Source organism: Nuphar pumila, chromosome 5, assembly GCF_984573655.1.
Source record: "Nuphar pumila chromosome 5, dmNupPumi1.hap1.1, whole genome shotgun sequence".
NCBI lineage: Eukaryota > Viridiplantae > Streptophyta > Magnoliopsida > Nymphaeales > Nymphaeaceae > Nuphar > Nuphar pumila.
The window spans coordinates 1,754,919-2,043,276 of NC_143253.1; the positions used below are offsets into that span (position 1 = coordinate 1,754,919).

General features: G+C 37.8%; 8 protein-coding genes, 3 long non-coding RNA genes and 2 pseudogenes across 13 annotated transcripts; 5 read left to right on the top strand and 8 right to left on the bottom strand.

The window, feature by feature from the left end:
* Window positions 1-1,075: 1,075 nt before the first annotated feature.
* LOC149836430 (guanylate kinase 2, chloroplastic/mitochondrial-like) lies at window positions 1,076-4,861 on the bottom strand. Its single transcript, XM_090006987.1, has 4 exons — window positions 4,547-4,861; window positions 3,633-3,764; window positions 2,792-2,983; window positions 1,076-1,615 (listed from the first exon to the last, which is right to left on the bottom strand). Exons 1-4 carry the CDS (start codon window positions 4,799-4,801, stop codon window positions 1,277-1,279), a joined length of 918 nt encoding a protein of 305 aa, XP_089863113.1. The 5' UTR covers window positions 4,802-4,861; the 3' UTR covers window positions 1,076-1,276.
* A 2,094-nt stretch (window positions 4,862-6,955) lies between these two features.
* LOC149836431 (SUN domain-containing protein 2-like) lies at window positions 6,956-30,379 on the bottom strand. The gene is made up of 3 exons (XM_090005338.1): window positions 30,110-30,379; window positions 28,225-29,333; window positions 6,956-7,369 (listed from the first exon to the last, which is right to left on the bottom strand). Exons 2-3 carry the CDS (start codon window positions 29,311-29,313, stop codon window positions 7,079-7,081), a joined length of 1,380 nt encoding a protein of 459 aa, XP_089861464.1. The 5' UTR covers window positions 29,314-29,333; window positions 30,110-30,379; the 3' UTR covers window positions 6,956-7,078.
* Window positions 30,380-45,121: 14,742 nt separating this feature from the next.
* LOC149836432 ((3S,6E)-nerolidol synthase 1-like) lies at window positions 45,122-49,891 on the top strand. Its single transcript, XM_090006932.1, has 6 exons — window positions 45,122-45,653; window positions 46,054-46,426; window positions 46,538-46,759; window positions 47,209-47,347; window positions 48,763-49,011; window positions 49,258-49,891. Exons 1-6 carry the CDS (start codon window positions 45,122-45,124, stop codon window positions 49,543-49,545), a joined length of 1,803 nt encoding a protein of 600 aa, XP_089863058.1. The 3' UTR covers window positions 49,546-49,891.
* A 12,828-nt stretch (window positions 49,892-62,719) lies between these two features.
* LOC149836433 (uncharacterized) lies at window positions 62,720-63,995 on the bottom strand. The gene is made up of 2 exons (XR_016432018.1): window positions 63,790-63,995; window positions 62,720-62,965 (listed from the first exon to the last, which is right to left on the bottom strand). It is a non-coding gene; the product is annotated as an uncharacterized LOC149836433 (long non-coding RNA).
* A 29,319-nt stretch (window positions 63,996-93,314) lies between these two features.
* LOC149836434 (trans-ocimene synthase, chloroplastic-like) lies at window positions 93,315-95,563 on the top strand. The gene is made up of 4 exons (XM_090006933.1): window positions 93,315-93,849; window positions 94,176-94,548; window positions 94,663-94,881; window positions 95,374-95,563. Exons 1-4 carry the CDS (start codon window positions 93,315-93,317, stop codon window positions 95,561-95,563), a joined length of 1,317 nt encoding a protein of 438 aa, XP_089863059.1.
* Window positions 95,564-96,362: 799 nt separating this feature from the next.
* Window positions 96,363-98,153, top strand: LOC149836435 (uncharacterized). Its single transcript, XR_016431793.1, has 2 exons — window positions 96,363-96,611; window positions 97,625-98,153. It is a non-coding gene; the product is annotated as an uncharacterized LOC149836435 (long non-coding RNA).
* A 3,824-nt stretch (window positions 98,154-101,977) lies between these two features.
* Window positions 101,978-102,427, bottom strand: LOC149836436 (26S proteasome regulatory subunit 4 homolog B pseudogene; annotated as a pseudogene).
* A 4,346-nt stretch (window positions 102,428-106,773) lies between these two features.
* On the bottom strand, window positions 106,774-131,663 carry LOC149836437 (uncharacterized). Of its 2 annotated transcripts, XR_016431795.1 has the most exons (5): window positions 131,384-131,663; window positions 131,204-131,253; window positions 110,765-110,916; window positions 110,617-110,689; window positions 106,774-110,515 (listed from the first exon to the last, which is right to left on the bottom strand). It is a non-coding gene; the product is annotated as an uncharacterized LOC149836437 (long non-coding RNA). The 2 variants fall into 2 exon arrangements; XR_016431794.1 differs by lacking the exon at window positions 131,204-131,253.
* A 15,283-nt stretch (window positions 131,664-146,946) lies between these two features.
* On the top strand, window positions 146,947-153,254 carry LOC149836438 (phosphatidate cytidylyltransferase 1-like). 2 transcript variants are annotated; one of them, XM_090006989.1, is made up of 13 exons: window positions 146,947-147,099; window positions 148,377-148,506; window positions 149,059-149,117; window positions 149,244-149,312; window positions 149,446-149,597; window positions 149,995-150,136; window positions 150,947-151,103; window positions 151,465-151,512; window positions 151,613-151,696; window positions 152,274-152,402; window positions 152,495-152,551; window positions 152,875-152,958; window positions 153,053-153,254. In XM_090006989.1, the coding sequence occupies exons 1-13, from the start codon at window positions 147,095-147,097 to the stop codon at window positions 153,155-153,157; spliced, it is 1,221 nt and encodes a 406-aa protein (XP_089863115.1). In that variant the 5' UTR covers window positions 146,947-147,094; the 3' UTR covers window positions 153,158-153,254. The 2 variants fall into 2 exon arrangements, with proteins under 2 accessions (XP_089863115.1, XP_089863114.1); XM_090006988.1 differs by having other exon boundaries at window positions 149,059-149,312.
* An 11,123-nt stretch (window positions 153,255-164,377) lies between these two features.
* LOC149836439 (ubiquitin-conjugating enzyme E2-23 kDa-like) lies at window positions 164,378-200,364 on the bottom strand. The gene is made up of 7 exons (XM_090006990.1): window positions 199,994-200,364; window positions 199,801-199,878; window positions 199,436-199,515; window positions 173,231-173,345; window positions 172,922-172,974; window positions 172,322-172,450; window positions 164,378-164,704 (listed from the first exon to the last, which is right to left on the bottom strand). Exons 2-7 carry the CDS (start codon window positions 199,842-199,844, stop codon window positions 164,571-164,573), a joined length of 555 nt encoding a protein of 184 aa, XP_089863116.1. The 5' UTR covers window positions 199,845-199,878; window positions 199,994-200,364; the 3' UTR covers window positions 164,378-164,570.
* A 65,944-nt stretch (window positions 200,365-266,308) lies between these two features.
* Window positions 266,309-267,592, bottom strand: LOC149836440 (uncharacterized). Its single transcript, XM_090006991.1, has 2 exons — window positions 267,362-267,592; window positions 266,309-266,539 (listed from the first exon to the last, which is right to left on the bottom strand). Exons 1-2 carry the CDS (start codon window positions 267,581-267,583, stop codon window positions 266,453-266,455), a joined length of 309 nt encoding a protein of 102 aa, XP_089863117.1. The 5' UTR covers window positions 267,584-267,592; the 3' UTR covers window positions 266,309-266,452.
* A 10,293-nt stretch (window positions 267,593-277,885) lies between these two features.
* On the bottom strand, window positions 277,886-279,528 carry LOC149836441 (ras-related protein RABA5a pseudogene; annotated as a pseudogene).
* On the top strand, window positions 279,227-283,720 carry LOC149836442 (transcription factor GAMYB-like). Its single transcript, XM_090006992.1, has 4 exons — window positions 279,227-280,290; window positions 281,485-281,857; window positions 282,035-283,049; window positions 283,164-283,720. The coding sequence occupies exons 2-4, from the start codon at window positions 281,498-281,500 to the stop codon at window positions 283,472-283,474; spliced, it is 1,686 nt and encodes a 561-aa protein (XP_089863118.1). The 5' UTR covers window positions 279,227-280,290; window positions 281,485-281,497; the 3' UTR covers window positions 283,475-283,720.
* The last annotated feature ends 4,638 nt before the right edge of the window (window positions 283,721-288,358 follow it).

Genomic DNA, 288,358 nt, shown 5'->3' on the forward strand with positions numbered 1-288,358 from the left:
TGAGTATGAATTGGTTCTGGTCTAGAACGTTCTAGTTTGGTACAAACTGGTCGCTTACCAATCCTCAAACCTGGTTAAGGGGGTTGAACTTGACTAGGAAACGTCATAAATCTAAGGATAGCAAACATTCATGAAAACTTCATAAATGTTTTTTTTAGATAACAAATGTTAAATAACGATATTAGGAAGGTGGTGATTAGGCAACTTCGCAAAACAAAGAACGTGAGCATGTTTAAACTGGTTGAATACGCTGCATTTTTATCCCTTTAGATGCTGCTAAGGGTGCAAACATATTGGATACCATGATCCTTTCAATAGATCCAACATAGTTTTCTTGGATATCAAGCTTCAAGTAAGACTTAAATGACTATCATTTTATATGTAACATGATGGATTCAATATCACTATGTTAATTTCAGTATCTGTATGCAACTCAACCACATGGGATCTTATTTGGATCTAAATTTAATTTAGCTAATTACATTCAGATTTAGATCAGCTACTATCCTGATTTCTGCCTATAGGATATATCCAATCTACTTGCACTCGTATCGGATATAAATCAATTTGCCCCCTTGTCATTTCAGGTTGGTATAAGTTCAAGTACAAAGCAGTTCGGATACAACTGAGTTTGAATAATAATCTAAATACAGGCCTAGGTTGGATGAAATACACACTGAAAATAATCAATTGCACTGGTACATAAGCAGGTTGGTTAGAAACCAGTTCAGGTCTTATATCCGCATACCAAAAAACTGCCTTGTTCACTAGCTTCCACAATATTATAATAGCATATATTATACGTATAATCACTCAAGAGATGAATGATCGCTGTAGCACATGCTCCATATGATTCTAATATTGTAATTGTCAACCTTGATGCACCCAACCTTCCCCCACAAACACCCCACACCATTATAGGATGGAGTGGCATTGGAGAACATTATCAAAGATACAAGCTATTAAAGAAAATAATAATAAAATACTTAACAAACCATCTTAAAGAATATAGAAAGTGTAGAACTTATAACAACGCCTATGCATGCAAAACCTCTCACAATGTACAATGCTACCATTGAATTTGGCAAAGCTAACGAACGCAAGGGATGCACTAGAAAAACCAATAACTTTTGCAGATATACAGCAGATACAAATACATTGAAAACAGAGAAAAAGGTAAAATGCCACATTGATCAGGGTAAGATACTAAAAGAATATTGTCATGGTGTTGACAGAAATTTGGAAACATAACAGGTAGGAATGCACATCTTCACTGCTAAATATCTGCACTCCGCTGCCGAACTCTAGCTTTTTCGGCATCAATGATAGATTCTACCAACTTAACTGCATTCTCAAGCTTCCCTTCAGCATTGACAACCACATAGTCAAATTCCTTCAAATGCTTTACCTCCTCTCGGGCGGTTGCAATCCTCACAAGAAGCATCTCTGAGGTCTCAGTCTTCCTGTCTACAAGCCGTTTCACTAAAGCAGACTCACTCTCAGGGAATAGAAATATGAATATGGCAGAATCCCCGAGTATGGCCCTCAGGGTGGCAGCCCCTTGTATATCCACTCTTAAAACAATGTCAAATCCTTTTGACATGAAGTCCCTGATCTGCATACCAAAACACCACTAACAATATGCTTGACCAATGAAAATTGACAAACTAAATGGACTGACATATTACTGTGTACAGGGGGTAAAAGAAGGAGAATATAGGAGCCCCAATGGAGATTGTAGGTACCATTATTGTGACATATATAATACACAGCCAGTTGCACAAACAAGCGAATATGACCAATTTCAAACCACATCCAAACTGGAAAAGTATACCCAGCAGAACTCTTTTAGTATAGTGCAAACAAATTGGGTTCCATTTTCTTTTCCCCCAATTTCCATGCTAGTTGCCTGTGGATGTTATCTTCCACACGTGTCAATGAATGTGCCTTCTATCTGTGAAAGCATGTTGATTCATCTGAGCCATCTGACAAGCATTTTTAGCATTACTTGTTAAATGAAAGTAAAAGTTGTTCTTTTCTATAAGTGTACAATGGCACACATATAGGGCCAAACTTGAGTAACCATGCCTTTTCCCTATCTCTACAATGTACAATGGCATGCATCTAGGACCAAAACATGAATCCAAATGGATATGCATTTCTGCATCTTTAGAATTGGTACACCAGAAAGAATCCGTGCCTAATTCTGGCAGTAGGAAGTGTTCCTGAGAGGCACGTATCTTTCTATTCCAATATTTTCATAGCAACCTATGAGTGGAGAGGCATCCACTTTTTCCAATGATGGAAGTGATCAGAGTGATAGAAAGAAATATGTATAGTCGTTCTCTCAGATGGGGAAGGTTGAAGATGTACTGACGAGAGACGATTGACTAATGGATATAGGTGCGGCTTTTAAGGCTTCTGAGAATTGGCATAGGGTTCATCCTTAATAGCTGCATCTGATGGGACAGAACAATTTACTGATAGAAAGCTCCTATGGTTACGTAGCTCCGTCTGTGCTTTCAATTGTAGATAATGGTTGTTCCAATCCAGTGGATCCTAATGCTCGGCCAATGATGGAAAAGAAATGAGATGGAGTAATAGTTACTAAGCAACATAGGCTTGACCGAGAAAGCCGAAACCATGATTCAATGGCTCTTTTCTCCCAACAGTACGATTCTTTTTCATTGACCGGTAAGACCATACTCACCAAGTTAAATACTAGTTTGATAAAAAAGATATCACTGCATATTGATGTCATAAAAGTTTCAAATCACTGGACAATGAATACCTGCTGCTTAGGAATCCCCTTATAATCTCCATAGACAAGAGCATACTCCAGTAGCTCGTTGTTGTTGACCATTGAAAGAAACTTCTCTTTAGTAACAAAGAAGTAATCCTTTCCATCCACTTCACCAGGTCGTTTTGGGCGACTTGTAGCTGTAATGACAAAGTGAATTCCCTTCCGCACTTCCTGCAGCCTCTGCAAAATTACGATGCTTTAAGCACTGGCTGCAAAAGTCACCCCATTCAATTGATCTAACCAGCTTGAACAACCAAAAGAGATTTCATCAGTCAACTCTTATTGGACAGACATTGAGAAAATTGCTAGGCCAAGAAATCAGAAACACATAATCTTAAACAATCATTCCAGAGTTCTTGGCAAACGTCCCAAGGTTTACAACCATGTCAATTGCTATTTGTCAAATGTAGTTATCTTCAACAAGGGAAACTTCTATAGAAGTTTCAAATCCATCTTAGCAAAACTTCAATATCTTAAGCAAAAGTGGATGCCTCGATGGTACTAATCTGTTCGGAATAAGGGTAGCAAAGCACAAGCTAGAACATGAAAGTATGATGAATTATCCTGTTTGAACTAGTACATTATTTGATTTTGGCAAAACCAAAATGAAATGTATGACAGGGTGGCGAAGCACAAGCTAGAACATGAAAGTATGTTGAATTATCCTGTTTGAACTAGTACATTACTTGAATTTGGCAAAACCAAAATGAAATGTATGCCAGAACAATCCATCTGCAGTAAGAAAATCTAAGTCATGCCGAAATTGAGAAGCAGAGCGTCCAAATTGAGAGATATAATATCAATTCACTTCAATCAATCCATCCGATACCTTGATAAGAGCATCTTTTCCGACACCACTCGGCCCACTGATGACAATGATCAGAGGGTTCGGTTGTGGAGCTAGAGATTCTGAACTGAAAGATGAACCAAGTGCCGATTCAAGCCCCCTCATCAATTCGACCTACAGTGATAACAGCCCAAACAAAAGAGCCACTCAGTTTCTGAAATATGATAAAATGCACAAAGGAATTACAATCTCCAATAATCAAGTAATCAGTAAACCATTAACCATCACAAAGGAACAGCTCAACTCAAACCAAATTCAGCAATAAGAAAAAGAATCAGTCCAAATAAACCCTAAACCCTATTTTGCCCCCCACTTAAAACACACCAAAAAAGCAAAAGAAAAGAAAACGCACCGAAAATAAAGAAATTTTCAAGCGGAATACAATATTAGAACAGCATTGTCGAGAAGAAAGCTCATTCCCAAGCCAAACCCTAACCCTAATTCGTCTTTCCACATCCAAACCAATAAAAATCCAGAAAAAGCAAAACCCCCGACTGCGAACAAATTACGTCCAGAAAAAAAAGAAAAGAAAAACGGGAATCACAACCGACGCATAAATCCCGTTTGACTAAACGGAGTTCCCTCAACCAATTCAAAACCCTAAACCCCAATACCAACTTCCATTCCCAAATCCAAACTCCACATTTCCAATGGCGAGAAACCCTAAAATTGAAAAAAAACGAAAGGAGTCCAAAAAAAAATGGAAAAGAAAAACCAAAGAAATCGGCAGAACTTGGAGGAACTCCCAACTCCGAAAACCCTAACCCTAATTCACCATCCCTTCATCAAAAACTCAAAATCTGAAACACAAAAATTACCAAAAAAACGCGAAATTCAAACGAACACGAGAAAACAAGTAAAAAAAAGGGAAGGAAGAATATGGAGTAGTGGACAACTCTGTCGGCGCCAGCAGGAGGGAAGGGGACAGTAGGAGACCTCCGGGCGCCGCCCGTCCCGAACGGACACGCCATGGACGGGAAGGCAGAGCTCCGAGCTCCGAGGCGGAACCGATTCCGGTGGGAGATCGCCGGAAGAGAGATGGAGGAGGAGAAGCTCCGGCCGGAGAAGGACAAGCGAAGAGGGTCGGGTCGCACCAACGAGTGAAGGAGGCACCGGAGGGACGAGCCCTGGAGCAGCGAGTTCCTTCCCATGCCTCCCTCCCTCCCCAACTGGCCAACCAACACCAAGGGAACGAATCTTCCACGTGGACTCGATCCGAGTCGGAAAACCTTCCGCCTCATGATAAGGTTGAGATTTAAACCTTAAACCCTAAACCCTCGCTTTCCGAGAGGAAAAGAAAATTTTTCTTATGAAAAATTTTTATGTGACTTTTCTTAAGAAAAACTTTTTCTTGTTCATGTGACGTGAGAAAATCAGATCAAAAAAATGTTGAGATGTATTGATTAGGTTGAAGGCTGCCCTCAAAACTAAATAGTTTCGACAAGAAAATTTTATCCTTCTCTTGACACGGAGAAAATTTTTCCATCAAAATCATCACAACATAGAAAATTTTTCCTTTTAAAAATTTCTATTGTTTGCCGTGAATGAAAAAGTTTACTTTTCCTTTTTTTATTTGCAATTTTCTAGCATTTTCTTGTTTTCAAACGTGCCCTTGAACCTTAGCTTTTGGAATGAGTTATAGTTTGCTACAGTAAATTCCATGTACAAACAATTCAACAAACTTCATTTTTTTCTTCTCTTTTAGTCCAAACAACTCCATGAATGTGATTTACATGTTTTTAGTGGGAACCGTTGAATTGCCGGAATCCAACCTGTATACAGGTTTTTAGACAATAAAAAATCAATGGTTGTAAATGCATCCAGTTTTTGACTTAAAAAACGCGTTCTTTTTTATATTCCTAAGGATGGATTCCTACTAAGTCAACTATGCTCAAGACATTTATGAGGTTAGATTGAGTGAAAGCAGCATTCCAACTAGGTGCGCCTACAATTGGCTTCAATTAGGGGTGGCAATGGGGTCGGGTTGGTGGGTCGGGTCGGAGGGTTGGTGGGTCAGCATACCTCAACACGAACCCGACCCATTTATTAAACGGGTAACCCGACATGACATGGTTAACCCGTTTAATAAACGGGTCAGGTCGGGTAAACGGGTTGGCGGGTTAGCGAGCGGGTTGGCAGGTTGGGTTCGGGTAAACGGGTTGGCGGGCGGGTTCGGGTTCGGGTAAATGGGTTGACCCATCCGCCTAACCCATTTATTAAACGGGTCAGCCGGGTTGGCATACCCCTAACATGAACCCGACCCGTTTAATAAACGGGTTAGGCGGGTCGACCTGTTTACGACACGAACCCGTTTAAGCCAAACCCGAACCCGGCGAAGAAGCGGTCACCCCTAGCTTCAATGAATATATATATATATATATATATATATATATATATATATATATATATATATATATATATATATATATATCATTTGAAATATAAGGGAGGGTCCATGGGCTTTATTCAGGCTCTCCGTTGACTTCCTGGCATGATGGGTCAAGCTGTTACCTAGTTGGACCTCCCAGTCTAGGACCAACTTGACCCACTGATTTTTTTGTCAAACGCTTGCTCGCAGGTATGATCAATTGAATTGCATTGACCCTTGGTGGATCTCTCTCTTTCTCTCTCTCTCTCTCTCTCTCTCTCTCCCTTTTTTTGTTTTTGGTTTGGCAAAAGGAACCCCTCAACCCCACAAAAATTATTCACCACACGAGTCTCACCAACAGGGAGCTCAGCTTGTCTGGCAAGAGCAGTTAGTGCACATCACCTTGTGTTGGGACATTGCAAGTTTGAACCCCAATGGTATATATGGTTGTATAACTGGTAGGAGTCAGCCTAACCCTAGCTTTCTCTGTCAAAAAAAAAAATTCTTGAGTCTCCTTTGCCAACCGAAGAGTAGACCCGGCTTCAACCTTGTGACAAAGGATGCCACCCATGGAGTAAAGTAATAAACTACAGTCGCCCCCGGCTAGGAAGGCGGAGCTCTCGTGGGCCATACACGACTTTTAGATCAGAAACTTGCAAAATTTATCAAAGCTATCAAGGAATAGTATGTACGAACGAGGGCCTCTTTGAGATGTGATCAAGATGGCTAAATAACATTAAGGACTCTAGTCATGCAAACGAGTCACCTTGAATGGTATTGCAGTTTAAATATTGAAGTGTCCTCGAAACCGGTGTTCATGGCAAAATGGCTAAGGAAAATGATTGAACAACAATGCAGTCATGTTGGCAGCTCAAGCTGCACCAAGATGTTTTTTTAACAAGTTAATTTCATAATTGCTGTATCAATATGCGATGTGTTTGATAACAATATGAGCAATAAGAACATGTCAACAGTGTTGCAGAAATACAAATCCCAGATGACTAAATGCAAATAGATTTACATTGTCTGCTGTTGCGGAGAAAAAGGAAGATGCCAAAATTCAATATGCCAATATTACAGAGTCTGATTCTGATCCATGAACTCTTAAGCGGTAGATGCACGTAAGCACCGAGTTTCCATGGTTAGATATGAAGTCGAACCTAATCACGTCAACCATGTCCATGACCGAATTTAGATCAAACGTCTGCGCAAAGCTTTTCTCAAGGTTATAGACAAATTTACTCAGGAATACCCTCTTATCTGGTTCAGGTGATGCTTCATCATCGGGCCTATAAATCCAGCCAGAAATCTGGAACTCCTTTGGGGCACTCGTCCTGTCATAAGCAACACTCTGCATAAACAGGAAAAAGTTGGTCAACTTGGATAAAAATGGATGTATACAAATAACACATTTCAGCCATTTTATTAAAGTCGGTCAACTAAACCACTCAACACTTTATTTTGATATTAGTATGTATCAACACTCATTCTGAGGAAAATTTATTTTTACTGAAGAAAATGAACCTCTAGTATATCAAATGAAAACCATCTGTTATGCAACACCACTAGGTGAATAAAAACAAACCACCAAGAAAATACCCAAAAAACAAAGAAGATGAAAATTACAGGGCACAAAATAAAAAGAACAAAATACAAGATATACGTGGTTCGGCGACATGCCTACATCCACGGGCAAAGGAAGAGCATGATTTCACTATCAATCAAGGCAATATAGAAAACCCTTAAACCCAAAGAGGGCAAAGCCCTAAAGGGAACAATAAAGAGAACCCAAAGAGAAATAGACAATACCTTTTACGTGGTTTTCTCTTAAAGAGAAAAACACAAAAGAATACCTCAAGAAAATGCCTCAATACCAAAGATGGAGTCTTCACCAAGTGGAAAGCCAAAACCCCTCTTTCTCTTTTTCTTTCTATCTTTTTTTTTCTTGATCAGGAAGAGGACCCAAAAGCCTTCATACATAGAAATAAGAAAGGCTTCTTTCCTTTCTTTATTTTCATTTTCCATAACTACAAATATTTTAGGCTTATTTCACAAAGCCTCATTAATATGGATATTACAAATAAGTCCATCAAGAACTTACCTTTTACCATATGATTCAAGGCACACGTAACAAATCTTTACCTTGACTTGAACACCATCATAGCTTCGACAAAATAGCAAACATACTCCACCTTCACCAAAAAATAGCCCTAAAGGGCTCAACTCAAGAAACTAGAAATGCCAATAAAGTTCAAGCAATGCTTGAACTTGGCAACTGGAACCGGCTTAGTTAAGGCATCAACAGGATTTTCTGTAGTACCAATCTTCTTCACAAGAATTTCACCCTATGCAACAATGTCTTTAATAAAATGGTACTTGACATCAATATGTTTTGTCCTCTCATGGTACATCTGATCTTTGGTCAAGTGAATGGCACTCTGACTATCACAATAAATAATAGATTTTCTTGACCTAAATTGAATTCAGATAACATACCTTTTAACCAAATAACTTCTTTAACTACCTCAGTCATTGCCATATATTTAGCTTCTGTAGTTGATAATGCAATTGTAGACTATAGGGTAGCTTTCCAACTTATAGCACAATTTCCAAGAGAAAACACATAACCAGTGAGTGACCTTCTCCTATCAAGATCACCTGCATAATCTGAGTCAACATATCCAACCAAGCCATCGTTGTTCCTCCCAAACTCTAAACAAGTGTCAAAAGATCCCTTCAAATACCTAAAAATCCACTTCACTGCCTGCCAATGTACTTTGTCAGGGCATGACATATATCGGCTGACAACACTAACTGCATGTGAAATATCATACATAATACTATCAACTGCACTAGAATAGGGCACATGTGTCATATTTTGAGGAGATAAAAGAGCTGAGAGTTTAAAATGAGAAGCAATAGGAGTACTTACTAGTTTGGCATCTTTCATGCCAAAACGCTCTAGAACTTCTCAATATATTTCTTTCGAGACAAATATAACTTCTTTGTCATTCGATCCTTATGAATTTTCATGCCAAGAATCTTCTTAGCAGAACCCAAATCTTTCATCTCAAATTCATTTGCCAACTGCATCTCCAACTTTTTGATTTCAGACATATCTTTTGCTGCAATCAATATGTCATCAACATAAAGCAACAAATAAATAAAAGAACCATCATGAAGCCTTTGATAGTAGACACAACTATCATACTTACTTCTGCAGTAGCCAAAATTTAACATAAAAGAATCAAACCTTTTATACTATTGTCTAAGAGACTGCTTCAAGCCATATAATGACTTCTTTAAGAAGCAAACATGATCTTCTTTTCCTTCAATAATAAAACCTCGGGTTGATGCATATAAATATGTTCTTCGAGTTCACCATATAAAAAAGTTGGTTTTGTTAAATTATGTAATCAACCATGTAATCTAATATATATATATATATATATAAGGTAATACATATACATATATTAATATATATGTATATGTATCTACTTATTATATATATCAAATATATATTTTTTCGTATTGTTTAGCCATAGGGGTAGTTTAGTCTTTTTACACATTCTTTTTGGAATATGTTTTGTAATTATTTTTTCTTTTTCTTTTTCTTTTTCTTTTTCTTATTTATTTATTTATTATTTCTTTTTGTAAAAGGTAGTCGTTGGGCCCCTTCCAACGGTCACATTTGTAACTGTTGGAGGGGCTCCAACGACTAGAAGTGGATCCCCTCCAAGGCCTCCACCTCCTCTATTTAAAGGGGCTCTCCCCTTGTGTATTCTTAAGGCTTTGGGAATATTGCCCAAGTTTATTTTCTTAATGCTTATGATTCTTGTGTATGCATTTGCGCATTTGTGAGTTTGTATTGTGCTTGTGTGCACGAGTGTCGCAAGTGTTCTTGTTGTGCTTATATGCACATATTTATTTCCAAGAAAATTGTAATCTTGATCCTCGTATCTTGTTGAAGATACTTTTACATGGTATCAGAGCCTCGTTGAAGAAAGAGGATCGTGCATATCCTCATTTTTTAGTGCCTCAAAAATCATGCCTTCAAGATTTTGAAGATTGAAGTACGTGTTTTTTCTTTTAGAACCTTCTCTTGTCAAGAAAGACGTGAAAAACTTTTAAAGTATGTGTTTTTCCTCATCTTTTATCCTCTCTAATGGGCGAAAAAGACTCTCACTTCTCCCTTGGTTTTAAACTTAGTTGTTCGAACTATCATGTTTGGGCTGGCAATTGTTAAAATATGTATCAATATTTGTAATCTCATATATATATATAGAGAGAGAGAGAGAGATACATATACATATGTACTACGTATATGTATCTCTATCTATATATATATAAATATTCGTGTTCACCTGAAAAGGGTATTTCTGTAAATTCCTATTTTACGCATATTCCTTTTTGGAATATGCTTGTAACTTTTTTCCTTTTCCTTTTTATTTTTATTTTTATTTTTATTTTTCCTTTTTTTATTTTTTGTTTTTGTAATTTGTACCACATAGGGAGGCTCCCCAAAGAGTCGTTGGGGAGCCTCCAACGGTCACATATGTGACTATTGGGGGCTCCCAACGACTCTCTTGGGAGCCCCCTATGTGCCTCATTTGTTTGCTTATAAATAGGGGCTTCCCTCCTTGTATTTCTTATGGCTTTGAGTCAAAGCCCAGGTGCTCAATAAAGTGATTCCAATATTTTTTATGTCGTTGTGCATTTATGAGATTCTGTGAGTTGTGCTTTTGTGCACAAGTGTTCTTATCGTGCATGTGTGCCGAGTTTGTTATCAAGAATATTAAGGTCTTGATCTTAGTATCTTGTTTGAGATACTTTTACATGGTATCAGAGCCTTGTTGAAGAAGGAAGATCCTGCATCTCTTTATTTTTAAGTACCTCGAAAAACGTGCCTTCAAGCTATTGGAGTTTGAAGTGGATCATCTTCTTTGGGCAATATTTTAGAAGCCTCTTTTGTCAAGAAAGACTTGAAAATCTTTTGAGGTACGTATTATTTTTTATCTTCTTCCCTCTCTAATGGGTGAAAAAGACTCTCACTTCTCCCTTGATTTTAAACTTAGTGGTTCAAACTATCATGTTTGGGCCGGCAATTTGGAAGCCCATATCAAAGAAAAGGGCCTTTGGGGGTACGTTCAAGGTTCAATACCGGAACCCGAACCCAAACTTACCATCATTCAAAAAGGGGATATTAAGATTCTTAAAGGAAAAGATAGACAAAAAGCCCCAGAAGATTATTCAAAAAAGCATGATGAGTGGGAGATGAAGAACTTCAAGATCTTGTCTTGGATCTTTTCATCCGTAGAAACCAAGATCAACGCCAACATTATTAAGTTCAAAAAGGCCACCGAAGCTTGATTGTACCTTGAAAAGATACAGACTTCAAGGGACTTATCACACAAGTATTACCTCCAAAAGAAGGCATTGACTCTTCAACAAAACGATTTGTCTATTCGGGAATATTTTGCTGAATTATCGTCTATTTGGGACGAGCTAGCTATGCTAGAACCAAAATGGAATGGAGAAGCAATTGAGTTAAGACACAAACAACTAGAGGAAGATCGATTCTTCAATTTTCTAAATGGGCTTAGACCCGAATTTAAACAAATTCGGTCCTCTCTTCTATCCGCCTTCACATCGCCCTCTATTGAAGATGTAATCACTAAGCTAAGTGGTGAAGAAACCCGTATGGGGATTAGTAAAAATAATCCTAGCATCGTTGCTACATCTTCTTCTCAAGATAATTGTGAAGGAGTTAATGTCGTATCAAGACCCAGGAATAATATGAAGACCTACAAACCTCTTCATTTCAAAAAAACAAGGTCAAGGAGAAAATGATCGATATGGCAAAAGAGACTATAGCAAATTAACTTGCCATTTTTTGTAAAGAACCCGGGCATATCAAACCCATTTGCCCCAAATGGAAGAAAATACTTGTTGCGGCTATGGCATCCCAACCAAAGGAACGACCATAGTCACAAATGGGCCTCTTTCCCTTCAACAAATTGTTGATGCTCTACAACCTCTTCTCAAGGGAGGCATTTCCGAAGCCGCTATGTCATCCTCTTCACCTCCCGGTAAGACAACTTAGCTCCTAAATTCCGGTGCATCTTTTCACATGACTCCAAGTGCTTGTTCTCTTTCCGATTTTTTTAAAAATTCTCTTCCATCCTTTGTCTCAACGATGGATGGAACACCTCTTGAAATTAAAGGAATAGGCAATTTTGAAAAACAAGACTTCTTTATTCCAAAAATTTGTCTTATACCAAAACTAAACTTAAATTTACTTTCGATCTCTCAACTCTCAGACTATGATTGCGATGTAAAATTCTGTTCTAATAAATGTTGGATACAGGATCGTCAGTCCGGGAAGTTGATTGGGGAAGGCTCTAGGAGAGAAAACCTCTACTATGTTGATTTTCTCCAAATTCCCAAGAACCAATTTTGTAATATTGCTCAAAATAAAGATATTCATGTATGGCATAAAAGACTGGGGCATCCCAACATTGTTAAAATCTCTTATTTGCCTTTTATTAAGCATCTTTGTAATGAGAATTTTGTATGTAATGAATGTATTCTTGGAAAAATGAGAAGTCTACCATTTACTCAAACATCCATGTTTACAACAAAATCTTTTGAAATTGTTCACTCCGATGTATGGGGTCCGGCTACTGTGATATCTAAAGGAGGTTTCTCATACTATGTTATTTTTGTGAACGATTACACTAGATTTTGTTGGATATATTTTCTTAAACATAAACATGAAGTTTTTTCAATTTTTAAAACATTTCATATGATGATTTTAAATCAATTCAATGAAAGTTTAAAAATACTTAGAACCGACTCCGGTAGCGAATATCTTTCAAATGAATTCAAAAGTTATCTTGAAAGTCATGGTATTCTCCATCAAAAATCTTGTCCAAAACCCCCACAACAAAATTGGTTGGTTGAACGAAAACATAGGCATATATTTGAAACAACTAGAACCTTACTCATTTCACAGAATATTCCGAAAAGACTCTAGGTTGAGGTAGTCCTTACATCGGTCTATCTCATAAATAGACTCCCATCAAAAAAGTTGAACAAAGTTTCCACATTTGAACGATTATATGAAAAAGAACCTGATTATAGCAGGTTAAGGGTTTTTGGATGTAAATGTTTTGTTCTTACTAATAAAAATGACAAACCTCCCCCAAGGCCATTCCTTGTGCCTTTCTTGGTTATTCCGAAACTCAAAAGGGTTTTCAGTGTTATGATATTAAAAATGATAAACTATATGTTTCCATAAATGTAAGTTTTTGAAAAATCTCAGTGGTTTCGAAAAACTTGAACCTAATGACGAGAATGTAGACTATTCTTTTCTATTTGATCTTTTAACTGAAGATGATGACACTAGTGATAAGATGACACTTGAAATGAGTGAAATAAGCCAACCATGGGCATACATCTCAACGACTAGAACAAGGACACAAATGCCAACATAGGCTAAAATCACACACCATGGTGTGAATCAACGTGCCTTGTCTACATATAATAACACTCAAGACAAGTGTGTTCAGCTACTAGACCAAGAGAGCAAAAGCCAACAAAGGGCTACCAACACACGAAGGTGTAATAAAATTCTTGTCTACATATGATGACACTTAGATAAGGGGCTATAAAAGGAGAAGACTTTTGAGGCAATAAAACTTGTAATGACAAACATATAAATAAAACCTTGAAACAATATTCTTCAAAAAGAATACCCATAACAATATCATTTTGGAATAAATGTGTGAATATACACACACCAACAACACTTGTGCACAAAAGCACAAAACATAAATGTGCAAATGCACTCATATGATTCATAAACAATAAAAGGTTGAGCAATAATCCCCAAAACCTTGATTTTAATATACCTTAAAACATTTAAGGTTTTAAACACCATATATCCATCACATTTACATATAAATGAGAGCATCCATTAGATCAATGGCCAAAAGAGAAAAAAAATGAGTGACACACTCATAATTAGAGATCATATAACAAATCATTTTAGAATCCCAAGGTACCCATAACTCACCTCAACAACCATCTATAATATGGCAAGTGGACAATCTAGAATGATATAACACGAGGTGCCCATAACTCACCTCAACAAACATCTCTAATAAAACAGTAATAAGGCCAAATAAATGATGCATTAAATAACATGTGATGGACAAATATAAATGCCACAAAAAGGCAATAAACACTTTAGGAATCATTTTTCAAAAAAAAGAGGACCGATTAAAAATTGAATCAAAGGTCCAACATAATTAATCACAACAATATGTCATATGACAATAATGTTGTATATATACGAAATTATGTTTAATCATGATCATTATAAAAAGACTTAATCAACACAACATGAAATATTTAAGCTATGTCATGTGGAAAAAAGGATTTGGAATAATCCAAGAAATAAATCAAGCCTTTATAATTAGCAATTTATATGTATACCAAGATGCAAAATGGCAATAATCTTAAATGTGCAAATTTAGGACAACATGTACTAAGATATTACGGAAGCATTTATAATGATAAAAGAAACAATCTTACAAGTCCATTTAGGGATAAAAACAAACACAAGCCCTAAAGAAGGCAATAAAAAACATCTCTTTATTGAAAAGAGAATACTATATGAAAATTTCTATGGATAGACAATACGCATACAAGCATAAATATTTTATAAAAGAAGTGTACAAAGACACTTTCACAATCACTTGAACAAAATACGCAAAAAGCGTAATAAAGGAAAACATGTTATAAAGCATGTATTTCATAAAAAGAAACAAATGCTTGAGACTCTCAAGCTTTAATTATGCAATCATATGCAATTTAAGACAAGGAAGACCATATTATGGCCAATGTAGGCATACTTAGAAGAAAAAATCAAAATAATGAAAATCTTTTATACCAAAGGATGCAATAGATACACTATGCACTCTAAAGAGTGTGAGAAGGTTTTTAAAATAAACAACAAATATCTAGATGCGAGAAATTCTCATTATATCAATATATATATATATAATTTTTTTGTTTTTCACAAAAAAACACTAAAAACCATACACAAGAGTTTTAAGCAAAGATCATTAATTTAGCAAGAAAATATATATAAAAAGTTAATTTATAGGTTAATCACGAAAGTCTTACGGAAGAATCATAAATCTCACATAATTGAAAACAATTTTAAAAACATAAATTACTATTATATGTAATTTCAATTTTGAAAAACATAAATTACTATAATATGTAATAAGGAATCGATAACTTATATAAACAAGAATTATATATTTGAACAATAAACACGTTTACCAAAATTAAAAAGAGATATTTTTAAAAATATACTAAAAGGAAAGGATTCAACTATCAAAAAACACTAAATGTGCAAAAAATAGTTTCATAATGCATAATATGTTAAGAAAAGAGATACATACCGAAAAACTTCCAAAAAAATAGAAGGAACAAAGAATACTTCACCATTTCTTGAGCACCACGCTTTCCGTTGCGCCAAGAGACAACCCCATCATAACCTGGCTTTGATACCATGTTAGAAAGTGACTTTGAATATTTTAGGTTCGATAATGAACCCATACACATGCACATTAAGTGCGAATATACCCACTTAAGGGAACAACACAAGCACATCAAGTGCTAATACATAAACTCATAAAAGGGATAAATATGACTTAAAGTCATAAGTTGAATATTATTGAAGAAATAGGAAGAAGAGGGTAAAAACCCTATACAATGGAGCATAAGCTCCTCCAAAGAGTGAAGAATACAAAGGGGGAGACCCCTATTTATAACACAAGAGAGGAGCCACATAAGGGGCTCCCAAAGGAGTCGTTGGGAGCCCCCAACGACTCTTTGGGGAGCCTCCCTAGGTGGCGCAAACCACAAAAAATAAATAAAAAAGAAACTAAAAAATAAAAGAAAAATTACATGCATATTCCAATTGGAATATGCGTAAAATGACAAATTACAAGAATACCCTTGAGGGTATTTTAGGAAGAGAAAATATATATATTTATATATATATAGAGATACGTATACATATATATATATATATGTATACTATATATATGTATACGTATCTTTATATATATATATATATATATATAAATATATACTCGTACATTTAAGGATTATATTTCAACATACATATATGTGTACGAGTACACATATTTTAACAGAACCGCATAGAGATCCCATAACCTATACTCATAGAGATAGAAATACTTTCAGAAGTGCCCTTGAAAGATATGATGATGCTAGTGGGACTACTCCTCAAAGTGAGGAGAACCTTCGTAGGACCGAAAGACATAGGAAAACTCCTTCTAGGTTCATCTCATATGAGTCATTTTTACCTAAACATAGAACTTGTCTAAGCGTCATTCATTCTTACATAGAACCTAGAAACTTCGAGGAAGCATGAAAATGTCTTGAATGGATAGCCGCAATGGATAATGAACTCGGAGCTCTGAGAAAAGCCAAGACATGGAAATTTCAAGACCTTCCTAAAGGTAAGAAAGCAATAGGGTGTAGATGGGTACTTAAGGTTAAGACTAAGAGTGATGGGTCCCTTGAGAGATATAAGGTCCGTCTAGTTACAAAGGGGTATAGTCAAGAATATGGGATTGATTATGAAGAGACCTTTGCCCCGGTGGCTCGAATGGTCACTATCCGATGTCTTATAACTGTTGTCTCAATCAACAAGTGGGACATCTATCAAATGGATGTTAAGAATGCATTTTTAAACGGAGATCTAAACGAAGAAGTGTATATGAATGCTCCTCCTGGAATGGAGACTCCTAAAGGAAAGGTGCTTCGCCTTCGAAAAGCGTTTTATGGTTTGAAACAAGCCCCCAAGGCTTAGTATGATAGGTTTAATTCCGTAATAATAGAAAATGGTTTTTCATCATGTTTTACTGATACTGCTTTGTTTGTTAGAAAATCCAATGCAGGAATTATCATCTTACTGTTGTATGTGGATGATATGCTTATAACTGGTAGTGACTCTAAAGGGGTTAACAACATAAAATCAATTTTAAAAGATAAGTTTAAAATGTCTGATCTGGGTTTTCTGACTTATTTTTTGAGTATTGAAGTTGCATACTCTCATAGAGAGTATCTCTTATCTCAAACTAAGCTTGCTTCTGAGATCATTGACAGGCCAGATGTTACAGATGAAAAGGTTCGTGAAACTCCTGCTATAGTAGGAGCTAAAATGAAGATTGATGATGGTGTTCCCCTTTTGGACCCAACTCCCTACAGACATCTTGTCGGATCATTGATGTATCTGAGTATCACCAGACCAAATATCTGTCATGCAATCCATACTGCAAGCCAGATTCAGCATGCACCAACATCAGTCCACATGAGTGTCATCTTGTGAGTCGTAAGATACATAAAGGGTACTCTAAATAAGGGAGTTTTTCTGTCATCTTCTTCTGATTTAAAATTAATTGTTTATACTAACTCTGATTGAGGAGGTGACCTAAATAACCGTCACTCCACCACTGGTCTTTGTGTGTTCTTAGGAGACTCACTGATTTCGTAGAAATGTAAGAAGCAACAAAAAGTTTCTTTATCCTCGACTGAAACTGAATATCGTGTCATGACGACTACTACCATGAAAATTGTATAGATTCATCAGTTGCTAGAAGACATGGGGATCACAATAGAAGGGCCCACCAAGCTCTGCTGTGACAACAAAAGTGTAATTTATATTGCGAAAAATCACACTTTTCATGAGCGAACTAAACACATCGAGATGGACTGTCACTATGTTCGTGAGGCGTATCTCAAAGGAGTCATTGACCTTCCATATGTCACGTCAGAATATCAGTTGGCAGATTTCTTTACTAAAGCTTTGTGTGCTCCGCGCTTCAACTTCCTTCTTAGCAAACTCTCGATCATCCTGCCCTAAGTTTGAAGGGGGGTGTTAAATTATGTAATCAACCATGTAATCTAATATATATATTTGATATATATAAGGTAATATATATATATATATATATTAATATATATATATATGTATATGTATCTACTTATTATATATATCAAATCTATATTTTTTTGTATTGTTTAGTTGTATGGGTAGTTTAGTTTTTTTACACATTCTTTTTGGAATATGTTTTGTAATTATTTTTTCTTTTTCTTTTTCTTTTTAATTTATTTATTATTTCTTTTTGTAAAAGGTAGGATATACCTTGGAGGGGCCCACCATCTAGTCGTTGGGCCCCTTCCAACTGTCACATTTGTGACCGTTGGAGGGGCTCCAACGACTAGAAGTGGAGCCCCTCCAAGGCCTCCACCTCCTCTATTTAAAGGGGCTCTCCCCTTGTGTATTCTTAAGGCTTTGGGAATATTGCCCAAGCTTATTTTCTTAATGCTTATGATTCTTGTGTATGCATTTGAGCATTTGTGAGTTTGTATTGTGCTTGTGTGCACAAGTGTCTCAAGTGTTCTTGTTGTGCTTATGTGCACGTATTTATTTCCAAGAATATTGTAATCTTGATCCTCGTATCTTGTTGGAGATACTTTTACAATTTTAACATCAAGTTGTTCCAACTACATATCATACATGGCAACCAAAGCAAGCAAGATACGTATGCTTCACTACAGGAGAAAAAACATCAATAAAATCAATTCCATCTAACACTGTAGCCCTTCGCCACTAACCGTGCCTTATATCTAGCATCTTCCAACCCTGAAGTACTTTCCTTTTTCTTGAAGACCCACTTACAACAAACAATCTTCTTGTCTTTTGGTGGTTTTACAAGTTCCTAAGTTTGATTCTTATGGAGAGATTCAATTTCTTCATGAATAGCAACCAACCATTTAGCAGAATGAACAGAATTCATTGCTTGTGAATATGATGAGTGTTCTTCATTATCAATTGATTGTGCAACTGACAAAGCATAAGCAACTATATCAGCATATGCATACCTGTGTGGAGGTCTAATATTTTTCCTTTGTCTGCCTTTAGCAATACTATATTCCTCTACCTGCTCATCATTTTGAGGAGTTTCTTCTACTTCAACATGACTAAGAAGTTGAGTTTAAGGTGTCTTTACCATAGTTGCCAATAGAGGAAGCGAGAGCGGGAAGCGGGAGCGGGAAACAAGGCACTTTCAAAAATTTAGGAAGCGGGAAGCGTGGGACAACTTAGAAGTGAATCACGAACCGTCTCGGAAGCGAACCAAAAGCAACCTAGGAAGCAAACCGGAAGCGAGGGGAAAGCGAAAAAAGAAGAAAAAAAATAATAAATAAAAAATAAAATGAAAAAAAGAGAGAAGCGAGGGGGAAGCACGCTTCCCATAAAAAGGGGACGCTTCCCCACGCATTTCGAAAGCACAACGTTTCGCACTTCCAAAACTCGTATCGGGGAAGCGCACTTCCCCTACTGTAGGGGCGCTTCCGGTAACTTTGGTTTGTACAGAACTTGCAGTCTGATTATGATCATAAACACCAACTTCTAAGTCCACTTTTTCAACTGAACTCTGCACATCTTGGGCTTTAACTGCATTAGACTGAGTAGAAGATTCCATCTTTGGATGTAATAAAGAAGACTCATCAAAAGTAACATCTCTACTAATAATAAACTTTGGAGATTTAGGATCATCACACCAAAGTCTATATCCTTTTACTCCAGAAGCATAACCAAGAAAAATGCACTTTTTAGCTCTAGGCTCAAGTTTACCTTCATCTACATGAACATATGCAGGACAACCAAATATTCTTAAATTAAAATAATGAGGAGTACCAGACCATACCTCTTCAGGTGTCTTACATTCAATAGAAGCATTAGGAGACCGATTTACCAAATAACAAGCCATATTGATCGCTTCTGCCCAAAACTCCTTTTCAAGCCCTGCATTAGATAGCATACAACGTGCCCTTTCCAACAAAGTTGTGTTCATGCGCTCTGCAACCCGATTATGTTAATGTGTCTTCACAATTGTGCGTTGTCTATCAATACCCTCATCTTTGCAATATTCAGTGAACTCATTGTTGTAAAACTCAAGACCATTGTCAATCCTAAGTCTTTTAATATACTTCCCTTTTTGTTTCTCAATTAAGGTTTTTCATCTTTTAAAAACCATAAATACTTCACTTTTATGCTTCAAAAAATAAACCCAAGCTTTTCTAGAATAATCAACAATAAAAGTGAGCATATAACGAGCACCAACTTTAGAAATTACATGTGCAGGACCCCATAAATCTGAGTGAATATAATCAAGAGTACCTTTTATTCAATGCACTATAGTACTAAAACTGACTCTTTTATGTTTACCAAAAATACAATGTTCACAAAAGTCCATCTTTCCTGTGCTCTAACCATAAAGAAGACCTCTCTTACTCAAAATAGTTAGCCATTTTTCACTCATATGACCAAGTCTCATATGCCATACTTTGGTGGTATCTGACTCTGACATAGATGATATGGCAACAGAACCTGTAACTGTGGAACCCTACAAGACATATAAGCTACCAAGCTTTTAACCTTCATCACAATAAGAGCACATTTGCAGACCTTCATAGCTCCACCTTCAGTTGAGTACCTACAACCATTTTCATCAAGAGTACCCAAAGAAATAAGGTTCTTTTTTTAAGTTAGGAACATGTTTAACATATGTGAGTGCACCATCATGCATCTTAATTTTAATTGTACCTTTACCAATAATTTTACAAGATGCATTATTTCCCATCAACACAGAACCACCTTCAACAGGCTCATAAGTAGAAAACCATTCCCTGCTAGGGCACATATGAAAAGAACAACCAGAGTCAAGAATCCATTCATCTTGAGACCGATTTCCATCACCAGTCGCGACAAAGACATCAACATCACTATCAACCTGTGCAATACTAGCCTCTGCAGGCATGGTTTTAAAACTCGCCGAGTCAACTCGGTGACTCGGCTCGGCTCGGCCCTTCAACGAGTCAACCCGGCAAGGCAAACTCGGATTGCCAAGACTCGGGCTTGACTCGGCCTGACTCGGCCGAGTCACGAGTCATGGTGTACTCGGGCGAGTTCTGCCACCTTTGCCTTGACAAAACTCGCTGGAAGGATCGCTCTGACTCGAACGACTCGGACTGAGTCACGAGTCACTGAAGACCCGCTGGTTTCGTAATAATGGCAATTTTGAAATTATTATGCTTTACCTTTTAACGAAAACCCTTAAAGGGTCTTTAGGGTCTTCGACTCTTCAGTTTTCAAGGATGCAAGTCTCGAGACTCTCAACTGAAGAGAGGAGAAGCCGAGAAGGTTTGTTGTGGCTGCAGCTCCAGCCATCCGACAATAGCTCTGGCATGAACAGCGACGCCGACAAGGATTTTTTGGCGTGAACAGTAACTCCGACGAAGACACAACCTGTTTTTTTTCGTTTTGTATTTCCGGTGCAAACAATAGCTCCGATGAAGTCACGATAACTCCGACATGAATAGTAACTCCGACGAAGACACATCGACGGTGAACAATAAGGCATCGTTGCAAATCCAATGCATCTTCTCCAGCAAAAACAGTGTGTCGCCGTGCATTTTTCCAGCACGATTTTCCAACGAGATTTGTGAAGGTATGTATCGTTATTTTTTTGGGAACGAAGCAAGCACATCGACAGTGAACAGTAAGGCGTTGCAAATCCGATGCATCTTCTCCAGCAAAAACAGTGTGTCGTCGCGCGATATTTCGTCGAGATTTTTCGAAGAGATTTGTGAAGGTATGTATGTTGTATGCACACTCAAATCAGGTTAGTGTTGTGTACTGTGCACACACGCATATCTGATTTCTTTTGGTGTGTATCATACGCACACAAATCACAATCTGGTTTCAGCTTATTATGTGCATTATGTACCATGTGCAGTTTTATGTGTGCATCGATTTTTGGGTTCAAGTGCAGTTTTGAGTCTTTTGACCCACTTGTAAATCTATTTGCAAGGTTAGGTGGACTGAACCTCAATCGATTAGAGGATTCATGTGGACCGATCCTCAATCGATTTCAGGGTACATTTCACTGATATGGTTTTTATAAGATCTGCAGATATGCCTTGCTAATGTTATATCTATCATGTTTATCGACTTTTTCAATCGATCTCCAAAAGTCTTCTTCCTTATGGAAATGGGGAAACCACCGAACCTGAGGCCATCCAAGCAACCCATTTGGGTCTTTCGATTGCTCAAAATTATTATAAAAAAAATGAAAGCCCAGATATGTTTCCTTGAAGTTGTTAATTACCTTGCTTTTTATGTTTTGATTGTCTAAGAAAAAAATAGATATGATGCATCTAAATGTCACATGTAACCCTTTGTTCTTCAAGCAATTCTTGTCTATCTTAAAAGTACATGATTTCTGCAACGTGTCAAGGAAAACATGGCATGACAAGGAGTCAAGGACCCTGTGTGGAATCATAACTTTGTGCATAATCTACTAACCGTATCATTGTTTTTAACTTTTCAAATTTAACAGTTTTAGATTTATCAAATCATCAAAGAAATGTCAGAAGAAGGATCTTCAAGGACTCCAACAACATTCACCAAAGGAAAGGACCCTGTGTGGGATTTTGGTTTACCACTTGATAAGAAAAAGAAGAGGGGTACAATGTACTTGGTGTACAAAACAAATGAGTGGTGACATTAATAGACTTAAGTATCATCTTGCTGGCATTAAATGAGAGGTGGAACCATGCGACAAGGTCAAAGAATCTGTAAGAAAAAAATTCGTAAGAATTTGGAGTCATTTAAAGAACGCAAATTATATAAGAGAAATATTGTAAATGAGATTGGTTCCTTTGTTGAAGTAAATGATAATGATATGGACTTGTCAAATGAAAGTGATGAGTCTACTGAGAAAAGATATATAAAAGGGAAAAAATTGATGAATGATGCCCAAAAGCATAATCTTGATGCTTTTGTTCAAGTGAAGGCAAGGTCTCCATCAATGAAACAACTTGGAATAAAAGCAGCTTTGGATAGAAAAGCTAGAGATAGGTTATGTTCAGCTATTGCGAGATTTTTTTATCATTCAGTCATTCCTTTCAACGCAGCCAATTCTCCTTATTTTACGAAGATGATTGAAGTTTGTTCCTCAGTAGGAATGGGATTGAAGTCGCCTTCTTCATCTGAGATTTCTGGAATATTATTACAAGAAGAAATTGAAAAAATTGATGATTATTTCAAAGAATACAAGGAGTCTTGGGCTGAAATGGGTTGTTCTATTATGGCTGATGGTTGGAAAGATGCAACACAAAGGACATTGATAAATTTTTTGGTTCATTGTCCAAGGGGTATTTACTTCTTGAAATCAGTTGATGCAACAAGTATCGTGAAGAATCGAGAAAATTTATTAAAATTATTTGATGTAGTGGAAACAGTAGGTGCAGAGAATGTTGTTCAGGTATATCATTTTGTTCTTTTGTAATTTTCTATTGAACATTGCTATTTATAATTTGTCTAGTATGTTAATAATGTTTTGAAATTAAAAAATGGCAGATAATCACAGATAATGCAGCCAACTATCAAGCAGCTGGAAAGATGTTGGAGGATAAAAGGAAAACCATATTTTGGACTCCTTGTGCAGCTCATTGCATAGATCTCATGCTTGAAGATTTGTCTAAGATAAAAAGCATAGCTGGATGTGTGGAAAAAGGAAAAAGGATCACGAAGTTCATTTACAATCATACTTTTGTTTTGAACCTAATGAGGACTCAATTTTCCAATAAGAAAGAAATTTTAAGACAGGTTACTACAAGATTTGCCACTAATTTTATCATGCTTCAATCTTTGCTAGAACATCGAAGTGGTCTTAGAAAAATGATGGTATCAGATGAATGGAACAATTCAAAATATTAATCATTTGCTGAGGGGAAAGAGATGGAGGATATTATATTGAATAGTAATTTTTGGAGAGTCGTAGAATCAACTGTTAAAACTATAGAACCTCTAGTCAAAGTTTTGAGAATGGTCGATGGAGAAGAAAATCCTACAATGGGTTATCTTTACGAAGCTATGGATAGAGCCAAAGAGGCTATAAAAGAAATTCATGACAATGAGGAGAAAAAGTATAAACCTTATTGGAAAATAATTGACAATCGTTGGGAAAATCAACTTTATCACCCTTATATGTTTAAATGATAATTTATATATTGTTTTTCTTTTAAAATCAAAAGTTAACAAAACCCGGTCCGAGTCACCGAGTCACGAGTCAATAAAGAACAAGTCGAGTCCCGAATCACGGGTTTTAAAACCTTGTCTGTAGGAGTTTCTTTCTTTTTTTCATCTTTCTTTTCTTCTTTTGGTTGCTTATTCTTGAGCTTATAGCAATTGAAAATTTCATGCCCCTTCTTGCGACAATAATTGCATAACAGATTCTTAGTTCTTGACTTGGATCTTGAGTTGCCTCTTTTGTCTTTCACATAGCGATTTTTTGGCCTCCCTCTAGCAAACAAACCAATTGAACGATCATTGCTGACACTGCCAGTCAATTCTTTATCAATCTTCTCTTTACTCATAAGCTTGGTTTTGACCTCATCTATGGTAATTGATTCTCGACCATAGATCATAGTGTCCCTAAAATTTTTATATGATGGTGGTAGGAAACACAAAAGCAAGAAGGCTTGATCCTCATCATCAATCTTCACATCTATATTTTTCAACTCCATAATAATAGAAATAAATTCATTGATGTGGGATTTGATAGGAGTACCTTCTGACATGCAAAAAGTATATAACCGCTGTTTTAGGGCCAGTCGATTTGTGAGAGACTTTGTCAAATACAACTCTTTAATTTTTCTCCAAGTTCTGTCGGTGTCTTTTCTGTTAAGACTTCTTGAAGAACATCATTAGTTAGACAAAGTTGAATAGCAGTAAGGGCCTTATCATCTAATTCATTCAAATCATCATCGCTCATGGTGACGGGTTTTTTTGCTTTCCCAAACAAAGCTTTTGTCAACCCATTTTGTGTCAAAACGGCAAGCATCCGCACTTGCCACAGGCTAAAACTCATAACACCATCAAACTTTTCAATATCAAACTTCATTGTAGATAGCATGGTGGCCAAATAAATTCAAGAGGCTCTGATACCAGTTTGTTATGCTACACCACAGGTGAATCGAAAACAAACCACCAAGAAAATACCTAAAAATAAAGAAGATGAAAATTGCAGGGCACAAAACGAAAAGAGCAAAAGACAAGATATATGTAGTTCGGTGATATGCCTACATCCACGGGCAAAGGAAGAGCATGATTTCACTATCAATCAACAGAAAAAAGAGGCTATAAAGGCAATATAGAAAACTCTCAAACCCAAAGAGGGCAAAGCCCTAAAGGGAACAACAATAAAGAGGGAACCCAAAGAGAAATAAACAATACCTTTTACGTGGTTTTCTCTTAAAGGAAAAAACACAAGAATACCTCAAGAAAATGCCTCAATACCAAAGATGGAGTCTTCACCAAGTGGAAAGACAACCCCTCTTTCTCTTTCTCTTTCTCTTTCTCTTTCTTTCTTTTTTTTTTCTTGATCAGGAAGAGGAGGCTTCTTTCCTTTCTTTATTTTCATTCTCCATAACTCCAAATATTTTAGGCTTATTTCACAAAGCCTCATTAATATGGATATTACAAATAAGTCCATCAAGAACTTACCTTTTACCATATGGTTCAAGGCACACGTAACACCATCAAATTTTCCCTCATTCTAACTGATTTTATATCTCAGCAGCATGAAAACCATACAATTTTCACTTCATTCTGGCTGATTTTAAATATCAGCAGCCTGCTCACATTATTATATCCATATAAGCATTCAGCACTTAAGATGGTCTTTGGAGCTAATGCAAGATGTAACAAACCCAACTTCCACATTTCACAATATTGGGTAAAACTCCAACATTCATCTACTCAAGGCATCAAGCCAATTAGCCTTAAGTAGACAAGATCCCACCTAGAAATAAATCGCTTAAGCTAGAACATCCCCCTAAAGATCATCCAATCATGCCCTTGATACAACAAGAATAACTAGACTACAAATACTGGTCAAGATGATAATCTGCACTTTACAGTTGATTATGGGACAGCACTGAAGTCATCAGGCTCAAGAAAAATACACCTTACCAAAGTCTCAGCTACAACCCACAGAAGCAAGATAAAACTGCATTGCAAGACCACACACATAATCAAGGACATGACAACAATCATGATACCTGGATTCTCAAGCATGGAAGTCTATGAAACAAAACAGTGGCTAAAAAACAACATTTTTATAAAGTAATAGAGCCCTTGGAAAATCATAACATTTGCTTTCCATCTACCAGCATATATTATGGCAACCAAGACTCTCAACATCTCCAATTCACCAAGGGGCATTTAAATGCCTTGGTTCTCAGATCAGCTCCCTTTTCTTTCTTTAAACCAAAGATCCTCAGATCCTCAAAAACATGGATCTGAGATCCAGCAATTGGGAGAGATCTTGAATCTTGGTGGGTCCCTGCCACATCAGTGCCACCTCACGTGACCTCAGATCAGAGGAGATCCAAGCTCTAAAACAAGCCCTAGATGTCAATGTCCCAACGCCAGTGCTTGCTCTGGCATGATTGGGCTTAACCTGGTGACAAGTGTTAAGACCAGCCAAAAGCTGGAGAAAACTATACAGCTTATTTGTATGTTGCTAAGAGGCCAACAGCGAAAACAATTTCTGCCTTTCAGAAGTCTTGTAGGTTATGCTGAAGAAGGATATAAAACAAGAAATTACATGGGTTCGCAACAAAGGTTTCTTTGAAACCTAAGCCTATCCCTTTAAGGGGCAAGAATGGTCTCTTACAGATTTGATAGGTTCCTGCATGGAGAAAACTGGCCTCTGCCACATCATTAAATCACCACTTGTTCTTTCACCTACTCTGACATTTTTCTTATCTTTTATTTGATTTGCGTTTTCTAGAAGGATTCCTTGTCATCGGCTTTCATTGTTGCTTTTAATGAATATTCTTCTAAGATTCAGAAAAAGAAAAGGAAATATAGAAAGCCACAGAGCATGAAATTGAACAAACAATGAAACGAGGAACATGTTAAAAAAGATTTTCCATTTTATTGGAGAACAAAAACTTTTATTACATGAAACATATTCTGAACCGATGAAAAAGGTAAAAGGACTTATAAGAGAATTGTAGCTCATTGTACTCATAAAAAACCAACAAAGGCAATATAATTTAATAATATAAAAAAATTACTATTTTCCAGAAAGAAATTTAAATTCCCATTCATTGAAATGAAAGCCGAAGCAAAATTCAGAACACATGCATTCAAAGAAGAATTAATATTAAATCAAACCCAATTGTATAAGCACTCCAACCTTTTTAGGCTGTTTATTCCAGTGTTGGGTACAAAATTTCCTGACTCAAGTTTCATGATATGTGTTATGATAAACAATGATGGAACATGATTATATTTATTAAGCTTTCTTTGCCACAGAACATAATACTTAAACACGATCGTATTAGTCCAAAATGAGGGTCGGCTGGCCATGCTTGAAAGGTATGTGCATTCTCATGTTTTAAATGTCCTGCTAGTCCTTCAAACTGATTTCAGTTGGATGATTTCTTACCATGTTCCAACAACAATGTTCAAAACCAACAGCAATGTAGAAAGCCCATAAGATCGTATCTAGATAGGCTGAAACAGGTTACAATATTCAAATTATGTAAGCGATAATATCATTTGGACCTTTCTACCTTTCACAACCTTTGTCTACCATGTACTTACAAGTTGGCAAAGAGCTATGTCACATGGGTGTGGGTGTGGGTGTGGTGCAGGGGTGCGGCACTTTCAAAAAACTTGGGTGCGGGGATGTGGGGGTGCAGCAAAAATATAAAAAATTATATATATATATATATATATATATATATATATATATATATATAAAGTCCAAAAGTTGGACATAAATGACCCTGGGTGAGTTGACTGCACCCAGGGTCAGGTTGACCGCATCGGGTGCGGGTGCGACGCGGGTGCAGCACCTAGTTGGAGAGTCCCTGTGACATAGGCAAATAGTATCTTATCTGGCAATATTATGCATACACAAAATGATGCAACAAAGAAGCCAAATAGACACTCTAATAGCAATACAAGATGAAAATACATATGTATAACAAAGCTTGGAACGGTAAGAGTACCTTTGCAACATGTTCCAAAGTGATGGCTTCTGGTATGATAGCAGCCCTCAACTTGATCTCAACAAACCCATTGCTTCCTTTCAGTGGAAAACACTGACCAGGCTCTCCAAAACTTGGTTCCAGCATCTTTTTTGCCCTTGGATCGACTCCATTGTTACCTTTAGATGGAAACCAATTGCTGATCTTGGTTTCAGAGTATGGTTCTGAGTGTTTGATTACCCTTGCACCTCCAGAAGCCAACGCGTAATCTACCTTTCCAAGCCCATCAGCCGCATGTTTGTAGATTTCTTTAATCACAATATCCCTAGCAACAGCCCTGATTTGGTCCCAGTTCAATCCCTTGTCACCAATAGCAAGGCTCGTGCTGTTAATCAATTCATTAAAAAACAATGAAACATCTTCTTTCGAAAGAAAATCAATCTCCTTCAGTTTCCCTTCAAGAAATTCATCCTTGTCCTCCAACTGTTTGATTTTGTACCCAAGCACTGCACCGTGCTCTGCGACTTTGCTATCGACTTCCTTCTTTAAGCTCTCAATTTGGCTCTGGATCTTCCGGTCAACAGCCTCAACCTGGACCTGCATCATTTTCAAAGCAACCTTCAGCGATCCCTCGATTTCTGCAAGCTTACGCTCATAATCCAATGACCCAAATGGAACAACGTTGGCACCATAATTTCCATGCCACCTCCAAATCAACCTTCCAAAACCAACAATCCCCAGAATCAGGAGACTAAACTTCAGAGTGACGCTAATGCATTTCAGCCATCCGGGTTTCTCAGGCTTCAGAGCAACTTTCCTATGCCTAGGCGCACGAGCAGAATTTGGCAGTCCTTTCTTCAGTGGCGTCTCTTTACTACTATCAAGAGCTGGCTCTGCTCTTGTCACATGGTTCAAATCCTTACCAACCGTGAGTTTTGCAACATCAGAGGCACAGATCTCTCCTTTCGTCGAATTTTCAATGTTGGAACTCTGCTCTGCCCGAACCACTGTCCTCCTTCTTGGCGCTGGCCCTGTGCTAGAATTATGACCTGCCGATGGGTCACCAGCAACCATAGGAGTTGCAGTGACTTCAACCACTGGTGTAGACATGAATCTGCCCTAATTTTTCCCTAATTTCAGATCCCAAAACGTAAGAATCAACATCTCTATTTTTTATGGAAATTTTCTGATTCAAACAAAATGAACCCCTAAGAAACAAGAATAGCATATCGACAAAACTATCAACTTCAAGAACTACAAAATATAAAGTGGTGGCCCAAGAGCGAAGTCACGAAACCAAACAAGAAAGCAATTTTAGAGATTATAAATTTTCAAGAAGAACAAGATAACAATATCACAGAAAAACAGTTCCTTCGTCTTCATTCGTGCGATGACGATAGTCCATCGCAATCAACTAAAAGGTTGAACTAGAAAACAAATAGAAAGGGCACCAACTTCAAAAACTACATAAAAAAGAAACCAATCCCTAAAATCGCAACAGCTTCGAGAATCACAAAGTACCAAAACCAGTTGCCCTATTTCATAACTGATAATAGAACTAGAAAAGAAAACTAGAGCAACATCCACTTCAAGAACTAAGCTGAATCAGAGAAAATTATCAGATGGCTTAAACACAAGAACAATTCAATGTTTGAGAATTTCAAAATTCCAAAAAAAAAAAAATAGATATCCTAATGATCAGATCTGGATTATCAGAAGTCAAAAGATCAAGAGCTACCAAATAGAATAGATAGATTGAATGATAGAGATTAGAGAAAATAACCAAACCCAAGACGTTTTAGTATTCGAGAGTTAAGACAAACAAGAAAAGGAAAAACTCTACTCTAGGAACAAATCACCCAAATCTGAACCCACCATCAAACGAAAGAAGAAAAAGAGAACATACCAACTTCAATAATCAACTTGGAGAAGAGAAAACATCGATGACCACAAAAGCACAACAAAGATTCAATCTTCAAAAACCACAAACCCCTCAAAATGATGCGCTAAAAGAGGTTCGGGGTGGGGGGTTGGAGAGAGAGAGAGCAGTCTCAATTCTCAGCCAAAGAAAAGTGAACAAAGGAAGAGCTCTCAAGTACGAAAAAAAGCTGAAACAAGGCTCTTGAAAAAAGGCAAAATAACCAATTGCATTTCAAAATTCAAAAGCCCATGCGAAGAATAGAGGGACCAATCTCTTCAAAAGAAGGGAAGTTGGAGAGAGAGAGAGAGAGAGAGAGAGAGAGAGAGAGGATAATGTGTGGGGCCCACTTAAGTGACTCCCGTGGTGCTCCGTACCAGCATAATGAAGGTGGATAATGAAAAAATCACCATTCGTGGTGATTTTCAATATCACCTTCATCTCAACCCCTTATAAATGGCACCAATCAGCTCAATCACATACACCGATTGGAGTTAATGACCACTAATGAATAAATAGACGAAGATTAATCAATCCGACATGTTTTTTTATATGGATCCTTTAATTAAAATCCGAATGTAGATAGTCAGATCACCTTCTGATTGGTCCAATTCGGATCAGCATTTCAAGTCAGATCTGAAGTTTATCCCAATCAAAATCTGACAATAATACATTTTTTACATATAAATATCTTGTTTAGTTCTATTTTTTTCTGGATCCAGTATTATCATATGTATTTTGGATTTAAATAAATCTAACCTGCTTAGATCTTATTCGGATCATGTTCTAGATTTAGATCTATTATTTGTATTTTGGATTCGGATATGGTAGGATCCTGCTCGAATGTGACCTGTTTGCGCCCCTACACGATGAACAAAAGAACAATGCGAGAGATCCAGCGGCCACCCCCTTTACTCCCTTGGAATAAAGTCATGATTGGATCTAACTTGATCCAAACTTTAGTGGTTTTCAAAATTGGTCCAACCTCGTTTGACGAGACCAACACAGTCTCGACAACCCAGTTGCTCATGAATTGGCCTGGCCTTGTTGACCCAAATGGTCTCCGCAACCTAGTTTACCTCTAAAATATTGGCCCAACCTTATTCGATGAGATCCAAATGGTCTCCACAAGCCAATGGTTTTCAAGGTTGGACGATAGAATCTCTCAGTTGTGTTTGGACTAACAACAAAAACTGTCTATTGTTCCACGATGGGAAACCAGACAATGTCATCCTAGGTTAGACGCTACTGTCTCAGGGCCGAATGGCAGTTCTTGGGTTTGTCATCCAATAGCCGAACAACATTCTCTTGTGTTGTTTGCCCCATCGAAAATGCAAATAAGCCTTCGAAGAGGCATATCCTAGTCGGGCTCAAACTCCTCATGTGCGTTTCGTGTAAGACTCTTCATAGATGAGCCTTATCCCCCCATGGGGATAAGCACAAATTCCTTTGGGTTGAATTCAAACTTAGAAACCCATGATCTATATCTCATCTAGAATTCTTATAAATATGATTTGACCCTTAGAGTTAGGAGAATCTGAAAATTACTTATATGAGTGTTGGCCCTACAGAGAACGCCTACTCTAACCTTGCCCTCACTTTAACATTTTCTTGACTTGGGCCTTAAACTGTCATACCTATACAGAGGTGTTGTCAAAGCCTTTGCTACAATTACCATACTTACACGGAGGTGTTGTGGTATCGAAGGGGAGCCTATAAAGAACAAACAGACACTGAAGTCTAAAATGGTGATTTTTATATCAATCTTCGCATTTATTCATTTGCTTTAGTTTTTTATATTCAGTTTGTTGTGTAAGTGCTCATATATGCCTTATTTCTATTGTTTATTTATGTTTACAATAATATGTTTTGAGTTGCAAAGATCAAAAAACCTGCCACAACTTTACCTTCTTGGGGAGAAGGATGGTTGAGGCTTGAAATGAGCACCCCACATCTTTTTGAACATATTTAAAAAAAGGTTTTGCAAAATTCGGGTAAGTCATATTCCTTGTGAAACCTAATATTTTTCTTTTGCAATTAAAATAAATAAATGATGAACGCTATTTACATCTATGACATGAGTATAATTTCTTACTTTTTTTGAAATTCTTGATTTTTTTTATTTTAAATTATTATGAAATTAAGTCTCAAGTTATGAAGAACATTGCAAGAATAATTATGAAATTTAAAATATATAGACTAAATAAGAAAGTAAATTATTTTTATATATTTAGATTATGGATATTGGACTCGGATCTAAATCTTAGCATTCAGGTCTAATATTGATTTGGACCTTAAATTATGTAGTGAATTTAACTCATGATATTTGAATCTAACCCAATTAGGCTGGATATAATCCATAACATTTGGATCTATATATGGATGAATTGGATTGGATATAACTCAAGATTTTTTTTGTCTAATCTCATTGGATTGGACCCATAGGGTAGGACGCTCTGAAAAATGTCATTATTGTTTTGATAAAAAATTTGTCTGATTAGTGGCTCACCTATTAAATCGGAGTCAACCATGACGTTTCTCACTTTAATGGCATCAAAATTGACTATCTATATGTTTAAATTGGTGTTGATTTGAGTGTTTTATTATCAATCAAAGTTTGTGCATAATTGTAGGTCAAAAATCAACATTTTTTTATATTGACTAAATTTTCTTGTTGATCCATGTGTGTAGGATTTAATTTAAGACTACCATGATGATATACGTTTCGAGGGTTATCAAATCGACTATTTAAATATTGAATTTTATTGAGTTTTTTTGTTCTATAGACCTCTTGAAATGTTACCATGTCACTGGAGCTCAAGCCAGGGTAAGAAGACCCCACCTTTTTTCTCTAGCTTAATCAATTTCAAAATTTAATAAGTTGGGTCTCATAATTTATTTAATTATTTTTTTAATAAAAAAATTAATAAATATTAGCATCTTATATTAGAGATGGGTCTCTTGTCTAAGCCCATCTATAAATAAAGGCCCTTATGATAGGGATGTAAATTTTTTCCTTCTTCCTCCAAGCCATTAGGGAAGTCCAGACCTCCATTAGAAACATGCAACTACCTTGGTGAAGGTCTAATACAGCCCGAAATAAGGTATGAGTGGAGAAAAAAATGATAGTTTTGTCGTGGGAAGTGCATTTTCAATAGAGAATCTCTACTTTTTTATGTTCGATTTCAAAATACAATGGCATACCTTCTTTTTTATTCATGACTTAGATCTACATGTAATCTAGGCCTAAAACAAATATAATTATTAAATCTACATGAAAAAGACTTTCGAAAACCCAAAACGAATCTTTGGAAGATCAGTTTTGAGAAAATGATTTGGAAAATACTAGTTGTAAAACCATAAAAAGCAAAAAATATTTGAATAGTTAGATCTGTATTTTAGTGGATTATTTAGCATGTATAATGAATATAGAAGAATGTTTTTGAGTATTTTTTCATAGATTTTAATGCTTAAATTTGTCTCTTGTATAGATCTTAGTTAAAAATATAAAAAAATCATTTTGAAGAAGGTTTTGCCAAAATACTTTAGGGTTTTGATGTTTTATGATAAAAAAAGTTAATTTGATCATATATGGTAGATTAGAACATGTATAACATGATTAAACAACATGTTATTACATAAATAATCTATAATTCTATGTTATTTTTATGTCTCATGTGATTCTTGTATAAATGAAATTATATTTGAGATATTCTATAAAGGTTTTATAATTTTTGGATTATTTTTATTAATGTTTTAGCAATATTAGCATCAATATGATCAAAGATGTATTGTATGATGTTGTAAATATGTTTAGAGCATCCAAAAATTGTGATTGTATGAGTTTCACCATGATTTTTATTCTTCTTTAATAGATCTTATATGAGTTTGGATCTTGTTTATTCTGTCTTCATTTTTTATTCCAATTAGTCTCAGAAAAAAATCAATATCTCTATGAAAATGATGTCAATAAATAAAAATATTGAAATGTTCTATATATTTAGAGCTTGAATTTAAAATCTTGTTTCATCCTTTTTTGTTTCGTTTTGAGGCTAAAACATCTATTGCAAACGAGCATAAATTTTCTTCCATGTCAACAAGACTGTTCCGACCAAAGATTTTGAAAGCTCTAAAATCTTAATCAAAATTGTTCAAAATAAATTATGAAAAATTTGGGTGAAAGGTAACATGAATAAAGAAATTCTGTGAAAAGGAGTTTCTCAAAAGATGTTTCTGTAAATCTTAAGAAATCCTTCAAACTGGAATAAATTTTTGCAGTTGATAGGAACTGTTTAATACTTTTTCTGAACAGGGTTTAGTCTCAATTTTTTTTTAATTTTATAATTTTGTTTTTTAGATCGTGTTCCTAAGAGGATGGGGCAATCTTAGTAAAATGTTGAGTATTAAATTCATTTTTATGATTTTTAGTATGTTTTTTAAAATCGAATTAACAAAGATCTAAATTGCACCGTATGACATGTGTTGATGTCAGATTGAATTTTATTTTATGCAGCATGTTTATTGATGTTTAAATGGGATATTGAGCTAATGTGCATGTTAACTGAATGCATTTATTATTGATTATATTAGGCATGCATATTGATTGCATCATTGTATTGATTTTATGTTAGAGACTAATCGAATGCATGCATTGAGTGCCATGAATATTGTTGCATATGAACTCTGAATGTGGTTGCATACATGTATTGACACTATTAAGAAGCGAGTTAATTAAAAAATCAAAGATAAAATTAATTTTCTTGTAGCTTATTAAGAGAGTAAGCTTGGTACTGATGGTTATGTAAGCACGTAAGGTTTTTTTTGTCCCCCATCCACAGGACTCGTAACTAGAGAAACTACCACGATTTGTTCACAATGTAGTAAGTAAGACTCATAGAAAAAACTGATATATTGGGTTGCAGGAGTTAAAAATTCTCTCTATAAAATTGTATTCTCTATCAAGTGTATGCATAGTTGGGGCATCATGCAGGTTAATATGACACAATTGTTTAAAAATATAAACCTGGGTCGTACCTTTATTTGAGAGAGTTTATGTTGTACCCACAGACAGATATTGACAAGTAAAAACAAAATTATGAATTGCATATAGATAGAACATGACATGCATCATTTAAGCAAAAAAACAATAAGTGAAGATAAGAGGCTATTCATGCATGAAGGACTCACAACACTAGAATGGTAAGTTCATGCATATTGTATATGTTCATGTTTTATATAAATATTCATGCATGTGCATAATTTATTATATTGATGCAAATATTAGCTTAAATGAATGTGCATTAAATTGACTTGCTAACATGATTTTATGTTTATTGCCTGTTAAGATATGTGTTACATGTATATGAGGATGGGTTTAAATGTATTCTGATAACGTGCATTTATTGCAAGTATGTTATTTTCTACCTGGCTTTCATGAGTCTGACCCGTTTTATGGGGTTTCAGGTAGATTATGATGAGCAACTGCAGAGCAGATGCAAAATGCTTAGGCGGCATCGAGAGCCAATCTTTTCTTTTTTCGGTAATAATTTTGAAAAAATAATTACTATTATCAAAATACTCTGATATGTATTTTAAATTATTGAAACTGAATTAAATCTTAATGTTTATATTTTAAATTAGTTATGATAATTAATTATACTGTAACCCGCCCATAATATTTAACCCAATGAAAAAGGTTGTTTCTGCTGTTTAAAAAAAAGTTCTCTGAAAAATAAGGGTTAAAATTTTGGTGCATTACATTCCTTAACCACAAAATTTTTATCAACACTAATCAAATTAAATTATAGACCTGACAAGGGTTTGATAAGGATGTTTGAAAGCAATTTCTTTGTCTTGATGAATCAAACTTCTAGCTCTCCTCTTTTCACCTTTTTTCTGACAAATTGAAAATCAATCTCTATGTGTTTCGTTCGAGCATGAAACACCGTATCTGAAGAAAGATAAGTGGCTCTTATGTTATGACATTAAATAATAAGAATCCTTGGCATCGTGATGTGAAGTTCTTTCAATAAATAAGTTAACTAGGTTATTTCTGAAACCACACCAGCAAGGACCTTATATTCAGCTTTAGTACTCAATTTAGAAACAATGTGTTTCTTAGAAGAATTTCAAGATGTCAAATTGGGTCCAAGAGAAGTGAGATATCCATTTGTGGACCTCCTGGGCATCCAACCTAGTCTGCATCAACATAACTTGGCATCCATCATTCCTTCTCGATTGAGAACATCAAGGATGTACTTCTGAGACAAAATAATTCCATCATCTATAAGGACAGCTTCAACACAAAAAATATTGAAGTGGTCTAGATCCTTGATAGAATACAACTTCCCAAAATTGTCTATTAGGCCTTGAACTTCAACATATAAGTTCATAGTAATAATAATATCATCAACACATATGAGCACAAATACTAAACTCTTTTCAAAAAATTTAACAAACAATTCATTAAAACTCAATTTAACCAGATAGACATTCAACCATTCAAACCAAGCCCATGGGGTTTGTTTCAAGCCATACAAAGCATGATTTAACTTGTAAACATAGTTCAAGAACTGTTTATCTTGAAAACCAGATGGTTGAGCGACATAAACTTATTCTCTTAGAAACCCATGAAAGTAAGCATTATTTACATCTAGTTGATGCAAAGGCCAACCTTGATTAATTGCAATCGAAAGCACAATCCTAATTGTAGTGGGCTTGATGACAAGACTATATGTTTCAAATTGTAATCAATCCTTTCTTGTTGACTATATCCCTTAGACACAAGTCATGCCTTGTAACGAGCAATGGAGCCATCTAAATGCTTCTTTATTTTATAAATTTATTTACAACCCACAATATTCTAATCTGAATTAGGAGGAATCATGGTCATTGTGTGATTGAGAATAAGAGCACTATATATATTCTTCTTTCATGGCTTGCTGTCACTTTCTATTTTGACATGCAGGCTCAAATTCTTGGGCAAGGTCAATATGCAAGGCAAGACTCAAACTATATGATAAGGTATAGAACGTTTTGGGCTTCAAAGTAACATCATGGGATCTGATAGTGCATCCTAACATGTTGTTGGCTATCCACGGAAGGTGTAATGTCAACTATGATAAGGTATAGAACTTGTGACTTGATCATGGTTTGTGAGCCGTTTTGGGAGACAGGACTATGTGGAAGAGATTAAATAGATTAGAAGGAGCTTTCTTTAGGTACTTCTCCATGAGGTGTCACAATCAAATTATCCGCTGGTCCGGGCTGAGATAATACTGGAAGGAATGGGTATGAATCTACGGTTACTACTAGGTTTAGATAACACAGGTTCACTTTTCTTAAGCCACAGGTTCATCAAACAAAACATATCTTGAAATTAATATATACTTTGTTTGTAACACGTTCAAGAGACAAATATCCCTTGTAATTGGTGCCATAACCTACATGCACGTGCCCTCGATTTAGGTAACTTGGAAGGGTTGTAAGGAACTAAATGTGGATAACAAATGCAACCAAAGACCCTCATGTGCAACCTATTGATAAGATAGATTATTGTCCTAACAACATCAACGGAGAACCTCAAACTCATAGATGCATAAGAAAGCATACTGAGACCAATCTCTACAATGTGTCGGTGTTTTCGCGCCACCATCTCATTTTGTTGAGGTGTGTAGGGAAATGACACCCAATGCCTACTGCTATGTTATTGAGAAAGTTAAAAAACTGGCCACTCATGAACTCACCTCCCCCGTCGCTATGAAAAATTTTAATGACATAGCCAAGTGGTTTTTCAACAATATTTTTAAAATTTTCAAAGCACTTCAATGTATCAGATTTCTTGACCAAAGGAAACCACCACCTAAATCATGAAAAATCATCTACCAACAACAAATAATAATAGTAGCCCTCTATGAAAAGCACAAGTGCAGACTCTAACAAATCAACATGAACAACTTCTAAAGAAAATTTAGCAAGAGCATCAGATTTATCAAAAGGTAGTCCATGTGCTTTACCAATAACACAACTAGAGCAAATATTAGCAGAAGCCCTTGAACTAAAAATCAAAGAAAAACTTTCACGCAAATAATTCAAAATAGTTTGATTGAGATGCCCCAATCTGCAATCTCCTTGTCACGACGCTTCACCAAATTAGCCTGAAATTTAAGATTCACGCTTTGATCACCACTTGGCCAACAATATAGACCTCTTTCACCCAGCCCCTTAAAGAGTAAAGATCCCTTTCTTGATATCCTTAACAGAAAAGCCAAAGGGGTGAAACTCAAAGAGAATTATTATTTTGGAAGGTTAATTACATTAACAGTATTGACCACATGAAAATTAGCACCATTACCAACCATGACACCTTCAGAGTCTTGTGCTTACGTCTTATTGATCATGCCATCATCACTATGAGTCATGTGATGTGTAACACCAGTGGGATACCGGTTCATTTCACCCACGTCACTCATGTTTAGGGCTGCCATGAATGCTTTAGGAATATAAACTGATGAGCTGTGTGATTCTTATGCCCACAGAATTGACAAATCACACCTTGATTGCTTTGTCAAGTTGGAGACCTATTCGATTGAGCACTGGCTTCTTGGCCCAGATTCCGCAGGCTTCCGCAACCTCCACCACGACCACCTCTACTAAAGTTTCCACAACCTCTTCCTTATTGGGCAAAGAATGCTATTGTGGTGGACTCGTGACAAATTTTTAGTAAACTGTATGTGTTTCTCTTGATTTAGGGAACATTCTTTAGAGTTGCCATAGTTGTAACAAAACTCTGAGAAAATAGTGCAAGCACTCATCAACAGGTTCATTAGCATCACATAATGAGTCTGCCAAACATTTGATGTGATTCAAGTAGTCAGCCATATATTTGTCGATCTTGCTAACATCTTGGAGCTCTTTTTTCATTTGTATGATTCTCAAATTTAATTGAGAAGTGTGCATGTCACAGAGCAACCCATGCTTCTCTAGTTGATGGGATGAAAATAATTTGGCTAAGAACATCCTCAGTCATAGTGGCCTTCAACCAACTCAAGGCATGATGGTTCGAGCACTTCCAAACAAGAAATTCAGGACTGGTTATAAATGACCCATCCACAAACTTGACGAGGACTTGGTTATAAATGACCAACTCAATTTGAGAACGACATAGCAAGTAGTTATTATGATCAAGCTTGAGAAGGCATTCTACTGAATGTCTGTAGCAAGCATGAGACATGAACAGTAACCAGCACAACCAAATAACTCTTCTTGAAGAGCAAGAAAAAACAGGATCAAAACAGCTTCACACCAATTGCTCTATACCAAAATAAGGCAGCTACCAGGGGGTAAATTCCAAATTGACGACTGCATTCCAACTTTTCCTTAAAAACAAGTGGGTAGGATGAAAAGGTAGGGGAGAAAACAAATAGAAAGGAAAGAACAAAAATGTGGTCAATCAATTCTAAAGCTTCCACCCGAGCATATTGTCAATGTTGGTGTTCTAAATCTGGACGAAGTATGGAACAGTCTAAGATATGTTCATTTGGACTGTAGCCTTGTGCGATCCAGAATCCCAATTAACTTGAAATGATCCAACCAAAACTTACAATTAAGTTCATTAGCTCTTCTTTTTTTTTTAATCTTGTCACACTATCATGTTCACCATTAATGATCAGATATTGTCATCATCATTTTCTCTTCTCTCTCAAACACATAATGTTCATTATCCTATTTATGTGAACATTATTTCATTGTCATCTAAGTGAGTAGTTTTTCCTAGCCACAAATATTATCAATATTTTGAAAATATCATGATTTTATCATGATATTTTCAAAGCCATATATATAGGGTAATACATATGTGCTAAATGAAATATGCTAAATGGGGTTTTTTGGATTTTTTGTTGTTTTTTTCATTGTTTCGACCCCATAAATGTGTTGGGCATGGTTGATTTACTAGAAATTCACACCTGGATCATGCGTTTTCAATGAAAAAATGATATTTGGAGCCTAAAAATTTTATAAAGATTTTAGACAGTTGATTTTTTGAACCTTGTAAAAACCCACCATTGTATCAGAATTGAACGATTCAAGAGTTGATCCCTATAAAATCAAGTACATAGATCACATCTGTACAGTTAGAATTAAAAAATAAAGCAAAAAAAAACTCAATTAGTATGTTTCATTTAGCATGTTTCATCTAGCATAGATGTATTACTCTCTATATATATAGAAAACCCCAATTATTGACCACCGTTAAAAACCAATTTTCCACCCAGGCTTTAGCGGCAGTCAAGACAGCTGCTAAAAGCAATAAAAAAGTGTGTGCAATCAACGCCTCACAAGTATCTGAAAATGTGCAGACAGTTCACCCATTTGAAGATACATGTTACTCTCTCTCTCTCTCTCTCTCTCTCTCTATATATATATATATATATATATATATATAGAGAGAGAGAGAGAGAGAGAGAGAGGATGGTCCACCTACCTGTCCACTTCAAAATTCACATATAGATGTGTTTTTTTGTCAAATCTGACCATATGGATGCGATTTTCATGGTAGAAATCTTACAAATAGACTCTTGGAAAAAACCATTTTGATGTGCAGGTATGATTTTGAAAGGTAAAAAATTCAAAAAATTTAGAACCATTGATTTTTAGATCCTTAGAATATCCTACTTACACATTAAAAAAGTTTGGTACAAGAGACTATCTATAGGTTTTCAAATCTCATGAGTGTCACACCTTGCGCAAGCCAAAGCGTGGTAACTCTCTTGGGGCAAGGGGTAAGCTCATGGAGTTTTACATTGCCAGGACAGTGACCATAAGTACGACAGGCAGAGCCAACTTGGCTAGGTCTTTATTCTTGGGAGAGGTTTCTCTATGTAAATATAAAAAAACTATGGAGATCATATTCATACATAAAGATTTGCCAAAAAATACATATACATACGAATTTTGAAGTGGAAGACAGGTGGGTGGACCATTCCCTTTCTTATATTTAACACCCCAGATTTTGAAAACAAAAATTTCAAGATTTTTTTTTAAATGCACAACAAAAATATAGTTTGCATAGAACTTTGGGTGGGTTACAAGTCCAATACATAACACTTCTCACATTTGTATTGTTGTTATAAAAACTATTTAATCCAAGTAAAAATAACCAAATCATATTGAAAAATTAGCCAAACCATTTATTCAATCACAACTTGAGAAATTTAAATAAAAATGTTCAAAACATAATAAATAAAGTTTTTAATTCTAATTTCAGAACCCCAAAATATGTAGTCGATAGCACCCTGTAACTCTTCTGCGAGTGCACCCACTCATTTTGCATCACCTACGAGTGGTGAGGGTCAGAAACAAGAGTTTCTGGTAGGAATACCATAAACATCACATTTAAACTTAGAATTAACACACATGCTCATACACGGGCATTCTCAAACAGTTATAGATGCATACCACCAACAATATTACTCAAATGAATTACATAAAATTTCAAGTAAACACATACAAAAGCAACTCATAAAACACTAGGCACATGCTTGCAAGTTCACTCAGTGAGTCATGATCTCATTCATGATACAGAACAATAACTTTCATGCATATGTGGATAATAATTTCAAAAACATTAACTTGATGCATGAGTGACTTCGTTCAGTTCAATTAACTTTTCTTAATGATAAGATGCATGTCATGCTTATTTCCAAAACAACTTTAGTTCTTCTTTTACAATTCTTGTGGGTACGAGCACATGTATGTATCTTGGATTCGAGGCAAAGACCCAAGGGTATATTCACAACATTGTCTTATTAACCTAGCCTTGCTCGACGAAATTGGTGTTGGGGTGTTTTGTGATCTTTTAACGAAAGAGATTCCCAACCCACAACCTGATATATCATACTTTGTCAGCTGACTACGAAGACTGCATTTAGCGTTTTTCAAGAGGTGTTTAGTCTATGGCCCCTTTTGAATTTTTTTGGGTGTGTTGGACCAGAGCCTCTGAGGACTGATTGTTAACATGTATAAGAGTCTTAGAAAAGAAAAATGGGTTGCAAAACTTGTCGGTATGATTTTTGACAAATGTTACAAAGTATTTCATAATTCTGCCCCTATCACTTTTTAAAATGGATGCTATATGTAATGTTTCTTTTTACATACATTAAGTGTTAAATACTTTGAGTTTCTCAATATTAATGTATGTTGCATTATGAATATTTTGATGAGTTATGCATGTTGAATGGATGTACAACAATTGGGCACATGCATACCATGGTAAGATGGCACTTTGTTTATTTTATTGAACTTATGATATGGATGAATGATGTAGCCAATGATGACTTTGATATTATGAAACTATGATGTGAGTTTAGAAAAAAAATGTTATGGTTCTACTGCGCTCACTTTTTACTCTTCCCTCTAGGAAGTAATACCTACAAACCTGGACTCGAGAGGCCCCAGATCAGGGTGTTACAAATGCTCTAAGTGATCGACCATAGTTGCCACCATTTCAACAGATGTCTTTAGGCAGCTAGATGAACATAAGACTTTATTTCATATTTTTATTTTATTGAACTTATGATATGGATGAATGTAGTGAGTGAGGGCTTTGAGTTTATGAAACTATGATGTGAGTTTAGAAATAAAAAAATTGTCATGGTTCATATGTGCTTACTTTTGTACTCTTTCTTCTAAGAAGTAATACCTACGAACCCGGAACGAGGTGTTACAATTCTTCTCTCTCTTCTTTTATAGTTTTACCTTAGGAGGTTAGTCAAATTAGTTGGGCAACTGGTGAGCAAAAGCTGGTGCACTACTGCTCATTAGCAAATGAAATGTTGGCATTGGCCAGAAAGTAGATTTTTGGTATGATTCATTGCTTGGCCATTATTCTCTTGTTGCCCTATTGAAACATTCCATCCTATCAACATTACAAAGAGCTTCATTTTTCTAGGGTGTCTGATATGCTTCATAATGCTATGCACTATACATGTGTACTTTCAGATACTCTCCCACAGTTGCCTAGTTTCATTATGCTTAGTATTAGGGGTGGCAATCGGGTCGGGTTGGCGGGTCAACATACCGCAACACGAACCCGACCCATTTATTAAACGGGTAACCCGACACAACACGGTTAACCCATTTAATAAATGGGTCGGGTCGGGTAAACGGGTTGGCGGTTTAGCAGGCGGGTTGGCGGGTCAGGTTCGGATTCGGATTCACTATTGTTGCCTGAATGGAACGTACTGAAGAAAAAAAAATGCACATTATTTTATACGAAATCAAATTACCAACACCAGGTCAAATATTGTGGGGGCATAGTGCAATCGTGACCGTTGGTTGTCCAAGAATCCAGATAGATAATCAGTATCAGTCGATAATCGAAGAACAACGCTACGTCACGTCAGTAATGTGGAATGAGATTGACATCGTCTGGATAGCAAACCAATGATCTAGATGCGATCCAGACCGTCAATCCCCCTTCTTTTAAGAATGAAGGTTGATTTGGCATGCCAATCAGAGTGCTTATGTCTCCTTTTTTAGACCCGCAGTTATTATTCAATCGTACCACTCGGCTTTTAAACCTACAACATCCCACCACAGGGAGATGTACACTGACAACTCTTTTTTTATTGCAATCGACGCTACTGCTACTGCTACTCACTACTTGAGCAAGACAAAGGTAGTAGTAGGTACAGACCATCAGATTTGGAAATTGAATCGTCTAGATGCAAAGTTGTCCCAATTTTTAATGGATTGGTTTACAGAAATGAAATACTTAAACTGGTAAATGGGTTGGCGGGTCGGGTTCAGGTAAACAGGTTGACCCACCCGCTTAACCCGTTTATTAAATGGGTCAGCCGGGTTGGCATACCCCTAACACAAACCCAACCCGTTTAATAAACGGGTTAGGTGGGTCGACCCGTTTACGCCACGAACCTGTTTAAGCCAAACCTGAACCCGGCTAAGAAGCGGGTTGGCGGGTCGTATCAGATTTTGCCACCCCTACTTAGTATCAATGGCCAGGGAAGAGATATTAATGTCCAAGATTCACTTGTTTGGGAATTTGCTTGGAATGCAGTTCGAGAACCTGGTGACCCTTTACCTGTTAACAGCTTAATCTTGACTAAAAAGCATTCTCCCATAGCTGCACAATCTCTTAGATATTGGGCTGTTGCTAATAAGATCTTTGGCATTTCACTAGCTAGCATTTGTGTTCTAAGTTGGAATCACGAGGAAATTTCTTCTCATGTTTTTATAGCTTGTAAGGTAGCTAAGACCATAATGGGCATAATTGAACAGTTATCTGGTCTACATTTTGGCCCTGTTTTGAAACTAGTAGTTGGCATGGGAAGTGGCATTTCAGCTACCACCTCCTAGAGATGGTAGCTGTCAAACCCATGCTTTAGCGCAAATACAATGCCACCTCCCATCCCAGCTACCAGTTTCGAAACAGCCACTAGGTGGTAGTTTGACCAACTTTTTGCCAAATGCATTAAACTTTTATCCCAGTTTCTAGATTCCAAACATGCCCTTAACTCTTTCACTAGACGTCTATTCTGCCTTACAACATATTGGGGCCAAGGTAAGAGCAGTGAGTGCACGTCTCCTTGTGTTTGGGACGTTGCAGGTTCAAAATCCCAATGATATGGTTGTATAACTGGTAGGGGTCTGCTTGCCTATCTAAAAAAAATAAAAGAAACATGAACAATTAAACCATTAAAAGAAGAAAGAAACAAAAGGTGAAGATTTGAAAGTGATTGCCTTCTCAAGAAGACTTGAAAGTCAATATCGCTCCACACATTGTACTGTTCAGAGAAAACTTTAGAGGCTAAAAGAAACCCACTAAGACCCACCTACCCGCATGCTTTCAGAGACTGGTTCAAATCTTCCAACTCTATAAATAGACTCTCCTTGGATTACTCATAAGACATTAGTTGGCTTTTCTTCCTTGAAATTTTTACAAGGCTCTTACGTACACCATATTTGGCCAAGTAATCCATAATGGCTCCCTTTGCTTTCTCCCACTCTTCACCATTTGCAGTTGCTCCTGTACCGTTGGCAATTAAATCAAGCTTCTCCAGCATGGTTGGCTCCAAACTGCAGATGCCCATTCGGTACCTAACCTGTCATGGCTCCAACAAGAGATCCGAGGCATTGGTCTCTTGCTCACTTTATGATAGCCAATGTAGCAACCTAAGCGGTGATGAGATTGATTATTCTCCTCTCAATTCTCTAAGATCACAAAGTTTTAATGTGCCCGGTAGAATCGAGGAATTAAAGGAGAAAGTAAGGCGAAAGGTCGATGATATGCACGATCATTTGGTGGTTATGAATGCGATGGATGCTCTCCAACGGTTGGGGATAGATTACCACTTTGCTGAAAAGATTGAATCCAAGTTGAGTTCCATATATAACAACTTTGGCAATGGCTTTGATGTTGAAAAGAACGGTGCAAGCAATGCCTCACATGACTTGTATACTGTAGCACTCCAATTTAGACTCTTAAGACAGCAGGGTTACTATGTTTCTCCAGGTGAGTTCTAGGATCTCGCACAACTAATCAGGTGATTTGACAAAACACAAATTTCTGTGTTTTGAAATCATCTCCGTCCATCACTTCAATCACCACCATCCATTGTAAAATGATGACATAAGCATTTTCTTGAACAATAAATGGTGGTGATTGAAGTGATGGACAGTGGTGATTTCAAACACAGAAAATTTGTGTTTTGTCAAATCACCCGGCATCTGGTCCTTGTTTTCTATTATCAAACTAGAAAAAAGAAAAAAGTGATAGATTCTTGTTTTTTTAGGCATCCATATTGTACAGTACAAATTTAACTCGAGATTGGACCCCGATTCCGATCCCGACCCGAGATGTGTGGTGCTGTCATTTAACAACCTAATCATTTCCATCTTCATGATACGTACAGATGTATTCAATAAGTTCAAGGACAGGGAAGGGAGATTTGATCCTAGATTGATTAAAGATACAAGGGGTTTGTGGAGCTTGTATGAAGCTTCAACCTTTGCATTACCAGGAGAGGATATACTTGATGAAGCCAAAGCTTTTGCGGCAACACATCTTGAGGCATCAATTCCACTTCTCAACCCCTTTGATGCAAGGCAAGTAGAGCAGGCAATGAAGCATCCCCTGCATAAGACCACGCCTAGAATTGTGGCAAGGGACTACATTGAGAATTTCAATGATGGTCGTGAAAAGGATCAAGATCTTATAGAACTGGCAAAGTTAGACTTCAACTACGTGCAATCAGTACACCAAAGAGAGCTTCAAGAATTCTCAAAGTAAGAGGAAGGATTTATTAGTTTTTCATTTTTCTCTCTTCTGCATTCTTTCTCTTATTTATTTGGAGAGATCTTTGACCTGTCGGCATCCTAATTTCTTGCATCTCTTAGGTGGTGGGAAGAGCTAGGGATAACTGAAGAACTGGGAGGAGTGGTAAGAAATCAACCTTTGGTATGGTTTATGTGGTCTGCTTTGGTGGTGCCAGAACCGCAGTTCTCCAAGTGCAGGATGGGCCTCACAAAAATCACAGCGCTGATCTATTCTCTCGATGATATATTTGATGTTTATGGAACACTAGATGATTTAATTCTTTTTACTGAAGCTATCAATAGGTAAGACATTAGTTTCCTTTCTTTTATTTTATATATATATATAAGGTAATATATTTATGCTAAATGAAATATGCTAAATGAGTTTTATTATATTTTATTAGCATTTTATAAATCAAAATTACAATGTTGTACTCGGGTCAAAATGAGAAACAGAATCATATGTAGTGGCTGATTCATATGATTCCAAATCATATTTGATTTGAAATCACGTGGCTCAGCAACTTGGTTGTATCTCATGTGATTTGAAGTCAAATGATTGATTTAGAATCACACGAGATTTATTTAGTTTCTTCTTTGCATGATATTTCAAATCACATGTTTGATTATTTGTGCAAATTCTAGATCACATTTGAATGCAACCAAACGTAATAATAATTAATGAGGTTTTGCATAGAAGCTTTCTTTTCTTAGAGTCTGTGTGTAACTATGAAATTTTAACGGATACTCAGGTGGGACCCATCACTCGTGGAACAGCTCCCGAGGTGCATGAAGTTAATCTTTGAGGCCGTGCACGATTTGACAAATGAAATTGCTTTGCTCACTCTCAAAGAGAGTGGATGTGACGTTCTGGAGCATTCAAAAGAAATGGTACGGTCAATGATGACTTCTTCTTATCTAAGTATATGGATTAATATAATAAGATTTTGAAAACCGTCTCATCGTCCTATTCTCACTGTCTATGCCTTCCACACTGTTTTTTTGAAGGCAAGCTGGTCTAGACAGACTCCACAAGTTACACAAGGTACCATTGGGTTTTGAACTTGCAACTTGCCGATGTGAACCAACAGCTCCTACCAAACTATGGTGATGTGCACCAACAGCTCCTATCAAACTAGTGGAGCCATAGCTTTGTTTTTCTTAAAAGCTATGTGCCATACTTATGTTGCTTTCCGGACGATGTAAACCTACGGGGCACCCCTTGCCCCCAAAGAGTTGCCCTATGCAAGAGGCTGACACATATGAGAATGGAATCTTAACCACACGTTAGCAGCTAAGCCCCCCTCTCACTATGCCAAACCCCTTGGAGCAGAGATTTAACAAATGGTTCCCCCACCTAGAAAACCAAGTCTACAAATCCCAATCTTTCCAACCTGATACACTCACAGGCCTTTTTCATGCACAAACTATTTATTCATCTCTGCACTTTCTTTTGTTCACATCATATTCATGCATTTTATTATCCATGTGGCTGTTGGTACCATAAAGAATTAAAATTCCATTTTCCTACAGTTCTCTTGTATATCTTTTTATGAATGTGGATAAGATTAGAGTTGCCTCACTGATGCCATTCATCCATGTGATGATCGACATTCAAAATATATACCTTGGTTGGACTCGGATTCAGATCTGTTACGCACTCTCCATTTATGCAAATCTTGGTAATAAAAAAGAAAAGAAAAGAAAAGAGGCCAATAAGGAATTCAAGTCGGACACGTAAGATCAGACTTGTTTTTTAGGGAATGGTACAAATATTATTTGGGATATATCAATAAATACAGTTAGAGTGCTGAAATATCACAAACCCCTGAACCCCCATGTAAGGTCAGACTATTATACAGAGATGTATATGCTTTATGAAATTTCATTGCTGCTGTGCTGACTTGAGTTGCAATTAAGATCCCCAAATTTTCAATGTAAAAAAAAAATAAAAAATACTGTCTTATGTGATATGGCTCGGATCTGGCTTGTGTAATTCTTGTAGGACACAAGTATGATTTTTCTTATGGAAGGTCTGGTTGGGCCTGGATTTGGACTCAGTACCAATCCAAGTGTGGAACGATATGTGTCAAATGAAGGTCCAATCAGTTGACACTCTTCTATACAATAATTCAAGTGATAGTAAAAGATCTTGTTGGAACTTATCAAGAGTTTGAAGGCAAAGAGTATGCCTTGCCATTTTATTTGTTCTATACTAAAATCTGTTTTTCAATACAATTGTTCAAACTTGCACAACTCCCCGAGAAGAAAGTTGTCTAATGAAATATTCAAACTTTGAATTCCAGTGGGCGTCTCTTTTCAAAGCAGTGTTGGAAGAGGCAAGGTGGGGCCATTTTAAACATGTGCCCAAGACAAAGGAGTACCTTAGAATAGCAACACTCAGTGCTGGGTTTCATGTGTCTTTAATGAATGGATACTGTTTAATGGGACACAAAATCACAGTGGAGATGTTAAACATCATCAGAAATTATCCAAGCCACATTATGCTTCCAGCAGCCCTCTTTCGACTCTGGGACGATCTTGGAACCTCCAAGGTGAGACAAGACTTACTCCATCTTTTTCAAATAAAAATCTAGTGATAGGATCGTGTGCTTTCAAGGCGGCCTGTCCAATCACTAACAGCCATCCCACCCCCTCTGTCGGCGTTCTATGTTTGGGACAGCTGTCAGTGATTGGGCTGAGGTACTCAACCTAATATTTGCTTTCACCTTTCTCTTTTATACTTAGAGAAGGTATATCATATCTCTCTCTCTCTAACTTTAGGCTTCTTATATTTCAAGGGTGAAAGAGAACGGGGATATGATGCTTCATACATAGAATGCTACATGAAGGAGCATGGTGCTTCAGAAGAGTGTGCACGGAAGGAGGCTTTGGAATTGATTGACAACACATGGAGGAAGCTCAATCAGGAAAGCCTGCGACGTGATGTGTTCCCCAGTGCCTTCATCAAGCTGGCTCTTAATGCTGGGCGAATTTGTGAAATCATGTATCAGAATGATAAGGACCATCGTCTAATGATCATTGAAGAGCACTTAAGAAAGCAGCTCATGGAAAGCATTCCCTTTTGACAACATATATGCAGCAGTTTATACTTGGTTCACAAATAAGCTTTTTTTTTGGATAAACAAGCTGGGGTTAATCTGATCTCTACTAGAACAAGAGTAATGCTTACATTTAATGCAGAAAGAAACCATTAAGGAGGTTCATCTTTCCACGTACGAGACCCATCGAGAAGTCCTTTCCTGCAAGATTACAAGATACATCGCTCCTGCTCATGGACATATATAAGCATGATAAATGTATAATAAAAACCTTTCTTTTTCTATTTTTCTTTGTTGCTTTTGTTGGAAGCTATTTTTGTAATGTTTATCTCTTTTTCACTGTTTAATGGATTTAAGTTTACATATATAGCAACCAATCCACTTCAAAATTAGAGTGAGTTTGATCCTAACTCAGAACGGATGCTAGCTATGTGCTTAACATATGCAAGTTGAAGGTTGTTTTCTGAGAGTTGGACCGAAGGAAAAAGAGACTGAGCTTGATTGATGAAGCGAGTTTTGCTGTCAAGAATCATGTGCCAAACCCGGGACGCTTGAAGAACAAGTTTTGAATGTGTTTCAAATTTTATATATTTATGTATTTTTCTTTTTAGGTTTAGTTTCAATGGCTCGTTAAAACCCTTTTTAAAGCCATTGGCTGGTGTATGCGGGTTTCGAGGTTAATTTTTAAAATTTATTTTTTATTCTGTATTCAGCCTCAATTGTATCCTCCTAGGCAGATTTAGATCCATGCCAAGCTGGATCCCCACCGGGCGGCTTTGGGTCCAGCTGCCCATTTTTTGGAACCCTCTAGTCGTTGGGGTCTTGAGATGTGGCTTTAAGTTTCAGTTTCAGTTTCTTTTCCCTCCCTTGTCTTAAATGCATGCAGATAGGTAAGATATTTTAATAAATAGCTAGTTTTTTAAATAACTAGAGTTTGCCCTGAAAGGCATAGTAGACGTTAGAATAGGCTTCACAACTTTACTCTTTTTTTCTATTTTAATGCTTGCATTAGTCAAAGAATAGTGTGTGTTTTGAATGAAAAAAAAAAAAATTTTTGAAAGTCTGGGTGTTCTTACGAGAGACGTCTTGAAAAAGAGAGTAGGTGAGATAATGAATGGCGGGATGAACCTGGCCGGATCGACGTCGCCACAGAATGATATTTGTTAGCGTGCAATTTTTCCGGCCTAAGCTGGAGCAAACGTGTTGCTGAATGCCAAGCTGGTGAGCCAATCCATTAGTAGGGTGTTGCTGCACCTATTGGCTGAAAATCGTTGACGAATGACTTCTCTGGAATGCATTTATTGGGTGCTCTAACGTTGTACGCCATGGGCTCCCATCGTTCTCATTATTGATCTAGTGCAGTGTAATTGCACAAAAAGGTGACGTCCCATCTCCATTCATGACATATGTCTAGTTCAGATGCCAACCCCACAAGATCTAAACTTGTATGTTTTTTTGGCCAAACATAAACCCCACAAGATCTGAACTTCTGCTACTTGAATCTCGGATATGTGTCAAACAAAGGCATACAAATGCCATTGCACGAATATGATATGGAAGCTGAACCTGCTACTACTATTGTTATTACTCTACCACTTGCATACTCATGGATCTGGTTCTCGCGGGAAAAATCAATACTGAAAATTTTCATGATATTTGAAAAACCTAGTTTTTCTCAAAAAAAAACTTTGGAAATATCAATATATGAAAAGTATAAAATAATAAATACAAACAATATGAAAATGCTTCAAAAGGCATCTTTATTGCATAAAAAACAGGTTAATAGAAAATAATTTTAAATATAAGTGATAGTTTAATAAATATCGCATATGTTAAAAATATCAAGTCTTTTATATACATAGGACTTTAAAAATATCATGATAAAATCATGAAATGTCAGAAGGTGGAGAAGGAGGAAGAATTTAGGAAGCTGAAACAAGGAGACATGATTGTAACCCAGTATACGACCAGATTTAACTCTCTTTCTTGTTTCACCAAGTTTATAGTGGCGAACGAGAAAGAAAAGTGCAAATGCTTTGAGAAGAGCTTCAGACCAGAAATCCTGAGGTTAGTAGGGTCACTGCAAATAAAGAAATTGGCTTGTGAACTATGCTTCAAAGTATGAATTTTGAGAATTGAAGACGAAGGAGAAGCCCCCAAAAAAGGAAAAGCCCAGAACTGAAAAGAAGACCAAACACAACGGCAGCGATGCGATTGTGTCTTCTTGAAGAAAGTTTCAGTATAAATAAAAGTTTCAGTGAGAGTACAAGAGACACTACGGAGGTCAGACCAGTGGTCATCCCCAGATTAAGTAAGTCAAAAATTCGGGAGGCCAATAAGCTAAGAGGCAGAAAACTCAGAAGTTGACCCACTCAGACAGTTCGTGTAGGACTTGTGGTCTTCAGAGGCACAAAGACAAGTGTAACTTAAGGAATGTCAAGTGCTTCAACTGCTAGCAGATGAGCTACTATGCCAACGACTGCCCACAGCCTGACCGAAGAAACAATGCAACCCCGAAGCAGAAACCAGTAGTACCAGGTCGCACATACGCAACATCTCTTCAAGAAGCCCTTGCCAGCCCTGAGGTGGTTAAAGGTGCACTCTCTATTTCTAGTATTCTAGCATATGTTTTATTTGATTTTTGAGTTATACATAGTTTTATCAGCTCAACCTTTGAGAAACGGTTACCAGTTGCACCTTCATGGTTGACTGTTCTTACTTGATAGAAACACCCATAAGCTAAGCAAGGTAATTATGGTCAATAGGCATGAGTCCTACCAAGAAGCAACCAATAGATTCTCGCCACATCATCCATAGGCAAATTTAGATCTTTGGGGTCTGAACTCAATAGGACCAAGATTCATACCTGGCAAAAAATCTATAAATAGGGACTACATATGCCTAGTTTAGCATCTAGCAACTAAGCACCTAAACTTTGTCACACTTACCGCCCAACCTAGCATTTAAATCCCCAGCACCCAAACTGCCTATGAGAGCCTAGCTTGTTGTGCCAATCAAGCCTAGTATAAATCTAGATCATTTATCTTATTGAGTCTCTCAGAGCCTACACCTAGTTGGAGTGCTAACAGAGTCTCTACATGCTCATCAACATCATTAAGAAAGGGCTACCTAAGTTCGAGGTGAGATTTGGTTCTCTTGCACTTTTTAATGCATATATTTAATTTATTTATCATTAAAAGTATAAATTTTTCTAACGTATAACATAATTGTTCTTATTTCATGTTTTCGAGCCTTGATGGTGGTTTACACCATCAATTTAGCTCATTTTTTTTAGGATCCGCATACGGAGTTTTAGTCGCTTGAAGCTAAAACCCAACCATTGAAGACTCTGAAGTTCTTGAAGTGGTTGATCCCTACTCATAGGTGGAGGAAAGGTGCTCTACTTAAAGAGCGGACCACACATTTTTTTTGTCTTCTCAATTTTGGATATGGATTTTGAATCCAAATCCTTTTCAGACTCGCTTTGTTTTTAAAATTTGAGGATCCATAAAATGACAGTCATGGTATGATCGCTTGTCTAAACATCAAAATCAGAGATCTCTTGTATTTTAGTATTACAAGATCAATTTTTACACTTTTTTTAGTATTTTTGGATATTGGATTCACCCCGGATTGAAAATGCATTTCTGCTTTACTTTTTTGGTATGACCCTACCTTGTTGGCAGAGTCATATTTCTCTCTACCCATGAGTCATATCAACGTGTTCTAGGAGTCATTAGAAAATAGACTTTCGTGGTGGCTACGTTCCTCATTTTTTGTGTGAGTTTTCTGCCTCTAAGGCCTAGGAAAATATATAAAAATTGATAAAATAATGATTTTTTTACTATTTTCTGTTGACCCACTCCGGGTTTTCAAATCATATCTTAGTATTCTAATCTTGAAAATCAATGTTTTCATTGAAAGTTGAGATCCTGATATAAAACTTCTATGTTTTGAGTTTGAACCGAAAATCCCTCTAAGGTCATAATTTCTGGCTTGCAAAACAAAGACTAATTTTTGGTCTGCAGTAGGTTGTCTCCAGACAGTTTATCTTCCACAAGCTACATCTCTCTAACCATACATCATATCAGGGTGATTTTAGTGTTGACGAAAATCTGACTTCCTGTTATTTTTTGGTTCTTTTTACTATTCTTTTTGGTTTCTAGTGTTGGTGACTAAAAACTAGACTAGATCAGTCAGAATAAGAACTTGGGTATCTTTTTTTTCTCCTATCATAAGTGCATTGTCAGGGCAATATCTCAACAAACACCCGCTTATTGTTTTATTGCGAGTTAGGTGTCGTTGGAAATCTCTTTAGTTTGCGAAAATATTATTTTTTAGTGTATTTTCTGCTTTCTTAAGTAAAAACCCAACTTATATTTTTTGCTTGCTTTTTAGTTAGAAAAGGCTGCATTTGACCTTGCAAATACGAAGTTCATCTTCCATGAGGAAATAAGGGCAAAGTAGTTTTTGCCACACTCAATAAGCTTGCTTCTAACAAATGTGATTTCTTTACTATACAAATGGCTGCCCATCTCCCTGTCTGTTGCACGCTCCACCACTCTTTCATTTTGTCTATAGCTCCTTCGACCCAAAACCACCAGAATTTCATCCTAATCCCCTTGAATCTGTTAGGCCAGCCCTCATCCCATTGAATACAACTATAAGCATGGTCTGAGACCGTGCGAGGCTCCCTGTAAGCTAAAAGGTCATGCGTGTTTGGAACAAAATGAGTTGAAGTGAGAAACCTAACAAGCTTTCTCAAAGATGTGAATTGACCACCACTCACTAGCTGCACTTCCAAGAGGCTCCATTTATCCACTAATGCATGAAATTTATGCATGCTACGCGAGATGTAGGAAACTTGATTAGCATATTCAAGGGATTGTAAGGCCTTGAAGTGGCCTCCAATGCACCAATGCAAATTCCTACAACGAATGAAGTTCACGCCAAAAATGTTTCTTTAAATCGGTGGTCACCAGGTCATATACTGCAGTTATTGCACGTCACCTTGTGTTGGGATGTTGCAAGTTTGAATCCCAATGGTGTGGTTGTATAACTAGTTAGGGATCTGCCTAACCCCACCTTTCTCTATTGAAAAAAAAATAAAAATAAATATCTTTAAGCTTATTTTCATAAACGCAAAAAATATCAAACCGATGCTCCCAAATGTAATTGGAAAGAAAGTATTGCTTATCAAGGGAACCCAAAACTTTAATATTCCAAATACCAATTTTCATGACTGCAAAAGTTAATGAAACACCTCACCACCAGATATGTTCAAATCGGGTTGATTGGAAGAATTGGCATATACAATTAGGAGATAAAAAAACAACAGTTGGTAGAGAGTCTCCTAAGTTTTGCCTATCTTTTAACTCTTCAATACTTCTAGATTATCTGTTTCATTCATTAGAACCTAGATTATTTTCAATTCAGCCTCCTAGTTATTTAATTGATCGACTGGAAAAAGAAAGAAGGAGAAAAAAAGGATAGCATACCTATGGTGTCATCGGTGGCGGTTCTAGTAAGCCTCCCCCTTGCCACTCTTTGTCGGTGTTTTTTTTCCTCCCCTTGCCACTCTTTCTCATTGTTTTTTTTTCCTCCCCCTTGCCACTCTTTCTCACCATTTTTTTTTACTCCTCTCGCTTTGTGTATTGATGAGGTGGAGGGCTCTTTATTGGGCCCTCATGGTGGGTGAGAATAAACCTCACCCCATCCGTCGATCGTGGGGGGAGAGGTTTATCCTCACCCCCCCGTCCTTTTAGAAAAGTGATTCCCGCAAATGGGGGAACTATCTTCCCTTGATTTTTTTTTTATCTTCCCTACCCGACGCTTTTGTCGGGTGGTTTTATAATTTTAGCTTCCTTAAAAGAAGATTTGTCATGAATCTTACATGAAAATAATTATAAAAATTACACACAGATGTCTGTTTTGTGTTCCCATGTGATCTCATTTTTATTGTGATGACCTCATCTAACCAATACCAGCGATATATCTTTGTTTCACAGCTTCTGCACCTTTGCATCTAAGATTTCTATGGGTTTCTCACTGATGCTTAGGTTATTCTGGATTTTTAATACTGACTCAAATGCATCCAATATGTGGGAGGGATCAGGCACATACTTCCGCAAAATAAAGACGTGAAATATGTTTTGAATTTTGGACAATAAAGGTGGCAAAGCCAATCAATACGATGTCTGAACAACTCTCACGAATATCTCAAAAGGTCCAAAATATCTTGAACTCAGTTTTTTCTCTGACCAAAGCACATTACTCCCTTAAAGGAAGATATCTTTAAAAATACATAATCACCTTACATAAATTTTAACTCGCAATGTTTTTGTCTCGCATAACTTTTCTGTCGACTTTACGCTGCCAGAAGACACTCTTCAATGAATCTGACTTGGTCTATCATACACTGCACAAATTCAAACCCTAACAACCTTCTTTCTCTAACTTTATCCTAACACAAGGTTGTTCGGCACCGTCAATCATAAAGTGCCTCAAATAAAGTCATACCTATGATGGACTGAAAGTTATTATTATAGGCAAACTCCATCAGAGGTAGTATGTCATTCCATGAGTCACTATACTCTAAAGTACATGCTCGCAACATGTCTTTCAGAATCTAAATGGTTTGTTCTGACTGTCTGTATGTCTGACGGTGAAATATTGTACTCATTTTTAACTGTGTTCCCATTGTCTCTTGAAAACTCTACTAGAATCATGATGTAAACATAGAGTCTCTATCTAAAACAATCAAATCAGGTATTTCATGAAGTCTGACTATCACTCTGATAAAGAGTTGGGTTAACTGGTTACAAGTGTGAGTCATCTTACAAGCTAAGAAGTGAGCTGACTTAGTTAGCCTATCTACAATCATTCATATTGAATCAATCTCATTCCTAGTTTTTGAAAGTCTTGAGACAAAGTCTATAGTAACATCCACCCATTTCCACTAAGGAATAAGAAGTGGTTGTAGTAGTCCTTCGGGTCGTTAGTATTGAATTTTTACTTGCTAGTACACCAAACACTTGCTTACAAACTCATCAATGTTTCTCTTCATTCCGCTCTACCAAAATATAGCATTGAGGTCTCGATACATTTTGATACTATCCGGGTGGATGACATATCTTGAGTGGTTTGCATCATCCAACAATTGATTTTTGAGCTAGTCATTCTTAGGAATGCATACTCTGTGATAAAATCTGAAAAGACCTTGATCGTCAACCTTAAAATTTGATTCCTCGACTTTAGAAATTCTCTTTCTAACTTTGCCCAACTCTGGGTCTAATGGTTGTCATTTCTAATCTGCTTTTACAATTCTAACTTCAATGTGGTTTGCACAAATAATAATCGACCTAGTAAGCATCGAGCTTCTGCTTTCTAATGTGCGACTAAAGAAAACAAATTGCAGAGTCTATTTTTTTCTATTTTAATGCTTGTATTAGTCAAAAAATATTGAATGAAAAAAAAAATTAGAAGTCTTTTTTGTGTGTTCTTATGAGAGATGTCAAGAAAAAGAGAGTAGGTGAGATAATGAATCACGTGCTGAACCCGACCAGATCGACCTCACCTCCGAATGCTATTAGTTCATGTGCAATTTTTTTGGCCTAAGCCGGAGCTAACGTGTTGTTAAATGCCTAGCTGGTGACCCCATCCATCCATATATTAGTAGGGTGTTGTTGCACCTATTGACTGAAAATCATTGATGAATGATTTCTCTAGACGTGAATCGTGTTATGACCAGCATGCATTTGTTGTGTGCTCTAACGCTGTACGCCATAGGTTCCCATCATCCGCATCATTGATCTAGTGTAGTGTAATTGCACAAAAAAGTGACGTCCCATATCCATTCATGACATATGTCTAGTTCATGTGTCAACCCCACAAGATCTAAACTTGTGTGTTTTTAGGCCAAAGATAAACCCCACAAGATCTGAACTTCTGTTACCTGAATCTCGGATATGTGTCAAACAAAGACGTACAAATGCCATTGCACGAATATGATATCGAAGCTGAACCTGCTACTACTGTTGTTATTACTCTACCACTACCACTTGCATACTCATGGATCTCGTTCTTGGGGAAAAATCAATACAGAAAATTTTCTTGATATTTGAAAAACTTAGTTTTTCTCAGAAAAATCTTTGGAAATATCAATATATGAAAAGTACAAAATAATAAATACAAACAATATGAAAATGCTACAAAAGGCATCTTTATTGCATAAAAATTAGGTCAATATAAAATACTTTTAAATATAGGTGATAATTTAACAAATATCGTATATGTTAAAGATATCATCTTTTATATATATAGGACTTTAAAATATCATGATAAAATCATGATATTTTCAAAATATAAACAATATTTGTGGCTAGGATTCTGTATTCACGCAAATTATAATGATTATGACAATGAAATAATGTTCAAATAAATATAATAATGAGGATTATTTGTTTGAGAATGAGGAGAAGATCATGATACTGATGATGAGACAATGGCGATGATCAAATCACAATCATGAAGAGGATAGTGTGATGAGATATAAAAGAAGAGGGTAATGAACTTAATTAGTGCTTTTGGTTGGAACGTTCAGTTTCTGATTTGGATCGCACAAGGCCAGAGTCCAAAGGAACCTAAGTTAGATTGTTTCGTGCTTCAGTCCAGATTTAGAACACCAACATCGACGTTTTATTGTCATAAAAGTGCACACCTGGATAGGTCTGGAATAAAATCCATGTCTAAGGAGGTCCATAATAAATATTGATGGATCCAATAAGAAAGTAAAGTCCAGTTACAAATTAGTTGAGTCCAAACCCACTAAGATTCTCAACGAATTTAGATGAGGATAAAAAGCACTGTTACTGATATTGCCAATATTTTGAAAATATCATGATATTATTGGCAATTTCAAGGTTGCTGATAATATCGAAAATATATTGCGATATTTTCAAAATATCGTGATATTTTTTAGATTTTTTTTATTTTAAGTTTGCATTTCCTAGCTTTTGGTTTCTTTTATTTTTTAAAACCTTTAAAACATGTTTATTTATATTTTTGAAAGAAAAATAATACAAAACTTCTTATTTTTTTAGTTTTTTTGTTGTTATTTATAATTTTTTCAATTTTTTAAACTCCTAAAATTTATCAAGTTTTGAAAATCTTTTCTAAAAATACCCTTGCCGGGAAATTACCTTTAACTATACAGGTGACCATGATAAAAAGGTTCCTAATATGTTTAGGTTTATTAAAGAGTTGATGACATGCAGACCAGCCATCTAATCTGACCTGCTAGAGGACAAGCACCCCTCACATTTTTGTCGGGGGCTGACCAGCTTTTCACCCACCCGCTGTGCTGTGGTGGTTAAGAGAAGAAATTCTGATCGTTCTACTAAAATTATGGTGGAGTGAGTAAAAAAAAGGTAGCTGGGCTGCACAAAGAGTTCTTGGTAAACTAGATTCTGTAAGGAAATGATCATTGGACAATGGCAAGGCAAAATTTGATCAGTTAAATAACTAGGAGGCTGATTTGAAGACAGTTCAGGTTCTAATGAATGAAACAGATAATCTAGAAGTAATGAAGAGTTAAAAGAAAGGCATGACTTAGGAGACTCTCTTCCAACTAGTGTTTTTTTATCTCCTAATTGTATATCAGAGGAGTGACATCTCATCACTCCTTTGTATGTGCCAATTCTTCCAATCAACCTAATTTGAACATATCTGGTGGTGAGGTGTTTCATTAACTTTTGCAGTCATGAAAATTGGTATGTGGAATATTAGGTTTTTGGGTTCCCTTGATAAGCAATGCTTTCTTTCCAATTACATTCGGGTGCATCAGTTTGATATTTTTTGCGTTTCTGAAACCAAGCTTGAAGATTTTTTTCTTCTTTTTTTTCGACAGAGAAAGCTGGGGTTAGGCAGATCCCTACCAGTTATACAACCACACCATTGGGATTCGAACTTGCAACATCCCAACACAAGGTGACGTGCATTCAGTATATGGCCCGGTGACCACCGATTTGAAGAAATATTTCTAGCGTGAATTTCATTCGTTGTAGGAATTTGCAGTGGTGCATTGGAGGCGACTTCAAGGCCTTACAATCGCTTGAATATGCTAATAATTTTCCTACATCTCGCGTACCATGCTTAAATTTCATGCATTAGTGGATAAATGGAGCCTCATGGAAGTGCCAGTGAGTGGTGGTCAATTCACATCTTTGAAAAAGCTTGATAGGTTTCTCACTTCAACTCATTTTGTTCTAAACAAGCATGACCTTTTAGCTTACAGGGAGCCTCGCACGATCTCGGACCATGCTTATATTTGTATTCAATGGGATGAGGGCTGGCCTAACAGGTCCAAGGGGATTAGTCTGGAATTCTGGTGGTTTGGGGTAGAAGGAGCTGTAGACAAAATGAAAGAGTGGTGGAGCAGATGGGCAGCTATTTGTATAGTAAAGAAAATCGCATTTGGTAGAAGCAAGCTTATTGAGTGTGGCAAAGACAACTTTGCTCTTATTTCCTCATGGAAGATGAACTTCGTACTTTGCAAGGTCAAATGCAGCCTTGTCTAACTAAAAAGCAAGCTAGCAAACAATATAAGTAGGGTTTTTACTTAAGAAAGCAGAAAATACATTAAAAAATAATATTTTTTTCAAACTAAAGTGTTTTGAAATACTAAAATCTATTTTCACATGAAATAGTTTTTCACGGGATCCAATTCGTAAGAATGTGGATCGCGGGATCTGGAACTAGATCCGAAAGAAACCTTTACTTAAGGTTTTTTTCTATCCAAACACAGCACAAGAGCACCCAAATAATATTAACAGAGTAATAAAAGACTCAAAGGTGGTGCAATCATTGTATTCCGGTACCCAAAAAAACAAGACCTAATCTAAAAGTCGGGGAGCTACCAGAAAATTTCTTCAATCTATGATCAGTTACAAATTTTGAAATTGATTTTGGACTAGGAAAAAAGCAGAATATGAGAAAACTGCTAAAATGACAAAAAAAATCTAAGAGATTTTCAATGACACCTAACTCGCTAGAAAACGATAAGTGGGTCTTTATTGAGATATTGCCCTGACAATGCGCTTATGACAGGAGAAAAAAAGGTATCCAAGTACCTATTCTGACCAATCTAGTCTATTTTCCAGTCACCAACACTAGAAATAAAAAAGAATAGTAAGAAGAACCAAAAGATAATAGGAAGTTAGATTTTCATCGACATTGCAATCACCCTGATATGATGTACGACTAGAGAGATATGGCTTGTGGAAGATAAACTGTCTAGAGACCACCTTCTGTAGACCAGAATTTTGTCTTGGTTTTGCAAACCTGAAATGATCACCCTAGAGGGATTTTTGGTTCAATCTCAAAACTTAGAACTTTTATATCAGGATCTCAGCATTCAAACGACTATGAAAACATTGATTTTCAATATTAGAGCACTAAGATATGATTTGAAAACCAGGAGTGGGTCAACAAAAAATAGTAAAAAAATGAGTTTTTTTTTTATCAATTTTTGCATATTTTCCTAGGCCTTAGAGGCAGAAAACTCACACCAAAAATGAGGAACGTAGCAATGAAAGTCTATTTTCTAACAGACTCCTAGAACATGATGATATGACTCATAGGTAGAGAGAGATATGGCCCTGCCAGCAAGGTAGGGTCATACTAAAAAAGTAAAGCAGAAATGCATTTTGGATCCAGGGTGAATCCAATATCCAAAAATACTAAAAAATAAAGGAAAAATTGACCTTGCAATACTAAAATCCTAGAGATCTCTGATTTTGATGTTTAGATGAGTGATCATACCATGATTGTCATTTTGTAGATCCTCAAATTTTAAAAACAAAACTAGTCTGAACAAGTTTTGGATTCAAAATCAAGATCCAAATTTGAGAAGACAAAAAAGATTGTGTGGTCCACTCTTTAAGGAGAGCACATTTCCTCCTCCTATGAGTAGGGATCAACCGCTCTGAGAACTTCAAAATCTTCAATGTTTGGGCTTTAGAGCACATTTACTTTGTATGTGGATCCTAAAAGAAAATGAGTTTGATGGTGTAAACCACCATCAAGGCTTAAAAACATGAAACAAGAACAATTATGTTCTACTTTAGAAAAACCTAGACTTTTAATGATAAATAAATTAAATATATGCATTAAAAAGTGCAAGCGAACTGAATCTCGCCTCGGACTTAAGTAGCCCTTTCTTAATGACGTTGACGAGCACACAGAGACTCTGTTAGCACTCCAATTAGGTGTGGGCTCTAAGAGACTCAGTAAGATAAAGGATCTAGACTTATACTAGAAACGGTTGGCACAACAGGCTAGGCTCTCATAGGCAGTTTGGGTGTCCGGCATTCAGATGCTAGGTTGGGCAGTAAGTGTGACAAATTTAGGTGCTCAGGTGCTAGATGCTAAGCAAGGGAGATGTGGTCCCTATTTATAGATTTAATGTTGGGTATGGATCTTAGTTCTATTGAGTTCAGGGCCCAAAGATTTGAATATGCCTATGGATGATGTGGCGAGATCCTATTAGTTGTTTCTTGGTAGGACTCCTTGCTATTGACCATAGTTACCTTGCTTAGGGGCTAAGGTTCTTGAAATAAGAAGATAGATAAAGTAGCTTTCTTGGATTCCAGAATATAGGCTAGGTTCATTGTATGGAGTTTTTGACATTTTAAGATAGGAATGAGAGGTTTCTAAAGGTTTATAATCAATATGAGTGTGAATCTAGACAAAATGGGATGCTAACAACATACGATGCTAATGACACATGGTGCTAACACTACAACAGAGCAGTAGATTAGCGACGACCACCTTTCGTCGCTAATCCGTCGCTAATCCGTCGCTAACCATGTTAGCGACGGATTAGCGACAACGCGGCGACAGTATGCTTACGTCGCGAATATTTCGACGCTAACTGGCGACGGAATTATTCCGTCGCCAAGTCCGTCGCTAATTGCGACGGAATAACGAGCGCTATATTCCGTCGCCAATCCGCCGGTACTAAACGGCGACCACGGCGTGGCGACGGATTTAACTCCGTCGCTAAGCCGTCGCTAGATTAATATGAATAGCGACGGAATCATCCGTCGCTAATCCGTCGCAAAAACGAAAAAAAATCAAAAAAAATTTATTTAAAAATTAATTACGGAGAACTGTACAATTTATATTTCCTGTACAATTTATATTTCCTGTAAATAAAAAACAAACCACACAAAAAAATTCATATAACAAGTATCTATAATAATTAATCGTTCCACCTTAAAACTAAGAAGTTTAATTATTTACAATTCAACAATTACAATTAGGAAAAATAAAAAAAATAGAACTTCTTCAACACAGTCCTCTAATCATCGCCAAGATTTTGTGCGTCTTCTTGTTCATTGTCTTTATCTGTCCCTTCAGCTCCACTACCCTGATTATCGCTAGCAGCCTACACAAGAAAAGAACAGTCAGTATTGATAAACAAAATATAATGAAATAAATTACACACTATATGTGATTCTATCATGTGCTCATGTGTGATCTAAGGCAATAAAAAAACTCTATATGTGATTCTATCATGCTCATATGTGTGCTAAGGCAGTCAAAAAATTGAATATGTGATTATAGCATGTTCATATGTGTTCTAAGGCATATAAAAAAACTCTATATGTGATTCTACCATGCTCAGATGTGCTTTAAGGCAAGCAAAAAACTATATATGTGATTCGATCATGCTCGTATGTGTGCTAAGGCAGTAAAAAAATTGAATATGTGAATATAGCATGCTCATATGTGCTCTAAGGCAGGCAAAGCCAAAAATTTTATATGTGATTCTATCATAAATGATATATAACATGTTCATATGTGTTCTAAGGCAGTTAAAAAACTCTATATGTTATTATAGCATGTTCATATGTGTGCTAAGGCAGTCAAAAAACAGAATATGTGATTATAATATGCTCATATGTGTTCTTAGGCAGTAAAAAAACTGAATATGTGATTATAGCATGCTTATGTGTTCTAATGCAATCAAAAAAACTTTATATGTGATTCTATCATGCTCATATGTGCTCTAAGACAGACAAAAAGTTAAATATATATATATATGTGATTCTATCATGCTCATATGTGTGCTAAGGCAGTAAAAAAATTGAATATGTGATTATAGCATGTTCATATGTGTTCTAAGGCATCTAGAAAAACTCTATATGTGATTCTACCATGCTCAGATGTGCTTTAAGATAGTCAAAAAAACTATATATGTGATTATACCTGAGAGGGACCTGGAATCGAAGATCCCCTATCCTGAACAGCGGCCTTGATCTCATTTCGGAGAAAGGGGGCGACGGTGTATTGGAAGTAGTTATTCAGTGATTCATTAATGATCTCGCGTACATCATCACCGGAAAGAATAGTCGGCTGCTTGGAGCTTATGTCGGCGCAAGAAGTTGGTGAGCCGTAACTGGAAGAACCAATAACTGGTGAAGTGTTCATATTACTCCCAAACCCGAACACGCGACCTTTTTTGGGTTCACCTGCTGCAGTCACCCATGCTGTAGGATCAAATGATGGATGCTGAGTAGCGTCTTCACCATATCGCTCTACCATTTGTTGCTCATATGCCTCCTACAAAATAATGTTTAAAGTATTCATTAATAATTAATGATAACATTATGATGACTTGCATATATATTGCAATGATTATTAATAGAATTAATACATACCGTTGTCGTTCTCGCCTTCTCTGATACGAAGACTCCCGTGGTCTTCCGTTTATGTGTTTCTACAAACACATCCTTATATGGTACACTGCCTCCTTTTTCTGCTTCCTGCGAAGTTAAATGACAAAAGATTTAGTACACAAATTTGCAACTATACTTATAAAATTAATATTATATATTGATGAGTTACCATTTTCTTTAGGTGGCTCCCAAATGTCTTAGATCCACCTGTGTGTAGATGGGCTTCGAGCATCTTCGATCGATTTTGTGAAGCCTTCGCAGAGCGATTTTTAAATGCATCTCCCGCCCACATATCGCACATTTCATCCCAGTAATCTCTCCTGATAGTAATAGGACCATGGCCCTTCCACAGTAATGGATCATCTACTACGCCAGATGCTTTTTTTGCTGCAGTCTTCATAGTGTGCAGCATGTCTGCAAATCGATTGGCAGCCACCTTCTGCCACACCTTCCTTGCATCATTTTCTTCCACCGTAGTTGCAAAGCGATTCGAAGCCTACAAATATTTTCAGAAAGTTAGTAGACATTGCTTAAATAAATTAAATATGAAACACATTAACTATGAGGAACAACTGTATACCATGAATGAGGACCACAATCTGTCTAATACCTCCTTTGGGTACTCTTTCCATTGAGCAACTGGTCCTGGTAGATGTTGAAGAAGTGAATTCCTAATCTCCCGTACTACTTCTTGTGGCTCAAACCTCGTGCTGCACATGAATTGTTACACAGTAAATATCAATATAAAATATTTAAAAGATATGCAATAATTGAAAACAAAATACTTACGGTCGATTATCGATATACACTATTCGAATGAGTCTTCTTGTGCCAGCCTGTGAAGACCCTGTTTCCTGTGTTGGCTGTGGTGGGTCGTATACAGGCGCAACATCATCTATAAAAAAATACACACCAAGTTCTCAGAATGTGCATTTGAACTAATCAAGCATCTAATTAGTTATATGATATACCTATCACAGGAGCCCGTGAAGATGAAGGTTGAGCCTGGCTACTACTGGATGAGCGACCACTATAACCTCCACGAACCATATTCTAACAAATAACATATGTCATACAATACATTCAAATAATTCACATCAAGTATTACAATGCATTCAAGTCATTCACATCAAGCATTGCAATGCATTCAAATAATTCAAATCATTGACATCAAGTATTGCACTAATTCAAATCATTCGTTAATTGCATAAATTATAATACATTCAGATAAATTACAATGCATTCGAATCATTCGTATCAAGTATTACAATACATTGAAATAAAATTTTTAATCATTCACACCAAGTATTGCAATACAACTCACATCAAGTATTACAATGCATTTAAATAGAGGTTTGTAGTATAAGATTTTTTTCACTAGCTTGAGAATTCTTCCTCGTCACTAGTTTGACTTTCTTCTTCTTCTTCTTCTTCTTCTTCTTCTTCTTCTTCTTCTTCTTCTTCATTGTTTGCCCATCCACTTGGTACATCATTTGGATCACATTCCTCTATGAATGTTTCATCAGCCAATGGAGATATGACATGCATATCATGCGCAACATCGTGACCATAAGCGAAGTCACAGACATCATCTGATTGATAGTAATCACTGTCTTCAGCTAACTCATCTTCTTGTAACTGATCATACTCGGGGTATAGTTTGGATTTCACCTTGCAAACTGCCCACCATTCATTTCTATCTGACTTTTTTATACTCGGATATGAAGTATAATAAACTTGTTGAGCTTGCGAGGCTAATATGAATGGTTCATATGTTCCAAACCTGGATTTATGATTCACCTCCACAATGCCTGAAGCTTTGTCGAGTCTTGTTGCAGTTGGATCAAACCAATGACACTTGAATACCGTAACCCTGTTATTCATGCCTAAGTAAGTCAACTCCATTATTTCCTCTATAACACCGTAGTAATCATGTTCATTTTCACCGTAGCTGCTACCCTTGACACACACGCCACTATTTATCGTTGATTTGTTTATACCGTAGTCTTTTGTATGGAATCGATAACCATTTACGATATACCCGTTGTAGCATTGCACAACTTTGGTCGGACCATTTTCTAAATCACATATTCCTTGATCTTTAACATCACCATGGCGAACCTACGCACAGACATAAACAATTATTGTGATCACGATCAATTAAGTAACTTAGTGTTGTTTATAAGTACAAAATTTATGTTAGCTTCTTTACCAACTGTTTCAACCACTCCACAAACTTAGTTTCACGTTCTTTTTGTACTTCTGCATTAGTGAGATGTGAAACTTTGCTTTGCAACTCCAGATCAAATCGTCTGCAAACCACAAATACTTATATTACCGAGCCATGTATCCACATATAGAACATAAAAGGATTTATAATTGAGTTGCATATACATATACTTACTCGATGTATGGGTCGATCGCTGAACAATTAAAAAGAATATAGATGTGTGCTGCATCTTGCTCTCGATCTGTCAATAGCCTTGATCGGCAACTACCAAATGCATGCCCAAGTCGTTGAAATATCGACAGCTTGTCAGCTACAGTTACTTGTTCTCCATCATCGTTACGGGGCGGGCATGTGTAACGTGTTGAAATATGAGGTTCGAAGTACATAGATGAGAAATTTGAAATCTCTTCTAAAGTGTACGCCTCACAAATAGAGCCTTCTACTCTTGCTTTATTACGAACCTTTTTTTTTAGGTCGAACATGCATCTGACAAGAATATACATTTCAAATTTTAAATATCTGTCATTAAAGAGACAAATATAAAAAAACATATACCTTTCAAATGGGTACATCCATCGATATTGCACAGGGCCACCAACCCTTAGTTCATATGGCAGATGTATGATCAAATGTTCCATAACATCGAAAAATGCTGGCGTAAATATCTTTTCTAACAGACAAACAGTGGTGATGACAGAGTCCTCGAGATTCTTTACATCTGATACAATGACCTCCGATGCGCACAATGTTCTGAAAAATCCGCTCAACTCAGACAATACCCCCCATATAGGTTTGTCTAACATATCATGGAATGCTAGGGGTATCAATCGTTGCATAAAGATATGACAATCATGGCTCTTCAACCCATATAACTGTTCATCGTCAATCTTCACAGCCCGAGCAATGTTAGAGACATATCCATCTGGAAATCTCAGTTGTCTCAACCATTGACATACATGTTTTATTTGATCAGGTCCGAGCACGTACTTCGCCTTTGGTTTCAGTACTTTGCCATTATACTCTTTGAGTTCCAATTCTGGTCTTTTACATATTAATTTTAAATCCATACGGGCCTTCGGATTATCCTTCATTTTTCCTTTAATATTCATTACTGTATTGAACACATTATCAAACACATTTTTCTCTACATGCATCACATCCAAATTATGTCGTATCAATAGGGTCGGCCAATACGGTAGTTCCCAAAAAATAGATTTTTTCGTCCAATTGTGTTCCTTCCCAAATCCACGGAAGGGTGTAGGACTGCGGGCATCTGTTAATACATTTGGAAAGTATCGCAATCTTCTTAAAATCTCTATGCCAGACAATCTTGAGGATGGACCTTCCATTTCAGTTGTGCCTGCTGTAAATGCATTCTTTTGACGTCGGAACGGATGATCGCTGGGTAGAAATCGACGATGGCAATCAAACCAGCAAGGCTTCCTTCCATGCCTCAATCTAAAAGCTTTGGAATCCTCCATGCAGTACGGACAAGCCAACCTCCCATGTGTGCTCCAACCAGATAACATACCATATGCAGGGAAGTCACTGATTGTCCATAGAACAGCGGCCTTCATGTTGAAATTTTGTTTTTTGTGGGCATCATACGTGGTAACACCGTCATCCCACAGTACTTTTAATTCATCAATCAATGGCCTTAGATATACATCAAGATTTTGGCCAGGTGAGGTCGGACCAGGGATCAACAGAGACAAGAAAAGATTTGGACGTTTCATACACAAGCTTGGTGGAAGGTTGTATGGAGTTACAAATACTGGCCAGCATGAGTATGGAGTTGATCTACCCCCAAATGGATTAAATCCATCTGTACATAGACCGAGTCTAACATTTCGCACTTCCATTGCGAAGTTCTGATGAGTACGATCAAAGTGCTTCCAAGCTTCAGCGTCAACAGGATGCGTGATCTTGTTTTCATCGTGTCGAACTTTATTTGCATGCCATCTCATGTGTTTAGCTGTCTTTGAAGACATATACAATCGCTGCAATCTAGGAGTGATAGGAAAGTAGCGGAGCGACTTGTATGAAACTTCCTTTGATCTCGTGCTACCATTGCCTCTTGTCTTTGGCTTGAACCGAGGATGCCCACATGACGGGCATGATATGTCGTTTTCCTGCTCCTTGAAATACAACATGCAGTGATTTGGACAAGCATCAATCTTTTTGTAACCCATACCTAGAGCGTTGACCATAACTTTCGCACGATAGAAATTTTGTGGCAATTTCTCATCTTTAGGCAACATACTCTTCACAATCATGCACAAACGGTCAAAACATGATTGACTCAAATTATACTCGGACTTCAAATTCATTAGTTGAAGAACTGCAGACAAGATAGTGTGACTCTCACAACCGTTCCAAAGTGGCTCATCAGCATCTTTAAGTAAATCATAAAATCTACTAGCTGCATCGTTTGGTGATTCTTCATCTACGACAGTTCTTACATCACTAGAACTCATAGCAGAACCCAGTTCTGTTCCTGCAGCATCAAATATCAAATTCGTATATGGATTATCGTGCACCACATTCACCCGTGCATCAAAATCGTTTCTAAATTCTTTTCCATGAAACGCCCAGTTCTGATAATCACTCACAAAACCCTTCCTGTATAGGTGATGTCTAACGCCATGAGGTTCTACAAATCGATTATTCTTACAAATCTTGCAGGGACACCTAATCCGACCTGTGGGATCTACCGTACTGACACTCGCCGTTGCAAATTCAATAAAACTATCGACACCATCCATATATTCATGCGATAACTCATTGTCCACTATCCTACGGTACATCCATTCACGGTTTGCAGTCATTCTGTCGTATGATGTTACGAATAGTATCCTAACGAATTAAGAAAAAAACAATCAGAATGCGACGATGAAGAAAATATCAAATTTATCATGCAATATACTATGTCAAACAATAACAAGAATTTTGATGCATGCATTGATAACTTAATATTTTCATGTGCAAACTATTAATGACATGATACAATCATTTGAAGCATGCTTTTATTATAAAATTTAACATGGAAGTCAAAATCAAATTGAAAGTAACTACATGCAAGCATGGATACAATTACATCAAATATTGCAATACATCATAATCATTCATATCAAATAAATGGCAAACATGTACCTGCAGCAAACACACTTCAATATCTCACTAACTACTACCATGCTTAGCATGGACTCCATACTCCAAAAATAAGAACACTTCCATATTTCTACATTAAAATCATGCTCAGCATAATCTCCGAACTCCAATAAAGCAGTCCTAGATATCAACAACTAAGTGAGTGTGTGAACAATAAAGTGCTGCATTCAATAAATTAAATAACATGTGATACGTTTGCATCACTTACTCACCACGGGTATTTACCCGATTTGCATTGTTTTTGTCATTTACTTACCACAGGTGGCCGAGCACGAGTTGGTTCCGTTGAGAAATCTGCACAAAAAAACAATTTTTTAAAATGAAGTCACCACGGAAAAAAAACTGTTCTGACAAGGGGTCGACTCCCCTGCTGTTCCGACAGGGGGTCGACCCCCTGCCCGGGTCGACCCCCTACCGGAAAGGCAAGGGGCAAGGGTCCTCTGCCGAAAAATGCAGGGGGTTAACCCCCTTCCGGAAAACGCGGGGGTTAACCCCCTGCCGGAAACGGGAGGGGGTTAACCCCCTGTGAACCGGGAGGGGGTTAACCCCCTGCCGGAAACGGGAGGGGGTTAACCCCCTGTGAACCGGGAGGGGGTTAACCCCCTGCCGGAAATGGCAGGGGGTTAACCCCCTGCGTGAAAATGGGGGTTAACCCCCTGCGTGAACCAGAAGGGGGTTAACCCCCTGCCGAAAACGGCAGGGGGTTAACCCCTTACGTCAAAACGGGGGTTAACCCCCTGCCGGAAACGACAGGGGGTTAACCCCCTGTGTGAACCGGGAGGAGGTTAACCCCCTGCCAGAAACGGCAGGGGGTTAACCCTCTGCATGAAAATGGGGGTTAACCCCCTGCCGGAAACGGCAGGGGGTTAACCCCCTATGTGAACCGGGAGGGGGTTAACCCCCTGCCAGAAACGGTAGGGGGTTAACCCCCTGTGTGAAAACGGGGGTTAACCCCCTGCCGGAAACGGCAGGGGGTTAACCCCCTGTGTGAACCGGGAGGGGGTTAACCCCCTGTGTGAACCGGGAGGGGGTTAACCCCCTGCCGGAAACGGCACGCAGGGGGTTAACCCCCTGCCGTTTCCGGCAGGGGGTTAACCCCCTGCGTTTTCCGGCAGGGGGTTAACCCCTTGCCGGAAACGGGAGGGGGAGGGCGTTACCTTTCTCCGGGCGGCGAACGGTGGGACCAGCGGACGGTGGGACCGGCGAACGGCGGGACCGGCGAACGGCGGGAGCGGGACCGGCGCAGGAGCAGCGAAAGAAGAAAAGGAAAACCTGGTTGGGATTAGGGTTATTCGAAAGTTAGCGACGGCTTAGCGACGGATTAATTCCGTCGCTAAGCCAACGTAAAATCAAATTCACGAAAATAGCGACGGATTATATTCTGTCGCCACATCCGTCGCTAGTTAGCGACGGACTAGTTTCCGTCGCTAACGTCGTCGGTAAATGGTGCGATCGTACCGACAAAACAATCTGTCGCAACATCCGTCGCTAATTAGCGACGGACTAGGCGACGGACTATCTTCCGTCGCTACTTTCTTAAGATTCAGTGATAATAGCGACGAATATTTGTCGCTCGCCAATCCGTCGCTAACTAGCGACGGAATCTTTCCGTCGCTAACGTCCGTCGCTAACAACCTATTTTCTTGTAGTGTAACGACACATACTACTAACGATACTCCAAAATACTAATGATACATTAGGGTTTCATAATGATAAGTCGATGATTTTTTGACCCTACTAACGATACATTAGAGAACTATTAATGACAATTCGACACCTACTAATAACAACTCAATCAACGTTAATAGCTTTAATGACAATTTAGGATTATTATTAATGATCGGTTAAAACATGTCTGACTAGTTAACTTGTTTTGACCATAACTTCCTATTTGGATATCATATCGAGATAATTTTTTATGTATTGAAATGCTAACATCCGCTAATTTAATTCGTCTTTTAAGTACAAACCAAAATCAAATCATTTTGGTTGTCCAAAACATACACCACAACAAAGTAGTGGATTAGCGACAACCACATTCTGTCGCTATTTCGTCGCTAACCGGCTTAGCGACGACGAGGCGACAAAAAGCTTACGTCGCGAATTTTTTGACGCTAACTGGCGACGAAATACATTTGTCGCCAGTTCTGTCGCTAATTGCAATGGAATAACGAACGATGTATTCCGTCGCCAATCCACCGGTACTAAATGACGACCTCGGTTGGCGACGGATTTATATCCGTCTTTAAGCCGTCGCTAGATTTATATGCATAGCGACGGAAAAATCCGCCTCTAATCCATCGCAAACACGAAAAAAAATAAAAAATTTTATTTTAAAATTAAATATCGAGAACGGTACAATTTATATTTCCTGTACAATTTATATTTCTTGTAAATAAAAAATAAAGTACACATAAAATTTCATATAAAAGGAATCTACAACAATTAATCATTCCACCTTAAAATTAACAAGTTTAATTATTTACAATTCAACAATTACAATTTCGAAAAAAAAATAGAACTTCTTCAACACAGTTCTCTAATCATCACCAAGATTTTGTGCGTCTTCTTGTTCATTGCCTTGATCTGTCCCTTCAGCTCCGCTACGCTGATTATCGCTAGCAGCCTACACAAGAAAAGAACAGTCAGTATTGATAAACAAAATATTATGAAATAAATTATACATTATATGTGATTCTATCATGTGCTCATATGTGTTCTAAGGCAGTAAAAAAACTTTATATGTGATTCTATCATGCTCATATATGCTCTAAGGCAGGCAAAAAACTCTATATGTGATTCTATCATGAATGATATGTGTTTTAAAGCAGTAAAAAAACTTTATATGCGATTATATCATGCTGATATATGTTCTAAGGCAGCTAGAAAAACTCTATATGTGATTCTATCATGCTCAAATGTGTGCTAAGGCAGGCAAAAAGCTATATATGTGATTCAATCATGCTCATATGTGTGCTAAGGCAGTCAAAAAATTGAATATGTGATTATAGCATGCTCATATGTGTTCTAAGGCAGTCAGAAAAACTCTATATGTGATTCTATCATGCTCATATGTGCTTTAAGGCAAGCAAAGCAAAAAACTTTATATGTGATTCTATCATGAATGATATATGTTCTAAGGCAGTAAAAAAACTCTATATGTGATTTTGGCATGCTCATATGTGTTTTAAGGTAGTCAAAAAACTGAATATGTGATTATAACATGCTCATATGTGTTCTAAGGCAGTCAAAAAACTGAATATGTGATTATAGCATGCTCATATATGTTCTAAGGCAGTCAAAAAAACTTTATATGTTATTCTATCATACTCATATATGCTCTAAGGCAGGCAAAAACTTTATATGTGATTATAGCATGCTCATATGTGCTCTAAGGCAGGCAAAAAACTCTATATGTGATTCTATCATGCTCATATGTGCTCTAAGGCAAGCAAAAAGTTATATATGTGATTCGATTATGCTCATATGTGTTCTAAGGCAGTAAAAAACTGAATATGTGATTATACCTGAGAGGGATCTGCAATCGAAGATCCCCTGTTCAGCAAAAAACTGTTGAACTCATCTCAGAGAATGTCAGCGACAGTTTCATGGAAGTAGTCACACAGTGTGTCCTTAACGATCTGGCGTACATCTTCACCGAAAAGAATAGGCTGCTGCTTGAAGCTTATGTCGGCGGAAGAAGTCTGTGAGCCTTAACTGGAAGAAGCAATAACAGGTGAAGTGTTCATATTACTCCCAAACCCGAACACGCCACCTTTTTTGGGTTCACCTACTGCAGTCACCCATGCTGCAGGATCAAATGATGGATGCTGAGTAGCGTCATTGCCATATCGCTCTACCATCTGTTGCTCATATGCCTCCTATAAAATAATGTTTAAAGTATGTATTAATAATTAATGATAACATTATGATAACTTGCATATTGCAATGATTATTAATAGAATAAATACATATCGTTGTCATTCTCGCCTTGCCTGATACGAAGTCTCCCGTGGTCTTTCGTTTATGTGTTTCAACAAATACATCCTTATATGGTACAATGCCTCCTTTTTCTGCTTCTTGCGAAGTTAAATGATAAAAGATTTAGTTAACAAGTTTGCAACAATACTTATAAAATTAATATTATATATTAATGAGTTACCATTTTCTTCAGGTGGCTCCCAAATGTCTTAGATTCACCTGTGTGTAGATGGGCTTCAGGCATTTTCGCTCGATTTTGTGCAACCTTCACAGAACGATTTCAAAATGCATCTCTCACCCACTTATCGCACATTCCATCCCAATAATCTCTCCTGCTAGTAATCGGGCCATGGCCCTTCCATTGTAGTGGATCATCTATTCCGCCAGATGTTTTTTTTGTTGCAGTCTTTATATTGTGCAGCATGTCTGCAAATCGATTGGTAGCCACCTTCTGTCACACCTTTCTTGCATCATTTTCTTCCACCGTAGTTGCAAAGCGATTCGAAGCCTACAAATATTTTCAGAAAGTTAGTAGACATGACTAAAAAAAATTAAATATGAAATACATTAACTATGAGAAACAACTGTTTACCGTGAATAAGGACCACAATCTGTCTAACACCTCCTTTGGATACTCTTTTCATTGAGCAACCGGCCTTGGTAGATGTTGAAGAAGTGAATTTCTAATCTCGCGTACTACTTCTTGTCGCTCAAACCTCATGTTGCACATGAATTGGTACACAGTAAATATCAATATAAAATATTTATAAGATATGCAATAATTGAAAATGAAATACTTACGATCGATTATCAATATACACTATCCGAATGAGTCTTCTTGTGCCAGACTTAGAAGACCCTGCTTCCTGTGTTGGCTCCTGACTTGTGTGATCAACTGGTGTAGGTGGGTCGTGTACAGGCGAAACATCATATGTAAAAAAATACGTTAGAAATTCTAAGAATGCGCATTTGAACTAATCAAGTATCCAATTAGTTAAATGATATACCTATCACAAGAGCCCGTGAAGATGAAGGTTGGGCCTGACTACTACTGGATGAGCGACCATTGTAACCTCCATGAACCATATTCTAACAAATAACATATGTCATACAATACATTCAAATAATTCACATCAAGTATTACAATACATTCAAGTCATTTGCATCAAGTATTACAATAATTCAAATCATTCGCATTAAGTATTGCAATACATTCAAATGATTTGCAACAAGTATTACAATACATTCAAATCATTCATATCAGGTACTGCAATGCATTCAAATCATTCACATCAAGTATTGCAATGCATTCAAATCATTCGCATCAAGTATTACAATGCATTCAAATAATTTAAATCATTCACATCAAGTATTGCAATGCATTAAAATAATTCAAATCATTCACATTAAGTATTGCAATGCATTCAAATCATTCGTATCAAGTATTACAATACATTCAAATAATTCAAATAATTCACATCAAGTATTGCAATACAACTCATTCATTCACATCAAGTATTACAATGCATTCAAATAATTCAAATCATTCACATCAAGTATTGCAATGCATTCAAATCATTCGTATCAAGTATTACAATACATTCAAATAATTCAAATCATTCACATCAAGTATTGCAATACAACTCATTCATTCGCATCAAGTATTACAATGCATTCAAATTATTCACATCAAGTATTGCAATGCATTCAAATCATTCGTATCAAGTATTACAATACATTTAAATAATTCACATCATTCACATCATTCATTGCAATGCATTCAAATCATTTGTATCAAGTATTACAATACATTCAAATAATTCAAATCATTCACATCAAGTATTGCAATACCAACTCATTCATTCGCATCAAGTATTACAATACATTCATTCGCATCAAGTGTTTAGCTGTCCTTGAAGACATATACAATCGCTGCAATCTAGGAATGATAGGAAAGTAGCAGAGCGACTTGTATGAAACTTTCTTTGATCTCGTGTTACCATTGCCTCTTGTCTTTGTCTTGAACCGAAGATGCCCACATGACGGTTATGATATGTTGTTTTCTTGCTCCTTGAAATACAACATACAGTGATTTGGACAATCATCAATCTTTTTGTAACCCATACCTAGAGCATTGACCATAACTTTCGCACGATAAAATTTTTTTGGCAATTTCTCATCTTTGAGCAACATACTCTTCACAATCATGCACAAACAGTCAAAACATGATTGACTCAAATTATACTCGGACTTCAAATTCATTAGTTGAAGAACTGCAGACAAGATAGTGTGACTCTCGCAACCGTTCCAAAGTGGCTCATCAGCATCTCTAAGTAAATCATAAAATCTACTAGCTACATCGTTTGATGATTCTTCATCTACGACAGTTCTTACATCACTAGAACTCATAGCAGACCCCAGTTCTGTTCCTGCGGCATCAAATATCAAATTCATATATGAATTATCGTGCACCACATTCACCCGTGCATCAAAATTGTTTCTAAATTCTTCTCCATGAAATGTCCAATTCTGATAATCACTCATAAAACCCTTCCTGTATATATGATGTCTAACGCCATGAGGTTCTACAAATCGATTATTCTTACAAATCTTGCAGGGACACCTAATCCGACCTGTGGGATCCATTATACTGACACTTGCCGTTGCAAATTCAATAAAACTTTCAACACCATCCATATATGCACGCGACAACTCATTGTCCACTATCCTACGATACATTCATTCACGGTTTGCAATCATTTTCTTATAATGTTACGAATAATAACCTAACGAATTAAAAAAAACACTCAGAATGCTACGATAAAGAAAATATCAAATTTATCATGCAATATATGATGTCATACAATAACAAGAATTTTGATGCATGCATTGATAACTTAATATTTTCATGTGCAAACTATTAATGACACGATACAATCATTTGAAACATGTTTCATTATACAATTTCACGTGGAAGCCATAATCAAATTGAAAGTAACTACATGCAAGCATGAATACAATTATATCAAACATTGCAATATATCGTAATCATTCATATCAAACAAATGGCAAACATGTACCTACAACAAACACACTTTAATATTTCACTAAATACTATCATGCCTAGCATGGACTCCGTACTCCAAAAATAAGAACACTTCCATATTCATACATTAAAATCATGCTCAGCATGATCTCCGAACTCCAACAAAGCAACCTTAAATATCAACAACTAAGTGAGTGTGTGAACAATAAAGTGTTACATCTAATAAATTAAATAACATGTGATACGCTTGCATCACTTACTTACCACAGGTATTTACCTGATTTGCATTATTTTTGTCACTTACTTACCACAGGTGGCTGAGCACAAGCTGGTTCCGTTGAAAAATCTGTACAAAAAAATATTGTTTTAAAATGAAGTCACCAAAAAAAATGAGGATGTTCTGGCAGGGGTCGACTCCCCTGCTGTTCCGGCAGGGGGTCGACCTTCTTACGAAACATAGGGGGTTAACCGACCCTCTGTTCCGGCAGGGGGTCGACCCCCAGCTTTTCCGACAGTGAGTCGACCCCCTGCCGGAAAGGCAGAGGCTTAACCCTCTGTCGGAACAGCAGGGGGTCGACCCCCTGCCAGAAACGCTGGGGGTCAAACCCCTGCCAGAAACGCTGGGGGTTGACCTCTTTCTGGAATAGCAGGGGGTCGACCCCCTGCCGAAACAGCAGGGGGTCGACCCCCTGTCGAAAAACATGGGGGGGCCGACCCCCTCGTTTACTTGTCTCCGAGCAACGGCGAACGGCGGGGCCTGCGAACGGCGGGAGCGGGCGAACGACGGGAGTAGGAGCAATGAAAGAAGAAAAGGAAAAGCTATCTGGGATTAGGGTTATGCGAAAATTCGTGATGGCTTAGCGACAGATTAATTCCGTCACTAAGTCAACGTAAATCAAATTTACGAAACTAGCGACGGAATATATTCCGTTGCTAATTAGCAATGGAAAATCTTTCGTCACAAACGACGTTGCCAAATGTTGCGTTCGTTACGACAAAACACTATGTCACAAAATCCATCACTAATTAGCGACAGATTTTGCGACGGGATATCTTTCGTCGCTATTTTCGTAAATTTCATTCATTATAGCGATGGATGGTTTTCGCTCGTTAATCTGTCACTAACTAGCAACAGAATACTTTCGTCGCTAAAGTCTGTCGCTAACAACGTATTTTCTTGTAGTGATACTCAAAATGAGCTCTACCTGAAAACCAAGATTTTTGTTGAAGTCACTTTGTTTTGGACGTAAGTCTCTACTTGGATATCGTATCGACCTAATTTTTGTTTTGTTTGAAAGCTAAGATCTTTTAGTTTAACTTATCTTTTAGACCAAAATCTTAAAGATGGTGGGAACCGACTTTTGGATCATCGAAATCTGACTTGTATACAGGTTTTTTCGATGATCCAAAATCAATGGCTATGAAAGTAACATTTTTTGGCTCATAAAATCATGTTTTTTTATGAAAAAATGTAATCCAAGAGTCAATTTCCACTAAATCGAGCATGCTAGACACATATAACGGTTCAGATCTGTCATAAAATACTTCAAAACTATGGGGCAAAATGAAAAATGAGGCCTAATATGTTCAGTTCTCATATATTTTACTTACATCTTTTTCTTTATATTTTTATTCTATGCATTATTTTCTTTATACATTACTCTAAAAGAGTATATTGCACAAAAAATATGTACATATTTTATCTATACCAGCTCAACTGAGGGAAGCCAAGCCGAAAACCCTATGTTCACTCATTTAAGCTGCAAGAGCTGCTTGTGGGTTGGCTCATCAGTTATACGAACCAATCACAAACAAGTTTGCAATGAGCCAAATCGAGCCCAGTCACAAGCTGCTCAGTTCATTTACCAGCCCTAGCTGTAGGTGATTAGGTAATGGCTGACATCATATAAAACAAGTTGCCTTTGGAGATAAAATGTGACGCATCACCTCAAAGAACCGATCACAAACAAGTTTTCAGTGAACTGAATCGAGCCGAGTCACAAGCTGCTCAGTTCGTTTACCAACCATAGCTTTTGGTGATTAGGTAATGGCTGACATATAAAACAAGTTGACTTTGAAGATAAAATGTAACTCATCACGTCAAAGAACCTATCACAAACAAGTTTGCGATGAATGAATCGAGCCGAGTCACAAGCTGCTTAGTTTGTTTACCAACCTTAGCTTTTGGTGATTAGGTAATGGCTGACATCATATAAAACAGGTTGCCTTTGGAGATAAAATGTGACTCATCACGTCAAAGAACTGATCACAAACAAGTTTGTAATGAACTGAATCGAGCCGAGTCACAAGCTGCTCAGTTTGTTTACCAACCCTAGTTGTAGGTGATTATGTAATGGCTGACATCATATAAAACTGATTGCCTTTGAAGATAAAATGTGACTCTTCGTGTCAAAGAACTGATCACAAACAAGTTTGCAATGAATTGAATCGAGATGAGTCACAAGCTGCTCAGTTAGTTTACCAGCCCTAGCTGTAGGTGATTAGGTAATGGCTGGCATCATATAAAATTGGTTGCCTTTGGAGATAAAATGTGATATCCATCGTGGTGACTTATGAGTTATAACAAATACACGAGATGGAAATTGACCATCTAGTTGCCCCAAGGAGTTTGGCATGGTAGGTTGGGACTTCGGCTTCTAGACGAGCAGTCAAGGTTCGATTTTCATGGTCGTCGTAAGCTAATGCATAGCATAGGCCCCAGGGGCAGGGGTCCTAGCCTCAGACTTTTACGCTGCTGGCAAGACGGCCGTAGGTATGGCAGGCTGAGCCAGCATGACCAAGTCTTGATGCTGGGTGCAGATTCATTGGGTTATTAATTCAAACAAAAATTGACCATCTAGCTTATGTGTGATAAGTGATTACATTTAGTGTTAGGGCTGAACACTTGATAAAGTATTTGGCCCAACCGCTATATTTGTGAATGTCCACATGCCTTTGCAGAAAACATTCACAAGTATGTTAGGACATTTGGCTTTTAGCGGTGCTTCAAACATCACTGAAACCAATTGAAAAAATGATGGGCATGTCCCCGAAGGAGATTTTAGCAGCGTTTTGAAGTGCTAATCGTCCATTGGTTAGCGCACGTGCATTTCATTTAGTAGCTAACACTTTTTTGCAAATATGAGACTATTTAGTTAATGGAGGTTTGCACATTTTGGGGACGTTTACAAGTAAGATTTATAAAAATGTCTTAAAAAATCAAGAATCAAAATTTTGGATATGCAGAAGATTTTATCAAATTGCTAGGTATTTTGAAAAATATGTTGTTTCGCAAGAACAGGATGGCCACCTTAACTGACATGGCCCACCTCTTTACAAAAACCAAAAAAAAATATATGGGTTTAATACAGGGTCTCCAACTCAACATATGCATGATGGAAAGTAATGTAATTCATCAAGTGTAGATTACAAGACACATTGGGAACATATAGATTACAATTGTGAGTCATGATCTTATTGAGGTGCTAAGGATGACATTTGGTGTGAGCTAAATGAATATGGACCTAACGATTCTGGTTCAAGGGATCTACTTAATTCAGAGATCTCAGGATCTGAGGTTCGACCCCCTAACTAAAGTCAGATCTCAGACTAGTAAAAGAAGAGAACTTGGATCCAAAATCCAATGGTTGATTGCCCTCAGATCTTGATGTAGGTGCTGCCCTACTTCAGCGCTCCATGCCACCTCAGATTTGGAGATCTAAGGCCGGCGGGGGGGTCAAACGCATCATAGAGTGCCCTTTGATTCATGGGATGAAACTGTCTGCAGGGACTGTGATGCAGAGCATCCTGAAGATCCGAGCTTTGAAGATGAATCAAATCCAAATCCGATTCCCAAGATCCGATCTAAGATACGATCCATGGCAGATCCAATCGAGCAAGACCATTTGGGTCCAATTGGATCTTCGCGTACCCAGATCCATTTTTAATATCGTGCTGCAATATTTTAGATATTTTGTATTTTTCTCAAAGATTATAATTTTATGTTTCGATTCTATTTTATCATGTTACGAAATCGCATTAAATTTGTTTTTGTTTTTGTTTTTGTTTTTGTTTTTGTTTTTGTTTTTGTTTTTGTTTTTGTTTTTGTTTTTGTTTTTGTTTTTGTTTTTGTTTTTGTTTTTGTTTTTGTTTTTGTTTTTGTTTTTATTTTTATTTTTTAAGTGCTAGATTCTATGGATCTGGATAGTTCTAGTGGCCTGTAGGATTGATTTGCGGCACTAGAGGGTGTATGGGGAAGTTGAGTAGATTTTCTTTTTTCCTGTTAATGCATTTTTGAAGTTGGATCCAGAATATCGGACGTTTGGATCTTACACAAGATCCAAACCATTTGAGGTTCAATACTAGTTAGTGCCACTTCATGTGGACAACCAAAGACTCCAGTCAAATTTCAAGTTTGACTGGGAAAAGGAGCATGTGGCTGTCGAAGGCAATGATGCCTTTTTTCAAAAAGAGCTCATGCATTGGGCAAGTGGACGGCAACTTGGAGAAGCCTACCCCCCTTTTTGTGTGATTGGAGCTGGGGTGGCATCATCATTCCACCCTCCAACAGGGCTTAAGAGCCTCATGGTGGTCGATCATGGGCTGGTGGTTGTTGTTTTGAGAAAAAAAGAAAAGAATTTCGAAATGGTGATGAGAGAGGGGAAGAGGTTGTTTGAAGGGTTAACACAGTTTCAGTATTTTGACCGGATCTTCCTAGATACTAGTCCAAATTATATGATCTTTAGCTTGCTGGAAATCTAAGTTCATGCTCTACAAGTTTGTTGTTTACCATTTGGCTTGATTCAGCTTGGTTAAGCCACTAAAGTCCTAGACAAGTTGTCTGTTGACGACATCAAGGAAAAAGGTAAAAGAAAAATGCGGATTGGAGCTTGGTGTGTGCTTGAAGGTTCGATTGGAGAAGGTCATGTTGGATGAGTTGTTGTAGGAGTCACGTCCACGGATGGAGGGATCAACATCTCCCACCTTCCACGAACTGGTGATGGTGTTGGCTACTGCCTAGCCACACCATCTTCTTTATAAAACTGTGTTTGCATCCCTTGATCTCTTGTTATTTTTGTGCTTTGATCTTGATGTTTGTTAAATATAACTGCAAACTAATTGATTGTTGTTAATGTACTGAGTGTTTAGAAGCATTTTATAATATTGAATATGATTTTCAGTCATATCTTGATTCTGAGCATTATGGTTTATCCATTTCATTTTTCTGTCAAAAATCGGAATCCCGATTCCAGAGTTGTCAGAGACAACTCCAAAGAATTGACTGTATCTGCTAAGATACTGGTTTGATTATGGTATTCTTGGGCTTTCTGGAAATCCAAGACACAAACCTTCAACATTGTTGTTGAGATCGCGGCCTGAATCGGTCGGCAGGGTCTCAAAAATTCCCTATCAAACCATCGATTGGACGGAGTCTGTTAGCCCCTATCCCGTCCAGAATATTGTGAATAGTGTTTCGTATTTTGGGAATTTCTCACAATTCTTTTCATGAAAATTTGATTTGTTTGATTCTGTGGAAAGCTAAGACATAACTCTAAAACTTTCGTGTTCATTGTTGTGGCTGAATCTTTGCCTAAAGGTCTCAAAATTATTCATCTTTCTGTTGTTGTCAAAAAGTTAGGAATTTAAAGCATTTGTTAATATCCTGATTTAGATTTTTGAGTTTCTCAATTTTTTGATATTTTCTGCATGACTTGCAAATCTGGGACTTGAATTAATTAGCTGAAATCATGTAGAATCGAGTTACTATTCTGAGTTTCATCTGATTTGTACGTTTGCAAGTCTGAAATTCATGTTGATGTGAATGCATGTTACGAACCCTAGATTACAATTTATAACAAGTATCAATACTATTTCAAAAGTTCAAAAATTTGTAAAAAAATATAAAAAACTCAGAAAATTATATATCATAGCTCGTTGAAAAGGTTTGGATCTAACCTACATTTCTTGTGTTGAGAGTTTTTACAAACTCTACCGTTTGAGGGGTCAAAAACTCCTTCAAACAGACTAATTGCTGATCCCGAGAGTCTATCACCGACTTGTCTATTAGTCTTAGTTCCGATTTTGTGGAGCGGACACTTCTGATCTGAATCCGATGATTTCAGATTTGTTGAAAAGGCATAAGAGACATGCACAAGTTTTCTTTGGACCGTCTTTATCAAAACAGAGTGCATGAGTCTCAAAAACTCTAATTTTCAGAGTTCTGTTCGGACTCATCTTAGTGAAAAAGTTTCTACACGTATTGAGATCTGTTTGGATCTTGGATTATGGATCGGTGCATACCGAATCTACATCAGACTGTTGTGTCACAAACCATGTGGGTCGTCCATCCATCGAACACCCAATTGCAAGCATTTTGGTAGGACAAAATCTTATCGAACATTTTTTATGCTGCGCACACTCACATCCAGAGCAAGTTTTCCTGAACGATGTGTCCCGCCAATCAAACGTGTCCTAGTGGATTTGCAGAAAGTCTGGAACTAATATGTGTGTCTCATCTTCCCAAGTCTAGAACCAAAAGGTATGTAGGATGGCTACAAAAAAAAGCAAGAAATTTCATGCAATTGAACTTGAAGAAATGATACGAACGGTAAAATGTGCCATTTGCAAAGTCGGTCACGTGAACTTGTTCATGTTTAAAATTTAAAATACTCCCAAGCACATGCTTTAATGTCACAAACAGGGAGGACAGCGTGTTGCTGCATATTATCACCTTTCATCATTGGGATACAGCCTATCAAGATGTCAGCTATGACCTGTATCACACCACAATGGGATTTTGGTCAGCCCAAGTGCAGATATAAAAGCTCTATGTGCACCTCAGAGATGAACTCCACTGCACGAATTGGAGGAGTTTCTTTTGAGGGAGAAATCTTGATGTAAATGGTTGAAAGAAGAAGACAAACATACTACATATTTCCCACTCAATAGTTAAGGCAAACATAATGAAGAGGAAGATCTCTTGCTTAAAATGTGACGATGGCTCCTTTACGTAGTCTGATGAGGAAATAAAAATGGAAGCAAGTTTCCTTTACTGGTATGAGAAGGCATTACTATCAAAAGGTCACAGACTAGGAGAATGAAATGTTATGTGCGGCGATCTCAGATGAATAGATTAAATCAACTGTATTTGAATTCGATGCAGAGGATGCCCTTGGACCGGATGGCTTCTCTGGTGTTTTCTTCCAATCATTCTGAGAAATAGTTAAATTGGACGTATGTAAATCCATTAAAGACATTTTTGAGAAAGGGAGAATGTTAATGCAGGTGAATTGTATGTACCTTGTTGATCCCAAAAGTAGAGGGTGCAAAAAAGCTAAGTCAGTTTTGTTCAGTTAGCTTTTGCAATTATACCTACAAAATCATCACCAAAATCATAGTCACCGAATGAGCAAAATTCTAGAGAGGATCATTAATTGTAATCAATGAGCTTTCCTCAAAGGTCGAACCATTTATTACAGTCTGTTGGCTCATGAGATAGTGGATTCAATGCAAAAGGGGAGCGTATTTAAAACCGACCTCACAAAGGCATATGATAGAGTTGACTGGTGCTTCCTTGAGAATTCTTTATCCTTCTTTGGCTTTGCACTAAAATGAACTAACTGAATTATGGAATGTATTCAAACCCCTTTTTTTGCAGTATTGATTAATGTAGAAGCAAGTAAAAAATTTTGAAGCATCAGGAAAGGAGACCCAATGTCTCCATACTTATTTTTATTAGTGATGGAGAGTCACATGACTACTAAACCTGGAAGTGGAAGAGAGGCACTTCTCCCCAGTCGATGTTTGGAGATTTAAATGACACCATTCTTTATATGATGATGATGACTTATTTCTTGTAGTAAACCAGAGTGAGTCCATTCAGAATTTCGTGTGCATAATCAAGCGGTTTAAAGAGGCTTCTAGATTGAGCATCAATAGGGAAAAATCGATTTTCGTTCACTTTCATCTCTCTTTGTATACAGTTCATAAGATCAGGAATATAACCAGGTGGCATGAAGCTAAGCTCCCCATGAAATACCTAGGGGCCCCACTCTTTAGTGGAGTGTTAAGGAAGTTGATGTGTGCTTATGTAATGTCTAAATTCAGAAAGAGGTTGGAGTCATGGTATGGTAAGATTATCAAGGGCTGGTCAGGTGACACTTATAAAGTCAGTGTTGGCTTCCATCCCTATTTATTTGATGCAACCCTTCAAATTGCTCGGAGTTGTGATTCAAGAAATTAATGGAGCGAATTATGCGAGATTTTTTCTAGTTTGAGTCAGAGCAAATTAAGGAAACACTGTCACCTTCTAAACTAGGGTAAATGTTATAAACCCCTTGCAGAGGGAGGCTTGGGTCTAAGATCAATAAAGGAAATAAACCTCGCATGCCTTATCAAACTGGCTTGGGTTGTTGCAACCCGACAAAATAATTCGTGGGTCAAGAAAGTTAAAGCCAATCTATGTGGTGCCTCAAGCCCAGTATGGGTACATCTGGGAAGGTGCAACACATCTTTTGAATGAAATTCAGTGGCAAGTGGGTGACCGAAATGACACAGAATTATGGTTCGACCCTTGGAGCTCATGTGGGCTAGTGATTTTATCGCTGCTCCGAAATACTCAACTAGTTATGTATGAAACACTCCGTAATACAAGGTTGAGTGACGATCAATTTTCTGGGAGTGCTCCCCACTGCCAGCTTCAGAACATGATCCTGAAAATCCCAACAAAAGTAGCTGAAATGCTTAAGATGCAGTCTTGGGACCCGTCCAAGAAAGACTCCATTAGATGAAGCTCATCCCAGGAGTTTTCTACCAGAACAGCTTGGAAAATGATTAGGGACAAAGGCCTGGGTGATAAACTTTTTTTCTACTGAAAATGGATAATATGTGTCATTCTTTGCAAAAAAGAGGAGGAACCGGTAAGACATTTGTGTATGGGGTGTGCATGGACCGGACAATTATGGTATAAAGTTACCCACCTCTTTGATCGAAAATGGAAACCGAGAGGTGACATTGGAGAGACACTAGCAAGTTGGTATTCAATCAAATTCCAGTACTAAAAAATCCAAGTTGTTTGGAAACGTATCCTTTCAAATCATTTATTGGCAGGTGTGGTGGCTTAGAAACAAATTTACTTTTGAAAGTGGAAGGAAGGACTTGGCCCAAGCACATTAGGAGGCTAGCCATAAGAGCAGTAAGTGAACATGTATTGAAAGGCTTGATGAATGACCAAAGTTTGATAGTTGTGGAGATGAAGAAGCCTAAATTCATGCTACCCCAACGGAGGGATGAGTTAAAATTAGTATCCATGGCATTTATTTCAATAGGCGATATGTGGGATATACATCGAGGGATCTGATGCAGTGAACAAGCGGATCACTCTTAAACCCTGCACGATTATGCTAATCAGTTATGAAAATAATGATTGGAATGGGAAATGAATTAAATAAAAAAAACAACAAAAATAAAGTATCAAGGGTTCTGTCTTGAGGGCTTGTCAGTTTCCCTAAGGGGAAGCAAAGTAATTTTTTTTTCTGAAACTTGAAGAAGTATATGTTTTTGTCTCCCAAATGAACTGTGCGCTTATCATACTGTTAAGGATGACTTAGCAAGATATCACACACATCCATTTGGGCAACATCACACCAAACTTTTCCTCTAATAGTTTTCTCTAAACTTTGGATCGCACCAACTATTCTTTTATTGCTTATGTGAAACTGGTCATCAAGGCACCCCAATGTGTAGTCCAAATGATCCATGTGAGCCGTTATTTCTTTTTTAGAATCTGCCTTTGAATCTCGGGGCATGATGATGATTGAGGCTAGAACCAAAATATGATGCAGTGAATAGGCGGATCGCTCCTGAATCTTGTAGAATTCGATATCAAACTACGCTAATCAGTTATGAAAATAAAAACTGAATTAAATGCAAAAAAGAAAAATAAAATATCAAAGGTTCTTTCTCAATAACTCTACGTATCAAGGTTGTTAAATGCGATGAGGCGAAGCGAGGCGTTGAGCCTGCGCTTCGCCTCTGAGGCGTATGCCTTAGGTACTGAGGCGTACGCCTCTCACAACATAAGTATATGTGGTATTATCTAAAATATCGTAAAAATATGTGGCATCACACTCAACGCCTCGCACTAGTGATCTTACTTCTCTTGGAGGGCTTCGTATCACACTCTCAAGTGATCTTACTTCTCAAGTATTCATGGTATAAGTGAGATCTTGGAGGGCTTCGCATCACAGCAATGCCTCAGTACCTTGAGCGTGCGCCTCGCCTCTCACAACACTGCTATGTATTCTCTTCTTCCCTAAACTATTTATAGAAGGGATGTGCCCTCATGATGGATCACGAATCAGCGTTTAAGAACAAGCTTAATAGAAGGATTTGGATGATCCGTTTGTTTGGATAAATGTCGAATTGGCAAAGGGTTGTATGCATGCCTTTGTCGCCCTTTGATCATACGCGTAGACCTACAAACAACATTGCCTCCTTGGCTATGCCCTTTGCCCGTATGAGCGGCTACTTCGGGATTCAAGCTCACTCAATCAATCAGGGTTAAATTTGGATCCCAACTTCAGTCACAGTTGTCACGAATCCGTACCGCATCAGGATCACACATGAAAGTTCATTGAAATGAGCTTCATTAGCTATGAAGGTAACATTCAGAATGGGGAAAGCGAAGGGCGGTCTCCTATTATTTCAAGGATCAATAGAGAACGACAAAGTCATTTTGGAAAGCTGACGAACAGATATGGTGGTAGGAATTAATCAAGCAATGGAAGGAAGGGGCAAGAGCCGAGGGATCCTGAATGTTTTGGTACAAATGTTACATATAATGTGCATAGAGTCCACACAAACACTCTAATTTTTTGGCCTGGCGAGTAGCAAATTTCCCAAAACCATGGGGAACGAGATGCTGGAAAGACTGTTGTCCCCAGACTGACAGCATCTTAAAGAGGATCATTTTTTATGTATTTCAGTTAAGTTTGATTCAATAAACTGGTAGTGGTCCAACCAACCCCGCTTGTCTATAAAAAAAAATGTGAATTTGTTAAAACCACAACTTTGTTGGTAATGCTCAGGGTCGTGGGCAAGAGGATCCAAAGCCCACGTCCGTTTTTTGTGCTCAAGGAAGAAGTGGGTAGGGCATCCAATGCCCACAATTTTCTTGAAGGGCACTCAAAGCCCACGATATGTTAGTTTTCCTAGTTAATAGGAATTACTTTTTGTTAGTAGGGAGAAGTGGTTGTGTATGTGTGTTAGCTTTCCTACTTTTTAGCCTAGGTTTCTATTTTTGTGTAAAGGGCTTTTGCCCTCTATAAATGTGGTACCTCTTCATGTTAAAAAAGTAGAGAAAGGTAGAGAGAGTGTGTAGAGAGAGGAAAGGAAATTCGTGAATAGCAATATTTGAGGTTTTTACTTTTCAAGTCTTGTATTTTGTGCTATTTCATGTGTTGCACCTTTTGCCTTTTACCTTTATTTCTCTCAATTCTTGATATCAGAGCATAGGTTCGAATCAGAGCTGGGCGTTTGAGAAAAACGCAATATGAGCATTGCCGAAGCAAGGAGTTCCTATATATTCAAAATTTCTTTTGAAGGATAATTGTTGAGTAAGTTCGGTATGACAAATAATTTTAACTCTCTCAATTTGTCACAATCATTAGTGCCAATTTTTAATGGTGAAAATTATGAATTCTGAAATATTAAGATGAAGACTTTCTTTATCTCACAAGACCTCTGGGAGTTGGTCGAAAATGGTTATGCAGATGTTGAAGGATCAAAGGCAGCAGAAAAAATCGATGTCAAAGAAGCTCAAAAGAGAGATGTAAAGGCATTGTTAGTACTACAACAGGCTGTGTCTGAAACCATTTTTCCAACTATTGCCGGTGCTACTAAGTCAAAAGAAGCCTGACAACTTCTGAAGCAAAAAATTCATGGTGATAAGAAGATCACAATGATTAAACTTCAAACTTTAAGAAGAGAGTTTGAAACCTTTTCTATGAAAACCAGTGAGTCAATTCAAACTTTCTTTTCTAGACTCTCTACTATTGTAAATCAAATGAAGACCTTTGGTGAAATTTTAGATGATCAAAAAATAGTAGAAAAAGTTTTAAGGTGTCTACCTTCTAAATTTGATCATGTTGTTATTGCAATTGAAGAGTCTAAGGATTTATCTGTGTATTCTATTGATGAACTAATGGGGTCTCTTTTAGCCCAAGAGCATCGCATAAAAAGGTCTTCAGAAAAGACATTGGAACACGCCTTTCAATCAAAAATTGAAATTCCAAAAGAAAAGAATACTCAGTTTGATCAAAAGGGTGAAGGTAGAGGTCGAGGACGAGGAAGTTTTAGAGGATCCTTTCGTGGACGTGGAAGAGGTCGAGGAAGGTTTTATGATTCCTCTCAAAGGAATGATGGAACAGAAAAAGGTAATCAAAATCTGTTCTTTAGAGGAAAACAATGTCATTTTTGTAAGAAATTTGGTCATATTGAAGCCCGATGTTTTGAAAAGGCAAAGCAATAAGCAAATTTTGCAGATGAAAATGAAAATTTGTTTCTTGCAAGCATGAATACTAACAGTTGCAAAAGTGAAATGTGGTTTGTAGACAGTGGTTGCAGTAATCATATGACCGGTGATAGAAGTCTTTTTAAGAATATTGATGAGACTGTGAAGTTGAATGTGTGGCTTAGGGACAACAATAAAGTAGACGTCAATGGCAAAGAAACAGTTGCAATCAAGACAAAATCAGATCATGGTATTCGCAGGCAACTGACAGTAAGAAAGACACTACAACAGAACGAAGTGGCAGAAAGGAAAAATCGTACAGTGGTAGAAATGGCACGCAGCATGCTAAGTGAAAAGAAGGTGCCAAATGAGTTTTGGGCAGAAGTCGTTAACACTGCAGTTCATATCTTGAATATTTCTCCAACAAAGGCAGTTCGAAACAAAACACCTTATGAGGCCTGGTGGAATCGAAAGCCAAATGTAAGTATGTTGAAGGTATTTGGCAGTATAGCATATGCTTTGATTGACTCTTCAGAAAGAACCAAGTTAGATAAGAAAAGTGAAAAGTGTATCTTTGTTGGTTATAGTAATGAAACTAAGGGATATCGTCTTTATAATCCTTCTAAAAAATTGATTATAAGAAGGGATGTTATTTTTGATGAAAAAGCATGTTGGGAATGGACCAACAATGAAAGCGTGAAGTTGCAAATTGATGAAGTGACATCACAATCAAATCATACTATTGAAGCATTATCTCCAGAAACGTCAAGTATGGGAGATGAATTCATAGAAAATATTGAGTCCACACTTGATGTGGACACTCCTCCAAAAAGGTACGGTCTCTAGAAGATATTTATAAATGTGATTTTGCTTTTGTTGTTCTAGAACCATCATCATATGATGAAGCATGCGTAGATAAAAAATGGTTAGATGCAATGAAAGAAGAAATGAAGGTCATTAAGAAGAATGACACATGGGAGCTTTCCAACTTGTCACCTGGAAAGGAATCAATTGGAGTAAATTGGGTTTATAAGGTCAAGTATGATGCTGGTAGAAATGTGAAAAAATATAAGGCAAGGTTAGTTGCTAAAGGGTTCGTGCAAAAATATGGAATTGGTTTTACTGAAATGTTTTCACCTGTTGCAAGATTTGAAACTGTGAGAATGATTCTTGTGATTGCAACTCAATTCAAATGGAAAGTTTATTAATTTGACGTTAAGGCTGCATTTTTAAATGGTTTTCTAAATGAAGTTGTGTATGTTGATCAACCACCTGGATTTGTTGTTAAAGGAAAGGAAGAAAAAGTTTATAAGTTAAAAAAGGTTTTATACGGGCTAAAACAAGCTCCACGTGCATGGTATAGTTGCCTTGATAAATTCTTCCACCAAAATGGTTTTCAAAGAAGTGATAGTGAACCTACACTCTATGTCAAAGTAAATGGGAATGAATTGCTCATAGTAAGTGTCTATGTAGATGATATTATCTACACTGGTTCTTCATTTAAGCTTATTGCAGAATTTAAACATAGTATGATGACGGAATTTGAAATGTCAGATTTGGGGATGCTATGTTTTTTTCTTGGTCTTCATGTCGTGCAATCTGAAGAAGGGATTTTCGTGTCTCAAGAAAAGTATGCTTTGGAACTGCTCAAAAAATCAAAGATGTTGAATTGCAAAGTTTGTGAAACTCCGATGAATGCGAATGAAAAATTGAGTTTGGAAGATGGATTGGCAAGAGCAAATGAAAGATGTTTTAGAAGCTTGGTCGGTGGATTAATGTATTTAACTCACACTCGGCCAGACATTGTATTCTCAGTCAGTATGATCTCAAGGTTTATGGACAATCCATCTATGCAACATCTAGGCGCAGCAAAAAGAATTCTCCGCTATATACGGGCAACAATCAATTATGGATTTTTTTATAATCATGTTGCTGACTTTAATTTGATTGGATTTACTGACAGTGATTGAGCAGGTTCAATGGATGATCGAAAAAGCACAAGCGGGTTTGCTTTCAGTTTTGGTTTAGGCATTGTGTCGTGGTGTTTAAAGAAACAAAATTCAATAGCGCTATCATCTTCAGAAGCGGAATATATTGCGGCTACATCTGCTACCTGTCAAGCAATCTGGATGAGGCGTGTTATGAAAGATCTGCATGTAGAGCAAAATCTCCCAACTAAGTTCTATTGTGATAATCAGTCTATAATTTCTATTGCTAAAAATCCTACTTTTCATGGTAGGACAAAGCACATTGAGCTTAGATATCATTTTATAAGGGATGTAGTGGAAAAAGGTGAAGTAGTGTTGAAGCATTGCTCTACAAATGATCAAGTTGCTGATGACTTCACAAAAGCCTAGTCATCTAAATTTTTTTTGATGTTCAGAGAATCCATAGGCGTGCAAGGCCTTTCACATTAAGGGGAAAAATGTTGGTAATGCTCAAGGTCGTGGGCAAGAGGATCCAAAGCCCACGTCCGTTTTTTGTGCTCAAGGAAGAAGAAGTGGGTAGGGCATCCAATGCCCACGATTTTCTTGAAGGGCACTCAAAGCCCATGATATGTTAGTTTTCCTAGTTAATAGGAATTGATTTTTGTTAGTAGGGAAAAGTGGTTGTGTACGTGTGTTAGCTTTTCTACTTTTTAGCCTAGGTTTCTATTTTCGTGTAAAGGGCTTTTGCCCTCTATAAATGTGGTACCTCTTCATGTTAAAAAAATAGAGAAGTGTAGAGAAAGGTAGAGAGAGTGTGTAGAGAGAGGAAAGGAAATTCGTGAATAGCAATATTTGAGGTTTTTACTTTTCAAGTCTTGTATTTTGTGCTATTTCATGTGTTGCACCTTTAGCCTTTTACCTTTATTTCCCTCAAACTTTTGGGGAATTATTAATAATGAGCCTTTGAGTCCTGGGTCACCTTAAGACATTGGGAATCCTCCATTAATTTCTATTAAACGTCCTTATTGAATACCTCAAGTTCCTATGCCTTTGTTTGCCTTTTCCTCTGTCTCCACCTTCACCCCTTTCCACTTTCAGTCTCAAATTCACATGATTGTTTGGGATAAATGAAATGGTTCAGCTAAGGATTTATCACTTCCACTTATGCAGCTGTTTGGAATGCAGTTAAAAAGCTGAAATTAAACTAGGGAAGGTCGTGGGAGGAATCAGAGTGTTCACAAGTGTGGAAACTACCATCTCATCTAGGTGGAAAGTGATCAAATACCACAGGGTTAATGAGGACAAGAGATAAGCTCTTGCCAAAGCTTGGCAACTCCTTGGGGGCAAAGGGCCGTGAGGACAGTAACCTGAAGCACGGCAAACTTGGCCTGTGTAACTGAGTCTCTTATCCTGAAAGTAGTTTCTCCGTCTTTCATGGGAAAAAAAAATTATTCTTATTAAGAGCAGATCAGGTCCAAGGGAGCCTGGACAGCAAACTGTGCAAGGTACCTTGGATGCTGTCCATCATTAAGGTGAATGGCACCCAAAAGTTGTCAAAAAGGATTGTCCCCAACTAGATAGGTCCCACAAAAATTTAGGAAGTCATTTACTTTTGAATTGAATGGCATCAATGGTTGAAAAATAACGGCTGATATTCTTTCAGAAACTTTTGATAGCTCTTGGCTGCCGTTCATTTTGATGATTGACTGCATTAATGGACAATTTCTGTCGATCTGCTCTCATTATCATTGGCTCCAAGTTGCCATCTCTCTCTCTCTCTCTCTCTCTCTCTCTCTCTACTCTCTACTCTCTACTCTCTCTCTACTTACACCACAAAACGGGCGCAGATAAGGTCATGCTGAACATGAGCGTTTTTGCTCTAAATGCAAATCGGACGGCCATGATGTCAGCATGAGCAAAAACGCTCATGTTCAGCATGACCTGATCCGCTTCCCCACAAAACACGTGAAAAACAAACCATAGAAAAAAGAAGCAAAACGTGAAAACTTGAGACTCAAGATACCTACTAGACCCACTAACTCACATGCTTTCAGAGACTGGACCAAATCTTCCAACTCTATAAATATACTCATTTCTAGCACTACTCAGAAGACATTAGTTGGATTTGCTTCCTTGAAGTTTTTACAAGGTTCTTACACCATATTTGGTGATCACAAAGCAATCCACAATGGCTCTCTTTGCTTTCTCCCACTCTTCCTGTTATGCCGTTGCTGCCGATGGGTTGGCAATTAAATCAAGCTTCTCCAGCATGGTTGGCTCCAAACTGCAGATGCCCATTCAGTACCTGCCCTGGCATGGCTCCAACAAGAAAGCAGAGGCATTGGTCTCTTGCTCACTTAACTATGATAGCCAACTTACCAACCTAAGCAGTGCTGAGGTTGATTATTCTCCCCTTAATTCTCTAAGATCACAAAGTTTTAATGTGCTTGGTAGAATCGAGGAATTAAAGGAGAAAGTTAGACGAGAGCTCAACGATGCGCGCCATCATTTGGAGGTTATGAATGCGATCGATGCTCTCCAACGCTTAGGGATAGATTACCACTTTGCTGAAGAGATTGAATCCAAGTTGAGTTCCATATATAGCAACTTTAGCAATGGCTGTGATGGTGACCATAACGGTGAAGGCAGTGGCACTTGTGACTTGTACACTGTAGCACTCCAATTTAGACTTTTGAGACAGCAGGGTTACCATATTTCTTCAGGTGAGTTCTAGGCCTCCTTTATCAAACTAGAAAAGAGATTTCTTTCCCCCCAAAAAAGTAAAAACTTGATAGATTCTTGGTTTTTTCTAGAGCATCCATATTGTACAGTACATTTTGAATTAAACTCAAGATGCCAATGGGTGGCCAACAAAGTGTCTTATTTTGGAAAATATATATAAAAAAGCTTTAAGTTTTAATACTTAAAAAAAAAAATCTTCTAACACTTTATACATGGCAGCCAAACCATTGGAGTGTTGATTTTAGGAAGCAAAAAATGTGCGGGTTCGTTATTTAGTAACCTAATCATTTCCAACTTTGTTGTACAGATGTATTCAACAAGTTCAAGGACAGGGAAGGGAGATTCGATCGTGGATTGATTAAAGATACAAGGGGTTTGTGCAGCTTGTATGAAGCTTCAAACTTTGTACTACCAGGAGAGGATATACTTGACGAAGCCAAAGTTTTTGCAGCAACACACCTTCAGGAATTTATTCCACTTCTCAACCCCTTTGATGCAAGACAAGTGGAGTGGGCAATGAAGCATCCCCTACAAAGGACCACGCCTAGAATCGTGGCAAGGGACTACATTGAGAATTTCAATAATTTTCATGAAAAGGATAAAGTTCTTAGAGAACTGGCAAAGTTAGACTTCAACTATGTGCAATCAGTGCATCAAGGAGAGCTTCAAGAATTTTTAAAGTAAGAGAAGGATTTTTTAGTTTTTCATTTCTCCTTTTCACTTGGATCTGCATTTTTTAAATTGAGAGAGATCTTTGACCTACAACTTGTATCCTATCTTCTTGCATCTCATAGGTGGTGGGAAAAGCTAGGGATAACTCAAGAACTGGGAGTGCTAAGAAATCATCCGTTGGTGTGGTTTATGTGGTCGGCTTTGGTGGTGCCAGAACCACAGTTCTCAAATTGCAGGATGGGCCTCACAAAAATCACAGCTCTGGTCTATTCTCTCGATGATATATATGATGTTTATGGATCACTAGATGATTTAATTCGTCTTACTGAAGCTATCAATAGGTATGACATTATATATACTGGCCGAGTTCTTGAGGTCTGCCTTTTTTTGGTGTGCTTGAAAAGCACCGCAAGGCCCACACTGGCCGAGGGCTTGAGGTCTGCCTTTTTTTTGTGTGCATTGGCTCCGTTTGAAAACTGGTGGGTGCCAAACCTTGATAGGTGGTAGCTCTACCAAATCCACTCTTTAAGCTTTCAAACACTCACCACCAAAATAGTTTGACCATATATCTACCAAATGCATAAACTCCCGCTTATCTGAATTTTGCAAGTTGAGAGATCCGGTTTTTGTGATTGAAAAATATCAGATCCATATGAACTTGTGATCGCGCTTGATATACACCAAGCAAAACAGCTCGGATGCTTAACTTGACCATAAGACCCAAAAGCTATTGCCATTTACATCCATAATTACTGAGAGGTTTTGCATGTGAAGCTTTCTTGTCTTGAAGTCAGTGCATGTCATGACATTTATGAAATCTCATGGATCCTCAGGTGGGACCCAACGCTGGCCGAGCAGCTCCCTAGGTGCATGAAGTTGATCTTTGAGGCCGTGTACGATTTCACAAATGAGATTGCTTCGCTCACCCTCAAAGAGCATGGACGAGACGTCCTGGAACATTCAAAAGAAATGGTATCATTAATGACGACTTCCTCTTATCTAGTATATGGATTAATACAATAAGATATGGAAAATGGTTGTCCACCTAGAAAACCAAGTCCAGAAATGCCAATCTGGTATTTGGGATCCCAATCATCACATGGATGAAGGATATTAGGGTAACCTCTGATTAGGGTTGCAAACGGGTCGAAATTAGGAAGAGGCATTAGCAAATTTTGGCTGTCCCAGATCCCAACCAATCCGAATCCTCAATGTATTAATGACAGAGGTAGCTCAGACGTTTGCATCACTACTTTGGTGAGTTACTGTCAGAGGTAGCTCAGATCTTTTTAAACAAAAGAGAGAGAGAGAGAGAGAGGCCAACAAAGAATTCATGTCTGACATATAGGATCAGACTATTATAGAGAGATGGATATGCTTTAAGAAATTTCATTGCTGACTTGAGTTTCAATTAAGATCCACAATTTTTCAATGTAAAAAAAAAAAAAATGCTATCAATCTTATTGGGTACGTATATATGGCTCGGATGTAGCTTAAGTAATTCTTGTAAGACCCAGCATGAACTTTCTTATGGCAGATCTGGTTGGACCCGGATCTGGACTCAGCACCAGCACCTCAAGTCGAATCCAAGTGTGGATCGATATGGTCAAATAAAGGTCCAATCAGTTGACACTCTTAAATACAAGTGATAGGAAAAGATCATGTTGGAACTTATCAAGAGTTTGAAGGCAACGAGTATGCCTTGCCATTTTATTAGTTCTTATGTCTTTACTAAAATCTGCTTTTCAATACAATTGTTCAAACTTGCACAACTCCTCGAGAAGAAAGTTGTCTAATGAAATATTGCAACTTTGAATTCCAGTGGGCGTCTCTTTTCAAAGCAGTGTTGGATGAGGCAAGGTGGGGCTATTCCAAACATGTGCCCAAGACAAAGGAGTACCTTAGAATTGCAACAGTCAGTGCCGGATTTCATGTGTCTTTATTGAATGGATACTTTTTAATGGGACAGAAAATGAAAGTGGAGATGTTAAACATCATCAGAAATTATCCAAGCCTCATTATGCTTCCAGCAGCCCTCTTCCGACTCTGGGACGATCTTGGAACCTCCACGGTGAGACAAAACTTGCTCCATCTTTTTCAAGGAAAAATCCTGTGATAGGATTGAGTGCTTTGCAAGGTATCCGGTGCAATCACTGATAAGTCATGCCCCCTCTACCATTCTCATAAACTCGTAGTCACAAATATTGACAATTTTCTAGCAAGGGAAAATCTCGGAAGATTTTGAAAAAAAAAAAAAAACTCCTCAGAAATTTTTTGAGAAAGTCTCGATAAATAAAAAATAAACACATGATATATAAAAAAAAAAGTTCTTTTGCACTTCCTCACATAGCAAAAAATTCATAGATTACCAAATATATTACTAATAGATATAAAGAAAAATAATTATTTGGTGAAGTCTTGGTAAGTTGATGCATAACGGGTAATAAATTACCCTATAAAAAATATTTTTTTATGATGAGGAACCCTTGCCAAAGCGAGGAAAACCACAGGTGGGGCCCCACGACCACCCTGCCTTACGTGACCCACTTCTGAAAACTAGGACGCATCCGTGCATCAGTGGGGCTTGATCCGGTGCCTTTATCTCAGCACCTTCACAACCACACAACTGGCCACGCTGTTATCCTATAGAAGTTAAGGGAACATAAATAGTGCCTTGTCGCTCACCTAGAGATGGAAGGCCTTCCCTGCCTCTGCTTAATAGGTTGCACTGCATGTATCATTTTTTAAATGCTTTGTTAAAAGGGGAATTAATCTACTAGCTAGGTGTGCTTTTTGAAATAGCGCCACTGCGCGGTTTTTAAATATAATAGCAATAGTTTCCGATTATATTGCGATATTTTCAAATTAAGCAAAATTTTGAAATTCTCATGATATTATCGAGAATAATACGTTTTCTTAATATCACAAGATTTGAGATTTGAAAAATCTCAGCAATATTTGTGACCATGGTCATTCTAAAAGGAGGGAGGTTTTGGGACATGGTTGTCAGTGCTTGGATCTGCTTTCATCGTTGTCTTTTACACTTGATCTCTCTCTCACTTTAAAAACTTGTTATATCTCAAGGGTGAAAAGGAACGAGGATATGATGCTTCATACATAGAATGCTACATGAAGGAGCATGGTGCTTCAGAAGAATGTGCACGGAAGCAAACTTTGGAATTGATTGACAACACATGGAGGAAGCTCAATCAGGAAAGCTTGCGACGAGATGTGTTCCCCAGTGCCTTCATAAAGCTGGCCCTTAATGCTGGCCGAATTTGTGAAATCATGTATCAGAATGATAAGGACGATCGTCTAATGATCATTGAAGAACACTTAAGAAAGCAGCTCATGGAAAGTATTCCATTTTGACAACATATGTGCAGCAGCTTTATACTTGCTCACATATAAGCATGCTTTCTTTTTTCTAATAAACAAGTTGGTGTTAATTAAGCAGACCCCTACCAGAAGAAGATTAATAGTTCTTGCTTATGGACATAAGCATGAAAAATGTATAATAAAAGCTTTTCTTTTTCTTTGCTCTATTGTTCTGCTCTGCTGGTGAAATCTCTTATGATTCTTAATAAATGTCCCTCTCACAAAAAGAAAAAAAGCTTTTTTTTTTCTATTTTTCTTTGTTGGAAGGTATGTTGTTTTAATTAATGCTCCTCTTTTTCATTGTTCAATGGGTTTAAGTTTACACGTAAAGTATGTGTTAATTCCAAGCAAGGGACCAGTGTAATGTCATTGGCTCATTGCACGAAAAAGTGTGCCATTCCTTCTCTATTCATGACATGTGCCTCACAAGATCTATACTTTTTTTTAGGCTAAAGAAAACCCCCAGGTTTTCTTATGTTTTGTTACCTGATTTTTTATTTTTATTTTTATTTTTTTGAAAGGCAAGCTGGAGTTAGGCAGACCCCTACCAGTTGTACAACGATACCATTTTGAACTTGCAACATCACAACACAAGGTCACTTGCACCAGCTGCTCCTACCAGACAACCGGAGACCCCGTTTTGTTACCTGAATTGGACGTGTCAAATAAAGAGATTATTTGTTTGAGAGTGAGGAGAAGACGATGATGATGACGATAATGACAATGGTGATTGATCAAATCAAAATCATGAACATGATAGTGTGACAAGATTTATTTAAAAAAAAAAAAAGAGGGCAATGAACTTAATTATAGCTCTTGGTTGGAACGTTCAAGTTCGGTTTTGGATCGCACCAGGCCAGAGTCCAAATGAACCAAACTTAAACTGTTTCATGCTTTCGTCCATACTTCAGGCCTATATTTTGTCATAAAAGTTCATACCTGGACCAGGTAAAGAATAAAATCCATATGTAATGGGCTCCATAATCAGTATCGATGGATCCAATAAAAAAGTTGGCTCGGGTAAGAAATTAATTAGTTGTGCCCAAGTCCATTAAGTTTCTCAATGGGTTCAGATGGGGATAAAAAGGTTCCTAACTGGTTTAGGTTTAGAATTTTTTTTAATGAGAGTTTGATAATTAGGATTCTGTAGATTACTTTGCAAGGATGCATTAGATATATTAGTGAAAACTTTGATTTAAAATGAAAATTATACAGAACGTAGGAGAAAGACCCCCTGGAAGCAGCCACCACCATTGTTTCTCTCTCCTTCTCTTTCTCAAACACTCTTCATCTTTGCCACACTTCTCACAAATCCATGCACCTCTCTCTCTCTCTCAAAACCTGGTGCATAGAATCTTTGTAGATGTTTATGCGATCTTGCGTATGCATCTTAGTGATCTTCCGCTCCCTCCTGCTGACGTTACCTCTATTTTGCCGCAATCTGGGCAAGCGGCTCCAGCGTGAGCCCGTTTTATTGTCTGATGTTCTTTTCTCTTCTGCTTTCTTTATTTGTTTTGGCTTTTGCTCTTGTTCAGTTCATGGGTTCAACATTTTGTTGATCTTCATGAGTGGTAATGTTGAATTACTTTCGGCTCTCTCTCTCTCTCACACACAGCTTGTTGAAGATGAAAGAGAATGAGATTCTGATTCTTCGCAGTGCATGAAAGAGGGTGGTGTTTCAGAACAATTGACAACACATTTTTTTATTCTTTCTTTCTCTTGTTTCTTTTTCTCCCGTGCACTCTTTGTTGGAAAGCAGTCGTAAAAAATGGACTTTACCCCTCTTTGCTGCCTTATTGTTTACCTTTGCATGAGTAGTAGGAAGATTCTTCTCTCTTCTTTTTACAGTTTTACCTTGGGAGGCTTAGACCGAATGGTAGGCCAGTACAGGCTGAGAGTTCATCCTACTCGCGCTATCTAATCTTTAGTCCCTTACAAGCTGCTCAATGTGCGTCCTTTCGCAGTAGGCAGCTTCCCTTGTGTTACTAAGAGACAGATTTCAATCTGAGTAGGTAGTTTTGGTTTTATATTTTTAGAAAGTTTGCACAACAGAATAAACACGAGAGAGATTTGAGAAGAAAATAAGCACACACAATGACACATGATTTATGTTGTTCCGTCAATAGCCTAATCGACGGGCGGCAGAGGAGCAAAAATTTTCACTATGTCAAAAAAAGATTACAAAGGTAGGTGACGGATCCCTGTCACAGAGCGCACAGAACACTCAAACTCACAAAAGTTACCTAAGAAAACCCTCTGTGCCACTACTACATATTTTCAAAAAATTCCTCAATATAATTTTCTTCAAGTGATATGTGTCCGGGTTGCAGCATGAAATTCAAGGCACATCTCAACGCATACAATGAAAAATCAATGGCTCACCGTTCATGAAGATGTTTAAAAATGCAATAAAACTTCATATTAGAGAATTTTAAAAGTATGAATAAGAATCCAAATTAAGAACTACATTTTTCTTTTAGAGATTATATCTATGAAAATCAAGTGTATATATATAGTCACTAGATTATGTTAACTAGAAATATAGGGACCAAAGTATGAGCTGAAATATGTGTGTGAACGTGCGCCCATGCATGCACCAGAGAGAGTGGTAGGTAGGAGTAGAGCTGCCAATGCATGGCAATATAATCTACCTTGATAGTGCCAGTGATTAACTGGCGTTACTGGCACCTAAAAGTCAGACTTAGGGCGAGGTTTGACTTGGCCCAGCCCAAACCCAATTTGATACGAGCCCTATGTTCAAGCCTTCTATAGGTATTTGGAATTAAACGTTAAGGCAGGCATAAGTGGTAATTGACATCACTTGAACATAAGGGGCTCTTGGAAAAAGAAGAAATTGATGTCTCTCTCTCTCTCTCTGCTACAGTCAATGATGAAAAAGAACAATGATATCATGCTTCATGCATAATAAGAATGTGCACGGAAGGAAGCTATGGAATTGGTTTAACACGTGGAAGAAGCTAGTGTGCACATGTATCCCACGTGAGATGCAATGGCGCAACGTTTTTCAGTTTTTCACGTTTTTTTGGAAGATGGTGTTTTTCTACTGTTGTAAGTTTAGGGTGATAAGGGGTCGGATCTCAGATCCATCCACGGGTCTGATGTGGATCTAACGTAGGGTGGCGGTTCTGATGTGGCACGGGGCCCATGCTATGATCCGAGCCTAGTCAAATCCCCGTTGTTTTTTAGGTCTGATGTGGATCCAACGTAGGCTGTCAGAAAAAATGGGTGGTGGTCAAGTGCAGCGGTACATGCACTACGTGCAATGTGATTGCACCTGATCCAGCCTCACTTTCAAAGGGAATAAAGGACAAGAACTGATCTGACCGGGTTTGTTCTCAGCTCACAGTATTTGAGAACCGAGTCATTCAAAAGTAGCCAGAATATGAAAAAATTCTTGTAGTAAAATAGTAAAAACAGGTATGGACATGGCAGGGACTAGGGGTGGCAATCGGGTGGGGTTGAGCATACCTCAACACCAACCCGACCCATTTATTAAACGGGTAACCGGACGTCACGACGCTGTTAACCTGTTTAATAAACGGGTCGGGTCGGGTAAACGGGTTGGCGGGTCAGGTTTCTCCAAATTCAACAAAAAAACTTAGATTCCAGTAGAAACCCTAATTCCAAGTCTCTTTTCACCATTCCCAGAGTCAAGAACAAATCCTAGACTAGTTTCCAATCAAATCACCTGCTTCTCAATCTCATTTCGACATTCTCCAACATCAACAAAAGATCCCAACTTCAATGGGAAAACCCTCATTTCCCGAAACAATCGAGAATGTTCCCCAATTTTCCATTCACCAAATGAACCCTCATCCCAATTCACGCTCCATTAATTCCCGATCCCAGTAAAAATCCTAACTTCTATTTCAATCCCAATTTCCCAATCTATTTTAGTTCATCCCTAGAATTAAACAAAAAAAGGAACCCCATTTACTAAATGCAACCCTAATCCCTGATCTCTCTTCAAAAATCCCCAAATCCAACCAAAGAAAACCCCTAACTATGACAAAACTCAGACGAGGGCTAATTTAGATATCAAAGAAGAAGAAGCAACAAAAAAAGGAAGAAATAAAGATATCTGATCACCTTGTTGTGCATGAGGATGGCGCAGCCGGGCTCGAGCTGGTCCTTGTCGACGAAGGAGAGGATGACGACGTAGTACTCGGGGCCGACGGAGGAAGAGATGATAGTGTGGTTCTCGTCGATGAGCTCCTTGAGGTTGCCGACACTCATGGGGGAGCCGCGGAGGTCATCGACCTTCGACCGATCCTCCTGGGGCTTGAGCCGCTCCTGGCCGGTGACGAACTCCTCCTCCATGAGGAGGTAGTCCTTGATCAGCTCCAGCTTCAGCAGCCACAGCTTGCACTTCGTCAGCGGCGTCACTGTCAGAAGCTGGGCTGCCGACTCCGGCCCCTTTTGCTTCCGCTGCTTCTGCCCCACGCGCGGGCGGGGCCGCCGGCTCAAACTTTTTCTCCTTCTTGTCATCGTGCTTCCGGTCGGGTTTGGGTAAAACGGGTTTATTAAACGGGTCAGCCGGGTTGGCGGGTTGGCATACCCCTAACACAAACCCGACCCGTTTAATAAACGGGTTAGGCGGGTCGACCCATTTAGAACCTGTTTAAGCCAAACCCGGCTAAGAAGCAGGTTGGCGAGTCGTGTCAGATTTTGCCACCCCTAGCAGGGACCACGGTCTAATGATTACTGGACAGCATTTGGTGTGTGGTAACGTGCACATACAGGCACATTAGTTAGATGTATCGCCAAACAACTTTTTGGCTTTTCGTTGCCACGTTTTATTGGAAGCTAACGTTTTCAGCATTCTTCACTATGATTTTTTAGAACATAACAACTTGCACTAAATCAATAATATGTACAAAATAAATCATCCAATAATCGTTGAAATATCACTTGCGAATAGGATTGGCAAACGCTCGTGGCTCAGCTTGTGTTTGGCTGGTAAGAACTCGTTTGCACTCATGATATTATATAATATTGAAAATATTGACTACACTCATGGGTTTCATACCCCTAAGTTGAAACTCCAGGCGCCAGGACATGTCGATCAGATCTAAAACCCACATATATATAGTTGATCAAAATAGTAGGAATCAACCCTTGGATCATGTTTTTTTTTTTACCTTCAAATACTATTTTTTTGAGAGGTGAAACTTTGTTATATTGTAAGGCATTGATTTTTTAACCTTCAAAAAATCCAACATGCACCTTAGAAAAACACGATACATGTGCTGAAAAAAAAAAGGAATTTCACTGTTGGATTCAGAAACCACGACTGTAGCCAACCTTTTACCTTTTATATATATATATATATATATATATATATATATATATATATATATATATATATATATATATTCTGATCGAACAGATGTGATCTATATGCTTGTTTGTACAAGGATCCCTTTTTGGAGCATGTGATTCTGAAGCATGGATTGGTTTTCATAGGGCTTCAAAAATCAACGGCCTACCATTTTCATAAACTTTTTAGGCTCCAAATACCATTTTTTCATCCAAAATGCATGATCCAAGTGTCTATTTCTAGTAAATCAATCATGTTGAACACATTTATGGGGTCTGAATTTTAAAAAAAAACACCAAAAATCCAACATCATATTTCATTTAGCACAGTGCTCATTTTGTAGGTTTCATTGTTGTATGAACCTGTCTAGTTTTATAATTTTTTCTTTTGTAGGTTTTATGTCCGTGATATTAGTAGTTGCCTCCTTTTTAGAGTTGGGTTATGAGTTTTTTGGGTGTATTGGAGATTAGGGTTTTAAGAGTTCTGCATCTCACATTTGCTAGTCAATTTTTTGCTCCTTCACCCGTGGACGTAAATGATTTACATGGTTCAGCCAAAGGCCTACGTCTATGGGCGGTGGAGGAGCAGAGATTTTCACTACATCAAAAAAAGAGATTACAAAGGTAGATGGCAACTCTCTATCACAGAAAACCCTAAAGCTGCACAAAACGCCAAACTCACAAAAATAAGTTACCTTAATAAGAAAACCCTAAAAGTGTATTTATAGGACCTTGTTACAAATGGTCCCGAGCCTAACATCCCAATCCCTCTGCTACTACCATGGACTTCCAAAAATTTTCTCAATATGGTTTTTTTGTTAAGTGTCGAGGTTATAGCATGAAATTCAAGGCACATCTCAACAGAGCAAAAGCATGCATAATAATATGTTTAAGTACCTCTTATGAAATGTATGTGTGTTTGTGTATGTGTATTTATTAAGAACTGTTGAATGAATTATTTTTATGTATTTATCAAGAGTTTTTTAATGAATGGTTTCAATGTCATATGTCTTCTATTTATATCTTAGGTCTTTCACGATATGAATAAACCAACTAAAGGAAAACACAGCAGAATAAAGGTTGAAACCAAAGCCCCACCCACAAACATACAAAAAATCATGGTAAGATGTATAAGAAAACAAGTTATGTATATATATAATTATTGGTAGTACATGTATATGTTTATATTCAATTGCAATTGGCCATGAAAACAGGTGATGAAAACCACCTAGATGAGCAACCAGAAAAAGAGTCGCCCGAGTATGAGTTTGTCATTAACACTTTATTGAGCAATGATGTAAGTGTTAGATTTGCATGTTTGTTTACTTTTTTCTAAATTGGAGGGTCGTAAATGTTAGTTTTGTATGTAGATTTATTTAAATCTAACATGAATGTATCACATATAATGATTACGTAACATCTAGTAATATTCATAACCAAAATTGATCGGATCCACAAACGGGATGCGGCAGCAAGAATAGAACTATCAAAGATCATTTACCTTATCATGCAGTTCTTAGTGAGTCTCAAAAGTGAGTCCTCTTTTCCTACTGACTCACAAAAACTAATTGCTTAACAGTATTGTTTGCAATAAATGGTTGCCAATCCCGAAGAGCGATTTAGGGCTTGTCCTTTCTTAGAGAACCATAACTTATTTTCTTTTGAAGAATGTGACAAGATATCTGCTTAACAATATTTCATACTTACATTTACATTTACACTATATACGATGTGTGCTTATGTCTTGGATAGAAACTGGTGATATTTTAGTAGGCTTTAGTAGACGCCTCAGATAGCGAAAGAATCATCCTATGCCCCAGATTGTGAGCTATGTTCCACGATACAACTAAAGGTCGGAATGACATGACCTCCCACTTGTGTGCCTCCCCATTTCCCATTCTAAAAGAAAGTGATAGACCTACTTACTTATTTCGCATGTGAGAATGAACCAGATTTCTTCTTCTAATCTTGGGCTCCGAATAGCAGCAAAAAACATTTCTGTTTTTCTTCTAAACGAATACGATATTGAGATCTTTTCCTAGAGCGGGATTGGTTTCTAAGATCACTTGCAGTTCTAACTCAATTTATGTTGCAAATTTTAATTCCTTTCAACTGGGGCAATCAACACTAGGTTCTTTAGGAGATGGACATGAAATCAAGGAAGTCCATATTGTATAATTCTACGGAGACCATAACGCATGCATATTAAGACATCAAAGATCTAGTATGAACTCATTACTTATTCAGTAATATATTTAGTTTTCTATTATATTATGTAGGATTAATATTGGGTTTCAGGTTTAATTTTTTACAAAGATGTTTGGCTAAGACACTTACTTTGATTGGCAAGTTTGTCTCATACAAGAGATTATCCAACAAAATAATGAGTAATACTTTGTATATGATTGTTAACTCAATATATACATGTTCATGTTTTTTACTATATTATTTTTTACATGTATGATTATGGTATATTTGTGCTATTATACATGAAGTACTTCGGCAAAGGGAAGAAACTCACTTTCATGCAGGTACACTATCATATGTCCTGTTTTGTTGGGTATTTATGATGTAAACTAATTATTTGTTTGCTAATAGCATTTTTTCAAAATAATATAACACATGTAAAGGTGTGCTTGGTCAGATTCTATGAAAAGCTCAAGAAGAAAAAGAAAATGCAACTAAATGCTATAAAAAATGTGCAGGCAAGTAAGACAAAAGGACCACAGGCTAAAAAAAGGCAGAGGAGGGCAAGCCAACCCTGACAAAAGGTCCACAAGCCAATAAAAAGGCAAAGGAGGACAAGCCGGAGGCTTATAATGAGGAAGCTATTATTGATGACATGTGGACTTTTCTGAATTGAACTATCTGAATTGTATTCGATGTCATAAAGGAACATCAGACTTTTTATACTGAATTGAACTATCTGAATTTTCTGAATTGAACATTTATATTGTGATTGATATGTATGAATTTATACATTACCTTTTTATATTGTGATTGATATGTATAAACTTATTAAAAATATGTATTGTTGGCCAAGTTTATACTATAAATTTTACACAAACATGAATGTGAGGCAAAAGTGCACATAGGTGAAAATGTTTACCTCAGCTTGAATGAAAGTTTAAAACATGATTTACCCTAACTTACACATATTGTTTAAGCTAGCGTTAATTTAGATATTATTTTTATTAGTACTATTATCTTTGTTGATCATTTACTTATGAATGTGATTTCAAATGTAAGAAATCACATTCATTTAGCCTTTTCTCTTTTTTTTTGTTAAATGAATGTTTACTTAGATTGTGGATCTGGATCTGGATCAATTTAGTAAAGGTTGTATTTGCATCCAAAATATTCTTGGGATTTGGGTTGATCCATAATTTGACTTTGATCAGTGTAAAGATCTGTCGATTTTGGACCTTCTAAAATATCAAAGTTCTTTGATTTTTATAATTTTGATGGCTTTGAGCCATTTCTTCTCTTTTTATTTTTAATAAATTGTCTTTTAGTTTCTTTTCTTCTTTTTTAAATATAGCCCCCATCTTTTTTCTTTTCCGTAGGGATCCGAATGTTGGGTTTTGTAAAAACCCAATCCCTTTAGTTTGTGGGGCCCCTTTTAGGATTTTTGCTTTAATGGAAATCCCTTGATATATTTTTTCAAAACTTTGTTTTTTTTAGAACTCTTTTGGATAGAATTATCTACTTCCTTTAAGGTTCGTCATTATTGTTGGAGAGGGTTTCCATTTTATTTGACTTTGGAACACAGAAGAAGCCAAGTTCTTTTTGGGGCCTGTTTGGAATCCCAGCTCTGGGATGGACATTTATGCATTTGGTGTTCTAGAGGCAAAGTCTTGGTCAAACACCCATGGTGGTCCTGTTTGGAATCTCGGCGCTAGGATGGGCATTTATGCATTTGGGATGGGAAGTGAGGCCCTTTATCATTTGTATTTACACTAAAAAGATTGATTTGGCAGCTACCACCTCGGCAAAGCAGCTACCACTTCCTCAAATGAATAAACTCCATAAACGCCCATCCCAGCTACCGATCCCAAACAGGCCCCTAGGTTTCTTCGTTTAACCTTTTTTTAGGCTTACCTTTATGGGTTTTCAAATGAGGAGCTTTGTTGGCTAGGGATGTGGTCACGTCCCTTTAGGAAGCCTAGTTTTCTCTTTTATTTTCCCACCTTAAGCTGAAATCGTTATGATAGGAGACTTTCCATATTTAAGGACCTCAGTTCTCTCCCTTTTTTTTATTGTGATCAAACGGTGAGTGTTGACTGGGCAAGAAGTTATTTATTCTCTTTGGTTTTACAGGTTGATTCCACATGGGCTTTTGCTGTAAAAGCCACTGTCATGCTGAGTAGAAAGACAGTGATTGACCCAGTGACATCTAGTCATTCTCAAGGCTATTTTGGTGGGCCAGGTATTTTGTTCTCTTATAAACTGCATGATTCAAAAGTAATGGTATTGTAGCAGACACTCTGGTTCCTCTTCATCACGCATGTATGACTCTTTTCATCCCCTCTTTTTTTTTGTCTAAGAGCATGCACGTCATGACGTCTCATATCCGGCCATGCTGAAAGTTTCTGCTGATCATGGACATATGCCTATGTATTGGGCAAAAAAGGAACCAGACATTTTTATTTGGACAATGTCAAGTTTGTAATTTGCCATCAACATAGGGTGTTATTTAAGTTAAGCTTTTTTTTCTAGCACTATGTTTTCAGCTTGATAAGGCTAGGATTTACTTTACGTCTGGCTCACAATTTAAAAGATTGAGGTAGCCAATAGGGACCTTAATTGTTGTCCCTGTTGATTGAGGTAGCCAATAGGGAACCTTGGCTCTGTTTTAACCTTAATTGTTCTCTGTTTATGGGTAAGGCTTAGATTTTGACCTGGTTAATGATAAAATCCAATCGGTTTTTAGTCAAACACTAGACCTGTTTCGTTTTAAGTGTTCATCAATCCATGGCTAGGAGCAGTTGAAGGCAAGAATCACCTTCACATCTAAACAGAAAGTATACGTGCACCACTACAGGGAAAACGGGTTTTCTGGCGCAAATCGTGCGCCAGTAAAAGTCTCACTTGTAATGCATTGACTGGCGCAATTTACATTCACCAGTGAAAAGCAGTTTTACTGGCGCAAATTTTGCAGCAGTAAAAAAATTTCACTGGCGCAAATTTGCGTCAGTGAAGATTTTCTACTGGCAGTGAAAATTAAAGGCCTTTAATAACAAAAAAAAAATCGAGAGCAGCTTATGTTTGCACTCGTTTGGCTAGTTTATCACAAAGTAAATGGGGCTGACTCATTCAATGGCAGTAAGACAAATAAGAAACAGGAAGCTTGAAACAGTATGTAACAAAGAAATAAATCATAAAAATGAAAAGAACCAGATGTGAAACAAAACCAGTTAGATGCACGTTTCTAATCACCACCATGTGAACAATAAAAGAGGGTGCACACTGACAGAACCACATCAAGAAACATCAATAGAAATAAGGCCCAAGACATGATTTCCAATACAATGTCCAAAAACAAAACAAAAGAGGGACATAACAAGAGGTAAAGAAATAGAAATAGAAGCAACACAAATATTCTGCAATGAAAATTCCCAACTGCTAGAAGCACTATGAAAAATCTGAACGCATAAATAATTCATTATTAATAAAACAACCTGTTAAACCAAAATCTTCACTTAAATTTTCCCAACCTGTTAAATAATACCAAAACAGGCTAAGCCCACCGGCGAGCTAGATGCTTGAGACCATTGGCATAATACAGTAAGAACATTTGAAGTAAAAAAAACATCGGTAATTTTTGGAAGGATGGATCATGGGGTCATAACTTAAATTTAGCCTCATAAATATGGTTGCTACAGGTAAGTAGAACTACCCATCAAGTCAAGCAAATCACTTTTGGTTAGATAATTTCAAATGGGCATACACGTTAAGAACCTGATCTGATCATAAATATGAACAAGGAACTGTTTACCGGAAAAGGTAAACTGTGTTGCCAGACACGGGTAAGGGCATCAACAGCAAACTGACTGCCATTATTATTGAAACCATGAAAAATGCTAACATACAAGCATATACATATGTAAGCCACACCACATACATCCATTTATATTAGTACAGTAAAGGATATTCAAAAGCATCTTGGCCAAGATCAAGCTTCCTAGAATAGCATGCCAAATTTATGCCGGGATAGCTCTGTGATTGCTACTATTGATCAGATGTGGTTATTTGTGTGCTTATGCTCGGGTAAGTAGTGTGTGTGTGTGTGTCGAGAGAGAGAGAGAGAGAGAGAGAGAGAGAGAGAGAGAGAGAGAGCAACCATGCCCATAGTGATAGTATACAACTACAGCAATTGATTGCACATTCTCTTTTGCTTGACTTCTACCAGCCGATGCAGAACCTTTGCGAAACAGGAATACAATGCAGTCTAAACATAATTTCACAACTCTTTAAGAAGTTGTGCAGCCAACCACTAGAAGTTACGTCAAAGCCAACATATTCAGCTATATCCTACAGGCATGATATTTTTAGTAATTTTATCTGTCACAAACTTTGGCTATACTTTGAAGATGTCACTATTAGATACAATTCTGAAAAATAAAGACATTCAGATTTCAGAATATCACCAATCAAGCCAATTTCAATTTCACTAAATTCCAAGCATTAAGTAAATGAATAACAATTTTGGGTGCAAATAAGCTGCACTAAAACAATGTCTTAGAAAACAGGGTGCATCATTGTTAACTTAGAAATTATTTGACATTTAGACTCGGGGTGGTAGACCAAGGTCCCAGGCAATTCCAGGGCCATCTGCTAAGCCACGCTTTCAACAAAGCAGGTCCTGCCTGCAATAGCTTAGGTATGGACAGGGTCCAACTTCTGGGATGGTTTAGCTTACAAGTTGACCTTCACTATTGCCCATACGGGATCACCTTAGTGGTTTACATTAAGATGCCAACACTTTTTAAGAATTTACAGTTGACAAGAGATTAATACAGCGAAGTCTCCAAGTGTGCATCTGTGTCAGACTCTCAGAGGATCTGATACAAATATGGAAGTATGGCATTTGCTATCAAAAAAGCAGGTAGAATAGGCAGCAGATGTAAATCTCTATTCATGGAAAAGTCGCCAAGCTAAAACAAAAGTACCTACAGGTTTCTAACTTGATGCGGGCAACCAGCAGAATAAAGACTGCCTCTCCAAGATTTTGCTCAAAAGTCCATGGCTCAATCCCTGCATAAAACAACCACAATTTCACAGTTATGTGCTTCAAATTCAATCAACTGAAATAACACACTAATGTGAATTGTTGTGCAGTTTTGAAATATACGAACCAAATTCCTCCTTCAGCTTCTGCTTTTGAGCTAGATTCAAGAAGAAACTTTGGTGGTGAATGGGATGAACAACCTGAAAAATAATAATTGTTAATAAGTGACAGTTGCAATTAACAACTTTGACTCACCAAAATAAAACTGTTATTACCTATTTGACTTGAGAAGCATGGACATGTCAAAACTCCTTTGAGTGGCGCCTCAGCTATGCCTCCAACCTTGGAACATCTTCTCTACGAAATGTCCCACAGGGCACCACCCACATCGTGCTTACCATCCACTTTGCTTTCAGAACTTTCAGGGCTACCACATCCATAGCACAAATTTCCCCAAACCAAGAGAGAGGGAAAAAATTTACACGCTTAGTACAGAATACTTTAGGAAATTAAAAATGTTCGGGAATCGATTTCCTTGTAAAATTAGAGAAAAAGATAGACAGATGAACCCCTCAAACCAATGAAACCCTAAAAAGAAAGGAAAATTGAAGATGAAGTCGGGGAGAGGCGAGCAGCTTTGGGATGGAAGAACCCTAAAACCCTAGGGCTCATAAATGAGCCAAGCGATCTGAGCTATGTTGTGAGCAGCGCAAAAGCCTAATGGCAAGAGAGAGAGAGAGATAAAGAGAGAGCACCTCAATGGTTGGGGAGGCCTCCGGCATCCAGCATCGCGCGATCACCAACAGCTGCTCGGTGAAGATCAAGGACGGAGAAAGGGAGGAGCGAGGACGGAGAAAGGGAGGACACATCAATTTTTTGGGGGGAAATAGAGGAGGAAAAAAGCATGGCAAAAAAATGTGAACTGTTTCACTGGCAACATATTTGTTTTCGCCAGTAAAACCGCGTGTTTTCTGGCACAGTCCCTTGCTGCACCAAAAAAGGAGTATTTACAATGGCGTTGTGGGATTTTTCCTTTACTGGTGCAGTTTGAGGCTGTGCTAGAGATAATGAGATTTACCGGCGTTGTTTGGGGCTGCGCCAGTGAAACCTTATATTCTTTGGCACAACTCAAAGTTGCACCAGAGAAATCTCGTCTTTCTAGCGCAGGTAACAGATGCACTAGAGAAACATGTTTTACTGGCGCAATCCCTTTTTTACGCCAGTAAAATGCATTTTACAATGGCGATACCGCCAAGGTGTACCAGTAAAACACAGATTTCTCGTAGTGCACAAAAAGATTTGTAGCGAACTCACATCTACAAATAGATCCTGACTGAAGTTGGGTCCAATAATAGGGTTGTAAATGAGTCGGATTTAGGAAGGGGTTTTTGCAAGTTTTGTCCATCCTAGTTCTGGTCCAATCTGACTCCCCAATGTATTTTCTGATCTGATTTCCAAAGAGTTTGCATCCCTATCCAATAGAATTGGGCTGGTCTCATGTCAAACATTAAGGACCCATTTGGACCTTGTGGGGAAGTGGACCTACATAATAACTGTAATTTTTAAATGTTAAATAAATTCATTATATGAAACCTATGGATCTTGAACCGGATCTGAACATGATCCAAAGTCCAGAAGATTGATCCAAATAATGGGATGCATCGTAGAGTTTCTTGCTCATACACTCCACAACAAAATGGAATTGTTGAACGTAAACACAGACATATCGTGGAAAGTACAATGAGTATGATGCATGGGAGTAATTTACCCATTAGTCTTTGGACTGAAGCTTTTCACACTGCTACTCATGTGATAAATCGTCTCCCTATGCCTATTCTTGAAAATCAATCTCCCTATTATGTTCTCTTTGGTGCGCATCCCGATTATAATGAGTTACGAGTTTTTGGATGCACATGTTATGTACATATTGACAAATCCATGAGGACTAAATTTCAGGACAAAGCCTCTATATGCCAATTTGTAGGTTATGTAGATGAACACAAGGGTTACAGGTGCTATGATCCTGCCAATAAGAAGATTAGAATTTCCAAAAATGTTGTTTTTGATGAAAATAGTTTTCTGGGAAAAGAAGCAGACGTCAATCGTGAACATATTGGTGCAGTTGTTAATTGGTATGATCCATGGCTTAGTGCTGAACTTATTTCACATGCTGCCAAGCATACTATTTTGACTCCTGAAAGCATACATGGTGAGACAGTTTCAGATGATGCATCACAAGCAGAGTGTCTGAGATACAAAGGTAATGTGTATACCAGGAGACCTAAAGAGCAAACGAATGTACCTGCTGAAGAACACATTGCATTGTCTAATAACAGAGAAGCACCAAGAAGATCAGGCAGGATAAGGCATCCTATTGAAAAGTGGGTCAGTTATGACAACTTTTCTATGGACTTTCAGATTTTTCTATCCCAGATTGAAAAACACGATGAACCTCTTGGTTTTCATCAAGCTATCCAATCCAACAAATGGATTGAAGCGATGAATGAGGAGATCGAGGCACTTCATGAGTGTCAAACATGGGAGATAGTTGGTCGTCCTCCAGATAAAAATGTTGTTGGTTCCAAATGGGTTTATAAAATTAAATATAAACCGAATGGTAGCATTGAACGGTACAAGGCGCGTCTTGTAGCCAAGGGTTTCACTCAAGAATATGGTCAGGATTATGATGAGACATTCAGCTCAGTGGTGAAAATGGGAACTATTCGCATTATACTTGGCTTGGCGATTGAACATGATTGGATCCTTAGTCAGCTTGATGTTAAGAATGCATTTCTTCATGAGGACTTAAAGGAAGAGGTCTACATGGAGCAGCCTCAAGGTTATGCAGAGGGAGACCCAAAAGAATATGTATACAAATTAATCAGATCTTTGTATGGATTGAAGCAAGCTTCTAAGTCATGGTTTGAAAGCTTTTCCTTAGAAATCCAGAAACATGGTTTGTTTCGTTCCGAACTTGACCATTCTCTGTTTATATATAGGAACGGTACCACTATGGTTTTCTTACTCATATATGTTGATGATATTGTTATCATTGGTAATGCTTCAGACCACATTCAGCGAATTAAAGTTTTGTTGAGCATGCGGTTCAAAATGAAAGACCTTGGGGAGCTGAGATATTTTCTTGGTGTAGAGGTAGACAGACAAGATGAAAAAATGTCATTAACTCAACATAAATACACTCTTGATCTTCTAGCTAAAGCAGGAATGACAGATTATAAACCTCTACCCACACCCAGTGTTGTCAACCAAAGACTTAGTATTTGTGATACTCTGCCTCTATGCTAGATCTTGCCACAGCCTTCTGTTTTCTGCTACTTCATGAGACAAGATTTATCACAATGAAAACACAATATCCTGAAACAGACCTCCTCTCATCTGGATCCCCTGCCCAGTCTGCATCTGTATAGGCCAGTATGTCATGTTTTGGTGACTTCCATGAAGATTGAATATATGTGAGTCCATCACCCACCGTTCCTTTTAGATAGCGAATGATGCGTTTGACATCATCCATGCGACCAGTCTTTGGTTCATGCATGAATTGAGATACTTGATTAACAGAATATACAATGTCTGGTCTAGTAAAAGTAAGGTATTATAGCATACCCACTAAACTGCGATACTTGACTGCATCAGGATATAACTCATATGGTGATCACCTTTTCAAGTGAAGCTTCTTTTTATTGATTTTGTCCTGGATATAGTCCTTGAGTATGAAATAGTGTCAAAACTCTCTTAGCATAACTTTTGGGCCAACTCATCTTTTGTGTAAGAAGTAGTGTCAAAACTCTCGTAGCATGACTTCAAATCCCAATAAAAATTCCTTTTAATTTGAACTTATTGTGCTACCGAAGAGCTTGGTTTATGAATTGCTTAGGATTCAGGATGGGGAGTTTGTTGGTCATCAAGAGGTGGAATTGGTAGAGCTAGCAAGGCTTGTGGTAGGTCTATCGGGGGAAGTGAACCAAAGTGATGGTGGTCATATTTGTCGAGGCCTCCTCTTTGGATGGTGACCACCTTTTCAAGCTGAGCTTCTTTTTATTGATTTTGACTTTGATATAATCCTTGAGTACAAAGCATTCTTATGTCTTACCACTCCTAAAACAAAAGTATTTGCGGTACTTTGGACTATTTGTTTGTTTTGCTTCCCTTGGCCTCTTATATTCTTGGAGCTCAACCATCTCTATTTCAAACATGTACTCTAAAATTTCTTCTATATGATCATCATTGAAAGAAAACTTCTTTAGTTTTTCTTTCAGGGTAGTTTTGGTCTTACCCTCTTTGTCAACTTTCTTGTTGCCATTGTCTTTTGTGTCTTTTATCTTTTCATTTTTTTGCTTAGGTTCTTCAACCTTTAGTTTGGGACTCGACACCGCTTCAGCAACATTACAATGTGCATTACCCTTACTATGGGTATTCTTCCTTCTTTCATCATAATTTGTCTTAGACCTATCATAGGTCCTTTCAATGTTCTGCGCAATGTTTAAGAGTTGACTGAATGTCTTTGGCTCTATCTGTAATGAAACAAGGTACAATAGAACGATAGGGAAACAAACACAATGCCAACAAAGGGCTTTAATAAACTCACTTAAAGTTGGTCACTAATGGACCAAATACAATCTCAAAAGAGATAAAAATACCAAATAGCACAAGAGGCATACAAGCCTATAAGATGGGAAAAAACTCTAGAGAAAAACCCTCAAATGCTTCTAAAAGCATCGAGGAATAACAAGGGAGTGAGGCTCTATTTATAGAGCCTCACTCCAACACATGGGAGGCAGTCCAGCTCTTTGGACTGCCTTCCAACAGTCATTATTATGACTGTTGGGTGGCAGTCCAACGTCTAGTTGGACTGCTGACCAACAGTCATAATTTGACTGTTGTGCACAACAGTCATATTTTTGACTATTGTGCCCAACAGTCATATTTTGACTGTTGTGCACAACAGTCATATTTTTTACTGTTGTGCACAACAGTCATAAATATGACTGTTGTGCCTAAGCTGTATGACAGTTTATTTATTTATTATAATGTTAAATTACATTTCAGTCTCTAGTGGACTGTACTATATGATAAAAGACAAAAATACCCTTATTGGGTATTTGGATACAATTTTATTTTTAACACTCCTCAAACTTATGGGGAAATCACCGAAAGTTTGCTAAGAAGATACAAAAATTGAGGTAGTGGAAGAGCTTTGGTGAAAAAGTCTGCAATCTGAAATTTGGACTGGACATATGGCAATGTAATGGTCCCCTTCAAATATTCTTCGCGAACATAGTGACAATTCATCTCAATGTGTTTTGTTCGCTCATGAAATGTGTGATTGCTGGCTATATAGATGGCACTTTTATTATCACAGCATAGCTTTGAAGGTTCTGAGACATCAACACCCATATCGGAAAGTAGTGCTCTCATCCACACAACTTCAGTGGTTGTGGTAGCCATTGCCCTGTACTCAGCTTCCGTAGAGGATAAAGACACTTTCTGTTGTTTTTTGCATCGCCAAGAAATGAGAGAATTGTTAAATTATGTACATAATCATATAATGTAATATATATATTTTATATATATATGGTAATACATATACATATATTAATATATATGTATATGTATCTACTCAAATATATATATAAAATATATATTTCTATTTGTTTTGTCATAAGGGTAATTTAGTCTTTTCGTCTTTTCCCTATTTTTGCGCACATTCACTTTTCGGATGTGACTGTAATTATTTTCCTTTTATTTTTATTTTTCTTTTTGTTCCTTTTTATTTCTTTTTGGATGAGTACCAAAAAGGTACCTTGGGGGGCCCACCAACATAGTCGTTGGGCCCTCTCCAACGGTCACATTTGTGACCGTTGGAGGGGCTCCAACGACTATGGGTGGAGCCCCTCCAAGGCCCCCTTTAGTGATGTTATAAATAGGGGTTCTCCCCTTTGTATTTCTTCATGGCTTTGAGTCAAAGCCCAAGTTCTCAATAAATTGATTCCATTATTTTATGCCTTTGTGCATTTGTGAGTTATTTGTGGGTTGTGCTTTTTGTGCACAAGTGTTCTAAAGTGTTCTTATTGTGCTTTCGTGGTGGGTTCAATATCAAGAATATTAAGGTCTTGATATTAGTATCTTGTTGGAGATACTTTCACATGGTATCAGAGCCTCGTTGGAAGAGAGAAGATCGTGTATCTCGCCTCTTGTGAAGCACCTCGAAAATCGTGCCCTCAAGCTAGTGAAGTTTTTGAGTAAAGCACTTGCTCCGGGCAATATTTTAGAAGCAACTTTTGTCAAGAAAAGGTTGAAAATCCGTTAAGGTACGCTTTATTTTTCATCTTCTCTTCTCCATAATGGGTGAAAAAGACTCCCACTTCTCCCTTGGTTTTAAACTTAGTGGTTCCAACTACCATGTTTGGGCCGGCAACATGGAAGCCCACATCAAAGGGAAAGGTCTTTGGGGTTATGTTCAAGGATCCATATCGGAACCCGAACCCAAGCTTTCTATTATAGAGAAAGGGAAAATCAAAATTCTTGAAGGAGAAGATAGACAAAAGGCCTTAGAAGAATATTCCAAAAGGCATGATGAGTGGGAAATGAAGAACTTCAAAATATTGTCTTGGATTTTTTCGTCCGTTGAAACCAAGATCAATGCCAACATCATCAAATTTAAAAGGGCCTCCGAAGCTTGGCTATACCTTGAAAAAATGTATACGTCAAGAGACTTGTCTCACAAATACTACCTTCAAAAGAAAGCCTTGACTCTTCAACAAAATGATTTATCTATTCGGAAATATTTTGCCGAATTATCATCTATTTGGGACGAGCTTGCCATGCTCGAACCAAAATGGAGTGGAGAAGCTATTGAGTTAAGGCACAAACAACTTGAGGAAGATCGTTTCTTCAACTTCTTGAATGGTCTTAGACCCGAATTTGAGCAAATTCGGTCCTCCCTTCTATCGACTTTTACCTCCCCATCTATTGAAGATGTCATCACCAAGCTAAGTGGTGAGGAAACACGTATGGGGATTAGTAAAAATAACCCAAGTATTCTTGCTACACCTTCTCAAAATGACTATGAAGTGGTCAATGTCGTGTCAAGACCCGGTAATAATTTGAAGACCTACAAACCGCCCCATTTCAAAAATCAAGGGCAAAATGATCGATATGGCAAGAGAGATTATAGCAAATTAACTTGCCATTTTTGTAAAGAACCGGGACATATTAAACCCAATTGTCCTAAATGGAAGAAATTCCTCGCCGCGGCTTTAGCATCCCAATAGGAGGAACGGCCTTCAACATCAAATGAACCTCTTTCGCTTCATCAAATTATGGATGCTCTTCAACCTCTTCTCAAAGGAGGCACTTCTGGAGCCGCCATGTCATCTTCTTCCTCTCTTGGTAAGACATCTTGGCTACTTGATTCTGGTGCTTCGTTTCATATGACTCCAAGTCATTGTTTTCTTTCTAATTATTCTGAAAATCGTCTTCCATCTTTTGTCTCAACTGCGAATGGAACCCCTCTTGAAATTAAAGGAATGGGTAATTTTGAAAAACAAGATTTTTTTATCCCAAAAATTCGTCTTATTCCAAAACTAAACTTAAATTTACTTTCCGTTTCTCAACTCTCGGACTATGGTTGCGATATAAAGTTCTCTTCTAATAAATGTTGGATACAGGATCGCCAGTCCGGGAAATTGATTGGGGAAGGCTCTAGGAGAGGAGACCTCTACTATGTTGATTTTCTTAAAATTCCCAAGAATCAATTTTGTAATGTTGCTCAAAACAAAGATATTCATGTATGGCATAAGAGATTGGGTCATCCCAACATTGTTAAAATCTCTTATTTGCCTTTTATTAAGCATCGTTGTAATGAAAATTTTGTTTGTAATGAATGTATTCTTGGAAAAATGAGAAGTCTTCCTTTTCCTCAAAGATCCATGTTTACAACAAAACCTTTTGAAATCGTTCACTCCGATGTATGGGGTCCAGCTCCGGTGATATCCAAGGGAGGCTTTTCGTACTATGTTATCTTTGTGGATGATTTCACCAGGTTTAGTTGGATATATTTTCTTAAACATAAACATGAAGTTTTTTCAACTTTCAAAACATTTCATATGATGGTTTTAAATCAATTCAATGGAAATTTGAAAATTTTTAGAACCGATTCGGGTGGCGAATACCTTTCCAATGAATTTAAAAGCTATCTTGAAAACTATGAAATTCTTCATCAAAAGTCTTGTCCCAAAACCCCCCAACAGAATGGGTTGGCTGAACGGAAACATAGGCATATTATTGAAACCACACGAACTTTGCTCATTTCTCAAAATATACCGAAAAAACTCTGGGCGGAGGCCGCTCTTACCTCTGTCTATCTCATAAATAGACTTCCATCTAAAAACTTGAACAAGATTTCCCCGTTTGAAAAATTATACGAAAAAGAACCTGATTATAGCAGGTTAAGGGTTTTTGGATGTAAATGTTTTGTCCTTACGGATAAAAATGACAAACTCTCCCCTAAGGCCATTCCTTGTGCCTTTCTTGGTTACTCTGAAACTCATAAAGGTTTTCGCTGTTATGATGTTAAGAGTGATAAACTTTATGTTTCCAGAAATGTAAGCTTCTTGGAAAATGTGAGTGGTTTCGAAAAACTTGAAACTAATGATGAGAATATAGATTATTCTTTTCTGTTTGATCTATTAACTGAAGATGATGATACTAGCGATGATGAAACAAATCAAAATGTTGAAACTCATGCTGATCAATCCATTAATGAAGAACCACATAGAGATCCTATAACCTACTCTCATAGAGATAGGAGTACTTTTAGAAGTGCCCTCGAAAGATATGATAGTGAGTCTATCCCTTCAAGTGAAGGAAATCTTCGTAGGACCGAAAGATCAAGAAAACCCCCTTCTAGGTTCATCTCATATGAGTCTTTTTCACCAAAATATAGAGCCTGTCTAAGCGTCATTCATTCGTACATAGAACTTAGAGATTTTGAGGAAGCACGAAAATACCCAGAATGGATAGTTGCTATGAACAATGAACTTGAAGCCCTAAAGAAAGCAAAAACCTGGGAGTTTCAAGACCTTCCTAAAGATAAGAAAGCAATAGGGTGTAGATGGGTGTTTAAAGTCAAAACTAAGAGTAATGGGTCTCTTGAGAGATATAAGGCCCGCTTGGTTGCAAAAGGGTATGGTCAAAAATATGGGATTGATTATGAGGAGACTTTTGCCCCCGTTGCTCGGATGGTCACCGTCCGATGTCTTATAACTGTTGCTTCAATAAACAAATGGAACATCTATCAGATGGATGTTAAGAATGCGTTTTTAAACGGAGATCTAAACGAATAAGTATATATGGATGCTCCTCCTGGAATGGAGTATCCTAAAGGGAAAGTGCTTCGTCTTCGGAAAGCATTGTATGGTTTAAAACAAGCTCCCAAAGCTTGGTATGATAGGTTTAACTCTGTGATACTAGATAATGGTTTTTCATCATGCTTTACTGATACTGCTTTGTTTGTTAGAAAGTCTAATGCAGGGATTGTTATTCTGTTGCTATATGTGGATGACATGCTTATTACTGGGAGTGATTCTAAAGGGATCAAAAGCATAAAGTCCATATTAAAGGATAAGTTTGAAATGTCTGATTTGGGTTTCTTAACCTATTTTTTGGGTATTGAGGTTGCATACTCTCATAGAGGGTATTTTTTGTCTCAAACTAAGCTTGCATCTGAGATTATTGACAGGTCAGGTATTACAGATGATAAAGTTTGTGAAACTCCTGCTATAGTAGGAGCAAAAATGAAGATTGATGATGGTGTTCCTCTCTCCGATCCTACTCCCTACAGGCAACTAGTAGGCTCGTTGATGTATCTAAGTATCACCAGACCAGATATCTCACATGCGGTGCATACAGCAAGTCAATTTCAGCATGCACCAACTTCTGTTCACATGGGTGCTATCTTGCGTGTCGTGAGATACCTAAAGCACACTATTAATAAGGGAGTTTTTCTGTCTTCCTGTTCTGAGTTAAAATTAATTGCTTATACTGACTCTGATTGGGAAGGTGACCTAAATAACCGTCACTCCACCACTGGTTTTTGTGTATTCTTAGGAGACTCATTGATCTCATGGAGATGCAAGAAGCAGCAAAAGGTATCTCTATCATCAACTGAAGCTGAATATCGTGCCATGGCGACTACTACCATGGAAATTGTTTGGATTCATCAGTTGCTGGAAGATATGGGAATCAAAATTGAAGGGCCTACCAAGCTTTGCTGTGACAACAAAAGTGCGATTTATATTGCTAAAAATCACACTTTTCATAAGCGGACTAAACATATCGAGATGGACTGTCACTATGTTCGGGAGGCGTATCTCCAAGGAATCATTGACCTTCCATACGTCACGTCCGAGTATCAGTTGGCGGACTTCTTCACTAAAGCCTTGTGTGCTCCGCGCTTCAACTTCCTTCTTAGCAAACTCTCGGTCATCCTGCCCTAAGTTTGAGGGGGGGTGTTAAATTATGTACATAATCATATAATGTAATATATATATTTTATATATATATGGTAATACATATACATATATTAATATATATGTATATGTATCTACTCAAATATATATATAAAATATATATTTCTATTTGTTTTGTCATAAGGGTAATTTAGTCTTTTCGTCTTTTCCCTATTTTTGCGCACATTCACTTTTCGGATGTGACTGTAATTATTTTCCTTTTATTTTTATTTTTCTTTTTGTTCCTTTTTATTTCTTTTTGGATGAGTACCAAAAAGGTACCTTGGGGGGCCCACCAACATAGTCGTTGGGCCCTCTCCAACGGTCACATTTGTGACCGTTGGAGGGGCTCCAACGACTATGGGTGGAGCCCCTCCAAGGCCCCCTTTAGTGATGTTATAAATAGGGGTTCTCCCCTTTGTATTTCTTCATGGCTTTGAGTCAAAGCCCAAGTTCTCAATAAATTGATTCCATTATTTTATGCCTTTGTGCATTTGTGAGTTATTTGTGGGTTGTGCTTTTTGTGCACAAGTGTTCTAAAGTGTTCTTATTGTGCTTTCGTGGTGGGTTCAATATCAAGAATATTAAGGTCTTGATATTAGTATCTTGTTGGAGATACTTTCACAAGAATCACCTAAAAATACACAAAAGCCAGTAGTTGAGTGACGGTTATTGGGATCTCCTCCTCAGTCAGAATCAGTGTAAGAAATAAGACTTAAAGATGAGGAAGAGGATAAGAATAGTCCTTTAGATATAGTTTTCTTGATATATCGAACTATTCTTAATATTGCACTCATGTGGACGGTTGTGGGCGCATGTTGAAATTGACTTGCAGAATGTACGGCATGCACAATATCTGGCCTTGTAATGGACACGTACATCAACGATCCAATAAGTTGTCGATAAGGGGTTGGATCATCTAATAATACTCCATCTTCAGCTCGCATTTTCGCATTTATTACTTCAGGAGTATCAGCATATTTTGTGTCCGTGATTCCTGAACGCTCAACAATATCAGCTGCAAACTTGATTTGAGATAAAATATATCCTCTTGGTGAGTAGGTTACTTCAATTCCTAAAAAGTATCTCAAAAAACCAAGATCAGTCATATCAAAAGATTTTTTAAGCAAAATTTTAATATCTTCAATTTTTTTTTATCATTCCCTGTGATGATCATATCATCAACATACAAAAGAAGAATGATCAATGAGGTACCTGTAGATCTCACAAAAAGAGCAGTGTCAGTGTAACAAGATTTAAATCCAAGTTTTAATATCGTACCACTGAACCGATCATACCATGCTTTAGGGGCTTGTTTAAGCCCGTATAGGGCTTTTTGAAGACGAAGGACCATGTCTTTTTCAATAGATAGACCAGGGGGAGGATCCATATATACTTCTTCATTTAAGTTTCCGTTCAAAAATGCATTTTTAACATCTAACTGATATATCGGCCATTTTCGAATGGATGCTATAGCAACTAGAGTTCTAACTGTAGTCATACGAGCTACTGGGGCAAAGGTTTCTTCATAATCTATACCATATTCTTGAGAATATCCTTTTGCAACAAGTCTTGCTTTATATCTCTCAAGAGACCCGTCACTTTTTGTTTTAATTTTAAACACCCATCTACACCCTATTGTCTTTTTTCCGATAGGAAGAGGTTGAATTGCCCAAGTGTGAGCTTTGTGTAATGCATCTAATTCAATTTTCATGGCTTCAACCCATTCGTTTATATTTTTGGCCTCGTTATAGTTGGATGGTTCATGATAGGAATGAATGGCTAGAAGACATGCCCTGTAGTTTGGTAAGAAGGATTCATATGAGACAAACCTACTTGGAGGCCTATGTGTTCGTTCTGACCTTCTAACACTAGTTTCTTCAGTATTTGTTAATTGATTATATCTGTCAAGGGCACATGGATGCTCCCCAGTATTTCGTCTAGAGTATTAAAGAAGATCTTGAGGTGGTTCACTACTTGAGTCATTAATAGACTCGAAGGTTTCAATATCATTACTAATACCTTTATTGGGTAACAAATCAAATAAGAAAGCATACTCAGATTCTTTCTTAGGAACTTCAAAATCAAATCCACTGTCATTTTCTAAAAAGGTAACATTTCTAGAAACATAGAGTTTATCATTTGTTTTATCATAACATCGATATCCTTTTTTATTATCAGCATAACCAAGAAAGACACATTTTATGGCTTTAGGAGAGAGTTTGTTGTATTTTTCAAGAAGCACGAAGCATTTACAACCAAATACCCTTAGCCTTTTTAAATCAGGAAAAATTTTAAAGAGTTTTTCAATAGGAGACTTGTTTTCCAAAGTTTGAGAAGGCATTCTATTTATCAGATAGACTGCGGTTAGGGCAGCTTCAGCCCAAAATTGCTTTGAAATTTCTTTTGAAATAAGTAGGGTTCTAGTAGTTTCAATGATATGACGATGTTTTCTTTCAGAAATCCCATTTTGTTGAGGTGTCCTAGGGCATGATTTTTGATGCACAATTCCATGATTTTTTAGATATAATTGAAATTCATTTGAAAGAAACTCTCCCCCAGAGTCGGAGCGGAAGACTTTAATATTTGTTTTAAATTGATTTTTAACTAGATTATGAAAGTTTTTAAAACATGAAAAAACTTCGGATTTGAGTTTTAAAAAGTAAATCCAAGTATGTCTACTAAAATCATCTATAAATGTAACATAGTACGAATAACCACCTTTTGACATAACAGGGGCGGGAACCCCACACATCCGAATGCACTAATTCAAAAAATTTATGTGTCACAGAGGTTCTAGACCCAAAAGGTATCATTTGCATTTTTCCAAGTATACAATCTTCACATACAAAATTTTTATCTTTACAAAATTTTTCCAAAAATGGAAAAAGAGATAATTTGGATATACTTGGGTGTCCTAATCTTTTATGCCAAAGATCTATATTAATGTCTTTGACATAATTACAAAACGAGTATTTTGGTAAACACAGGAAATCCATGTAGTAAAGGTCTCCTCGTCTATGGCCTTGCCCAATCAGCTTCCCTGACTGAAGATCCTGCACCCAACACGCCTTAGATGAGAAGAATACTTTACAACCACAGTCAACAATTTGAGAGACCGAAAAAAGATTCAAATCCAGTTTGGGAATGACTCTCACTTTTGGAACAAAGAATTTTTTTGAAATATCATCAAGGTTTCCTAAGCTTTTGACTTTTAAAGAGGTACCATCGGCAGTTGACACACATGAAAAATATGATTTAGTGCAATCAGATAATAGAGACTCATTATGAGTCATGTAGAAAGAAGCACCTGAGTCTAGAATCCAAGAGGTCTTACCTGGAGGAGACGAGGAAGATGGCAGCTCCGGATGTAGAAGGTGCAGCCTTAAGAAGTTGTGAGACGGCTTCTGCTATTTGAGCAAGATTTAATTCATTGAAGCTGCCCCCTTTTCTTGATTCTTGAGGTTCTTCACTTAAGGCGGCCACCTTTTTAAATTTGGGACATTCCGGTCTTATATGTCCGGGTTCCTTACAATGATGACAAATAATTTTTCCTTTGTATCCTCCTCCATTGTGTCCTTCTCCATTGAACTTCTTCTCAAAGTGAGGTGGTTTATATGTTTTCACAAAATTTTCGGGCCTTGCCATGGCAAGTACCTCATCATTAGACTTGTGCATTCCAAGTCTTGTCTCTTCTTGACAAATTTGAGCAAGGGCCTCACTTATAGAAGGAGAAGTGGTCCTATGAAGTAAGGAAGATCTTACTTGCTCAAATTCCGGTCGAAGGCCATAAAGAAAGGAGAAAAGATTTTCTCTTTCAATTTGGGTCCTCATATCAATAGTCGAACCTTCCCATTTTGGTTCCAACAAGGCTAATTCATCCCAAATAGGAGATAAAATACCGTAAAAATCTCTTACACTTTTATCTCCTTGTTTTGAATTATGTATCTTATCTTGGAGATAATAAAGTCTAGCCATATCCTTTTGGATAAAAGTACTTCTTAGAAAGCTCCATGCATCACATGCCTTCTTGAATTTGATGATATTGGTGGCGATTTTGAACTCCATGGTATTCATAAACCATGAGAGTATTTGTGCATTGCTTGCCTACCAATCTTCCAATTTATTTTGGAATTCTTCCAAGGCTTTTTCTTTTTCTTCTTCGGACAAGGCTTTGACTTGATCTCCTTCTCTTCTAGTCAATTTGAGTTGTGGTTCACTAGTAGAACCACTAACAAAACCCCACAATTTTTTTCCTTTGATATGATTCTCCATAGCCGTCGCCCACATCAAGTAGTTGTTTTCATTGAGTTTGTAGGTGATGACGGTGACGAACTCTCTTTCTCCCATAATGAATACTTGAGTTTAGACTAGAGAAGATAGGGAATGATCAATGATCGAAGAACACTTCCTTCACGAGATTCTCCTTCTTTCAAGAACCTTGCTTTGATACCATGTAATGAAACAAGGTACAATAGAACGATAGGGAAACAAACACAATGCCAACAAAGGGCTTTAATAAACTCACTTAAAGTTGGTCACTAATGGACCAAATACAATCTCAAAAGAGATAAAAATACCAAACAGCACAAGAGGCATACAAGCCTATAAGATGGGAAAAAACTCTAGAGAAAAACCCTCAAATGCTTCTAAAAGCATTGAGGAATAACAAGGGAGTGAGGCTCTATTTATAGAGCCTCACTCCAACACATGGGAGGCAGTCCAGCTCTTTGGACTGCCTTCCAACAGTCATTATTATGACTGTTGGGTGGCAGTCCAACGTCTAGTTGGACTGCTGCCCAACAGTCATAATTTGACTGTTGTGACTGTTGTGCACAACAGTCATAAATATGACTGTTGTGCCTAAGCTGTATGATAGTTTATTTATTTATTATAATGTTAAATTATATTTCAGTCCCTAGTGGACTGTACTATATGATAAAAGACAAAAATACCCTTATTGGGTATTTGGATACAATTTTATTTTTAACACTATCGACATCATGTAACGCGAGATAGATAGCTGCAAGTTTTTTATGCACATCTTTACAACTTGTGCTTTCACCATTTTCTCTTCACATAGACAACCATGTCCTTCCATTTGGATATAAAGTTTATGGCTGGTTCATCTGGTCTTTGTCTCGTTTTTACCAAGTCTGAGGTAGTAATAATTTTTTGTTGACTATAGAACCTAGCCAAGAACTTGCCTTGCATTTCTTCCCAACTCATTATTGGGTGTGGTGTCAATTGACTATACCATGTGAATGCAGTCCCTTCCAATGACAAGACAAATTATCTTAAGCAGTAATCGTTGTTATTTCCTGTGTATCCACACTACGCTATGAAATGGGCTAAGTGTTCCTTTGGACACCCCAATCCATTGAATCTTTTAAAGACTGGGGAGTGGGGGCTGATAATGTGGAGGATAGAGAACCTCATCCACATGCTTCAAATATGACTTAGAATAGCTTCGAGAAGAACCAGAAGTCATTCTCACCCTAAATTGCTTAAACTTTTTATTGAGTTCCTTTAAGAACCTTTCTTCTATAAGAACCCTCATCTGAATGAGGATGCTGATGATGATGCATGAGGGATATATGATGTTCCCTCCTTTTCTGCTACTTTATTGAGCAAGGCATTTATTTCAAGCTCTTTTTATTCTAATATTTTTTTTAGGAATGTTAATTGATCTTCTGGAGGTAATATTTGTTATGCCCTTGCCATCATCACTAACACAGCCACGGCGCTATTAGAAGGTGAAATTGGCTCATCTTCAAATAGAGGGTTTGAATACTCAGATTTGGGAATATTTTTCCAGAACCCTTTTTTTATATGGCTGGTTAAGAGTAAAGTAAGTCATGTGTCCTGCTTTGTGTTCACTTTCCCTAGCCAGTGCAACCTTGAATGGCATCTGCAATGGTGTGGATGTTGAACAGTCTGGGCAAGTAGGTGATGTCATCCTTTTCCATGCAAGTGTTGGGATACTTTGGCTGGTAAGTGTTGTCACCTACATTGGCCCGGGTGCTTTGGCTGGTGGGTGATGTCACCCTTCTCCATGAAGGCATTGGGACACTTTGACTGGTGGGTGATGTCATCCTTGCCTTAGGTAATGTCATCTTTATCTGTAGGGGTGCAAGTAAACTTTGGTTGGCACATGTGTTAGAGAACTTTAGTTGATTGGTGATGTTATCTTCTTAGTTGATTATGTCACCTTTACTGGCACAGGTGCTAGTGAGCTTTGGCTGGTTGGTGATGTCACATTTCTCCACAAAGGTGTTGCCACACCTTGACCGGTGGACTATGTCACAGGAATTCGGCTAGCAGGGTGCCGCACCCGCGTCGTGGGTGCGTTGATCGCACCCAGGGTCATTTGTGTCCAACTTTTTTATTAAAAAAAAAAATTGTGTTCAATTTTTTTATTAAAAAAAAAAATTGTTCTGGGGGGCGCTGCCCCCAGAGACCCCCCGCCCGCTGACCGCGCAACGGGACCCGCGTCGGGGGGAGCCCCTAGACCCCCCTTTCTGCAAGGGCAAAAACTCTGAATCAGGCTCCACAACTCATCAGCTCGAGCCCTCCCCTGCACAAAGAGGGCGCAGCGAGGGGGCTCGACCACTCCCCTGCACAAATTATATATATATATATATATATATATATATATATATATATATATATATATATATATATATATATATATATATATATATATAAATTTTTTGCCGCACCCCCGCACTCGCACCCATGTGACATAGCTGGTGGATGATGTTACATTTATTGAAACAGGTGTAGGTGAGCTTTGGATGGTTGGTGATGTCATCCTTATCGGCACAGGTGTTGGTGAGCTTTGACTGGTTGATGATGTCATCCTTACTGATACAGGTGTTCGTGAGCTTTGGCTAGTTGGCGATGTCATCTTTATCAACACAGATACTAGTTTCTCTACTTGCATCATCGTAGCACCAAACACTAGGGGCACACTTTTCAAAAGTCGCTCGTAGAGCGCACTTTTTTATGAACTACTAAAGTCCAACCATCCTCTTCTTTCATATTAAGAAAGGGACTTTTTGAAACTTTCTTGTGAATGTAAGGAAAACCCTTCGACATTCTTTTCTTTGAAGATGTGTAAGAGCCTTTTGACGTTATATTTTCAAGAGTCTTTCAGCATCTCATCTTTTGGTGAGGGAGGAGTCGTTTGACAACTTCTTTACACGAGAAGCCTTTCGATATCTCACTTTTCAGCGATAGGCAGGAGCCTTTTGGCATCCTCTTTTTCAAAGAGTCTTTCAGCATCTCACTCTTGTTTGGGTTGGAGGAGCCTTCCGGCATCCTCGTTACCAAAGAGCCTTTCAGCATCGCACTCTTGTTTTGGGTGGAGGAGCCTTTCGGCATCCTCTTCTTTGGAGAGGCATTGAACTTCAAAGTCATGCTTTCCACGCTATCGAACGACGCCGAAGTAGCCCTTGCTTTGCTTCTAGTGAAAGGGACCTTATATGAAGATGTGGGAGAAGTATTGTTGTTGAATTGGTAACTTAAAAATGCAAGAAGCAGTAGAAGGTGTCACTCTCATTTACCCAAGCTGGGGCATATGGCTACTATGATTTTGGAGATCGTGTGGTTGAAGCAACTATATGAAGACATGGGTGCCCAGATGGCTCAACCCTCTAAGTTATGTTGTGACAACAAGAGTGTTGTTTACGTCACCAACAATCATACCTTTCACGAACATACGAAACATATCAACATGGATTGCCATTATGTTCGTGAGTACTTAAAAAGAACCATCACGCTTTCATATGTCTCAGCGAAATATCAGTTGGCAAATTTTTTCACCAAATCTCTACCTTCACCACGGTTCTAGTTTCTCTTGGGCAAACTTTTGATGATATCATCGTAAGTTTGAGGGAAGTGTTTATATATATATATATATATATATATATATATATATATATATATATATATATATATATATATATATATATATATATATATATGTAAACAATTGAATACATATAAATACATGTATGTATCTATGTATATATATTACATAAAATAGATAGTATTTTTGTATATAGGTTAAACTTTTTTGTATATTTGTATTCTTTATTTTTATGTTTTTATGCCATTTGACTAGTTTGAGCTGCCCATTGACTAGCCGTTAGAGCTAGTCATTATAATCGTAACGGTTAGCTTGTTGGCCTTCTTGTATATATTAAATGGGATCTCCCCATTTCTCTTCAATGCATTCTTTGTGCATTTGATCATTAATAAAATATTTATTTTTAAAGTGTTTTTGTGTGCTCTCTTTGGCCCTTAGTGGCTTCTGACTGGTTTGACCCTCAACCCCCCACCCTCCTTTTTTTTTCTTTTTTGAGGTTTTTCCTTTTTCACTAATCAATACAACCACCCAGAGGAATGGCAGTGGGGGAGTGGAGATGGCCAAAATCCTACCCCTGGCGAGTTCCACCAGCCTCTTTGCAACCCAAACAGGAAAAATGAGACTTGTTTCCGAATACTAAACAAACATGAGAAAAGGAATCTCATAAGATTCAAAGCCAAAAATAAGAAACACAACATTCCTACTGTCCTACAACATAAATAGAACAATTCCATATAAGAAATATGATTGACTCTTAAATCTTACCCTATTAATAACATAATTATTGCCTCAATAGATACTTAAACGTAAAACTTATTTTTAGTTAATATCATCACACTTAAATGTTTTACCTTATAAAAGGACTATTAAATGATCGTGTGAACTTGGAAGAACACGACCATATGTATACCTGAGTACGTTGATAACAAGGAAAAGTCGTAAACCTATGACTTTCAAAGCACAGAAGCAGTATTTCACATGCATTGATTTGGCATAAAGGTGCCAAAAGCAATATGCCAAGAAACAAGAATCTAGTTTATTAAATCATAGCATACTATTGTTCACAATAGCTGGAAGGGAGCATCTGGCAGGCTTTCTCATGATCCCTTGTATAGCTGATAGGCACTTTGAGAGAGAACTTCTAGCCCTACGAAATGCTAAAGCTTTGATCACTATACAATCTTTCATGTCATCCCTGATTGCCTCCTTCAAAGTCTTCATTGGTATTCTTTTTTTCCCAACTTCATCTACTTGTATCATGTCAATATTTCTCATAGGTGTCATGAGAGGTCTTCATGCAACATGTTCAAACCATCTTAAACGGCATTCACTTATTTTATCCTTTATTGGTCTGACTCCTAGGCGCATTCTGATATATTCATTTCTAATTTTATTCTTTCTTTTAAATCCGGGCATCCATCTTAACATATGAATCTCTGCAACATGCACTATGTCTTCTTGCCGTTTTTTAGTCACCCAACATTCAGCTCTATATAATAGTGTTGGTCTTATAGCAGTTGTGTAGAAACATCCTTTCAGTCGTAGAGGTACTCTTTTATCACATAGCACGCCACTAGCTTGTCTCCACTTAATACAACCGGCATTGATCTTATTAGTGATATCTTTTTCAAATCCCCCATTTTGTTGTAATATAGACCCCAAATACCGAAACTTATAGCATTATTGATAGGCATCTTTTGTATTTTACAGACATTGTTATCACTAGTTGCTGTACTAAACTTGCCCTTCATATAATTAGTTTTTGTTCTACTAATTCTTAAATTATTTTTGTAAATGCATCTCATTCTATATCTTAGTTTATGCAATCGCACCCCACCCCCTCACCGTGCCATTTGTTTCCAATTTCATTTCTCTGTTCCCCAATTTATATTCAAATTCGATTTAGTTCTTGAAGAAACATAAGCGCAGCATCACAATCATGATTCTAGTCGAACAACTGAGTGGAATTTCATGCAACTAAAACCATAGATACCAAAATTCGTAGAAAATATGCCAATCAAAGGCTCCCTGCGTACAACACGAGAGATTACGTGAATTGGAACTCACATAAGCCGGCACAAAAACAGGTGATGCTATTGAACCAACTAATTCTTCTCAGTTTTGCATGCAGATCGAACAATTGAATCAAACTCTAAATAATGGAGAGCACTAAGCTTATCAAATTCAGGCGGGAAAACAAAAGAAGAAAAGGAAAACCGGAAAATCAGACAACAAAAACAGCTAAGGGCATGACGAAAACCCAAAAATTTCTAAACAACAACAATAACAATCGAACAGAATTATTTACTCACTAGAAATTTCCCGTATGCCTAGTTGGCGTCGGAAAGGCTATCGGCCACAACTATCGGTGTTTTTCAAGATCAAAAGAAACAACAAAAGCAAAAAAAAGAACAGCGATCGGAGTGAGATGCGTCGTTTAGCAAAGGGAAAATCGGCAAAGAGGACGATCGGAATCGAGAGCGAATGCTTACTCAATTTGCGATTGATCGCGCAGATCGTGAACGATCCCGGCGGAGGAAAACTCGGCATTTCTTCTTTTTCTTCCCTTTGCCTCGTCAAAGGCCGATCGACGGGCGAATTCCGACGGCCGACGAACGGAACGAAGCAGACAAGTTGACGATCAGTTCAGGGAGGAGAGAAATTAGGGCAAGGGTGACGGTGGAGAAGGATCGACTAGGCTGCTTGCTTGCTTGCTGAGGAAGCTTTCTGAATTTGAGGAGCTCTCCCTCCTCTTCCTCCCTTTCTATTTTTTCTTCCTCCGCGCGTTGCACGTGAGCAACAAGTGCTTAATTATTTATTGTTGACACCCAATTCAACCTGAAAATCAAGGTCCACGTTCTCTTGCTACAATTTGAGGATAATTAAAGGAGATCGTGAAACTGGCAAAAAGTGACCTTTTTTCCTTGATTTTTAAACTCAAAAACAAAAAATGGTATCATTTTTCTGCATTGGATGTCGTTCAACGTCGCAATCGTGAATACCGTTGTGTGTGAGACTAATAGAGCTGCATTGGATGTCGTTCATCTTAAAAAGGAACGACAACCATCAAACAGAGTGAAGAGGCTCATTATGAGCCGTTCATTTTATGCCACTCCGATGCCGTCCATCCTAATCATGAACTGCATCGGGAAAAAAGTGGGACCCATCCAAATGATTGGCATCTGCTCGTAGTGGTTTGGATGCCGTTCATCTCGAGATGAACGGCATCCAAGGCAGAGCTGCCTCTGACCTGATCCCGTCTCGTTGTGTGGGCGGGGAAAGTCTTGAGAAAATATCGGTCACATAAGTTATGTGCAGTAAAGCAAATAAAAAATAAGAAAACGTTCTTATTATTTATTTTTGTTCGCTTTAATATCAAGATAAATTGCAATAACGGGCAGTACTTTGTTAAAATATCGCACTTTTTAGATAATGTAAGTTTGGTTTAACGTGGTTTGCAAGCAATGGGTCAGGCATCGGATCGGCCATGTGGACCGGGTTTGGTCCCATAACTTTGAACTAGGCTTAGGCGCACCCACTGAATGGCTAAGTCATGAGCTAGTCAGGCTCACATCAGAAAAGGACCCAGGATGGGTCAGCTTGGTTTGACCCATCGCCCACCATTGAATTGGGTTAGGTGGCCAAGTTGCATCCTATTAAGACGTCGGTCAGCCCCATCCAAAATGCATCCTATTAAGACCTAGCTGGAGCTGGAGCCTCCTTACTTACCCTGCCAAGCTATGTCACAGGGACACAGCATTGTGGCAACGTGTCTATAACGGTACGAGCTGTCACGAACAGACATGCTGACACGGACACCGACAAATACAGGGATATTTAATAATTTTTTATCATCTAATGTTTTTATATTATTCAAGAAAACGTTTTTTTTTTAAACGCTCTCCAAAAACCATAGAAAGCTCAAAAAAAGAAGTTAAGAGGATCAATGCAGTATAAATTGGTGATGTATTTTTGTTTATTTGAAATCATTATGTACTGGTAGGGGTCTGCCAAACCCCAGCTTGATTATCCAACAAAAAAATAATAATTTATCAAAAAGTTTTTTATAGATTAAATTTAAAAAAAAAACTTGTCCTTACATCTTATTTTTCAAAAAAGTTCCGAACATGCAAATTGAACCCGCATCATCACGAGTCAGCTTGTACTCGTGTCTTTGCCACGTGAGTGCCAAGTGGAATAACAAAACGAAAGAAATGCAACATCTATAGCCAATGATGATTGAGCGGCGTTTTTTATCTAATGATCGACCGGGCTCTATATATTTTATTTTGTTATATTTATTTAGTAAGTAATAGATTTTAGTTTATAATTTTTTTATATTTAAATACATTTTTTAAATATCTAAAGATCAATGGTTGACAATACTTTGTACTGTAAAAATGTGAGCAGTGCATTTTTTATGTTTCTAAAAACATGTCTAGAGGTTATAGAATTATCATGTAAAGCATATCTCTTATTAAATATATAATAAAGAATAAATATATAATGAAACACTCAAACATTAGAAAAAGAAGAGCCGCCTAATCATCATTAGTTACAGATGTTACACAAGCTACCTGACTGCATCCTACCAGATGGTACCCGATTGCCTGTGAATTTTTTATGTTTTTTCAAAATTCTAACTTTAAAGATGATTTGATTCTTATTTTTATAAATTTTTAGGCTTCAAATACTGTTTTTTCCATCCACATTAACATCTCTAACAATATAGGAAACCGATCCTTTGTGCAAGTGAAACCAATACCAAACTTGGTTGCATGTGTTGTGTTTGTCATTGTATCCCTCTCAAATAAGGTGATAATAAGATCTCTACAACCCCTCATAAACAGCTCTTATATATGCTGATCTATCTCAGATCAACTGAAACCATCAGTTGGCTTCTCTAACTTCCATTGAAGTTGTCATGAATGGTTTTTTTTCTTTAATCTAAACTTAATTTTTGTGCTTTTTATATTAATTTTATGATTGACATATTAGCCTGAGATTGTTTGGTTATTGTTTTGAAAGTTATAACATTTTGCTTTCACATGTAGCTTAAGACATTGGCTGATTGCTATAAGTATGCATGGTGACATTATGTAATATTTTGATTTTTAAAGTTGCTGCTTTTCCTTTTATTCTTGAATTTTCTTTTATCTTTACACATATGGTGTCATTATTTATTTTTATTTTTGAAAGGCAAGCTGGGATTAGGTAGACCCCTACCAGTTATACAACCATACCATTGGGTTTTGAACCTTCAATGAACCTGATGTGCACTAGCTGCTCCTATCAGGCAAGTTGTCATTATTCTTATAATATAAATGATGATATCTATTTTTCATAAACTAGCATCAATTTCATTATAAACTCGTACCATCATCAAATAAACCATGTACCAAAATAATATATATTAGAAACTCGTACCAAATTTTTCTAATACAAGTTTCAGCGAGAATGTAACCAAAACAGGCCTCACATACCATACTTGTATCTCCCGCCTCTGACCACTATGGCAAATACATTCTCTAAGGAGTTGTTTGATGGCGCATCAATCGTGTCTCAAGAACATGAAATGATCGTTCTATCCCCTATTACTAAAAGAACAAAGACGAAAGAAACGGTTAACATAAAAAAAAAAAGATGGGGGAGAAGAGTCCCCCGACTCTTTCTCTCTCTTATACAATATGCAGACGATATGCTAGTTTTTGGAAAGGCTTCACTACAGCAGATGCTTCGCGTAAGGCTTATTCTCATGTTTTTTGCAGTTTTGTTCGGACTGAGGCTCAATAAAAATAAGTGTTCGATCACGCTTCTGAATGACTATCCGACCAGTCAAAATGCAATAAAAAAATTTTAACTGCGCTTTAGGGCCATTGTTGATCAAGTACTTGGGGCTCCCCCTACAAGTCAAGCCAACCTCTAAAATATCATGGGCACCGGTTGTTGACAAGGTGTGTCTTAAGCTCCAGTCTTGGTGTGCCAGATATTTGTCTCTTGCAAGCAGGATTACTTTGATCAGACATGTTTTCTCAGCGATTTCAGAATTCTTCATGTCAATTTATGTCATTCCAATCAACGTTGAGCAACAACTTAAGCGCGTCCTGTCAAGTTTTTTATGGCGTGGTGTAAATGGACCTTATAAGAGGCACTTGGTGGGATGGGACTCCACCGTTATGCCAATGACTATGGCTGGCTTAAGAATTTTTGCTTTGCGTAAAAAGAGTGTGGCATTGGCTGTGAAGCAGTGTTGGTTGGCTCATACTTCACAGGATGCATGTGCAAACTTTCTTTGACTGAAATATGGTCTAATTGATTCCCTTGCTGTTCGTCGAGGGGCCCGTGGACTATACACATCGCATTTGAGGAAAATATGGTTTAGGGCATTGCGTTTGTTTTTTGACAGAGATTTGGACGTGGGGGTAGACAGATCTTAGCTTCAATGCGCAATCTCAAATGCGGGAGTTTTCTAAGTCCGCAAGGTCTACCGTTCTCTTTTACTTTCAGGTTTGGGCTGAATCGCCAAAAATGCTTTATGGGTGAAGGGATCATCTCTGAGGACCAAGGTATTGGCTTGGTTGATTCTTCATGACCGGATACAAACCCATAACAATATCAAGAGGATCTGGTTTCAGTTTTCTAGTTGGTGTTGCTTTGTTGACAGGCTGAAGAAACCACACAACATTTTTTTGGGTCGTGTGAAGTGTTTTGAGAATTTTTTTCTATAACTTGGAGGGCTCCATCAATTGTTGTATGGGATGGTTGCTTTGCGTTAGATCTTATCCTTGGGTCTGCTATAATTAGACGTGAAAAGAAGTGGAGGACTATTTGGAGAGTTTGGTTATTTACAGTGTGGTGGTTCATATGGATGGTCAGAAATGATGCTACTTTTCGGGATGTCTCGTTCAACCTTAACTGTTTGACTCATAGGGTCTTGGTTGATGTGTATGCTATCTTACGCATATATCTCAAAGAAATGCCTCTGCCTCCAACCGATCCTCATCTAGATGTTTGTGGTCCTTGATGAGTTTTCTATTTTGTGTTCGGGTTTTTCTATTTTTGTGTAAATGGTGTTTTCATGTTTTGATGTTGTGTTTGTGCTTGTGGAACTCAACGCTTTGTTGAGTTTCACTTTTAAGTAATGTTGATCGCTTTTTGTCTCTCTCTCTCACTACAATAAAAATAGTCATTAGCGATGGAAGTTTGTGCCGGGTTTTTTCGTCGCAACTTTGGGGTGAATTAACGAGAGAAAAAATATGTCGCTAAAATTTGTAATATTTATGAAAATAGCGACAAAAAAACTTTCGTCGTCAAATCTGTCACTAATTAGCGGCGTCAACTTTTTTTGTCGCAATACCCGCGACATTTAGCGATGGATTTGGCGACGGAGTTTTTTCTGTTGCTACGTAGCGATGATGTTAGCGACGAAAATATTTCGTCGCTAACTGGTCATGTAAATTTGCAACAAAGTTGCGACGGAAGTAGGCCGTCGCCAAATCCGTCGATAAGTTTCCCGTAAATCCCTAATCATAACCCTTCTTTCTCTTTTTTGTTTCGTCTCTCTCGCCCGACGCACTCCCTCGGCCGCCGCCCTCTCCTCCCCGACGCACTCTCCGGCCTGTCGCCCGTCGCTCCCCGGTCTGCCGTCTGTCCCTCCCCCAGCCCATCGCCCCCCATTCTGTCACCCGTCCCTCTCTGGCCTATCGTCGCTCGTCCCACCCCCGACCCATCGCCGCCCAGCGTCTCCCAGGTAAGTGGTTCATTTTTTCCCCCTGTAGGGGTCCCCCCCCCCCTGTGCCTCGTTCTTTTTTTCCAGCAGGGGGGGCACCTGCCTCATTTTTTTTTTCCGGTAGGGGGTCGCCCCTCTGCCTTGTTTTTTATTTCTGGCAGGGGGGTCGCCCCCTGCCTCTTTTTTTTTCGATAGGAGGGGGCGACCCCCTGCCTCTCTTTTTTTCCGGCAGGGGGTCGCCCCCCTTGCCTCTTTTTTTTTCGGGTAGGGGGTCGCCCCTTCTGCTTCATTTTTTTTTTCGATAGGGGGGGCGACAGGCCGAGGGCGCCCGGCGATCGCCGGGTTCCTTAACCACGGCATCACCCCGTGCCTGCCGCTCTGAGGGACGATCACTACCTTCGGAGACCTCGTGTCGTGGTCGTACATCGTTGGCTTACTGACTGGTCGGACGAACTCAAAAACCTGTTGGGCTGAACAGAGAGGTGGTCGACGCCTGGGAGGCATTTCGTCTCGCCGGAATCCCATCCGACTTCGATATTTATTCTAAATTGTTTCCTTTGGACAGTGGGTGACTTCATTTTAACACAGTGTCTCTTGCAGATTTCTCAAAGGATCTCGCTTGTGTCCCGCCACTCGTGGTAAGTAAGTGATAAAAATAATGCAAATCGGGTAAATACTCATGGTGAGTAAGTGATGCAAGCACATCACATGTTATTTAATTTATTGGATGCAACACTTTACTATTCACACACTCACTTAGTTGTTGATATCTAGGACTGCTTTGTTGGAGTTTGAAGATCATGCTGAGCATGATTTTAATGCATGAGAATAGAAGTGTTTTTATTTTTGGAATACGGATTTTATGCTAGGCATGGTAGTAGTTAGCGGGATATTGGAGTGTGTTTGTTGCAAGTAGATGTTTGAATTTTTTTTGATATGTATTGCAATACTTGATTTGATTTGTTTGAATGCATTGAAATACTTGATGTGAATGATTTGAAACAATTTGAATGTATTGTATGACATTTTTTATTTGTTAGAATATGGTTTGTGGAGCTTAAAGTGGTCATTCATCAAGTAGTAGCCAGTCTCAGTCTTCATCTTCACAGGCTCCTTTGATAGGTATATCATTTAGCTAATTAGATGCATGATTAGTTGAAATGTGCATTCTGAGAATTTCTAACGTATTTTTTTACAGATGATGTTTCGCTTGTACATGACCCACCTACACCAGTTGATCATACAAGTCAGGAGCCAACACGGGATGCAAGGTCTTCTCAGTTTGGCATAAGAAGACACTTTCGAATAATGTATATCGATAATCGATCGTAAGTATTTCGTTTTCACTTATTGCATATCTTATTAATATTGTATATTGATATTTACTGTGTACCAATTCATGTGCAACACGAGGTTCGAGCCACAAGAAGTAGTACACGATATTAGAAATTCACTACTTCAACATCTACCAGAATCGATCGCTCAATGGAAAGAGTATCCAAAAGAGGTGATAGACAGATTATGGTCCTTATTCATGGTATACAGTTGTTTGTCATAGTTAATGTGTTTCATATTTAATTATTTGTTATATTCATGTCTACTAATTTTCTGAAAATATTTGTAGGCTTCGAATCTCTTCGCTACTACGATTGAGGAACATGATGCAAGGAAGGTGTGGCAGAAGGTGGCTGTCAATCGATTTGCAGACATGATGCATAATATGAAGAGTGCAACAAGAAAAGCATCTAGCGGGATAGATGATCCACTGCAGTGGAAGGGCCATGGACCTCCTACTATCATGTCAGATGTTTGGGATGCAATGTGTGACAAGTGGGTTGGGGATGCATTTCGAAACCGCTCAACGAAAGCTGCACAAAATCGAGCAAGCATGCCCGAAGCCCATCTACACACAGGTGGATCTAAGACTTTTGGGAGCCACCTGAAGAAAATGGTAACTCATTAATATATAAACAAATCAATTTTATAAGTATTGTTGCAAACCTGTTAACTAAATCTTTTATCATTTTACTTCGCAGGAAGCAGAAAAAGGAGACAGTGTGTCATACAAGGATGTGTTTTTTCAAACACATAAACGTAAGACCACGAGTGAGTTTGTATCGGAGAAGGCGAGAATGACAACGATATGTATTTATTGTATTAATAATCATTATAATATATAAGTTATCATAAATATTGTAATTCTTAATTATTAATTCATACTGTAAACATTATTTTGTATGAGTCATATGAGCAACAGATGGTAGAGCGATATGGCAATGACTCTACTCATCATCCATCATTTGATCCTACAGCATGGGTGACTGCAGCAGGTGAACCCAATAAGGGTCGTGTGTTCGGGTTTGGGAGTAATATGAACACCTCACCAGTCGTCTCTTCCTTCAGTCACGTCTCAGAGACTTCTCCCGTCAACATCAGCTCCAAGCATCCGACTGATTCTTGGGATGATGTACGCCTGATCGTTAAGGACACAATGCGTGACTACTTCCATGAAACAATTGTCGACGCTCTCCGGGATGAGTTCAACAATTTTTTGCATAACAGGGGAGCTTCGTTTGCAGATGCCTCTCAGGTATGAAAGTTTCATGTGATGTATTGCATGTCGTTAGATTTCATATAACTTTGATTGCCTTAACTTAGGTGCATTGCATATAATTTATTTCAGTATATTTTGTTTATGAATACTGATCTTTTATATAATATTTTAGTATAATATTTTTACTGCCTTAGAACACAGATGAGCATGATAGAATCACATATATCGTTTTTTTACTGCCTTTGAATACATATGAGCACAATAGAATCACATATACAATTTTTTTACTGCCTTAGAACACATATGAGCATGGTAGAATCACATATACAGTTTTTTGACTGCCTTAAAGCACATATGAGAATGGTAGAATCACATATACAATTTTTTGACTACCTTAGAGCACATATAAGCATGATATAATCACATATACAGTTTTTTGTCTACCTTAGAATACATATGAGTATGATAGAATCACATATACAGTTTTTTGACTGCCTTAGAGCATATATGAGTATGATAGAATCACATATACAGTTTTTTTTTACTGCCTTAGAATACATATGAGCATAATATAATCACATATAAAGTTTTTTTGACTGCCTTAGAACGCATATGAGCATGATATAATCACATGTATAATTTTTGCCTGCCTTAGAACACATATGAGCATGATAAAATCACATATACAGTTTTTTGACTGCCTTAGAGCACATATGAGCATGATAGAATCACATATACAGTTTTTTTGACTGCCTTAGAACACATATGAGCATGATATAATCACATATACAGTTTTTTGCCTGCCTTAGAACACATATGAGCATGATAGAATCACATATACAGTTTTTTGACTGCCTTAAAGCACATATAAGCATGATAGAATCACATATAAAGTTTTTTTGAGTACCTTAGAACACATATGAGCATGATATAATCACATATATCATTTTTTGCCTGCCTTAGAATATATATGAGCATGATAGAATCACATATACAGTTTTTTTACTGCCTTAGAGCATATATGAGCATGGTAAAATCACATATACAGTTTTTTTGACTGCCTTATAACATATATGAGCATGATATAATCACATATACAGTTTTTTTACTGCCTTAGAGCACATATGAGCATGGTAGAATCACATATAAAGTTTTTTTACTGCCTTTAGAACACATATGAGCATGATTGAATCACATATAAAGTTTTTTAACTGTCTTAGAACACATATGAGCATGATATAATTACATATACAGTTTTTTGTCTGTCTTAGAACACATATGAGCATGATTGAATCACATATACAGTTTTTTTATTGCCTTAGAGCACATATATATAAGTATGATAGAATCACAAAAATAATTTTTTTACTATCTTTAGAACACATAGGAGCATGATTGAATCACATATAAAATTTTTTTACTGCCTTAGAACACATATGAGCATGGTAGAATCACATATACATTTTTTTGACTGCCTTAGAGCACATATGAGCATGATTGAATCACATATAAGTTTTTTTTACTGCCTTAAGAACACATATGAGCATGATAGAATCACATATACAGTTTTTTTACTGCCTTAGAACACATATGAGCATGATAGAATTACATATACAATTTTTTTACTGCCTTAGGATACATATGAGCATGATAGAATCACATATAGAGTATAATTTATTTCAGTATATTTTGTTTATCAATATTGACCTTTTTTTTCTCGTGTAGGTTGTTGGCAATAATCAGCGTAGTGGAGCTGAAGGACGGATCAAGACAATGAACAAGTGGACGCACAAAATCTTGGCGATGATTAGATTCATGTGTTGATTTTGTTCTACCTTCTTTTTGTTTCAAAAATGTAAATGTTGAATTGTAAATAATTAGAATTTGTGAATTTACAGTGGATTGATTAATTGTTTTAGTTTCCTTTTATACGTATTTTGATGTGTACTTTATTTTTTATTCACAGGAAATATAAATTGTACATGAAATAAAAATTGTATCACGATAAATTTTTTCTCGATATTTAATTTTTAAATATATATATATATTTTAAATTTTTTTCTTGTTTGTGATGGATTAGCGACGAATATATCTGTCGCTAATTACTATTAGCATTGAATGTAGCGACGGATTAGCGACGACTATAAATCCATCCCAACACCAAAATCGTTGTATAGTAACAACGTCCTTGCGATGGATATTGTCATTCGTTATTCCGTCGCAACTTAGCGACAAAACTGACGACAAATACATTATGTTGCTACTTAGCGACGGAATGGGTGACAGATATATTTCGTCGCTAATTAGCATCGAAAAATTCATGATGAAAGCTATCTGTCGCTAAGCTGTTTAGCGATGAATTAACGTCGGATTAGGGACGGATTTAGGTCGTCGCTAATCCACAGGTTTCTTGTAGTCTCTCTCTCTCTCTCTCTCTCTCTCTCTCTCTCTCTCTCTCTCCTGTGTAGCAGTCGGGCCTCCCCCTCGATGCCCTCATCTTCCTACTCGGAGAGCAACAATATCAATTATGGTTGCGGCGGAAGCAAAGTTGGCATCAAGGATAACATTTTTGAGTCGAAGGAGACCAACCCATCTCTGCCCTCGATCGGTTCAGCCAATTACCAGGCCATTCTGAAACAGCGCCTCGATCTCGGTGTGCCACAACCGCTCTGGCCCGAGTACGAGTCATTACTTTGATTGCTTTTAGATCTTTGGTTTTTCTTTGGTGCTGAATAAATTTGCAATTGAATTCTCTTCAAAGACGTCAAAAAGAAAATGTTCCAATCAGATTGTGATTTTAGGGTTTCCCTTTTTGTGATTTTATTGATTTTTTGAAAATTGTTTTGATATTTTGCGTTTTTGGTATTTTTTCATGAATATTCGGTTATCATGTTTGTATGATGGATTTTCCCTTCTTCGTTTTCTTTATTTTTTTCATTTTTAGGTTTTTTCCAAAAATTAGGATTTTTAAATTTAATTTTATGTTTATTTTTTTTACAGTTTATGATTTTTTGCTTTATTTATGATTTATTTTTTTATTTAAGGTTTTATGATTTAATAGGGTTTGATAATTTGTTTTTTATAATTAATTTAATTTAATAGGATTTGAATTTTTTATGATAAACTTTCATATTAAATCATTTATAAAAAAAATATCAATTTTTGTTTTTTTCAAAATACCCAAATTTTAAATATTTTTTAGTTTTAAATCCAATCCTAGAGTTTAGATTATGAACTGGAGATCATCTTAACATTTTTTGGTGTTATCCAATTCAAAAAAAATTAGTTTCAAATTTTAAACATTTTTTAGATTTAAATCCAATCGGACATTTTTTAGTTTCAAATTTTAAACATTTTTTATGTTAAATCCAATTCAATCTAACATTTTTTAGTTTTAAATCCAATATGAGATTTAAAACAATCCGAGTTTTAAATCCAATCCAATCCAAGATTTTAGTCTCAAATTTTTTTTTTTATATTTAGATTTAATTGGAGATCCATATCCAGGGTTAAAATCCACAATAAACTTGTTAAAACATGGATAATGATGTGTGGATCAAGTCATACGATTGGAGGCTAAGTTATCCGACTGTGTCTACAAACATTGAACTTTGAAACACAGCTTTCGCGTACCGATGAAACAAACATTGAACTTGATGCAGTTGTTACTCAATGAATAGAATGAGTGCTTTGTCTGTTTTGTTATTCTGAACTGTAATTTAATGAACAACCCATTAAACATAACCCGAAGGTATTTGCAAGAAATATGTTAAAGAGGCTCCTGTGCTTTTACAAAGAGTACATAACTTTTAGTACTCAAAAAAGTCAACTTTGTTGCGTAGTTGAAAGGTTGACCGCTTGTTTAAAATAGCCTTAAAGTCTACGTGGAAATAAGACATTGGCCGAACTTAAGCCTGGTCATGTGGGTACTTGACGTGGTGGATCTCAAGACTGAGACTAGGGATGGCGGTGGACCGGGGAACAACGCCTCCCCCTGATTGGACCGAGGATAAAGGGCATGAAACGGGGATGGAGGTGGCCATGAAGGTTAAAATCTATCCCCGTGCAGGGATGAAGGCGGGAATGGACTTACGCTTTTCCCCTCCTTGCCCCGTCCCCGTCTCAATCCCCACCTTGCCTCATCTCCAATCCTTCAAGGGATGACTATAGACCAAGGGGAAACTGCTCCCCACCCCGCCTCGCTCCCGTTTGGACCAGGGATAGAGGACATGAAATGGGGATGGAGGTTAAAATTCATTCCTGTGCGGAGATGGTGGCAGGGATGGAGGTTTGGATTTTGAAACGGGGTGGGGTGGAGACCTTGTCCCCTGTCCCTGTCGTGGTGCACTGCCATCCCTAACTGAGACAGCTAGTCATTTGTACAACAAGCTAAGTATAGCTGGAGCTTGGATCGGTTAAAGCTCCGTTCAACCTCATTCATTTTATAAAATGAGGTAAGGTTGTGCTCAAACATGCCCTAGATTAGATAAACAAACTTGAATTCAAACACCAATTTAAGCTCATAAACTTGATTAGGTTTGTTTAGTATGTACATAGACCAACACTACAAGAAAAATGTTAATTAGCGACGGATTTTTTCCGTCGCAAATTAGCGACAGATTAGCTAGAGAAAACTTTCTTAATGAATCCGTCGCTAAGTAGCGACGGATTAACGATGAAAGTTGTTTCATCGCTAATCCGTCGCTAATTAGCGACGAATTAACGACAACAAGTATTTCGTCGCTAATTCTCAATACAAGAAAAACATTTTAGCGAGGGATTTAGCGAGGGAAATTTTCCCTCGCTAATCCGTCGCTAATTAGCGAGGGATTAGCGAGGGAAAATTTCCCTCGCTAATCCGTCGCTAATTTTCGATTTAAACCAAGCGCGAAATTTTCCCTCTCTCCCTGTTTGAAATTTAAATCGACCGCGCTCGATTTAAACCGAGCGACGTCGGAGAGCTTATTGGAGAGCATGTACATGAGAGTGGAGGACGGTGACGCCGGAGGACAGTCGGCGATCGCTAGAGGACGTCGGCGCCGGTTGACGGAGGACGACAATGCCGATTCACGGAGGACGGCGACGCCGGAGGACGGTCGGCAATCGCTGGATGATGTCGGCGCCGGTTCACGGAGGACAACAACGTCGATTCACGGAGGACGGTCGGCGATCGCTGGAGGACGTTGGCGCCGGTTCATGGAGGACGATGACGCCGGTCCACAGAGGATGACGGCGACGCCGGTTCACGGAAGATGACGGTGCCAGTTCATGGAGGACGGCGACGCCGGAGAGCACCGGTTCATGGAGGACGACGACGCCGGTTCGCGATGAGGCAGAGCGATCGTTATGTGCATGCAATGCCTGTCGGGTGCGGTATAAGTCCGGCTTAGTGCTGCCGGAATACCGCCCGACAAAGATCAATTTTTTTTTATTTTTTTTTTAAAATTTAGCGACAGATTAGCGACGGATAATGTCCGTCGCTAATCTGTCGCAAATTAGCGACGGAATTAACGACAAATAATTTTTTTCGCTAATTAGCGAGCAAAAAATCGCGATGGCCTCTATCCATCGCTAATCCGTCGCTAAGCCGTCGCTAAACAGTTTAGCGACGGCTTAGTGACGGATTAGCGATGGATAGAGGCCGTCGCTAATCCACGGTTTTCTTGTAGTGCAAGGCCGGGAAATGAGATGAGCCAATCGTGGCCCGACTCGTGTTTGGCTCATAAAGAGCTTGTACTAACTCGTGAAATAGGCTCAGCAAATCGGGATTGATCAGCTAAGCTCGACTTGTATAGGGTTGTTAACTAATTAATAATAAATGTAGTTTACAAATATTTTATATCATAAAGCCTAGATAAACGAGGTTCGAACTTGATTAGGCTCATCATAAAATTTAGCCGAGCTTTAACACCCTCTAGTTGGTCTGTTCAACTCATTTACCTGCCCCAATTATAGATAACATTGTTTGCACGGGATAAATGCATTTATTGGGTGCATCTCATGTGGAATCAAATGTGATTTGAAGTCATATAATTTGGAATCACACATTGGTTCACCTCAAATCACAATCATTTCTGGTTTGCATGAGATTCCAAATCACATTTAAATGCAACCAAATATACCTTAATGCATCCTTGACTAGCTCAAGCTCGAGGAGTTTTTGCGTGCTTGTGTCAAGATTGACTAGCTCAAGCCCGGGTTTGCAATGTAATATTCAAGTAAAGCTGAAACAACTAAGGCTCCGTAGCGTTTGGTTAGCCATGGTTAGAGGCCTGTCCTGTTTCACAGGAAGTGCTTTGCATGGGGCTCATGTTTTCTCGTGGGAAAACACTTTCCCTAGGAGAGCTTAATGAATTTGGTCTGATCTCACAATGGGTTCGGGATTCGGTTGAAAAGTATACCCCTATGGTATTCTATCCACTCAAAACAGACAAAATCTGTCGAGTTTCAAACGAGAAAGATAAAAATGAGTCAGACTAGACCCGATTATGTCCAGAATCTGATTATATTTTTCATCCCGTTTCAATCCAAATCCAAATGTAACCTACCATCTTTGTTCTGGATCTATCCCGCATTTGGATATACATTTCAAGAATCTGAACTCGGACTTGGATGGGCCATGATATCTGGGTATGTTTGGTAGCATCTCATGTGGAGGAATCAAATGTGATTCAAAGATATGATTTCAAATCACATATTCCATGTGATTTGGAATCACATAAGAGCAGGGGCGGAGCTAGGTAGAGGCCAGGGTGGGCACGTGCCCACCTTGACCCAAAGAGAGATAGAGAGAATGGGTTGCGGGGAGGGAGGGAAGGGCACAGCATTCGGGTCAGGGTGGGCACTACCCACACTGACCCAAACCCCCTATTAAGGATTTTCAGGTCAGGGTGGGCACTGACCTTGACTGAAACCTAATATGGTCCGGATTTAGTGGTAAAGAAGGATGTCTAATTTGAATCTAGGTCAAAATCAAAGGGTTCAATTCATGGAGCTGGTCATGGTTTGTGAAATTTCATTCAGACTTGAGTTTCAATTAAGATCATCAAATTTTCAATGTAAAAACCATAAAAAGTATTATTTTACCGGGTATGAACTGATTTTGGTTTATGTAATCCTCATAGGACTCAGGTATGCTTTCCATGTGGTGGGCCCGAACTGACTTGGGTTCATACTCGGTATAGCACTTCAAAGTAAGATACGGGTCTGAACCCACCCAGATCCGACCTGTTGACAACCATCATGATCTTTCATTTTTAGAGTGAGAGAATCATAGTTGGTAAATCGGCGAGTCAACTGGGCCGAATCTTAACTACCATGTTGAAATGTCATTTTTTAATAATTTTAAAATATATTTAATATATATATATATATATTTAAGTTATATTTATTACTATATATAATAAATCACACTTAATATGTTATTTTTTATATTATAAATTATAAATTATTTATTTTTAACAAATTAAATAAAAATTCTTGACTTGCTCCCGAATTGACTCGCCCGAGTCACCGAGTTGTATGTGCCGATCCAAAGTCCCGAGCATGTTGTATTTATTTATTTATTCTTTTAACCACAGCCAAATCATGGCCCAAGTGGATCCCTAGAAGTAAGGGTTGGTTTCGTCATGGCTTTCTGGCACTTAATTTTTTATCATCTCTTATTTCATTTTTTAATTTATTTTTCTGATATCTTTTTTTTCAGACAAAAGAGAAAAAAAATCCATTGTTCTTTTTCTGTAAAGATAAAATAGCATTTTCTCATAGAGAGAGAGAGAGAGAGATTCTGAGCAAGGAATCGGAAACCCTAAAGTGGGGATCGATTTCTTTCTCCTATTGCTCAAAAAGGTCGACTTGGTTCCTCTATTGGGGTTCCCATCGCTCATAATTTCTTCTGGAGGAATTTCTATTGGGGCGCATATGAGGTGAGTACCAACGTTTTTCTTTAGTTTTTATTTGATTTCTCATGTACCCAATCAGAATTTTTTTCCTTCTTTTTCTGAGGTCTATCTGCTAACCATAATTATAAAGCTTGGGTTCTTAGTTTTTCTTTTGTCCCCTTTGTTTCTGCTTTACTTTCCTGAAATTTCTCGTATATTATTCATTTTTGAGGGTTTATTTGAATTGGGTGTCTGAAAATTTTGAGATGAGTATGCGGATGGCTTCTCGGGAATTAATGTATATATCAAGTTATTGTCATATTTACCATTATTTTGAGCAATTATTATGCACATTCCCTCTTTTTGTCTATTTTTTGTTTTTTTATTTTTGTTGGAATTTAATCTATCTTGAGAATGATAGTTTTTTTTCCACTTTGTTGGTAATCTAGTTTAGAGTTTTTTGTGCGGCCCTTCATATATTTTTCATCATTATATCTGACAATTTTTTAAATGTTTGGATTTGGAGCAGATTTCTCACTTGGTTTGAGGGAAGTGTGAGGTGGATTTGTGTCAATTGAGTTTCTTCATGGCTGAATTTATGTTTATTTCCTTCTTAATTTCTGCTATGTTGTTATTAGTTTGACAAAATGCCACCTGTTGATGTTAACTTTTGTTGTATTTTTTGTTGAAGTTTGATCTACTTTAGTAGCAGGTTACTTGCAGCTCAACCTTTTATTGGTTTTCAGAAACACCCATATAGTTTACAGCACCTTTCCTTTTACTTCTTGCATAACATCATACTTTGTTTGGTTAAGATTCTGAAATGCCAACGTGAGTTACAAGCACCCATGAATTTGGTTGGCTAGATTTTCCTGCGTTTGGATTCTTATTGGTTTCCATTAAGGGAGGAACATGTTTTTATATCAATATAGAAAAACATATATTCGAAAAGTACAAAAAACATAAAGAAAAAATACAAAACATTTAAAATTTTTAAAAAGTGATAACATGACAATATATTCAATTTGTCACTTGATAATGCATGCGTTTTCCTTTTTCTGTTTTTAGTGAAAAAAGATTCTCCGATCGTGTTCTTGCTGCCTTTTTTGTGGAGTTAGTATGCTGGTTCTTTTTTACCTTTTATCAATGGTTTATAACCATTTTGAGGGTCTGATTAGTATTTCTATAGTGGTTGCATGGCATATTAATGTTGTAATTTCTTATCTCAATAGCCATTAAGTGTTGATAGCTTGTTCCACCTGAATTTGTAAGACTTTTCTCTGTCTAATTGTGTGAAACATCTTGCCCTCTCCTTAATTCAGTGATCTAGAACTTGTGGCTAGAAATATTGGGGAAGAAAACATGTCAATGACACAAGGAGAGAATAGTTCCAGTGGCCCTTCTACGTCATACCCTTCCAGTCGGATTCGGCATCGTAAGCGCTCATATGAGGTTTGTTATAATAGTCTTGCAAAATGTTTGTGTTCCTTGCTCTTTGATTTTCTTCGGTATTTTATCCTCTTGTTTTTTTTAGTTCCGTTGTTCTCCCCATTATATGGGGAAATGTCGAGGGTTTGAATTTTTACACTTGATCTGTTCTGTTGCTGTGCAAAGTTTTTCTGTTGTTTTTAACTGTTGTTAAACTTGATTGGATAATTTATGGTGTCACCTGTTTTATTTCCGTTGTTTCTTTTTTTTTTCTTTGGTTACTTATCATGTAGCGGCGCAATTTCAACAACACTGTCGATGTAGATATTTAACTGTGCTGGATATTTTACAGTTGGGTTGCCATATCGATGGACATGCTTCCTCTTATTTAGTATTAAATACCTTTAAAAAAAGGATTGGTCTTTCTTGTGCTCTTCTAACAGAGTCCTGAAGGTTCATTAGTTGTAGAATATTCTGTGTTAGTATTAAGTACCACATCAGTCATCGAAGTGGTAATTTGATCTGCAGTTGTTGTTTCAGTACTATATAATTCTAATGGTCATTAACTGAATTCAGGTTCTGCATGAGGAAAATAAAACAAATGGAAGTCATTTGCTTGTTGATGATCAAAACAAGTATAAGTCTATGCGAACACGAGCATGGTCATCTGTGTGGATGCTTGTGGGATTCACTTTTATTATTTACATGGGGCATCTCTATATATGGGCAATGATTATAGTTATCCAAATTTTTATGGTAAGGGAGGTTTTCAACTTTGCAAGAAAAGCTCATGAAGATAGGGATCTTCCTGGATTTAGGCTTCTTAATTGGTCGGTATTCCATCCTCTACGTAAAATAACCTCACCTTTATTATTATTGTTAAACATATTTGAATGTTTTCATCAGCAGATGGAGATGCTCATTTGTATCTTTTGTGTAACTATTCTTTCTTTCTTTTTTCAGGCATTTCTTTTTCACAACAATGATATTTGTGTATGGCTACTTTCTCCGGAGGCAGCTTGTGAACACAGTACTCTCGGATAAATTCCTGCATCGGCTCGTGAGCAGCTTTATCAAATATCAGTTGTTCATTTGCTATTTCTTTTACATCTCAGGCAGGTTATTTTATTCCATAGTGGAGTGACCTGAAACTTTTGATTTTTCTTCTTGTGTGTGTGCATCTAATATGTTAACATCAGCAGGTGTTCATTAATCTTGGCTTTAATCCAATAACGTGTCTATGACTGAGTTTGTGGCTAATCAACATGCTTGTTATGTCTTTTTTTTTATGCCCATGCTACTTTGCTACAAAAAAGTGATCCTTTATACCACTTGATTACGTAGATTACAATAATCCCTCACTGATTGTGATGTCTGAAGATGCCATTATGGATGTTCTCTAGGTTGTACCTGTGTGTGTGTTTACTGTTTACCCCCTGCATATACTTTGCTTTTATATGTCATGCTTAAGCACTGCCTAACATTATGATTCTTTGTCGCTGATGTTTCCAGGCTTTGTATGGTTTATACTTACTTTAAAGATGAAGATGTACAAGTATCAATTTGGGCAGTTTGCTTGGACACACATGATTCTTCTTGTCGTGTTTGCACAATCTGCATTCACTGTGGGAAATATATTTGAAGGAATTTTCTGGTAATTGGTTCTCACAAGTCACTATATATCTTATTGTTGTCATTTAGGACTCCTGTAGTTTCACAAGTTCAGTTCTTACCATTATAGTCCCTTTTTTATTTTTCCAGTTTTTCATGCCCTTTTTTATGAATCATTTGAGTTTTCTTTATAGAATAGGCACCATTGATTGCTCTCTTTTCAGTGAAATATGTATATGAGATACACTTTCATTGTTGCATGTGTGACAAGGTTCTTCAGCCAATACTTGTTATTTGGTTGCCATTATTTGGAAGAAAAATTCTAGCATTTGATCTTGCAATCTGCAATTTTTCCCCTTCCATTTGATGTTCTATCATATTATGATGATTGATGACTATATTGAATCTTACCTGCCATACATCCTTGTAGTGCACTTGATCGACTTGCAGGCATAACTGATTGTAGTGCCACTATTTTTCTGTGCATAGCAGAGAATTGTTATATTCATGTGTGGCATATTGATTTGGGGTCTAATTGTGCATACCAATGACCTTTGAGGCCTATTTTCTCATATTTATGTTTTTGATTTGGGGTCTAATTGTGCATACCAATGGCATTTGGGGCTTATTTTCTCATATTTATGTTAATTCAATGCTTTTTCACAATTTTTTGCTTCTTCTGTGCCAATTGAGAGCATTGTAGTGGAAGCCTCCTTAGAAGCATTGTTTTTACATGACTGGCCCTGATCTTTGTGGGGATATGTAACTCAACTATCACAGAATGTCTGTTTGTAAATTGTTTTCATTGTTATAATGTCAGTGAAATCTTGAATTGAATTTCTATTCTTTGCAGGTTTCTTCTGCCTGCATCACTTATTGTTATCAATGATATTGCTGCCTATATCTTTGGGTTCTTTTTTGGCCGAACGCCATTGATCAAGTTGTCTCCAAAGAAAACTTGGGAAGGCTTCATTGGAGCATCTGTGACAACCATAATATCAGCATTCATGGTGAGTTTCCCCCTGTTTGGTTTTTCTTGACTGCTTTTTTGGTTTATAAATATTGGCCTTGAGATGAGATGTTGCTCTTTGTGGCTTAGACGTGTACCAGTTGCCAATTTATATTGATATTGAAACCATGTGGGCACTGCTGATAAACATACATACACATACTTGCAGTTTGCTGCCTTCCATTTAACAAAAATGAATGCATTGTGCACATTAGACTGTTTCATTGATCATGTGTTGTCACCTCACTGATGATGACAGATGCTTAAGATGAAGCAAAATTAAATGCTTTTGGTGTCAACCTGAGGCAATGCATGAAGATCAGACCCATAATTGTGCTAATGTTCTTTGTATTTCTGTATAGTTAGCAGATTTTCTCGGGCGTTTTCAATGGCTAACATGTCCAAGGAAAGTAAGTCTCCATTCCGAGATGCTGTCTAAACTATGAAATTGTGCACACCTAAAGGTCTACATGCATGTTCAGATCTTAATCATGATAAAATTATTTGCAGGATTTATCTACAGGATGGCTCCATTGTGATCCTGGTCCTCTGTTCAAGCCTAAATTTTACTCTTTTGGGATGTTGCCTTCCTGGGTGAGTGATGAGAAATTGGCTCATTTTGACCACATAATGCCCATGGTTGTTCTTTGTCATTTTTCCTTTTAGTTCCTGGTTCATGGACCAATCCGAAATTCTGACTGAAGGGTGATGACTGTTTGTTTGATCCTGATATGATTAGAAGAAGTCTTTTGTGATCTGAAATATGGGATATTGCTCTGTAGATTTTTGGGGTTGAGTGGTCTGCAATCTGTTTCATCTGGTGTTTGACTTCTCTATCTAAGAATAGATGTATGTTCTTGTTCAATCCATTTTGATGTGATTTTTGTGGGCCATTTCTATGTCCTGTTATGTTACCAAGATCATTAGTTTTTTATTTGTTTGATTTTTGTGATGCACTCAATATTGTTTGTTATTTTGCCCTGCTTGTGGGCATCACATTTGATTAATACGTTACCTATTGCTTGTTTGATACAATAGAACACTTCTAGATCCCATTAATGCTCCATCAAATTGTTGGTATTTTGGATGCTTTTTGAATATAAAAGTTTTTGTACAGAAACTTGTCTATCCCCATGCTTAAACGCCATCTAAGCATTACCTTCTTTTTCAGTTTCCTTGGAAAGAGGTGACGGTATTGCCAGTGCAATGGCATGCTTTAGCACTCGGTCTATTTGCATCAAGCATAGCCCCTTTTGGAGGTTTTTTTGCAAGTGGTTTCAAAAGGGCATTTAATATTAAGGTTGGCTTTTTACATGTCTAATTGGATGTCAGTTATTAATGTTGTGTTACGAATTTATATGTATTTTTAAACTAATTTCATCTCTTGTGCAGGACTTTGGTGATAGTATTCCTGGGCATGGTGGAATTACTGATCGAATGGACTGTCAGGTGAGTCATTCAGATTATACTGTTGTATCTCTATATTGACACTGCTGTCGAGTGCCAAACTTTTATGTTATTGAGTGCAATCATGAACATGATGCATGCTTCCACAAAACTTTACGCAATGGTTGTTCACGTAAACATCTCAAAATTTGATGGGATTAACAAAGTAGAGAACTGTGTGCATTGTTTTAAAATTGAGACGGAACTATTACATCTGTTTGAACATCAATCACATTCATGAGTTGCCAACGCAGTGCAGTTGTATTGCTGATGTTTTTATTTTCTGAATCTTGGCCTGCTTTCTTTTTCTTATTGAACTTCCCCAGATGGTGATGGCTGTTTTTTCTTATATCTATTATCAATCGTTCATAGTGCCTCACAGCAACACGGTTGAGATGATTCTTCAACAGGTACAAGCATTGACATGCATTTTCTACACAAACTACTTTTCACATTCATTGTTATTTACAAGCTCAGATCACTATGGCTGCTTTTGTGCACCAGATCTTGGGCAACCTTTCAATTGAGGATCAAATCGACGTGTACAGACAGCTTGGAGATATTTTGCTGGCATCCCAACTGAACGACTCTTACAGTTTACCCCTGTAACATGATTGTTTTGTTGTGTATATAAAATTTTATGTCCATGTCCCAGTTTACAGCATTTATTTTGGCTCCATCTATCGGGAAAATTTGGGCAGTTTCAGTTCTGCTTTGGTTCTTCATTTTGTTACTTTTTTCTCTTCCTCTTCTGGTTGGTGCCAGACAGAAACTAAATACGTATTCTTTTATTTGGCGGAATGTGAGTCATGGAAATCGCTTCCCACCCAGATTCTGCCAATACCTTTGAAAACATATGGTTAACCATCTAAGGCTGAAGCTGGTTCTACACTGTTGGGAGGGAAACAAGTTTGTTTCTTCCGTGATCCCAAGCAATACCTTACTAGCACTGAGGTTTAGGTCGTGGGATGCATGGTTGTTGATCCAGCCATTATGCCTACCAGACTGCAAAACTACATGAAATATGCACCATGCACTGCGGCAAAGTATTGTTATGCCCTCACTTAAACCATTTGAGCATATCGGAAAACTTATGAATTTCAACACTGCTGATGTGACCATTGATCTTATTTTGGCTTGTCAATGAATTAAATAAACGTCTAATGTACAAAATTATACAACCCAAGTTCCTCTCTCTCTCTCTCTAAAAGAGGGTCCCCTAAGACCAAAACATCCTTACCAGTAGTCTTTACATGAGCATGCACCATCCTTCATACGATGGAAGCGAACAGCATCTCTCAAGATAATCTCCCTAGACATGAGTTTTGAAATGCGCTTAGAAACTTCATGGCAATCATCGCACGTCCTAAGGTTCTTCATGATCCTTATGGGTATATCTGGCGCCGTTCTTATAATTCCATATGCAATAGCCAACTTCTTGCAATGACTCTACAACACATTCTCCGTAACATCATCTTCGACATCTTTCGGAACCGCCATGTACCCATCTCCCTTCATCTTCACCATCAATTCCTCTAATTTCTGGTATATTTTCTCAGCATCTGGGTGCCCTGTATCTCCTGCTATGAATACATGAACATGATTCTCGATCTCAATCGAACTCCATCCAGGTGGTTTCTTCAGGCCCTTATCATTCATCAATTCCCTCACTTGTTTAACTTCTTCTCACATGCCGGCCTCTGCGTATATGTTGGAGAGCAAAACATAGAATCCTGCATCATCGCACCCCAGCTCAAACAGTCTGTCAGCTGCATACTTGCCGAGCTCAACATTACCGTGAATCTTGCATGCACCCAACAGGGCACCCCAGACACCAGGTGAATCATATCTTTTGCCTCGTCCAATTGCCCAGCCCGGCCAAGCAGATCAATCATGCAGGCATAGTGCTGTGAACTCGGGGAGATTCCATGAACCTTGACCATACATCGGAATCATCCCTGCACGACTACATGCCGTCAGAACTCCAATATAGGTGATATGATTTGGTTTAACTCCACTGCTGAACACCTTATCAAACAATTCCAAAGCTTAGTTTCCACACCCATGCATACCATAACCAGTAATCATGGTACATGCAACCACACTATGTTTGGCATTTCACCATAGACTATCCTCGCAGTTTCCAAATCGCCAGATTTTTCATAGACATTAAGAAGAGCAGTCATGACAAACTAATCAGACTCAAACCCGTTTATCAGAACATAGCAATGAGCAGCCTTACCCATATGCAACATGCCCAACCGTGCAACCGCTGGCAGCACCGCCACTAGGCTCAAGCTGTTCGGCTTCACACCCAATCTCTGCATCTTGGAAAACATGCTCAATGCATCACCCACAAAACCATTCTCTGATAAACAAGATACCATGCTGTTCCAAGCAACCAAATCTCTTTCAGGCATTTCATCAAAAGCTTAGGCAGAATCCTCCACTTCACTACAATTTGCGTACATATCCAAAAACACAGTAGATAACAAAGTATCGCACACTAACCCATCCTTCTCGGCTTGTGATGAGCAAAGTGCAGAATTGGATGATAGTGATGATTCTGAGTATACCATGTTGGGTGAGTCAGACCCAGAAACGATATGAGATAACCAAATTAGTGATGCTTTCAAACAAGTATTGGTGGGTGAAAATGATGCGCTAATGACATTTGAAAAGTCAAACCCTTAGTTCTCAATAAACAGATTCTCATTTAATGAAGAGCAATTAAAAATAATTATTGCAGAGGCTTCTCAATTGTATGCTGAGTTTCACAATGAAAAGCTTAATAAATGCAATCAGTTCTAGTGGCTATCAAGGGAGTCAAACGATTAAAAAATTATTTGCGGCAAAAAGTTTACTGATCTTGAACAATGTCACGAGTTTTTGAGAGATCATGTGATTATAAATAACTTTTAAAACAAAATTTGTGAAGAGTTGTAGTAACATAGTCATTCTCGTATGTACAAGAAAGAACACATGGGCTATGCTAGATTGTTGCTGAAAAATCCACTGCACAAAGATACACTGAGTAACAATTTTTAAAGTGAATAGGTATCAAAGCGAGCATATATGCGGTGGATCAATGGACAACTTTGTTGTAAAAAAAAATATCTTCGAAGTTGATTTCGCATATTATTCATAAATGGTTATACGATAACCTGAAAATAACTCCAAGAGAAATCATGAATGATGTCAGTCGCGATGTAGGTATGGAGGTTTCTTACAAAGAAGGATGGCGTGGACGTGAATTAACTAGGTTGATGTTATATGGTTTATTCGAGGAGTCCTTCAGAATGCTTTCCACTTATTGTCTTCATTTGATAACGACTAACCCTGAATTGATAGCATTCATTGAGACTGATATGGACAGTAGATTTAAGTATGTGTTTCTATCCATTCAGTCATGCCCCTGTTCTTTATCAAATACACCCTCAAAATTAATATAAGCATGATTGCCACTGTGACCTTATGAGGGTTAAACTTGACCGCAAAACCCTTTTTTATGAGGGCTAAAATAGTATTGAATTTTGTTCCATGGATGTCATAAACAATACATCAATTAATAAGACATTGGTGCCTAAAACGTTAATTTTATATGAACCAACACTCATAACATCACTATAGGTGTTGTTGCCCATATAAATATGGTGCTTTTCAAGTTTGTATTCTTTCAACTCGACTGCCCCTTGCTTTTAGCAATATGCCTTATTGCTCCTGAATCCACATATCATTCAATCAGTTCCTAATCAGTGAACAAGCATTTCGATATGACACAAACTACATCTTTCTCCTTATTGCACCTGCCATTGCTCCTGTTGTTGTTGTTGAATATGTTCTTGCAGGCACGACAATTCCTTTTGATATGTCCCGGTTTGCCACAATTATAACACTTGATCTGAGGAGATGATACCTACAGCTTGCAGAATATTGGACCATTTTTATTGAATTTATCAAATTTATTATTTGTTTTTTTTTAATTGTGGGCATTTAAATTGTCCATAACTACTACTTGGAGCATCCTTAGCAACTAGCAATATATTATGCTTATCTTTGTTCATATGTTTCTGTTCTATAGCTAGTTGTATGGGCAATTTGGATAGTTCAATGAGATGTGCTCAATCTCATAGCAATGGTGACCATTTTCCAAGAAGGGGGTAAGATGTTAAGGATTATAGGGATCTACATGCGATCATGGATCACATTTCTCACAACTACAAGGTCTTTAGTCATAATTAGCATGTTGTTCACATAATTTACCACATTATCCTCTTCATTCATTTTTGCAATTTTTTTTATTGCACCTGTATTGTGAAATTATGTCTCATATAAATGCGCGATTAGGTTTTTTCTTTCTTTTTCTCATTTGTATCTGGAAAGAGCGGTAACTCCAATCCTCTTTCCTCTAGAACCCAACCCTTTCAGCGATTCTCGTGAAAGTTTGTCGCTCCACCTCATGCAAGGTTGTGGTATTTTTCTCATCTACTTCTCCGATTAGCTATTAAGGTTGTAGTATCTTTTTATTTTTCTTGTTTATTGTTTAGTGTTTATGATCTTTAGGGATTTTTGCATATAGTTACTTATTTTTGTCTATTGCTTATCAATATTCGGTGGTTTTGTCAATATTTAACTTTGTCTAATTGGGACTAGGGTTGACTGCACAGAAGCATTCAATTAGTTAGATATGGTTGTGGTTGACTATGCACAAACATTGAATAGGGATTGGTTGTAGGAGCATTGTGGTTTATTATGGGTTGTTGATTTTTAGAGTTGTTAACTGAGTAATACATTGTGTGGTTGGTGTTGGCAGTTATGATAGTTGTTGAAATGATATTTGTAAATTACTTTAGCACTGAGAAACCCCTTTGGAGATCTATAATGGTTTCTAAAAACAACAATTATAAGAAATGTGTAGCATTAATGTATCGTAAAACTTAATATATAGAAGAGTTAATGGTTTTGTAGTATAAGTGCACTCTAAAATTAGATGGTGAAGATATATGGATACATCTTTTGGATCACAATAATGTAAAATCAATGTTATATAGGGGCAACATTTATTTAGTTGCTAGTAAAGCTACACAAATCGATAATATTTGCGAAGTTAAACAAGAAGTTGGAGGACACATAGTTAAACATCAGGTGGTAGTCTGAAGTGATGTACAGGTGGTAGTCTGAAGTGATGTACAAGACATGGTCAATAGTGATGTACATGAATACAATGATAAAAATCATGTGAATAATATGCATCTATCTCATAGCTATTGAGCTCACTCCTCTAGTGAACATCTCACTGTTCCCAAAATTTAATGATGAGAGAATCATTGCAAGTGATGTGAAACCACCTGGACAAACCAGTGTCGATGATCTTTATCTAAGGATGTTGTATGACACCCAACCTTCCAATGCAGATGACAAATTTAGGTAAAGGTTAATAGTCTTTTTAATTTATGCTTGAACTGGAGGTGTTATTTTTTGAGTTAATCTTAAAAGTTGAGAATGCAAGAATGTTACATTTTTTGAAGCAAGAGTTACTTTGTGCAATCGATCAATCATTTTAATTGTTTAATATCGTATACAGATTTTTTTAACTTATACACTTTATCTTCTTAACCATTAACAACATAGTTGTCTGGTTGTACCATAAAAATGATTTTCTTCATATGATCATTCAAGAATGCAATTTTAACATTCATCTAATATAGATATAGATCATAATATGCTACAATAGCCAAAATTATTCTGATGGATGCAAACTTTGCAACTGGAAAATATGTATCTCTATAATTCACTCCTTCCCTTACGAAAAACCTTTCACCACTAGACAAGCTTTAAATTTATCAATGTTTTCATCAGACTTATATTTCTTTCTTAGAACCCATTTACACCCAATGAGTTTTCCTCCCTTAGGCAAATCTAATAATTCTGAGATGAGTTTTTTTAATAGACTTAATTTTTTCATCTATGGATTTTATCAAGTCTGATGATTCATATGAAACAATTGCCATTTCATCCAAATCTATCAAGTAACATAGCTCCTTAGCTAAATACACAATAATCATCTAAATAAGATAGAAGAGCTCTTGTCCTTTTATGACCAATAATAATTTGATGCGAAGACGAAGGAGTTGTATCTGAAGGTACATGATCTCCTGTATGGTCAAAATGATCCTCCTCAGTTGATTCATTATCTAACTATTTAATATGATCATCAATATCAATAAGAACATAAAGATAATTGTCTACGTCCATGAGAGCATTACCATTAGCATTTTGATTTTTCAAAAAGTCAATATCTCTGCTTTCAATAAGACTGATACTCGGATCATAAAACCTATAGCATTTTGATCAAGTTGGATATTTAATGAATGTACATCTAATAGACCTGATATTCAACTTGTCTCTTGATTGATCAAAGATTTTCACATGTGCTACATAACCACCTTCGAAGATGACTTAAGTTTGGCTTTCTAACAAACTAAAGTTCATAGGGAGTTGGGATTATAGCCTTGTAGGAAATTTGATTTAGGATATATATAGTTGTGCACACAGATTCTCCCTAGAACACTTTAGGCTCAGATGCATTAAACAACATAGATCGGACCATGTTCATGAGAGTTCTACTATATCTCTCAGAGACACCATTTTGTTGTGTTATTCGAGGCATTATTGTAAGTCAAATAATTCTATGTCCTTGACAATATTCTTTAAATTTATTTGACGTATATTCACCACCTCAATTAGACCTTAAAATTTTAATATTGCATCCAAGTTGCCTTTTCACTTATAATATTCTTTAAATTTATTCAATGCCTCAGACTTATTCGACATCAAGTATATATATTCAAATCTAGAAAAGTCATCAATAAAAGTAATGAAGTACTTCATTCTTCTGTGGGTCTGAACTTTAAAGTGACCATAAATATTCGTATAAACTATTTCTAATAGTTCTGATGCTCTAATAACTTCTTTTGCACAAGGTTTTCTGATTATTTTTCCATATTTACAAGACTCGCATATATTAAATATTTTTTTATTAAAATTTGTTAATAATTTGAATCTAACCATTCTCTTCATCTTATCTAAACTAACATGTCTCAATCTTTGGTGCCAAACATTCACATCAATAATTAAGGCACTATCAATATAAGTAAAAGAAATAGAAGCTTTATTCAAGTATATGACACCTTTCTAAAAAGAAAATACATGGGTATTTTATTGTCTATCCATACTATTGATGCCTTCAGTGATATTTTGTGATATGTTTATTGTAGCATTTGAAGTGGTGAATAAAGAGTTAAAAAGTCATAGAAATGATTTTTGGGGCATTTGAAGAATCAAATAGATATATATGATGATGATAAGCGCAAGGTTAAATAACATTTAACAATTATCTCAGATAGGCACGAAGGGCTTATGTATGTTGCCCTTCATACATGGCATAATTGTCATTATGAATATTGCATGAAGAACCTGACTAAGAAATTTTTAAAAAAATTTGGTGCACCACTTAGTGCATACTGGTAGAGTTCTGCCAAAGCACCCATGAGACGACAATGTTATTTTTATATTTCAAAGATTTATGAGCAAAGTGAAAAACATACAATTATATTGCTAACAAGGTAAAACTGATACACTGAGCTAACAGTCATTTTTCTGCTAGAAGGTATGAGTGCTTAACCTCTAATATAGTGGAGTGCTTTATTTCATAGATTCTCTCCATATATGACATTGCCTTGATCCCACTTATTGAGAAGCTTCATTTAATGTTGATGAAACTTTATGAGAAGAGAAGGACTAACGGGGAGAAGATGATTGGCATTGTGGTGCATGATGTTATTATAAAGATTAAAGAGTGTCGAATAGAAACAAAAAAGCTACGCATGGTAGTAGTGTATTGCCTCTACCATTGTTACAAAGCCCATGATCAGAAGCACGACTATTGTGTTGATCTTGAGAGTACAAAATACTCTTGTGAAGAGTGGCAGGTTAGCGGGATTCCTTGCGATTGTGTCACCACACACATTTTGTATGAGGGCAATCTTTAAGATGATTACTGCAATAAGTTCTATACAGTTGAATTGTATTGAAAAAAATATGGTACTCATCAATTTCATTCGATGGTAGAAAATGTCCCACATATTAATTACTCTTCTGACCTTTATTCTTGTTTTGCCACTAGTGCTAATTAAGAAACCAGGGCGACCTAAAGTGAAGAGACAAAGAATGAAACACAAGGAGGTGATGTCATACAAGTGCAATGTATGTCATAAACTTGGCCACAAAAGGCAAAAACATGATTAGGAAGTACGGTGTGAGTATTTAGTGTATTTTGAAAGTAGTTTATGACATGCTTCTTTGTAGTTTACATAATATTTTTTTTAATATTGTGCTTCTTTTGTTCAAGTACTCATTTGGTATAATGTGGTCTTGTAGGTTCTTTTTTTTCAATATGGATTGATTACGATATTTACTCATAATGGTCGGACACTGTTGTGCAAGACATTTCTAAGCAATCAAACTGGTAATTACTTTTGTACATGTTTGATAACTCATTTTATACATGTTTGTTCACTTGGTATATGAATGTTACAGGTATGATTATGGAAATATGTCTTTTGTATATAAATACTTAGGATTAAGTAAACCAAAAAATGAGGGTTGAGCTTGTGACAATGAAAGCTGATGAAGAGTCTAAGCCGAAGGATGCACTTGCACTTGTGGATGAAAGCTAATGAAGGTGATCATTGCACTTGTAGCAATGAAAGCTAATGATGAGTCTTATCATGTATATGCATTTGTTTATGAATGAATTGTATATATAACAAGGAACGAAGTTATTTGATTCTTGTTTTTTGAGAAGAATAAATTGTATATATAACAGTAAATGAAGTTATTTGATTTTTGTTTTTTTAGTAGAATAAATTGTTTATATAATAGATGATTGATTTATTTATGTGTTATGTATGTAACAGGTAATTGATTTGTTTATGAGAATGAATTTTGTATATAACAGAGAATGAAGTTTGATTTTGTTTTTTGTTTGATATGTGTTGTTTATGTAGGAAGTGATTGATTTGTTTATAAGAATCAATTGAGTATAATGTGCATATAATAGAGAATGAACATGAGTTTCATAAGGTATATGTGAATTTTGCAATTGGTGATTTTTCGCATCAAGAAGGAATTTTGCAAGGTACATGCAAATTTCAATTTATTCTTTTTAAATCAGAATAGAATTTTGCAACGTACATTCAAATTTTCATTCATTCTTTTTAAATTAGAAAAAAAATTGCAAGATACGTGCAGAAATTTGCGAAAGTCTGATATTGCAAAATTTCTTATTAACATCGCACCAATATTGTGAATTTCCTTTTTTTTGCATAATTTCTTATTCTCCATCACCATTCACAAGAGATTCGCCAAAAAAATCATTTCAGGGGGGCCGAAATTCAGGGTTTGTAAAAATAGAGCATTTAGCTTAAAAAACAAGGTTGAGAAATGAAGCGTCGTTCTTTCACAAAATGAAGTCGATCATACATTATATTCATTCCATTCTTTCACAAAAATAAATATTTTCATACATTACATTCATTCTATTTTTTCACAAAGCGAAGTCGCTCATACATTGTATTTATTCTATTTTTTTACAAGATTTTTGATGGAGAGAAAACAAATTATGTACAAAGATACCTCCATCTCTTGGGCCTCAAGAATGTTATATATCACCACATTTTTTATGGAGAGAAAACACTACTCTTTGTTGTTCTCTTGATTTTTCCTATCTCACCTATACAATATGATTGAATGATACTATATGATACGTCGACCTGTGTCAATGGAGAGAAAACACATCTATCCAGCTATCACAGTTCATTAGAGCGGAGGCCTCCATCATCGCTCATGTTCTCTGTGATGAGAATGGATTGAAGATTTCATTTCCAATGCTATCCATACCATAAGATGCCCTTTCTGAAAAAACTCTCTCTCAATTTTTCGTTGATGAAGCACCATTGATCTCCTCTCCGTTGATGCTTGACCCTGAAAAAATGACCCTAATTTTTCATTGGCTGAAGATCACAAAAACCTAGTTTCTGTGAAACCCTAGCTTTGCTTTTATACTTTGCTCATACAAAATTTTGCAAGAATTTTTTTTTTACAATACTTTATGTGATACTCGTATGCAATTTCACAATTATCGAACTTCAGCAAATTTTATGATTTTCGTAGGTAATCTCGTAAAACTTTTCATGAGTTCCGAAATTTGTTTGAAATTTTACAATCTTTTTTTCAAAAATCATAACCTCAAATGTGATTTTGTTGATGAGTTTTGTGGGTGTAATATTTTAGCGTTATGACATGTGAAAATAAAAAATTGAACTTACGAGAGGTAAAAATGTCAAGAAAAGATTGAAAACCTACGATATTTTTCATTCATCAGATTCGATAATTTATAGACCATTTTTTAAAACACATCATTTTTTTATACAAAACCATTTTTTGATATTATTATGTAAACTTTGCAATGTCTAAAAGAAATGTGCAGACCTCCTTTTAAGTTGGAGTTTGTGATACCCGATGAGCGGAACGATATTTCACACGAACTTCATGAGTTTCACACATGCAAATGGTGAAAAAGTCCTAACAAAATTGGCTAGAACAGATTTTAGCAAATTGTGGAGTTTTTAAGAACACATCTTACAGTATGATCATTTGCCGCATGGTTTATTTCATCTGAAAACAGATAGAGTTGAGGTCTATACCTCATCAAACCAAATTGACTGGACCATCATTCTTAGAACAATACCAGCACAAGTGTTAGGATCATAATTTGTATTAGTACCAGTTATCAGTGGATGATAGATCAATTAATTGAGGCGCCTTATGTTGTTAAGGTGAATTCTCCTTTAAAGACCCAAGAGATGGTAATGAGCTGGATGAGTCACGTTACATTAGGATGAATGAAGCCTAGCTCATGCTCAGGCTCAAGATCAAGCTCGAGTGAGCGAACTGAGCTTGAACTCGCTGTTTAAATAGAAAAATGGTTTTTTTCTCAAAAATGTGACGAGCCTGATAACCTGGCTTGGAAGTAATACACATAACAAGCTCTTGAAGCCTCTGCAATTACGAAAATACAGTTTATCTTTTCATAGAGGTGCATGGTGTGTAATATTACAAACCTTGTTACCGGAACAAAATCAGCATATATATAAAAAAGGTAAAAATAAAAAGAATAAAACTGAAAATGCAGTTATACAAATATAAAAATATAAGATTATTTCAATTGAACTTGTTTCACAATCAAAATCATGCTATTTCCTAAGATATGTGATATTTTAAAAGAATACCAAAATTTTGGGAAGCATACTGGTTTTAAAAAAAATCACAATAAAATCTCAATATTTTCAAAATATCACTGATATTGATCACATTAACGTATCTTCATAGATTCACAAATCACAAGCCCTTTTCATCGATAGAGCTTAAGTAAAAACTATGAGATAGTAGAAAAGAAACATGCATAGTCTGAACCAAGGACCTATTTAACCTCTCCCAAATGCCTTACCAACCTCCAAGATTGCATCCAATCTTTCTGTATAAAGCCTAGGTGACACCCCCTTATCTTAGTTGAAGCATAAAGGCAAAAGCAGACTTCCGATTTTCCTTAGCTTAGGAAGCACAAGAAGAAATCCCCCGTAGAACTTCCTAGACCAAGGGCTCCATAAATATTTGTAAACTTCTCATAGATGTAAGATCCTCCAATATAATTTCATCATTTTGTTTCAACAGTTCTTATCTAAAAGTGAAACCAGACTATAGCAGTTCCTTTTTTCTTGGATAATGATGTAAATTTTCATGCATGTAATTTTCTTTTCCATTGTCTTGTAGTTTCCTGTTCATCCCCCAAATTAGATAATCAAATGATAGCAACTAACTGAATAAAGAAGGATCGGTTACAAAGGACAGGTGTGAATGGGGAGAGAGCACATAGTTGAACAACAAACTGTAATAGAGACCATCAAGGGTCAGCATGCCCAGCAATTTCATCATCGCTCGATTCTAGGTCATTTTCGACGCTCAACTCATCATCATCACTACTTTCTTCAATAACTTTGGTAATGTGCTCTCTTTTTGCATATAGCTCGCAGTACTCTGTCATCACCCGCAAGACAAAAGAAGTGATCAGTCAGCAGTTCAAACAGTATACTAGCAATGATGAAAAGGTGAAAATGTAGAAAAGCAACTATACAAACTAAAACTATTTGATCTCAAAATGTTGGCAATACAACCTAGCTAGGCAAAGCTAAAGTAACAGGCAATGAGAATCTGGTTCATATGTACCATGCTCTCTTAATATTGTATCTTTTCTCTTTTTCCTTTTTTTTTTGAGCAGCCAAGATGGGGAATGCCCCTCTGGGATTCAAAACCAAGAAATTTTGTCAGGATAGTGCAATACAAACCATCCATCTATCTCATTCAACCACATAGTATAGCATCTTGACATCTTCAAATGCATTTCTAACCAAAACCCAACCTTGTGTATTCAAATTTGACAGAGAAGAAAATGAAAATCCGGATGTAGAACAAAGAGGAAGTAGAATGTAAAATATGAACAGCAGGCACATCTGTAAGAAATTACACCCAAAGAATAACTTAGAAATATGGAACAATGAAAGAGAAAGAGAGGTGAAGAAACATGGACTGCTCTGAGGAGCAAATAATCTTTAGGACAGAACCATATAACGAAAAGAATATGTTCAGCATGTGTATGCAATCGTGATACTGTAAAGCACCATCAATTTCCACCAATGTGAGATGACACTTGAAATACAATAAAAACAGATCTATCACGCATCAGTCTTGTCTCATCCTCGTGATAGCATTGAATCATGTTGGATCCTCTGTAAGTTAGGTTTAGTTTAGAGGATCTAACTAAGCTTGGCCATGCTTATTGTATACAAACCTGACTGAGTATAACACCTGCACATGGATCCTATTTTATGGGACAGACTGCGAACCCCCTACTTGCAGCTCTACTCCATTCATAAAATTATTATGATAACTGGTGCTGCTGCTTTGCTTTTGCAATAGCCAATACAATGAGATATAGGTCCGCCTATATATCTATGGGTGCTGGGTGATTTTCAAAGGCCACCTTTCCAAAGACAATCTGCAAAGGATTGAGTAAATGAAAATGCTACTAACAACAAATATGACTCCATTCACAACCATTTGGTAAAGGTAAGTTCTACAGCGGTATCTATCTTGCACATCAATTATCTTGGAAGGCTCAGTGAGGTAGCAGCAGTGACTCTACATATCACTGCAGATTCAGAAAGAAAAGGACAGAAACGTGTAATGAAATGGTGGTCTTCAACAAATGCACAAATAACTCACAAACAAGTGTCTATTGGAGACACTACAAGCATGACCCTTGAAAGGGTATAAAAGGAAGAACACTTGAAAAATAAATAACACTTTATTCATGAACAAAATGCTTAAGAAGCATAGTTATATACATTGAAGGGGTTCACCCCTATATATACAAAAAAGAGGAAGAGAGAGGAGAGCTCATTTTGAGCTCTCCAAAAGAGACGTTGGACTGTAGTCCAACATCTCTTATTATAGCTGTTGGACTACAGTCCAACAACATTTATTATAGCTGTTGGACTACAGTCCAACAGCTATTTGCACAGTCAAGTTCCTTGACTGGATCAAATATCTAGTTTCTATTGAACTAGATGCTAAAAAAGAAAATAAAGGAAAATAGAAAAAGAAAATAATAATAAAAATATAATAATATTAAATATTATATATATATATATATATATTACAGTTTACATTTTAACACTCCCCCTCAAACTTACGGTACAATGAGCGAAAGTTTGTCTAAGAGGAAGTGAAATCTGGGAACAGCGAGAGGCTTGGTGAAGAAGTCTGCTAATTGATATTATGATGTAACATATGGAAGATCAATGGTTCCATGTAAGTATTTCTCTCTGACATAGTGACAGTCCATCTCAATGTGTTTAGTGCGCTCATGGAATGTCCGGTTGCTTGCAATGTAGATCGCACTTTTATTGTCACAGCACATCTTTGAAGCTTGCGTTGCTTTAGCTCCCATATCCGCTAGCAATCGTCTGAGCCAAACAACCTTCATAGTGGTGGTTGCCATGGCTCTGTATTCAGCTTCGGTGGAGAAAAGAGAGACTTTCTGCTGCTTCTTGCACCTCTACGAAATTAAGGTTTCACCTAGGAACACACAAAAACCAGTAGTTGAATGTCTATTATTGGGATCACCTCCCCAGTCAGCATCAGTATATGCAATTAAATTTAATGAAGATGAAGCAGACAAGAAGAGTCCTCGTGAAAGAGAGGATTTTAAGTATCTAATAATACGCAAAATTGCTCCCATATACACGGAGGTGGGAGCATGCTGAAACTGACTGGCTGTATGAACCGCATGAGTTATATCTGGCCTAGTAATGGAAAGATAAGAAATAACTCCAACAAGCTGTCTATAAGGAGTAAGATCATCAAGAAGTTCTCTATCATCAATTTTCATTTTAACATTGACAACTTCTGGAGTGTCTACTTTCTTATCATCTGTAATTCCAGATCTGGAAACGATATCAAGAGCAAATTTAGATTGAGATATCAAATACCCCCGAGGGGAATAAGCAACTTCAATGCCTAAAAAATATCTTAATAAACCTAAGTCAGTCATTTCAAAGTGAGTTTTAAGAAGAGATTTTATATTTGCAACTCCCTGTTTGTCGCCTCCGGTGATGATCATATCGTCCACATAGAGAAGAAGAAGAATGATGCCTGCATCAGATTTCTTAACAAACAAAGCAGTGTCAGTTAAATAAGGTTGAAAACCAATATCAAGCATAACATGACTAAATCGGCCATACCAGACTTTTGGAGCCTGTTTAAGACCATAAAGAGCTTTTTCTAGACGAAGAGCTTTACCCTTAGGGATACTAATACCAGGTGAGGCTTCCATATATACTTCTTCAACGAGATTCTCATTCAGGAAAACATTTTTGACATCTAATTGAAAGATAGGCCATGTTCTAATGGAGGCCAAGGCTATTAAAGTTCTAACAGTGGTCATACGTGCCACAGGAGCAAATGTTTCTTCATAATCGATGTCATACTCTTGGGCATATCCTTTTGCTACTAAACGGGCCTTATATCTTTCCAGGGTCCCATCACTTTTGGTTTTGACTTTGTATACCTACCTACAGCCTATAGGTTTCTTACCTGGAGGGATATCTTGGATCGTCCAAGTATTGGCCTTTTCTAGTGCATCCAATTCTATTTTCATGGCTTCTATCCATTCTATATGATTTTTGGCTTGAGAATAGGATGACGGTTCAACATATGATTATATTAATGTAATGGCGGCCCTATACGTGGGTGAAAAGGATTTATAAGACACAAATTTTTCTGGAGGTCTAGAGATTCTAGACGTTCTTCTAGGTGAGACTTCAAGGTATTTTTGTAATGCACAAGGAAGATTTTTCTCTATACGTCTTGAATATTGTAGACTAACATCCCTATGGATTTGCTCTTCATTATCATCATTTTCAACAACAATAGGACTTTGATCATTGTCAAGGTCACATCCAACATCACATTCATTGGATTTTGAAGTTGGATCAATTAAAAACGAGTATTCAGTGGCATCCTTGGATTTTTCAAATTCAAAGAAGCTTTCTTTTTCCAAAAAAGATACATTTCTTGACACATATAATTTGTCATTTTGAAAATCGAAACACCTGTAGCCTTTTTTATTATCAGCATATCCTAAAAAGGCACATGGGATTGCACGAGGAGAGAGTTTGTCATTTTTGTTGGTGAAAACAAAACATTTGCATCCAAAAACTCTTAATCTATAATAATCTGGAGTTAAATTAACAAGCTTTTCTATTGGAGTTATATTCTTTAATGAGGAAGATGACATCCTATTAATGAGGTAGGTGGCAGTTAGGACCGCTTTAGCCCAAAAACTTTTTGGAACTTGATTTGTAATTAGCAATGTCCTAGTAGTTTCCATAATGTGCCGATGTTTGCGTTCGGCTAGGCCATTCTGTTGTGGAGTGTGTGAACATGATCTTTGATGTGTAATACCATATAAATTGAGATAATCTTTAAATTCGTTGGACATAAACTCTCCCCCTGAATCAGTGCGAAAAACGAAAATATCATTTTGAAACTTATTTTTAACCATTTTATGAAATATTTGGAAGTTAGCAAAGACATCAGATTTATGTTTAAAAAAATAAATCCAAGTATGTCTAGAAAAGTCATCAACAAAAATGACATAATATGTATAACCACCTTTGGAAATAACTGGTGCAAAGAAATGGTAATCTTTTCATTTTGCCAAGAATGCAGTCTTTACAAGAAAAATTTTCAGAATTACAAAATTTTTCCAAACTTGGAAAATATTGAATTTTAGACATATGAGGATGGCCAAGTCTTTTGTGCCATAAATCCAATTCTAATTTCTGAATATTATAACAAAATGGATTCTTGGGTAATTCCAAAAAGTCCATATAATAGAGTCATTCTCTATGGCCTTCCCCAATCAGCTTCTCTGACTGGCGATCCTGTACCCAATAAGCATGAGAAAAGAAGGATATATTACATCCATAATCAGATATTTGCAAGACAAATAAGAGATTCAAATTAAGTTTAGGGATATATCTAACTTCTGGGATAATTTTTTTTTTGGATTTTTGAAGATTTTCAAAACATCCTATTCCTTTTACTTCAAGAGATGTGCCATCGGCTGTAAAAACCTTCGACACACTTGAGTTATTTTTAAGACATTCGGATAGACTATTAACATTTGGGGTCATGTGAAAAGAAGCACCAGAATCTAAAAGCCAAGGAAAGTTACCTGGACCGGAGAAAGATGCAACTGCCGCTCCAGTTGAGGCTTCAGTTGAGGAGGATACCCCTTTGAGAAGAGGTTGAAGGATTTCCATCAGTTGAGCCATAGACACAGGTGCATCTTGATCTTTTGACTCGGATTCAACAGATGCAACTCTTTTTTCTTCTCTTCTTTTTAACTTTGGACATTGAGGCCTATAGTGCCCCGGTTCATGACAATGATGACAAATAACTTTTCTTTTATCAAAGTCGTCGTTTTGCCTTCCAAAATGAGGCGGCTTGTAAGTACGAGTATGATTCCCCGGTCTAGATACAGCTAAAACTGAGTCATCATCAACTTTTGGAGTACTTTTTCTAAGTCTATTTTCTTCCATAGTGAGCTCTTCTATAGTATCAACAATAGAAGGAATTTTTTCACGATGTAATAGGGCCGATTTTGTGGATTCAAACTCCGGCCTTAGACCATTCACAAATTGATAGAAATGTTTCATATCGAGTTGCTTTTGGCGAAGCTCAATATCTTCGGCACAATGCCATTTGGGCTCAAGAAGAGCCAACTCTTCCCAAAGTTCGGACAACTCATTATAATATTCTCGAATAGTTTTATCTTTTTGAGTCATTGTCCGAACTTTGTCTTGTAAATTGCATACATGTGCAATATCTTTAAGGGAATACATGTTTTTGAGGTATTCCCAAGCCTTATCGGCATGCTCAAACTTAGCTAGACTAGAGCATTTTTTAATGTCTATGCTATTGATGAGCCATGACATAATTTTTGCATGCCCTATCCTCCACTCTTTCCATTTCTTTTCATAAGTGGCTAACGCCTTACTCTTCTCTTCTTCCGTTAGAAGAAACTCTTTATCACCCTCTTTCTTGGTAAGAGATAGTTTAGGTTCCAAATCGGAACCATCCACTATACCCCATAAACCTTTTCCCCAAATGTGGTGCTTCATAATCGAAACCCACATTACATAGTTAGTATCATTTAGCTTCATAGGAATGATGGTGATCTTATCATTGTCATCCATCTTTTACAAGGGTAAGAGAGGAATAAATAGGAGGAGAGAGAGAGAAATAAAAAGAAAAGAAAAAGAGTAGACAAGGGAATAAGAGAGGATACAAAACCAAAAATTTTTGTAGCACAAGTTCGCCTTTCTTCAAACAAATCTTCTTGAGCCAAGAACAAGGTGATGAAACACCTTTTGTAAATGTGGCACGGAAATCGAGGCGGAAGCACTTCAAGATCTAAGGATTTCGTAGCTCTGATACCATGTAATGAAATGGTGGTCTTCAATAAATGCACAAATAACTCACAAACAAGTGTCTATTGGAGACACTACAAGCATGACCCTTGAAAGGGTATAAAAGGAAGAACACTTGAAAAATAAATAATACTTTATTCATGAACAAAATGCTTAAGAAGCATAGTTATATACATTGAAGGGGTTCACCCCTATATATACAAAAAAGTGGAAGAGAGAGGAGAGCTCATTTTGAGCTCTCCAAAAAAGACGTTGGACTGTAGTCCAACGTCTCTTATTATAGCTGTTGGACTACAGTCCAACAACATTTATTATAGCTGTTGGACTACAGTCCAACAGCTATTTGTGGATCAAATATCTAGTTTCTATTGAACTAGATGCTAAAAAAGAAAATAAAGAAAAATAGAAAAAGAAAATAATAAAAGAAAATATAATAATATTAAATAATATATATATATTACAGTTTACATTTTAACAAAAGGAACCATGTGACATTTGAGGACAAGTCAATTCTTACTGTTGTTTACCAGAAGTAGATTCAATTAAGTTATTTGATAGATCCTTGGGGGCTCACCAATTCTCAAATATCATTATTAATTGTTGATTGCCTTTCCTCTATTCTTGTGTCCTGGATGGATAAAAACAACCATGCCTCAAGCTCCCCTCTTTTTTGCATGGTTTATGACAAACTTTCAGTTTATTATATGTTGAAGCAGCACCTTTTGCCTTTCTGATATATATATATATATATATATATATATATATATATATATATATATATATATATATATATATTCAGTTTATTATATGTTGAAGCATCACTTTTTCCTTTCTGATCTTTGATGTTTTGGACATCAATGAAGGAAACAGACTTCTGAAAATAAAATAATCTGGGAAGTCTGCTGGTTGATGGATACCCACTTTGTATGGTCAATGGGCTACTTCACAAGAAACAAACCATTCAGTAAATAACTGCAGTTTGAGGACGTGTTTGCCATGCCAGACAAATCCCACCACTGGGAGAAAGCGGCCCCAGCGGTGGGTGTCCTGTGTTTGATACACACAAGACAAATATTATAGCACAGAACCAAGAGTGTCCTGCACGATGCATTATAACACATCAGCGTGGGACGAGCCAGTCGCACCCCTGCGGGTTATGGACAAACGCCGCTCATTCTGTCCAAGCGGCATTTGTCCAGTGAATCAAACACAACCTGAAGGATAATCAATGGACAATATTCATCTCTAGATTTTTTATGAGAAACATCTCTGTAATGCTTACATGGCAATTGATATATCTAAGGAGAATAAATGGTACCTTACCAAACATCAACAGCACAAAAAAGTACAAATATATGGAGCATGGGATGTCAACTGAAAACATCTGAAGAGTAAGGGAAAATAGTATAAAATAACAGATAAGTTAATTTTAACTGTATCTCATACTGTCCATCTTCAGCAGAGCATAGTCATGCTGCCATGACCTGCCATCGACATGTTTAAATGTGCACATGGTGTGGTACAATTACTGGTGAGAAGACAGCCAGAACATAAGGACATCATAGAACTTAAATTTCAGTCACTCAAAAATTATTACCCTTCACTTTCTGATCAAACTGTTGCTTATCCCGCATCATCAGTGACGCAGCATCACTATTCAATGGATCTGCAGGATTTGGGTAAAGTAATAGCTGAGGTAGGAAGGTTTCAAACACATTCAGCAAATCTGCAATATATCAGTAAAAAAGAATTATGTTATAAATGCATTTTTTCTTTCCGTATGTGACTTATTGTTGAATAACATGACAGCAAAGCCCTATTTTTCCTGGCTGTGCCATCAAGCTGAGCAATTAAATCCATTGACTGACGTGTATGAGTCAATATTGCAAAGAATCTAAGCCATACTTGGTCCCTCACCACTGTGAACTCAGATGTAAACAGTTCCCCAAACGAGGAGGGTATGCACCATGCATATCTCAGGAGGATGACACACCAACCACTTGAGATGGAAAATGTATTATTCTGTTTGGTTCTCTACCAGTGTTCTACTTGCACATACTTATGAATGTTAAATGAAAAAATCATTATCTACATAGAACTAATCTCTAGGACATAAGCATGCAAAAGAGCATGACTTAATTGGTGCAAGTGATTTGTCAGTAGGTACGGATCTTCTAGTAATGACTTTAGGTTTTACCAAACATGGGGCTCCAGGTTTGATTGATGACATCCAAGCATACAGAACCAGACCTGCCATCAAAATTCAAATGTCAGAGAATGAAAAACTGAAGAAACATAGAAATGGTATGGGATGTCTAAAATGTGGTAACTCAAACAATATTGTAAGATTCATATATTTGTGGTCATGACCAAATATCAAGATCTTATTCAAACTACAAATGACTAAGGCACGCATTCAGCAAGGATGGCAAAGAAAAATTTTCAATTGAAGGTCATGTGAAAGCAAAGCCAAACCATCGAAAGAATTAGACAAAATTGTGCTCACAGCTCATCAACATTCGGGTGAAAAATTTTGTTCACGAATCCAATTGACGGAGACTTGTATGGGTATGCCTCTGGAAGCTCCACTCTGACCTTCCAAAATCCACCTTCATAAGGACCTACAAGAATATCCAGTAAAATAAGAAGCGAATTGACATGGCCAAACAAAATATCCTTTGCATACATGGGATAATCACATTATCCGTTCAATGTCCACACATGAAACAAAAAAACATGAGCAATACACAGGTACAGGTAGGTGAGTCCGACCTGCATAATCATTTAGATGATCATCAATAAGTATGCACCAATGTGCATTCTTTACTTAGATCTTAGACCAACAAATATAACATAAGATGCAAGCATATACAACTAAATACACTAAAAAAGAAGTGTAACTACATTAAAATGATGTGAATTTACATAATATAATCCCGTTCTCTTTCGGTTTTTCTCATAAACTCTGGTGCATATTTAACTCTCAGAAATTGAAACTTGGTGGTGCTTGACAAGCATGAGTTTCTTCTTTCTTGTTACCTTTGTTTTCAGTTCAACATTCATGCAGATAGGGAACTGTTTCAAACAAAAAAAAGGAAAGGAAACTGATAGATAGGCACCGAGTTAATTACAATGTTGGTTTGAAGTTTCGAGAAAAAACTGATATGAAAATAGTGCACACTTGAATATTTCTTTGAAAATTTAGGACCCCTAGATGGAAATGATGCTAACAATCCCGAAAGACATTCATAATAACCATCCCATAACTAGGAGAATAAAGGAAAATGCTGTTGGAAATGACACTATTCCCTCTCTAGAAATACAGAACTAAAAAACAGTACCCTTAAATTGTTAAGTTGTAGTATATATATATATATAGTGTTGTAATAGGAAATACCCATTAGGAGTATCTGTCTTTTCACAGTATTGTAATAGGCTGTGCCCATTAGGGGCACAATAGTCTTTTATAATTTTTTCTTTTATTTTATAACTTAGTACTTAAGTTGTAAGCTTTAGGGAATTTAGGTAATAGGTCCATAGAGTCGTTGGGACCTCCCCAATGGCGCTATTTCTAACGATTGGGAAGGTCCCAATGGCTCTATGGTGTGTGCGTTTGTATATAAATAGGGGTGTTATCCCTTCTTGTAAATTCAATGCCTAAGCATTTATTCTCAATAATATCTATATTTTTTACTCTTTGTTTTAGCCCCTAAGTGGTTTGTGTGATTGTGTTTTGTATTGACCCAAAAGTGCTCTTGATTGTGTATGTTCTTGTATGGTCATAAGAGGCACCCACTTGTACTCTCTTTCGAGTTTCATTACATGGTATCAGAGCTTTGATGCTCTTGGATTGTAACTTGTACGTGAAGATCAAGAGGAGGCTCATGAGATCGGTGGAGCGTTGGTTCGTTGCTTCAGGAAGCGCACCATCATCTTTCTTCAACACTTTATTGCCATCTTCTTTTTATCTTCTCTCTTCTTTCCTCTTCTATTTTCTTTACTTTCATGGCCGACAAGGAAGTTGTAATTGTTGTTTCCATCGAATTTGATGTGACCAACTACAACATGTGAGCCACCGCGGTAAAAAAAATCCTAGTAGGAAAAGAATTGTAGCACTTAATTGATGGTTCTACTCTGAAACCTCAACATATTCTTACCAAGGTTGTTGTGGGAGAAGATGAAACAACTAAAGAGAAGACCCTAAAAGAAAATGAGAGAGATAAAGCTCGATCTGATTACAAAAATAATTATAAAGCATGGAAAGTAGGTCATGCTAAAGTGCTCTCTCTCTCTTCATGGGAAGCATGTCTGAGGAGCCATGTGAGAATATCTTAAAATTTGAAAGAGCAGATGAGGCTTGGACTTTTATCAAGCAAACATATACCTCAAGAGTGTGAAGATTAGAGGGGGCCGCACCAGAACCTGTTCACGCAAGAAAAAATAAGGTGGAGGGGAGAGACGTGGTTGTCGCAGTCACGAAAACCCACAATCTCAATGGGTCGTGACCTAATTCCTCTTATTATAAAGAAAGGCATTAGTATACAATGGACGGTAATGCTCTCAATGAATAAAACAAAATACAATGTACATGAATAATGGCACACGCTAAATATAACATATGGATCTGGATCCAAATGTGGACCCAGTCCATATACAACATCTTAATAGCCTCCCTCAAGTTGTGCATGGTTTTGGACCATGGACAACTTGTTCTTTAAGAAACAAAACTTGTGTTTCGTTAAATCTTTAGTGAACAAATCAGCTACTTGATTCACTGAGCGGACATACTGAGGGACAATCTCCTTATCTTCAATTTTTTGTCTGATAAAATGTTGATCGATCTCAATATGTTTAGTCTGGCTATGATGGATGGGATTGAAGGCGATCTGTATGGCACTCTGATTATCACAAAGTAAAAGAGAACATGAGATAGTTTCTCCCAACTCAGTCAACAAATGCCTAATCCATGTAACTTCTGCAGTGGTAGCAGCCATAGATCTGTATTTGGACTCAGTACTAGATCTAGCCATTGCCTTTTGTTTTCTGCTATTCGAAGACACAAGATTAGAGCCAATAAAGACGCAATAACCCAATACCGACTTCCTTTCATCAGGATCCCCTGCCCAGTTGGCATCTGTATAAGCATAAATGTCATGTCCATTCTTCTCACACAAAGATCGAATATACGAAGGTCCATCTCCAACAGTACCTTTCAAAAATCTGATGATCCTTTTAACAGCATCCATGTGACCCGTTCGTGGCTCATGCATAAACTGAGAGACTTGATTGACAGCATAAACAATGTTTGGCCTAGTAAAGGTAAGATACCGAAGCATACCTACCAGACTCCGATATCTGGTGGGGTCATGATACAGATCCCATTTTGGAGACTAAGCTTTTGATTGATCACACTAGGGGTGGCTAGCGGTTTGCAATCAGTCATTCCTGCTTTTTCCAGCAAATCTAACGTATATTTATGCTGAGTTAAAGTCAACTTCCCTCCTTTTCTATCCACCTCTACACCAAGAAAGTATCTTAAAGTGCCGAGGTCTTTCATCTTAAACCTCTTACTCAGTAAGTCCTTGACTTCTTGAATATGGCTTGGTGCATTGCCTGTGATGATGATATCATCAACATATATTAACAACAATTTAACAGTATGTGTACCTTGACAAATAAATAAAGAATAATCGAGTTGGGAATGACAAAAACCATGCTTCTGAATCTCTAACGAAAAACTCTCGAACCAAGATCCAGAAGCCTGCTTTAAGCCATAAAGTGCTCTCTTCAATTTATATACATACTCCTTAAATCACCTTTAGTATACCCCGAGGGTTGCTCCATATATACTTCTTCCTTCAAATTTCCATGCAGGAAGGCGTTTTTCACGTCTAGCTGATTGAGACTCCATCCATGGTCAACAACCAGGGAAAGAACAATTCGAATTGTTCCCATCTTGACCACTGTACTGAATATTTCATCATAATCTTGTCCATATTCTTGTGTGAACCCTTCGCTACTAGGCGAGCTTTATACCGTTCAATGCTCTCATCCGGCTTATGCCTAATTTTAAACACTCATTTCGATCCGACAACATTCTTGTCTGGAGGTCGTGGGACAATTTCCCAAGTTTGACACTCGTGGAGAGCCTTCATTTCTTCATTCATCGCCTCAATCCACTTATTTGACTGAACAACTTGATAGAAACTGATTGGTGAAAGTTTTCCTTTGCACCTGCGTTGAGAAAGAGAAGAGAGAGAGAGGGAGAGAGAGATCGATTACGGTTGTCACGATTTCAGTAATACGAAATCGTGACCTAAACTTGTGTATTTAAGTTTACATTACAGTATGGGTCCGGGTCTGGTGTATCCAGACCCGATAAATGTAAAAAGAGTCACATGGATCTTTACATGGATCGACCCGATCCTTTGCACCTTTTTCACCCCCCCTCAAGTTGATCATGGTTTTGGACCATGAACAACTTCTTTTAAGCATCCAAAAGCGGTCCTTGGTTAACCCTTTGGTAAATAAGTCTGCAACCTGTCTTTCAGTGCTGACAAACTCAGGCTCAATCTCTTTTTCTTCAACCTTTTGTCTCACAAAGTGTTGGTCGATCTCAATGTACTTGGCACGACTGTGATGTACTAGATTGAATGACATGTTGATAGCACTTTGATTGTCACAGAGCAAGGTAGTGTGGGAGATCTTTTCTCCTACTTCAGTTAGAAGATGCCTGATCCATGTGACTTCGGCAGTGGCAGCAGCCATGGATCTATATTCAGCCTCAGTGCTTGATCTAGCGATAGCTTTTTGTTTTCTACTGCTCCAAGAGACTAAATTTCTTCCAATGAAGGCACAATATCCTGATGTAGATCTTCGTTCGTCAGGATCTCCTGCCCAGTCTGCATCACAATATACAGTAATTTCGTACTCGTCTTGGCCATATGACTGTGGTAAATATATCAATCCATCCCCAATAGTCTCTTTCAGATATCTAAGGATCCTCTTGACTGCTTCCATATGTCCAGTACGTGGCGCATGCATAAATTGAGACACTTGATTGACTGAATAAACAATATCAGGTCTAGTGAATGTGAGGTATTGTAACATTCCTATTATGCTACGATACCTGGTGGGGTCATCACACAGATCTCCATCATGAGCGTTAAGTTTTTGATGAAGTACACTCGGAGTTTCCAGAGGTTTGTAGTCTTTCATGCCTGCCTTGCTGAGAACGTCTACGGTGTACTTGTGTTGGGTGAGTGTCAAGCCATGAGCCTGGTTATCAACTTCTACACCAAGAAAATAGCGTAGAACTCCAAGATCTTTCATTTTGAACCTTTGACCTAATAAGTCTTTTATTTCTTGGATGTGGTTCGCAGAGTTTCCTGTGATGATAATATCATCGACATAAATTAATAATAGAGTGGTCACAGGCGGGCTTTTAAAAATAAATAATGAGTGGTCCAGCATGGAACGTGAAAATACATGTTTCTGAATCTCTAGCGAGAAGCTATCAAACCAAGAGCGAGATGCTTGCTTCAGGCCGTAGATGGCTCTTTTTAGCTTGCATACATGGGTTTTACAATTTTGTTCTTGATATCCAGGGGGTTGTTCCATTATACTTCCTCCTTCAAATTCCCATGTAAGAATGCATTTTTTACATCAAGCTGACTCAACTTCCATCCATGTTCAACAGTCGGGGAAATGATGATTCGAATCGTTCCCATTCTTACAACCGGACTAAAGGTCTCATCATAGTTTTGCCCTGCTTCTTGAGTGAATCCTTTTGCTACAAGTCTTGCCTTATATCGTTCAATGGTTCCATTTGGCTTGTACTTGATTTTGTAGACCCATTTGCATCCGACAACATTTTTGTCAGTTGGTCTGGGAACAACTTCCCATGTTCCACATTCATGCAAGGCTTGCATTTCATCATTCATGGCTTCTACCCATTTCATAGAAGCGGTGGCCTGATAATAGATGATGGGCTCTTCGTCCTTATTGATGGCAACAATTGAAGATCCAAGGAGAAGTTGTTATAACTAACCCACCTGTCAATAGGATGGCGTATGCAGTTTGATTTTCTGGCTGCAAGAGTATGAGAAGGCGCAGGATTGGCGACTGAGACATTATCTGAATGGCTTGATGTTGTCGGTCTCTGTCTAGAATAGACAATGCCTTTGTATCTGCCCGGTACTTCCTCTGCATTTTGTGACCCCGACGTCCCAGTGTTCTCAAACACGTCTCCTTATTGCACACAATCTGAGGAACATGCTTCATTGGAGCCAGCAAAAAGTTCTGAGCTCAGCCAAGGATAGTAAATTTCAGTTGGCATATTTGTTGTGTCATCTCCGTGATCAAAATTTTGTTTATCAAAGACAACGTTTCTTGAGGTTCTGATGCGTTTGTTGGTGGGATCATAACACCTATATCCTTTGTAGTCATCTGCATATCCCACAAATCTGCACTTTTGGGCCTTGTCTTGAAACTTGTTTCTCAGGGACTGATCGATATGCATATAGCAGACACATCCAAAAACACACAGATCATAATAACTAGGGTGAGTTCCAAAAAGACAGTGATAAGGAGACTTATTTTCCAGAACAACCATAGGCAGTCTATTTATCACATGTACGACAGAATGGAAAGCTTTTGTCCATAGGTTGATGGGAAGATTGTTGTCATGAAGCATACTCATGGCACTTTCAACGATATGCCTGTATTTTCGTTCAACAATTCCATTTTGTTAAGGGGTGTGAGGACAGGACACCCTTCTTCCTATTCCGTTATTTTGAAGAAAAGAAATAAAATCACGGGATGAGAATTCCCCACCTCCATCACATTGGAAAAATTGAATGAACTCAGAAAATTGATTTTTGACTAGGGAAAGAAAATTTTGAAACAAAAAGAAGACTTCCGACTTTTTTTTTATGAAATATATCCAAGTGTATCGAGAATAGCTATCAACAAATATTAGATAGTATTTGCTTCCAGATCCAAAGGCAATTGGGGCGGGTCCCCAAACATCAGAACAGATTATCTCAAAAGGTTTTGAAGCTCTCTTATTAATGGAATGAAAAGGCAATACATGACTCTTGCAGGAAAGACAACTGAAACATTTATAATTGTTCTCATCCCTATTGAGACTTTCTTTTGGAATGAGATTATTAGATACAAGTTTCTCAATAAAATGACTCCCACAATGTGCTAACCGACTATGCCATAAGAATGGCTTATTACATTCAGAAATGCTAAAAACATTGGCAGAAGAGGATGAACACGACTCTAATGAGGGCTTTAAATTCAGGTGGACAGGGCGAACAGCATGACAAGGAGCTTCTTCAAAGACATACATATTGCCTCGTCTCTTTCCTTCAGCGAATGTTTCCCTCGTGCGTAGGTCCTTGACCTGCACAGAGAAGGGAGTGAATTCAACTGAAGCATTATTATCATTAATAAGTTTGAAAACGGAGACAATATTTTTCTTAATGTCAGGAGCATGAAGAACGTCAAAAAGAGTAAGAGTGGAATATGACATGGGAATGACAGTTTTTCCAACATGAGAAATAGGATGGTGGGATCCATCTCCAGTGACAATCTTACTTTTTCCAAAATAAGGAATGAGATTAGAAATCTTACCTGCATCACCTGTCACATAAGTCGCTGCCCCTGAGTCGACAAACCAAGTGTCTTCATCACTCTGCTTCAACTTCAACTCTGACAAGGCAGATATCAGCAGATCTTTAATCTCTCCACTATTTGAGAACTTTCTTTTGTTTTCTGTCTGTGGACCCTTTCCTTTATTCTCTGGATTATGCCAACAATTCGCCTTGATATGCCCCTTTTTTGTTACAAAGGAAGCAAGTAGGAATGGATCTTGATCCCTGCGCATGAGCTAACGTATTTGGAGTGGGAAGCAGACCACGCCCTCCGTGTCCACTTCGCCCTTGTCCTCCTCGTCCTCGTCCTCTACCATAAGTCACTCCTGTGGCAAAAACTTTCTGAGAATTTGTGTGAATGTGAGATTCCTCAGAGAACCCTTTCAGAGTCATCTCATACTGAATCAATTTTGCTCGCAACTCATCAAAGGTAGGAAGGGTAGGGAGACACAATAGTGAAGTGACAATCATATTGTAGTCGGATCCCAATCCACTCAGAGTCTGTTGTACCCTATGTCACAGGGATTCGGCTAGCAGGGTGCCGCACCCGCGTCGACGCGACTCGACGCGGGTGCGGGTGCGGCACCGGGTGCGATCAACCCGATCATGGGTGCGTTGACCGCACCCAAGATCATTTACGTCCATTTTTTTTTTGGATTTTTTTTTTTTAAAAAAATTATGTTGACAGCTCCTGCCTTTTCAAATCCTTTTTTTCGTAAAGGATTTTCTCTGTTGACAGCTCCTGTCAGCTGCTGACAGCTCCTGCCTTTTCAAATCCTTTTTTTCGTAAAGGATTTTCTCTCTCCCCTTTATATATATATATATATATATATATATATATATATATATATATATATATATATATTTTCTTTTTTTACATTTTTTCCCCTGCCGCACCCCTGCACCCGGGTTTTTTGGAAGTGTCGAATCCCCGCACCCATGTGACATAGGTTGTACCATATCACTGTCACTCACCGCGCATCCTATAATTGCAAGTTCGTCTGTGATAATCTTCATCTTGTTCAGATATTCCATGATGGTCATGGAGTCTTTTCTCAGCATTTGAAATTCCCTCTTGAGAAAAACCATTCGTGCCTGCGAAACTTGTGAATATGTTTGAATCAATTTTTCCCAAAGTTGCAGAGCAGTACAATTATTGGAAATTGCAACAAGGACCTCTTGGGACAAGGTGGAAGTGATATATGCAACCACCGACTAATGTTTCCTTTCCCAGTTGAGGTACTCTACATTCTTGACATACACAATTGAACTTACTCCTTTGTCGTCTTTTTCCTCTCTCGTAACAAATTCGAGTGGAGCGGGAGTGATTCCATCAAGGTGACCTAAGAGACCTTGACTCCTTATAAAAGGTATGATTTGTCTCTTCCAAATCAAGAAGTTTGAGGTAGTTAATTTTTCAGAAACGAGTTGAGTGAGAAAACTTGAAGAAAGATTGGATGAAGAGGAATGAAAATCCATGAAGAAAAGAGTTTTAACAAGAAAAAGGAACCCCTTTTTGTGTTACCAGAGTATCCAAAGAGTGCTCAGTCTGCAGCCAGAGAGGTTTGCTGATCGTCTTTAAAATGGCGACCAGAGGCTGTCAGAAGAAGAACTGAGTTTTCTCTTCTACCTTTTGTAAGGTCGGATATTTAAGCAATGAAAAAAAGTCAGACTGTATTTTCAATGTGGAAGCAATGAGAAAGGGGAAAAAAATTTCAGACTGTATGTTCAATGTGGATCCCACTTGTAATAGTCAAAAGAAATATGATACGAGAGAAGTCAAAAGAGATTTGATGTCAAGAACAAAAAGGGAGCAAAAGGAATGAGAGTCGAATAAAAAGGGGATGTCACACAGCAAGTTGGACATCAAAAGGATTTAGAATCCCAGATTTGATGTCGCAGGTCTGCCCGAAATGCACGATCAGACCTGGATATCCAGCCCAGTAGAAGAAGGGATACGCAAAAAATTTGAATGGGTATTTCACGTGGAACAGGACATTCACGTGAAACGGCCTTTTCCCTTTCTTTGATGTACAGGGGTATCGTGAACCAGGATTCACGTGAGCTCTTCGTGAACAGCTTAGGGATTCACGTGAGGCATGAATCCACTAAAAAGAAAGGAAAAGACTGGAAAAAAAAAACAAAAAAGGGAGAAAATGGGAGATGGAGATTGGGAATGGAGGTAGAGAAAAGAAATCTGAAGGGGAAAAGAAGATGGGAGATGAACGAATCCTCAAACCTTTGATCTGTCGCACCTTTGGAGTCCTCTTCAACCCCTAGATGGATCTACGCTCTGATACCATGAAAGTTTTCCTCTGCACCTGCGTTGAGAAAGAGAAGAGAGAGAGAGAGAGAGAGAGATTACGACTGTCACGATTTCAGTAATACGAAATCGTGACCTAAACTTGTGTATTTAAGTTTACATTACAGTGTGGGTCCGGGTCTGGTGTATCCAGACCCGATAAATGTAAAAAGAGTTACATGGATCTTTACATGGATCGACCCGATCCTTTGCACCTTTTTCAATTGGTTCATCTTGTTTGTCAATTTTGGATAAAAAGAGCTGGAAATCCATGGTGAAGTTTTCATAACTGACCCACCTTTCAATAGGATGTTGAATCCTTTCCGATCTCCTTAAGAGCACCTGTTCTGTGGAAGATGGACATGGATCAGGTGTGACACTTGACTGTTCCTCATTAGAAAGAGTTGGTTCCCTTCCTCTTCTTGTATAGATGTTCCCTTTGTATCTGCCCACATCTGAGAATGGGACGGCACTATAAATATCATTCTGATCTGTTGAGTTGTTTGTTGGAGATGGAGACTAATGTATACAGGCAGAAGAATGATCCCCGTCCATGTTAGAGAAAAGCTTTGCACTTAACCAAGGATGATAAACAGACACATTAGGGCTTGGCTGCACAGTAGTACTAGTATCAACACTATTCCCAAAGTTGCCTTCATCGAAAACAACATTTATAGATATTCTGACGCGCCTCTCTACAAGATCATAGCACTTGTAGCCTTTATAATCATCTGCATAGCCTACAAACCTGCACTTAGATGCTTTGTCCTAAAATTTATTTCGCAAGGTCTTGTCAATGTGCACATAGCATATAGATCCAAAAGCTCACAGTTCATCATAATTGGGATGCACACCAAACAGAGTAAAATAAGGAGATACATTATCCAAAATAGGCATGGGTAGCCCATTTATGACATAAATGGCTGAATGAAAAGCTTCAGTCCAGAGACTGATGGGAACCCCACTATCATATATCATACTCATCGTACTTTCAACAATATGTCGGTCTTTTTGTTCAGCAATACCGTTTTGCTGAGGAGTATGTGGACAAGACACTCTACGATCAATCCCATTATCTTGGAGAAAATCAACAAATTTTCTAGAGGAGTACTCCCCTCCTCTATCACATTGGAAATGCACAATATTAGAAGAAAATTGATTCTTAACGAAAGCATGAAAGCGACAAAAAATATCAAAGACTTCTGACTTATGTTTCATGAAAAATATCTAAGTGTATCAAGAAAAACTATCAATAAAACAAGCATAATATCGACTACTAGAAAGAGAAGATTCAGGAGCAGGTCCCCAAACATCAGAACAAATAACCTCAAAAGGTCTGGAAGCTCTTTTATTCATCAATACAAAAAGAAGAACATGACTTTTGCAAAGTCGACAACTTGATCATATTCCATTGTCTGACTCAGAACTCAAACTAAACTCAGGAATGAGATTATTTAACACAAGCCTTTCAATAAAGGCACGATTACAATGACCAAGACGTGAATGCCAGACGTTTGGCTTATTACATTTAGCTAGACTGAGAACACACTTTGTGGATGGTGACTGGGCAGACTTAAGCTCCGACTTCAAGACACGAGAACCACGAATAGAAGGATCTTCTTGAAAGACATACATGTCCCCTTGTAGTTTTCCTTTAGCGCAGATTATTATTGGAATCTGATTTGGTGCGTCAAAGACTCAAAACAAAAGATAAAGGAAGTTGTTAATGCTCTGTTATCCTTGTTGAGAATAGGTGGTTTTTAGGTTAAGTTGTTCTTTATTAGAGGTTTTCTGAAATACTTTTTTCATAAGGTCTTAGATGTAATTTCTTTGTTTTGCCTCTCTCTATTTAATATAGAGAGAAGCCCTAATGATGAATTAAGTTTTTCTGTTTTCATGTTCAGCCGTCTCTCTCTCTCTCTCTCTCAGGGTCGATTCATCTTCTACATGGTATCAAAGCCTCAGCCGATCGTGGGAACGTGATCGACTGTGACGTGGGAGCGTGATCGAGATATCGACTGTGACGTGGGAGCGTGATCGTGCTCTACCAGAACTCAGTCGATTCATGGAGGCTCTCATGATCGTGATCAAACTTCGATCACGCTGAGTAATGTTCTAATCAGGTCAGCACTTTAAATATTTTTTTTGGGCATTCTGCTGGTCGTGGATGCCTGCTGTGGGTGTCGTATCATCTGCTGGCCGTGGATGCCTGCTGTGGGTGTCGTATCTCCTCGTGCTCGTCGTGGATGCCTGCTGGGGGTGTTGTATCTCCTCGTCTTTCTTTTTTATTTTCTCTCCTCGTGACTACCTACGCTGTTGGGAGTTTGCTGCGACCTGGTGGTGCCGAGTCTTGTTGCTGCTATGACGAGTTGTGTTTTGGTTCATAAGTTGTCGAAGGATATTCCTGATGGGTGGAAATAACATAATTTTTTTTCTGTTGTCGTGAGTGCTGAATTCTCGTCGAGGTGTGTTCCTGTTGTTTGGGAGCAACAGAATTTTTTTTTGTCTGGCCGTAAGTGTTGAGTTCTTGCAGAAGCTGATTTTGTGTGATATTTACTGGATGTCATGTCGTATATGTTGGAGAACAGCAGGTTTAGTTAACATTGTGTCTTGCGACTGCATTCTATCATGTGTGGTGATGTGTTTGGGTGCAGCAAGGATCGGGATTTTTGTGGTAACTACAACAACTGAAATTATATTTTTTTTAACTCCCTGTTGTGTCGAGTGTTGGTTTTAAGGAAGCACGGAAGCTGAAGTTACTCTTCTGTCATGGAAAATAGCAGATGTAATTTCCTGCTGGATTGAACTTTATTTTGTGGAACAGCAGGAGTGGTTTCCTGCTGAGTTGAAGAATTTTTTTTTTCCTTGAACACTTGTTGTTCAAGTGAGTTTTTTTTTTGGTATGGCTGAAACGTCGAAAGGTGATTCCAAAATGGAACATATTGGGGAGTATAAGGCGTTTGCCAACCCCTTCTCGTATGGCTCTTCTGTTAGGTTGAATGAAACCAACTATGCCAGGTGGTCCAGAACTTTTATGATGTCGGTATCTGGACATCGTCGAAAACATATTTTGTTGGAAGGCGAACCCACTGAGAAATTGGGAAAATATGTTACTTGGGATGAAGATAATGACATAGTTATGTCATGGATCATGAACAGTGTCGAACCCCATATTGCAGATGGATTGATCTACTATAATACAGCCAAACTAATGTGGGACAATCTTCGTGATACATACTCACAAGAAACGAATGTGAGTCGTGTCCTACAAGTCGAACAAGAAATATATAACTTGCAACAGGGAGATCAGACCTTGGCCCAGTACTATGCCTCTGTCAAAGCTGCGTTTGAAAGACTTAATGCTCACCGGCCTCTGTGTTGCTCGAAGCAAAAGGATCATCAAGAACAAACCATGGTTGCTCGTTTTCTTACAGGTCTCTCTTCAGATTTTTCTGTTGTAAAAGTTCAAATGTTGACTGGTTCAGATGTTCCCACTCTTGCTGACGCTTACAATCGTCTGAGTAGACTTGCGATATCTCTGCCACAATCTCAGCCTGTGACTCAGACATCTGCTTTTGTTGCCCCATCTAGTTATGGCCGTGGAAATATTCAGAATATCAGAGGACGAGGACGTGGACGTGGTATGGGAGGCAGAGGAAAGCTTCAATGTACATTCTGTGGAAAATCTGGACATTTAGAAGATCGTTGTTGGGATAAGCATGGTCGACCAATCTCTTCTGCATCAAAGTCATATAATCCTAAAGCTCATGTTACTACTATTGAGGCAACTAATGCACAAGAGAATATCACTGCAAATGAAAGTAGTATCACCCTTAGTCGTGCGGAATATGATGAGTTGATTGCTCTCCGACCTTTGAGTTCCAGTTCTCCTGTAGCTGGTATTGCCTATTCAACCGGGAATCATCTCCATCTGAATGATAGTAAGTGGGTTATTGACTCTGGTGCATCCAGACATTTGTGTGGAAATTCTCGTATTTTTTCAGATCTAAAGGTCATTAAGGCTCAACTTGGAGTCTCATTAGCCGATGGGAGCTCCTCCCCGGTTGTTGGTCAGGGAAATATTTCTATATCCTCCTCATTACAGTTGAAAAATGCTCTTCATGCTCCAAACTTTCCTCAAAGTTTACTTTCTGTTAGTTGCCTTATAAAAGAACAAAATTGTAGAGTAATATTTGATCCAATGGGTTGTCATTTTCAGGATTTGCTGACGGGGAAGAAAATTGGTGGAGGCTATGAAGAAAATGGAATTTACTACCTACATCATCCAATGGGTTCTGTTCATGCTGCAGTGGACCATTCATTCAGCCCTGTTCAGTGGCATCGTCGTCTTGGTCATCCTTCATTGTCAAAGCTTCGGTCGGTCTTTCCTCAGATTTCTTCCACCACATCATTTCAGTGTGAAGCATGTCAGTTAGGCAAGCATCATCAAAGTTCGTTCCCTTTGAGTCAGAGTCAGTCTAGTTATAAAGTTTTTGAACTTCTTCATGCAGATGTATGGGGTCCTAGTAAGATTCCTACTAGGACTCAGTGTCGGTATTATCTTGTTATTGTTGATGATTTCTCTAAGTTATCATGGGTATTTTTAATAAAAGAACGATCTGAAGTTTCAAGTCTTATCAAATCCCTAATTCTTGAAATAAAAAACTCAGTTTGAATCTATTGTCAAGATTGTTCGCACTGATAATGCTCTTGAGTTTAAATCAAAAGATTTGTTACAATTTTACCAAGATCATGGCATCCAACCCCAAACTTCCTGTGCCTATTTATCTCAACAAAATGGGGTGGCTGAGCGAAAACATCGACACCTCCTTGATGTTGCAAGGACCATTATGATTCAATCCAATGTTCCTGCGTCATACTGGGATGATGCGATTACCACTGCTTGCTATCTGATCAACTGCATGCCTTCGTCTTCTGTGAGTGATCAAATTCCATTACATATCCTAAAATCTAATGCCCCACTTTTTTCTTTCTCACCAAAAATATTTGGATGTGTCTGTTTTGTTCATAAACTTGGCCCTAACCGTGATAAATTAGCAGCTCAAGCTACAAAATGCATATTTATTGGTTATCCGAAAAATCAGAAGGGCTATCGATGTTATGATCCTATTTCTCGCCGAGAGTATGTCAGTGCGGACGTATCTTTCCTGGAATCCTCTCCATATTACTCTAGTTCCGGTTCTCCGCTGCAGGTTGATCCAGCTGAGTCTTTTCCATTACCTATACCTCCTTTTCCTTTGGAATCTGTGCCCTCCTTACCGAACCAAACTTCATCCTCTTCTAGATTTAATAATCCTCCATTGGTATATGTGCGTAGAGCTCCACTTCCGCAAGAGCCTTCATCTTCTTCTTCTCCTGAGGTAAGTTCTACTGACAATAGTGTTCTTCAGGATGATGATAACAGGCCTATTGCTCTACGAAAAGGGACAAGACAATGCACCTTATATCCCATAGCTCATTTTGTCTCCCATGCCAGAATTGGACATAAGATGAAGTCTTTTATTTCAGCCTTGTCTGCTGAAACCATTCCTCTGAACTATCAGCAGGAAACACTTGATAATCGCTGGAAGATGGCTATGCAAGAAGAAATGACAGCTTTGGTATCTCAGCATACCTGGGATCTAGTTGATTCCCCAGCAGATGCTGAAATTGTTGGTTGTAAATGGGTATATACAATAAAGTACAAATCTGATGGTTCTATTGAAAGGTACAAGGCCAGATTAGTCGCGAAAGGATATACCCAGACATATGGAATTGACTTCTTTGAAACGTTTTCTCCTGTTGCACGGATGGGTACCATCCGTCTTGTTCTCTCAATAGCTGTTCAGCATGGCTGGAACTTGTGTCAATTAGATGTGAAAAATGCATTTTTTTATGGGGATCTCTCTGAGACCGTTTACATGCAACAACCTCCAGGTTTTGAGGTTGAGGGGGAGTGTCATAAGGTGTGCAAATTGAGAAAGGCGATTTATGGCTTGAAACAAAGTCCTCGTGCATGGTTTCAAAAGTTGTTTGAAGTGATGTCAAGCTTTGGTTTTAACAGATCAGCAGCAGATCATACTCTTTTTATAAAGAAAACTAGCTCTGACATAGTTGTTATGGTAGTATATGTGGATGACATCATTCTTACAAGAGATGATGTGAAAGCTATTGAAGCCACAAAAGCTCATCTTCACAAACACTTTGTTACAAAAGACCTTGGTTCACTCAGGTATTTTCTGGGTATAGAAGTTGCTAGAAGCCGTGAAGGGATGGTTCTGTCTCAACGGAAGTATGTTCTTGACTTATTAAAGGAAACAGGCATGTTGGAAGCTAAACCAGCAAATATTCCCATGGACCATAAAGTTCAGTTGGTTGAAGAAGGGTCAAAACCTGTTGATAGCAAACGCTATCGCTCACTAGTAGGGAAGTTACTATATGTAACTGTGACCAGACCAGATATTGCTTTAGCAGTAAGCAAAGTTAGCCAGTTCATGGACAAACCAACTGAGGTACACTGGAATGCAGCCATAATGATTCTCAGATATCTAAAGTCCTCTCCTGGAAAGGGGTTACTGTTCAAGAAAGGTGGAACTCTGGAGATAGTAGCTTATTCTGATGCTGACTATGCTGGATCTGTAGTAGATAGAAAGTCTACTGAAATGAAATGGGGATCTTCGAAACACTTGCTCTTGTTAGTAAAGCACAACCCTTAAAAAGGGTATAACTGGAAACAAAATAAAAATAAAAATGTATTCTTTATTGATATGAAAAACCAATTGCTTAAGAAGCATTGGGGTGAAATACAAGAGGGGTTGCACCCCTTTATATACACAGCTGAAAGAGGACTCAATAGAGCTGTTGGGCACAGTCCAACAGCTCTATTTAGAGCTGTTGGAATGTGTGAGTCCAACAGCTCTATTAAGAGCTGTTGGACTGTGTCAGTCCAACAGCTCTATTGCTAGTCAAGTCTGGACAGGACTTGACTAGCAACAGTCATTCTAGTTCAAACTGAACTAGATGACATAAAGACAAAAAAATAAAAATAAAGGAAAAAAAATACAGAAAAGAAAGAAATTAAAAATGTATTTATATATATATATAATAATATAATATTATTATATATACATATATGTACAGTTTTACATTTTAACACTCCCCCTCAAACTTACGGTACAATGAGCGAAAGTTTGTCTAAGAGAAAGTGAAATCGGGGAGCAGCGAGAGGCTTTGTAAAGAAGTCTGCTAACTGATATTCTGAAGTGACATATGGCAGATCAATTATCCCGTGTAGATATTCCTCTCTGACGTAGTGACAATCCATTTCGATGTGTTTGGTGCGTTCGTGGAATGTTCTGTTACTGGCAATGTAGATCGCACTTTTGTTGTCACAACACATTTGTGAAGCCTTTGTTGCTTCAACTCCCATGTCAGCAAGCAGTCGTCGGAGCCAAACTACTTCCATGGTCGTGGTTGCCATGGCTCTGTATTCAGCTTCGGTGGATGAGAGAGATACCTTCTGCTGCTTTTTACACCTCCACGAGATTAATGATTCCCCTAAAAAGACACAAAAGCCAGTGGTTGAGTGTCTGTTATTGGGATCACCTCCCCAATCAGCATCAGTATATGCAATTAAATCAAGAGAAGAGGAGGAAGATAAGAAAAGTCCTCGTGAAAGAGAGGACTTGATGTATCTGATAATACGCATGACTGCTCCCATATGAACAGAAGTAGGAGCATGTTGAAATTGACTTGCTGTATGAACAGCATGTGCTATATCTGGTCTGGTAATGGATAGATAGGAAAGTGCCCCGACAAGCTGTCTGTAAGGAGTAGGGTCTGCAAGAAGTTCTCCATCATCAATCTTCATTTTAACATTAACAACTTCTGGAGTGTCAACTTTCTTATCATCAGTAATACCAGAACTGAAAACAATATCAAAAGCAAATTTAGTCTGAGATAATAAATATCCTCTAGGAGAATAAGCAACTTCAATGCCTAAAAAATATCTCAACAAGCCCAAATCAGTCATTTCAAAATGAGATTTAAGAAGTGTTTTGATTGTTTCAACTCCCTGTTTATCGCTTTCGGTGATGATCATATCATCCACATAGAGAAGAAGCACAATGATCCCTGCATCAGAATTCTTAATAAACAAAGCAGTGTCATTTAAACAGAATTGAAAACCAATATCAATCATAACACGACTAAACCTATCATATCAAGCTTTTGGTGCTTGTTTAAGTCCATAAAGAGTTTTTTCTAAGCGAAGGACTTTACCCTTAAGAATACTTAGACCAGGAGGGGGTTCCATATATACTTCAACTAGCTTTCCATTTAAAAAAACATTTTTGACATCCATTTGAAAAATAGACCATTTTTCGATAGAAGCTAAGGCAATTAAGGTTCGGACAGTAGTCATACGAGCCACCGGAGCAAAGGTTTCTTCATAATCAATCCCATATTCTTGAGCATAACCTTTGGCTACTAAACGGGCTTTATATCTTTCAAGAGTACCATCACTCTTGGTTTTAATTTTATAAACCCATCGACATCCTATAGTTTTCTTCCCTGGAGAAGATCTTGAATATTCCATGTAGAAGCCTTTTCAAGTGCATCTAATTCAGCTTTCATGGCTTCTATCCATTTGATATCATTTTTTGCTTGAAAATATGTGGATGGTTCTTCATATGAGTGAATTAATGCAATAACTGTCCTATATGTGGGTGAGAAAGACTCGTATAATACAAACTTTCCTAGAGGCCTCGAGATTCGGGTTGATTGTCTAGTTGGAATGTTAGAATATTTCTCAAGTGCACATGGAGGATTAGACTCTTGTCGCCTGGAATATTGAATACTAGTATCTCTATGAACTTCTTCATTTTCAACATTAAGATCAATAATTCTTTGATCATCATCAAAGTTACAGTCAAGGTCATATTCATCAGATGTTGATGTTAGATCTAGCAAAAAGAAGTACTCAGTGACGTCTTTTAATTTTCTAAAATCAAAGAAGCTCTCCTTTTCAAGAAATGAAACATTTCTAGACACATATAGTTTATTATTTTTGAAGTCAAAACATCTATAACCTTTCTGGTTTTCAGCATATCCTAAAAAGGCACAGGGAATCGCACGAGGGGAAAGTTTATCATTTTTGTCAGTAAATATGAAACATTTGCACCCAAATATTCTTACTCTAGAGTAGTCTGGAGAAATGTTCATTAGTTTTTCAATGGGAGTGATATTTTGTAACGAAGAAGATGGCATCCTATTAATGAGATAGGTGGCAGTTAAGGCAGCTTCTGCCCAAAAGTCTTTAGGGACTTGATTTGCTATTAATAAAGTTCTAGTGGTTTCTATAATATGGCGATGTTTTCGTTCTGCCAGTCCATTTTGTTGAGGTGTATAAGGACAAGATCTTTGATGTGTGATGCCATGCAATTTAAGATAATTTTGAAAATCTGTGGATAAAAACTCTCCCCCTGAATCTGTGCGAAAAATAGTAATATCATTTTGAAATTTGTTTTTAACCATATTATGAAAAGTTTGAAAGTATGAAAATACTTCAGACTTATGTTTGAGAAAGTACATCCACGTATGTCGGGAGAAATCATCGACAAAAATAACATAGTAAACAAATCCTCCTTTAGAAATTACTGGTGCAGGACCCCAAACATCCGAGTGTATTAATTCAAGTGGTCTTGAAGAGAAAAAGGTTCTGTTCTGAAATGGTAATCTTTTCATTTTGCCGAGAATACAATCTTTACAATCAAATGATTCAGAGTTACAAAATTTTCCTAGATTTGGAAAATGTTGGATTTTGGCTATATGTGGGTGACCAAGTCTCTTATGCCACAGTTCCAACTCTATTTTTTGAATATTATAACAAAAAGCTTTTTTCGGCATTTCCAAAAAATCCATGTAATAGAGTCCTCCTTCTCTATGGCCTTCCCCAATCAGCTTGCCTGACTGGCGATCCTGTACCCAACAACCATGAGAAGAAAAAGAAATATTACACCCATAATCAGAAATTTGAGATACAGATAAAAGATTTAAATTTAATTTGGGAACATGTCTAATTTCTGGAATAAAAAAATTTTTTGTTTTATAAATTTTTTCAAAATTTCCTATTCCTTCTATTTCAAGAGAAGTCCCATCAGCAGTAAAGACCTTTGACACACTTGTTTTATTTTTAACACATTTGGATAGACTTTGATTATTTGGGGTCATATGAAAAGATGCACCAGAGTCAAGAAGCCAAGAAATTTTACCTAAATCAGAAAAAGATGAGTCTGCTGCGCCGGTTGAAGCTTCAGATGAGGAAGAGGCACCTTTGATGAGAGGCTGAAGAATCTCCATTAGTTGGGCCAGGGAAACTGGTGCATCCTGATCTTTAGGCTCCGATCCAGCAATTGCAGCTCTTTTTTTTTCTCAGCTCCTTAAGTTTGGGACATTGTGGCCTGTAGTGTCCCGGTTCATGACAGTGATGACAAATAACTTTCTTCTTATCATAGTCACCATTTTGTCGGTTAAAGTGAGGAGGCCTATATGATCGAACATGATTCCCTGGTCTAGACACGGCTAAAACGGAATCATCTTCAATTTTTAAAGAACCTTTCCGGAGACGATTTTCTTCCATTGTTAACTCTTCAATAGTTTAAACAATAGAAGGAATTTTTCCCCGGTGAAGTAGGGTCGATTTAGTGGTTTCAAATTCCGGCCTTAATCTAGTGATAAACTGGTAAAAATGTTCAGCATCGAGTTGTTTCTGACGAAGCTCGATGTCTTAGGCACAGTGCCACTTTGGTTCTAAAAGGGAAAGTTCTTCCCAAAGTTTGGACAACCCATTGTAATATTCACGAATAGTTTTGTCTCCTTGTGTCATCATTCGAACTTTTTCTTGGAGGTTGCACACGTGTGCAATATCTTTAAGGGAATACATATTCTTAAGGTATTCCCATGCCTTATCGGCATGATCAAATTTGGCAAGACTTGAGCATTTTTTAATGTCAACGCTATTGATAAGCCATGACATAATCTTCGCATGAGATATTCTCCATTCTTTCCATTTCTTCTCGTATGAGGCAATAGCCTTGATTTTCTCTTCTTCCGATAGAGGGACCTCTTTATCTCCCTCCTTTTTAGTAAGAGATAGCTTAGGTTCCGAATCGGAACCATCCACAATCCCCCATAAGCCTTTTCCCCATATATGGTGCTTCATGATTGAAGCTCATGTTACATAGTTCGTATCGCTTAGTTTCATAGGCATGATGGTGACTTTATCATTGTCATCCATCGATTACAAGGAGAGAAAGAATAGGGATAGAAGAGAAACAAGAAGGAAAATGAGAAAGAAAGAAAAAAAAACAATACAACAAGATGTGAAATCTTCTCCAATGAAGTGATAAAACACTTCTCTTCAAGTGGCGAACACTTTTGCAAATGGGCACGGAAACCGATGCAGCTTTTCCTCAAGATTTAGTACTTCCGCGGCTCTGATACCATGAAATGAAATGGGGATCTTCGAAACACGTGCTTTGATTAACAAGAGCAAGTGTCAAGAATGACAGTAAAGCACAACCCTTAAAAAGGGTATAACTGGAAACAAAATAAAAATAAAAATGTATTCTTTATTGATATGAAAAACCAATTGCTTAAGAAGCATTGGGGTGAAATACAAGAGGGGCTGCACCCCTTTATATACACAGCTGAAAGAGGACTCAATAGAGCTGTTGGGCACAGTCCAACAGCTCTATTTAGAGCTGTTGGAATGTGTCAGTCCAACAGCTCTATTAAGAGCTGTTGGACTGTGTCAGTCCAACAGCTCTATTGCTAGTGGACAGGACTTGACTAGCAACAGTCATTCTAGTTCAAACTGAACTAGATGACATAAAGACAAAAAAATAAAAATAAAGGAAAAAAAATACAGAAAAGAAAGAAATTAAAAATGTATTTATATATATATATAATAATATAATATTATTATATATACATATATGTACAGTTTTACATTTTAACATCTACCACAGGATTCTGTGTGTTTCTGGGAGACAACTTGATTTCATGGAGAAGTAAGAAACAAAATGTGGTTTCCAGGTCGAGTGCAGAATCAGAATATCGGGCTATGGCCCAAACAACTGCTGAATTGATATGGGTTCGCACTGTTCTTAATGATCTCCAGGTGAAGGTTTCCTCTCCAATGACCATGATGTGTGATAACAAAGCGGCAACATATATAGCAAACAATCCTGTCTTTCATAAGAGAACAAAGCACATTGAGGTTGATTGTCATTATGTAAGAGATATGATTCAAGCTGGTCATATCACTACAAAATACCTAAAGTCTGAAGACCAAGTTGCAGATATGTTTACAAAGCCTCTTGCTAGGCCTAATTTCTCCAGATGCTGTGACATGCTGAGCATGATAGATATCTATGCTCCAGCTTGAGGGGGAGTGTTGAGAATAGGTGGTTTTTAGGTTAAGTTGTTCTTTATTAGAGGTTTTCTGAAATACTTTTTTCATAAGGTCTTAGATGTAATTTCTTTGTTTTGCCTCTCTCTATTTAATATAGAGAGAAGCCCTAATGATGAATTAAGTTTTTTTGTTTTCATGTTCAGCCGTCTCTCTCTCTCTCTCTCTCTCTCTCTCTCTCTCTCTCTCTCTCTCAGGGTCGGTTCATCTTCTACAATCCTAAATTCCAAAACAGTGATATTAAGAATGATGTTCAACAGGAAAGAGATAGAAAAAAAAAGTTCTCGTGAACAGAGAGAAAGTGCATTGTAATATTCTCTAATACTCATTTCTCCTTGGGTCATGGTTCTCACCTTATTTTGGACATTGCATATGTGTGCAATATCTTTAAGACTATACATGTCTTTAAGATATTTCCATGCATCACTAGTGAAATCAAATTTCGCTAAGCTAGAACATTTGTAGATGTCCACATTATTGATGAGCCATCCAATTATTTTAGAGTGGCCCATCCTCCACTCTTTCCATTTTTTCTCGTAATCGGAAACGGCTTTACCCATTTCCTCTCCTTGAAGAACAACCTCTTTCTCATTCTCATTTTTCGTAAGAATGAGCTTGGGTTCTCTTTTGGTACCGTCCACCAAACCTCATAATCCCTTTTCCCATATTTTGTGTTTAACTATGAATGCCCACATCACATAGTTTGTATCGTTTAGGCGTACGGGAATGGAGACCATTACCTCTCTTTCATTCTCCATTTCCTTACAAGGCTAAGAGAAAGGGTAGAGAATGAAGAAGAAAGAAAAAAAGAGTAAAATGCGAGCACTTATTTGAGAGATGGCACACTTCCCGATGCAACAATCCTTGATTTGTTGTATCCCCTAAGCGTATGATTCTCCTCTTGATATTGTCACGAACTTTCTTCAAAAAACTTGCCTTTGGACCACCAATGCTCTGATACCATGTAATGAAGTGGATTGAATCCGATACACATGCAAGAACACACTTTCAATCAAGTAAAAATACTTGATTGAATCACGAAACCACCCACACAAGGGTCTACAAACTTGTTATTGCATAGAAGCACTCAAGAATGAGTTAGGAATACAAGGCCACAAGAGGCCAATTTATAATACAATGGAGCCAATGGGGTGCAGCTCAATATGGCTGTTGGGGCTGCACTCAATCGTCATAAATATAGTTGTTGGGGCAGCTCCAACAGCTACATGTAGTTGTCCCATCAAATCTGAAAAAGACAAAAATAAATACATGAAATAAAATGCAGAAATGTCAGCCCCTAATGGGCTGACACCTATTACAGAGAAAAGACCGAAATACCCCTAATGGGTATTTCAGTTAACAATAAACACATATATACATATACATGTATATATACATATATACACACATATATGTATATCTTAACAAGCACACGAACGAGATCCTGGGCATAAACAGAATCCAACTAAATCCACCACCTTGACCCTGATGACCCTAGATGAATCTTGAATTGTGACCAAGACAGAGGGTTGAGATATATACAATGATCTCATACCACCTCCAAGAAAACACTCATTAACATCTGCTACAAAAGAACTCAAGTAGCTAAAAGCAAGAGTGGCAGCAACAGCTTGGAAGCAATGAATCCAGAAGCGAAACATAGGAGCAGCCATGAACCAATAAATGTGGAGGTGTCTTTTTACTTAAACACAAATAATTATCAGAAAAGAAACCACTGTTATGGTTTGGACGTCTCATTATGATCACCAAAATATGTCACATTGACTGTGAACTTCTATTAGTGTCCAAAAACTCCATGAATACTCCCCATTACTTCCCCCCCTCCAAAGTTAGTTTCTCATTGACTTTGAGCTTGCAGCAAAGGACGCACACCCCGAGTATTGAACTCACATCCTCTTTAAAGTTGAAAGCTAAAAAAATATGCACTTCATTCACCAAAAGCTAAGAACAGTTGGCGGACATCTTTACTAAAGCTCTTCTTAGAAATCAATTCTAAGAAATTCTTGGCAAGTTGAGCTTGATTAGCATCTTCGCTCCAACTTGAGGGGAGTGTTCAAGATAAGGATCACCAGCCCTATCAGCTAGGGGATTTCTTTTCCAGCTTGGACATTTTTTGCCCATCTTTTTCTTGTGAGGTTCCCTTATTTTTGGGCTGATGATCCTTCCTTTCTTGGATGGGCTGAGGGTCTCTCTCTCTCTCTCTCTCTCTCTCTCTCTCTCTCTCTCTCTCTCTCTCTCTCTCTCTCTCTCTCTCTATCTATCTCTCTCTCTATCTATCTATCTATCTATCTATCTATATATATATATAGAGAGAGAGAGAGAGAGAGAGAAATGTGTTCGTTAAATGAAATGTGCTAAATGAAACATGATAAATGGATTTTTCTGCTCTTTCGATAATTTTTTTGCAATTTCAACATCATAAATGTGTTGGGCATGATCGATTTACAAGGAATCCACACTTGGATCATGTGTTTTGGATGAAAAAAATGATATTTGGAGCCCTCCATGAAGATAAGAATGACAAGACTGGTACCTATGTAACATGGGCACATCTACCAAGCCCCAGTACCAGCACCCACTTCATCTAGGGTTTGAATTCAAGTTGACCAATTTTATACATCTTACAACCCAAATAATTTACACCCACCTGGTCGCCTGAGTGGCAGAGGGCCAGGGGAGAAGGTGTTGACCCCTTCGTCCCAGGTTTGACTCCCACCGGGTGTGTGGGTGCCTTTAACTGGTCGGCTCTGTAAGGGCTTGGGTGCCGGTGACCCCACCCGGGGTGTACCCCGCAAGGGGGTAGGCCCATTAAGTGACCTGGTTCTCGGCAAGGGTTTCTCATCATAAAAAAAATCTTGACATAATTTATAGAAGATTGGCTACGAATTATGATTTTATTGACACTAAAAACAAGAAAATGTTTTATATACCAGGAAAGAGATGGATGAACCTGGTATGTGATTATAATGTACTTGCCAAAGGACACATGAGTAGAAGCAATGAGAGAATTGGAAGGGAGAAACAACCACTTCCAGAAAATCAAAGAAAAAAAGATTGCAAAGTTGACATTATTATACTAGCATATAATAGAAACAATAAAACATAGTAAATTTTGTTGAGAAATTTAAGAGGATTCAGGAAACAAGTGGAAATGAAGCAATATGCTATGGTGAATTGATCGGGAAGCGAGGGGAGTAACAAAAGATTTCAAGAAATAGATCTCACAGTCTGTATGACATATTAAGATATTAATAGACCATTTTATTTGCAATGACAGCATTAAATATACAAGCAACATCCAAGAACAGTATACATATGCAATATTTGAGACGAGGATCGCATCTATGAAAAATAAGCTAACTCTGTAACCTGTATCAAGGTATTAAATTTAATAAAAGAAATTTATGCAAAATTTGATATATATTCTATAAGGTTCATTCAGTTCTTCAATCCCAATAATCGTGATTTCTAAATATGGAGAATAGTGATTTCTAGTAGCAAATTAACTACTTTCTACTTGTTTATGAGGAAGGCTGCACTTCCAAATCGTGCTCCCTAGGAAGACAGTTTCCTCCCACATTCTTTAGGTGCTTTTTATAACATAGGCTTACAAGTGATTCAGTATTTGAAGAGAAAGCCCCATTGACCAAATCAATGTGATGAGGATGGTACGCCTAATGTAAACTATGACTAACTTCAATGAATTCTTGTCACTTTCAACTAGCAAAGAGTCCATGCATCAACTATAGTAACTCTGAATCTACCAAAGGGAACTGTGAGAAACTAGGTCCATCATCCTCCCGACATTCCCAAAATACGTACCATCAGTTAAGAAAAGAAAGATCAAACAAAAATTGGAAAGTTCTTTACAACTTCCAAGTTCTAGCTATATTTTAGTTTGCCGAATGATACCAACAACATGCAGCGGACACTACACCTAGAAGTTCATAGTGCATAAACGGTTTAAGAAAATCATACTAAAAAACTAATTCCTTGTTGCCACACAAGTGCCAAATACAAAGCTGCAAAGAACGGTAAGTCCATAAAAGATTAGCTTAAACAGCGGACTTAGAAAACAGAGCACCACAAATCATCCATGCAACCACAGCTCTTATTCCAAAATACAGATACGAAACATCCAAGAACCACTTGAGCTCTGAACCTTCAAAAGTAATGACCATTAACTAAATAGATAAAAAGATCCTTCCACCAATAACCATCACATAGAGGTAGAAAAGGGAATTGAAACCATACTGTCTTTTGGGCCATGAAACTCGACGTAGAATTCACCAATCCCATCATTGATCATCTCAACTGAATAGTCACTCATCATCCTAAGTAAAAACAGGAAAAATATTAAAGTCAAGCATAATAAACAATAGAAACCCAGAATCGATCTGCACGGCTACAATAGAAAGACAACAGAAAAATGCACAATCTGGACATACTTTCAGGTATAGAAAGCCAAATTAGAAATCTAAATCAACCTCAGATGATAGACCAATCATTCTTTTCTTCCTTCAGCAACCACCCATAAAATATTACAGAAACGACAGGTGTACATAATTTCCACAACCCACTTGTACTATAATACTGATGACAATGATTGTAAGACTTACAATTTCATGACATCCATCTCTCTTCTCTTGCTTGGAGAAGACATTGTTCACTTCTTTGGTCGATACCCAAGTGCCCAACTGATAAAAATCAAAGAAAAAGAGTACATGCACAGAAAAAAAAAAAGCTGATTCATCCACCTGAAAAAGGAAACCCAAGAACGAAATTCAAGAGAACAATAACCCAAAAACGTGCCTCCTGACGAAGAAGAACCATAACCAATAAAAAGAGAGAGGGAATAGGTTTTGTTCCTTTTGTCTGAGATACTGGTTATCGTCAATCGGATCTCCTCAATGCCCAAAGAGAGGGTCGGTGCGTGGAAGAAGCACGTATGCGATTTAGATATAGTTTATGCGTTGATGAGGTACCTGCGCACCAAGAAATTATATTCCGGGGAAAAAAATAAGATGGTGGGAGTTATTGTTGATAATTATTTTTTTTTCAGGAAATGGTCATGAAATCGTTGGATCCTGAAAAATAATAAGATGGTGGGGGTACACCTGTTGTCTCTAGAAAATGCAATGCTCTCTCTCTCTCTCTCAAATGAATGCAATGCTCTCTCTCTTGATATACATGACCAACCTAGGAAATATTAACATAATAGCAGGTGAAATTAACCTCTCTCTCTCTCTCTCTGGGGATGAGTTGTTATTACACAATCGAATGTGCAATTTAAATAGCTGACCCACGAGTTTTGGGTGTATGCATAGCCTTGCCTAGTTGGACTTGGAGAGACATTTGATGCCAACAGAAATATGGTGACTGCTTTAAACAGATTTGTTGACATTACTTATCACCGGTGCAAATAAAAACATGCTTGTGCGGTTACTTGGTGCTGGGGTTTGTACAGTACAGATATAACAAGGGCACGGATGATGTATGGTACCAGACCTCACTCTTGGCATCCTGGGGCATATCATGCCTGCCAGAAGACGCAGCTGGGTACCTTATTAAAATGGCATAAAACGTGAGTCATACACGGTATAGACATCTCTCTCTCTCTCTCTCTCTCTCTCTCTCTCTCTCTCTCTCTCTCTCTCTCTCTCATATGGCAAATTGGTAATTTAGTTAATGTACTGAATGTTTCATGCATGGAGAGTGTACCAAAGTACGTCATTCCATGCCACAAGACCAAAGCAGCAGGGTCCTTGGTAGGCGAGGGGAGCAGACTCAAGGTTTTACACCCATATGGCAGCCATATATAGTTCGCCATGACTTTCTAGTATGGCAGGTCTTCCCATCTGGTGTCACTTTCTCCATACTCTTGCCCAATGTTGTCAGTATCGTTGCAAATTGGCCTGAATCGGCCGATTCATATAGTGTCGCCAGAAAATCAATAAAAATGACTCGATTTGGATTATTTAAATAAAATTGTTATGAAATATTTTTTTAATATTTTCAACATTATTTTAATATTTTTGTGACGTGTGTCAACTGCTGGTTAAAAGTTGGCCGATTCAGATCTATTCATGCACGAAACGGAATTGCCCGATTCACCTGAATCGTTGGCCTACATGGTCGATATGAATTTGACAACATTACCAAAGGGATCAATTGTTGCCATCATTCTGATAGTAAATTGATATTATAATAGGGTAATGCTAATGTGATCTAGAGCCCCTATCGAGATTGTTTTCTTTTGATACGCATCAGTGCGTGCTACAACCCCTGCCTAAAGATACACATGTTAATAATAATACACATTCTCCAAAACAATGGTCCGAACAATTAACAGGATTGATATTGGAAGCGTAAATAGCCAACTTCAGATCATAGTCACAAATAATGCCGATAGTTTGAAAATACCGTGAAGTTTTCAAAAGTTATATCATCAAAGGAAAAATATTTGCTATTAATGAAGGTAAATAACTTATGAGCTAGAAATGATAGGTGCAAGTTGTATCGACTCAATCTAACTACATAGATATTATAAACATAGTTTGTTTGCTAAGGATCAAGCCTTGGATCATGCTTTTCTGATGTAAAATTTTAATCTTTTGAGTTGTAAAATTTTTGCACATTGTGGGCAGTTGATTTCTGAACCTTTTTAAAAACCTAATTACGTGTCATAATTACATGATTCAAAACAAGTTTCCTACTAAGCAAACACATGTAGATCACATCCATAACACTTGATCTACAACCAATTGGAAATTTTTTAAGAAAAGAGTGATTTCTAGTCATTAGTTCCTTACTTTCATTAATAGCCAGAAATTTTTTAAGAAAAGAGTGATTTCTAGTCATTAGTTCCTTACTTTCATTAATAGCCAATATTTACCCATTATCAAAATAGCAACTTGTTTAAAAGTACCACGATTTTATCATAATATTAATGTGATACTAACATTTTTTAAGTTTTAATTTTCTTATATTTTCTATATTTTAAAAATATATGCCATCATTTTAAAAAAAGATCTTTTTAATTCATCAAGAGATTTGACCTTTTCAAAATTCTTTTGAAGCTGGCCAGCCCTTTAGTTACCAAACTTTAAGAATATCCTTTTTATATTTCTAAAAAATAAATAAATACCACTAATAAAATTATATAAATATTAATTATCTTTTAACACTTAAAATTTGCAAAAATAAAATGAAAGTCTTGTGCAAATTTCACTCCGCAAATGCTAGACAGAGAAAAGGAGAGCGATTAAATATTTGGTTAAGATGAAGTGTTTAGGTAACTTTGAAATTGTAAAATATCGTTACAAATTCTAAGCAATTTTTTTATTAATCATTATCCCATGGGTATCAAATAATTTAATTTTCATTTACCATATTTTTCATGTCAGTGTACTTTGTGTTTATAGTTTCCACATTGTAATCAAGTTGCTCAAGGGCGCTAGCGAATCTATAGAAAGATCTGTGGACATACAGATTAAGGGATGAGGCCCACACCTTGATCTGCCTCCCTCTCAAACGATGGATCTTAGATCTGAAAATCTGAGACCTTGTTTTAGGCCTTTTTAGCCTCAAACCGACGGATCTCGAGTTCAATGGGGAAGCATCAGACTAGAGACCATTGGAACTCAAAGCCCTCAATTTCTGGGCTGAGAATCAAACACACCCTAAGTATATTCATTAGGACTTTGCTCATTTGGTAGGGATGAATCATGAATGTCACCAAAGTTGATCAAACATTGAGAGTTCAAAACCCGTTGGAAATGTTCTTTGCCACAAAGCCCAAGCTGCATGTACTCCTTGGTGGGCAAAAAGGATCTGAGGGTTTACGCCAATGAACTCAATGAGCTTCGCTGATCATCCAAATTTAAAAAAAAAACGTTGCTCAAGTTTAAGATGTTAAAGTTCTCTTCTCGTTCATTTATTTATTTCATGTACCTTATATTTTATAAAGTTACTAAAAATTGAAATTATGGATTAATATTTTGCATATTTACTTAATAACTTTATAAAAAATCTCTTTATTATTATTTTTTAACAGCTCTCCCCCCCACCCCATCACATACCACATATCCACAAGCCTTCGGTTGGTACAGCCCTTAAGGTCCCCTACCCACCAAAGAGTACACTTAGCTTTAGTTTTGGAACTAAAGGTGTCAGTTGGGGGTTTGACCCAGACACAACCTGTACAAAACACTATAAGGTAAAAGTTTGGTGATAAACAACGATATCTGATTAATATATGGAACAAGGTATGGTTTATGAAATTTGATACCCAACCCAAGTTCCGACAAAGATCCCCGATTTTTCAATGTAAACACGTAAAAAATATTATTTGGTAAAGTATGGTCGAGGTCTGGTTCATGTAATCCTTATAGGATCCTAGTATGGTTTCTCTTATGATAGGTTTGATTGGACACTGGTCTGAACCCGGTACCAGCATCTCAAATCAGATTTGAGTTTGGTCCCACATGAGTCCAAACCAAACCCGACCAGCCCCCGTTTACAGCAAACAAGACCTTTTGTGGGTTTTAAATTCGAAATGTCACGTCAACTTGGTAACACTGACAAGTTGCCTCAAACAGATGAGTGAAGCCCTTCTCTTTAAGAACTCGCAATGAAGAATGATATTGCCCTTTTATTGTGTGTGTGTGTGTGAGAGAGAGAGAGAGAGAGAGAGAGTAATAATGGACTTGAGATAAGATCTAGAACCGTGCCTGAAAAGAATAATCTTCTACGGTGCAGTGGGATGGCTGAATGGTTGGAAAGCACTATCGTAACTAAAGGGCCTCGGTTAGGAATCCCATGAGCAGTATCCCCAACTTGACAGAAGAAAAAGTAAAAAAGGGAAATGGCGGTGGATCGTATCTTTTAACAGGGCATTAAGTAATGCACAATACCTGAATGTCATGTAACCAAGACCGTTCTTTTTCTCTCAAAAAGGCAAAATTGACATTTAAATTTCCACCTTAGCTGCAATGAACAAATATGGCACTTCGAGAAACTATCAAATAAAAAAATTTCAATCAACTTTAAGCTTGCTTTTTCCTTTTATACAATGCATCATTACTTGCAAAAACTTTGCTAAATAGAAATAGGATTAACAAACAATAGCCAAGAGACCAGAAAAATATATTTTTTTGGATAATCCAAGGAAATAAAAAACATCACCGACCGTAGATTGGATGGCCTCCAATTGGTAAAACCCTTAAGGTCCCCTGCCCTCCGGAGAGGGCACCGAGCCCACCACCACGAACCCCAGTTAGATTCAGGCATGATCATAGTTACAAAAGTTAAAAACAACAAAATATCAAGTCAAAAACTTGCAAGAATTTGAAAATCTTGCATTTTGGGGGCAAAATCTCAGCAATAAAAAATAAATTAAAATATGAATAAGTAAATTTTATAAGAAAAAATAAAAAAAAAATTAAAAACAAAAGCCACAGTTTTTTCATGATAAATAGCCGTTAAAAACAAAAAATATTGCATTTAAATCACAGTTAACGCACCCAAGATCATTTATGTCCAATTTTTAGACTTTAAAAAAAAAATCTGCCTAATGAAATATGCTACAAAGGAGAGAATTAGGGCAAATTTTTTTTGCCCTAATACTCCCGACCTCTCCTCCTGAAGCCGACATCGATCGACCTCCTCGTCGGACCCCAATGTCGACCGCTCTGTCGGACCTCTCCTCCTCAAGTACTCTCTCTCTCCTCTCTGACTCCCTCTGCTCTCCTCCTCTCCTCTCTGACTCCCTCTGCTCTCCTCTTTGACCCTGCACAAAGAGGGTGCAAGGAGGGGGATCGGCTCCTCCCCTGCCAACAGAGAGTGCAAGGAGGGGGCTCAACCCCTTCCCTGCACACAAAAAGCGCAAGGAGGGGGCTCGATTCCTCCCCTGCCAACAAAGAGCGCAATGAGGGGCTCGGCCCCTCCCCTGCCAATAGGGAGCGCAGGGAGGGGGCTCAACCCCTCCCCTGCACAAAGAGGGTGTAGGGAGGGGGCTCGACCCCTCCCCTGCCAACAAGAAGCGCAGGGAGGGGGCTCGGCCCCTCCCCTGCACAAAGAGGGCGTAGGGATAAATCTTGATTGTGTGCATAATTGATTTTAATATAATTTTTTTTTTTTGTTTTTAGGACAAAAATGACGGATAAAGATAAAAGACTTGTGTCATCCTCATCCCCACATGTGAGTTCTGTTGCTAGTGTTGTTGATAGTTGTAGTGGGAGTGATGATGTGGGGCCACTACGAGTACATATAGATAAGTTTGCAAAAACTGGAGAAAGAGGTGGTGGAAATAAAAGATTTTGATCCAAGCTATGTGGAAGAGATTTTGTTGGGTCTTACACAAGAGTTAAGGCTTATTTGTTGAAGATATCAGGACATGGCATTTCAGGATACAAAAGAGTTGATGAGGCACTGCGAAAACAATACCAGAAAATACATGAAGAATATGAGAAGATGAAGACAATGAGCGATTCTTGTGCAATTAGTGTATCATTTTTAAGCCACCAAGAAGATGCTAAAAAAAAGTGAATGTAGGAAGAAGAGGAACGATACAAGCATCATTCAATACATATGGGAGGAAAGAAATTGATAGAAAAGTAACGAGATATTTTTATTTTAGTTCACTCCCATTTAATAAATCTAGAAATCCTTATTGGAAGGATTTAGTTACTTCTTTGGCAAATTGTAATTTGAGTGACTATGTACCTTCGAGCTCAAAAAAAAATATGAATTACACTTCTTGCAGAAGAGAGGGCAAATGTTGAGAGATTGCTAGAAATTAAAAAATATTCATGAGAGCAAAATGAAGTTTCTATTGTTTCTGATGAGTGGACAGATATTCAAAGGCGTCTAATAATCAATTTCATTGCTTCTTCGCTTAGTGGCTCAGTATTCTTGAAAGCAGTTGATGCATCAAGAGAATATAAAAATACTGAGTATTTGAAGGGATTTTTTATAGAAGTAATAAAAGAAGTAGGTGATCAGAAAGCAGTACAAATCATCACAGACAATGCTCTAGTTTGTAAAAGTGCAGCATTGAGTTTGGAGAGTGAGTATCATCATATTTTTTGGACTCCTTGTGTAGCACACAGCTTGAATTTGGCCCTCAAGAGCATTTGCAACCCCAAAGAAGAAGAAATTTCACCAACATATGTTCTATGTTCATGGATTGAAGCATTAAAAAAAATGTCAAAAGCATTAAGAATTTTGTTGTCAACCATCATCATGCTAATGTTATATTTAATAGGCATTCTGACCTGAAATTGTTGAATGTCGCTGAAACGAGTTTTGCATCCATCACTGTGATGGTAAAGATAATTAAAAAAGTGAAGAATGTTTGGTTAACATGGTGACTAAGAAGAATTGAGCATTCTATCGTGTTGATAATGATGTCAAGGCTCAAGAAATTAAGAAATTTATTGTTACTGATGAGTTTTGGGACAAATTCGTATATTTCCTTCAATTTACTCAACCTATTTGAGAAATGTTGAGAGAAGTTGATAAGGATGAGCCCATGTTTCACAAAGTTTATAAAATATGGGATAATATGATTAAAAAAATACAAGTTATAGTTTTCAAGCATAAAGAAAAAAATCTTGCGTTGGATGATTCAAAATTTTTTAACCATATTCATTCAGTTTTAATAAGAAGATGAGATAAGATCAATACTCTTTTGCATTGCATGGCACATTCTCTTAATCCAAAATATTATGCAAAAAAGTGGCAGGAATGTGGTATTGGTCGTGTTCCTCTAAATTTAGACCTAGAGCTATCAAGGCATAGAAATATGTGTATGACAAGACTTTATCCAGAATCATATATTCTAAATCAAGGTACACAAGAGTTTGGTTGCATCTTCGAGATTATATGGACAAGCATTACTCGCGAGAGAGGAGAATAATATAGATCCTATTACATGATGATCAACATTTGAATCAGAAACACCTCTTCTCCAACGTCATGCATTGAGATTGGTATCTTAATCTGTTAATTCATCATGTTATGAAAGAAATTAGAACACATATTCTCAAATCCACAACATGAAGCGAAACAAATTCACCAACAAGCATGCAGAGGATTTAATATATGTTCATTCAAATCTTCGACTAATTTCACGAACCAATGATGAATACAGCTACTAATTTGCTCTGTTAATTATTTAACTATTTTTTATTTTTTCATTTAAATATACTTGTATTTAACATTTTCAAATTGGGTTTGTAATGCAGATAAGAATTATCCAAATTTTAAGATGTAAACCCAGAAGAATGTGACTTAGAGGGAGAACATGATTTCAACATTACAAACATGGATTTATCTGAGCCCAGTCTTCCTTGTACTGATGCATTTGATAATGAACAAGAAATTTATTTTTATATATATATATATATATGATTTGTTTAAAAAAAACTATGTACCTATGCATGTACCTATGTATGTATTCATGTATGTGTATGGCTATATGTCCATGTCCTAATCTCTAGGTTTCCCGAAGCCAAGTAATTGACTTATCTTATTATTAATCAATGACTTATTATATAGCTAGAACCTGCCTGACAAATTGCGGATACTAACTTGTTATGTGTGTAACACCATAAAAGAAAGGACGAAAAAAAAAACTTTTATGTACCTTCAAAACAGATGAAAATGATGCCACAGGTATCCTGTCGGATATGGATAAGGTCAGATCCATACATTGACCTGACCCATACCCATGAAGTACCAGTACCAGTACCATGCTGACACAGATACGGCACCTTCCAAAAGTACCCATGTTACATAGGTTTGTATATGCACATGTTCCTGCACATGAACATGGTTGTGTGCATGTTACACACTGCTGCTTAAATATTATGCATGACGATACACATTACCAGAATCATTACTTCTATCCCTGGATATGCAGATATGCATATGCTTGAGCGGATGTGTTGGTGGGTGCAGGCATGCTTGGGTGTATATGCCCGTGTGCACTTTTCTCAGCTTCTTCTGCACCAGAGACAAAAAAATCACACCTGACAGAAAAAAGGGACAAGTTGACAAAAATTGTGGGTTTAGTTGACTTTGGACCAAAACTGCACCTGACACTTGTTGACCGGCATCCAGCAGTGTCAAGTGCTACACCTGCATCCACAGGGTGCTTTGAGAGTGCAGCACCAATGTTACATATAGATTGACCCTTTTTAGTCCTTCAAATTAAGAAGCTGCCTCTTTCCCCTATGTTCTCCCTTTATTTCTAGACACGTCATTAGATTACTGTATTCTTCTGCATCTGAGGAACAAAAACTTCAAATAAATATTCTACATCATTGGCATCCAAGCATACCCTAAAGAGGAATCCATCAGATACCATGCTAATGACCATGTGAAGGACTAAGCACCATCAGGAAAGCTCACAGGAATCAGTTTCAAACTAAGCTTCTAAGCTACAAAAAAGTATGAAACAAAGAAAATGCAAACGAGACCATGTCTTTAACATAAGACAATTTCTGATTCTGAGATGCATAACCATCTAATAAAAGATAGAGATATGTTGAAGACCATTTTCCAAGAATAAGCAAATACAAACATAGATTAAGAAGAACAAACAGGATTCTCTGCATCATACATGCAGGTAATGGACATGTGAGACATGGAATTCACCTGAATCACCTCACCTGACTCAAGAAGTTCATTGACGCTTTAACCACCTCTCTAAGTGTATCGTCAACATGCCATCCAAGCTTTGTAACTCAACTAAACAGTTGAATCAGAGATGCAGTGACAAAAGGCTGCAGCTCAGGACCTCCGATGGCCAGGTCATTGATCAGGCAGTTTCCTGCAAATAAATTAAGACAGCTCCAATATAAAAGATGAATAAATAAATGAAGAAAATGGAGCTGAAAAAACTTATCATATAATGAACACTCCAATAAAGTATGCAAATGATGCCATGAAGATTAACATAACAAGCCAAAAGTTATCCAAAAACAATGTTTCATAAAAATATCCAAAATAATGTTTCATAACCAACATCAGGAAGGCTCTTCTAGTTAGTTCAACTTGATTCCCAACCCACTATTTATCAACCATATGAACCATCATGGTATCTGCAGATATCAACATGGACATCATCATTATACAAATAAGCAAGAAAGACAAAATATGCATGGAAGTCTACAATTAATCATAAGCAGAAGGCAACAAAATTGTAAATCATCTCAAAAGCATAATGCATTCAAAGACCTAATCAGACAAGAGCTTTACTGATATCAAGTCAGCTGAAAAGAAGGGCTGTGGTCTCTCACTTGTTTCAACAGGCTTGAACTTGCAATCACGAACTGCATTATGTAGTCTGGTGTTGTGATGTGGCAGGCACTTTATTGTGCTCTCTGAATGAGCCCTTTTAGCTGAATCCTGTGAATTATGCAGCCTCTGATTTTGAAACCCCTCCATTGCTTGGAAACAGAGGATTTTCCAACAGTGAGCAATCAAAATTCCACCCTTAACCATTGCCTAGCCATGTTTCTCTTTCCCATAAATAAAGAATAAAAAATCTAAAAAGATTCTATGAAATGCAGTTAAAATTTTATTAAAGAGTTGTACCTTTCCCTTCGTTCAAACATAGATTATCAAATTGCTGATACTGTTAAGAATACAATTTGCATTTTTATACGTGTATGTTACATTGACTTTTGACTAGACGGCTATCCTAGGGGGTGCCCACCTGGGTTGGCTTGGGCATCCATGTAATTCTTGTACTTCCTTTGGGTTTTTGTATTCAACTGGGACTTAGGTGGCATGAATGTACTATTTTGATGAATCATGGGTAGTTAAGCAGAGCATGGTGTATATAAAGGGGGCAGCCAAGAGAGAGAATTCATTCTATGTATTGTATTAACTTTGCTTAATGCAAATTGGAGAGAAGTTCCTTGTAAATTCTCTAGTTGAGGTTTCCCTTCCACTAAAAGGGTTGGCTCTAGTTAGTTAGGCTTCTAACTTCTGGAGATTCTCATTCTTAACCCATAGCCACTCCCAAACCACTTGAACCACCCAAGCAACAAACTCAAACCATCCAACTTCCCTCACTAGCCACCCTCCTCCTAGCCAACCCCCCAACTCTGCCCTCTAGCTTCTCTCCTTTCCAACACCACTTTTCCTCTCAATTCCCATTTGAATTCCACCATACCCCAAGCATTCTAAAGTGAATGCAACATTTGGTATCAGAGCATCAAAGATCCAGCTGTCATTTTCAAGCATTCACTACCAATCAAGATCGATAAAGGAGCTCTACTTGCAAGAAAGAGCTCACCCAACCGGTTATTGAAGATCCGGCCCATCAAAAGCTAATTCACCTGAAGAAGGTGGTGTTAGACCCCCAATTTTCGTGAAGAACCATTGAAGAAGTGCTGAGAATAGATGAATTGCATCAGAAAATCATCTTGGGCATAAAATCTTGGATTAAAAAGTCGGTTTTTGTTGAATTCCAAATTCAAATCACTATACGTGTTGAGTTCCAAGAAACTTGACAATTCTTGAGTTGAATTTGATTTCGGTTTGAAGATTTGTTTTTCTTAAGCATTTTAAAGTTCTAGGAGTGAAAATTTTCATTGAGAATTCGTTCTTGAGGAGTTCACGTGTAGAGGCCATCTCCACATTGGAGCTCCAAGGTTTGGATCGAGAGGGTGATAATTGTGGAGAATTTTGCAGTTCTGCTAATAATTAAATTTTGGGTCTGATATATGTTAAAATTCAGTGGATTTTATGTTGAATGAAGGTGAATTTGGAGCTGTTTGAAGTTGGAGTAATTTTTTGGTCAGTTTCCTAATCGAATTCATGTGGTGTATGAAAATCTCACGTTAGAGTTCTCAAGAACTTGTTCTTGTTCTTGTTCTTGTGTACTGTTGAGTTGAATTCTCTATAGTTGTTATCAGTTTCTTTGTGTAATTTGGAGTATTTGGAGTCTTGAGAAAGACAAAAACTCTTGAATGGAAGTCTGGGTTCATTTCTTGTTGAATTCACGTGGTGCATGAAAACCCCACATTGGAGTTCCAAGAAATTGATAGAATTAAAAAAAAAATACAGCCAAAAAGGTGGGATATGAGATCCAGCCCCATGAAATGAAATGGGGATCTTCGAAACACGAGCTTAGATTAACAAGAGCAAGTGTCAAGAATGACACTAAAGCATAACCCTTAAAAAGGGTATAACTGGAAACAAAATAAAAATAAAAATGTATTCTTTATTGATATGAAAAACCAATTGCTTAAGAAGCATTGGAGTAAAATACAAGAGGGGCTGCACCCCTTTATATACACAGCTGAAAGAGGACTCAATAGAGCTGTTGGGCACAGTCCAACAACTCTATTTAGAGTTGTTGGAATGTGTCAAGAGCTGTTGGACTGTGCCAGTCCAACAACTCTATTGCTAGTCAAGTCTGGACAGTCATTCTAGTTCAAACTGAACTAGATGACATAAAGACAAAAAATAAAAATAAAGGAAAAAAATTACAGAAAAAAAGAAATGAAAAATGTATTTATATATATATATATATAATACAACAACTACGCCTTCATCCCAAAACAATTGGGGTCAGCGATATGAACCAAAAAAGAAATTCATTTTGGGTCTTCCACATGAATCCTTTTCCTCCAATCATTTCTATCCAACGCCATGTCCTTGGTGAGGTTCAAAGCATTCATATCCTTCCCTATCATCTCCATCCAAGTCTTCCTAGGCCTACCCCGACCTCTTTTAACTAATATATTTTCCCATTTCTCCAACCTTCTAACTGGAGCATCATTAGGCCTTCGCCGAATATGTCCAAACCACCGTAAACGATTCTCTCGCATCTTATTTTCAATGGGTGCAACACCTACCTTCTTACGTATCTCTTCGTTCCGAATCTTATCTTTTATTGTATTTCCACACATCCATCTAAGCATCCGCATCTCAGCTACACTCATTTTTTGAATATGATGTCTCTTGGCAGCCCAACATTCCGTACCATATAGTAAAGCGGGTCTAATAGTCGTCCTATAAAACTTTCCCTTCAACCGCAATGGCATTCTACGATCGCACAGCACTCGAGTAGCACTTTTCCATTTCATCCACCCAACCTTTATCCTATGATTTACATCTCCATCAATTTCTCCATACTTTTGAATGATGGATCCCAAATATTTGAAATAATCATTCACCGGTATATCTTGCTCACCAAGCTTCACTACACTCCCATCACTACTTCGTTGCTTACTAAACCGACATTCCATATATATTATTATTATATATATATATATAATAATAATATAATATTATTATATATACATATATGTACAGTTTTACATTTTAACACTCCCCCTCAAACTTACGGTACAATGAGCGAAAGTTTGTCTAAGAGAAAGTGAAATCGGGGAGCAACGAGAGGCTTTGTAAAGAAGTCTGCTAACTGATATTCTGAAGTGACATATGGCAGTTCAATTATCCCGTGTAGATATTCCTCTCTGACGTAGTGACAATCCATTTCGATGTGTTTGGTGCGTTCGTGGAATGTTCTGTTACTGGCAATGTAGATCGCACTTTTGTTGTCACAACACATTTGTGAAGCCTTTGTTGCTTCAACTCCCATGTCAGCAAGCAGTCGTCGGAGCCAAACTACTTCCATGGTCGTGGTTGCCATGGCTCTATATTCAGCTTCGGTGGATGAGAGAGATACCTTCTACTGCTTTTTACACCTCCACGAGATTAATGATTCCCCTAAAAAGACACAAAAGCCAGTGGTTGAGTGTCTGTTATTGGGATCACCACTCCAATCAGCATCAGTATATGCAATTAAATCAAGAGAAGAGGAGGAAGATAAGAAAAGTCCTCGTGAAAGAGAGGACTTGATGTATCTGATAATACGCATGACCGCTCCCATATGAACAGAAGTAGGAGCATGTTGAAATTGACTTGCTATATGAACAGCATGTGTTATATTTGGTCTGGTAATGGATAGATAGGAAAGTGCCCCGACAAACTGTCTGTAAGGAGTAGGGTCTGCAAGAATTTCTCCATCATCAATCTTCATTTTAACATTAACAACTTCTGGAGTGTCGACTTTCTTATCATCAGTAATACCAGAACTGAAAACAATATCAAAAGCAAATTTAGTCTGAGATAATAAATATCCTCTAGGAGAATAAGCAACTTCAATGCCTAAAAAATATCTCAACAAGCCCAAATCAGTCATTTCAAAATGAGATTTAAGAAGTGTTTTGATTGTTTCAACTCCCTGTTTATCGCTTTCGGTGATGATCATATCATCCACATAGAGAAGAAGCACAATGATCCCTGCATCAGAATTCTTAATAAACAAAGCAGTGTCATTTAAACAGAATTGAAAACCAATATCAATCATAACACGACTAAACCTATCATATCAAGCTTTTGGTGCTTGTTTAAGTCCATAAAGAGTTTTTTCTAAGCGAAGGACTTTACCCTTAAGAATACTTAGACCAGGAGGGGGTTCCATATATACTTCAACTAGCTTTCCATTTAAAAAAACATTTTTGACATCCATTTGAAAAATAGACCATTTTTCGATAGAAGCTAAGGCAATTAAGGTTCGGACAGTAGTCATACGAGCCACCGGAGCAAAGGTTTCTTCATAATCAATCCCATATTCTTGAGCATAACCTTTGGCTACTAAACGGGCTTTATATCTTTCAAGAGTACCATCACTCTTGGTTTTAATTTTATAAACCCATCGACATCCTATAGTTTTCTTCCCTGGAGAAGATCTTGAATATTCCATGTAGAAGCCTTTTCAAGTGCATCTAATTCAGCTTTCATGGCTTCTATCCATTTGATATCATTTTTTGCTTGAAAATATGTGGATGGTTCTTCATATGAGTGAATTAATGCAATAACTGTCCTATATGTGGGTGAGAAAGACTCGTATAATACAAACTTTCCTAGAGGCCTCGAGATTCGGGTTGATTGTCTAGTTGGAATGTTAGAATATTTCTCAAGTGCACATGGAGGATTAGACTCTTGTCGCCTGGAATATTGAATACTAGTATCTCTATGAACTTCTTCATTTTCAACATTAAGATCAATAATTCTTTGATCATCATCAAAGTTACAGTCAAGGTCATATTCATCAGATGTTGATGTTAGATCTAGCAAAAAGAAGTACTCAGTGACGTCTTTTAATTTTCTAAAATCAAAGAAGCTCTCCTTTTCAAGAAAGGAAACATTTCTAGACACATATAGTTTATTATTTTTGAAGTCAAAACATCTATAACCTTTCTGGTTTTCAGCATATCCTAAAAAGGCACAGGGAATCGCACGAGGGGAAAGTTTATCATTTTTGTCAGTAAATATGAAACATTTGCACCCAAATATTCTTAGTCTAGAGTAGTCTGGAGAAATGTTCATAAGTTTTTCAATGGGAGTGATATTTTGTAACGAAGAAAATGACATCCTATTAATGAGATAGGTGGCAGTTAAGGCAGCTTCTGCCCAAAAGTCTTTCGGGACTTGATTTGCTATTAATAAAGTCCTAGTGGTTTCTATAATATGGCGATGTTTTCGTTCTGCCAGTCCATTTTGTTGAGGTGTATAAGGACAAGATCTTTGATGTGTGATGCCATGCAATTTAAGATAATTTTGAAAATCTATGGATAAAAACTCTCCCCCTGAATCTATGCGAAAAATAGTAATATCATTTTGAAACTTGTTTTTAACCATATTATGAAAAGTTTGAAAGTATGAAAATACTTCAGACTTATGTTTGAGAAAGTACATTCACGTATGTCGGGAGAAATCATCGACAAAAATAACATAGTAAACAAATCCTCCTTTAGAAATTACTGGTGCAGGACCCCAAACATCCGAGTGTATTAATTTCAGTGGTCTTGAAGAGAAAAAGGTTTTGTTCTGAAATGGTAATCTTTTCATTTTGCCGAGAATACAATCTTTACAATCAAATGATTCAGAGTTACAAAATTTCCCTGGATTTGGAAAATGTTGGATTTTGGCTATATGTGGGTGACCAAGTCTCTTATGCCACAGTTCCAACTCTATCTTTTGAATATTATAACAAAAAGCTTTCTTCGGCATTTCCAAAAAATCCATGTAATAGAGTCCTCCTTCTCTATGGCCTTCCCCAATCAGCTTGCCTGACTGGCGATCCTGTACCCAACAACCATGAAAAGAAAAAGAAATATTACACCCATAATCAGAAATTTGAGATACAGATAAAAGATTTAAATTTAATTTGGGAACATGTCTAATTTCTGGAATAAAAAAATTTTGTTTTAAAATTTTTTTCAAAATTTCCTATTCCTTCTATTTCAAGAGAAGTCCCATCAGCAGTAAAGACCTTTGACACACTTGTTTTATTTTTAACACATTTGGATAGACTTTGATTATTTTGGGTCATATGAAAAGATGCACCAGAGTCAAGAAGCCAAGAAATTTTACCTAGATCAGAAAAAGATGAGGCTGCTGCGCCGGTTGAAGCTTCAGATGATGAAGATGCACCTTTGATGAGAGGCTGAAGAATCTCCATTAGTTGGGCCAGGGAAACTGGTGCATCCTGATCTTTAGGCTCCGATCCAGCAATTGCAGCTCTTTTTTCTCTCAGCTCCTTAAGTTTGGGACATTGTGGCCTGTAGTGTCCCGGTTCATGACAGTGATGACAAATAACTTTCTTCTTATCATAGTCACCATTTTGTCGGTTAAAGTGAGGAGGCCTATATGATCGAACATGATTCTCTGGTCTAGACACGGCTAAAACGGAATCATCTTCAATTTTTAAAGAACCTTTCCGGAGACGATTTTCTTCCATTGTTAACTCTTCAATAGTTTCAACAATAGAAGGAATTTTTCCCCGGTGAAGTAGGGTCGATTTAGTGGTTTCAAATTCCGGCCTTAATCCAGTGATAAACTGGTAAAAATGTTCAGCATCGAGTTGTTTCTGACGAAGCTCGATGTCTTAGGCACAGTGCCACTTTGGTTCTAAAAGGGAAAGTTCTTCCCAAAGTTCGGACAACCCATTGTAATATTCACGAATAGTTTTGTCTCCTTGTGTCATCATTCGAACTTTTTCTTGGAGGTTGCACACGTGTGCAATATCTTTAAGGGAATACATATTCTTAAGGTATTCTCATGCCTTATCGGCATGATCAAATTTGGCAAGACTTTAGCATTTTTTAATGTCAACGCTATTGATAAGCCATGACATTATCTTCGCATGAGATATTCTCCATTCTTTCCATTTCTTCTCGTATGAGGCAATAGCTTTGATTTTCTCTTCTTCCGATAGAAACCATCCACAATCCCCCATAAGCCTTTTCCCCATATATGGTGCTTCATGATTGAAGCCCATGTTACATAGTTCGTATCGCTTAGTTTCATAGGCATGATGGTGACTTTATCATTGTCATCCATCGATTACAAGGAGAGAAAGAATAGGGATAGAAGAGAAACAAGAAGGAAAATTAAAAAGAAAGAAAAAAAAAACAATACAACAAGATGTGAAATCTTCTCCAATGAAGTGATAAAACACTTCTCTTCAAGTGGCGAACACTTTTGCAAACGGGCACGAAAACCGAGGCAGCTTTTCCTCAAGATTTAGTACTTCTGCGGCTTTGATACCATGAAATGAAATGGGGATCTTCGAAACACGAGCTTAGATTAACAAGAGCAAGTGTCAAGAATGACACTAAAGCATAACCCTTAAAAAGGGTATAACTGGAAACAAAATAAAAATAAAAATGTATTCTTTATTGATATGAAAAACCAATTGCTTAAGAAGCATTGGAGTAAAATACAAGAGGGGCTGCACCCCTTTATATACACAGCTGAAAGAGGACTCAATAGAGCTGTTGGGCACAGTCCAACAGCTCTATTTAGAGTTGTTGGAATGTGTCAGTCCAACAGCTCTATTAAGAGTTGTTGGACTGTGTCAGTCCAACAGCTCTATTGCTAGTCAAGTCTGGACCGGATTTGACTAGCAACAGTCATTCTAGTTCAAACTGAACTAGATGACATAAAGACAAAAAATAAAAATAAAGGAAAAAAATTACAGAAAAAAAGAAATGAAAAATGTATTTATATATATATAATAATATAATATTATTATATATACATATATGTACAGTTTTACATTTTAACACCCCAGTACCAATTTGAGGCGGTTTTGGGAAATGAATCCAAGCTCAAGTGCATGGACTAATGCCCAAACATAGAGCTCACTATCCAAGGTCACAAATTTCGAGTTGATATGTCTGTGCTCTCACTCAAGGTGGGTGACGTGGTTCTTGGGATGCAATGGCTGCAAACCCTTGGGAGTGTGATGTGGGATTTTAAAGCTCTCAAAATGATTTTTTAACATGTAGACCAAAGAGTTGAAATCCAAGAGATCAATACCAAGCAAATGGAGTAGGATGCCAAGGGTAGCCCCCATTTTTTTGTAATGAAGACTCTAGAGGGTCCAACGTCAGCCCAAAAGACCATAGCTCCAGAAATTGAAGGCCTTCTTAAGAAGTTCAAACAGGTCTCTCAAGTGCTAAAGGGGCTAGCTCCCATAAGGAACCATGACCACCAAATTCCTATCGTGATGGTTGCCCAATTGGACAAAGTATGGCCCCACAAGTATATGAAGTCACATGAAGATAAGAAAGAGAATGTAAAGAAAAATGCATTCTCATATGCCTTTCGTGAGTTTTCACCATAGAAAGAGCAAAGCATAATCAAATAAAGAGGGTCGAAACTGGAAACTCAAGCCATCCAAGAAGGAATACAACATAACACCCTATGTGAAAGGGTAACAAATAAAGAGTTCAACATAATGCAAGTGCTACCCATGGCAGCCAAAGAGTTTGAAAGAAAGAAAAGTGCTAACACTTAGGGCAACCACACGGTCATCAAAGTGACACCATCTGAGGCACTACATGGGAGGAAACTGTTAAAATGTATCTCATATATATATATATATATATATATATATATATATTTATATCTATGTCACATGGGTGCGGGTGCGGGTACGGGTGCAACACGGGTGTGAAGCAATTTCAAAAAATTTAGACACAGGGACATGGCTATATATATGTATATATATTTTTTAAATATATATATATAACAATAATAAGAATCATATATATATATATATATATTATAGCCGAGTCTTATTATTGTTATATATATATTAAAAAATATATAAAAAGATCAATTTTTTTAGTTTTTATACATCTTTTGCCCTAAAATGGACAAAAATAGACTCGGTCAAAGTTGACCGAGTACAAAAATGTGGACGGACTCGGACTCGGCCTTGGTGCATTGGCCGAGTCCAACACTTGGTTGACCGTATCCGCCCCGTGTCCGAAGCCGCACCCGTGTCGGGGCGTGTCGACACGGGTGTGTCGACCTTATAGCCGAGTCTGTGTGACTTAGATTTATATACATATATATATATATATTGTAAATACCCTTTAGGGGTAAAATGGTCATTTCCCTCTTTCACAAATATTTGAAATATGCATTTCTTATTTTTTATTTTTCTTCTTTTTCTATTTGTTTTTTTCTTCTTTTTTGTATTTTAAGGTTGGAGGGGCCCACCATATAGGCGTTGGACACTCCAATGGTCACAAATGTGACCGTTGGAGGGGCTCCAACCACTATATGGAGCCCCTCCTTGGGTCTCCTTTTGCCTATAAATAATGGGGTCTTCCCCCTTGTAATATCATCCTTTTTGTAAGAGGTTCTCTCATTCATCAATAGAGAGATTCATTATTTTTTCATGTCGTTGTGCATGTATGCTCTTTTGTAAGTGTTCATTTTGCCTTTGTGCACATATTGATCCATTGTGAACCTAGTGCCTTTGTGCACATAGCTCTAGTGTTGAGGATATTTTTACAGAAACTGCCCACTATACCTTTTTAATTGAGTGACAATGCAATGACCAATGCGGTTGATATGACTCTCATCACAAGAGATCAACTTTTGAAGCACCTTAAGCAAATACCTCTTAGACGCCCAAAATATGGCATGCAGCCACTTGAGAGTGTGAGGATGATAACATCACCCGGTTCCCGACTACTTGCCTTGAGGACAAGGCAAATTTTAAGGGAGTGGGAATGTTATATTCACTTTTGACTAGCCGGCTAGCCTAGGAGGTGCCCTCTTGGATCGACTTGGGTATCCTTGCAATTCTTGTACTTCTTTTGGGGTTTTATATTCAGCTGGGACTTTGGTGGCATGACTGTAAAAATTTGATGTATCAAGGGTAGTTAGATAGGGTGTGGTCTATATAAAGGGGCTAACCAAGAGAGAGAAATCATTCTATGTCTTGTATTGGCTTTGCTTAATGCAAATTGGAGAGAATTTCCTTGTGAATTCTCTAGTGAAGGTTTCCCTTCCTCTAAAAGGGTTGGCTCTAGTTAGTTAGGCTTCTAACTTTTTGAGATTCTCATTCTAACATCCATAACAACCCTCAAACCCATTGAACCACCCAAGCAACAAAACCAAACCACCAAACTTCCCTCACTAGCCACCTTCCTCCTAGCCGACCCCTCTACTCTTCCCTCTAGCTTCTCTCCTTCCCAACACCACTTTCAGTCCCAATTCCCATTGAATTCCACCATACCCCCCCCCCCAAGCATTCTAAAGTGAATGCAACAGTGTATGTGACAATATGTTTTATTGAATAGTTCTCCGCATTAGAAAATTTCTATGGTGCAGTCACAACTGAAAGGGGAGCTCAAGTGCATAACATGCAGCTGCTACACACTGAGAGAATATGTAGTCTCTGGATCAATCCTGAAATACCACAAAAAAGAGCAAGGCCAATAACATTTTCAATCCAAAGCAAAACTGGCAACACACTAGTGTCATTAAGACATCCTATCAAATACAAATGTGTGTGCTTATAATAGTCCTAGTCGAAGATGGAATCTATCTTAAAATCAAATCAATGTCCAACACCAGACATTCTAAGATACCTCAAAATAAAGAGAAATTTGCAACTTCCAAGCTCAGGCAAGCTTTTCTCTGAATCACATATCCAACTGGCATAATTTAAGACAACACAAGCAATCAACCACATCCCATATACTAACTTGCATCTGAAACTGAAGGTTTGTTTCGACACATTGACTTGGAATTCCCAAGCAATGATTCCGAAATCAGGTATCTGATTGCAACGGCTGCATTTAAATTTAGAAAGACCAAAACCTTGTTCCCAAGCAATGGTTCCAAAATCAGGTATCTGATTGCAATGGTTGCATTTAAATTTAGAAAGACTGAAACCTTGTTCCCACTTAATTGGTTGGAACTTCAAAGCCTTTGGAATTTGGAGCATTTCTTAGTAAATTCCAGATGCTGAATCAATCCAAACATATCATTTCTAAGTCAGTACAAGATTACAATTTCAATATCAGAAAGTCAGATGTCATGACTCACGTACTTACGGGTTCTGGTACTTGGTACAGCTGGTATAACAGGACTGATTTCCATAAGAAGGATGCAGAAGTGTAGTTGGGTTGTGAATGTGGCTTGTGCGTGTAGCAAATGAAGAACTCAAAAAAAAACATTAAAATAAAAGTAGAAAGTGTACAATATTTGTTAAGTTGAAACATATGCGATGTATCATAAATATATCTAATATGTATATATGCAATAGAACCCAGAAGCACCCAGCACCAGCACCCAAAAGTACCATAGCCAACAGATACACCAGATGCTATGAAGTACCCAAGTTACAAAGATTCCAAAGTCCAAACAATCCACCCTAACAAAATACGTGAGTTACAACTTGCCAACAGTAAATGGAGAAGACTGACAAAATCATTTCGGCCAAAATATCAGGCTACCGAAATTGAAACAACATTAAGCAACTTGAATGAGCAACCATGTTAGACAAAGATGACTGATCGGAGTTGGATTCAATCTGATAACAGATCCATAAAGGAATGTTCAGATACTCCCCACTATTGAATGAAACCCATAATTGCATTAACTGTCTTTCCTTTCCTTTTCATCGTAATGTGTTTATAGTATTTTGGCCATTAAGCTCATAATTGCATTATTTGTCATTCATTTCCCTTCAACCATAACACATTAATGACCCACGGAAGTATTTGCCAGAGCGATCACTAGAATATGAGAACTACTGTGTGAACTGCGATTTTCATGGGTTTTTTGTTGTTTTCTCTTAAATCTAGCCGAATAGATGTGATCTACATGATTGGTTTTATAGGAACCAGATCTTGAATCATCCGATTGCGATGCATAAAACAAAATTTCTTAAGGCTTTAAAATCAACGGCCTAGAATCTTCATAAATATTCAAGCATCCAAAAATAGTGTTTATTCATCGAAAATTCACGATCCAACAGGCAATTCTTAACAAATTCACCATGCCAAACACATCTGAATGGTCAGATTTGCAAAAAAAAATTGTTGGAAATGTCCAGTTCACACGGTAGTTCTCATATTCTAGTGGCCCTTTGCCAGGGAGCCCGTAAACAAGGTGCTTGCCATTCTTCTCTTTCGTCATAATACAAAATTTTCAACCCAAAAGAAAATGCAAAGAAGAGTATGACCTATTTCAATATCTTATCAAACATCACGCAAACCGCACATAAGAAAAAAAAGAAGAACGACTCATTGAATGACAAATCGACAGAAATCCTCAAAGTCACACCAGAGTTTCAATTACAAAAATAACAAATATAAAATCGCTATAAATCCATTTATCTCAACGTGAGATGATCTCCCAGACAACTAAAACAAAAAAAAATAAAAAGGAAATAAAAACGGTCAGCTCAACAAAAAACTAATTGCTTGCGGATCAAAATCGAACTTACGAATCTGTCTTGCGCAAAAGCTTGGACACAATAAACAACAGAAACAAGAACGAGCAGCCGAAGAAAGTAAACTCCGCAAATTAGCCGTTCATGCGAGCATCAAATAAGAACCTACGTTTTTTGCATCGAAGAAATCATCGATTCTTGGATTTCCAGAGAAGAAAATAATGAATCTAAAATTGCACGAACAAGAAGATGATGAAGAAGCGGAAGAAGAATGAACGAATGGATGAATTCTTACGAGCATTGAGAATCTCTACGTTTCCAACAATGCGCAATCCTTCTCTCTTGGTTTGTAGCGATCAGAATGCCCTAGAAATTCAGAGGGAAAGAGAGAGAGGAGTGGAATTTTAGCGCGGGAACGAGGGAAAGGAACAAGTCTAGCGCTCGATCTAATTCGCGAGCGAATCGCGGATTGCCGACTATTTATACCGAGAAATTCGTAACAGAAAATAGAATCTTCAAAATCGGGTGTCGGACAAGAACAAGTCTGCCATGTCCTGCTGCCAGTTTTCAGGTACAGAATTTTTATTTCCCAAAATCTCTCTTAACAATTTAGAAATTCCGAAGTTCTTTCTTTTTCACATGCATCGGCTTGAGCGATGGATAGTCACTCATTTGACATTGAACGCCATTGAATGTGGTTGTCAGTTTAATCATGTATAGCTCGTCCGATCGAATCGGTTTTGTAGATCGTCTCGAGATCCATGCGAGATAATTTACGGATGTATATAAACGGATCCGCTCGAGTATGACCTTTGCTGGATCCGACCTAATTGGATATTGTCTAACCGGATTCCGATGGAAAAGAGTAGCATCGAGTTTGGATTTTTGCACATATTCGGATGTGGACATCCACTAAATTCGGATCCCATGGGTTTTCGAATGTAATGATATTAGATTTGCTTTTATCCAATCTGACTAATTTAAGTAAGAGGTTTGATTGGGTATCAGATCCGAATCCAATCCATTGACATCCCTAATTGGAGCGGCTTCGATACAATATGGTTTTGAGCTCCACGAATCAGATTAACTTTGTTTAAGCCCATTGGTCAAAGCTTTGAAGCTGATGTTTGGAAGGTCATGGTTGGCTTAGCCACTTGGAGAAAAAAGAAATATTCAAACTCTCTATTTGAAACTCAGAGGGGCAGGTTGTGTGTTGACCAAATTTGACTCCATGGATGTATTTAGCAGGGTTAAATAGTAAGGAGCAACCCTTGAATTATATTTTTTCGACATAAAAATACAATTTTTGAGAGACAATTTTGTATATTGTGGGCCATTGATTCTTCAACTTTTAAAAAATCCTACATATTGATAAAAGAGAAAAAAAAAATCCAAGGGCTAGTTTCTACTGCACCAAGCATGTAGATAACATTTAGAACAGCATAGCTAATAGAATGCAAAATGGTTAAAAAGAGCGATGCATGAAGAAAAAGAGGGGAAGTGAGTGCTAAAAAGAAGTACAAAGCATGCAACATGACTTATTTTGGAAGCAGCTGTGGAAGTGAAAAGAGAAATGTATACCAAACAAGGGAAAAACAAAAAGGATGTAGGAAGCAAAGGGTGAGAGCAAATAATAAATATTAACATAAAAGACAAAATTTGAGGAAGAAGCAAGTAAAAAACAAGTAGATAGAAATGAAAATCGAGTGCAAAGCAAAAGAAAATGATTTGAGAAGAGTGAAAAGTGCTTCCTATAGTATAGGAAGCACGCTTCCACATGAAAATCAAGTTTCTCAGCGCTTCCCCCTTTGAAAGAAGCGTAGTCCTTCTCGCTTCAGAAGCATGCTTCCCCCCCTTAAGGAGGCGCTCTCTGTAACTATGGTTTGGAAAAACAAGAAAATGAAGCATTTCACTGATGGGTTTGAATCACATGAGTGTAACCAATATTTTTTTCATAAAAATATTTGGAAAATTTTCAATTACCCCTTCAGCCTAATTCATTTTCACACCAAACATATCAGAGTTTTCAAATGCCCTGGCAAAGTTTTTTTTATTGTTTAATCAAATTACTCCCATCATAAACTAAAGTTGGGTTGTTCTTGAGTTAGCCTAACTCATGTTTTGATGTTACCATTTTACTATACAACTTGTGAAATAAAATCACTTGTTTGTCCTTATTCTAGAATTACGAACAAATTAAGTTTGACCGTGTGTAGGGATGTCAACTTAGGGTAAGTTCGGTTCGTTCCCTAAGAATCTCTTTCTCTCTAAGAAAGCGATTCTAAAAGCCTGAAATCTTATGTTCTTAACATGAGATTTCAGGCAGCCTATGATTTCAAATCACGACAACCTGTGAGATTTCAAATCTCATGGGTTGATCAAATCCCATGCGAGTTGAGCCACACTAACATACCCTTAATGTATTTAGTAAATTAATTATTTTTTACAGTAATATTTAAACCATTAACCTCCACAACAAGAAACAAGACACTAACCACTATACTGTAAAACTTGTTATTGATCATTTTTCATAAAAACAAGTATACAAAGCTTAAATTGCAATAAGCCAATCAACCCAACAATTACTAGACTCACTAATAGCACAATTGGGTCTGTTTGGTCCCTCAATAGCTAACCTGGAAATCATTTGAATCCAAACTAAATGCATTTTCTTAAAAACTAGGCCTTCTCATATGGCAAAACAGATGGGTAACATGGTCATTTTAAAAAATTTATAACCCAATTAATTAGAAGTAATTAAATTGGGGGTCATTTGATTAACCTAGGTAAAAACTTTGGTGGGCATTTGCAAACTTTGAAACGTTTGGTGTGCACACTAATTAGGCCCAAATGTTTGGGGAGTATTTAATTTTTTTTCAAAAATTACCAAGTTTACAAGCCAGACCTGAATCTATGGAAATTCTTGTACAGTTATTAAGTCTACGTGTTTAAGATTTTTACTTGGTGCGGGCAGAGAGAGAGATAGGGATCATTTAGAAATTGAGAAATATCTACTAGAGCTACTACTATCAAAGAACAATTAGCCGATTTGAATTTGCGAATATTATAAATCATTCACTGTCGGAATGGATAAAATTGGGAAAAGAAGGATCAACCAAGGGAAGATGAAAAAAATAGAAGGATAAAAGATTTCCTAGTTAGACACATAGAACTGACTAAGCATTTTGTTTGACACATTGTGTTATGCAACCAAGAGCAAGATTGAAATAACATAAAATAACTGTATTGTATGATAAAAATGATGCATCTCCAAAAATACTTCATAATTTGCCAAATTCGCCAAATGGACAATTTTATAGGTTCTTGCTTTTTTTGGATACCTTTAACCCTCGTAACTGCGAATTTTTTATTTTTTGTAGGTTATGACGCTAAAAGTGAAAGAACCCATAAAACTCGTCAACAATATCACATATGAGGTTGTGATATGCCAAGAAAGATTGCGAAAATTCAAAACACTTGTGAAACTCATGACGAGTGTCACAAGGATGTTGCAAAAATTTGTTAAGTGTTGTGAAAGTTCGTACCTTGCGAAATTTTAAAAGGGTATTGTAGGATATTGCAAAATTTCATTCTATATAAATGACACTTCGTTTCTCAACCTCTTATTTGTATATGTATGCCTTATTTTCGCAACCCTAGGGTTCTTTTGGTCTCTAATCCTTTCAACGATCTTTCAATAACATTCAGGCTTTGCAAGAATTTTTCATCGGTGGTGGTTCATTAACAGTACCAAACCCTGAAAGCATGGGTGACACTTCATCGAAAATGAGTTTATTTGGTAAAAGTATGGGTGACACTTCATGTGAGTTTTTTTTGATAAAAGTTTGGGTGGCACTTCATCGATGATGAATTTTTCTGATAAAAGCATCGATGATAAAAAGATCAACGACACTTCAATGACGGTGAGTTTTTTCTATAAAAGCATCGACAGTGAGATCTTATGGTATATGTGGAATAGGAAACCAAAAATTTGTGAGTTGTTCGTTAATGTTGCATTCTCATCATTGAGAATATGAAGGATGATGATGCAGAAAGCATCTGCTCTACTAAACTGCGATAATTGAAAAGATGTGTTGGACGATGATGATGTAAAGTCAATGTATCTTACAGTGAGCATTCGTTCGATCACATGGTATAAGTGATAGAAAAATCAGGAGAATAACACAAAATGTAAAATCAACAATGCTATACTTGTTTTCTTTCTATCAAAGATGAGGTGAATTTGACATTCTTGAGGCTAAATAGATAAAGGTACCTCTACACATACTTTATTTGTTTCCCATCAAAGAGGTAGTGGGAAAAACATTCTTGTGAAAAATAAAAAAAAAGTATAATGTATGAGCGACTTCAGTTTATGAAAGAATGAAATAAATGCAAAATGTATGAGCGACTTCATTTTGTGAATGAATGAAATGAATGTAGTGCATGAATTACTTTATTTTGTGAAAGAATGAAATAAATGCAATGTACGAGTGACTTCATTTTGTGAAAAAATAGAATGAATGTAATGTATGAGCAACTTCATTTTATGAAAGAACATGTCATACTTATATATATGTTTTTCCTATACAAATTCACATGTATATATGCGAACTTCTTTCAAATATGTGGATTTCTTATGTGATATTTTTGCTTAAAATTTCACTGTTGCATAACATATCTGTCTGTTTAACACTTTTACAATACTTGCAAAAATAACTGAAATTTATAACTAAAATTTATCCACAAATATAACAAAACATCTACAAATTATGTCAACCTTATATGTAAAATTATAACAAAGTTTTTAAATACAATCATGAATGAACTTTACAACATCTAAGTTTTTATTCATTATGTCAAAATAGTATCCACATAAGGTATCTGGATGCAAATTAGTTGAATAACTCTAGGGTTGTGAAAATAAAGCATTCAAATGCAAATAAAGGGTTGAGAAACAAAGCGTCTATAACAAAATTTCACAAGAAAAAAAATTGCAATGCATGTACAATACTCGTCGCAATTTCACAATATCATACTTTCGTAAGTTTTTTGTAATTTTGCAATACATCATGCGATAATCTTTTGAAATTTTTTGCGGTACACACTTTCACAATACTTAAAAGGATTTTTGCAATGTGCCTTGCGATACTTGCCACGAGTTTCACAAGTGTTTTAAAATTTCATAATCTTTTTTTAAATATCGCAACCTCAAATGTGATTTTGTTGACGAGATTCGTGGTTTCATTTACTTTTAGCATTGTGACCTGCGAAAATAAAAAAATCCATAGTTATAAGAGGTAAAAGCATTAAAAAAAAGGTAAAAACCTGCAGAATTGTTCATTTGACAAATTTGATAAATTGTGAAGCATTTTTTAAAAACCCTTCATTTTTCGTACAATACAATCATTTCCTTTGAAATAAACTACAACAATAAAAAGGATAGTAATCAAAGAAAGAATACAAAATATAAGTCGTTAGGTCTACGACGCATCATACTGGCAAAGGAAAACAAAACTTTACTATGATGAGCAACCAGGAGATTTAGAAGCATTACACTACGGTCTTAAAACCCTAGGGAACCCGATACACCTAAAACTCTCATGACCCCACGAGTTTTCAATTACATAAGAAAGCTGTTACTAATTAAGAAAAATTGCAAAAATTAGGAAAAGTCCATAGACCCCGCCCTTGCACCCTCGAGAGAGGTTTGTGGTTGGCTCCGGTCTCGGCCCTAACAGCCCGATCCCCTGCCCTCTTGCACGAGGAATATTTAATCCCAAGTTGATGTCCTCTCTTTCATTTTCCGATCACATCATTAAAGAAAGATCCAAAAGGGTATTCAATTGGGATTTCGATTTACATCTCTTTGTATCATTTATGGATTCAGAAAATGTGTTTTGTATATCATCTATGTTTGGATTCAGATCTAATTTGGTCCGTTTGCACATTTTACATGTAAATACAATATTGATTCAGTCTCTTCACCGGATCTCGTAGCGCCATATATACTTTGATTCAATCTTATAACCTCATCAGATCTTATTCAGATTCGAACTTGCATTTGGATTTCGAAAGATTTAGCCCATATCCAATCCATTTAGGTGCTTGTCTATCTATGTCACAAACACACGGCAAAAAGGACATTATGGCACGCCATTTATGTGAAAATTTTGTTAACAGTAGATAAGAGAACGCCGCAAGAGTGACTCGAAGAATCCAGTGGCATATCTCTCTCTCTTTTGTATGGTTGTAACACGAAGATATGGTCTTATCAAGATTTCGCTAGGATCTGCAATTAATGAATCGCCTGGCGCCGTCCATCTTAGAGATGGATGATGTCAACACTCGATTCCCTTGTGTTGAGCATCAACGTCATTAAAATAAGGCCCACACTCATGTCACAAAGATATGTCGACACAAGGACACGTTAACGCGGGTCCGTCTCACAAGGTCTTTTTGGGGGGGAGAGCAGGACACGAATTTTTTAAAAAAATGTAATCAATAAAATTTATTATTTTGACATCGGTAGTAAAATTAATTTTGTTGAAAATATTAAAGTAATGTCCTACGTGTCAATATTTGTGCCAACGTGTCCGCTCGTGTCACCTGAAACACACCAAAAAATGGCTCCCCCCTATGACATAGGCGTACACTCTCACCTTTACGGCGTTTCTTGTAGACTTGCCTGTTTTTTCAGCTGTCGTTATTTGATGTGTCAAAAATGCCAAAGGGCCTTACCATTCTGATAAAGTTCTCAAAGTAGACGTAGGAAAAACCTCTATTTAGATGAGTAGGGCTTTCAAGCCAATTCCTACTGAGCTCACTAGGCGGTTGAAGGGCTGAATTGACTCGGTTCGGTTCTTGCTCAAAAAGCTCGTGACTTATAATCTCATGCAAATGACAAACGGAATGTGATTTGAAATAACATTTGAAGTGAATCTCATGTTAGATTTGAAATCATATGACTTCAAATCACATGAGATGCAACCAAAAATCTCCATAGATGCATGCATAGCTCATGATGGTATGAAGCCATTAGTCCACATCCTTCTTCTTTTTTTGAAAGGCAAGCTGGGGTTAGGCAGACCCCCCACCAGTTATCATTCAAAGTATCACTGGGTTTTGAACCTGCAACATCCCACCACAAGGAGACATGCACTGACAGCTCCTACCAACCACGCTGAGCCCCACTTTGATCCACACCCATCTATTTGGTTCTCGAGTAACCATAGAAAACCCCTTGGATAATCGAGTCCTTTGGCATAAAACCACAAGTCTTCCTTGCCCACCATGAGTACACAACATCCATCCTCCAAACAACCTAGTGCACCAAAATCATTTGCATCATCACATGCAACTTGTTTAGTATAGACAAGATTCCCTACGACAAAAGTTGAGAAGAATTAAACTAGCTAGCTTTCAATCGCACTTGTTGGTCACATGAAGTTTCCCTTCAATCGCACTTTCATCCCGATCCCTCCATCCATTGTTAGCTTTGACACTACCATGGGCTGAGAAACGAAACGAGTTGCTTATGGCTAGGCTCATAAAGAACTAACAGGGGCTCCGCTTGTCTGGTAGGAGCAGCTAGGGCATGTCACCTTGTGTTGGGACGTTGCAGGTTCATAACCCAATGGCACAGTTGTTTAACTAGTAGGAGTCTGCCTAACCCCAGCTTGCCTTTAAAAATAAACAATAATAAAAGAAAGAAATGAAATGAGTTGCTTATGGCTCGGCTAGTAAAGAATTAGTTTGAATACGTGAAAGTGACTCAAGTAGTCGAACAAAAAACGAGTGTTTGGGCCTGGCTTGACTTGTGTAAGCTTGTTAACTAGTAATAAATATATTTTACATTTTTTTTTTATGATGAAAGAACCCTCACCAAGAACCAGGTCATCTAATGGGCTTGTCTCCTTGAAAGGTAAAACTTCGAGTTGAGGACATGACCACTCGGCTTTACGTGCTCCAACCATGATAAAGCAACAACAACTTTCATGTGACAACAGGATTCAATCCTGGGTCTTCAGCTTGACACAGGATCCCGCTGACTACACGGGTAACCACTACCACTAGTAGGGATGGCAGTGGACTGGGGGAAAGCGGGGCCCCGCCTCGCCCCATTTGGACCGGGGATGAAGGGTATGAAACGGGATGGAGGCAGGGACGAAGGTTAAAATCCATCCCCGTTCGGGGATGGACCGACACTTTCCCTCGCCCCATCCCCGCCCCTGCCCATTAATGATATTACTAAAATACCCTAAATCAAAAAATAAAATTACAAAATACCCACCTTCATAAATACTCTTCTCTTACTAATCCTAACCCTATGTTTTATCCGTCGAAGTCGTCGCCGTCCAGAAGAGAGGGAGAGGAGGTAAATGGGTTTTTTTGCTTTGTTTGAATGAGGAAAACATATCATAAGTTTATTCAGGTCAGTGATCTAGCTTGCAATGTTTATAAGGGTTATTCACTACAAAAGAAATCAGAGGACTTACTTTCTGCCCGTGGAATGCAAAATACATTGTATTCAATCAGTTTAATGGATCTCATGGCGGAGTTTTTCGGTGCTCTTGCACCTTGTCGAGATCCGGTATGTTTCTGAATTTATTTCTATATATGTGAAATGCCCAATTTTTTGTGTGATCTAAATGTTATGTTTTTGTAACCTATTGTTTGCAAGTTTGCCTTATGTTCCATTGTGTGATTTGTAAATAACTTTCTTAGTAAAATATCTTTGTTTATTTTTTATTTTTTTGGTTTTTTGCATCATGGCTCTGTTGGTGTTGTCGGAGATTCCCATGGCCATAAAGAGGTTTGTCTTTTCTCTTGTTGTTGTTTTGCGAAGGCTGGCTTCATCTATTGATTTTATTAAGAAGTTACAAGATGGTGGTATTACTGCACATATACTTCATAATGGAAATGATCTGATACTCAGACTGACAACCTGAGTTCGATGGGTTGGTATCGTCTAGTACTAATTGTGGTCTTGCTCAGGTGTTCATTTTGATTTATTTTATTTATTAGTGTGTCATAAGTCCTTTAGATGTTTTAGTGTATGGTGAATTCTTTAGATGTTCAATGAATTCAGCAGAGACAAGATTAGGGATGTCAATGGAAGACATCCATATTGGTGAAGGGGGAGCAGACTGAAGATGGGAGAAGAAAGATGGGGCGGGGACACGACAAGGATGTGGCGGGGGCAGGAGCGAGGGGGGGGGGGGGAGAGGGACGGGGACGGGATTCATATTTTGAGACGGGGCGGGGGTGGAGGTCCAAATTCTCCCCGACCAAGGGGATGGACCGGGGATGAAGATTAAATTTTTGAGACGGGACGGGGGTGGAGACCTTGTCCCCCACCGCGATCCACTGCCATCCCTAACCTTTAAGGGGTGTCAATGGGTTGGGTTTACTCAGACACGACCCATACCAAACCCTATAGGATCTGGGTATGGTGATAATTATGAAGACCCAATTAAGACTCCGGTCGGACCCTTTGGGTCCGATTAATACATGAAGTCGGGTATAGTTTGTGAAATTTTATACCAGACCTGGGACGATCCAAGTATCTGATTAAGACCCACAAATTTTCAATATAAAAACAATAAAAATATTATTTTACCAGGTACAGTTCGAGTCTAGTTCATGTAGTTTTTATCGAGTCCGAATATGGTTTCTCTTATGGTGGGTCCGATTAAACCTGAGCCCCAACCCGATACTATACTCAAAAATCAGGTCCAGGTCTGACCCCAGTCGTTGACACCCTTAGTAACCACTACAGCGGTATATGATAAAGTGTAGATATTTGAAGTGTTTCAAAGTCCAAATCCTATCACTTACTACTTTGAAACAATATATTAATTTGTAAAATTAGTCAGTTTAATGTTACTTTTTTTTTAGGGCAAGCTAGGTTTAGGCAGACCCCTACCAGTTATACAACTATATCATTGGGTTTTGAACCTGCAACGTCCCAACACAAGGTGACATGCACTAGCTGCTCCTACCAGACAAGTGGAGCCCTAAGCGTTTGTTCAAATCCCTTTATTTTAAATTTTGAACATGTTTTTTATAAACAAGCCAGCTCAACCGTGCCTAGTTTCGCTAGAAGAACAAGCCGAGTTTGAACATCCTCTCACTCAGCTCCTTTACCAGCTCTTGGGACCAATGTTGTTAGCAAAGGCAGAGCTGGAGGGGGGGGGCAAGACTGGGTTGTAGCCCAATCCTGCCTCCAGGCCCAGTTAATTATTTTTTTTTGCAGTCTACCTTTGTTCAACAAGTAGTGCATGTGCGTCATTTCAAACAATAAACGTTGGTGCATTTTGGTGAGGGTAGTAGCCCAGTCCTGCCTCCCAGCCCAGTTAAAAAAATAAATTAAAATCCCAGTTTTAGCCCAACCCTGATTCCTGGGTCGGATCCAGCACCTGGCGAGGGCGGGCACCCGCCCGTGCTGGATCCGACCCATTTAACTTATTACCCCTCAACCCCTCTTCTTCTTCGATCTTGATTTTGAGTGACCTAGCCCTTCCCCTTGTCTTCCCCAAATCTCCTGGCACCCGACGATCGATCCAACGTCGCCCAGTCGCTCAACTTCTTCTCTGACGTCGGTCGCCCACGCTTCTTCACCAAGCCTCCAACGCTGCTCTCGTGCTTTTGAGTGAGCGAGATGACGAGACATCGACCGAGCACGACGATGAGACACCGATCTTTTGGGTAATTTGACTAATTAAATATGTGCTAGTTTGATTTAATCAAATTACAGGTGGATTAGAGTGAATTGGAGTGGATTTAATCAAATCAACTCCGAAGTAGGGTTGATCCTGACCTAAAACAATTCACTGCATTTATTTTTGATCAAATTTTATTTAAAATAAAAAAATATTTTGCCCATTTTGGGGATAAATCCTATTTTTTGTTCCTGAATGAGCTCTTATACATATATTCTCATGTATATATGTATATATTATATACATATATACATATATGCAGATGTCTTTCAGTCTTTTATCTCATGTTAATCTTTATTTTCATTGAATCGTGAAAATTTTATTGAACTAGTTGATTATTCTCGAAAAATAAATGCAGATGTTGGTAAAGTTGTTTTGGCTAATGCTCCAAGAAATGCCACATACACTTCTCCAGATATTCAGAGGGAGATTTTGCACATTATGGCAAATAGAGTACAAGGTATGATTCATAATGAAGTTGGAGATGCACTGTATTGTATCCTTGTTGATGAAGCACAAGATGCATCTAAAGGAGAACAAATGTGCATTGTATTGAGGTTTGTCAATGAAGAGAGAATTTTAAGAGAACAATTTTCTGCAATTAAAAGTGTTAGTGATGCTACCTCGTTGAATCTGAAAAATCAAATTTCTGATATTCTTAGTAGTCACAACCTTCAAATTCAGAATATGCGAGGACAAGGGTACTATGGTGCTAGTAATATGCGGGGTGCTTGGAATGGGTTCCAAGCTTTAATTTTTAAGGATTGTCCTTATGCATATTATGTCCATTGTTTTGCGCATCATTTGCAATTAACATTGATTTCTGTAGGTAAGGATGTTCGTGATATTTGGCAATTCTTTTCTCATTTGGATAATGTTGTTAACATTATTACTTCTTCGCCTAAGCGTGTTGGTGAGTTGAAAGTTGTACATAGAAAATAAATTAAGCATTTGTTAGAAATTGAGGAATGATCGACAGGAAGTGGGGCTAATCAGATTGAGAACTTGCATAGAGCTGGAGCTACTCATTGGAGTTCTCATTATGAATTTGTAAAGAGCTTGGTGGATATGTACATTGCAACATATAAAGTATTTGAGTGCCTGATTGAAAATTCTTCAAGTGCTAGATCTCAGGCTGAAGTTGATGGTGCATACACTTGCATTACAAGTTTCGAATTTGTATTTATCTTGCATTTGATGAATCAAATATTTGCAGTTACTGATATTCTATGTCAGAACCTTCAGAAGAAAAATCAAGATATCTTGATTGTTATGAGATTTGTCTATACTACAAAGATTGTGCTTCAAGCTTTGAGAGAAGATGGTTGGAAAGAATTTCTTCAAGAGGTAACATCATTTTGTTCAACAAATGATATTTGCCTACCTGACTTCAGTGGTTCATATATGGTTGGTCGATCTCGTGGTCGTCAGTATCCCACAGTTGAGCATCACTATAATTTTGATGTTTTCAATCAAGCTATAGATTTCTTGTTGGTGGAGTTAAATACTAGATTTAATGACACGTTAGTCGAACTTCTTTCTCTCAGTGCGACATTGGATCCTAGAAACTCATTTGAATCCTTTAATATAGCTGATATTTGCAAGCTTGCAGACAAGTTCTATCATCAATATTTTACACCACAAGATATATTTTACTTGAAAGCAGAGTTACAATATTATCAAATTGATGTGGTTTCTGATCCTCGATTTCAAGTACCTACTCTACCTGATTTGTATCAAAAGTTGGTTGCAAGTGGAAGGTTAGAAAGTTATGTCATGCTAACTAGATTATTTCGTCTTGTATTGACATTACCAATTTCTATGGCCACTACAGAACAAGCATTTTCAGTGATGAAGCATGTGAAGACGAAAATTCGTAACAAAATAGACGACAATTTTCTTTCTGACTGTATGACATTGTACATCGAACGAGAATATACTATGACTTTTGTTATAGATTATCTTATAGATGAATTTTATGCTGCGGGTAACCGTCGGGGTTCATTTTAGTTGATACTTTTGTATTTTGATTTATTTTGTCATAAATAAAATTTATGCATTATTATGAACTTCAAATTATCGCACCAGTGTTATATATTGCTATTAGATAATGTTTAAGAACTTTCCGTTAAGGTCGGGAAAGACTGCAACAAATAGTTTGATTTGTCCATATGAAATAAATTTTTATTAATAATTATAGCTATTTTTTTATCTAAAAAAAATTTTTGGGGGCGCTGCCCCCGAACCCCATACTATCACACCAATTTTTTTTTGCTACAACCTTGTTTGCCCCCCCCCCCCCCCCCCTCACATGAATCTTCATTGGGCCACTGGTTCAGCTGTATCAACAGATACCGATACTCAAATGAATAGTTCTGTATCCATCAACAAATAATAAAAATATTACTTATAAATCATAAGGTGACACATGTTAAAACCATTAAAACAATAATAAAAATATATTTTTTAGTATTTTTATATTTATTTAAAAATAAACGATTCAGTGGTGAAGCATATCATAAGATGCATACCGGCCGATTCGCATCGATAGTGATAACATCGCTTGGGGGCACTATCACCGAACCTTGTCCACAATAGCCATGTAATGACAAGGGCGCCATTGCATCATTCTTGACCTCTGAGATGTTTGCTTCGGAGAGAGAGAGAGAGAGAGAGAGAGGTTGAAATTCTTGCTTTTGCTTTGTTCACACTGTATTACTATTTTAAGCAATTGATGAGTTGGCAAAGCTAGCGCGGCGATTGTCATGCAATGACTTTTGCAATAGAGGCAGACCCAAGTGGCCCCCACATGCACAAAAGCATATTTGGAAGTTTATATTTGTTTCAAAGAGGAAACAGTGAAAGGGTATTTGATGGTGGGGGGCCAACACGGCATCACCAAATATATAGAGCAAGAGGATTGAAAGTGGGACCCAGTTGCCACGTAAAAAGTTTTCCCACCGGAAAATCGTAGTCCCCATTTTTTATTGTTTTGAAGAGTATCAATCATTGAGAATAATTGAGGGAAAATAAAATTACATTTTGTAATTACAAAAATAGCCAACCCATATTTGAAAAGTTAGCACATGCAGGCAGGGGTGAGCCGGCCCGGTTTAGAGCTCGGCCCGCCGGGCTTTAAGTGCAGTTCGGTCCAGGGATAGCTCCACATGTTTACTAACAGGTCAGGTTTCGGCCTGGTTCTTAACGGATCCAGGTTTGAAGAGCAGTCGTTAACCCGACCCAAATTCATTTATATATAGTAATAATTAACAAGTTTTCAACTTCCTATGCATCTAATTATTTGTCTTTTTAGTTTTTATAAAAATTAAAATAACTAATTAAGTAAATAATAATTATAAAATTACTAAAACATAGTTATATTTTTAATTTTTATAGTATTAAAAATTAATAAATAACTCAAACCCATCGATCTGCCCAGTAGTCCGCAGGCCGGCCCAAGCTGGGCCCACATATAAAACGGTTCACATTTCAGCCTAGTACCTAGCGGTCTTGAGCCTAAAACCTTGGCTCAAACCCGACCCATAGCGAGTCGGGTTGGCTTGGCTCATCGGCCCATTGCCCACTCCTACATGTAAGAATTTTAAAATTTAAATATGATTATTTAGCTGACTTTTCATGAATTGGACCCCACCAAAGCCGGTCTTTTCGATTTTCAATCTATCGGAAGATGCTGCATAAGTTTCTATTGAAAGAGAAGATCAAGGCAATACATTCATGTGAATTCACTCGAAGTTGAGACCGGATCAGGTGAATTGTGATTGCACGCTTTGTGTGGAGAGCTGTCAAATCACTTTTAGAAAAGTGATTTTTCATCCTCACCGTCCACAATATTTACAAGGACCATGAGGTCCTTGTGGGATGAAGGTTTCTCATGCTGAACTTTTGTGTACTCATTCCAGATATGTTTAGTTGGTATGATGTATTAATCTGCTGATTCCAAAAATTATAGGGTGCATTTTTTTACTACAGATATCATATACTTTATTCCTTGAATGGATCTCAAGTGTACACTATGATACTAGTTGACCCGGGTCCAAGCTGTATCTTTTAGTATAAATCTGGGTAAATATTAATACTTGCTCCTTCTTGTGTGATATATACTCCAGTGTAAGTATTTTTCATTGAATCTGAAGTCAGTAATACTGTGGATCACATTTCCATGGTGCATACTCAGGAGTCAGAATCAGTCTTCAACTCTTTTGGACGTTTTAGTTTATTAAAAAACGATTATGAGTTGGCTTATCGGTTTGAAGGATTTAGTTTTGATATATTTTCCTGCTTCTTTCGGTACCATATTCTTGTTTATTGGGTTGTTTACGGTTTAATGTTATTTTCTTGTTTCACTTGTTAATGTGTTTTGCATTTTGTAATGTTTCTCATTTGTGTGTTTTTGAATATATATATATATATATATATATATATATATATATATATATATATATATATATATATATATATATATTGCCGCTCTAGCCTGTAGCGACAAAATGTTGCCGCTATAAGCCAATTACGACGAGTTAATTATCAATGTTATAAGATATAACAGAATTTAATTCACTTTTTGTGGCTGTTATAAACCTATAACGGTAACAAAAAAGTACTAGCACAAAAATTAACGCTAGACTTTTTAGTCCAACCCTCCTGACACTCCCATACAACGAAGCAGGTTATATGTTCCCCCCCCCCGAACAGGGCAGTTAGCTACATCTCATGATCGGGGGTCCCAAAGAGCACCACGTATGTAAGCATGTGCGTCTCGTATCCCCATGTTTGTCAGCATTAATTAGCGTTGGAGTTTGATGCGATTGCAAAGACTTAAGTACCCTCTCCTCCATTGGTGCAAAAAAAAATGACGGTTCTTGAAAAGGAGTGGTTGTAAAGACTTAAGTGCTCCGAAGATGATTATTTAAGACCCAGTCTCTGCACTGGAGGATTATCCGAAAAAGAAATCTCCCCTGGAGGACGCCATGAACATCAACCCTCTTACTCTCTCTCTCCCTTCTATTTCTGCTTCTGTGTACATCCATTCGAAGATCATACATTGCTCCATCAAGCACCGACTGACCTGCACATTGACTGTTGTAGAGCCTGATTCAAAGTTTTACCCTTACAGGAGGAGGGTTTGGGGGCTCATCCCAGCGTGGGTAGCATCATTCAACTCTCACTCTCTCTCTCTCTCCCTTCTATTTCTGCTTTTGTGCACATCCATTAGAAGATCATACGTTGCTCCATCAAGCACCGACTGACCTGCACATTTACTGTTGTGGAGCCTGATTCAGAGTTTTTACCCTTACAGGAGCAGGGTCTGGGGGCTCCTCTCAGCGTCGGTAGCATCATTCAACTTGAAGAGTTGTGGAGTCTGATTTAGAGTTTTTACCCTTACAGAAAGGGGGGGTCTGAGAGCTCCTCCCAGTGTGGGTAGCATCATTCAACTTGAAGAGTTATGGAGGCTGATTCAGAGCTTTTACCCTTACAGAAGGGGGGTCTGAGGGCTCCTCCCAGCGTGTTCATGGCCTTTTGCCCTTACAGGAGGTGGGTCCGGGGGCTCATGAACCCTCTCTCGCTCTCTCTCTCTTCTATTTCTGCTTTTGTGCACATCCATCAGAAGATCCTACATTGCTCCATCAAGCACCGACTGACCTGCACATTGACTGTTGTGGGTCCTTACTGATGAGCTGCCTCTAAATTTATTCGACACAATCATCAAAATAAAGATTGCCCAAGCTAAGAGTCTTGAGAGAGTAGAGGAGGGCCTCACCACCCACCGAATAACAAAAAATACAACGACTCAACTTCAAGTGCAGTAAGGACCCAGAGTCGAATAAATTTAGAGGCAGCTCATCAGTAAGGACCCACAACAGTCAATGTGCAGGTCAGTCGGTGCTTGATGGAGCAATGTAGGATCTTCTGATGGATGTGCACAGAAGCAGAAATAGAAGGGAGAGAGAGAGAGTTAGAGGGTTAAGATTTCTCCAGTAAGATCCGTCGTCCTTGCTGCTAACTTTTTACATTTGCAGGTTGTTTCTTCAAATGATTATAATAATGACAAATATGCGAAGGAGTTCAGTATCAGTGTTTCTAATGCGCTTGCTACTTGTCCTGCTCGGGTTTTGCCAACTCCTCGTGTGAGTTGATCATATGTAATTTATTGTTTTGTTCATTATTCTGATCAACTCACACGAGGAGTTGGCAAAACCCGAGCAGGACAAGTAGCAAGCGCATTAGAAACACTGATACTGAACTCCTTCGCATATTTGTCATTATTATAATCATTTGAAGAAACAACCTGCAAATGTAAAGAGTTAGCAGCAAGAAGGACTACGGATCTTACTGGTGGAATCTCAGTAATCCAATCGAGATGAGCATGAGGGCCAGATTCTGCTTACTGAGAAGCACTTAAGCAGCAAGCAACAAACACAAACAATCAAAGCAAGTAGGAGATGCTTCAAACATTGCAATCAAAACAGATTCAACTAAAGCTGGCATTATGATAAATAACCTTTGAAATGTTGTTTTGCCTATCAGTGGGACGTTGACATGTTGCTCTGAGCATAGCTGTTTGGAAGGGTGAAGCCCAACTGTTGCAGCCAACCGTTGGAGAGGTGGAAGAAGAAGAGGAGGTTGCGGCGTTTGAGACGTCGATGGAAATGCCACCCCTCGAAGCCGAAATCAAGTCCGGCAGGGCAGATTGGTCCGGAAATTGCAGGTTAGAAGGTGCAATGAGGCCGCTGCCCGGGCTGTCCGACTGGTTCCGGCGACTGAAACCCAAGTTCGGAGGAGGTTGAAACAAGGTTGGGATCTACGGGGCTTTGAAGGCATCCTTAGGGAACATAAAGTGTCAGGCCAACGTGATAAGGGCTCTGTTTGAAGCATGGTGCTGGGAGACCAACACCTTTGTGTTTCCGTGGAGAGAGATGACGATCACCTTGGAAGATTTGGCGATGATGGGACTCTCATTGCTTGGATAGCTCACTCGAGAGGACCCCAACAATTTCAAAAGCAACAGTGCAGAATCCGGCAAAGAACTAAAGGAACGATTCAAGAAGCTTCTTAGGCTTGGGCAATCTTTCTTTTGATGATTGTGGTTGTAATGTATCGTTGAAGTTAAAATGGAGAATGAAATGACAATAAAAATCGCTGAAAATTTACAAAAATAAACTAGACTCAATAACGAATACACCACTTTTTACGGATTTGGAATATGACCTCCGGTTAGGGAGATATGGCCCTGACAAGTTGGTCCTAATTCGGGTAGCGATTTACAGCGATTTGCTTACTGAATAACACTACAAATCGCTATAGTGATTTGCGGAAGACACTACAAATCGCTATAGCGATTTGCGGAAAAATTTACAGAGCCGGTACTGAGATCTCATGTTCGGGGGTTCCAAACCGTGCCACGTATAAGATGCAGACCGGCATGTATCCCCATGTGGGTCGCCATCATATTGCATCGTAATTTGGTGCCGCAGCAAAGACTTAAGTAACCTTTACCGCCATTCGCTTCCTCTTCCTCGGACGGACATAAATGCCCTTCTTCTAGAAAACTGAATCGTCGGTTTGTGAAAATGACAAAATTGCCCTCCATCGATATCGCGGAAAAACGTTCCGCAGGTGGTTGTAATGTATCGTTGAAGTTAAAATGCGGAATGAAATGACAATAGATATCGCTGAAAATTTACAGAAATAAATGCCCTTCTTCTAGAAAACTGAATCGTCGGTTCCTTTTCCTCGGACGGACATAAATGCCCTCCTTCTAGAAAACTGAATCGTCGGTTTGTGAAAATGACAAAATTGCCCTCCATCGATATCGCGGAAAAACGTTCCGCAGGTGGTTGTAATGTATCGTTGAAGTTAAAATGGGGAATGAAATGACAATAGATATCGCTGAAAATTTACAGAAATAAATGCCCTCCTTCTAGAAAACTGAATCGCCGGTTCCTCTTCCTCGGACAGACATAAATGCCCTCCTTCTAGAAAACTGAATCGCCGGTTCGTGAAAATGACAAAACTGCCCTCCATTGATATCGTGGGAAAACGTTCCGCAGAGTTTGCGTATGTAGCAAGCGTTATGTTGTATGATACAAATAGTTCAAAAAAATCCTTTCTCGCTGTAAGCACTCTACCGGAGATTTTTTGCTTTCATCTCGACTTGCCGGAGCATCCTTTCCTTTTTACCCGAGCATCTGTTTCCGTCTTACGCGCAGTCGCAGCATCGTTGCCACCTTCTGTTGCGTATTAGTTGTTACTGTTGCTTACTCTACAGTTGGAATATCCAAATTCCCATCGTTTCGGTGAGTTTCGTGTAAGTTTTCTTTCTTCAATCTGAAGATTGGTTCTTATACAAGGATTTGTATTATGAACCCAAATATTCCGACGATTTCTACTGATGATGATCGTGTATTGTGTTGTGCAGGTTAGCAGTGTCTGCGCCTCATCAGATTAGAGATACCCCGTCGTTCTATGGGTTGTCTATTAGAGAAGTGATCCGCCAGTCCCATCTATCTAAAGTTTTTGAAAGATACCAAAATATACTTAAGATTGAGAATGATGAAGACAGGGAAAAAGCCTTGGAATCGTATTTTGCGAAGGATTATCCATCAGATATCGAGGCTGCGGACCAAAGGAAGAACTCTGAAGAACGAAAGATGCAGAACAAGGATGACGAAGAGAAGGCAAAGGCCAGAAATATTGATGAGAATATAAATAGAAGGCGGAGGATTAACGCACAGTAGATGGAAAAGAGGAAGAAGAAGGCGGAGGAGTGAGAAAGGGATGTTAGCAATATGATGGCGGAGGCTCATAGGAGAAACTTGGAGAGTAGAGCAATGCGACACAACGCAAGACTACTGAAGGAGGCGGAGGAGAGGCGAAGGCAAATGAATAAGGAGGAGGAAGCGAAGGAACAGAATATTCCTCAGTTTGAGGAAGAAAAGGAAAGGCGAAGGAGGGAGTTGGAGTTTGAGGAAGCTAAGGAAATGCAAAGGCAGCAGAAGGAGAATGAGAAAAAGAAGGAAAGGAAACGAAATGAGAAGGATGAGGAGGTAGAGAAGGAAAGAGAAAGGAAGAAGCAGGAGGAAGAATTGCAGGAAAGAAGGAAACAACAACTGCAAGAGAAAGAAAGGCGGCGGAAGGAGAAGGAGGAAGAAAAGGAAAGGAAAAGGAAGAAGCAGGTGGAAGAACTGCGGCAAAGAAGGAAACAAGAAATCGAGGAGAAAGAAAGGCGGCTGAAGGAGAAGGAGGAGGAAGAAAAGAAAAGGGAAAGGAAGAAGCAGGAGGAAGAGGCGAAAAGGGAGAGACAAAGGAAGCAGAAGGAGGAGGAGATAAAGGAGAGAGAAAGAAAGGAGAAGGAGGAGGATGCGAAAAAGGAGAGAGAAAGGATGCAGGAGAAGAAAAGGGAGAGAGAAAGGAAGGAGGAGGAGGAGGAGAAAAGGCAGAGAGAAAGGAAGCAGAATGAGGAGGAGGAGAAAAGGGAGAGAGAAAGGAAGGAGAAGGAGGAGGAGAAAAGGCAGAGAGAAAGGAAGCAGAAGGAGGAGGAGGAGAAAAGGGAGAGAGAAAGGAAGGAGAAGGAGGAGGAGAAAAGGCAGAGAGAAAGGAAGCAGAATGAGGAGGAGGAGAAAAGGGAGAGAGAAAGGAAGGAGAAGGAGGAGAAGAAAAGGCAGAGAGAAAGGAAGCAGAAGGAGGAGGAGGAGAAAAGGGAGAGAGAAAGGAAGGAGAAGGAGGAGGAGAAAAGGGAGAGAGAAAGGAAGGAGAAGGAGGAGGAGAAACGCGAGAGAGAAAAGAATCAGAAGGAGCAGGCGGAAAAGGACAGAGAAAGGAAGCAGAAGTAGGAGGAGGAGAATAGGGACAGAGAAATGAAGCAGAAGGAGGATGAGAAAAGGAAGGCGAGAGAAAGGAAGGCGACGGTGGAGCCGGTAGAGATGGAGATTGAAAGGCAGTTCGAGGCAGTGGACCCACCAGAAAGTCCCAGGTTGGAGCGAGAACAGCAGAAAATAGCGACCAAGGTAAATATATCCGTCTTGTCTGCGAAGATTTAATAATATGTTTAGCGATTTTGGTATAGCGATTACTGTGTTAGGTATTGATATTTATAGCGATTACTGCGATAGTATGTCTGCAACCGATATTATTTATAGCGGTTAGTAGAATAGTATTTATAAGTACAAATGAAAGTAATTTATAATTTGTAGGAATAATATGTTATTTTGTGTTACAGGGAGGTCACAGGAGAAGTAGAGCACCAGGTGAAAAGCTGGGAGGTCGCTGTCAATGGCCTGTAGTTTTGTCTTGGTATGGTCAACTGAGTGCATATCAGAAGGACCGACTACGAAATATGCACTTCGGTGGCCTTTTGGACCAGCAATATTTTGAAACTTGGTGGAATACCATGACTCACCTGGTAAATAAGTGGAATGATAAGACTAACAGATTTCAGTTTGATTCTTTTGAGATCACCATGACTCTAGAAGATGTGGCGAGGATCACTGGCCTTAAGTGCGATGGCAGTGCTGTCCTATTACGGCATTCAAACTATAACGCAAGAGAAAACTGCACTGCCCTTCTAGGAATGTCGATGGACGAATGAAGTCAATGTATTTCTGGTGGAAGCAATTCCACATCAATGAAGGTCTCAGTTTTTCGTAATAAATGGGAAGGCCACTCCGCTACTTGTGCATCTGAAACAGCTGACCAAGAGTTGCGCGGCTTTCTTCTATATTTTTTTGCTCTTACATTATTTTTCGATTGTTCTGGTTCGAGAATAAGTTCCATGTGGCTGTAGTACCAGGCAGACTTAGACGAAGTCGACAACTATGCCTGGGGTGCCGCTATGCTCGCACACCTGTACAGTCAACTCCACCGTGCGAGTAATGGTACGAAAACAGTTGGCGGATTTTGGCCATTTGTTCAGGTATTTGTTGATTACATACTTAGTATTTGTAGACAAATCTCATTGCAGTCTGTGGCGTTGCTAATAATATTTTTTATGTTAGGCCTGGGCGTTGGAACATATTATCCCATTGCGTCCACGGTGTGACCCTCCGATTTGTGGTTTTCCAAAGATCGGTCGCTGGGCCAGAATAAACGTCGCAGTTTATAATGCTAAGTCCATTTTAGATGGGCTGCAATTAAACAAGGTAAACGTTCTAAAATTTTTTACAATCGCGTACAGGTTTTGATATAAATTTTAATATATTTGTCATTCGTTATTAAAAAGAATTACCAATGTACATGTTTTGTGGAGACCTTATGGAGATGGGGGCGATGATGAAGACGTTGTTGCGGAGGCTGCCAGATTGTCTGACCGCGATTTGTGGCTATTCTGCAATTTTGAAGCCGAGTTGCAGCAAGGTAGTCGAGTTCTCCTACAATCTGGCTTGGGGCAGTCTATCCCAAATAAGCCTTTGGAGGTGAGAAGGAAGATGAATAATGGTGGGGGCAGGCACGTGAATTGGAGCGATTGCTACAGGGACGAATTATTAAATTGAAACTCAGGTGGTGTCCCTGCCGTACCGTATGATCATGAAGGACGACAATTCGATCCCTTCTATTTCGAAAGCTATTGGGAACCAATGCGGCGAAATCGGAAGATTGAGAAAATTGTCAACCCATGCCTCCCAACTGTTCCTTCTCATATTATAGCCCAGCCTCTACAACCAAAACGTCGTCTCGATCTGGTTAATACGACTAGTCCATCAGTAACAAATCACGAGGAAGACCGAACTCTTGCTCCAAAAGAGAAGACTGTCTCTGCCGCAAGGTTCGAACTTATTGAGAGGGAGAATAAGAAATTAAGGACAGAAGTAAGCACTATGGGGACCCAATTGAATGCAATGGTGGACATGATGATCAGTCTTCTTAGGCAAGGTTTCGCAACGAGGAGGCCACCCAGGCTAGACAGTCCACCAATAAAAAGTGAGAGACAAGTCTATGAAATTTCATCAGATTCGTCCAGCGACTCGGAATAAATCCTAGATTTTTCATTTTTATCACGCTATACATTTGTTGTAATTGTATAATGAGTTGCGGTAACGTGAAATTCTTTTACTGTTTAATTCTTTATTATTACATCTTTCCGACTTTGGGTCTCGGTAATAAATAAACTTTCCTCTATGGGAGGATTAGTAGGTTGATAAGAAGGATGGTTGTCTTCATCTATATTTTCTTTTTTACTAAACTAATTGAGTTCATCATCAATAAAAATATCATCATTTCTAGATAGTAACTTAAACAAGAAAGAGTAATCCATATTCTCTTTATGGGATTCATCCTTCTCAAAACCACTAACGTTTCCTAAGAAAGTCACATTCCTAGAAACATATAGTTTGTCGTTCTTAACATCATAGCATCTAAATCTTTTTTGAGTTTCAGAATATCCAAGAAATGCATAAGGAATGACTTTTGGTGAGAGTTTTTCATTTTTGTCAGTAAGGACAAAACATTTACATCCAAAGATTCTTAACCTATTTTAGTCGGGTTCCTTTTGGTATAAAATTTTAAAAGTTGAAGTTTTGTTTAGATTTTTTGAAGAAAAGTGATTTATAAGATAAAATGGATGTAAGAGCCGCCTCGGCCCAAAAACTTTTTGGAATGTTTTGAGAAATGAGTAAAGTTCCAGTTGTTTCAATAATATACCTATGTTTTCTTTCAGCTAGACTGTTTTGTTGTGGTGCTTTTGGACAAGATCTATGATGAACTAACAAAATGGTTTTCAAGATAGTTTTTAAAATCATTTGAAAGATACTCTCCTCTGGAATCAACTCTAAAGATTTTTAAATTATCATTAAATTGATTTTTAATCATCATATGATATGTCTTAAACGATGCAAAGACTTCATGCTTATGTTTAAGGAAGTATATCCAACAAAATCTTGAATAATCATAAAAAAAATAACATAGTAAGCAAATCCTCCCTTAGATACTACGGGTGTCGGTAAGATTGACAGTCCAACAATAATCAACAACGTTCTACGCTGCGATGCCACATTAATTAGCTTCGTGCTTTGAGTCGGAGAGCGATTTGTGGCATCACAGCATAGTGATTTGTAGGTATTGTTCGAATGTCTAATCACACGTGGAAAACGTATTTTTTAATATTTAAAACTTAATGAGCGGCATGAAAAAACGTATTTTTGAACAATAATGATTTCAAAAGGCAAGTGGAGGTGTCGGAAACGCGAAAGATTTGCTGGAGAAGAAGTTGACTGGAGGTGTATGGCGATTTGTGGTTATCGTTGAATAGCGATCTGTGGCATCGCAGCACAGTGATTGACAGTCCTACGCTGCGATGCCACACATCGCAGCACACTTGAAAAATCCTTCGCATCACGCTAAGATTGACAGTCCAACAATAATCAACAACGTTCTACCCTGCGATGCCACATTAATTAGCTTCGTGCTTTGAGTCAGAGAGCGATCTGTGGCATCGCAGCAAAGTGATTTGTGGGTATTGTTCGAATGTCAAATCACACGTGAAAAACGTATTTTTGAATATTTAAAACTTAATGAGCGGCATGGAAAGACGTATTTTTGAATACTTCGAACACAAGCATTTAATTTGGCGGCGGTTATAAAAAAAAGGCGGCATGCGAAAAGCCGTATTTATATTTTTTTTAAACGCAATCAATTAATTAGCGGGTTGTTTTGAGTGGGAGAGCGATTTGTGGCATCGCAGCATAGTGATTTGTGGGTATTGTTCGAATGTCTAATCACACGTGGAAAACATATTTTTTAATATTTAAAACTTAATGAGCGGCATGGAAAGACGTATTTTTGAACAATAATGATTTCAAAAGGCAAGTGGAGGTGTCGGGAACGCGAAAGATTTGCTGGAGAAGAAGTTGACTGAAGGTGTATGGCGATTTGTGGTTATCGTTGAATAGCGATCTGTGGCATCGCAGCACAGTGATTGACAGTCCTACGCTGCGATGCCACACATCGCAGCACACTTGAAAAATCCTTCGCATCACGCTAAGATTGACAGTCCAACAATAATCAACAACGTTCTACGCTGCGATGCCACATTAATTAGCTTCATGCTTTGAGTCGGAGAGCGATATGTGGCATCGCAGCAAAGTGATTTATGGGTATTGTTCGAATGTCAAATCACACGTGGAAAACATATTTTTGAATATTTAAAACTTAATGAGCGGCATGGAAAGACGTATTTTTGAATACTTCGAACACAAACATTTAATTTGGCGGCGGTTATAAAAAAAAAGCGGCATGCGAAAAGCCGTATTTATATTTTTTTTAAACGCAATCAATTAATTAGCGGGCTGTTTTCAAAAAATGGTTGCACGTTAAATGACTTTACCTTTGTAGGTGAGGACGGCGTTTCAGTATCTCCGTTGCAAAGGTGCCATCGATATCTCCGTCCAGGCATGACGCCGAAGAAGGGGACAATCGAAGCAGTACGACCAGCCATGGCGGACAAGAAGAGGACTAGTGGAGCAATACGACCCGGCACGACGCCAAAGACGATGGGAGCACTACGACCGGGCACGGCGGCAACGGAGATGACGATGGTAGCAAAATGACCAGGCACGGCGCCAGAGGAGTGGACGAGGGGAGAAAACGACCAGGCACGGAGCAAACGGATAGGAGGATGGGAGCTAAACGACCAGGCATGTTGCCAATGGAGTGGACGATGGCAGCAAAACGGCCACGCACGGCTCTGAACAAGAAGACAACCACATCCACAGTACCAGGACTAGCGCTTAAGAGGTATATTCTTTGAAACGCCTGAGCGGTTTAGTGAACATTTGGCTTTTCATGTCGTATTTGGACTAGTGTTGTTTACTGTAGACAATAATTTCAATGTCCAATCCTGAATACCACGCTCATGGTGCACTCAATGCAACATCCACAGTCTCGGGTAGGCGGCAACGCCCTGACGAGTTCGTAGATGACATCGAGCAGATGCAAGATGAATTTGCAGATGGGAACACTATCAGTAACTTTGTAAGTATTTGTCCACAATCAATTTCTAGGTCATCGGTTTGCATGTTCTGAAGTTCGTAACTTTGTGCAATCAGACAATGTATGATTTTGTCAATTACATTCAGAGCAACCCAACGAGCAATACAGTACGCATCATCAGCCCGTATTTCATGGTATGTCTGTGCCGCTGTTGTTCTGTTTGCTTTCATGACGTACTCACGTTTCTTGGTGGTTAAACCTTGCTATTTCGTGCAACAGATGTACGTCCGGCGAAAGCCATACGGCATAGGATTCGAAGATGCACTACCTTGTTGGAACAGGGATGATGAGTGTATAGACATTTCGAAATTTAGAAAGGTAAGTGAACAAACCTCTTATCCAAGGTTTATTCGTAACATCCCCATCACGATAAGTCTCTGGAACGAAAAATGATTTTATCGATTCACAGATTTTACTTCCTACACTCTGGCAACATCCAGACCATTGGGTCCTATACGAGATGAATTTTCAGCTAAAACAACTATGGTGCTACAACTCATTGGACTGCCACAGTGGCGTAGAACGCGATGCTATGCATTTGGTAAGCTTGTACCCAAAGGTGAAGTAGCTATTCGAGGTGGACCGGACTGTAATATATTATCCATTTTTCATAGGCGGGATTCCTTAACTGGCAAATGGGTGTCGACATTGGTGAGTGGATGTTGCTCTGTGCTGACGATGCTCCGTTACAAAGTAATGGGGTCGATTGTGGCATATTCGTAATGAAGCATATTGAAGCAATATACAATGGAGAACAACCTTGTTTCCACGCTGTATCAGCTTCGTATCCAATATTATTGGGTATTCCTGTTATATATTGGTTTCACATTACCTGTTTTGTTGCAGGAACATATGCCGGTAATACGCGACGAAATATGCGGAAAATTGATTGAGTTTAAAACGAACGGCAGACAGAATAGTATAAAGTGAAACCTATCGATTGCTCTGTCTGTACAACCTAACGAGGCCCTCCATCACCGTTCTCGCCGTCCTCCTCGACAGTAACCCAGTAGGTGCAGTCGCGCTGAGGGTGGCCAGCAGGAGCTCCGCCAAGTCCTCTTCCTCTCCCTAGCGAGGTCTAAGCGGATTTGTCGTTCCAGTGACGGGTGTTCTATGAAAAGTAAATTGTATTCAGAAATAGTTTTGTGTTGTATACGCATAATCAATGAAGATATTTCTACTAGTAAGGGGTAGTAATGTTTCAAGTTGTTAGTGGGTATCTAAATTTTTGTCATGTAGTGTAAAAGAGGGTCGACCCCTATATGTTGTAACCTTTTCAGGGTTTTTTGCTAATGAAGCTTAAGTTGTCTTCCCTCTCTATTCTCCTTTTGTTCTTGCTGGTTTCCCGATTTCAATATGGTATCAGAGCTCTATTGAAAATGAAAGGGTGCTTTGTTGAAGATCGGTGAGAGGAAGAAGCTTCATCTGCATCGGTCGTGCTGGGACCCACCTCAGTTTGTGTTCTCCACAGCTGACGTCCGTACCAACCTTGAAGTCTTGAACTTTTGGTCGATTGATGTTGGATTCCATTAGCTCTTGATTTTTGTGATTGAATGAATCAAGAATTTTAATGGTCGGATGAAATCTCAATTTTTAGTGGATTTTCTTGTATTTTCTGAAAAAACTGATGAATAGTACCCTGAATGCAAAAAGTTTGTGATTGTGATGCTATCGGTGGGTTTTGTTTGCCCAAATCAATTGTAATCTGGTCATTTTTTGGTGTGTGATAGATTGGGACTGATTTGAAGGACTATTTGGGTGTTTGGGTGCAATTTTGATGATAGATTTGGGTTCCTAGTTCATGCGGTAAACCATTTTCTGTAGTTTTTCTCTGTTTCGACCAGCATATTGTGTTGGGTTGCTGGTGCTTTCGACCAGCACAAGTACGACCAGCATATTTTTTTCTGGCGAAAGATATTTCTAAATATCGTATTACGTGAACTTATCAATAAGAAAGGTTTGTTCTTAGAAATCGCTGTATTGATAAACCGACAGTAATGTATACCTAAGGCGATTTCTTTAGACGTACTTGTGGATTTATTTGAGACCCAAAGATTCGGTCCAATCGCATTGACTACCATTCAGAATAGCCCTCTGGCATGACATTGTTTTCATTAATGCGGAGTGCTTTTTTATTTAAGATTTGCTTTTGGTTTAATGAAACTGACGTATATACTCGAAAACTGACGGAGGGTGATAGGACGTTTCATTAATATTTGAATGACACAACACACAGTTCCACTTTGCTTCGCGAATAAGGAACCGACATAATCGACAATTCCTGCATACATGACTTATTCTTGAATCGAGTGCATAGGCGGCTTCGACGCAGTTGTCGTATCCGTCTATACCTTTTTCATAGGTCTGTAAGATCATAATTGAAGAAACCATCGTTTAAAATTCAAGCAATTTTCAAATGTTGGCACAGGTTTTCATGGTCGTAGCAGTGTAGTTTGTCGTTAGACCACCAAGCGTATCGCTTTGTACTATTCGTAAAATACGAACGCGACATTAAAGCGATGTTTAAGCATACAACATTTCATAGTGATGTTGAATATTATCATTTCGAACATTAGAAGTCTTTGTTCATTGCACACATCGCAGTCTCACCCTGTGACTGTCAATCATGCGGGTTGAGCGCACATCTTTTATCAATTACAAGCCTTTTAGACCTCGCCTCCGTCAGTTTCTCCTCCGAAATTAGAAAGGACGTCAACTTTTTGCAGAGTTCTTCGCGGAATCCGGGTATATCAACCTGCAAAAACAAATTATAAACTAGAAGCAATAGACATGCCCTTAATTGCCAATAACAGAGGCCAAGGAATGACATACAGCGTTGAAACAGGGTTCTGCACCATTGTATATCGCTTCAATGTAATTCATTACAAATACGCCGCAATCAACGCCATTATCTTGTAAAGGAGCATGGTATGCCGTGCGATAGATCCACTCGCTGACATCGACTCCCAAAATGGCTATGAGGAAACCAATCTGAGAATAATGCGACCGAAAGTAAATTCATGACCCCAGTACACTACACGATACTCATATAGATGAAATCTTACGAGATGGGAAATGTCTAGCCGTAAACCACTGTCAACTTCCAACGAATTGTAACACCATAGTTGTTTTTCACGTAAATCCATCACGTATAAGACCCAATGCTTTTCAGACTGCCAGAGTGTAGGAATCAGTATCTGCAAATAGATCGAAAAAATGTTGTTACCACTGTCACGCTGTAATATTGCACTGTAGGTTTGTTTGCTTACCTTTTCACTTGTCATAAGGTCTCTGCAGTGATTACCGTTAACCCAATAAGGTTTGCCATCTTGAAATCCACTGGAGTATGGCAAACGGCGTAATATAGTCTGCAAACCGAAAGAAACATTGCTAACACCAACGTTAACATATGAATCAATTGGACTAAATCAATAATGAAAAGCAACATAAAATACAACCGATATACCATGAAATATGGGCTGACGACGCTCACAGTCTGGCTTGGTGCGTTGCTTTTAATATAATTTACGAAATCGGATATAGTTTGTTTGCAACAAATATGGTGTTGTATTGATCATACGTACACATGGCTTACGTTTATAAACAACTACTACTAGTTTAATACTAACAAAATTACTGATCATGTTGCATTGTGCGAATTCACTGCGCATTCGGTTGATGTCCTCCAGGAGTGATTGACTAAGTTTTTGTCCAACTTCGTCGGTGGATGTTCGACTGAAATGAATGCGGACATTGCAACGACCGATATTTAAATTACATTATATAGTACACAAAAACAAATCGCAAAAAACGCATGAAAGAGACGGATTTTGCTGAACATGTAGACTATGTGTAGACAATATACCCATGATTCGCCATTGTTGGTCGTGTAGCTGTCTTCGTCTGCCTCACCGACTATAATTTTCTATGTTCGAGGGCGGATCTTCAGGTTTATGAAGGAACCGTCGGTTTGGTTGTTACTGGTTCACGAAGTAGAAGACAAACACACCTTCCAGTGCTTGTGCAACTATTTATAACCTAAAAGATGTACTGCTCAACCAACATGATCAATGAATACTGTACGACAACTCAAACATTTATGGGTATCCGTTGGAAAATACACATTGAGTAGCCTTTTATTTATAATATATAGATACAACTTTTCACAAGATAACAATAATGATTTCAAAAGGCAAGTGGAGGTGTCGGGAACGCGAAAGATTTGCTGGAGAAGAAGTTCACTGGAGGTGTATGGCGATTTGTGGTTATCGTTGAATAGCGGTCTGTGGCATCGCAGCACAGTGATTGACAGTCCTACGCTGCGATGCCACACATCGCAACACACTTGAACAATCCTTCGCATCACGCTAAGATTGACAGTCCAACAATAATCAACAACGTTCTACTCTGCGATGCCACATATCGCTATTTAACGATAACCACAAATCGCCATACAGTGATGTCATCAATCGCCTTCCTGCAGAAGCAAAAACCCGCTATCTATCGATTTGAACAAATTCAACCACGAACCGCAAGTCGTCAATGACAAACGACTATAAACTCTCAAAAAATCTGGCATTGTGGAGATCGGGTCATGCAAAGAGGCATGCCAACTAAGTTAATAGCCCACACGAGATTCTTGTGTCCCAAACCTATCTGTCGACTGCATTGTAGCCTGTCATGAAAGAGAAAATATTAGACACTGAATTAAGTTTCACAAGAAATGCATACCTCCTCGCAACATCGATTACATACCAAAAGCCTTGTAAAACTATAGCGATCGTTGCCGGAAATCTGGTCGGGAGGAATGTAGGTTTGAACGTTTGTCGGTACTTCTGCAGGGTATTGCTGCATGATGGACATTACACGAGTTAGCTATTTGACAAGCTTCACGCAATGGGAAGCAATATAATGTTTTACATACCTGTTCATTCGAAGGGCTTTGTTGTTTTTTATTACAGGTTGGTTGTTTCATAGTCCTTTTCTTGCCAACCAATTCTAGTGCACCCTTTGCCCTCCGACGACTGCGATCAGAGGCAGGTTTTCTTTTGATACCCTGCGCTTCATGAATATATCCATCATAATCAACAATGTTCACTACTGACTTGTTGAAGATAATGTTTACGCTTCGGCGCAACTTCTCGGGAGTGTCAAGCGAGACATGATTTTGACCTACGTTGTTCGATCCCATTATCTTCGGCTGATATTCATTCGCTGCAATAGACTTAATGTGAATTAACTCCACGTTTTCAAGTAACTCCGTTGCAGCTTTTCTCGCACTTGCATAGCCTTCTTCGCTTCTCGATGCCAAATCAGCAACATGCATGAATGACCTACACAGTTGTTGGTAACGGGAGGCTATGTGGCACTTCTCGTCAACACTAGATTTACTCGCATTGTCCATAACGAGCATTTCAATCTTCGCGCGTCTCGTCCATCTTCGCATTACGTAAGACTCAGGTATTTCTTGTATCTTCTCTTGATTGAGTGCCTTTAATGCATGACAGCATAGGATACCTTTGAATTCATACATTTTGCACGAACATTCTACCCTTCCGTTGTCGACATTGTACGTGACATGCGCTTCTTGCCTTTCCTGATGCTTTTCGCCCTGACAAAAAATATGGTATTTGTGCATATTCTCGGTTTGCACCAATTTTTCTATTTTGCAATTCATGACATGCAACACCTCTTTCTTGATTCATTCAAATACAGTTAGTGTATACAGAGCTGCAGGTCACATCAATATTTTCATGCCAAAAGTTAGAGGTCGTGTATTGAAGCTTTTCACGTCTTGTTCAAGCTCATTTTATCTTAGACCGTCTATAAATAATTCATATTGTTCCATGAAACGAAACATTGTTAAACATGAATACAGGGTTTTCTTCAGCGTGGCATGCATAGATTCGGCTCTTTGTGTGCTTATCATACCTGCACAAAAGTATTGTCTTCCATATGCCAATGCCCACTTCTCTTTTTCTGCATATAAATTTTGTAACCATAGACAGTCAGCAAGGTCGTATGTCTTAATCATTTTATCCCAATCTGACTTAAAGGTGACCTCGTCTACGCTATGAAGTACACACCTTGTAAAATGTTTGTCAAACCCTGTATTCTGATTAAATATGTGTCCTATGTTCTTTGCTGCATTTTAAAAGATATGCCACAAACACAGGCGATGATGTGCATCTGGCCACACATGAAGCACTGCAGCCGCAATTGCGTGATCACCATCTGTAAGTACAGTTTCAAGATGCTTCCCGTTCATTGCCTGTGTAAATACTCTGAACAACCACTCAAAGGTTTCCTTGGTCTGGTCATACACAAAAGCACCGCCTAATATACAACTCTGCGCGTGATGGTTCACTCCCACAAACTGCGCAAATGGCCACTGTTCAGTGTTAATCTTTACTGTAGTATCAAACACAAGCACATCATTGAAGCATTCATAATCTAATCTAGACCTTGAATTTGACCAAAACATATTCACGGGATATCCATCTGCGTCCACTTGCATTGCACTAAAGAAACCATGTTCATTGCTTGATTTATTCTGTAAGTAACGAACCAAACAACATATTTCTCCGTTCTTCATGTTATCTGTCTTCTTCCTGCTCAAGTGGTTTATAAGATCCAAAGGTGTGAATGGCACATTTTCGCGACCACCATCAATGCGGGTAAACAAATTATATGTCTTCCTTGGTGCAATGCTGGCGCTATCGGCTATTTCAGCCATTGCAGCATGAGCTACAGTTACTTTACGATGTGACCTTAGCATAGGAGTCATAAATGATGCAGATAAATCATGATTACGATCACTGATTAAAGTACGCACGACAAATTTCCCATTCGGATGTCTTCTCAAAACCAATCTCGCCTGACATCCACATCTTGATTCTGGCGTGCTCCTAGTTGGATTTCCCATTGATTTCTTCCAACCTTGCTTGGAACAGACATATGTCTTTCTAACCAAGAGACCCTGTGCATTTTTTGACCAAGAAAACCTTCTCACACTGAAGCCAACTTTTAAGGCATAATCATTGTAAAATTTATATGCATCTTTTTCGTTATTAAAATGCATTCCTTCTACAGGAACATAGTCAAGTGCAATTCCATGTACATTCCCAGTTCCTACGGTTTTATTAAGTGTACTGACATCAAAATCAGGATCATTATTGAATTGCATTTCTTCTCCTGGAACATTGAAGTCAGGTGTACTTCCGTGTACATTCCCGGTGCATACACTTTTATTATGTGCGCTGTCATGGTAGTCTACCTCATCATTGAATTGCATTTCTTCCACTGGAACATTCAAGTCAATAGTGGGTCTAATGCCTGCACCCTTCTTTTCATGTGCATCGTCAGCGCAGATGTTCAATTCTTCAGTTGGGTCATAAGTATAGATATTCAATTCTCCAGATCTTTCTATTGATTGAGCTACATCGTCTTTATTACAACCTGATGATAAGCTCAATAATGTTTTAAGCAATATATCAATTTGTGTTTGCAGTAACATGACAAACAAGTCGATATTATCTCACAAAAATGAGAGTCTGTTACTAATACAGCGGTTTGAGATACAATGCATATGATGAGTGAATGTAAGATACCTGATGGGGTAGAGGCCCTTCCTAGCATCTGCAAACAAGCATTCCTGTCAACATGTCCCAGCGTCTTACAAATATCGATAAGTTTCCAACCTTCGTAAGAACAAGATCTACCTGCAATAACCAAACAAAGCCTTAATGACACACAAGACGACATGCCTTCTTCATCGATAGCATGATGCTGGGAAGCTACTCACGCCGCCTTGATGGAACTGGTTGGAATGTTTGTGCATCATTGCTTTCTTCCTTAATGTCTAACAACAACGACAAATAAAAGAAGACAGTGGAATGTTTTGTAAGCAATATATCAATTTTCGTTAGCAAGCGGCATAGGTTTACTACGATTTAATCAGGATGCATATAAGAACGGATACCACTAGGGTTACGCAAGTCAAAGCAACGATTTAATGAATGAAAGTATCAAAGCAAGTGCGGTTTGATGTTTGCTTATGCTGAGCATCGACATGTCGCTTACCATGCCAATAAAATAAACATGTCGTACATGTGTGTTGACGATAACGCTCTCATAATATCCACGAGGCTCTAAAGCGAGTTCAATAGAAGTCGCTGAGAGAGCAACGATATGCATGCGAAAATCGCCCCGCCATGCGTGTCAAGATGTGTTTCTGCACCCAAACGTTTTCAAAGTCTGTGTACAAATATCTTACAAATACATATTACAAAACATGTAATATCTTACAAAACGATATGTATAGCGATTTGTCAGATATTGAAAATCGATACAACAGTTCAGTATTTATAACTTATAACTCGACGATACAAAAACATACTATCTAAAAGGTCGATAAATATATCGCACAATAAATTACAAATCGATAAGGAAGAACTTGAACATAATAGCAAACAAATCGATATTAACTAACAAAAATGTATCTCACAAAAACGAGAGTCTGTTACTAATACAGCGGTTTGAGATACAATGCATACGATGAGTGACTGTAGGATACCTGATGGGGTAGAGGCCCTTCCTAGCATCTGCAAACAAGCGTTCTTGTCAACAGGTCCCAGCGTCTTACAAATATCGATAAGTTTCCAACCTTCGTAATAACAAGATCTACCTGCAATAACCAAACAATGCCTTAATGGCACACAAGATGACATGCCTTCTTCATCGATAGCATGATGAGATGAAAAGCTACTCACGGTGCCTTAATGGCACTGGTTGGAATGTTTGTGAATCATTGCTTTCTTCCATGATGCCTAACGACAGCAGAAATGAAGAGAAGACACTGGAATTTTTTGTAACACAAGGCAGGCACGAGAATGCGACAGTGTGTTGTACAACAGGATAAAAAATAAGGCGGAAAGCTCGACTGGAGACGAAGGCAAAGTTTGCGTTGATAATGGGAGCACTGTTACAACAGATGGCGCAGGCGAACGTCTTCACTTTAAATGGTTAACATCAAACTTTCTGGAATGAGTACTTTTTTGTCCTTTTCCCCACCCGTCGTTTCTCAACTTTTGAATGGAGGATATTTTTGTCATTTCCTCGAACCGTCATTTCAGGGCAAGAAAAGCAAGTAAGGGTGATTAAGTCTTTGCAACAGTACCAGAGTCCGATGCAAAGTTATGTCAACATACACGGGAATACGAGCCCCATGTGCAAGAATACGTGGCGCTCATTCGATCCCCCGAACACGGACGTGGGATTCAGTGAATCATTGGGGGCGAACATACAACCCTCTCCCCATACAAACCCTCAACCCGTGTGGACTCGGAAATCCACAAATCCACAAATCTCTCATATCCCCCATAAAATATTAAAAAAAATGAATTGAATTGGCCTCTTTTGAATCGTCTCTAGGCTCATTCAGACGCATTTTAGCAACATTGGCCTCTTGGAATTGGGGTGAACCCAATTCAAACCATATGACAACTGTACTCAGATGTTGGCTTGAATTGAACAAAGCATCACCCACGTGCACATGGGGAATGGCCCTGCTGTCATGTCAGATGCAAATCGGAATATGGGTAGGAATAGGAAGTAACCAAATGTTTTGCCTGGCCCAGATGATCCAGCATTAATGAGAGTATCAATGGGAGGCCCAGATCTGATCAGTTCTATCACTATATGTCACTATATATGGTGTATCCATCATAGCTGCATTCAAATACTAACTAGCATACAGATTTAATTTTCAATGGTAATGGAAAGCCAGGCCCATTAGCATAGAAATGCAGGTTCGAATCGCGAGAGTTGTCACTTCGTACGAAAGGCAAAAGGTAGGACCCAATGTTGGCAGTATCTGTGCGTCGTATCGGCAGAAAATAGATACGCTTTACCCTTGAATCGGCTATTTTTTAATAAAATGTAAAAAAAATATACATAAATTTTTTAATAATATTTTAATGGCTTTATCAAGTGTCACATTTTGATTGACATGCAATATTTTTTAATTATTTTTTGATCGATTAAAAAAAGATTCACTTGAGTATCGGTATAGGTTGATTCACATAAATAGTTGGCCAAACGATACAGGGCCCATACTGATAATGACAATATTGGTAGGACCTAGCGAAGTGGCTTTAGATCCATCGAGCTTAGGGACCACACCGGGTATGGACCTTTTAAGTCACTCGACAAGAGCACACAAAAGCGTTTGATCTAATTGGATGCAGAATGCCGATTATAAAGACCATTCAACACATGGATTCACTTGTATTGGATTTGTTTCAAGGACTCTACGATAGACTTGTAATTGATGACATCTTGATATACTCAGAAAGTGTGGATGAACACAAAGAGCATTTGAGAATCATTTTATATTTAATGAACATAAGTTTTATGCTTTCTAACTTGATTGGGTGACAAAGATCAAAAGTTACGTTAAATTCATGATTAGGCTTTTGCAAATTTTGGCTGTGTTAAATCCGATCCAATCTAACTCCTCAATGTATTTTCTTATCCAAAATCCAAACTGTTTGCACCTTTACTTTACAGACTTGGGTCTTAACATTGGATTGAAATCCACAACCAATTGGCAGTTTCAATGGGGATGCCGCATTAAGAAATGGCTTCAGGGTCCATCATGACTATTGAGGGAGCCCAAGTTCATGATCAACTTGAATGTGCAAAGTTCTCGATCTGGTATTTTCTGCTATGGGTCTCAAGCATAGTGACAAATATTGTGGATAATTTGAAAATATTATGATAATATTACCATATCAGTAGGGATGCAAATGGAGGTTTTGTAATTTTTGGGTGTTATGGATCCCACCTGATCCAACTCTCCCATATATTTAGCTGTTCCGAATCCTAACCGTTTGCATCCCCGATGATATATTATTAGAATGATTTAAGAAAGTATCGTCGGTTACTAAATATTATTAATTTAGAATATCGCAGATTCATCATGGTATTTTCACAACATTTTTGTTTTTTGCGTTTGAAATATATTTTAAGTAGTTTTTTTTATATGCTTTAACATTTATCTTACTATTTCCCTTTTGTACAGAGATTTACCAAACTTATTTATAGCAACTGCCGTATTATTTCTATATTATTTAAAAATTATCAAGATCTTTCAAGCTTTATTTGAGATTTATGGGGGAAAAACGCCTGGTTGAATATTTTCAAATTTCAAGACCTACGCTTTCAAACAGGCTCGATGAGTGAATCAGGCTTTGGTTTTGTGTTTGGGGTCTGGGGCCCACCGAAATTTGAGATCCAACAGTTCATTGTCTGTTGGATCAATTTCAATCTAATGGTTTAGATGGAGAGTTAAATGTGCATGTCTTTCCATTATTATTGAAAACCCAAAAAGTAAATGGGTTGGGAGGGACAATTTCCAACTGTTTAGATAAAGTTAAATGCCCATCTCTCTAGTGCATAATGAATGTATGATTAACTTGAATGCATGGCATGATCACACACCTATGCCTCTCTCTCTCTCTTTCTCATGCAAAGATGAATGAATGATAATGTATAACATGCTCACAGACACATGCTTATCACTTTCTTCTTTAAAAAATCTCATCTTTCTCTCTCTTGCATACATGCATTCTGGGCCCGGTGCCACATTGTGGGGAGGGTGTGCCCACCCTGACCCATAAAACTCCCAAGGGGTATGGTTAGGGTGGGCAGTACCCACCCTGATCGGCAAGATATGTAGCTAGTGTGTACTATGATCCGGGGTGGGCACTCATGCTCGACAGCCCTGACCCAAAGAGGCATGAACTTTCGGCTTCCCTTATACCCTAACCTCTCTCTCCCCCTATACCCTAAACTCTCTCTCTCTCTCTCTCTAGCCCTCCCTATGACCCCACAATGCAAGCCCACAAGGGCACCCACTCTCTCTTCGGCCCTCCCCACAACCCACAATCACCACAAGCCTGCAAGGGCCTCTCTTTCTCTCTGATTCTCGTGTGGCTCTTCTGTTGTTCGGTGTTACTGACGGGATGTGGTGGACCTTCGATGCCTTATTCTTCATCTTTTACACTTCCACCTCTTTTCCTCTTCTTTTTCTTTTCATTTTTTTTTTCAAATCATAAATGAGTACTTGATAGGGTTTTGATTTTAGGGGTTATATTTGTTTTTTTAAATTTAACACAATGCATGATGTTTTTAAGGATTTATGTTATTGGTTTAGTTCATTTTTTAAACAACATGAATGTTAAATTAAATTTTTACGGTTTTTTATTTTTTTAATTAACATTAGGCATGTAATGAATGCTTTATTTTATTAGAATATCAAGGGATTTTTAATTAGCATAAATCTAGAATTTTTTTATGATTTAGGGTATTGATTTGGATTTTTGTAAATAACATGAATGTTTAATTAGGGTTTTAATTAGGGGTTTTTTGCATTCTTTTTCTTTTTAATTATCATTAGTCATGATTTTATTAATGAATGTTTGATTCTATTTATCACTTATCAAACCCTAATAATTTTTTTATTTTTGTTAGAATTTAAGTTTTTTATTTTGATTTTTCAAATGACATGAATATTTACATAGGTATTTTTTGTGTTTTTTTTTCTCAAATTTCATTTTTTCTAGTTACTATTAGGCATGAATATTGAATGTTTGGTTTTAGTTAGAATATTAGTTATCTTTTTATAAATTAGCATAAATGCATAATTTATGATGTTGGTAAGAATTAGGTTTTTGATTTGGTTTTTTTATATTGGCATAAATGTTTAGTTATGATTTTAAGGTTTTTATGTTTTTCTTTTTCAATTAGCATTGAGCATGAATCCATAAACAATGAATGATTGATTTTGGTTAGAATATTAATGTTTTTTTTTGTTTAATCAAATGTCATAAATGATCTCTCTCTCTCTCTCTCTCTTTGGGTTCTGCCTCAACCCGCTTGATTAGGTGGACGATCCTTTTTGTTGTGTTTGTGCTCACCTTAATTTAGTTTTTTGGCTCTGCCCCCATGCACGGATGATGCTCACACATGCATGCCATGTGAAATGCCTTTACACATGCATGTTTTTATGATGAAAGTGGAGTCTGCTTGGCAATAATAGAAAGTCCAAAGACAATAGCTAAGAATATTGAGAGAGAGACCAAAGTCAAATTTATTTACTATTAAAGCTTTGAAAATAGTTTCTCTAACTCCTCAACTTTTTTTTTTTTCAAATAATTATAGAAAGGTACAAAACATCTACCCCCTTATCAGCTCTTATAAACCATTGGATCATTTCCAATTCAATGATTTAGAGGGAGAGTTAAATGTGCATGTCTTTCAATTATTATTGAAAACCCAAAAAGTATTGGCGCTAAGTAAAACTCTTTACCGGCACTAAGGAGAATTTTTCTGGCACTAATTTAGCGCTAATAAAAGTAAGTTTTTGTCGTGGTGAGTAAATGAAAGTTTTTGTCGTGGTGAGTAAATGAGTTGTCAGGGACAATTTCCAACCGTTTAAGTAGAGTTTAATGCCCGTCACTCTCTCTCCTGCATAATTAATATATGATGAACCTGATAATGCATTGGCATGATCACGCAAGTATGCAGCTCTCTCTCATGCATAGATGAATGGATGATAGAGATGAATGTATAACAGGCTCACACACATGCTTCTCACTTTTTTCTTTAAAAAATCTTATCTTTCTCTCTCATGCACACATGCATGGATGATGCCTTGAGTTTAAAATTCCGACAATTGGTGTGATTTAAACCCAAGACCCCTCAATGAAGACCATAGTTGTTAGTTTTAACAAAAAACACTAAAAATTAAAAACAGAGAGTTTTGCCAAGTTCATTGTATGTACAATGAATTATATCAAATATCAACCTTTTTTTAATTTTGATTTCTATATTTTGCTTTATATTGCTGTTGTGAAAGCTTTGTGAAGTATTGTTGATTCTTTTCTATCATTTTCTATACAAGGGTTTTATATTATATGCCAAAAGTTTTACTTTTTTTAAGCCATGGTGGGGAGTATTATTGGTTACTGCAGTTACAATTATGCACCTCTATTTGCTAAAGGCCTCTTGTTTAACCTGTGCACCTTCTTCAACCTGCAAGAATTATGTTGACTGAGTATTTATGATGTAACACGTAACAAAGAGCACCAAATTCCACACGTTCAAGTTTCAATAGAAAGCAAGTCCTAAAAAGGCTAACTATCAACCAATATATATGGTAAAGTTTGTGGCAGGTTTCTTTTTTTTGGATAATCTTGTGGCATGTTTCTTGTTGAGTACGCATTGGTGAGTCATTGGTCAAGTCAGGCAGACCAAGACTAACATGTTCAATCTGGATTGAATATGCAGATCTAGCTGTGAAGATTCTGAAATACTTTTTAGAAGGTGTAATTTAAGCATTTTAAATACTAATTGCATTTAGAATCTTGACTCGGCTCTTACCGGCCTGTTTGCTTTGGTCAGGGGTTGGGATTAACAATCACAACTGAGAAAGTAGAAGTTGTGATCTTGCGACCAACTTTCACAAGATTCAACGCAAAAACAATCGTAGCTGGCAATCACAATTACTACTTGTATTTTTCTCATATTTCACTAACCATGAAAATGTGGTACGAGTGTGATTTGCAATCACATGATCTTTAAAAAATCCAAGAATCACATGGCATTGCAAACATGCTGTGTTTGATCCTTATATCACAAATCTGAGGAAGATTCGAGGATTTGAAAACCCACACCTTTCCATTCATTCTCAAATTCATGGATTTGGCTTTTATCCCTTTTATACCAAGGGTCTCGAATCCTGAATATGAGATCCTTCTTTTGAATAGCCGCGCATTTTCTCAACGATGAGGCTTTTAAATGCCTCCTTAGAGTTTATTGTAAATATGCTAATTAGGAATGGAGCAAGGAGCTTTTAAGAATTTTCAATTAACTTATATACTGATGTTTTTTTTGTTTTGTTTTTTGAAGTGCAATACTTAAGAAAGATCATGTCCTTTGTATCATGGAGCCACCCTAATTGTCACTTGCGGATCCAGGATTTTGCTTAAAAGGGGGTATTTTTTTTATAATAGAATAAAATATAAAGGGGACAATATAAAATTTTCTAATAAAATAATAACAATTTTCAAAACTTTAGGAGGGGCTGGATCCCCTCCTCTTCCCTGGATCCGCCCTTGCTATTTTAACCCAAGGAGTTGCTGCTTAGAATATTTTAACTAAAATGCATCAACCAACTATATTAGTACATAATCAGGTGGTTAATGATGCACATAAGTACGATGTAGTTGAGTTATGCAACTCTTTTATGTAGATCATTATTATGCATCTCTCTTGGTTATTATATATAAAAAAACATAGATATCATTTGTAACAACCAACCTTTTACTAATTTCATTTCCTTTTGGTGAGATCCAGTACTTGAAATGTTTAATTTAGAAATGATCACAAACATCAAATGACTCATCAATTGAATCATTAGAGTTATTTCATCATTGGTGTTGAACGAGTTACCAATCCAGATCAGAGTCCGTGTGGTCCAAAGACTCCAATTGGAAAGGTTAACCACAAAGGAATGACTCTTGATTTCTAGTAAAGTTGTTAAAACCAAAAGTCCTACAAAAGAGGCAATGCAAACTTGTAAAGTTAGTTTCCTAAATTTTTGGCCTAAAATCAAGGGATCTAATCTTGGAGAAGGATCCTACATTCTATGTAATTGACTTTGCTAATATAGTGGAACTCACCCTCTCGCGAGTAGTTGAGAGAGAGAGAGAGGTGAAATCATGGATGTAAGCAGTGAGTCAAACCACGTAAAACCAGGTTTCTTTGTGTGTGCGTGTTTTGGATCAAATCGTCTGTTTCATCTTCATCGTTATGATGCATAGTCCTCCTCCGCTATGTTGTCTGGAACCCTCATTTAAGGTCAGCTCATCCAGTGGAATGTTTTTTCGACCCTTGTTTATATCAAGCTCGATTGTAATAATTACTTGTTGTAGAAATCACAAATCAAATCAGTGATATACTCTTAGGATCTGATAAAGTTTGTAGATAGATCATCTCATGCCCCAGCCCAATTCATTCATGGTGATAATCTTACTCAAACTCCAATCCTTGAATTTTCTATTTGGAAGAGGGCAGATCAGCTGACCCTAAGTTGGATTAAAGCAACAATGTTTGAATATGTGATTTCACAAATTATTTGCATACCCACTGCTCATGAGGCATGGGTTGCCTTAGAGCATTCATATGTGTCGCATTCAAGCCTATGCATATTGCAACTCAAAAGAGATTTTAAAAATATAAAAAAGAATGATAAATCAATGGTTGGTTATTTAAATAACATTAAGTTTCTTGCAGATTCTCTAAGCGCAGTAGATGAACAAGTTTCTGACAACGATCTTGTTAGCTATATTCTCAATGGTTTTTCTTCTGAATATGAGAGTTTTGTAACAATCGTCACCACAATGATGCCTCTTCCAAATTTTTTCGATATATATGAGATGTTGCTGAATCAAAAAAAGAGGTTGCAGATCTTAGCCCCTAAGCCTCCGAGAAATGATCAAAATTTCAATGCGGCCTTCTTTGGTCAAAGAGAAAGAGGCCATAAATTTTTTTACTATGGTCATGGTTGAAATAAAAACTTTAGTCGTGGAAATCAAGGTTTTGGAAATCAAAGTTACTTTAATAATAAAGTAAACCATCAAGATAAATTCAATGGAATCGTGTAAAGTTATATGTCAGTTTTGTGGGAGAAAGAACCATACAACCCGTTAGCATTACCAGGTACCAAAGGCGTTTGCAACTATGACTATGAATAATATGGTAAACTCAAATTGGTATCCCGATAGTGGGACATCTCATCACATCACGACTGATGATATAAATTTATCCGGCAAGGAGGGCTATCATGGCACAAATGGAATAATAGTGGCAAACAATAACAACCTTTCCATCTTAGGAATCAGTAATGTGCTCTTACCTTCTCAAAATAATAGTTTTTACTTAAAGAATGTGTTGCATGTTCCTATTGTTAAAAAAAATCCAATCTTAGTTTCTTAATTTACTAGAAATCATAATTGTTTCTTTGAGTTTCATCCTCATAGTTTTTGTGTAAAGGATTATCATAAAGGAAAAATAGTTTAAAGCAGGCCGATCAGAGGAGAAATATATATATATATATATACATCTAGTGAACCCAAAGGCGCAACACATACTAGTCGAATAAGGCTTATGTAACAGAGAAGGTGGCGACTTCATCAGTTTAGCATGCGAGGCTTGGTCATCCGAGTTATACAACTTTGCCCTTTTTAAGACAAAACAATTATTTGATTTTTATTGACAATAATTATAGTAGTCTATGTTTTGCTTGAATGATCGATAAGTAAGGTAGATCACTCTTCCAAAATGCCTCTTGAGATTATTCATGTTGATTTATGGGGACCGGCCCCAGTCACATCAAGAGAAGGCTATAAATACTAATTCGTTATAGTTGACAATTTTTCAAGATTTTCATGGTTATTTTTTTTATAAAAAAAGGTCAGATACTTTCAATTGTTTCAAGATTTTTAAAAATATAGTTGAAAAGCAAGTGGGTCATTCCATAAAAAATTTTCATAGTGATGGAGGAGGTGAGTTTTGTCAATAGGGACTTTAATGAATTTTTAAATTATCATAGAATAAGGAGATGGTTGACATGCCCATATACACCACAATAAAATGGTGTTATGGAGAGAAAACATAGACATTTTACTGAAAGTGAATTGTGAATGCTCTTTTATGCCTCTTTAAAACTCATTTTTTTTAGATATGTTGTTCACTTGATCAACAACTGTTAAGTCTCAATACTGAACAAAGAACCCCATATGAGTTGTTTGAAACCAAATCTAGCTATGGCCATATAATTTTTTTTAGAAGCACATCTTATCTGTATCTGGTTCCATACAATAATTTCAAACTAAGGCCAAAGACAAAACTATGTGTTTTTATTGGTGTTAGCTCATCTCATAAACGATTCTTGCATTTTGATCTTGTTGTTGAAAAGGTCTTTATTTCTCGCCATGTGAAGTTTGATGAATAAAATTTCTTTTGTGCTGGAACCCAAGAGTCCGTTACTAGCAAAGAGGTGTCTAAATGGCTAAGAGAAAAGTCTCAAACTCAAGCAGTTTAATTTTTATATAATGTCGACTGATAAGAATATGAAATCTGATGCACTACAACAGAGCAGTAGATTAGCGACGACCACCTTCCGTCGCTAATCCGTCGCTAATCCGTCGCTAACCATGTTAGCGACGGATTAGCGACAACGCGGCGACAGTATGCTTACGTCGCGAATATTTCGACGCTAACTGGCGACGGAATAATTCCGTCGCCAAGTCCGTCGCTAATTGCGACGGAATAACGAGCGCTATATTCCGTCGCCAATCCGCCGGTACTAAACGGCGACCACGGCGTGGCGACGGATTTAATTCCGTCGCTAAGCCGTCGCTAGATTAATATGAATAGCGACAGAATCATCCGTCGCAAAAATGAAAAAAAATCAAAAAAAATTTATTTAAAAATTAATTACGGAGAACTGTACAATTTATATTTCCTGTAAATAAAAAACAAACCACACAAAAAAATTCATATAACAAGTATCTATAATAATTAATCGTTCCACCTTAAAACTAAGAAGTTTAATTATTTACAATTCAACAATTACAATTAGGAAAAATAAAAAAAATAGAACTTCTTCAACACAGTCCTCTAATCATCACCAAGATTTTGTGCGTCTTCTTGTTCATTGTCTTTATCTGTCCCTTCAGCTCCACTACCCTGATTATCGCTAGCAGCCTACACAAGAAAAGAACAGTCAGTATTGATAAACAAAATATAATGAAATAAATTACACACTATATGTGATTCTATCATGTGCTCATGTGTGATCTAAGGCAATAAAAAAACTCTATATGTGATTCTATCATGCTCATATGTGTGCTAAGGCAGTCAAAAAATTGAATATGTGATTATAGCATGTTCATATGTGTTCTAAGGCATATAAAAAAACTCTATATGTGATTCTACCATGCTCAGATGTGCTTTAAGGCAAGCAAAAAACTATATATGTGATTCGATCATGCTCGTATGTGTGCTAAGGCAGTAAAAAAATTGAATATGTGAATATAGCATGCTCATATGTGCTCTAAGGCAGGCAAAGCCAAAAATTTTATATGTGATTCTATCATAAATGATATATAACATGTTCATATGTGTTCTAAGGCAGTTAAAAAACTCTATATGTTATTATAGCATGTTCATATGTGTGCTAAGGCAGTCAAAAAACAGAATATGTGATTATAATATGCTCATATGTGTTCTTAGGCAGTAAAAAAACTAAATATGTGATTATAGCATGCTTATGTGTTCTAATGCAATCAAAAAAACTTTATATGTGATTCTATCATGCTCATATGTGCTCTAAGACAGACAAAAAGTTAAATATATATATATGTGATTCTATCATGCTCATATGTGTGCTAAGGCAGTAAAAAAATTGAATATGTGATTATAGCATGTTCATATGTGTTCTAAGGCATCTAGAAAAACTCTATATGTGATTCTACCATGCTCAGATGTGCTTTAAGATAGTCAAAAAAACTATATATGTGATTATACCTGAGAGGGACCTGGAATCGAAGATCCCCTATCCTGAACAGCGGCCTTGATCTCATTTCGGAGAAAGGGGGCGACGGTGTATTGGAAGTAGTTATTCAGTGATTCATTAATGATCTCGCGTACATCATCACCGGAAAGAATAGTCGGCTGCTTGGAGCTTATGTCGGCGCAAGAAGTTGGTGAGCCGTAACTGGAAGAACCAATAACTGGTGAAGTGTTCATATTACTCCCAAACCCGAACACGTGACCTTTTTTGGGTTCACCTGCTGCAGTCACCCATGCTGTAGGATCAAATGATGGATGCTGAGTAGCGTCTTCACCATATCGCTCTACCATTTGTTGCTCATATGCCTCCTACAAAATAATGTTTAAAGTATTCATTAATAATTAATGATAACATTATGATGACTTGCATATATATTGCAATGATTATTAATAGAATTAATACATACCGTTGTCGTTCTCGCCTTCTCTGATACGAAGACTCCCGTGGTCTTCCGTTTATGTGTTTCTACAAACACATCCTTATATGGTACACTGCCTCCTTTTTCTGCTTTCTGCGAAGTTAAATGACAAAAGATTTAGTACACAAATTTGCAACTATACTTATAAAATTAATATTATATATTGATGAGTTACCATTTTCTTTAGGTGGCTCCCAAATGTCTTAGATCCACCTGTGTGTAGATGGGCTTCGGGCATCTTCGATCGATTTTGTGAAGCCTTCGCAGAGCGATTTTTAAATGCATCTCCCGCCCACATATCGCACATTTCATCCCAGTAATCTCTCCTGATAGTAATAGGACCATGGCCCTTCCACAGTAATGGATCATCTACTACGCCAGATGCTTTTTTTGCTGCAGTCTTCATAGTGTGCAGCATGTCTGCAAATCGATTGGCAGCCACCTTCTGCCACACCTTCCTTGCATCATTTTCTTCCACCGTAGTTGCAAAGCGATTCGAAGCCTACAAATATTTTCAGAAAGTTAGTAGACATTGCTTAAATAAATTAAATATGAAACACATTAACTATGAGGAACAACTGTATACCATGAATGAGGACCACAATCTGTCTAATACCTCCTTTGGGTACTCTTTCCATTGAGCAACTAGTCCTGGTAGATGTTGAAGAAGTGAATTCCTAATCTCTCGTACTACTTCTTGTGGCTCAAACCTCATGCTGCACATGAATTGTTACACAGTAAATATCAATATAAAATATTTAAAAGATATGCAATAATTGAAAACAAAATACTTACGGTCGATTATCGATATACACTATTCGAATGAGTCTTCTTGTGCCAGCCTGTGAAGACCCTGTTTCCTGTGTTGGCTGTTGACTTGTGCGATCAACTGGTGTAGGTGGGTCGTATACAGGCGCAACATCATCTGTAAAAAAATACACACCAAGTTCTCAGAATGTGCATTTGAACTAATCAAGCATCTAATTAGTTATATGATATACCTATCACAGGAGCCCGTGAAGATGAAGGTTGAGCCTGGCTACTACTGGATGAGCGACCACTATAACCTCCACGAACCATATTCTAACAAATAACATATGTCATACAATACATTCAAATAATTCACATCAAGTATTACAATGCATTCAAGTCATTCACATCAAGCATTGCAATGCATTCAAATAATTCAAATCATTGACATCAAGTATTGCACTAATTCAAATCATTCGTTAATTGCATAAATTATAATACATTCAGATAAATTACAATGCATTCGAATCATTCGTATCAAGTATTACAATACATTGAAATAAAATTTTTAATCATTCACACCAAGTATTGCAATACAACTCACATCAAGTATTACAATGCATTTAAATAGAGGTTTGTAGTATAAGATTTTTTTCACTAGCTTGAGAATTCTTCCTCGTCACTAGTTTGACTTTCTTCTTCTTCTTCTTCTTCTTCTTCTTCTTCTTCTTCATTGTTTGCCCATCCACTTGGTACATCATTTGGATCACATTCCTCTATGAATGTTTCATCAGCTAATGGAGATATGACATGCATATCATGCGCAACATCGTGACCATAAGCGAAGTCACAGACATCATCTGATTGATAGTAATCATTGTCTTCAGCTAACTCATCTTCTTGTAACTGATCATACTCGGGGTATAGTTTGGATTTCACCTTGCAAACTGCCCACCATTCATTTCTATCTGACTTTTTTATACTCGGATATGAAGTATAATAAACTTGTTGAGCTTGCGAGGCTAATATGAATGGTTCATATGTTCCAAACCTGGATTTATGATTCACCTCCACAATGCCTGAAGCTTTGTCGAGTCTTGTTGCAGTTGGATCAAACCAATGACACTTGAATACCGTAACCCTGTTATTCATGCCTAAGTAAGTCAACTTCATTATTTCCTCTATAACACCGTAGTAATCATGTTCATTTTCACCGTAGCTGCTACCCTTGACACACACGCCACTATTTATCGTTGATTTGTTTATACCGTAGTCTTTTGTATGGAATCGATAACCATTTACGATATACCCGTTGTAGCATTGCACAACTTTGGTCGGACCATTTTCTAAATCACATATTCCTTGATCTTTAACATCACCATGGCGAACCTACGCACAGACATAAACAATTATTGTGATCACGATCAATTAAGTAACTTAGTGTTGTTTATAAGTACAAAATTTATGTTAGCTTCTTTACCAACTGTTTCAACCACTCCACAAACTTAGTTTCACGTTCTTTTTGTACTTCTGCATTAGTGAGATGTGAAACTTGCTTTGCAACTCCAGATCAAATCGTCTGCAAACCACAAATACTTATATTACCGAGCCATGTATCCACATATAGAACATAAAAGGATTTATAATTGAGTTGCATATACATATACTTACTCGATGTATGGGTCGATCGCTGAACAATTAAAAAGAATATAGATGTGTGCTGCATCTTGCTCTCGATCTGTCAATAGCCTTGATCGGCAACTACCAAATGCATGCCCAAGTCGTTGAAATATCGACAGCTTGTCAGCTACAGTTACTTGTTCTCCATCATCGTTACGGGGCGGGCATGTGTAACGTGTTGAAATATGAGGTTCGAAGTACATAGATGAGAAATTTGAAATCTCTTCTAAAGTGTACGCCTCACAAATAGAGCCTTCTACTCTTGCTTTATTACGAACCTTTTTTTTTAGGTCGAACATGCATCTGACAAGAATATACATTTCAAATTTTAAATATCTGTCATTAAAGAGACAAATATAAAAAAACATATACCTTTCAAATGGGTACATCCATCGATATTGCACAGGGCCACCAACCCTTAGTTCATATGGCAAATGTATGATCAAATGTTCCATAACATCGAAAAATGTTGGCGTAAATATCTTTTCTAACAGACAAACAGTGGTGATGACAGAGTCCTCGAGATTCTTTACATCTGATACAATGACCTCCGATGCGCACAATGTTCTGAAAAATCCGCTCAACTCAGACAATACCCCCCATATAGGTTTGTCTAACATATCATGGAATGCTAGGGGTATCAATCGTTGCATAAAGATATGACAATCATGGCTCTTCAACCCATATAACTGTCTATCGTCAATCTTCACAGCCCGAGCAATGTTAGAGACATATCCATCTGGAAATCTCAGTTGTCTCAACCATTGACATACATGTTTTATTTGATCAGGTCCGAGCACGTACTTCGCCTTTGGTTTCAGTACTTTGCCATTATACTCTTTGAGTTCCAATTCTGGTCTTTTACATATTAATTTTAAATCCATACGGGCCTTCGAATTATCCTTCGTTTTTCCTTTAATATTCATTACTGTATTGAACACATTATCAAACACATTTTTCTCTACATGCATCACATCCAAATTATGTCGTATCAATAGGGTCGGCCAATACGGTAGTTCCCAAAAAATAGATTTTTTCGTCCAATTGTGTTCCTTCCCAAATCCACGGAAGGGTGTAGGACTGCGGGCATCTGTTAATACATCTGAAAAGTATCGCAATCTTCTTAAAATCTCTATGCCAGACAATCTTGAGGATGGACCTTCCATTTCAGTTGTGCCTGCTGTAAATGCATTCTTTTGACGTCGGAACGGATAATCGCTGGGTAGAAATCGACGATGGTAATCAAACCAGCAAGGCTTCCTTCCATGCCTCAATCTAAAAGCTTTGGAATCCTCCATGCAGTACGGACAAGCCAACCTCCCATGTGTGCTCCAACCAGATAACATACCATATGCAGGGAAGTCACTGATTGTCCATAGAACAGCGGCCTTCATGTTGAAATTTTGTTTTTTGTGGGCATCATACGTGGTAACACCGTCATCCCACAGTACTTTTAATTCATCAATCAATGGTTTTAGATATACATCAAGATCTTGGCCAGGTGAGGTCGGACCAGGGATCAACAGAGACAAGAAAAGATTTGGACGTTTCATACACAAGCTTGGTGGAAGGTTGTATGGAGTTACAAATACTGGCCAACATGAGTATGGAGTTGATCTACCCCCAAATGGATTAAATCCATCTGTACATAGACCGAGTCTAACATTTCGCACTTCCATTGCGAAGTTCTGATGAGTACGATCAAAGTGCTTCCAAGCTTCAGCGTCAACAGGATGCGTGATCTTGTTTTCATCGTGTTGAACTTTATTTGCATGCCATCTCATGTGTTTAGCTGTCTTTGAAGACATATACAATCGCTGCAATCTAGGAGTGATAGGAAAGTAGCGGAGCGACTTGTATGAAACTTCCTTTGATCTCGTGCTACCATTGCCTCTTGTCTTTGGCTTGAACCGAGGATGCCCACATGACGGGCATGATATGTCATTTTCCTGCTCCTTGAAATACAACATGCAGTGATTTGGACAAGCATCAATCTTTTTGTAACCCATACCTAGAGCGTTGACCATAACTTTCGCACGATAGAAATTTTGTGGCAATTTCTCATCTTTAGGCAACATACTCTTCACAATCATGCACAAACGGTCAAAACATGATTGACTCAAATTATACTCGGACTTCAAATTCATTAGTTGAAGAACTGCAGACAAGATAGTGTGACTCTCACAACCGTTCCAAAGTGGCTCATCAGCATCTTTAAGTAAATCATAAAATCTACTAGCTGCATCGTTTGGTGATTCTTCATCTACGGCAGTTCTTACATCACTAGAACTCATAGCAGAACCCAGTTCTGTTCCTGCAGCATCAAATATCAAATCCGTATATGGATTATCGTGCACCACATTCACCCGTGCATCAAAATCGTTTCTAAATTCTTCTCCATGAAACGTCAAGTTCTGATAATCACTCACAAAACCCTTCCTGTATAGGTGATGTCTAACGCCATGAGGTTCTACAAATCGATTATTCTTACAAATCTTGCAGGGACACCTAATCCGACCTGTGGGATCTACCGTACTGACACTTGCCGTTGCAAATTCAATAAAATTGTCGACACCATCCATATATTCATGCGATAACTCATTGTCCACTATCCTACGGTACATCCATTCACGGTTTGCAGTCATTCTGTCGTATGATGTTACGAATAGTATCCTAACCAGTTAAAAGAGAACCATCAAAATGCTATGATGAAGAAAATATCAAATTTATCATGCAATATATGATGTCATACAATCACAAGAATTATGATGCATGCATTGATAACTTAATATTTTTATGTGCAAACTATTCATGACACGATACATTCATTTGAAGCATGCTTTCAGTATACAATTTCACATGGAAGACATAATCAAATTGAAAGTAACTACATGTAAGCATGGATACAATCACATCAAACATTGCAATACATCGAAATAATTCATATCAAACAAATGTCAAACATGTACCTGCAGCAAACACACTTCAATATCCCACTAACTACTACCACGCATAGCAGGGACTCCGTACTCCGAAAATAAGAACACTTCCATATTCATACATTAAAATCATGCTCAGCATGATCTCCGAACTCAAACAAAGCAGTCCTAGATATCAACAACTAAGTGAGTGTGTGAACAATAAAGTGTTACATTCAATAAATTAAATAACATGTGATGCGCTTGCCTCACTTACTCACCACGGGTATTTACCCGATTTGCATTGTTTTTGTCACTTACTTACCACGGGTGGCGGGGCACAAGCGAGTTCCGTTGAGAAATCTGCACAAAAAAACAATTTTTTAAAATGAAGTCACCACGGAAAAAAAACTGTTCTGACAAGGGGTCGACTCCCCTGCTGTTCCGACAGGGGGTCGACCCCCTGCCCGGGTCGACCCCCTACCGGAAAGGCAAGGGGCAAGGGTCCTCTGCCGAAAAATGCAGGGGGTTAACCCCCTTCCGGAAAACGCGGGGGTTAACCCTCTGCCGGAAAACGCGGGGGTTAACCCCCTCCGTTTTCCGGAAGGGGGTTAACCCCCTGCCGGAAACGGGAGGGGGTTAACCCCCTGTGAACCGGGAGGGGGTTAACCCCCTGTGAACCGGGAGGGGGTTAACCCCCTGCCGGAAATGGCAGGGGGTTAACCCCCTGCGTGAAAATGGGGGTTAACCCCCTGCGTGAACTGGAAGGGGGTTAACCCCCTGCCGAAAACGGCAGGGGGTTAACCCCTTACGTCAAAACGGGGGTTAACCCCCTGCCGGAAACGACAGGGGGTTAACCCCCTGTGTGAACCGGGAGGGGGTTAACCCCCTGCCAGAAACGGCAGGGGGTTAACCCCCTGCGTGAAAATGGGGGTTAACCCCCTGCCGGAAATGGCAGGGGGTTAACCCCCTATGTGAACCGGGAGGGGGTTAACCCCCTGCCAGAAACGGTAGGGGGTTAACCCCCTGTGTGAAAACGGGGGTTAACCCCCTGCCGGAAATGGCAGGGGGTTAACCCCCTGTGTGAACCGGGAGGGGGTTAACCCCCTGTGTGAACCGGGAGGGGGTTAACCCCCTGCGTGAACCGAGAGGGGGTTAACCCCCTGCCGGAAACGGCAGGGGGTTAACCCCCTGCGTTTTTCGGCAGGGGGTTAACCCCTTGCCGGAAACGGGAGGGGGAGGGCGTTACCTTTCTCCGGGCGGCGAACGGTGGGACCAGCGGACGGTGGGACCGGCGGACGGTGGGACCGGCGAACGGCGGGACCGGCGAACGGCGGGAGCGGGACCGGCGCAGGAGCAGCGAAAGAAGAAAAGGAAAACCTGGTTGGGATTAGGGTTATTCGAAAGTTAGCGACGGCTTAGCGACGGATTAATTCCGTCGCTAAGCCAACGTAAAATCAAATTCGCGAAAATAGCGACGGATTATATTCTGTCGCCACATCCGTCGCTAGTTAGCGACGGACTAGTTTCCGTCGCTAACGTCGTCGGTAAATGGTGCGATCGTACCGACAAAACAATCTGTAGCAACATCCGTCGCTAATTAGCGACGGACTATCTTCCGTCACTACTTTCATAAGATTCAGTGATAATAGCGACGAATATTTGTCGCTCGCCAATCCGTCGCTAACTAGCGACGGAATCTTTCCGTCGCTAACGTCCGTCGCTAACAACCTATTTTCTTGTAGTGATGGTAGTCTGCCAATAGTGTTATAACCCTGTTGTTTACCGCCTAATCATCTTGCTTCACTAGAAATCAGAGAGCAAACTGATGATGGTGAGGACCAGTCAGTTGACTTTTCACACGATCACGTTGATGGTGATGGTGATCACGATTATGATGAGGATAATCATAGTGTCAATGATGCTAATTGTGCTGTCATAGATGGTGATGATAATTAGTCTGAAAATGACTCTCATGATGAGTTGGTTGAACTATAAATCCAAAGTCGAGTTCATCCTATGATAACTAGGTCACAAGATGGATCTTTAAGGCCAAAAAACACTGACTCATCACCTTACTACTTTGGATTTGGGCTCCTTAGTCAATTGGTTCATGAAAAAGAGCCTATTGACTACCACCAAACTCTTAAATAACCAAAATGGCATCAAGCCATGAGGGAAGAGTACAAGGCTCTCATAAAGAATGATACTTGAACTCTTGTGCCACCCAAGGAAACGTCCAATAAAGTAGGGTGTTAGTGGGTTTGCAAAATAAACAAACATGGAGATGGAACCATAGCAAGGCATAAAACTGAGTTAGTCACTAAAGGCTATAGTCATAAGGAAAGAATATATTATTTTGAAACATACAGTCTTGTGATAAAGCCCACAACTATAAGAATGGGTTTCTCAGTTGCAACAAGTCGTAACTTACCCATTCATCAATTGAACGTTAAAAATGTGTTTCTGTATGATTTTCTAAAAGAAGTACATATGGCTCAACCACCTAGAATTAAAAATAATCAAACTCCTCACTATATTTGTAAGTTAAATTGTGTTATCTGCGACTTAAAACAAGCCTCAAGAGCCTGGTTTAAGAGGCTTAGTCAATATTTTGAAAAACTTGGATTTACAAGTTCTAAGGCCAACACTTATTTGTTCATAAAGATTGCACATGAAGTAACTCTATATATTTTGGTCTATATTGATTATATCATTATTACAAGAAGCTCACCGAGCATGGTTCAACAACTTATCAAATCGTTTGGTTGAGAATTTTCTATTAAGGATCTTGGTGCTCTATCCTTATTCTTGGGAATAGAAATTATTCAAAATAACTCTGGAATCATACTCACCCAAAGAAAAATATATATATGCCTCTTTTCACTCCAGCAGCAACCAACATTCAAATTTCTATATATGAAGGAGAAAAACTCAAGGATCCAACTCGATACCGCAACATTGTGGGAGCTCTTCAGTATTCAATATTCACAAGGCCTGATATTTAGTATGCGATAAATAAGGCATGCCAATTCATGCATGACCCAACGGATGTCCATTGGTCTTTGGTGAAACAAATCCTAAGATATCTCAAAGGTGCAATTAATTTGGGTCTTGAAATATCCAAATCTAGAGGAAATGAGCTCTTTGCATTTATAGATGCTGATTGGGCGGGATGCCCTGATGATCGAAGATCAACAAATGGTTATTTGACATATCTAAGTCTAAATCTTTTGTCTTGAAAATCGTCTAAACAACAAACTGTTGCTAAGTCCAGCACAGAAGCAGAATACAAAGCATTGACAGAAGGAGTTTCAGAACTGTTATGGCTACAACAATTGATGAGCGAATTGAGAATTCAAAAATCTAAAAGTCTAGTGATATGGTGCGATACTTTTGAGGCCACTTATTTGATAACCAATTCTTTGTTTCATGCCAGAACCAAACACATAAAGATAGATTTTTATTTTGTCAGAGAAAAAATTGCAAATCAAGGAATTAAAGTTAAATTTATTTTCTCACAAGAGCAGCCAACTGATATTATCACTAAGCCATTAGGAGGATCCAATTTCAAGTATCTAAGAGACAAGCTAAATCTCATGGAGATAAGCTTGAGGGGGCATGTTGAAGGAATTACCAATCCAGATTAGAGTCTGGCTCTAAAATTGTTTGGTTCAAAGACTATCCAAATGGAAACATTAACTACAAAGGAAGGACTCTTGATTTTTGATGAAGTTGTTAAAACCAAAAGTCCTACAAAAGAGGCAATGCAAACTTGTAAAGTTAATTTCCTAAATTTTTGGCTTAAAATTAAGGGTTATAATCTTGGAGAAGGATCCCTCGTTCAATGTAACTGGCTTTGCTAGTATAGTGGAACTCACCCTCTCACGATGAGTAGTTGAGAGAGAGAGAGGTGAAATCATGGATGTAGGCAGTGAGCCGAACCACGTAAAACCAGGTTTCTTTGTGTGTGCGTGTTTTGGATCAAATAGTATGTTTCATCTTCATCGTTGTGATCAATCTTTTGTGCTCGATAAATCCTTTCAATTGGTACTAATTATAGGCATTTTTTCAAGAGTTACATGCGCTGAATAGAGATGAAAATCTTTTTGAAATTGGAACCCCATGGAAGACTGAGCATTTATTACTTGGACCATGTTTGTGATTTATTTACATGCCAAAGCAAATAAGTTTGCAAGGTGCAAATTCAACAATTGCTTTATTGATAGGATTTCTTATAATCCAGAGATGCAAATTTTATGTCAATCTATTCAGAAGATGGCTATATAATTACGGTTCGTTCGCATTAAATGTTAAACACAGGGCCGGCTGGCATCTTTGTGATTTGAGGCCACCGCCTAAGGTTTCCTATTTTGGAGGGACCTCCACATTTTGGAATCCAGTGATAAGTTGCAAACCCAGAACCTTCAGACGTTATTCAGCCAACGTCACCAAAACTTGATAATAGCAGGCGTCTCACAAATTTCTGCAAGGTAGTGAGTGGTTTGGACCAACATTTGCAACAAAACAACCAACAATGAAGCACAAAAGAATGTGAAGAAACAAAATAAAATAATATTGTACTAGGAAGAACACCACCATGATCCCTTCGCTGAAGGTTCATTATCGTTTCCTTGTAAGACCACAGTCTTCCCATTTCCTAACATGTTATCTAGCTTCTTCAGCTCTTGCGACTGAAAAACTTTCCTATTCTATATACTATAGATCTCTTTGACCACATTCCTAAATGCAACATCTACATTGGATGAATCAAGTGTGGATGTTTCCATAAAGAACAGACCTTGAGCCACCGCTGCAGCCCTACCTTCCTCTGTACTTGCCTCCTTCGTATCCTTGAGATCAGACATGTTCCCAACAAGTATGGTAACAACATTCATATCTGAATGAGATGTTCAAATTATAAAAGAAATAATGAGTGAATTTCTTGCTATCAAATGCAACACACAATAGAAGAGAGAGGCTCACTTTGAAGTTCGTTGAGCCAACTACCAATGCTGTCTAAAGTCTGCCGTCTACTAATGTCATATACAACTAAAACACCAACAGCACCTCGATAGTATGCAGAGGTGACTGCCCTGAAACGTTCTTGGCCTGTAAGAATTTAAGAAAAAAAAAGGTACAACCTCTTTAATAAACAATAAAAAAATTAAGGCCTCGGGCCTCAACTTCCGCCCCTGGTTAAACATCTAATTCAAGAGAAAAACATAGAATACATATGAATACAGATACCTTTTAATTCACATGCACCCCTCTTATATATCATAATATTATTATCTACAGTGTATGTAAATATTGCCATCAAGAAAATAGGAAAGAACAATGGCAAGGTCCGGGGGGGGGGGGGGTTTACTATTACATATAAATCAATCATGTGGACGACAAGTTGAAACGACTAATTAGAATAAAAAAAACAGTGATAAAGCAACGCATAAAAAAATAAGGGCATTGCACAAATTTTTCTAAAACAAGAGGGTCCCGCCCCTGTTCACTTCTAAGTGGGTGCCAAGGAAAGAAAGAAAGGGTAAGTGAGAACCATAGGATCCTCAACCACCACCTCTAACCATCCACGTGTCGACACCCCATTTCATCTCTGGTGGAGCAAAAATACTAAAAGGGGAGCTCACGTCAAAGAAGAGCACAAACCATCCATTAGTAATTAAAACTTAAAAAAATTAATACTTTCAAAACTGCGATAAGAGTCACCCTTCCTTTTTATTCACATGTAAAAAAGAGCGAAAAAAAATCAATAATTAATCATCACCACTCGTCACCTCCTGTTTTCTATTTTCTGAATTGGCTCATTTCATGGTAGAAAGAGAAAAGAAACTGGTGTAGAGAGAGAAAGGGCAAGAACCAAAGAAAGGGTAAGGAGAGAAAAAGGGGGGCGATTCCCCGTTTTTCCTTCCTGGTGGGTGCTGGGGTGCGGCTCCCGTTGATTCAGTCTGCCTGCGGGCAGAGGTATGGTCAGTGTCGTCCTCAACCAAATCACCCATTTGCTCTACTTGTTGGTCCTTCCTTGGTACTCACTCTTCACCCTACAAAGTACAATCCCTCAAAACACATTCTCTCTTTCTCTCTGCCCATCTTTTCCTTTTGTCTCTGTCATCTTACTGTCTCTCTCTCTCTATCCATCTCTCCACACATCTTCCTCTTTCTCTCTCAACCCGTCTGTCCCCATCTTCCTCTTCTTCTCTCTGCCCGTCTCGCTCCAGTCTCCACCCATCTGCCTCTCTTTCTCTCTCTACACATCTCCCTCACTTTCCCTCTTTACCCATCTCTCTCTCCACATCTTCCCCACTTTCTCTCTTTACCCATCTCTCTTTCTCTCACCCATCTTCATCTCTTGTTTTCTCTGCCCATCCCTCTTTCTGCCTCTACCTTCTCTATCTATCATCCTTCTCTCTCTATCATCATATAAGCACACGAACGCCCAACCACACGCACACACTCTTCTCTCTCTCTAGTGATTAGGTTTTCCCTCGTTCCGTTATATCCGTCGTATCCCTTGCCTTTCGTCGAATACGATCGAGTCTCTCTCTCTCTCTCTCTCTCTCTCTCTCTCTCTCGGTTTCAAGCGTGTCAATCGCTCGGCGTTCTGGACAGGGCTGGCCTTTTATAGCTACGGGACGGCCTAACTCTTGTGGGTTCGGTGTCTTCTCTCTCTGGTGGTGGTCCTCTTGGCATTGGTGTGTTGGATCGGATGTGTACCCCCGGGAGTTCGTCCTCCTAGCAGGGGTTGGGTCGGCGTTTCTTCCTCTTTGTGGTCTTGCTGAACCAATCCTTTTGTGGGTTGTTGTCAATTGAGCTCGCCGGAAGGTCGTCTGCCTTCGTTTTTCGATTAGCTTCTCCTTTGTGAATTGTGGGTTGTGATTGAGTGCTTGGCATCTGCTTCTCAGCAGAATCCAGAATCGGGCTCCAGAGAGGCGTGGATTCAGTTCTGATTTTCAAGTTAGGGTTCTCTCTGGGTAGTTTTGGCTATGTTTTTGGTTGGATTCGGAAACAAGGCTCCAGTGTGGTTGGTTCGTATCGGATCTGTATTGGGTTCTATCTTGTTGGAGATAAGAAGGGAGATCTCGGGAGTTGGTTCTTCTTCGCGGTAATTTTCTGGTTTTACATCCTCTTTATTTATCGCTGTGGTGAAACTGTTAATTGTGATTTCGTCTGATGAGGGTGGTTTTTTTTAGTTTGGTTTTCCTTTTCTTAATAGCTTGATAGACCACAATATGGCTAATTATTTTAATTCTCTAATGTTTTAGGGTACGTTTGTTTGCTTGTGGGGTGCTGTGCAAATGAGATTCACTTTCTAAATCTCATGAGAACTCGAATCTCACGAGGTCTCATGATATTCGAGTTCTCACACAAATGAGAACTGGAATCGTCTCATTTGTAAATCCTTGCTTTTGGGGTGTTGTGCACAACTCACTTTTTACGTTTGGTTGCTTTTGGGGTGCTGTGCAAATGAGATTCACTTTCTAAATCTCATGAGAACTCGAATCTCATGAGATCGAACCAAACTTACCCATAGGCAGAAGTTTTATGAATTTACGAACAATAATTTTTGTTTTTACTCGTATTTTGTGGATTTTTCGCTGGGTAGAGAGCACAAATAATGGCAATAGATGGATCCATCAAGGTGGGGCTTTCTGCTTTTGCTGTTTGCTCTTACCTTGAGAGATCTGTCAGTCTCTGAGGATGTACTCTTTGTTGTGGTTTATATGTCTTCTTGTTTCTCGGGGCTTCTAGTCTTTGCTTCCAATCTGTGTAAATTGTGAAGCAGTTTCTTGTCTTCAGGCTTATAAGTGGGTTGTTCTCCTTTTATTGTTTTATTTCAATGATGCATGATCAAAGTCTGTGCCACTTGATCGCTCAAGAACGTGGGGATTTGGGACGCCATTGAATTTGTTTGGTGATATTTAGATCTTTCAGCAGCCTGTCGATCTGGCATGAAAACTGAAAAATAAAATATTTCACCACCATCACTTTGTTTGAGGGTTTTAAGCTTTGTTGAAGACTGAAGTATATGATTGTGTAAAATTATGCCAAATTTGTCTTATAACTTCTGTTTTAGCTTCTCCTATTTTGCATCTGTTATTGGTTTCTCAGTCTTGAGGTATGAAACAAGTTTTAGCACTTATTATGTTTTAGTAGTTTAATCACCTAAATGATTAAAAGCGTTAAATTCTTGGTTTTGATTTTATGAGATTAATCTTTTGTTTTTTTTTTCTTTTAATGGCCTGTCTTGTGTGATATGTTCAAATATTTGTTCATTGTCAAAATATCTTGTCTGCAGCTAAGGCAGAGCCATGAGTCGTGCAACAAATGATAGTGGGGATCTTTATCATGCAACGGATCATAGTGATTCAGCATCGGTTGATGATGGTAGTAGTGGTGGGACCCCAGGAGGTGCGGTTGTAAAGAAAGGACCATGGACAGCTGCGGAGGATGCCATTCTCATTGAATATGTGAAGAAGCATGGAGAGGGAAATTGGAATGCAGTGCAAAAGCATTCAGGGCTATTCCGATGTGGGAAAAGCTGCCGTTTACGGTGGGCTAATCATTTAAGGCCAAATTTGAAAAAGGGTGCTTTTACACCTGAAGAAGAGCGTTTGATAATTGAACTTCATGCCAGAATTGGCAACAAATGGGCTAGAATGGCTGCACAGGTAGCTTTCATTTACCTATAGACAGCATTTTTTATGTACAAGTGTGAGCTGAAAGTAACCAATTCTAAGTAGACATAAAGTATTTATTTTTCCTTTTGCATTCTTCTCAGTTCTTTCTGAGTAGTATTCAAATTTATGTTTTCACCGTTCTTAAGTCATATTGCCTCTTTGTTGCAGTTGCCTGGGCGAACTGACAATGAAATAAAGAATTATTGGAACACCCGTATAAAGAGGCGACACCGGGCTGGTTTGCCTTTGTACCCCCCTGATTTGAAATTGCAAACTTGTGACAACCAACAAATTCAAAGTGTCAGTGAATTTGGACTTGGTCCTGGACACCATGATCTGTTGTGTGCTGGGGGTTTTGAAATTCCTCCTGTTTCATTTGATGGTATTAAGGCTGCCCAGGAAACATTGTCTTATGCACCCTCCTTTCCTGATATCCCTATGAGCAGCATTCTTGGACAAAATCTTGGATCCCCTCAAGGTTATAACTTCCTAAGCCCCACAATTCATTGTGCCAAGCGACCTCGTGGATACGACTCCCCATTTCCTGGTGTCAATGATGGGACAAACTGTTCATTCCTGTATGACCCCCCTTTTAACCAATTCCAGAATGACACATTTGAGAAGGTACAACTACCATTCTCTATATGCTTTCCGTATGATTCTGATCCAAACAGAAGGAGCACATCTCCTCTGGAAAGTGTGATGTCTGGCAGCCATGCCCTATTAAATGGCAATTTCTCTGCTTCCAATCCTCTCAGTGAGGTTGTAAAGTTGGAGCTCCCTTCATTCCAATTTCCTGACACTGTTCTTAATAACTTGGGTACATCACCTCTTCCACCCCCTCCTCTGGAGACAATTGATACTTACATCCAGTCTCCTCCAAGAATGCCTGTTCAGGCCGATTGCACTTCGCCTCGTAGTAGTGGACTTTTACAAGCATTGATTCATGAGGCCCAGGCACTGAGCAGCTCAAAGAATCATTCCTGTGAGAGTAGTGCCCATTCTTCTATGATGCCTGGTGAGACAGTGGATCACTCTATGGTGAACCCATGTGACACAGAGTGGCCTGAACTCAGTGACTCGATTTCTCCTATAGGCCAGTCTCCTGCATCTATCTCCAGTGAATGTAATCCTCCTGCAAGTGGTCCGTTGATTGCATCCTCACCTGTTGACGAGATTCCTGGTAACCACATAATCTGTGCCTATGTGTTGTTTTCCAGTATTTTGCTGTAGTTAGCCACTGAATTCCTTATTATTCAGGCAAAAAAAATTACTCTTACATGTCTGTCTTCTGTAGGCTTCAGTGTGAAGTTAGAAGCTGTTGAAGACATTTCGAATCCAAATATGGAGCACAAACAACCTGTAACTGAAATGCATTTCACAAGGCCTGACACATTACTTATGTCAGATTGGTTTGAACAAAGTTCAGAATGCGGGAAAGAACAGTCTACAGTAACAGATGCTATTGTAACACTTCTTGGTCAGGATTTCTGCAATGACTACAAACAACTGGATGCTGATTCTTCAACATTGAATCAGTCTTGGGGGCTTGGCTCTATACAGTGGTATAATATGCCTCCTGTCTGCCAAATGTCTGAGCGACCATGAGGCTTTGTTCATGTGAATTGTGCGTGGACGAATCTTCTAAGGGTGGTTGGTTTAAGCAGGCCATGGTTTCCCTCACAATGAAAGAGTAGTGGTATAGATTTAAGGATAATATGTATTGCCATTGTAACTTCTGGTGCTTTTTTGTTGTTTCTCATCTTGCAAGAGTTGCTTCTCAAACCAGTATGGAGCACATGCCAGATGGAGACCATTACAGTGAATTGATACGCTCAATATTTTTAGGCATTATTTGAAACTTTTGGGCCTTTTATTTCATTTGGTGTCATTGCTTGTCAAATTTGAGTCCTTTTTAAAGTTTTTTTCCATGGAAAATAAGCAGCAGAAAGTGTGTGCTTTTTAAGTGTGTAGTCATTGTATCATCTTTCAGGGTTGGTCTCGTTGTTGCATGAGAGTTGACCTGAATTGTAGCCCTAGAAAGAACATTTTATCACCTCATTTCAATTTGTCCTCATACTGTTGTTATGTTTGTCTTTCACAAATACCAATTCTTTGTGGATGATGTATGGTTTTTAGTTATTTGGGGTTATGCTTATTTCCTCCCTTGATCTATGATGTATCTACCTGATTCTGGAACCACTCCACTCATTCTTTCTGTTTTGTCTGTTGACTATATATGTAATCCACTTGAACATTTATGAGTATTTTTTTGGCAGAGTTTATGAAACTTTCCAGCTTCAGATTGACAAGTTCTTTCATTAGCCTTAAAGGTGTTTGGTCTGTTGAATGCTCATGTGTACGGTTTCAGATTTTCTACAATATAGAACTTCTACTGGCTGTAAGCATTCCTCATAACCATGAGTCATTTTGATCATGTTATTCTTGAAATTAGTTATAAGACACCTGTTCTGCAGTTCATGAAGGATCGGGTAGCTTTCCACTATGACTTGTACAGGTCCTCTTGGAAGCTGGATACCTGAACTTGTATTGCTCATAGAATTGCTTTTGGTTTCTGTCCTGATGAGGAGCTTGAGGCTTAAGTTTCTCTGGTTTGCCTTTCATTGAGGCAAGGAGGGAAACTTTAGGTGATCAATGCAAATAACTATTATTATGAAACTAGTAAACTCTGCAGATGTCAACATAACATGGTTTTGAATAGGAAGAAGAATTTCTTATTTTTTCATGAATGTAGAAGCTGGTGTCAAAATCAACCGGTGTGGTGCTTTTATTTGTCTGCAGTGCTGATACTCGCGCATGCACACACACAATAAGTTGGACCTGAACGGCAACTCAACTTGGATACTCCTGTTCTCTTTCTTCGAGTTTGTCTTGACATTCAGTGGGCTGCTATAGCGAACCTGATTTCTTGTGTTCATAAGTGGATGCAGCCTCTTTCCTTTTTCTTCCCAGTACAAGGACTTCTTGTTGACCAATAACTTCAATGTGCCAAAGTTTTTACTTTTCTTTTAGTTTCAAAGGGAACAGACACTATATCAGTTGTGCATTTTCTTGTGCAGTTTATGCACCATTGATCATCATCATCGTCATCTAGATTATCTGGTTTCATGTTTCAATCCATGCTGAAATTTCAAGAGTTGGAGTGCTTTAGAGTAGGAAATACTGTCGTCTTTTTGGTTTGCCTTCTGGGGAAGCTGTTGCTGGTTGATGTGTCTTCAAGTCTAGGGTGACTTGCAATGATGTGCAGCCTGTTCTTCAGTAGTGGATGCTTGGACCAGGAAACAAATAAACTCAGAAAGATGTTTGGACTGATTGGCTTCATATTCTTCAGTAGTGGATGCTGTGGATTGCTGGCCTTAGAGGTGTGTGCTATGTTCCATCTCTTGCAAGATTTCTACCTTCGTGAACTAGAAGCCATTATGCACTAGCAGTTAAAACTTTGTGAATCAGTCATTATCCTGGTTGTGAATTATGCTTTCAGGACTTTCTTGTTGTGGTCTGCTGCCCTATTCTTTGTCTTTCTGTTGTCTGGATCTTATTTTTCCTCATAGAAAGCTAAGACCACACTCGACTACAGAAATGACTGCTCCTTCAAATATAGAAGCTAAAGAGCTATTTGGTCTAGCACTTTTGAAGAGACGGGTTTCTATGAAGTGGCTTTGGGTCAATCATTTCTAGAGGAAAATCATCAAGCCATGTAGTTTTAATCTGTAGAAAAATGTTTATTACAGAATGTTTCATCTTTGAATTTCTGGTTTGGTATTTTCAATATTTTCGATCATTTCTGTCTGGAAAATCATCAAGCCTGGACAGTTTCATCTAATATTTTGATTAATCGATGTTACTTCTGAGATGCAAGCATTGGGTTTGCAATAAGGAACTTCTCTTTCTTTATGCCACCCTTTGCTATATTTTTTTATTGGTCATTCCCCTGTAAGGAAAAGAGATTTAATTTCTGATGAACAAAGTCCTCTTAGGCTGCTATTGATTGGAAAGCTTGCATATGATAAAAGATTTGGGTGTCATTTCTCCTGCAATGGATTGGAAAGCTTGCATGTGGATGTTTTCTTTTTTCATTACTGGTTTGTTAAGTCCATTTTCTCTATAGATGAAACTATTATAAAAGAGTCTATTACAGAGTTAGGTCTAATGCTGCACCTATTTTCACCAAGTGAATGCTTTTATTTCAAGTCAACAATTATCTGTTGGGATGTGGGCTGCCTGGATGCTGCAACTAATAGCAGAAGGTTGGTTTGGTAGCACAAGGAGAACCTTTTTTTCACTTGCTCCAGGCTTTGGCATGTTATACAGTATAAGGCCGTTTGTCATGGGATGTGGGCTGCCTGGATCCCTGCATCTGGGACTCGAGTCGGACCTAGACAGAATGTGTGGGGGCAGGACACCATTTGTTTCCCGCATTTGCAAGGCAGTGAGAAACAGGCGCCTTTGTCCTGGCAGGCGATTTTGCAAGGCAGTGAGAAACAGATGCCTTTGTCCTGGCAGGCGATTTTGCAAGGCGGATGGGAGTTGGATGCACTTGTCCGGCCGAGTATTGCATCGCCCGCATTCAAATTTCTCTTGTGAAACCATTCTGAGGGAATGGTAAACATATAAAAACACAACTGTTGCTGAGTTGATATGAGGAATGAGCTTGTGGTCCTTTAAATCATTGACCATCTGAAAAGGAAAAAAAGATCATGTAGTTCATGCACTACAAGGAAGTTGAATCTGTGCTTGAGGTGTGAACTGGTCCTGGATAATGGCTTGGCATGGTGAATGTGCTGATCTTCTAACTGAACAAACTCAGGAAACTAATTGTCGTACCCTCTTCTTGTCTTCATATTTGTAACTATATACCTGTTCCTGGCAGATATTAATAACCAAGTACAATTTTTTGAAAATTAAAGACACTTCTGGTCTTCTCTTCTTTAATGCAACATTCAGGTGTTTGCTTTCTTATAACCAAGTACACTCAACGTTTTGATTGACTTGGATCTTAGATTCCGAACGTTTTGTGAGATGGCAGATTTCTTAACCTGTGGGGCTTGCTCACATGATAATGGGCGAGGGCAGGTGGTGTTAACCCCATGCACTTTCTAACCACGGCATGTGCCATCTTGCATAAGCCAATGCTGGGCATGCCTCCTAGGGTTGGACCTTAAGTTTTTTTGGAATAGAAAGTGAATAAGACCCGCCTCCTCCCGTGGGTTCATGACTGGGTTTTCCCCTGGCCTAGCCAAAAATAAATATGTAGAAGATTTCTGATCTTGTGAAGAGTCGTTGAGAAGCATTGAGTGCCTGTTTTTGTATGTTCTCATCAAGATGCTCGGATCTTAGATCACCTTAAATATGAGATCTGAGGCAATCAAGTGCGAGGGAATGCCTTCTTTTTTTTCTTTTCATAAAGGACAGAAAAATCACCCTTGGGATTAGAGATCTAGTTGCGCTGGCTCAGCCTGGCGTACTTTGCCTTCCCGATAGTGTAAACCCGTGGTGCACCCTTTGTTCCCAAGGAGTTGCCCGGCTTCGGCTGATCTAGTACTTATCCCTTGCCCTCATTAAAGCAAGGGTTTTTGACACTCATGGAAATGGAACCCTGACCACCTGTCTAGTGGCCAAACCCCTTGGGGTTGTCCCCAGGAATGCTTATTAGTTATATTTGTGATGCATCTTTCCTTACAAGAATGTATAAGGGTAGAGGCATAAGTGGATACAGGACCTGAATCCAACGCATTTACATCCCTAGCGGCTGTATATAACAGCCATTTAAGATGGCCATAGAAAAATGAGCAAAATAAGAAACTGAACTACCATGTCTTTCCATCTCATGGTGGAAGGGTTTGTCCTGGTGCACTTGCATTTTTTCATTTGCATGAGAATGTTGGAACCATGTGCTCCGATCTGTCTCATGTACCCAGTACACCCACATGATCCAGACCTCATATTTGGAAATATTAGATCCATACTAGAGTCCTGAAAGTATTTGTAATGTAAAAAAGAGTAGCCGTATCTTTTATTTTTGTTTTCAAAGAGTTATTAAAAGTCATGTTTTAAACAGAGTTTTGCTAAATGTTAGAAAATTACGTCCAGGACAAATCACAAATCGGTTCATGCTGATGACTCTGACCCATATGTGCACGTCTATTTACATTTTTTTAGACAGGCAAGCTGGGGTTAGGCAGATTAGGGTGACCCCCACCACTTATACAACAATACCATTGGGATTTGAACCTGTAACATCCCAAACATAAGGTGGCGTGCACTCACTGCTCCTACCAAACAAGCGGAGCCCACGTTGGTACACGTCTATTCATTCACTTGTTTGGTCTACGTAAGGACTCTACCCTTCCGTGGATTCCTCCGCCGGAGAAACTGAAGGGATCCGGCGTGTAAAATGGCACACCCTCGGAGGCATTTCCATGATACCATGTTTGTTTTGGCATTGTGGGCTCCACGGAAACGCATGCCCAT

Excerpts from the sequence above, each read along its gene's own strand:
- LOC149836439 (XM_090006990.1), bottom strand. The coding sequence starts at position 199,844 with ATGTCTTCTCCAAGCAAGAGAAGAGAGATGGATGTCATGAAATT. Across the intron at positions 173,346-199,435 it reads GTTTCATGGCCCAAAAGACA|GTCCTTATGAAGGTGGATTT; the intron begins GTATGGTTTCAA and ends ATATTCTTGTAG. Across the intron at positions 172,975-173,230 it reads CACCCGAATGTTGATGAGCT|GTCTGGTTCTGTATGCTTGG; the intron begins GTGAGCACAATT and ends TTTTGATGGCAG.
- LOC149836432 (XM_090006932.1), top strand. The coding sequence starts at position 45,122 with ATGGCTCCCTTTGCTTTCTCCCACTCTTCACCATTTGCAGTTGCTCCT. Across the intron at positions 45,654-46,053 it reads GGGTTACTATGTTTCTCCAG|ATGTATTCAATAAGTTCAAG; the intron begins GTGAGTTCTAGG and ends TGATACGTACAG. Across the intron at positions 47,348-48,762 it reads TGGAGCATTCAAAAGAAATG|TGGGCGTCTCTTTTCAAAGC; the intron begins GTACGGTCAATG and ends TTTGAATTCCAG.
- LOC149836434 (XM_090006933.1), top strand. The coding sequence starts at position 93,315 with ATGGCTCTCTTTGCTTTCTCCCACTCTTCCTGTTATGCCGTTGCTGCC. Across the intron at positions 94,549-94,662 it reads GAGCTTCAAGAATTTTTAAA|GTGGTGGGAAAAGCTAGGGA; the intron begins GTAAGAGAAGGA and ends TGCATCTCATAG. Across the intron at positions 94,882-95,373 it reads CTTACTGAAGCTATCAATAG|GTGGGACCCAACGCTGGCCG; the intron begins GTATGACATTAT and ends ATGGATCCTCAG.
- LOC149836438 (XM_090006988.1), top strand. Across the intron at positions 151,697-152,273 it reads TTGGGATGTTGCCTTCCTGG|TTTCCTTGGAAAGAGGTGAC; the intron begins GTGAGTGATGAG and ends CTTCTTTTTCAG. Across the intron at positions 152,552-152,874 it reads CTGATCGAATGGACTGTCAG|ATGGTGATGGCTGTTTTTTC; the intron begins GTGAGTCATTCA and ends GAACTTCCCCAG.
- LOC149836431 (XM_090005338.1), bottom strand. The coding sequence starts at position 29,313 with ATGTCTACACCAGTGGTTGAAGTCACTGCAACTCCTATGGTTGCTGGT. Across the intron at positions 7,370-28,224 it reads CTTTGGAACATGTTGCAAAG|AGTGTTGCTTATGACAGGAC; the intron begins GTACTCTTACCG and ends CTGTTTATGCAG.
- LOC149836440 (XM_090006991.1), bottom strand. The coding sequence starts at position 267,583 with ATGAACACTTCACCAGTTATTGGTTCTTCCAGTTACGGCTCACCAACT. Across the intron at positions 266,540-267,361 it reads CGATTCCAGGTCCCTCTCAG|GCTGCTAGCGATAATCAGGG; the intron begins GTATAATCACAT and ends TTTCTTGTGTAG.
- LOC149836430 (XM_090006987.1), bottom strand. The coding sequence starts at position 4,801 with ATGGGAAGGAACTCGCTGCTCCAGGGCTCGTCCCTCCGGTGCCTCCTT. Across the intron at positions 2,984-3,632 it reads GAAAAGATGCTCTTATCAAG|AGGCTGCAGGAAGTGCGGAA; the intron begins GTATCGGATGGA and ends GTAATTTTGCAG. Across the intron at positions 1,616-2,791 it reads AGGGGATTCCTAAGCAGCAG|ATCAGGGACTTCATGTCAAA; the intron begins GTATTCATTGTC and ends TTTGGTATGCAG.
- LOC149836442 (XM_090006992.1), top strand. The coding sequence starts at position 281,498 with ATGAGTCGTGCAACAAATGATAGTGGGGATCTTTATCATGCAACGGAT. Across the intron at positions 281,858-282,034 it reads GGGCTAGAATGGCTGCACAG|TTGCCTGGGCGAACTGACAA; the intron begins GTAGCTTTCATT and ends TCTTTGTTGCAG. Across the intron at positions 283,050-283,163 it reads ACCTGTTGACGAGATTCCTG|GCTTCAGTGTGAAGTTAGAA; the intron begins GTAACCACATAA and ends TGTCTTCTGTAG.